The sequence below is a fragment of the Macrosteles quadrilineatus genome, unplaced genomic scaffold (genome assembly GCF_028750875.1).
Source record: "Macrosteles quadrilineatus isolate MER2022 unplaced genomic scaffold, UCM_ALF_1.0 Scaffold_6__1_contigs__length_79288215, whole genome shotgun sequence".
Taxonomy (NCBI): domain Eukaryota; kingdom Metazoa; phylum Arthropoda; class Insecta; order Hemiptera; family Cicadellidae; genus Macrosteles; species Macrosteles quadrilineatus.
The window spans coordinates 62,244,947-62,467,573 of NW_026542599.1; the positions used below are offsets into that span (position 1 = coordinate 62,244,947).

The 222,627-nt window shown below is 34.7% G+C and overlaps 8 protein-coding genes and 1 non-coding gene across 10 annotated transcripts; 3 read left to right on the forward strand and 6 right to left on the reverse strand.

Annotated features, from left to right (window-relative positions):
* Positions 1–9,493: 9,493 nt before the first annotated feature.
* Positions 9,494–24,489, forward strand: LOC128996715 (uncharacterized oxidoreductase YjmC-like). The gene is made up of 9 exons (XM_054422160.1): positions 9,494–9,687; positions 13,866–14,054; positions 14,418–14,479; positions 20,440–20,493; positions 21,143–21,241; positions 21,731–21,926; positions 22,768–22,922; positions 23,976–24,086; positions 24,326–24,489. The coding sequence occupies exons 1-9, from the start codon at positions 9,537–9,539 to the stop codon at positions 24,374–24,376; spliced, it is 1,068 nt and encodes a 355-aa protein (XP_054278135.1). The 5' UTR covers positions 9,494–9,536; the 3' UTR covers positions 24,377–24,489.
* A 2,947-nt stretch (positions 24,490–27,436) lies between these two features.
* On the forward strand, positions 27,437–40,940 carry LOC128996719 (coiled-coil domain-containing protein 112-like). Its single transcript, XM_054422165.1, has 10 exons — positions 27,437–27,565; positions 31,081–31,193; positions 34,401–34,476; positions 34,663–34,807; positions 35,199–35,343; positions 37,438–37,652; positions 37,944–38,039; positions 38,233–38,375; positions 38,852–39,067; positions 40,671–40,940. The coding sequence occupies exons 2-10, from the start codon at positions 31,103–31,105 to the stop codon at positions 40,708–40,710; spliced, it is 1,167 nt and encodes a 388-aa protein (XP_054278140.1). The 5' UTR covers positions 27,437–27,565; positions 31,081–31,102; the 3' UTR covers positions 40,711–40,940.
* A 2,356-nt stretch (positions 40,941–43,296) lies between these two features.
* On the reverse strand, positions 43,297–76,125 carry LOC128997156 (uncharacterized). Of its 2 annotated transcripts, none has more exons than XM_054422743.1 (7): positions 76,054–76,125; positions 51,980–52,179; positions 50,391–50,572; positions 48,778–49,534; positions 48,075–48,307; positions 43,977–44,157; positions 43,297–43,814 (listed from the first exon to the last, which is right to left on the reverse strand). In XM_054422743.1, the coding sequence occupies exons 1-7, from the start codon at positions 76,091–76,093 to the stop codon at positions 43,668–43,670; spliced, it is 1,740 nt and encodes a 579-aa protein (XP_054278718.1). In that variant the 5' UTR covers positions 76,094–76,125; the 3' UTR covers positions 43,297–43,667. The 2 variants fall into 2 exon arrangements, with proteins under 2 accessions (XP_054278718.1, XP_054278717.1); XM_054422742.1 differs by lacking the exon at positions 76,054–76,125 and adding an exon at positions 67,969–68,045.
* Positions 76,126–81,379: 5,254 nt separating this feature from the next.
* LOC128996686 (spliceosome-associated protein CWC27 homolog) lies at positions 81,380–94,241 on the reverse strand. The gene is made up of 9 exons (XM_054422122.1): positions 94,115–94,241; positions 93,141–93,350; positions 92,220–92,420; positions 90,765–90,904; positions 85,695–85,898; positions 84,862–85,005; positions 83,504–83,688; positions 82,646–82,778; positions 81,380–81,979 (listed from the first exon to the last, which is right to left on the reverse strand). The coding sequence occupies exons 1-9, from the start codon at positions 94,154–94,156 to the stop codon at positions 81,790–81,792; spliced, it is 1,449 nt and encodes a 482-aa protein (XP_054278097.1). The 5' UTR covers positions 94,157–94,241; the 3' UTR covers positions 81,380–81,789.
* A 3,514-nt stretch (positions 94,242–97,755) lies between these two features.
* LOC128997701 (U6 spliceosomal RNA) lies at positions 97,756–97,862 on the reverse strand. The gene has a single exon (XR_008491125.1). It is a non-coding gene; the product is annotated as a U6 spliceosomal RNA (small nuclear RNA).
* A 1,396-nt stretch (positions 97,863–99,258) lies between these two features.
* LOC128997565 (uncharacterized protein K02A2.6-like) lies at positions 99,259–101,919 on the reverse strand. Its single transcript, XM_054423203.1, has one exon. It carries the CDS (start codon positions 101,917–101,919, stop codon positions 99,259–99,261), a length of 2,661 nt encoding a protein of 886 aa, XP_054279178.1.
* Positions 101,920–110,151: 8,232 nt separating this feature from the next.
* On the forward strand, positions 110,152–159,381 carry LOC128996789 (putative phosphatidate phosphatase). The gene is made up of 7 exons (XM_054422255.1): positions 110,152–110,272; positions 142,328–142,479; positions 143,934–144,099; positions 145,140–145,269; positions 145,381–145,438; positions 158,383–158,559; positions 159,082–159,381. Exons 1-7 carry the CDS (start codon positions 110,215–110,217, stop codon positions 159,187–159,189), a joined length of 849 nt encoding a protein of 282 aa, XP_054278230.1. The 5' UTR covers positions 110,152–110,214; the 3' UTR covers positions 159,190–159,381.
* A 1,017-nt stretch (positions 159,382–160,398) lies between these two features.
* On the reverse strand, positions 160,399–171,893 carry LOC128996669 (rRNA N6-adenosine-methyltransferase METTL5-like). Its single transcript, XM_054422099.1, has 4 exons — positions 171,552–171,893; positions 163,865–163,977; positions 162,785–163,095; positions 160,399–160,957 (listed from the first exon to the last, which is right to left on the reverse strand). Exons 3-4 carry the CDS (start codon positions 162,941–162,943, stop codon positions 160,454–160,456), a joined length of 663 nt encoding a protein of 220 aa, XP_054278074.1. The 5' UTR covers positions 162,944–163,095; positions 163,865–163,977; positions 171,552–171,893; the 3' UTR covers positions 160,399–160,453.
* Positions 171,894–177,831: 5,938 nt separating this feature from the next.
* Positions 177,832–211,990, reverse strand: LOC128997120 (GPI ethanolamine phosphate transferase 2-like). The gene is made up of 14 exons (XM_054422701.1): positions 211,747–211,990; positions 210,010–210,196; positions 204,641–204,847; positions 203,979–204,167; positions 199,120–199,247; positions 198,536–198,732; positions 197,722–197,909; positions 196,717–196,920; positions 186,493–186,611; positions 185,910–186,103; positions 185,458–185,596; positions 180,238–180,466; positions 179,164–179,324; positions 177,832–178,070 (listed from the first exon to the last, which is right to left on the reverse strand). Exons 1-14 carry the CDS (start codon positions 211,896–211,898, stop codon positions 177,833–177,835), a joined length of 2,532 nt encoding a protein of 843 aa, XP_054278676.1. The 5' UTR covers positions 211,899–211,990; the 3' UTR covers position 177,832.
* Positions 211,991–222,627: the final 10,637 nt, after the last annotated feature.

Consider the following 222,627-nt stretch of genomic DNA (forward strand, 5'->3'; position numbering starts at 1 on the left):
GAAAGTAAGGTTTGGAAATGGAATTAAAACTAAATTACCAACTTAGAGCTTTATTTAACACAATTATCAAGTTTTGTATTTTCTAAAATTGAATATGAGTTTGGCAAACTTTATTTGCTTGGAATTCATTGGCAAAATCATTTTTTATTTATTTATATACATGCAATTTGTCCCAATTTTAATCATAAGGACTATTTATTTTTAAGCTAAACAAATCAGAACATTCTAACGCAATCTTTAAGTTGTTAAACTAAAAAAAATTATAAAAAAGTACAAATTAAAGTGTAAATTACTCATAACTAAAGAGTCGATGGTGTTTTCTTAGTGTGTTGGAAGATACATGAAAGACAAAATTAAACACATTACATTTTGAAACAATTGGGACTCATCAGTAATGTAAGGTCGCCAATAAGCTCGCATCACATCAAATGTGACACCAGCGCTATGATTTTTACTCCTTTTACTGCTATTATTGCCGGTTCCCATCCTTATGCAAAAGTTTTTAGTGTTGACATAGTTGCCAAAAACGACGAGAAGGAAAATCTACGCTCCTAAGTATGAATCGCGTTTTGTAATGTTTTTTTCACCACACTATGATGTTTATGGCTGTATTACATATACGTTAATTGGTGGCTGAAAGTTAAGTTTTGCTGGCCTTGCCAGCTGTCATCGTAATTTGGGGACCGAGCAGGTTTTTACAGCCCGGGGCCGCAAAATCAGCTGTCCGCTTACTTACTCAATCAGCTGTCCGCTTACTTACTCAATCAGCTGTCCGCTTACTTACTTAAAACATGAATGCATTTTAAATACACAATCAAAATCCATAGCATTGCAATAGAATTGTGTTATTGTCACCGTTGCCTAGCAACTATTTATTTTTATTTTTGCTGATTCCTCAAATTATTTCTTCACATAACCTTAAAGTTGTAGTTGTGTTAACTATCAGTGTGCATAATGCATTAAGTATAATAATTATAGTGGTGAATAGTGGTAATAGGGTATTGTGTGGTGAAAAATAGCGTTCGTACCTCGGACCGAAATGGTTTTGCAGCTCTCGATCGATTTAAGTTATCGACTTCGTCTCGAACTTAAAAACTATCTCGAGCCGGCAAAACCTCATTTTCGGCCCTAGGTACGAAATATACTATTCTGTGGAGGTGGCAACCGATGTTGATGATCATCCCAGTTTACAGACGTGAATATGTTACGATAGCTATTATAGACGCAGTACATGATCGTACGGGGTACAGGAAGTTTAGAAATTGTATTGGACAATCGAAAGGTGTTTACGATGTTTTGTAGACTGACTGGCTGGTCGTTGATCGGTCTCGTTTGAGACTAATTGTAAAAAAAATCTGATTTGAGGTTGTAGTCTATGACATTTATTTATATTGTTTTAGTGTGATGATGGGAGGAATGCTGGTGGTGGTGTTCTGCATCTGCTACTGTTGTCACAAAAGAGTCCAGAAGGCAGAGCTACAGACGGACTCTAGTGAGCAGTGGCTACACAACTCGGAAGAGTCTGACTCAATGATGCAAGTTTTTACACTAGATGGACAGGTGAGTTGCAGCAATGTTCCTTGTATATTCTGTTAGTGTTGATAGTTGATGATGAATAGTGAGGCCAGTTTTATTTGTTAGTCACCAGTAAAACATTTATTTCTAACTAACGTGTATACTGAATAATTTAATACACACTGAAGTGAGTTCCTAAGTTAATTAGGCCTAGTTACTGTTTTTACGACATACAGTACTAATTCTGATGCCAAAAAATCAAATTTCTATCACCACTTTTGACCCGCATTCATCGGGGAAAAATAAATGCTCACTGTTTGCAATGCTCTTTTGGTAGATTAGGTATCGATTCATCATAAATAAGGAAGTACCAGTAGTAAAAAAGTATATAAAAGGAATTCTTCCTTTAAATTGAAAGGTTCTAGATTTTTTAAGTTTCTAGTCTACTCTTTAAAAATACAAGTATATGGCTTTATTGTTTTATATATTCATTCATAATTAAATATATTTTGTTGGCGAATACTATAGGATAACTGATTAACTCAGGGTTTATTTATGGATAAAACATTCTCCTCAGGGGTTTTTTGTTCACGTAGTCCACCCATTAATCCTATCACCACAAATTATTTTTAATTTCTTTTAGGTGTCTACACCTGTTTAATTTTCAATGAAAGTATGCAGTCCAATCCTCGATTTTCAAAGGATATTATAACAGGGATCAACCTATAATACGATCATCTCACGCCTAAGCCTAATAAGTTTAAACTAGCAACACACACCAATTTTCATTAGCTCTACATTTTTTATCACTGTTTATTTACTGTCAACCTTTATCCACAGCAGCAGTGTTATGAGATAGAAGGTGTGTTCGTAGACGAGCCGACGCCTCAACCTTCACCCCCACCCTCGTACCAGGCTGTGATGACGCAACAGAAAAAGGATGACTCAGGGCTACCAACCTACGAGGCCGCCACGAGGCTAGAGACACAGAGTAATCAAGTCTGTACTATATACATGGACCAGCTAACGTATATATGATCTACGCTGATGAGGACATTTGATTTGGGGGTAGTGAAAAGTGTGTTGCAAAAATATGTTCGAAATAATCGAAATATATGTAAAATGTATTGTAAACAGTGCTCAAAGAAATTAAAGGTATTTGAAATAATCAAAGAACAAAGTTGGAAGGAAAAAATGCTTCGATGGACATCAGATGGCCATTTAAAATATTTTGCTGTTGATATTTTTTGTTATTTAAGTACAAAAAATGTTCTACAAAGTGGTTGTGTTTTGAAAACGCACTTTAGAAGACAATTTACCTAACTTCTTGGGGGGTTTTAAGTGGTTTGATATTGCTAGTTTAATTATTAAACATTGCTCAGCATAGTAAAAATTTATCATTCCCTTGCAGAGCTTAAAACGTAGGAAATAGACAAGTATATCTAGTAATTCTAAAATCTTTATGGCTGGTATTCCAAAGTTGATCTGGTAGTCAAAGGTCATGACAAGAAAATCTCGTTGGCCCTGGTTCAAATGTTGCCAATCGCAAATAATAACTTGGCTATGTAATAATCGTATAACCCGAAGGTTCGAAACCCATCTTAATCTGCAGGTAAACGCATCTAGAAAACAAAAATAATAGGTCTCCTACCATTTAAGGTCATAAGTTAGTTCATTCATGCATTTATTTTATCTATAAAATCCCTGGATATATCAACTGTTTTCTAATGTTTATGCTAGTATCACAGGGAGAAAATAAGTTAGAATTAACGTATCTGTTCTTGTAATAGGCCTATTGTAAGTGCTAAAAATTTGAGGTTGTCAATTTATTTTGCCATATCAATTTTATAATAACTAATAGATATAAAAACTGACAAAATAAACAGCCAACAAAAATGGAAAATTGCCTTAAATACACGTACAATTCATTTGATAAGTGTAATAATTAAGCATAGGATTGTGAAAAAGTGCCTTAAGTATATTGCACTTCTGTAATTTGTGATGCACAAGAGCTTTAAAATAGTAACTTAAATCATCTTATCATTTATATTACCATTATCATTTATTTACTATCATTTATATGCTAAAATACACGATCATCCAAACCGTAAGCCTTTCCTTGGTTTGGTTTGTATATGTAGGAAAACTTTAGTGAAAACAATATTTTTACAACTTATACTTTGCTTTTAAAGTCTTTTAATGGACTTCATTGTCCCGTTTTGAATGAGTTTCATAGAGTTAATCTGCTAATTTTAAAGCATATGTTATTTTATTAGACCTATTTGTTTATTGTCAACTTTGTTGTTTTATTGTGTTAATGTTTTATTATTACTGCATTGTTCGTTTTTAATTGTTAACTGTAAGAAAAGACCGTGATGTCCTAAGTTTGCCTCAATAAAGAAGGAGTTCTATTTGATTTTTTTTTCATGAGTGTTTAACGTAGGCTGATTTTCTCCTGGTGTGCAAATATTCCTTATTAAAATCAACCATTCTTGTTCTATTGTTAAATTAAAAAGCTCTAAACTTCAGCTTGTAATGCGTTTATTTCCAGTAAAACAATGATTATGAAAAGGTACAAAACATATACCTCATCAGTTTAATTGCATTTCACAGGAGAACTAAATTGTAATATACTGTCCAATGTAAAATTTCCAACGTGTAAAGTTCCAATGAAAGAATCGGAAAAATCATTTGTGATATCATTGTGTTAAATATGAACCTCCCCCCCCCCCAGAATCTGGGAAAGTGAAAAGTTGGGAATTTCCTTGTCACAAGTTGGGACAGTTTGGAAGTCAGAGATACAAAAAAATATATTTTTAAACTAAATAAAATTTAAATATTTGCGAAAATCCATCAAAGATAAAAATGTTGTTTGACTTGGACGAATAAACTTGATGTTTCTTTGATTTCATTTAACTTTGATTAAACTAGGCTAAACCATGGCTAAACACAACTTATTCTAAGAAATCAATAATCAATTAGCAGTATAGTTTGTTGTAATTTCGTTTACGAAATTATGTTGTTCCTTATTGGACGTATGTTGGCTACCTTGATCCTGCCCTGTGTTGATGATTCTGAATGAGACTGCGAGTTTGAATTTTGAAAATGCAAGTGATGTAGCTCTTCCGTTAAATTATGTTGTTTGTTAGTGTTTACAAGAAATTCAAAAATATTTTTCATGTCAGTCACATAAACTATATTTTATACCTTTTTTGTAGTATTTGGAGCAGGCTAACTGACTCCAATATACTTGCTAATACGTAGATTAAAATAACATTGAAGATAGGGTTAGTGTATCGGTATTACCTTTAAAACTCTTATTTTTCAATAACCTAAATGAAATATTTATTTTCTTAATATATTTAAAAAATCTACTAAAGTTATTTATCATTCCTAATTAAGAATTTACAAAAATGAATCAACTAATCACTCTGAAACAGATCTACGTGGACAAAACATAACCTAAAATTTTATGTTTGACTTCACGTCTAAGTTTGATTTTTCTAGTTTGATGAAGCCGATGAAGGTTAAAATTTTTTATTGTATGTATATGTTTATTGTTAATTAATTTGAACGTTTTTATTTTATACGAGTCTTATTTTAGGTTTATTCTTTTCTAGACTAGAATAATATTATTCACAACATTAATATTATTATTTCATCATTAAAAACTTGTTTAGGCCTAGTTGTAAGTTTTATGAAAGTTAACATGTTGATCTTAATATCAGCTTCTAAAAGTATTTTAATTTCATTATTTTGTAATAAAATATTTTTGCCTATACTAATTTGTACTAGGCTTATTTTATATCCCTAAAATTTTACACTGCTACGTCTGCTACCACAATGGTTTGTAAAGTTTTTTGGATTTGAAACGATACTTATTCAAGTTTTTTGAAGTCATCAAATTTCATTATGAATTGGTAGAAGTTTTGGACGTTTTTTGAATTGAGTAATTTTGTATATATGTAAAACTAGCTATGTTTTGTTAATACAAGTTAATAAATACTAAATTGAGTGTGACTGCAGTTTAGTATAATAATTTGTAGATTTTTTTAAATAGTACAGAAATTTATTCCTTGAAATAAAAAATAGTTGGGAAATCTATGTTAAGGAGTTGGGAAATTTGAGGCTTCTCCCCCCCCCCTGGAATTTAACCAAGCAACGCCACTGTGTATAGGTATGTTAATTTTTATTTGAGTGCTCTAATTTTTAGTAATTTGTAGTTCAATGTGTCTTTTGTGGGTGTATTATTGTTACTAAAAATATGTTTAGTAATTTGTTGAATTATATTAAAATCCGGAATTAAGGTCACAAAAAGATAGATTTTTATGAAAATACCTTGTCCTAGAATAAGTAAAATAAAAAAAAACATAAAACCTATTATTCGCTGTGTGTCATTAATAAAGATGGAATACATGTGTAATAATTGTAAATATTCATTAATTGTAAGTTGCTTGTGTTTAATTTAAAATGTAAGTTCAAATAAAACTTTTTATAAAATAGTTTTGTGTGTTATACCCACTAGTTTCAAAGTCTTGAAGGACCCTCGTTTCCTTACAAACTAACTGACTACATTGATCGTTGACCCAAGAACACATAGTGATTCATCACTTTAACAACACATACTGACATTAACTAATTCAGCTATATACAGTGATCGTATTGACTATCATTCAAAAATATTATTAATAATTTTAAACACCCAAATAATTTATAAAAAAAAAACTATTTTAGATCAAAACGTTTTTAAACGCACTAAAAAGTAGAAAATAATTTATAAATATGTGGAAGGTATAAATACTTGTAAGATTAAAAACGAAAAACTTGGGGTGCATGCAATTGATGATTATACATTTGTTCAAATAGGTGAAGGTAATTGTAAATTATCTATTGCATGCACCCCACGTTTTTCGTTTTAAATCTTACAAGTATTTATACCTTCCACATATTTATAAATTATTTTCTACTTTTTAGTGCGTTTAAAAACGTTTTGATCTAAAAAAGTTTTTTTATTTATAAATTATTTTCTACTTTTTAGTTTTTAATGTGTTTGGATGTTAAATCTATTTCAAGCATCTATATGAGATTAAGACAGAGGCATGTGGGAAATCTAAGGTTTATTTGAGTTTATTTTCGTATAATTATGTATTAGATTGAATGTATGGCCTACCATGTATTTTGAATGTATTTTTTAAAGTGTATTTTATGCAAGAAGTTTGTAAATATTAGTTTTTAAATAAGGTGTAAATAGTATGATAATATGCCACTGACGTAGTCTATCCGACATTGTCGGTCAAGGATTAAGGACATAAGTATCAAGTAAGTAAGTACCTACTAACTATAAATATATCAATCTATTTAATTTATTGTTTATTTATAGAATACTAAATAAATAAAAATTGACATTATTAGCAAACACCTTTATATCTGCAATCAGATTGTTTATCTTCATTTGGAATGTTTGTTTGTATAAAGAATCTCTTGGGAGCATAACCTGTACCTCTTAACCTCTGTTCTTCGAACTGTCAAATTTTAGTATTTACAGCTGACTTAAATTTGTTGATATATTTACAATCTTTCAAAATGTAAACAAGAAAAATTTGGAAGCCCATGGGGCGTAGCCCAAGGGAAATATGAAAATTAAATGATATAATATTGCATTGTCATCCACTTGTGAGCTATATTTCAAATTTCAAGTCTCTAGCTCATCGGGAACTTCGTTTAAAAATGAAATCAAAATTTGTAGGAAAGCTAGCTAACAAAAACAAGCCCATGGGGCGTAGCCCAAGGGAAATATGAAAATTAAATGATATAATATTGCATTGTCATCCATTTGTGAGCTATGTTTCAGGTTTCAAGTCTCTAGCTCTTTGGGAAGTATCAAAATTTGCAAGAAAGCGAATTAATAAAAACAAGCCCATGGGGCGTAGCCCAAGGGAAATATGAAAATTAAATGATCTAGTATTGCATTGTCTTCCATTTGTGAGCTATGTTTCAAGTTTCAAGTCTCTAGCTCATCGGGAAGTTAGTATAAAATTGATTGCAAAATTTGTACCGGACAAGAAAGCGAGCTAATAAAAACGTTTTAAAATATTGAATTACACCCCTTTCACTGCATTAGCATACACCCTTTCTTGTGTCATGGTGATAATTTATAAAACGTTTTTATTAGCTCGCTTTCTTGTCCGGTACAAATTTTGCAATCAATTTTATACTAACTTCCCGATGAGCTAGAGACTTGAAACTTGAAACATAGCTCACAAATGGAAGACAATGCAATACTAGATCATTTAATTTTCATATTTCCCTTGGGCTACGCCCCATGGGCTTGTTTTTATTAATTCGCTTTCTTGCAAATTTTGATACTTCCCAAAGAGCTAGAAACTTGAAACTTGAAACATAGCTCACAAATGGATGACAATGCAATATTATATCATTTAATTTTCATATTTCCTTTGGGCTACGCCCCATGGGCTTGTTTTTATTAATTCGCTTTCTTGCAAATTTTGATACTTCCCAAAGAGCTAGAGACTTGAAACTTGAAACATAGCTCACAAATGGATGACAATGCAATATTATATCATTTAATTTTCATATTTCCCTTGGGTTACGCCCCATGGGCTTGTTTTTGTTAGCTAGCTTTCCTACAAATTTTGATTTCATTTTTAAACGAAGTTCCCGATGAGCTAGAGACTTGAAATTTGAAATATATCTCACAAGTGGATGACAATGCAATATTATATCATTTAATTTTCATATTTCCCTTGGGCTACGCCCCATGGGCTTCCAAATTTTTCTTGTTTACATTTTGAAAGATTGTAAATATATCAACAAATTTAAGTCAGCTGTAAATACTAAAATTTGACAGTTCGAAGAACAGAGGTTAAGAGGTACAGGTTATGCTCCCAAGAGATTCTTTATACAAACAAACATTCCAAATGAAGATAAACAATCTGATTGCAGATATAAAGGTGTTTGCTAATAATGTCAATTTTTATTTATTTAGTATTCTATAAATAAACAATAAATTAAATAGATTGATATATTTATAGTTAGTAGGTACTTACTTACTTGATACTTATGTCCTTAATCCTTGACCGACAATGTCGGATAGACTACGTCAGTGGCATATTATCATACTATTTACACCTTATTTAAAAACTAATATTTACAAACTTCTTGCATAAAATACACTTTAAAAAATACATTCAAAATACATGGTAGGCCATACATTCAATCTAATACATAATTATACGAAAATAAACTCAAATAAACCTTAGATTTCCCTCATGCCTCTGTCTTAATCTCATATAGATGCTTGAAATAGATTTAACATCCAAACACATTAAAAACTAAAAAGTAGAAAATAATTTATAAATAAAAAAACTTTTTTAGATCAAAACGTTTTTAAACGCACTAAAAAGTAGAAAATAATTTATAAATATGTGGAGGGTATAAATACTTGTAAGATTTAAAACGAAAAACGTGGGGTGCATGCAATAGATAATTTACAATTACCTTCACCTATTTGAACTAATGTATAATCATCAATTGCATGCACCCCAAGTTTTTCGTTTTTAATCTTACAAGTATTTATACCTTCCACATATTTATAAATTATTTTCTACTTTTTAGTGCGTTTAAAAACGTTTTGATTTAAAAAAGTTTTTTATTTATAAATTATTATGTATTTAATAGCGGTGACAAAATAATAACTACAAACAATGTATGTATACATTGACTATCGTTTAAAAGATTATAATATAATAAAAACAGTTATTCACAATATTTAAAACTCCCCAAAATACTGATCCCTTCTACAATCCACCCTTTCTCATGTTTATTGATTACTTAATTGCGTGCCGGTTGGTAGCACTGGGTAAACAAGTTGAAGGTTAGTCATGTGACTTGGCAACTTCCAATCAGCTGACGCCCCCCTCCAACAACTGTTTGACATTGAATTCGCTTCTGCTAAACTACGCTAACGCTATTGTCGTCTGCCAGCTGTCAAAGACGCAACTATGGCGCGAGTTGCTTTAGCTGAAGTTCGCCGGTTTTGTGTGGATTGTATGACGGCTGTGGGGACACCTCAAGCAAACGCCACAGCTTTAGCTGATGTTCTTGTAGAAGCAGATAATAGAGGACATTACAGTCATGGTCTTAACAGACTAGGTAGGTAAAATATTTTAAGGTTATATCATTGTTTACTTTCAAAGTATTTTGCTTTTTGTTTTCCTTATTGTAGAGTTTTGAATTAATAATATTTTTCGCTCATTTCGTTCTTTAGATTTGTCTATCAAGTTAACATCATAATCTTGTAGATTTGTGATATGATAGTGTTTCGCTAGAGCAACTGATGGATTACATAATCTTCAGTTTTACTTGTGATAATTTTGAGATGTTTACCCAGATCTCCAGTTCAACAATTAATTTTTGGCCCTACTGCTAATATAATTCTTAAATGGATATTTATTTATTATTTTATTTATTTATTGTTGCCTACTGAATTTTTTTTTTTATAATTTGTAATTTTACATTTTTAGGCATCAGGCCTCCTAAGTTAGTTGCTTGCAAGACTTGTACAGTACCTACTTACGCCCTTCAAAAGAATCTTTAACTGAGAAAGAGAGATTATAAGACGTTTGATATCTAATTATTTAAGAAGGACCTCTTAAATAATTAGATAAGTTTCATGATTATCATTTACTAAACGTCACATGTTGTAAATAATTTCAATAGTCATGTTGTGTATGAAGACATTTTATCTGTGCTGTGTAGATTTACAAACTGGCCAAGGATTCAAAATGTTTCTTTTTGTATTTCCCACAAAATAAAAATAGTTATGGCCATTCCAATTTAAATTTTAATGGTTTGTGTTCTATTTCTTTTACAAGAATATTATTCACACATCTTGCTTCAACAATCTCTATTTCCAAACTAAACCAATGTTTACAAAAACATGTTTACAAAAATCATCTGACAACAAAACATATTTAAACACAAATAAATCATATGATAAAAAGAACAGACTTAATACAACAGTTTGTTTCCCTAAGATTGATTTGTACTAAACAGCACTGATTTAAAAATAATTTATATTTTGTAACCTTTCCTAGAGTTAATATTTACAACCAACATAGACATTTGTTTAAATTTAGAATTTTTTATAATTAGGATTTGTTGTTTCTGTGATTCTTGTTGAGACTATACTGACCCACATGATTAATCACAGTCATTGCCTTTTATGACTTGTTTTATTGTTCTTTTTAGATATTTTTTAATTATATCATTTCAAATTCAACCTTAAAGATTCACTCCAAAACAGCTGGTTACAGCAGTGTATTGTATTATCACAGAATAAAAGAGTAGCCACTCTTTATTTTGAGATTGTATATACTAAAATCTATATTCCTCTTAAGTCTGACCTTCAGTTATTCTGGCTCAACTATCTTTGCTCACACAGCAAAATCATATCTTACTTTTGTTTTATCTGATGATACAAAATTGTTTGAAATTGCTTACTGCAAATATTGCTATCTCGTATATTAAACTTATATCTTTATCGTATATATCTTTATATTAAACTAATATTAGCCTAGTATTAATTTTTTTATAGAGTCCCAAAACAATCTTATTTGAAATTATAGATTTTTTTAGTTCCTCGCACGTTGATAAAAAAAATTAAAATGTGTTAAAGTTTCATATTTTTTCATTTGGATCTATGTCCATGCAAATGTCAAATTATAGGTAAATTTTAATTATCACTCTTATTAATTTATACTGTATAGAAGAATAAGCTGGTTAATAGATGATAAGCTCTAAAAATTATAATCAGTTTTATCATCTCTTTGTTCAACTTATTAACCCTAGAGGAGCATTTAATTGGTAAATCTTAATATTTCTTAACAACTCAAAATTAAATTGGTATACTGTAATTAATTTGGTCCAGAGATCTGAGATCAAAACAATTTATTTTTACTGTAACTAAACATTTTACAAAATAATATGGCCTTTAACGCATAGTTTTTCCTGTAGGCCTACCGTACACTTTATTGTATTTTACTTTGATAATAATGTAATCTGTAATGTAAATATACACTTAATCTATAATCAATCTAACTGATCCCCTTGGATGTAAATGCAAGCACTGCTAAACTTAAACACAAGGAAATTATATATTTCTTTTGAACAACCCCCTTTATTTTAATTATTTTTTTTTTTATTTAAGGATTGAAAATTCCTTATACAATAGGAAAATTTGTAGGGTATCGTAAAAGGAACAGTGGAGAGAATTGTTTGTAAATTCCAGAGAGATTAAATAAAATACCCGTATCAGTGCAACCAAAAAAGAATTAAGATTGGTGGGAAACACCATTGATGGGAAGAGAGTTGGTTGGAGTATGGAGTATGATGATAAAAAAAATGATGAAACATTATTAACTGAGTTAAAATTTGGTCTAGTTTCCTCCAGTTGCAATAGAACACAGTAAAGTCAACTGAGAATTACAATCTGATAAGATAGTAAAATTTGTCTGTTTGTCACTCAACTTACTTACATTAAAGATAGCAGAATCTATCTGGAGCATGTCAAACATAGAGTTGCGTCATGGGAGGCAATAAACATTGATGTGTTGTTATGTCCCATGCCCACTAACTGTCTTGTAACCGATTTCTGATTGGACGTTACTCATCGGCTTGGTTTTATGGCTATCATCAATGATTCTTTTTTGATTACTTTGGTGCATTCGAAATTCAATAGAAATGTTCAACCTTATTCCAGAATTTAGGAATGTCTGTTATTTTACATCTCTATTTACATTTTCCTTGCTATTTGGAAATTAAAAAAATACTAATCTTTGATTAATCGGTAACAATGTGATTGAGAATTTAAAATTTTATGTCTGTTTATTAATCTAGAATTGTTTTAAATCTGATTAAACACTAAGAAAAAAGTATTCATGTTTCTGACAGCTGCATTAAACGTAACCAATGAACTCCCTCTCCCTCTTAGAACTAAGCTGGTACTTCATATGTTTACTCCCCTTCTCCTTAGTTGCGGTTAACTTTTCCTAAAGGTATTTAGCTTCTTACTTCTTGTGTATGTTTAATATTAAGGACCTATAATGGCCATTTTTAATTTCCTTCCTTAGTTCGCCAATAAACTTTATGTCCGTAATTTTTACTGTTACTAATGTTGTTTCTTGGAGGCTAACGCCTTCTTAAGTTACAAACCAGACTTTGCTTAAGAGAACATTAGAACAACCAATACACTGGATGGAGAATAATATTTTTTTACACAAAATGTACATTGTATGTACAGGTTGGAAATTGTTGATCAATTCATTGTTACAGAGATGTATGTGCGAGATGTAAAGCTCAAGACATGTGATGGGTCAGCTGTTCCTTCTATCCTGAATGAGTCGTCTGCTACAGCTTGGGAACAACGGTCTTGGACCAGTGATTGGAAATTGTTGATCAATTCATTGTTACAGAGATGTATGTGCGAGATGTAAAGCTCAAGACATGTGATGGGTCAGCTGTTCCTTCTATCCTGAATGAGTCGTCTGCTACAGCTTGGGAATATCGGTCTTGGACCAGTGATTAGAAATTGTTGATCAATTCATTGTTACAGAGATGTATGTGCGAGATGTAAAGCTCAAGACATGTGATGGGTCAGCTGTTCCTACTATCCTGAATGAGTCGTCTTCTACAGCTTGGGAACAACGGTCTTGAACCAGAGATTGGAAACTTTAGATCAATTCATTGTTACAGAGATGTATGTGCGAGATGTAAAGCTCAAGACGTGTGATGGATCAGCTGTTCCTACTATCCTGAATGAGTCGTCTGCTACAGCTTGGGTGGATGGGAACAACGGTCTTGAACCAGAGATTGGAAACTTTAGATCAATTCATTGTTACAGAGATGTATGTGCGAGATGTAAAGCTCAAGACGTGTGATGGATCAGCTGTTCCTACTATCCTGAATGAGTCGTCTGCTACAGCTTGGGTGGATGGGAACAACGGTCTTGAACCAGAGATTGGAAACTTTAGATCAATTCATTGTTACAGAGATGTATGTGCGAGATGTAAAGCTCAAGACATGTGATGGGTCAGCTGTTCCTACTATCCTGAATGAGTCGTCTTCTACAGCTTGGGAACATAGGTCTTGGACCAGTGATTGGAAACTTTAGATCAATTCATTGTTACAGAGATGTATGTGCGAGATGTAAAGCTCAAGACTTGTGATGGATCAGCTGTTCCTATACTATCCTGAATGAGTCGTCTTCTACAGCTTGGGAACAACGGTCTTGGACCAGAGATTGGAAACTTTTGATCAATTCATTGTTACAGAGATGTATGTGCGAGATGTAAAGCTCAAGACTTGTGATGGATCAGCTGTTCCCACTATCCTGAATGAGTCGTCTGCTACAGCTTGGGTGGATGGGAACAACGCTCTTGGACCAGTGGTTGGAAACTTCTGCATGGAGGTTGCAATAAACAAGGCAAAAGAGTGTGGCGTGGGTTGGGTTGTTGCTAAAGGTAAAATATTTACCTTTGGCATTTTCAAATTGCTATTTAAAGAGTTTAGTTCCAAATTTAAATAGATTTTGCATCTTGTTGCTCACATAATATATTCGTCTTTTCTTAGACCTACATAGAACCCTAATTTATAGTGGATGGAATGTAACTATAGCTATATAAATAGTTGTAAAATAGCATATGTGTTGTAATACCTGTATCTAGCAAATGCCAAATTTTAGAGTTTCAATTTCTATGTTTAGACAATTACTCTTGAGCAAGGTCAGTTATAACAGAAATTAAGATTATACAAATTTAGTATCAGTTTACAAAAGTTAGCTTTTGTCAATTATCTTATTCTTATAATTTTATTCTGATTTTTAGGTTCAAATCACTATGGAATAGCTGGATGGTACAGTATGCTGGCATTAAAGCACAATATGTTAGTAAGTATTAGTGATTTTTCTTAATTTAAATCTTCAATGCAAGATTATCTGGTAGTTTAACCTCATCAATATCATACTATTGTTAGTGTATTTTATATTGTTAAAAACAATATATCAGTTCATATAGCAATCTAAACTATCAAAATACTTTGACTATACAAGACACAAGTCAAGTATAGTTTCCAATTACCCATTTTATCTTGTGAACCCACCAAATAAATATTGACAGAGATATCTTTGTACTGTCAGATTATTTGAGGAAAGAATCAACTAGACTCTATCAGTTAGGAAATATTGTTTAATCAGTTAAATAAATATTTTTCCTACAGTCACTCGACAAAGTTGGCTTCCTTGTACTGTTTATAGTACAGAAAGCTGCTAATTGCTGCATATTTATACTTTGCCGTACGGTTTATACTTTGCCGCACATCAGGATTCCAACGAAACAACACAAAACAGTGTGGTTCTATTATGCACGTAATCCGTGTACGCTTGGAAATAGGTTGGCAACACTTAAAGATAATAATACTATGAGCAGCTGATTGACTATTATAACTACGATTTAACCTGTCATTTCGTGTTTATAGTTTAGGTATTTCTGAACTTTCTGGACTTTTCATTTAAACGTTTTTAAACCATTCCTACGATCTTAATAAACAAGAAAATACCTTTAACGCATTTTTTTAGGCGTGGAAACCACTTCAAATTACAAAAACATACGGAACTATATTCTCAAAACACGGAGCACATTTCTTGCCGAGGAAAAATAGCGGAGTGATACAGACCGCGGGTACTACTTTCTCTAGGGCACCTATTTGTGTTGCCAGATGAAACTAAAAACGTGTTTTATAGTGTTTGAAAGACTAATTATTTATATGCTTTATAGTGACTGTAGGAAAAATATAATGTGTAACACGAGTGAAAAAGGCCTTTGCTGCACTCGAGATCATTCCGCACGAGCCGCAGGCGAGTAAACATTGCTCTCGTGTGCAGCAAAGTGCCACTTTCACCACTAGTTACACAAATAACTATTGCATTAGATTATTTATATTTTAACACTGTGTTTGGTTGAATTTTTGGTGAGCACAATCACTTCTTTCGTCACACCGAGATGAAAAAGCAAGGGTGAATCATTTCTCTTAGATTAGTAGACTTTACAAAACTTGGATACCTCACATATTAATATAGGTAGTAGAAAGATTTTCACAATATGACACAGACCAATATCATCCCATTTTTGCAAATGCTATACTGTACCACTTTCTTAATAATTACCCTTAAGGCTTATTATACAAAAAACATTTTCATGAGTTTCTATCAACAAGACTATTGATGTTTGGACAATCTTGCAATGGACTGTTAAAGAAACTGTTATAGCTTAGTGAATGGCATTAAAAATCTGCCATACAGGTTTATTAGTTTTGGAAAATAAGTCTTGTTTTTATTTTCCACAAAGGTTGAATTTTGAATAAAGATATATTTATATCAGCATTAAACACAGCAGATTAGTACGGTATCAGATAAGTCATCAAATATTAATCACACACTACCAGTCGTACTTAAAATGTTGATAACTGAATATAGGGTCAAGGGCCTCTTAGTAAATACACTTATAGAATCGTAACTTTTCCTTATTTGTGATTAGAGTCGTTGGATTATTTATTTGATGAAAAGAAATATACACTGTTTAGAGCACATAAATTTTTGACTTATTGCTGAAACTCAAAACAGTGATGTGGAAGCGGTTTTGGTTGTTTTGTAAAGCTAAGTTACCTTATTTACATTCCTTTAAATATGTTTGAATTTTAATGTGAAGATTAAACAAATCACATACCCTACCATCGGCCGGTACTGTAAATATAAATTTTAAATCAGGCAAGGACTTTCAAATGAAGATTACATAGTTTACTAGCACTTAATGTTGTTCATTTTGAACTGGAAAGTAGACGAATAAAAAACAAGTATTTTAGGTGTGTTGCTAACACAGTTCAAGGAGTGGTTTTGGTAAAGTAAAGAGTTTAGTCTAACCAGTGTACACAAAAAAATTAGGTCACATAACAACACTAATATTTAATTTAAAAAATAGGACTCCTTTGGGGAGTAGAAAGAAGACAAGTCATCATTATTCTTTTTTTTTCATTATTTGATTAGATTTTTACAGTGCTAACACACTAGGGTGTGTATGTTATGGCAGTTTTGGATTAAAAGATCATCAAAGGATTTGAATTAGTTCAGGCTCAAAACAAAATCCTTCTAAATAGCAATATAAGCAAGTGAGCAATATAATCTCTCAGCTACATAGCTATGATGAGCAATTTTCAGGTATTACATTCAGATTCATCATCATATACCCCTGACAAACAAGCTGTCACTTGTGTTTCTTAAAGTAAAAATACAAGAAAATAAATCCTTTGAGCAAATTAACCTCAAATGCTAAAACAAGTTGTCTCTGTAATAGAGCATAAGTCCAGGTTCATTAACATGACAGATCTCATACAATTACCAAGGTGTCATCTTCATCTGTCCTCTCAAGACGTTGTGATGAAATGTTCACTTGATGGTGACGGATCATGTGATCAAACTGACGCACAGTTATTGCTGTTGAGTCATAAAATATTTTAAAAATAAACTGTAAATAGTTTGATACACTTTAGGATAAGAAAATTTTCTCATTCACATCTACATTATCTATTATTAAATTCAAATGTTTTAACATTAATTTTGGGTTGATTTAAGCCTAAATTAAGTGTGGGTTTGAAAATTGATTATTAATAAAGTGTAGAATAAGGAAGAGTTCCTCTAACTCCCAATTGTGACTAAACTTAGCTAAATGCATTTAGGGTCCGCTTGGTAATTAGAAGTTTGCTGGTTCAGTTCTGAGAAAATGCAGTAGCTTAGTCAACGTACATTGTCTTAAAATATCATAAATTGATTTTCTTAATGTATACAACTGCACTGTTGGTAATTTTATTTGGAGATAAAATTTTTATGTAGGGTGATACCACGGATGTCCTTGATCAAGGGCTCGTATCAATACACGTCGTGACGACAGTACGTCCGTGGTCTGTGAGGTGGTACAAAATGGTTTGTTTAGGTCCGGATTGTTCCCGCCCGGAGTCGGAAAACTCATGAAACATCAAAGGATTGGCAGGGGGTGCTCTCCTGCACTGTTCTCCCAGCCCATTAGTGCATCTTGAAATAAACAAACCAACACACGTTGTAGGAACAGGAACAGTAGCTTCAATGCTTGCATACTCACCTATCCATTCATTGATCAAGGACATCATCCATGGTATCGCCCCTACCACGCATTGTGGGAACGAAGGCAGATGTCAGGGTCAGCAAAACTTTACTGAATAATCTAATATATAAAATTCTCGTGTCACAGTGTTTGTCTGCAAACTCCTCCGGAACGACTTCACCGATCGTTATGAAATTTGGTGTGTAAATTCTGTAGGTATGCGAATCGGACGTAAACTATTTCCCGTTTCGAAGTTCTTAAAAGGGCTCCGCCCCAGTGGCTCTGGAGTTTCCCATGTTAACCTTATGAGAAATGGAATTAATGAATCTTAACAGCTGTTTCAATTAAACAAGTTGGTTCTGTTCTATGATGTTCAATAGCATTAAAGTTACAAGGATTACCAACAGGGTGCAGCACTATTATTTCTTTTACATTTATGACAACAGCTAATTTGCAACCAAAAGGTGAGTGAGCGTAGCGAACGAACTTCAACCTGGAGGCGAGTGAGCGTAGCGAACGAGCTAACCTGGAGGCGAGTTAGCGTAGCGAACGAGCTCCAACCTAAAGGCAAGTGAGCGCAGCGAACGAGCTCCAACCCAAAGGTGAGTGAGCGTAGCGAACGAACTTCAACCAGGACGTGATTGAGCGATGCGAACGAGATCATCTTGAATATTAAACGTAACGGTACTTTCTTTCCATCGGTCTGTCTTAGGGGAAACCTATAACTTAGGCGATACGAAGTTCGCCGGGTCAGCTAGTTCATATATAAAATAATTTCCTTCCAACTCATAAAACGTCTATTGAACTTAGTTAAATAATATAACACCAAAAGCAAAGTCGTCACACATATTTTACTAATCAAATACTTCACCTTGAAACATATCACTATAGCTTTATCACATTTCCTGATGACTGTTAGTATTTGTAGTCACAGTTGTTTTAGCAATGGTGATTTGAACCTGATTCAATAATCTCTTATATTTTTTCCAATTTTTTTAAAAGTAAATTCACTATTATAAATCTATTACTATTTATAATTCTATTACATGGAAAAAATTTCAAATTTATATTGAAACTTTTTCTGTTGATAAATGTACAACAAAAACAGGTGATTGCACAGTGTAGAAACATAGATATTTGTATTAAGAGTGCAAAGTAGGTCATTGTTGTTGTCATCGCCGCTCGAGAACCATAGATGACCGTACGCTTTAGCATAAGTGCAGCCATAGATTTTAAAAGCGGCAATGATACACACAACATTTTTCCTACCACCATAATTAACTTATCATAACACACAGATTAACTTTTTATGTGTTAAATGTCATTTAGGCTATGTTCGCCTTGTTTAGGTAATGTGATTTGATTACTGGTTGTTATAATGTACCCTGGATCCGCAGCTGTGGTTGGTGTAGAAATCAACGCCAACTTTGAAATCAGCTAATTTAGCAAATGATCCATTCCTGCTTTAGAGCGGAAATGATCTATTTTGCGTAGGCTATTGTTGACTTTACAATAGGAATACTTTAGGAAGGAAGATTTTTATTGTTATAAGAATTTATTATGATTTTTTAATCTTTCATTTCCATAATTTTTATATTGATTTCATAATGCTAAAGCATTCTTTACTCAAGCACTCAAATTGCCATTGTTCATTAATTTTATGAAAACATTGTGGCGCTCTACCACACACTATATTTTCAACAAATTAATTTGATAGAAAAAATGTTCCTCAAGTGAAAACTATCATAAAGAAATTCCAAACAATTTAAAATACTTTAATACTTTTCATTGAAATAGCGACAAAGTAGTTATATAATATCACGATTACAGATCAAATTTGTCGTTAATCATCAAAACCCACTAATTCTTCATTTTTTCCAAAGATGGGATTGAATTAGTCAAAGTAAATTTTGTCACGACTGCGACAGTTATAATAAATGGGAGATTCAGCAGGAGCAATTAAGCGGTGTAGACAGTCAACGTTCCAATTAACGTCTGATGTTTCACCTGTCGCGAGATATTGCCGAGATGATGAAAGACGTAACACGTGCTGTAACTGATCACCTGATAATGAACGAGTTATGTTCCATATTACATTGTTTCATGTGTATGATTGGATCCACTTGCACCGACAAATTGCTTTCTCAGTATTTCTAATTTGTTTTTAAAATTCAAAAGCACAAATCAAAATAATCAATTATTTTGGCATTCCTTGGGAAGTGAAACCTGCTGAATAATTTTTGTCCCTACACTACTGTGAAATGACTTGTTTTCGTTACATGTTTATCACCTGCGAAAATTCATAGCTACATTGTTTACTACGGCAAAAGACATGTTTACTGTGCGAAAGTAATGTTTACTATCTTTTTTGGATTTTGCCGACGTTAACAAACAAAAATGTGTTATTGTTTTGTCAACTGTTTTAATTTTCAACAACCAAAAACTGTACAACCAAAGTAAATATTAACTGTTTTTTGATGTTATAACCAGAAAAATACTATGAGTTTTGTAATGTTCAAGAAAATAATTAGTCTTTGTAGTATAGCGAAAAGTAACGTTCAAAACACAAGTGAAAGTGGGTCTCAACCATTTAAAGTGCTCGATAAATCTCACACTTCAAACATATGGTCTCAAATATGTAATGACTCACTTTCTTCTCTTGTTATTAAATACAGTATACTATTTCACTACACCACTAAAAGTATTTGGTTTGTTCCAGGGAATGTCTTTTACAAACACTTCACCTTTGATGAGTCCAACAAGGAGCAAAAAGGTAAATTACAACACTTTACTCTCTTAAATCAATTTTTCAGTAAGGAAAAAACTTATCGGTATCTTTTGATTTTTGAATGAGGAATAAAAAGTTATCATTGGCCTTGTATAAAGGCAAGGCCACACTAAAAAAACAGGCCGTAATGCTCGCCAAGCATGACGTCATGATAGAAGACGGCTATGACGTATAATTACTTATTTATTTATTTTCCAATGAAAGATTAAAACAAGCAGCTGATCACAAACGGCAAAATTACGTCATTGCCGTCTTCTATCGTGACGTCATGCTGGACGAGCATTACGGCCTGTTTTTTTAGTGTGGCCTTGATAAAGGACATTGTAAAAATTTTTTTAAAGTTGAGACTATGTGTACACCTATAGGTATAGCTGAATTGAGCCCAGCCACTTATAAAATTTAATTGCTAGTTATTTCACTATTCATCAAATTATTTATTCAGTTAAATTATAATAAAGACTAGTGGTTAATAAGAGTGCAGAACTTCTGTCCTATTATGAACTCTATGTTCAAATGTGACTCAAATCTTTCATTTTGAATGTTTTGTAGGTTAATTAGAAATAGAATATTGGCCTTTTAGGTGAAAAGAAATTTGCTTCAATTTACTTCACTAAAATGTATCAATTTGTTTCAGTCTGCCCTTGGGACCAACCCAATTTCTCTAGCTGCACCAGGTGAAAACGGGGACAGTTTTGTCTTAGATATGGCAACTACTGCAGTTGCTGTAGGCAAAGTAAGTTTTCAATAATAATTATGTGAACATAATGTTAAATTCCTCTTTCATTAGTGTTGGAGAAACTGTTATGATGAAAGAGAATGTGGAATGTGTTCTTAGTTACCCAACTATTGCTGTTTTTGGTGCTGAATACCAGTTGCTGTGACCTAGCGCTAGTTTATTTAGGTTGCTTTGAAAAATACAAAATTTTCTATAAAATGATTATGAGAAATAATAATGTTAAAAGTCTTTTAGGACTCATAACTAAAAAATCGCAACGGATTCACATAGATTTATAAGTATGCATGGAAAAAACAGAACAAACCCTTAGTAATTAGTTATTAAAAATTATCTGTTTCTTGAGTTAAAATTATTTAGTTGAACAAAGATTAAGAACAGAGTTTAGTTTCAAGTACCTAATCAAAAAAGCTTCAAACCTTTCACATAAAATTTATTTTGGACAGCTTTTTATCTACCCTAGGCTTTTAAAGGAGCATCTAATTCCAGATAGAAGTTCAACGTAGGAAAAAAGAACCGATTCCCATTGGTTGGGCTCAAGGACCTGATGGACAGCCGACTACAGATGCTGAGTTGGCTTTTAAAACATCGGCACTCATGCCACTCGGAGGAGAAGAAAGAACGTCAGGATACAAAGGCTATGGCCTGGCACTCCTGGTGGAGACATTTTGTGGAATATTAGCAGGTTAGTATAAAAATATCGGTTTTAAAGCAAAAATGATTTGAAACTCAAATCTTATTGTGGATGGATGATTATATAGACCATGTTGCTGACATACCAAGATGTGCTTTTTTTATATAAAACAAGTGAAAATAATGAGTAAAGAAACAATTATATGATAGGGTTGTTACTATAAAATAAAACTAAAGTGTAATAAATTACTTTAAAATAGTACTCTAGTTTCTGTTGTGTTTGAACAATGAGATTTATGTTATAGTAAAGCTAGGGAGAATGGAGGGCTTGGCAAAGCAACTTAAATGATGCTGGGGGGCATCTGATTTCTATACAACAGGTATCGTTTCAGACACCTTGAAAAATCAGAGCTATTTAACACTCCGGCACATTCCACCCTACGTTGGTTTGTATTGAAACAGAAAATTACACATTACAACCCCTGCAGAAAGGTTGATGATAATCAAGCATGAGGAAGACAGATAAAAATATTGGATGTTTTTGTGTCATTAAGTGACAATAACCTGGATCAATAGGAAAGTTCCTGGCTCATGTGAAGTGTATAAGGAATTGAATGCAGTCAATCCATGTAAACAAATGTATCCCCACTAGGCGAAAGGTCGACCTTCTCCTAAGCCTGTTGTGTTACTCCGTCTGTGGTGTGCGCAAATTTAAATCCAACACAAAAGATTTATTTTTGGACAAAAAATAAATTTTACAAACCAGCACAGAATTGAAAGACACAATATTCACATCCACAACCAAACTATCTGAATCCTCCTTTGTATCTATCACATCTACTCCTAACAAGAGTTGGTTTGGTTATTAGCTAGATTACAACACGATGTTTCAGGAGCTGATTACGGACCCAAGATCCGCAAGTGGATGGATGGTGAGCGGCCGGCCAATCTAGGTCAATGTTTCATCGCCATCAATCCAGCTTGTTTCGCTCCAGACTTTCCTCTGCGGATGAGCGATATGATGGGCCTGCTGCGCAACCTGGACCCTGTACGTATAACTCTGGACTTAGTACTATTGTAATTATTAAAGTCAAATTATTACTGGTACTGTACAAACAAGGATGAAAATTAATAGAAAACCTTTTGATGTTTTAGTGCAAAATATTGAAGATGTTAAAACTTATTGCCTGCCTTAATCATTCTGATTAATAACTAAAAAAACATATGTTTTTTTATTATTATGATTTTTGTAAATAATGTCCAACTTTGTTAAATATACTTTAAGTTCATTAATTGTCTTTTAGTCTTGTCTTTGAAATTTTAACATTATTATTCTATGAACTTAAAAAATTAGCTTGGTTATTTTTATTATAGACTAGTACCGATAGCTTTTCTCGAGATTCACAACGGGGTTTGAAGCCAAAGTGTAGATTTTGCCAATTAGGATGATTGTAGAGAGTGATGAGAGAAAATTCCCAACAACACTGTGAGAGTCTACCATTAGACGCTAGTTCTATTAAATTAATCCAACAATTAATTATTTGATTATTTGAATTACCGTACAAATAAATAACAAAAGAGACGATGGTAGAGGAAGGGTTCTTGTAAGCACGCCCATCCGAATCTCCTCTCTAATTTAAAGGAACAATGAAAAATTGTTTAAAGCTAATAAAGTAGAAAACCGCTAAGTATTGCAACTGATTATGGAACAATACACATTTCCTTGAACCAATGGCATTACCGAGAAGTAAAGAAACCACCAGGTTTATTATAAATCCTCATTTGTTTGTTTCAATTAGTAGTATGTCAGTGCGTGAAACTAGTAATCATTGGAATAACGTAAATATCAAGGATTTTCTTTCCTTGTTTTTCAGTTAACATGGTAATTTGCACATGACCCTACTTTTTGGTGTATATTCTGTTTTTTAGTAAAACAAAACTGTTAACGAAATTAGTTTTTTGTTTTGTTTTTTTTTTAATGATGAAAATGTGAAAAGACAGTCAAAAATGAATTGCTGCATGATTCCCAAGCTGGATTTTAAGCAATCAAAATGAATATGATAGAAATTTTGTTGAATTATAAAATTCATCTTAATTTCAGGCCGACCCTGAAAAACCAGTTTTGGTCCATGGAGATCCAGAGCGAAGAAATATTGAAAAGGTCAAAACTGAAGGTGGAGTTCTTTACCATGAGAATCAGCTTAAAGCCTCTGTAAGTGCTTTTGTGTTACTACAGTTTCTCATGTGCGAGTTCTACAAATACAACTTTAGCAATAAAGGGGGGTTCCTCTGTATAAAATTTACCGTTTTAAGGTTTTATGGGCTTAATTTGACCCCTATTTAGAGAATACTGTCAAGAGTACTTTTAGTTCAGACATATAATTTTGTATAATAATAATCATAATCATTAGTTGAGTGCTTCATTGTGTAATTTTATTCTCTTGATTCCAGGCACAATTGGCAGCTGAGCTGAAAGTGAAACCAATGACTGCTTCAAATTAATGTTCCTCTTTATAGTGTGCCATTTATTATTTTGTGGTTGTATTTTTGATGGTGATATTAGTTAGATATTAGACTTATTATAATTGAATTAAAATTATTGTTGTTATTATAAACGTTGTACAATTTACTTCCCATTCTGAAGTTAGTAATGAACATGTACCTACATGTACCCTCAATACCTAGCTCATGGATGAGCTGCAGGGTTAAAATTTATAACACACACATTTTGGATACTTTTAGTCAAAATTGGAAATGCTCTATGCAAGAAAAGGAGTCCAACTGCCATTAATTCCTCAAAGTTCCCTTACCAGTGTCATATATGACTTTAATTTGCACAACCATTTCTTTGACCATATAGTTAGTTTTTGCGAGGAGAGTTGTCATCTTTAAGACAAAGGAAGCCATATGAAAGTGTGATTTTACTGGTTGCATCCATTCCATCCCAAACTGAAGTGGGAAGGCCCTCATTGCACTATTCTGCCATACTGAACGATGCTGACCAAATAAAACCGAAACTACACAAAGATTCCGCCATTGGAACTGGATGGATTGAGTGTGGTATGGTAACAGCCAGACTTGGTGGACGGACTTTTTTTAAATACTTTTCTTTGAAATGACGACCGTAGGAAAGTAGGTAGGTATTTCGCAGACCGGACATGTTTGCCGACATGTCGGACCGTGTATGGGAGGCTGAGTTTCACAGCAGAACTGGCAAATATTATTCATCTCTCCAAGTGAATGTGTATCCTATTACATTGCAAATGGGGGTGGCTGAATTATCAATTATTGTGGGATTGTAATAAAGCCATATCTAATGAGCTGTTTGATTCTTTAATTCTTCTAGTTGGTACCAAACCAACATAACAAAATGTTACTAGCAGATTTAATAGTTGGAGGGGCTACCTCTATACAGTTGTATTTCTATCTAAGTAGGTTACTAGTTTTAAAATATGTGAAATAACAAGAAATACATAGTAGGTAATGCAAAAACATGCCATCTACCACGGTCACCTTTAACTCCAGGCCGCGGCCCTCGAAGTGGCAATGTGTCGCAAAGTTTTGTTACAGCCGTTTTGTTTTTGATTTTTGAGGCAGCTAATGGTATTTTTTAATAACATAAGAGCTTGGTTACTGGGCTATGAAAATATTGACTGCACTTTAAATGTAAGGAAAAAATAGATTTTTCTATTTATATTCTGCGTTGGTTTTTAATTCTATATGTTTTATTATCAATCTTGTTAATAAATTTATAATCATAAATTTGAATGAATAATACGCGAACTATTGAGCTGGTGTCACTTGTCTTTGTCTGCCATGTTATCTTATAGGACGTCTGAGTCTGACGCTAAACAACACTACTTACAACGTTGCCAATTCTACCAGGCCACGGCCTAGAGCAAGGTCACCTTTAACTACAGGCCGCGGCCTGGTAGAATTGGCAACGTCGCAAGTAGGGTTGCTTATAGTGTCAGACGTCCCATAAGATAACATGGCAGACAGGTGACATCAGCTCATTAATTAGCACTATATTGACCTTAATTAAAATTTATGAACATAACTTTATTAATTGAAAATAAAACATACAGAATTGAAAACCAAAACAATAATAGGTATGAATTGAAAATCTATATCTGTACATTTAAAGCGGAGTCAATATTTTCATAGTCCAGAGTAACCAAGCTTCGTAAATACACAAATACCATTAGCTGCTTCCAAACAAAACAGCTATTAAAACGCTACTTTCGACATGGCCACTTCGAGGCCGCGGCCTGGAGTTAAAGGTGGCTGTGCATCCACTCAAACCGGCAGGAACTGCATTAAAATAATAATTTGTTGTCTTCACCCCTTCCACCCACCATAGTACTTCAGCTGATCTGTAACATAGATAAAACATACTCCTCAAGGAGTATGTTTAACCAAACTGCATAGAAAAAACTTACTCATCAAGGAAAGGAGTATGTTTATGGTTTAATCTATGTCTGTGAGGATCATTGATCTACGAGGGTGTTTCTTAATATATAGTAAAACCATAGGAAAGTTTAATCTTTGGTAAAACCCACTCTAAATTATATTTTACCATGGATTTATTGTTCTTCCAATAATTTACCCAATAATTTTTATAAGGTATACTAGCTGACCCGGCGAACTTCGTATCGCCTAAGTTATAGGTTTCCCCTAAGACAGACCGATGGAAAGAAAGTACCGTTACGTTTAATTTTCAAGATGATCTCGTTCGCATCGCTCAATCACGTCCTGGTTGAAGTTCGTTCGCTACGCTCACTCACCTTTGGGTTGGAGCTCGTTCGCTACGCTCACTCACCTTTAGGTTGGAGCTCGTTCGCTGCGCTCACTTGCATTCAGGTTAGCTCGTTCGCTACGCTCACTCGCCTCCAGGTTGAAGTTCGTTCGCTACGCTCACTCACCTTTTGGTTGCAAATTAGCTGTTGTCATAAATGTAAAAGAAATAATAGTGCTGCACCCTGTTGGTAATCCTTGTAACTTTAATGCTATTGAACATCATAGAACAGAACCAACTTGTTTAATTGAAACAGCTGTTAAGATTCATTAATTCCATTTCTCATAAGGTTAACATGGGAAACTCCAGAGCCACTGGGGCGGAGCCCTTTTAAGAATTTCGAAACGGGAAATAGTTTACGTCCGATTCGCATACCTACAGAATTTACACACCAAATTTCATAACGATCGGTGAAGTCGTTCCGGAGGAGTTTGCAGACAAACACTGTGACACGAGAATTTTATATATTAGATATACATGTTTCTACACCCAAATGATTGCAATTTATTATTATTATTACTATTATATATATATAATACACTCCAAAGTGCGAAAAATCCTTGTCTTGATTACAGCCTGCCTAAGCTTAATGCTGAAACGGAAGTAAAAAAATTAGAACCACAATAACAACACACTGAAACTGAACTGAACACACGAAACGATCAAACAAAAACAAAACAACACAAACAAATACAAATACACCACGCCACGACCAGACCACACACAGTAACAAAAACAAAGCGAACTGTCAAAGTCTATCAACCAACACTCTTTGTTATAAATAAGTTAACTTATCAAACCATTTAATAAATTCTCAGTTTGTGATTTTGGTAATTAACGTAAATACTTGCAGTGGTGATCTACATTTTATTGTGACATAAATGAATTCAAAGGTACTAATAGGAGCTTTACTTTGTACGTAACTTAGAGGAACATTTTTAGGTTAGTTCAATTTTTGAGTGTAGGCAACTCCCCCAATTTTTATGTAAGTTAGTAGCCCTGGTAGGCAACAATAATTTGATGACACTAGAAACACAGTAAAAGCACAGAAAACATACTACTATGTTTTCTGTGGTAAAAGTTAATTTGGGTACACTTCCATATCTGTTGGCACTAATATCGAATGAGTACTTTTTATATCGAATGAGTACTTTTTATCGATATATCAATTAATCGATATATAACCTAACCAAACTATCGAATGAGTACTTTTTATCGATATATCGATTGTTCGATGTATCGATAAAAAGTACTCATTCGATATTAGTGCCAACAGATATGGAAGTGTACCCGTTAATTTAATACACCAATATTGACCACGTATTTATTTCGAAAACAAATTAAGTTGCCTACAGTTTGCGAAGGCGTAGGAGTAAACAGTCTTATAGGCTACTGTTTACTCACAGGACGGTAAATTACATATTAACTTAAAGATGGTAGGCCTAAGTGGTGATCAGACGATTTTGATAGGACACTCCAATCATCATCAGACCCAATAGGCGAATGCCAATTTAGGCCTACCATCTTGTGAGTAAACAGTAGCCTATAGGCCTAAGTGTAACTTAATTAAATATTACATAGGCTATTACCCTTTAAGTGTTATTTGACGTATTTCTTGTGCTCCCAGGTAAATTAAGTTTAATAACACGTAACTTACGATGCTGATTAAGAAGTTATATTACAGGTAGCTTATTAGTCGAAATAACTTATTAAGTAAGTTAATGTTATCGTAGGATATCAATCTATTGTTTGTACCTATTGAATATGACGGTTTTAAGACATAGGTCTAGTGAGTGGTCTTCAAGAAGACTTTTCACTTTCACACTGTGATGCAGCGGTTAGCCTATGTTGGGTGAGTTTGGTTCATTTTGGGTTCAGTTCCACAGAGATCCTACGTTTAGGTTAGGTTTCCACAGAGAACCTACGATATATTATCGGATGAATAATGATACAGGCCTATATAGGCCCCTATCGAAACTTGTTTCTTTTGATATAGGCCTATCATATAGGCTATATAATTTTCTTCTATTGTAACCATTGATTTCAAAATTGGTTTAGGCTAGTTAGCCTATGGTATGTTTTTATCTTATATTTAACTAAGCCTAATAAACTAACTCATCAATAAAAACCATAGGCCTAAGTTAACCACATTTTTGTATTATAGTTCGGCCGCTTAGAAAGCGACCTCCTCGAGCATTGGTTTAGCATTAGCGTGCAGGCCGTTTTCTAAGCGGCCGAACTATAGAAAAGTAACTAAAAAATCAATAACTTAACACAGCCAAAAGATAAATTAAGTTAAGTTAATCAACTTAAAACTAACTTAAAAATGTTGAAAATATGAACTAAAAACCTACAACGCATTTCTTCCATTTTTAATCTTCTTTACTTAAGTGGGAAGAGTTCTTTATTAGGTATGGGGAGAGTGGGGCTCATTTTAACACTTTTTAAACTTTAATTTATTAATAGGTGAATTTATGTGTTTTTAATAAAAACATTATTACATTTAGTCGTAACATAATGTTAGCTTTAATTTAGTTATTTTTTAACCCTCCAAGTTAACATGTTAAGTTAATGTGCAATATCTGTTTTCACCAAGGTACCAGTATGAAAATCGTTCAAAACAACAAGAAGTCGGGTACAATTGAAAACACTAATTAAGTAAGTAGCCTAAAATGAATTTTTTTTTTACAGAAATTGTTATACATGTGAGTTGATAAAAACACTTCTTATTTCTATTGAAATTATTTATTTAATGTTGTAGATTCACATTATTTGTAGCGAAATGTTGCAAAGTTAATATTTAGCAAAATTATATTTGTTCGCTGCACGTTCAGTTCTCACGCTCATTGTTGATTGAGGAAGCTTATAGTATTAAATTATTATTAATCATTACTGTCTTGTATAGGCAACAAATATAATCAGTTTGGGTACATTTGAACAACAGGCTTACCAGAGGAAAACATGGTGTTCAAATCCATCCCATTAGGCACCATTTTGCAAAAAGTTAAATTTGTTTTCTTGAATTGTAATTTATCAATGTGAAATGCATAATTGTATCTATATATGTATGTATTTGCCATAAGGTAAATGGATCAAACTTATCTGTAACATAGTTTTTCTATGGAAAATGTACAAATCCATACTGCTAAAAAAGTTTTCTTGTGGCGCTCTAAAACTTATTTTCCCAACAACAAACTGAGAACTGATCAGAAATGAAGGGAGATGAATGCAACCTGTTGTCCTGTTGGAGGGCTACATTTTACAGCTGGTCCAATGGCCTGCGATTATAAAAATGACGGCAAATTTAAACCGTTCAAATGTGCCCCATCCTCCCGGCCGCTCGTATCGTACCCGGGGCCTGGCCTCAGGTACGATACAAGTGGCAAGCGGCCCCTATTCATACCATAATATATCTTAGGTTCTCTGTGCAAGTGTAACTTACCCTATGAGTATATAACAAACAAGGTAGAATTTAATACAAACAGTTTATAAGCTAGATCTATGTTGTTTAATTTGAGAGATAAATTTAAAAAAAACATAAATTTGTATTGGTACATCCTCTTGAATGAGTTTAGGAAAAGGTTAATTTTGTAACCTTGTTTATAATTATCATAAGTTAAACTAGGGTATACTAACCTAACCTAAATGCTCTCAGCTCACTGTAAGACTGGTAGGTGATAGGTGACCCTCAATGGATATATCCTGGATATACCACATCACAGGCTAGCCATCACAGGTAATTCTTTCAAACTTAACTGTGTGAAATTTTATAATAAGCTGCCTCAGCCTCTTCAGGCAGACAGCCTTTCTCTTCCTCTTTTCAAATCCAAAATGCATAACTGGCTATAGACATACCAAGAACAAAATAACCTGCGCAGAAACGAAAAGATCACGTGGTTCGCGCAGGTAGGTGTGGCGTACCATTCAAACCTGCGCGGCTCGAAACGGCCCAGGGTTCTTTTGTTTCTGATATTACTATAGTAGCAAATCCGTTCTACCCAGTTAAGGACTTTTTGAAACATAAAATTACAATGGAATCATTCATACTGTAGATTAGGAATTCTCAATCTTTGTTACCTATAGATATAACATTCTTGTTGATATTTTGTTTAATGTAATTTGACAATGCCTATTCCTGTGTACAATTTGGTCAATGGCAATAAACTTTCTTATTCTTATTCTTATAATGTACCTACATGTAAAAATGTAGGCAGTGGGTTTCTAAAGCTTGCTTTTAATTGTAAAATTTCACGGACGGTTATTTAACATAGTAGGCCTAAGTCAATGGTCATTACCGTGGTGAAAATTAGGAAAGGAACTTTGAAGTTTCAATTTTTAGTCCAATAAATGGTTTGTGACTAAGTGATTTTAACATTTCCTTCTTTTTAAAAGTAAAGTTTTTTTTCAGATAATTTTATGTCCATATAAATATGGGGAAGCATGAGGATTGTAAGTATATGGAAAGACTTAAAGAAGATTTGAATGAAACCTGCGACAATACTGCTAACGTGGATTTTACAGGTTGGCTTATATTATTGTTGTGTATTTTTTTATATTTTTCACTATTGTATAGGCCTAATAATATGGGAAGTCTAACTTACTTGTAGGCCTACTATTTAAAGTTGATCTATCAATTTTGATTATGAACGGTGCTGGTGAGATAAATTAATTTAGAACTACAAGTTATTATTCTAAGTGCAAAGCCATTTACTTTGAATAAAACAAGTATTGACCATTCATTTGGTGTGATTATATAATTAATGGTCTACCAAGTTAACACAGCTGTTCCTGTTGCTAAGGAAACCCAGAGCAAACTACTAACTTTAAGAACATAGCCTAAAATCCAAATAGCCTATCAATTTTAATACTTACTTCCTTAGTAAAAAAAAAATTACAATTTTAACGGATTTTTCTTGTGTGATAACAAGGAGTAAATTTCTTTACTGTAATGTGGTTACTCAACCTAACCGTTTTGTCATTTTTGTTTTCTATATCTGCAGAATCTGTCTGCAAATTACCAAATACAAGTACAGTGTTATTTCGCAACATAGACCTTCATAGAAAGTACTGCTGGAGTCGAGAAGAGCTGGCTTTGTTGTATACTCGGAGAGCCATGATGGAATTGGTTCCTCGGCAAATTCCTCACAATATTCCTCTTTTACTCGAATACATTCATATCTGCTTGACCACCCTTAAAGAAATTGCACCTTCAAAAACAGTTTACGATTATATGGTTGCTGCCCTTGCAGACGTTTTTGGCGGTTATTTGCAAACTTATGGTTTGCCTCTTTTGAACGAAGCATACTATGAAGGATACGTTTCTTATGATAATGCTGCAGAATTTTATAGAGTGCAAGAGAACTTCAAAGGAATTCTTATGACGAACGGTGATGGGTGGACAAAACCGATGGAAGTCAGAAAACACATCAACAGAATTCTACCTCTCAAACTCCCAGCAAAGCCCTCCTCAAAACCATGTAACCTCCTTTACGCTGAGAGTATTGGTGCTTGCTCGAAAACCGGTGATGAATTTCCCATCGACAACCAATCAAAAACACTAATACCTCTTCCCATACTGGATGACAACAGTAAGCCAAACTCTATTGCAATACCTTTCAAAAACCGAGCTCTGTTTAATTTGAAAAGCAGAAACTCTTACGATATTTTGATCAAATACTACATCGAAGCATCCAGTTGTCTCACACAGTCGCAGAAAGGAATGGAACAATCCGAGTTTGACAGAGTATTATCAAACTGGCTTAAAACAAAAATATTGCCTCATTTGAAAGATGAAACCTGGTATGTCGGATTCAGCAATGTTCTGCGAATAGAAGAAACAATACAGCAAAGGTCAGGAATCATAGCTACGAGTCATAAAGATGAAGAGGAGTCGTTGTTTGCTGAGCTTGAAAGTGAGGCACAACTAACAAAAGCTACTTACATTGCTATTATTCTCATACTACTACTTTCGATATTGTTCATTTGTTTTCTGTACTGGGCGTTCATAAGGAGCTGTCTTTGTTGCTGCAGACGTTCCGACTATGATTCGCAGAAAGATTCTCAGTACGGAACGAGCACCACTTCACTAGTGACCAACTCTGATAGCTACTCCCACACTTCCTCTGCTAACGGCAGCGAATATAATGGACGAGTTTGCCATCATGGCCAAGCGCAAGACAATCATTGTGGCTCTCATCGCTCGCCCGGTGGAAGAAACCAATCACAAGAAAGTCGACTTACTATGAGTTGTGGTTTGGGAAAAGGGCTTTTACCTTCAAAGTATCGCAGGCATCATTAGATACAATATTTGAGAAACTATCAGTTGCAGTAAAAAGTGTACTCAAATAATAAATTTAAAGGTAAAAATAGATTACAAGAAAGTTGACTCACTAGGGCCTATATGAGTTTTGTAGTCTGAAAAATGGGTTTTCCAAAGAATCGCATGCATCATAAGCTAAAATGTTTTAAAATTATTAGCTGTAATAAAAATGTGCTTTGAAATAAAAAATAATCACTTTTTTGTTTGATTTACCTAATTTAGGCTAAAGACAATTGATTATTAAAAATGTCCAAACTTTTAGATTAGTTTAAACAAATAAACAGTTCATTAGGTCATATTTGTTTGCCCTTTAATCACCAAGGCATTTAAGTGCTTAATGCAGTTCTTTGTCTTCCATTTCATTCTTTATACTAGACTAAACATGCAACATTCGCCAAGCACTGAACATCTAATTAGAGATACTGTAGTGTAAAAATGTTGTATAGGCTACTTATTTTTTCATTGTAAGTGTTTTTTTTTATCAAATATTAAAAAATCAAGAAACTGAGCCAATGTATTATTATGTATTATCAGTACTATTCTGATAATTAGACCAATTCAGTAATACCAAAGCATAAATGTGGTTCGGATTCCACCATAAACTGTAGGTCCCTTAGTTGCCCTGTATGGGCTATTAATTAACAGCTGTGTCTAAGGAATATGTCGGCCTTAGTCACTAACAAGACTACAAGATCGTGCCACTCATCCTACACTCATCTCCATTCATACTTGGCTTAAAATGCCTTCTTTGTATGGTTGTCCTTTCAATGAACAGTATCGACAGTATACTGATCAAATCTCTAAGATAAATTCTCTAAGAGATATGAACCTGTTTAATTTAAATTTACCAAGGCATATAGGAGTTTGCTCAGTAGATTTGAAACATAGGATTGTATCATTTGACCTAACCGTACAGTTTTGTAGTATAGCTCGTGACACCTAAGCTGGCACTTGGCCTAGCGCGGGCAGTGTATGCAGGAGGAGGGTGGAGGTAGGGAAAAGACCGGACTGCAAACATTTCCGCTGCCTCACGGGGTTGACTCCCCTTGTATTATGTAGGTACTTGAGCGCCTTCATATGGGTCGCGAGGACAGTTGACGCAACCGCATGACGGGACATAATGTTTTTGAAATAGGTACTAGTAGCGATCGGCCGAGTGCCAGCTTAGATGTCACGAGCTCTACCTATTCCATATTGTTCCACTTTTGTTAGAATTACTGTAAGAAAAAGGAATATAAGTAGGCCTAAAATATTAACACGTATACTGTTCCCCTTAAATGGTTGTGAGCAAACAAAAAATATGGTTATCTGTTGTTTTAGATTGCAGGTTTCTTGTTTTACAAAATTGCTAAAATATAATTAGCCTACTACTTAACAGATGTATTTCATACCAAAATGGACTTTTTTAGATGGCGGGAAATGTCTGTTTGACTATACTAACAGAAGAAAGATCAAAATGTCAGCTGAGAGCCACAAAAATAGTGAGTAAGTATTTTTGTTTTCTATAATACTCTATCAAAATCAGTATAATCTTTTAGTTACATCTTTAGGACAATACTGTTCACCTTTATCTTTTCTTTACCCTGTTGACTGTATACGATATAGTATATTAATATAGTTCATGTAGTAAAACCTTAGCTTTAAGTGATAAGTCCAAACTAAATGTTCTAGGGAGCAGAAAAAAGAAAATGAAAAAGAATTTGAGTACATTCGCCTGCAACTCGAAGAGTTTTCTGTTTCTGATAGTTCTTCAGCCAAGTCTACTGTGAAAACCAATTCCGGGTTGACATTAACTAGCAGCACTACTGTACGTCCAGTAAGTATATATCAATCCATTAAAATACATTTAATAAACAATATCAAATTGGTTCACTTTTACTTTAACAACATTGTTGTAGATTGAATGATTAATAAAAAAACTAGAATCTTGCATGAAATAAAACTAACAATATGAAAACACTAACAGCATAAAACAAAAACAATGTATAAACATTTATACAGCTGTTACAATGGTCAGATAGAAAGTATGACAAACAGTTAAACTTCTTCAGTTTTTACCTTTACTTCACCACTGACCCTAAGAATTACCCAGGACCGCAAAGGTTAGATAGCATTTACTCGTGGTGTAGTGGTAACTCATTTTGCTAGTTTCTCTTTGATAAGTCACTGCCAAACAGTTTTCACTAAAGTCCTTCTTATTTCATCAGGAAGTTGAAGCATTCCAGAGGTTTTTACACATCGAAGGAGGACACTACGGTGGCTGGAAAGAAAAAGATCACATGTTCTTCCTCAATACCAGGAAAAAATACTCGTTAAAAAAAACAGCAGAAATAGTCCATGAGAATCTTCCAGGTAAACACATTTTCTTACATTACGCTATTTAGGATATATTTGATGTTTTGATTTTGTGTTTTTCAGCTCTGTTGGCTTTGTTAAAGATGGTCTGTTGGTTTCGCGATATGTTGGCACTGATCACGTAAAGACTATTCACGCGAGTTGCTTACACTACTTTACCTACTAACATTTTAATCAGGCCTACTAACAATCACTACTCATAACTTCTAAGAGATGTTATGTTTTGTTTATAACCTCATTGCCACGGATAGTGATGCAACGACTCATTGTACCAACCACCCATAAGCAATTAAATTGGTCTTAACAGCTGATATGTGTGCGTTTTTGCAACATTTTGTATTTTTTTTTTTTTTTTTTTTTTTTTTGTGACGAGACTGATAGCATGTAATTGTTGAGTGGTCAATAAATTCTTGATTCTTGATAAGATGACGTTCGAAGCAATACAATTTTATTTCTTTTCTCTCAATCCTTGAACCTAATTGGTCCGTTTCTAGTGTTGTAAAGTAAAAAAGCAATGCTTTAAAGTTAGTAAACAATGCTGTAAAGTGAATCATTTTAATTCTAAGATAACTGAACTGAAAATATAAAAAATGTTTTTGGTTTGTACCAAATCCTGACCTTGTTACTGTTTTACGCCCTTCTGTTCTTTAATCCTTTAAACCCTTGGATAACTTAGTTATTTATTTAAGAATTTTTTATCAAGTTTTCTCTATTAACAAATGTGTAGATTAGGAATGGATAGGTCTGATTTAATTTGGAAAACATATTCCCGATCATCAGGACAGGATTAAATTTGGTTTGGGATTCTCCCAGGATATGTTTTTTCTCAATTGTAAGCGATTTCGCTGCGTAAGTCAATACATGACGACAATGATGTATCTGTGACCGCGGAGATGTTGCCTATATGGCGAGTAACTATGATGATGTCAACAAGATTGCGGGACTGGTTGACAATTGCGACTTGACCGCAAGACATGTTAATAATCATGGCATTGCAGAAGGGGGGGTTATTCACGATTCCTCTGTAATCACAGAAAGTATTTACATTGGTGCGGATTATAGTTATGATGATATTGTAGGTACTTTTTACAAAATGTATGATTACTAAAGCTAATATATTTTTTTATTTTGGGAACCATAACAAGCATTACAACTTTAGACAGTTTTAAAAAACGCAATGATGGTCAGTTTATATACTTCTTTATGGTTAGCGGTATTTTACAGCTAGACTGATGTTCGACAGTTAAATTACGCCAAATATAAAACTTCATTAGTTAATCGTTTTTGTTAGGTATTTCACACAATATTGATTTTGTAGTACAGTACCGTAAAACAAATACTGCAAATTAGTTTAATATACAATATTATTGCTCCCTGCAAGAATATTTACTGAAGATTATTAAAACGACCCCTTTTTTGCATAAGGAAAATCATTTCCTGTCTCATCCAGTCTGAAAATTAGAAGGAAATAAAAATTCCCTCCAAAACTGAAAATACCAACCTTGGTCATCCTTTAAAAACTAAATTCTGTTAACACAAGATTTTGGTAGAAAGACACACAATAAAATTAAGCAAAAAGTATGAAAACACCAGACAAACAATTCAACTACTCCACCAACTTTCTCCCAAGCTTTCTACTGTTTATCAAGTGAGCCTCTCCAATGGCCAAACTCCAATGACGAACTGCTCATGAGCTATTCACTAACTAAGACGGGTTTCAAACCATCAATCTGTGATGCTGTCTCCTGGCCAGGCAGAAAACACCTTAGACTGCTTATCAAATCTAGATGCACTTACTTACTACACTGGTCAACCAAAGGCCAAGTGTCAATAGTTCTAAGCAGTATGTCACACAAATTTTCTATCTAAAACTATTCATAGAAAATGCACTCCATATTTGAGGCTCTATTCTTCGAGTGTCTATTTCAGCTATATTTTAGTATCCTTACTATCCTAGTTACAAAGATTAATACACATTTCTTCAAAAGGCTGGTTATTGAGTGAGTCAAGAAAGTAATAATAACAGCTGGCAAGGAACTTGACAATTTTAAGTAAATTACAAAGTTGTAAATTGTAAACATATTGTTCCAGACATTAGTTTGGAGAAAGTGATAGCACATGAGACCTGGTATAACGAGTATCTAAAATTGAAAGCTGCAAAAAAGACCGCAATCGAAGAGTGGAAGAAGACTCAAAAGGCAGTAAAAGTTGTAGTGAAAGAAAACTCACAGCCTTGCCCTCAAACTGAACCAAAGCCTCAACCAAAACGGGACCCCAACTTGAAAGAGAAGATTGAAATTTGGAAAGTAAGTAAAGGTTTTAGCTGTTTGAACTTATTTTACAATACACATAATATGGTGTCTTCATCTTTGACCTACCAGATTGTGTCTATTACTACACTAATAAATAATAATTAAATAAATGGTATCAGCAATCTGACACATACTTTCTCCCCTTAACTTGTCAACAACCTTTATCATGGGTAAGCGGTGAGTATTCTCACATTATTAGTTGACTTACTAACCCTATCAACTTGATTATTCATTCTTTTTATGCAGTTTTGTATTGATAAAATCTTAAATATGTTTTGTATTTAGGCCCATTGTGTTGCTGCCAAGCTCGAAAGAATGGAACAACAAAGAAAAGAAGAGATGAAGAAAAAGAGAGAGGATGAAGAAAGAAAAAGGCATCAGGTATGTGATGTTTAAGCGAGCATATGTGGATAATACTTGAAGTGAGTGTTAATGTTGATATATTTAAATTCTACATCTTCTACCACTTGGTAGATTGCTGGTAGATTAGGTAGATTGCCTGTTTGGATAAATTATTGCATTATAATACCCCATTATTTTACATATAACTTTGAATAGTTTTTTAAATATCCAGGAAGAAAAAAGAGCTTTGGTAAACCGTTACCGAGAAGACAAACTTAGCTTTGAGTTGGCCTTGAAGACGGCAAAAGAAACTGAGGAATTGGAAGCTAAAAGAGAAGCAGCGGTGAAAGCTGCCACTCTTCTAAAATATTTCAGGTTAGAAGAATAAAGTAATAAAAATTGTAGCTTGATAAAATATATTATGTTTATTTACTTTTAAAGGTAGGGATGGTAAAATTCATGTACCGTAATTGTAACCATTTGTCTAATAAATGTTATACTCTCGCCCAATGATTGTCTAAGTAAATTGGGTTGGATTAGAAGCCCAAGATCCATAAAAGTGGCATTATTTGCATTTTTTGTACAGTTAGTTTAGCCTATTTTATTAGATTTCGTAAGGGCATTTTGAAAAGCTCTATAAGACTCTTAAACTGGTAGACTATAAAAAAAACCATATGAAATGTTTAAAATTCATCTAACTTTAAATAACTGACACTTAATTTGTTGGTTTTCCTATTTTAAACTGTTGGTTCGGTTATTTGAATTCATTGTGTTTTTATACATTTTTCCTCGATTTGGTAGTCACTAAAAAGTACTTCACTTAATCAATTAAATGACTTCTTGTGACCTAGGTATGAAGACAGAAGATTTACAGAACGCCAGATAGCCAAGAAGCAGCCTCAGGTCAAGCCTGAACCAAGAGTGAAGAGTGCAGTGGAAGTCAAACGAGATCCAAACCGGCTACTGCAGCCGACCCTCGGGTGGATCTATCACACTCGACGCCGCAGTGAGACAGACACGGATACCAACCTGACCACACCGATGGACCTGAAGCACATGCCTAGACTGTGAGTTGACCACTTGTCGGTTGGAATTTATTTATTAGAATTTTAGATATTTATTCTTTTATTTCATTGCCTGATATTGTAATACATTACCAACATATCGAATTTGGTTTTCATGACATGCGTACAGTAGTTTTAGGACCTTGTTCTTTCATCCCTATGATGAACAAGTGTCAGCTGGTGTCAAGGACATATGCTGTACGTTATCTGTCTGACTTTAAACATCACCTGCTGTTTTTGCTAAAGAAAATAGCCAAGATTAATACAGTAATGTGGAACTATTATTCATTATTTTATGCCTATTGCGACCGACTTTTCCTGGAAGGAAAAATATATTCACAGATGTTGCAATTGTTGCCAAGGTAGTTCAGCCTACCATGGCTAGGTGAAATTCCATGGTCTGCAATAAGGGAAACCACTAGACTAAAAGCCGGGTCTAACCAGTATAGGGGTGGCTCATATACGGGCACTGTGAACAAGTCAAAACCAGTCACCAAACAATCGTGCACTAATTACCCCAGGGCCCTGATCTACGTCGATTCTCTACTCTAGTATGGGGTCATTATTGACTTCGCAACTCAAGCTTTTGCCTCATATTAACCTCTAATTAACTCCTAACAGCATGTAAGTGACAAAGATAACACATCCTTTACAACAATCGTAAAGTTTTTGATTAATATTTTTAGTTGTTTAGAGGTTTGGTTTAGTATTATTTGTATTTGATAGCTTGACAAAGATCAGGTGAAGTCTACTTGGCCACTGGCCACTAAAATCCAGTGCACAACTCGTAACACGCACAGGCTTAATGATCAAACAGGAGTTCACTCAAAAACGATAATTTTAAATAATAATCAAGATACGCTGCTGCTTCCCTCAATTCGGGTGCGGACGCAAAACCAAATCTTATTCCTTTGGAAAAAACTTGTACATAATCTTCTTGTCACATTGTATATATCGCTAGGCTAAAGTATCAACCACCCTTCTTCGACTTTACGACAAGTTATAATGTAAAAGAATTTCAATGATTTGAATATGAATTCATTGTTGGTTTGGCGGAGCAATACGTTTTGCATTTGAATAATAGAAAAGATGGTAGTATATAGTAGCAAAACAATAATGGAACCATTTTAAGAGTTGATTTTTAAAGATGTATTGTAACTTCCGAACAATGTACTTAATCTTTTATTTGTGAATTTTTAGCTGAAATATTATGGAGAAGTGTGAAAATAGTTATTTGTGTAACTAGTGGGCTAAGTGGCACTTGCAGCAAAGGCAGTTTGCTCTCGCGTTACACATTATATTTTTCCTACAGTTACTATAAAGCACATAAATAATTAGTCTTTCAAACACTGTACAACACGTTTTCAGGTTAGGTTAAATCCAAACATTGAACGAAATGGGACTTATTTTCAAGCGTACACATATTACGTGCCTAATAAAGCACGCTGTTTTGTTTTATTTGGTTGCAATACTGTTGTGCGGCAAAAGTAAAGAGTGTGCGGGCAAATGTAAGTAAATACAGCAATTAGCACCCACTTTGTCACGTGACTGTAGGAAAAAAATATTGTTCATCACATTTTGACCCTTTTGAATCCTGTGTTGGCAGGAAGAAGCCAGCCTGGAGAAGAGGCCTCACTTCCCCATGACAGCATTGTGATCGTCAAAACCCCATAATGTTCCTTCACACACAGTCAGAAATTGGATCTCATCACTTCAGTATGGTGAAGTTGTAGAATTTGTTTACAATTTTCTATTTGTAAGGATTTATATTTTAAAGACAGATTCTCTATTAATCATTATTTTATATTAATATTTACAATGGAGTAAAATATATGTCAGTTGATCAGCCTTTGAAGTAGAATAGGAGACCTAATGAGTTGAGAAAATGTTTACTTACTTTAATTGAAAACCAAATTGGTTTTTAGCCGTACCAACATATACTACATAGCACATACCAACATACCAACATTCCTTCCACCCTCTTTGGTACTTTTACAATCAATTCATATGAGGCATTTTCTATTTTTTGCATTTTGTTGTTTTTATAGAGGTCGAATTCCTTCCTGTTAACCTTTCCAAACATTGTTGATGATTGTGTTTTTATCTCTTCATCCTACTTGGCCCAAACATCTTGTATTTTTTTTTTTTACTTGAAATTGTTTCTTTAACATCAAGTTCTTTGAATAACTCACAATTAGTTATCTTTTCTTTCTTATTCTTAAAGCACAATTTCCTGAAATAGCCAAGTACTTTTTTACACTGTTCTGATTTTTTCAAGGATTTTTCTGAAGGCATCAACATAACGTAACTTTTATTGGTGTTAATCTGTAAACACACTATTTTGTATTTAATGTGCCTTCAGTCACATTTTTTATTTAGTATTAGCTTTGACTATTTAGGCTATAAGAAATATTATTTGTTGGTGTTAAATTGTACTCGGCCCATTAACGATTTTAAAGAAAAGCCGTTAAATTTACATAATATTTTTTGCATCGATTGAACTTTAACTTAATTACAAATGCACATTAATCACTCTTTTTTCTGATTTTTTTAGAAGTTTAAGATTTAAAATTGTAACGTTTGAAAGACTTCAGATTTGACTGCTGAAGTTTTTAAATGCTTAAATCAATTCTAACAAGTGTATGTTTCATAAAAACATTTTTAGTGAGTTTGTAGATCTAATGAAGTAACAATTAATAAATGTAGTTTTAAGATATTTTGATATTTTATATACTCTCACAAGGTTAGTACTAAACCAAATATTTTGATATTAATTATTTATTTATACTCTTGTAAGCTTGTCAAACAAAATATTTTATATGATTCTAGGCACACTGTTATAAGTCATTGATGTTTTATATGCAAAATATATATTTGACAAAAAATACACAGTTTTCTTTCTTTTTCATATATAGAATTTCTATTTGGTCAAGTTTATTTAGTGATAAAATGGTACTCAGTTTTATAGTATACATCATTTGGTTTTACAATTATGGAATTTTTATGTATATATACCGTTTTCTCCACTATTTAATAGTAATCTTATCAATGGTTCTTTTTTTAGACCATGTTTTAACTTTTGACATTCAGAGGGAAAAGCCAAAGAGAATTTAAGAACATAAATACACCTACTTGTTGGCCTGGCTTTTTATATATCTTTGTGTAACGCTGTAACTAACACAACTTTCTTTTATATATTAATATTTATCTATTGAGTATCTTCATTTTTCTTCAATTAGGTTTTGTTGACATTAAGACTGGGAAAGTGAAGGTAAATAACAAATATATAGTTTATTTATTTTCAAATACTTATAAATATAAAAATACACTGTACACATATTTACAAAAATTTACAGAATATCACAGAATACAAACACAATGACGATATATCAAGATGTAATGATACTTAATGAGGTACAAAGGTTTGGAGTATCTTTGGATGGTAATGAAAACTCACTTGATGTCCAAAGTAAGTTTTATGTTGAAATACGATAACTTTAAATATTAGTTCTATACAGTAATGATTTACACAGATCAATACTATGATACAGAAGCAAAGCTATACTTTTGTAAGCACAATTTCTAGAGTACTACGTTAATAACGGAATAACGTTCTTGTTCAATCACCACTTTCTAAAAGAAAGTCACATAATCAGTCACTTTTGCCAGAGGTCATGGAGTAAAAATATGTTTGAATATAAAGCTACACCAAATTTATTAGTTTTTGCTTAATAATTTTAAAATTATGATTGGAAAAGTATTTCTTATAAAAAACTAGAAGCATATATTTTTTACTTTTTCTATCTTTTACCCTTTGTGAAAAAGACGTTTTCCTCTGTTTCCCACAAAAAGTAACTTTCCATTTAAATTAGTTGAGCCCTGAATATTGATTATTCACACGTTTTCATGGTTTGACGCAAAAATGTATCAATAAAACATGAGGATGTTATTTAGTGATGGGTTGAGTTGAGTTGAGTCCTTTTCCAACTCTAGTTGATTGCTAGTCCAATTTGACTCTACGCTACAGAAATAACTTTATTGCCATTTACTGGGCAAATTTTCTTGGATGTATTTATCTTGACTCAAATGTAAACTGTTTGAAATACTAATAATAATAGATGTTAATCTTTGAACACTTATAATAGTCATGCATTATATGTCTGAAGTGTTGCAAAAAGGATATTAATATTAAAAATTCTGCATTTTTTTTATTCCTGTAAAGCTTTTTGGTAAAAAAAAAAACTCATTTTCGTAGGCAAGTAAAAGATTAAACTCAATCAATATCACAGCAGGATAGACTACAGTTTATCTTTACTCCCTAAAACAAGTCTTGACTCGCTTGGCCTTTTATGCCAGTAGAACTTTTTATCCAAGAATCCCAAATGCTTTTAAGGGAAATTTGTCCAAACTGATACTTTTTTATGGATAGCCAAAATTTAACCACCTTTGCACCGAAGTCCAAGACAGGTAACACTATTGTAGCAACATATTGTTTTCAATTTGAACTAAAAAAATCTAAGTCAGATCAGGACCAATCAGAGGTGGAGGGATAAAACTATTTGGAACACTCAAAGTCGACTCAACCTATCACTAAAACAAGTGTTTACTGAAAAGCAAACAGGATGATGAGTAGAGGTACAGCAAGGACGCAGACTACGTAGAGAGCGGTCCTAGGCTCACAGGTAGATACTGCAAGGAACTCTTCATTCCACAGGGTGTCATTAGATTTAACTGGGAGTTCCAAGATGACCTGGAAAGTTATTTACGTTAGTTACCTAAATTCTTGATTAGGTACTTAGATTGTGTAAGTGAACTGTACATGCAGTGACAGTATCAGGCAAAAATTCTTAGTTATGTTTGTTGAATATCTTTTGGGTCAGAATTCTACCTTATCCTCATCCTAGAATCTTACCTTATCCTTGGACCAGAACCTAAGAGGCAAGGAACATGACCCAGTCTGGTTGCGGCAGGAAGCAACTGCGTTGGACACATTGTAAGTGGTCTTCTCTAGACGGAAATGTATGCTCAGAAAGTTCGGCTGAACCTCGTTCTCGCTGTTGAAGACAAAGAAGTAATATCCGTTGCTTGGAACTCTGAAATAGAACATAAACTTTCAAGAACCTGAATTAATTGGAACTTAAAGTTACAAGTATTGACTGTTGGATACTGGAGTGAACATCCGATCATTATGGACCACCCGTCGCCAGTTTTTTATTAAAAAAGAACAGTTGTGTAATTTAGTTACAAAATGCGCTAGTGTCTAAAATGTTATTTTCTACCTTATTTTTTGCTGGCATAGTTGATAGGTCATAAAAGTAGGGATGGTCAAGTCTCAAAATTTCGGGAAATTTTCGGGAAATTTTAAATCTCGTTACACGAGACGAGATTTCTTTTTGGCCGAGATTTTTATCGAGACGAGAATAAAAAAAAAAAAAAAAAAAATTAAAAACGCCTGCAGAAAGTCAATGCAATACCCGCAATACAGGAGCGTGTTGTAGTTGCGTTTCCTTAGCGAAGGCGTTCTTATTTAATTAATTCTTTAAATGTAAATATTACTTTAATTATTTTAATAATATTACTTTAATAACATTTGAGAAGTTTTGTTAAGTGTAAGCAGTGTGAGGAATGTTTTATTACTATAAAAAGTCAAAACAAGTAACTATTTTATAAAAATTAATATTGCTTTTATTATATGATTTATTTTATTTTAGGATAAGTTGAACTCTATCCTAACTGATATCACTATGTTTCCTCATCGTAGGCATTTTTAATAAGTTAGGCGTGATTAATAAAAAAATGTTATGCTGATGTTTTTTAATAAAAGATTGTAAATATTCTTGCCTATTATCATTATTTTTGTATTTAAACAGTCATCTAACAATGTTACAAAATCAGGTAAAAATTTTGAACGTGCATTTCCCGTTGTGTGTGAGAAGGGATATCCCGTCTCAATCTCGTCTCGAAATTTTATGAGAAATAAAAAATCTCGTCTCGTCTCGTCTCGAACTAAAAATCCAATCTCGTCCATCCCTACATAAAAGGTTGTTTTAGCTCACAATGGAATGTCTAGTGTATCGATAGATTACAAGTGAACAGAACTAGCTTTGCCTGTGCTTTAAAGTGTGACCACAGAACAAAAAATGTTATTTTTTTTAAGAGGTTGGCAGCCTCTTTTAACCTTGCATTTGCCTGTCCACATAGGCTATGGACCTGTGCATGGAACGTATCCAGCAAAGCAAGGGGTGAGCCATCACAGTACAAGCGTGAACTGTACTGATAAAAAGTAGAATTTTCATGATCCAAACCCACCACATCACTGCCTTGGGCCCGAAGCCCATGATACTACCGACAAATGATCATGTTTTCTTTACTTAAAGCTACAGAAGAAAAACAGCTTCACCACAGATAAGAGAATATATCACAGTTTATATAATAATCTCAATGTATAATGATTAAATTAACATTTAATTTAATTCGATTGTCATGGAGGCCTTTTAATATTTCCCTAAAAACCACCTCATGTTTTTGAAGACCTGGTCAAAGGTCTAACCAAAAAACAAAATATCAATATGGTTTTGTTTTAAGTAGAGAAAGACAGGTGGGACATCTTATTTGATTTTTTCTACATCACTTATAGCAATTGTTGGATCCACAACATTACTGAGGGGAAATAATGTTCACACCTAGAATGGAAGATCAGTTAAATCAAGGCCCCACTAGAAAAACAGGCCATGCTGCAGTGCGGGCAGCGCAACACTCCGTCACAGTGGTGGATAGTTTGTAATAAAATCTTACTATATCTGACAAACAGCCGCTTATTTACCTAAAGCATATGGGATATTGCAGTGAATTTATCCTCTAGTGTGACGTTATGGATCCTTCAGCATGGCCTGTTTTTCTAGTAGGGCCTTGGTTAGATGCACTTTGTTGCTAAATAAGATATGCTGTTTTATTATTAAGGACAGCTGGCTAAAATTTCCAGCCACAAAAAGTCCTCTTAATCTCTTGATTGAACCACTGACCTTCTAATTGTACAGCAAGCACTATAACCAGTAACCACTCAGTTACCCAAATCTGATATGAAAAATGTTTATCCATTTGTTTCAAATTGAAAATAAGGATAGGCTAAAATATATCTCTTAGTTTAAATTTGTATGTTTCATTAACGTGTTCCCCATAAAAACCACCTTAAAATGACGAAGTTATGAAAGATGTTAGACACTCGGTCAATATTATAGTTTCATATAAACTTTTTTGTTAAAATTTGTCATAACAACATCTGGATAATGGAAGTGCTGTGGAATGTGGTCGGGTTGGTACTGTATCACACAGTATTAAATACCTCTTTATCCAACAATGTTATAGATAAAGATTAAAGATACAAATATTGATATTCTGTTTTTAAAAGATCTAACTTTTTTACATTTAAATTAAATACATGATTACAAATACAATAAGTCCTCTTACCCTTTTATAACTTTATCTTAGCACAGCTGCAACTTTTAAGTAGGCGAGCTAAAAAATTAAGACTGCTGATAAAGTTATGAAGCACGTGTTAGAGACTATGCTTAATCTAGTGATAATAATATCGTTGTCACGTTTAAGGTAATCAAGGCCATGAGAAGTACACCGGCTGTTGAATTAATTTCGCAGCATCAAAAATTATTAACAAGATATAATGCTAAATTCAGCGTTTATGACCTAAATTTAGTTTTAATGTTCTTGTATCTTTATTTTTTAAGCTTTCATGATTTACTGTTGCGCTCTGCCAGACTTTATATAAAAATACATCAATAAACAAATGAATGATAAAATATTTTTAAGTATATCTCTTAACCCTGTCTAAAAATGTATGTAGTCTAGATAAAAAATGTTACATACAAAAAGCTTGCACCAATACAATTGGGATAAACATAATTTTGTCTACATAGTAAATAGAATATTATTTTAGTGAAAACCAGGCCTATATAAAGTAATGCTTTTTTAAACCTTCAAAACTTGAATAGAACGGATTTTACTTTCATTCTTTACTTCCGGTTTCTTGGGTCTTAGGGCTTGTTATGTATTGCTTAAAAATTAAAGCTATTAACACGTTGACTGCGCGCGCCGACTTTACAGGCGCTCCCCAGTGGCGGGCGAAGCCCCGGCGCGCAACCGAATCAGCGAACGCAATTGGCATTCAAATATTTCAGTCTGACGAATCACAAAAGAGCAGTGGTGACTGTGCTGCGTTACCCCGAGAGTGGATGTAGTTCACTGAAACACCCAAAGGTAGCAGCACTGCATGGATCCGTATCCAGTGTCTTTGTAATGTGGGTTGAAGAGAAAAAATCCCCGAAACCGGGACAAAAGCATTGCCAGACAGGATTTTACGGGAAATTTTAGTACCAACCTACACCAAAGTAAAGCTCGCATTCTAAGCTGGCAGGCTGGCAACGATTATAACGTCTCCGTCTGAGGCTAAGCTCACACTGACTCAATATATTTCTGTTGGTCTGGTGCCGACTGCCGACTTTAGTCGGCGCGCGCCACCTGGGAGCGCTGGCGACGCCGACTAAAGTCGGCACGCGCAGTCAACGTGTTAAGTCTTGGGAACAGCAAAACTCTCAAATTTCTTTCGGCTAATAAAAGTGCTACGCGTGATTCACAGTAAAATTGTATATCCATAAAATTTATCTACTCGAGTTATTAATAGACCAAATTAGTTTTTAGAGGTTGGTCAAATCAAATGGTCTTTGATACAGAGAATTATCTCTCAATAATTAACAAACAAGCCACTTCTTAGTGCTTATCAACAGTTAGATAAGAGAGTGCTTGTAGTAATTTCAGGAAAAATATTCAATTTAAAACTCTTTATGTTTATAGATTTGAAAGTAAATAGACATTGTAATAGAGATCAAGTACCAAACCCCGCACTCTACCACTAGACCATCTCGCTTCCCAGTCTACTTTAGTTCCCAAAGTCAACGTTACTATTGATTATATACTGATTAATTTAGACAATGCTCACTTGTACGAAACTGTGTTGATACTGGCAGCCCTCGCGAGAACATTCTCAGGTCTGTGAGCTTCACACACAGGGTGAGGAGTGAGGGGGAGGTTGAGCAGGAGCCCCTCACACTCGAGAAGTTTCTCCTCACTTGACGAGAATGAGGACCAGTACTCGCTCTTGGACGTGTCGTTAGGAGTTGACTGGTTAAAGTGACCTCGGATTTCCGCCACGCCATCGGGCTGATGCTCTACCTTCAATGGAAATCAGAGTTAGAATTACAGTAAATTAAAAAAAATACAATAATGTTTAGTAATAAATATCGTCGTACACTAAAAATTTATTTTAGTGGCAATCTAAATACAAGAAAGTATTGATAGCATTGCCACCATGCAAATTTTAAGCTTAATATTTGAGTGCAAGATGAGTGTTGAATGGAGTGAGATGATCTCTAGCTTTGTTACTGACCAAGATTAGGTGTTTCTATTTAAGATTAATGAAAAAATTAAGATTAAATCGGTCCCCCGTCTAGATATCACATGAGACCTATGGTAATCGCTTATTCCCTTTATGGGAAATTCCCAAAAATTATGTAAAATAGTGAAGTAAACCCATTACAAATATTTCATCCTGAAAATAAATCTGACCCATGACTTTTTTCACGTTTCTTTCATAAGTAAAAAAGTTTTACATTTTAGAAAAATAAATTTTAATGAACTATTACCCCTTCTTCTCCTGCATGGTCAGCAGCTTCATCGTGTCTTTGCAATTGTGAAACCGTTTTGGAGGGCGTTGGGATTTCTCTTCTCCTTCGCTTTTTGTTCTTCAGATCATTCTTATTACTCGCTGGATTGATTTTTGTCAACTTATCCAGCATGGTTTCCTTCTCTAAAGGCTTCTCAGAAGTTTCCTCCGTAGCATTAATCTTAGTCACATTAGTTTTTACCTCCTCGCTCAGTTTCTTCTTCAGTTGGTCCAGCATCACCTTACCTTTCGGACCCATTTTCTTAAGCTGCTCCAGCATTTCGTTGTATACTTCTCCCGAGGTTTTTGATTTTTCTGTCGTAGTTGCAGGAATGTTGACCACATTCGGGTTGATCTTGTATTCCTCTTTGTCTTTTGTTTTCTTCGGGTTGATAAGCTGTTCTGCGTAGACCAAGTGTACATTCTGATCTTTCTTGTTGTCCACTTTCCAATTATTCTTCAGCGCCTCCTCCACTACTGCCGAGTGAGGTGGTCTATGATGATGTGATTGGGATGAGATGTCAATGTGTTCTTCAGTCTTCTGATCAATGAAGATTCCGTCACTCACTTTCTTCATGCTGGTTGGTTTGTTTGAGATGTCGTAGTCAGCTGACACAGAGTTGTTTCCGTCGCCTTCAAACAGCTCGTCTAGTTCCTCGGATGAGTCGTCACCGATATAGGCACATTGTTTGAGGTGTTTGTGACCACGGATCATGATGAGGCTGGCTCCCGGCCATCTGAAATATTGATGGGTGATTGATTGCCCAATTAAAAACAATATTACCCATATGGTCAAATTTTACATTAGTAGGCCCTAGGTTTTATTTTTGCAACTTAACTACCTGTAAAAAGTTATCATTATTGTGTTATAAGATGCTATTTAGATTTGTTTCTAATAGCCAGGGTACTTTTTACATCTTCTAGTATCAATTAGTTTGTTTTTGGCAACCATCCATAACCTATTCTTACTCTCTTCTAGCTTTAACATGTAATTAGAAAGTGAGAGACTCAATAAGTAACAAATCACACCTTTTTCAAGGCTCGCAACTTTTCTTCTATTGCATAGGCCTTATTCAGAATTTGAGGCATTATTTATTTTAGTTTATTCATTACATTATTGTCTAGTCTTTCAGTACAAATTTGTTTAAGCAAAATTTACAAACTGAAAAAATAGCAGGTAAACTCAAAATAAAGTTTTAAAAAATACAAAAGACAGTGAATTCTATAATTTCCAATTACTAAAAAAAATTAAATAGTTACTTTTGTTTCTCTCTAATAATGGTTTACTGGTTTTGAATGTTTTTATAGCATAATCTTTACAAAGTTGTTCTTTTAAAATGCTACATTTAATCTTAAACTATTTTCACTTTGTGAAAGTTTTACTGTATGAACTTTCTTCAAGATTCTTTTCTCATAGCCTGATACGATATCTCTGCAATTGATGTTTTAGATAAATCTTCTGTTAAATCTAAATAAGTTTAATAGTATCCTGTCTCATAGTTGATTCAATAATTTAAATTATAAGATCTCAAACATAAAAATGTATCTGCAAGTTTAAAGTTGTCCCTCCATTTATTCCAATACTACACCCACCTCACACAAGTAGACACCGTGACTGTGGAGCCCTTTAGCAGGTAGAATCCCCAATACTCCTTCATGTCATCTTCCAACACTAGATGTCGAGTCATCGCAACTTTCACAGTGTCCGGCCTCATCTCTGGCTGTTCTGACATGAGGTAGGCGTTAAACGTTGCATTTGACCACACCACTTGACGCTGGAACCATTTAACACTTTTATAAAACAATACAATTTAAAACTTAATAGATTGTGAAATCTGATTTTTTAATTTCACCACAAAGAAGGAATTACAGTGGGCTACATTCTTTATTTGTAGTGTATTAACTTTAACTTTAAATTAATTGTATATTTCTCGATTTGTAATTCTCATGGTACTTGTATTAAATTTGCTAGCTTAATCCATGTACCGTTAGATGTTATACAAAATGACACGTCATATGGCCTGATCAAATAAACTAACCACATTGGTTATTCCATCACACCAGTTCCAGATGTGACAGTATATTGTTTCAAAATTGTAATTGCAGTATCGTATTGTAGTAAGGTTAGCAGGACGTGTATAAACAACCAGGACCAATTTGGAGGATGACTTTGAAGACGATACCTCCGCAATATTAAACTGGGACGTGAAAAGATGGAGATTTGGGTCCAAGAGAAAGAGAAGTGGAGGCATACATCTTAAACCGAGGGTGTACAAGAATTGTAAAACCATTATGCTTTTGTTTGTTTTTGTTTTTTTTTGTTTGCACGGCTGCAAATCTTATTTCAAAAAGGATTCTATCATTATTCTATGTAAAGTAATCTATTCTATATCAATCCACTTATCATAAGTTTCTTGCATTATTGATTAGCTCAGAACCATTGGTGTGTATTTAGGCAAGAAAGAAGAAGAACATTAAGCTGGTTCTTTGGCTAGTACAGTTTGTTAAATGATCAATAATAGCAAGGACAGCTGAGTCTAATTTCAAACTAACAAACATCTCTTCTGCTTTTCTCTTTTCTAAGGATCAAACCAGCTCAATTCGGTTGAATTGTCGAACACTGTATATTCATTCAAATAAAATTTCAAATTAATGTACAACAAATCTTCAAACTTCAAACAAATTGCCAATATCCATAAAAAGCCAATTCACAACTATACTCAATATTTCACCTTGGTCTTTTAATAACTGGCTAACACTGCTGATTGTAGTCGTTAGCATACCAGTCATCTCATTCAACATTAGTTCTTGGCCTTAAGGCGGCTCCAGACGTGCACCATTCGCCAAGAATGAAATGTTTGACGTTCGGCGATCTAGTTGTCTTGCTATTTGCCGATTAACGATTAGATGTCTACACACATGTGTTGTTTTCCAAGCAACTGTTCGTTTCGGGAATATCAAATATTCGTTCACTTTGATGTGTGCAAAAATAACGACAATGAACGGGAAAACACAAGCACGAATGTTTGCTGCTTGCCAAATAGACAAACACCTATCCACACTTACTACTCCCGATTCGGTGAGTTACTGCTCGGTGCTTGGCGGATGGCACGTCTGGAGCCGCCTTCGAAAACATATCCTGATGGTGTGTTCCCACCCTACAAATCTAATCTAGTTCTCACCTGACACCACAAAGTAGAGATCCTGTTATCCAATAGTCTCACATCACTCATACCCACAGGGTAGGCTTGTTGTATGTACACATTGTACCTCATATACAGTGGTATGCTGAGCAGTAGGCCAGGTACTATGATACTCAGTACACATAGCCTGGCTACTCGGAGAGGCCCGTAGAGCGAACTTCGCTTGGACTTCTGCGCCTCTGAAACAGAGTTGATGATAATAATACCAATGTTGTAATCTACCATCTCTACCTCTGTTTATGCTAAGTTCATAACTTTTCTATGACCTTATAAGGTTTTTTTTATTGCACCTTGCTTGCAGTGGTGATTCCAAAGGGGAAGACCTCCTACCTACACCCCCCCCCCCCCACCCGCGGTAGCAGCCCCCTCTTGATAAGGTCCTAGAACCGCTACTGCTTGCTTCCCCTAGAATGTAACTTCAAACTTCTTTTCTGCACCTTTCTACATACTTGTATTGGTAGTTTGAAAGTCAAAGTGTATCATATTAAGATTAGACTTCATTAGATGTTTGGTCACAGATTTCTTTTAAACAGTGTCAATCACAAATTTATACCATTCGCTATGTGGTAATAATGCTGCCAATGCTGGATACTTCTTCCTGTATTATGGAAGATAAGACCATTAAAACTTAAGAATGAGATACCTAAGGATACACTCTGTCCTATAAAATTAATTGAAAATTGAAAAATATACCGTAGGCCTAATATAGCTGGCATTGGATTGTTGTAAACTTTGACTTAAACCATATGATGTAAAGGTGGCTTAGAATGAGTAACCCATAGTAGACTGTTTAAGCAATGCTAAGTCATTAGCCAAAACAATGAATGTCATTATCAGCTGTTAAATTACAGACCAGCTAGTAGAATGTGTAATTGTAAACAAATCAGCAGCTATGCTAAACTGCTAATAAACGTTATCTAAATCTGTCTCTATTTTGCTCAACGTAATTTTAATTCTACTGACTCACAAAATGTTGTTGGGCAATTGTAGATTACTTGCTTACTCACAAAGAGGTTCTGGTTTAGGCAATGGTAGGATTAGCTCTTATTTCCCGTTTCCTAAGTTTGTGCAATGCATTTACTGAATCACAATGAATCCAGTTCGTCCTTCACAATGTACACATAGTGCTTCATTGCTCATACTATGAAAAATGTTAACAGTTTTCAAGACACTGAGATACTTTGTAATTAAATATAACTCAACAGTTATTTTACAGATTAACAATAAAAATGTTTTAAATTTTCCCAATATTAAAACCACAATCCTCAATCACCATGAATAAAATTTATAAAAAAATTTCATTGTTGAATAGATAGTTAACCATGTTTATCAATGTTTATGATACTTGCTATTCAAGACTAGATTGAACCAGTTGTTTTTAACAACAAAGTTGTGAGAAATATTTAGATTGTAAAGTGAATAACAAAATTTACTATGTTGAACGTTGTCGTGATAAGGATTTATATTCAGGTACTGTAATGTTAAAGGTGTAGTAAACTTCCTTAAGAGGCACAGCATTAAAAATTAATAGGCTTTATCTTAGGTTGAGAACATATTTATTGATGGTGAGCAAACATAAAACAAAATATCAATTAAAGAAGTACTGTACCTATAGTTGATGGGTCTTAAACGAATGTATCTCTGAAGTCAACAACTTTTTCCACTTATTTTCTCTTAGTAAAAGTATCAATGACTTAACTTTTCCAATATTAAATTCCCTTTAAGAATAAAATTTCGCTCATATTTGGGTTAAAATATGCACATAGTGGCGTCTCCATCTTAAATAATTGATTGATTAATTGATTTAAAATTGCTTAAATTCTTAACATTCAATTAAAATTAATTGTATGTGTTTCTATTAACATACCGTACTCGTCTTCTGGACTTTTAATTTTTATCATTCGATTGAATACCATTTAAAGGTATTTCTGCTCAGTATGTAAGTTAAATATACTTTATAGTTTGATGTATTCCTCATTATTTCATAAAAAAACTCATTTGGTATTTCAATCAAATAGAAAAAAGTACCGACGATAAAATTTATCCTTAGCCTTGTTTCTATCACCACCAAACCTTACCAGACTATAAACACACATTAATGCTTCATATTAATAACTAACTAGAGGTCGTCCAGTGGTCGAAACTCGACCATAAATATGTCATTTCATTATTTTCAAAGCAATTAACCATCACTTAATTTAAAGGCAATAATTAAATAGCAATTTATTCATTGGTTGATTTGGATAATATTCTCTAATGATTAGCTAATGACTAAGTGATTTTATTAAAGTAGATTAAGTATGTCAAATTCCAAGAATATATTATGCCAGTTTGTTTGTTTTGATTTGACACGTATGAACACACGACCGTATTAAAAAGGTCCATCTTCAAAGATATTCCACCACAGCTTTAACCACTTCTAGCTAAAAAAATCCAATTGCACTCTACATACTTCTCTATTTTTCACCCCACTCTGTAAATAAAACATGTGATTGGAATTTGTTTTGATTTTCTGTTTATATTTTGTTGTTATTTCGTCACCATCATGGCAACCCATAAAGCCCATGTTAATTTTTTGTTAATTTCAAATTAATTTTTTGTGCTTATCTTTGAGCCTATTTTAATTTATAATGGGATTCTGCACACCTACAGGAAAATATCTTTCTAACAGTATGCATAGATTTTTCCTATGACGCACACAAGCTGAGAAAAAAGGTTTTAAAGAAAAATGCTTGCCTATTGATATATAGATAGATAAGTATGTCAAATTCCAAGAATATATTATGCCAGTTTGTTTGTTTTGATTTGACACGTATGAACACACGACCGTATTAAAAAGGTCCATCTTCAAAGATATTCCACCACAGCTTTAACCACTTCTAGCTAAAAAAATCCAATTGCACTCTACATACTTCTCTATTTTTCACCCCACTCTGTAAATAAAACATGTGATTGGAATTTGTTTTGATTTTCTGTTTATATTTTGTTGTTATTTCGTCACCATCATGGCAACCCATAAAGCCCATGTTAATTTTTTGTTAATTTCAAATTAATTTTTTGTGCTTATCTTTGAGCCTATTTTAATTTATAATGGGATTCTGCACACCTACAGGAAAATATCTTTCTAACAGTATGCATAGATTTTTCCTATGACGCACACAAGCTGAGAAAAAAGGTTTTAAAGAAAAATGCTTGCCTATTAATATATAGATAGATGCTTAATAGGCCGGCAATTATTTCTTGCTATATCCAAAGTAAATAATAATAATTGTTGTGTTGTACAATTTATTTTAATGGCAATTTTAATCATAAGTACACATTGAGCTATCAATCATCAGTATATATGTTATGAGGTGTTTTCGTTATTCTAGCTTTTGAAATCTAGACATCATCATTAGCTAAGAATCAAACATAAATAATGATGCAAATATGGAATTGAACCTTTAAGTTACAAAAAACTAAAAACCAACTTGGGCAATGGGTCCTAGACCAATAATGCTGTAATAACTAAGTACTTTCCAATATAATGTGCATTGTGAAATAATTATACTGTAGAACAATCTGTCATTGAAAATTATCAAAACAACCAAGCATTGATCCAATTTGCCCTAAAACGGATGGGCCAACTTTGTTCATAAACAAATACTTGTTTGGTAACATCTTGAGTAGTTTATGATCCAGAAACTTGTCAGGATTCAGGAAAGAGGTTTTGTTGAATATTCATGAGAATAGTTGGTCATATGGCCTTGAGTTGGAGCCAAAAGCAAAGCAATGATGTGGTCTGATCAGGGAGCGAAAACGTGCCATTCAAATGTTTTATTGAATTCTGGCCCCATGTTTACTTTGATGAAACTTAAATATTTATATGGCCTTTAACTAGGATAGCTTTCGATGAAAACTCTAATATTGTTGATTTCTTTTGGTTTTGGATGTTATCATTCAGTCTAAATAACTATACATCTTTGTCTCGATGCATCTATTATTGGTGCATTTTTAGGAATTATTAAGGATGAACGAAAAAAATATTTGTAAAGACACTATTTACAACAATAATACCAGCTAATTTAATAGCAAATTGTTTAGTATGAGTTATTTATATCTTTGTACTGAATTCAGGAATTTTCTCGCATGGGAACCCCCAAATCCTAAAAAAATACCTATTATTATTTAATCCGGCTTACACAAACGAAGCTTAACAGGGACCCTTAATTTGTTAGCAACTCTATTCGTCTGTTATCTTTTGGGTAAAAAAGTAAGGTACAGCAACGGATTAACCAACACATTTTAAATTACTTCTCATCCCATTGCAAAATTTTGAAGCTCGTTTTCGAGTCCAGTTCATGTTGTGACACTGATCGCTAGTGTCGACGAAATTTTATTTCTATTATTTTTGGGGCAAATTCATGATCTGTGCTTTACTGTTTGGTTATATAACTAGGAAAAGAGTTGTTGTTTATGGTTGGATTGTTTTATTTGGTTAAACGAGATTTTAAAAGACTGAAAGGACAAGAAACAAATTGTAAACAAAACTTGACCTCTACAGTGCACCATACAGAACTAACAATAAAATTGGTTTCAGCTGTTCCATAAGGATGAGAAATCTACTAAGGAATAATTGTGTTTTATCCTCGCTATAACCATTATTGAGCGGAGCGAGCGAAGCGAGCGAAGCTCTTATACGTCGACTCTTATGCATTTCGTAATACGCAAACTCCTCCTAGACGGCTGAATCAATCGTTTTCAAATTTTGTATGGTGATAAAGACCATATCGGTGAGTGCCAACATCTATATGGCGTTAAAAATGTCTCTCAGGAATCCGCCCCACTGGGTCTCAAAGTTTCAATGTAATCCTTATGGAAGCAGTATTTGACACATAAACAAAGACATATGATCAGCTGTTGACTTTTGAATGCAGTAGATAAAGAAATAGCTGATGGCATTATTCCACAGATATTAGAACAGCAACGGTATGGATCATAAATATAATCAAATGACGACACTAGCTTGACGTCCTTGACGTAGGAAGTGGTGAAGGAAGTAATAAAGGTGAGCAGTCTGGAGAACTGTTTATGACGATTAGATTAAGGTATCTGCAATCCTAAAATGCTATTGGAAGGGAAGGAAGCAGGTCCACGACGTAGGAAGTGGTGGAGAAAGTATTAAAGGTGAGCTGTTCGGGGTATGGGATCTGTTTATGGCCATTAGATTAAGGTATCTGCATTACTAAAATTCTATGGGAAGGGAGGAAAACGGGTCCGCGATGTAGGAAGTGGTGAAGGAAGTAGTCAAGGTGAGCTATCCGGAGTGTGGGAACTGTTTATGTAGATTAGATTAAGGTATCTGCAATCCTAAAATGCTATTGGAAGGGAAGGAAACAGGTCCGTGACGTAGGAAGTGGTGAAGGAAGTAGTAAAGGCGAGCTGTTCGGGGTATGGGATCTGTTTGTGACGATTAGATTATGGTATCTACAATCCTAAAATGCTATGGGAAGGGAGGAAAACAGGTCCGCGATGTAGGAAGTGGTGGAGGAAGTAGTAAAGGTTAGCTGTTCGGGGTATGGGATCTGTTTATGGCCATTAGATTAAGGTATCTGCATTACTAAAATGCTATGGGAAAGGAGGAAAACAGGTCCACGATGTAGGAAGTGGTGAAGGAAGTAGTAAAGGCGAGTTGTTCGGAGTGTGGTATCTGTTTATGACCAATAGATTAAGGTGTTTGCAATCCAATAATGCTAAGGGAAGGGAGGTAAACAGGTCCGTGGCGTAGGAAGTGGTGAAGGAAGTAGTAAAGGCGAGCAGTCCAGAGTGTGGGAACTTTTTATAACGATTATATTAAGGTATCTGTAATCCTAAAATGCTATGGGAAGGGAGGGAAACAGGTCCGAGACGTAGGAAGTGGTGAAGGAAGTAATCAAGGCGAGCTGTCCGGAGTGTGGGAACTGTTTATGACGATTAGATTAAGGTATCAACAATCTTAAAGTTCTATGGGAAGAGATGTAAACAGGTCCACGACGTAAGAAGAGGTGAAGGAAGTACATGTAGTATGGTGAGCAGTGTGGAGTGTGGTAAATGGAAACCGTTTGTAGCAGTTAGATTAATGTATCTGCAATGCTGAAATGCTATGAGAAGGGATGGAAGCATGCCCACGACATAGAAAATGGTGAAAGAAGTAGTAAAGGCTAGCAGTGTGGGGTGTGGGGAATGTTTGTGGCAATTAGATTAACGTATCTAAAATACTAAAATGCTATGGAAAGTGATGGAAACAGGTCCACGATGTAGGAAGTTTCTTAGGAAGTAGTAAAGTATGAGCATAGTGTGAGAACCGCCTGTGGAAGTTAAATTAATGTATCTTAAATCCTTAAATGCTATGAGAAGGGAAGAACAGGCCCCACGACGTAGGAAGTGGTGAAAGAAGTAGTAATGGCTGGAAGTGCAGAGTGGGGGAACCGTTTGGGCAGTTAGATAAATGTATCTAATACTTAAATGCTATGAGAAGGGAAGGAAACAGGTCTATGACGTTGGAAATGGTGAAGGAAGTAGTAAGGCTTGCAGTGCAGAGTGTGGGAACTGTCTTTGGCAATTAATGTATTTTCAATCCTAAAATGCTATGGGAAGAGAGGGAAACAGGTCCACGACGTACGGGGTGGTGATGGAAGTAGTAAAGGTGAGTAGTGTTGATTGTGGGAATGGATTAATGTATCTGCAATGCTAAAATGCTATGGGAAGAGACTGTAGACTGTAGGTTAAAATGATTACGAAGCACGAATCGATACTTATTTCGATACATGCAATCGTTTACAATAGAATTTGCAACTGAGTTGACAACAGCCGATTTTTACTCCACAGAGGCTAAAAACGATATTTACTCCCTAAAGAGTAAAAATGCTTCTTTAAACAAACCCGCAAAGCAATCATGAAAAACGACTGTTTTTAATGCAGTATGACTAAAACAATATAATATGAACCCTTGATGACTCCGCTCAATTTTGTGGATGCCTCTGCGAACGCCACCTAGTATAACCTACTTCCACGCAGCGAAATGATTATTTGAACGTTAATATAAGATTCATATTTGCTTTTGTAGCTCATTGTAAGAAATTATGCCACTGGCCACCGAAAAGCAGCATGCTTATTATTATTTTAGTTGTGCTAGCTGCTTCTTTATAAACAACTAGCTGTACCCGCGGGATTTGCCCCGTTTAACTTTATAAGTGAGCTCGTTCGCATGGCTCAATCACGTCCTGGTTGAAGTTCGTTCGCTACGCTCACTACCTTTTGGTTGCAAATTAGCTGTTGTCATAAATGTAAAAGAAATAATAATGCTGCACCCTATTGGTAATCCTTGTAAATTTAATGCTATTGAACATCATAGAACAGAACCAAATTGTTTAATTGAAACAGCTGTTAAGATTCATTAATTCCATTTAAATATGAGTACTCATTAGGTTAACATGGGAAACTCCAGAGCCACTGGGGCGGAGCCCGAGAGTCCGATCAGAATAAAAACCACTTAGTTTTCCTATTTAATGCCTAAAGAATCAGTGTACCAAATTTCAGCCTCCTAGGTTAGTGGGAAGTGGGAGAATTAGTGATGAGTGAGTGAGTCAGTCAGTCAGTCAGTCAGTCAGTCAGTGAGGGCTTTGCCTTTTATATATATAGATAGATGTCCGTAGAAATAGATCAACGCAAACACTGCGATGGGTAATTCAGCGGCTAAAGGGGATATGAAGACGTAAAAAAAAACTTCAATTAAAACTTAAATGATGTTGTAAATTACGCTAATAGTATCTTAAGTCAATTATATTGCTCAAAGGAGTGATACAGATACTTATCACCATTGTGACACTAACCCCTCCCCATCCACAGTCACTTAGTTGTTACTTTATGAAGGATTGAACCTGTTAACGTCAAAAGAGTCAAAGACCCCAAACACTCGAGTTGCAAGACCTTGAGCAGTTTATGTTTGGAACCCGGCACAAAGCTTCGATAACTTCTAATAATAGCCGGGGAATATTCCCAGTTTGATCCAGACAGTTCATAGTGGAGCAGGTGACGCAATTCATTGTGTCATGATCTACTGTAGAAATCACATTTATTTCTATTTATTTATTGTTAGAAAAGTTTTTATTTAGAACATTGTTTACTTTTATTTCTCATCTATATATATAAAGCTCAAATACCACTGACTCATTCATTCATTCACTTACTCATCACGAAATCTCAGAAACAATAAGACCTAGGAACCTCAAACTTAGCAGGCATCTTCCTTTTGGGTAGTAAACGCTCACTAAGAAAGGATTTTACCCTCCGACCTCTGGGCTCCGTCCCAGTGGCTCTGGAGTTTCCCATTTTAACCTACTTATGAGTACTCATATTTAAATGGAATTAATGAATCTTAACAGCTGTTTCAATTAAACAAGTTGGTTCTCAATAAAAGGTTAAATTACCTGTGTCCGCCGGTCGATCCTATTATTGCTGTGTCCTATTACAGGAGATGCATTTCGGCAGAATTTGCCATCATCAGTCCTAATATAAGTTCTTGATCTTCCCCATTGGGTGCGTCTTGAAGTTTTGAAACACGTACACGAACTTTACACTTAAATACATCACGATTAAAACATAAAAATACACGGTAGGCCTACTTTTATTTGAGCTATGACGGACATGTAGACGCGCGTCGGTCGTGTGTCGAGTCTCGACTCAATCTCAACACAACCTCGACACACGACCGACGCGCGTCTACATGTCCGTCATAGCTCAAATAAAAGTAGGCCTACCGTGTATTTTTATGTTTTAATCGTGATGTATTTAAGTGTAAAGTTCGTGTACGTGTTTCAAAACTTCAAGACGCACCCAATGGGGAAGATCAAGAACTTATATTAGGACTGATGATGGCAAATTCTGCCGAAATGCATCTCCTGTAATAGGACACAGCAATAATAGGATCGACCGGCGGACACAGGTAATTTAACCTTTTATTGAATGTCATACCGATCCGGAACAACAACAAACAACATAAAATGAAGTTGGTTCTGTTCTATGATGTTCAATAGCATTAAAGTTACAGTACAAGGATTACCAACAGGGTGCAGCACTATTATTTTTTTCATATTTATGACAACAGCTAATTTGCAACCAAAAGGTGAGTGAGCGTAGCGAACGAGCTCCAACCTAAAGGTGAGTGAGCGTAGCGAACGAGCTCCAACCTAAAGATGAGTGAGCGTAGCGAACAAACTTCAACCAGGACGTGATTGAGCCGTGCGAACGAGATCATCTTGAAAATTAAACGGGGCAAAGCCCGCGGGTTACAGTACAGCTAGTAGGCTTATACTTTTAATTTAGCTGTTCAAACAACTTTCTAGGGAAAACAACCTTTTGAACAGGCACAAAACATGAAGAAATGATGCGATTTCTCCATTCCTTGTAGCGGCAGAGTAAAATGTCTTGATTAAAGTTGAGGACCTTGAGAATACGAATGCATGAAGAGGGATGTAAACATCCAGATAGGGTTTGCAAAGAGTTAGCCCATGTGTGGATTAGAGATGATGCAATATAGTTGTTGAAGAAGTAGGCATATCTTAAGATTCTAACTCCAGGTTGCTGGTTTGATGCCGAGTGGGATCGATTCTAGATCCGGCAGTTAGGGGTATAAACTATTAGTTATGCTATCTAACAAAAAGGCGAATTTATACAGCAAAAAGACCAGGAGTTTGGACTTTTAACGAGAAAAACGTAACAAACTCCTATATTGAATTCTCACCCCGTTGCTAAACATGCACAACTACTACTACTACGGTCACAAAATTTAGGTGGTTTGAGGAGAATTACCCCCAAGACTTTTTTCTGCTTAATGTATGAGTCAGCTGATTAACGACAAATCTCAGCTGTTCAGCTATTTTTGAATGGTAGGATCAAGACGTGGAGGGGATAGATTAAAAGATATCTTCCCCTAAAACCGCATACATTTTTTGAACGGAGTAAACGCTGTAGTACAATAAACAAGTTTATTTTGCAGCCTCTAAATATTTTCACACTTCCTGCTTCTGATTAAACACCCCAGTTTCTACTGAACCCGAAACACAACACGTTTTAATCACATGTTCGTATCAGCTGTTATCTCAAAGTGTCTCCCATTTGGTCTCCACTCGAAGGTGCCTCAACAATGTAATGTTGTCTGAGGTGATGTTTACTCAGATATTGCCGATATTGGATATTTTCGTACTTATGAACATGTCGTGAAAATTGATCAAGATTGCTATTAGTTTTGTGTGCCATTTATCGAGATAGTGCTAGCACATGTCTAAGCGAATGACATTCATTGATGTACTTGTATGGACGGACATAAATGGGGAAGCCTAGTAAACGGAATTGAACTTGGCAAAAGTTGAATTGCAAATTGCATTACACAAAACAGCTTAGTTTCACCATCAATCTACTTTCTTACTTACTTATTTTTAATTTATTACTTTCATTCATAAAACCTTTCTTTATGTGTATGTTATACTAACGGATATGAGGACGATTTTTTATTGGTAGAAGAATGAAGTGGACTTGTAGTATCCAGAGAGTAGTTTATAATTAGCAAATTTTTATCGTGTCACCTCATTTTTCAAAGGTAATTAGCGAAAAAGTAACGAGGTAGCCTAATCCATGACTATCCCTACTTGATTGCACGAGATTACAGACCCTAAATCATGACTCGGATAACAAAATGATAGTATGCTGGAGTTTTTTTTTACATTTATAAGTTTTATTTCCCAGAAAATTTAATTTTTCAGTAGAACCCTTGCTAAATAGTTTAACAGGAGATTTCTCGTCCTCATGGAACAGCTGGGGTCAATTTAATTATTAGTTCTGTCCGGTGCACTGTAGAGGGTTTCACATTTTTTTCTTTTTATTTCAGTCATTTAAACGATAGGTAATCTTAAACAATAACTCGTCTCCTAGATATATAACCAATCGGTAAAGCACAACTCATGAAATTGACCCTAAAGTAAAAGAAACACAATTTCGTCGACACTAGCGATCAGTGTCACCGGACATGAACTAGACACGTAAAACGAGCTTCAAATTTGCAATGGGATGAGAAGGGTTAACCCAACGATGTTTACATTAACGCGTTTTTATTCCGACTTCTTGAGATCTACGATAATTTATCATTCTCTTAAGTTTCAATACGAGACAATTATTCAAAAAAATGCCTAATTTTATGGGAGTACCCTAACACTAGTAACATACCAAATTTGACTCAAAATAGTGGCCTGGTGCGAATTAAAATGTACCCATAATCATATTCAAACTACGAATTATTTAGTCAACTAGATGAGTCCTCCGTCAAAGTTCATTGTTGGCCACAGTAAGTTAAATGTTTAAAACACTATTGTATCACTTACACTTTCCACTTAACTAACCAGTGGTGCAAGATATGTGTAATTATCCTGTCATCAACAAATTATTGACAGCTTGGAGATCTCATAAGGCATAGAAGTAATTTATTGTTATCTTCTCGAGTTGGATTGTTGAATAAATATAATTAAGTTAAGTACATTCAAAATAGCTTTTAGTACAAGTCATTGTAAACATATTTCAAGAGGGTAGTTACCAACAAAACAATAAAAAGTAGCCATTTTACGATGTAAATGTATTTTATATTTTCAACTATTTGTAATCATTGCAACCTTACTTGCGAGTGAACTATAAGTAGTTTCATCAGTTAAGTCTGTCAGCTAGCAACAATGTGTTAACTAACAGCTGTCTAAAATGTCAATTGATTGATTAGACATAGACACCCGCCGAGATATAACATGCTGAGTTATGGGTTAGCTTCAAACAGAGAACGAAATAACAGTAGGCCTTCTGCTCTACGCACCGAATTATTCCCCGCCGCAACACACTTACTAAAATGACTATAAATCCGCCTAAAATGCTAAATTTGCAATCCTAAAGCCCTTTCTCTTTTAACACGGACAAACAAAACTTGAGCTAATAATAACAGTGTATTTATCACGCTCTTGAACGAGTAACCTCTTGAAAATGTTTTATGGAACGTAAAACGGGAATACAATCCAAAGGAAGTTTATTAATTTATTAGTCTTTAACAAAAATGTAATACTGATAGAGTCAATAGGTTTATTGGGTAAAAATAAGTGGATAATAGTCTAAGAGTATGGATTAAAAAAATGTAATTACTTCTTTGTATCATATGTAATTTAATATAGTATGATACTGTACAATATTTTGAGATGGAAAACTCAGATTTTCGTGAAAATTGTAGTTTTTTAGCGATCCTAATATAAATTTTGATCTGATTATTTCAAACTAAATATTATATTTTATTTGTGATCTCAGTAAAAAGTCTGTATTATTATTGCAAATATTTTTCTTACTCAGAGAAAACGAGTTAAGTTATTATTTGTTCCTGATACAAACTAAAATGCACAGGTTATACTTCATTCACCGTAGCTTAAAATAGAGTCACAATGCAGTTAATTGGGAGTGTACGATTTTTTAAGTTACCGGTACCCAAAAACCTTGAAATAATACTATAAATTGCTATAAGTTCCATTCGTTTTTAATTTACAAACTATGTAAACCCGTCCATGTTTTCTGTGATTCATTGTTACATGAAACAGAACTAAAACCTCTCACATAGTAAAAACATAAAAATAATTTTAATGCTAAACGCTTTTCTAAAACTATAAAACTGCGATCGAAGTTCACCCCGCACATTTTGCAAAATCAATAACAAGTTTTGCACTGATAACCCACAATTAAACACCAGTTTCCTTATCGTCAAGAAGCACAATTATTATAAGATCAGGGTCAGTGGCTATCGGTAGGTCAGTTCGTTTAGGAACTCTTTGTCAATTTATTAGTGTTTTTTTTCTACTGTTATCTGCTGTATTATATATTGTACATTTTTTTTAAACTGTTTGATGACTGTCCATGTAGATCCCCTGATATGGCCATTAATTTAGAACAATGCTACTAAAACACTTCTTTTCTTCATTATTTTGGAGTTTCCAGTATTTCCAATAATCCATTTCATCATCATCGAATAAATAATCGTATTAAATTGTTGATTTGTTTCAATCAGATGTGTGGCAATCTGAATAGAAATATACAAGCTGCTATACCCGTGCTTTGCAACGGGAAGAAAATGTGGCCTGAGAGCTATTAAAGTGGTGCTGATGTGTGTTTTAAAATACAGCAACCCTATGATTTAGTTTGAAAATATAAACTGATTCAAAAGCGTAAACCTGCTTACTTTCAAACCCCTACTTTTGATGTTAATAGATCCCTAAGAATATTATAACATACCTTAGTGTAGAAATAGCATCAATTATTGCTTCATATTGATGCTTTATGAATGACATGTTTTACCATTTTCTTCAATTTTATTTAAGCCTCTTCACATGTAGATTACTATATAAATAAAAAAATGAAACTTTGAGCATTAGTTTACAAAATTTAACCTCACTTTAAAACCAAACATAACCCTATTCAATCTACATAAAGCGTCACAAACATCTTATTCGAGTAAATAAACAAACACCAGTTCATTGTACTGACCAGCTGTTTCATTACGGTAACTAAATTAAATTAAATCATATAAACATTGGAAGAATGCCAGGCGTGGCCCTTTGGAAATCAGCCTGTGGGGCAGAGCCCTTATATCAATACTTTTCGGCAAATCTACACACTCTAAGCTTCATTTTGATGTGCAATATGCCAATATTTTTATTTGGTAAATTACCTTAACCGTTTACATATATAATAGATTTTAAAAGTGTCGTAAAGGTAAAAGTAAACAAGTTACTGTACTAATTATTTCATCGTTGCCAAGCACAACAAACGACATTTATTTCCCAAAGCCCCAAGTCAACGTTTTGAGGATATCGTAAGCCAAAAGATCAACACGTCAAAATGCCAATGGCACTCCCCGGTACATTATACAGTCCTCTGCGTGCAAAACCATTGACTAACACTAGTGTTATATAGTCAATGGTGCAAACTGTCATATAATGTGTTTCAGAACTTGCCATCTAATTTAGTATTCATAGATACTAAAAAAGGGGGTATACAAAGGGTGTACAAAAGGGGGGTAAAAATGGGGGGGGTGCGAAAGGGGGTATGATAACAAGAGGGAGACACTTAATTTGATAATAAGTCCGGCCTAGTACGGTAGGTAGTAATATCGTAAACATACGATGATTAGTTGATTATTAAGATGATTATTCTGAACTAAGTTGTCATCAGTTGTGTATCGGTCACTGATAAATAAGATGAACTTGTGAATTTGACATAGTCTACGTCAACACTAATGTTGAAATAACTAATCAGTTAACTTCCGTTACAACCCCTAACTTCCTTGTGGCAATAATCTTTTTCACGGAACTATTGTTTTTTCCTGCCAACAATGTAAATGCTACTTCATCTTATGGGGAAGCGAGCTGGTCTAGTGGTTAGAGCGTGAGAGTCCCGGGTTCAAATCCCGCCAAATCACCGATGGATTTTATCTAAGTGACAATGCCGCAGCCCTAGCCTGAAGTAATGTGAAATACCCCCGCCGCAGCAAACCTGCTGTCTTAGCGAATTTCCATTTGGCTGAATTAATTTTCAATTGATCTATTTAAATAACATTAGGTTTAACGAGTACCTAGGTTTGCTGCTACAAGGAAACTAATAAAGTGTGTGTTTTAAGTAAAATAATTATTGCTTAGTATAAAATGAATATATTTGCCAAGTTTGATCAAAAGATATCCATAAACAAGCAAACTACAACATTTTATAATATTCTCCATAAGAATAACATGGGAATTTTAAATTGACCAATTTTTTAGTTTTCTCCGTAACCAATAACCGTACAAAAACACTTTGATATACTGAATTGTTTGTTTTTTTAAGCTCTTTAAGAAGGTTTAGAGGAAAATTGGGAAATTTTGTGTTTTGAGGGTCAAAAGTGAGAAAAACCAATTTTGACCCCATAAAACCCCCCATAAAACCCTGTTCCCATGGTCCGATCATGCTGGATCGCGAACTCATTCAAGTTTATCCCGCCTTACACCTTTAAACCAAATTTCATCAAAATCGGATAAAAATTACTCAAGTTATCGTGTTCACGGACACACATATATATATATATATATATATACATATATAAAAATTTGAACGAATGGTGTTTTTGGCCTCTGGGGACATCAAAATGAAAAAGTAAATCGGTCCCGGGCCTAAGTGTTACCATGAGACCTACGGTAATAGCTACTTCCCTATAGGGAAATTCGCTAAAACAATCCCGAGCTCGTGCCTAGCGTCCTAGGAATAAAAACCTCATCTTATACTAAAATATTTATATGAATATTAGTAAGTCATTTCAGAGGCGCTTAGAATATAATCCACTTCAGTAATGTATACGAATACCGGCAAAAGCCGAATACAATAATGATATTGAAGCACCTCTTGCTTCCAAACGGAAAATCAAGAATCTGTTTGTTTAGCCTTGTGGTATAATATTCAATACACTAATTTATGATTACAGCTAAAACAAAGAAATTGCTAACAGGTTTTAAAATTCAGGGTGACTATAGTCGTTGAAATTAGAAAAAATTTCAATCACAGTAAAAGTGTATTAAAAGTGTGACCTAATCGTTTGACTACTATGTTTAGAACAAAACTGTACAGTTAAAATATGAGGTGTCCATGCTTTAAGGCCTTGTCCCATTAGGACCTCGCACCCACGAACCCACATCGAGCTTTCAAAGTTAAGAAGTAAATTATTAGTTGGTCTCCATAAAAAGAAAAACATCGTATTACATTAGCTCTATTTACGTTCCAAGTCAATTTTAGTTTGTCACACAGTTAATTGAATTTAATCAACTTTTAGTCTCTATCTCATCAGTGTGCCTCCCATTGTGAAGCACGGCTAAAACCACTACTAACATAATAAAATAATCTGATTGAAAACTCACGTCGTATTTCGGCAATGTCGCTGTCATCACTCAGACTAGAGGCTACGGACTGGCGATGTCGATGCATATCTCCGCCTGACTATAGCGATGCCGTGGACACCCGCGCCAAAACACTGATACCCTATCAGTCATCTGATAACACCCGTGGATCGGCGCGGTCGTGAAATCTAGTAGGCCGTGGGAAAAACATAGCTGTTGTCACGTGATTGTAGAGAGAGGAAGAAGAAAAGGAAGTCAGTAAAATGTCTAGCAGCGGGAAGAGCCTCATGCAGTAAGATTCACATTCGATGGCAATAAACAACCAAATTTTGATTTGATGCTTTTAGTGGCATAAAAACAGGATCTAGCGGGTTTTGAATGAAAAAAAACTTTGGAAACAAAGAACGCTATGACAAATATTTCAAATTTACAAATGTTGTTTCAACTACATTCGCATGACTATTTAAAAAGTGCGAAAACACATTAACGTCTATAATAACCAAGAACACGTTTCTATAAAAAATAAACTTGACGTTACACACAACTCATTCCAAAGCCATTACACAAGTAAATATATCAATTCCGAACAAAAGATTTCAAGATATATTATCGACCTGAAAAACATTTTTACATACCGGTAGTTTATTATTTTCTAAACATAATAAAATAAAACTAAGCTCGATAAAACTCATAGACGACAAACCAAATCACTGCAAATAGTTAATTAGTTGCTAAATTCTGATATAAATAACACATGTCACCGAAATCACGTGATAAGTGACTCCTCACAGCACAGACTACCGAGTAAATATGCCGAGGCTTGTATTTGAACGCAAGACCTTTGGTCTTGACATGACCCGAAGATAAATCATAGCAAACATGATTATGCTGAATTTATCTTCTATTTGACTTTTTACACGCTTCTTTTCTTTTTTGCGCTGTCTCATAAAAATAAAGTCTTTCTTTGAAAACTTGGCAATCCAAAAAAATATAGTTGTACAGAATAACAATAAAACAGTATTTTTTGGCAAGGTGATACTTGTTGTGTTTTTCTTTTTTTTACTACCGGTATGTCATAGTTATCCAGTGAAAGCCCTTTGATTCGGAGGTATTTATATATATAGGCTATATATTTTTCATTAATTACAATGGTTTTTTTTCAAGTCAATTTAACACTAAAAGTCATATTACAACAATAAAACTCTTGGTTTTCTTATTTTCGATTTAAATCTTTAAATCTAACCGTTTTTTTTTTTTTTCATTTGAGCAAATTTCCCATATAGGGAATAAGCGATTGCCGTAGTGAGTACTCATGGTAAGACCTGGGACCGATTTAATTTTTTCGTTTTGAGGTCTAGAGCTCAAAAACACCAACTGTTCAAATTCATATTTATTGAGATATTGGAAAATCCATTTATTTCATACTAAACTATTAACATTTTACCAAAAAAACTTTTTTACCCTCCCTGTTGCAGCAAACCTAGAGTACTCGTTAAGCTAATACTATTTAAACAGGGAAAAAATATGATATTTTTAAGGAGACGTTTTAGCGTAAATCCAATTAGGCAAATGGAAATTCGCTTAGTCTGCAGGTTTGCTGCGGCGGGGGTATTATTGTTCTACTCGTCATTTATTTTATTTTTAACCTCTTGAACAAATGACGTACACACCTCGAGCAATGCTCGGTCCCCGGGACCTACATACGGGACAGATATAGCTCGTTTTATAGTATAGGATATTTCCAAAGTTTGATCAAAATCCTTCCGCTGAATTTCAATATTACAGACATACAGGTAGACAGACATAGGTGGTATTAGAGTATAGGATATACCCTATTTACCATGTACTAAATAAACTATGCCAAAAAGAAAGGGTGAATAATTGTTAACCTCAACATCAAATATCCCCAGCACCCATCACTTTGTGAAAACCCAAAAGAAAATTAAATTGAATAGTGTGCACTCGTGTGGGAGGTTCGTACAAAATCTTTAAATCTCGAAAAGCTAACTTCAGTAGCTCCATGGACGCAATAATTCATTAACAATCTTTTTTTATAATTTGAAAAGTCTAGTCACCACAAGTGTAACTTTTGACTTGTCGGATTGATAACTAAATTATTTTTCTAATCAAAATGTACATGTTAGAATAACATTATAGTACATGTAAACTATAAACAAAATTTTTTTAACTTCGACTATCAAAATGTATTTAATTCTTACATACCTTGAGTCCAACAAAAATCCATTTTCTTTCTTCACGAGCCCAAACCCTCTACTTAAATAAATTGAAAAGTATTAACTCTATGCAACATATACACTACTCATATTTATCCCATTTTATCCCTTAAATTCCCACTTTTATCACTGAAGTTTATAAATGAGAATACAACATAAAATACTGTACATTGATATCCTTCTTATGCCAAGTGCAACGTATGAATCAACAACTTCGGTTGAATACGTCTTGATGATCGACTAATGTTCATTCTTATCAGTTATCTAGGGGATGTGAAAGACCGTTTGATTATGAGGTCATGGGACAGAGATAAAAAGAATTTTGAACTCCGCCTCACGTTGCCTCGGAGCCCCGCCCAGATCTAGTTCGGCCCAAATTTGACCAGTCCAGAGATTTTGTGATTACAACTATAAAGATGTAAGTGTCAACTGGTTTAGTGACCTCATTTAACTAACTGTGGTCCATTTAAATGACTATCTTTGATGGTCTTTGAATTGGGAAATGCGTACATGCGTAATATGAGTGAGTCATTTTAGGAAATTAATGGAATTTAAATTATTGCTTTGCACCAATATTTTAGGTCGACCATCAACTGTTGGGACTGCAAATAGGGTTATTTTTCGATTATGGCGTTGATGTCATCTTCAGACAAAGTTTGCTATCTTATTTGTCTTATATTTTGTGTATTATATTTTATAAGGTATGAGTAAACAGTTACCTAGGAATAAGGCTGGACGACAAGCTAACCTGTGACAGCCATTTTGCACATGTAACCACAGACAACAGACCAACGCAACGCTCAAAGACCACACTTATGATGATGAGGGTTGTTGGGTTAGTAAGCCCACAAATGACTGACTGGCAATACACTAGGGCTGCAAGATCGATTATGGTGTATGGCTTAGCAGTCTGGTGGACCAAGGTAATGCAAACTACAGGTGTAAAGACTACAAAAGAGCCAGCGAGTGGCATGCCTTACAGGAGCCAGATGCACCCCAACAGCCCTGGAAGTAGCGCTAAGCCTCCCACCTCTCGACATCATTGTGTTAGGGGGGCAAGAATGGCAGCCTACAGAATGGTTTACAGTGGCAACTGGAAGTATAATGCTTCCAGTGAGCAAACAAGGATTGTGGACACAGTGCGTATGGACACCTTGGAAATGTTACCAGACAAGATGGTGAAGATCCCAGATCTAGAAAAGCCATACAATGTCAACATTGTTGACAGGACTGCCTGGAATAAAGGTGAACCTGAATACATGAAAATGGGGATCACTTGGTATACGGATGGCTCGAAAAAGCCAACGGGCACTAGGGCGGAATATATATGAGTCAGGCCCAAGTCGCAGTTTTGCGTAGCCTGGGGTATCTGGTCACTGAATTCCAGACATAAGTTGTTACCCTGTCCAAGTGTGCAAGAGTGTATGGAGCGTGGTCTGACAGGGACAGGCCACACCATATACATGAACTCTGACATCAAAGCAGCACTAATGGCACTTGACAGTTTTGACTTTACCTCTAAGCCAGTATGGGACTGTCATCAGGCCATGAAAGCCCTGGGAGAGAACAACAAGGTTATCCTTAGTTGGGTTCCAGGGCACAAAGGTATTGCTGGCAATGAGGGAGCTGCCAAGTGGGCAAACAAAGGAGATGAAAGCCCGCTAGAGCCGACATTTGGTATTGCCTACAACACAGCACGGAGAGCTGTTTACCAGTGGATGAGCATAGGACATCGAAGGGGCTGGGAAAGAACAGATGGCAACATACAGTCAAAGCGAATGCTGCAGACACCTACCGGTGCGATAGCGGTAAATGCGCTGAATATAGGAATACCCTGCGCGGAAGGTGGTTGGCTTCATCAGCGGGCACTGGGTATTCCACGGACATCTACACAAGGATGAGAATTGAAGTTGAAAGCCTCCTATATAGGAAATGTGGAGAGGAGGAGGAGACAGCCTTCCACGTGATTATGTGCCCAACCCTACAAGGTCTGCGTTTGAGATACCTTGGCCTATATCAAATGGAAATCAAAGGGAAGAACATGTTACTATACTCAAAAGGGTCTCATGGTTCACCAAGAACCTGGGATTTGACGGAGAATTAGGACCTGCGAATGAGGGTGCACAATAAGCTGTTCTCGCTGCGATGCAATCCCATGGTCTACTTATAAGCCTGGCCTGGCCCTCTGTTAAAAAACAGTTATGAGTTATATGGAAGAACATTCACTCTCAAGACGGATCAGTTCCACTTGCTTGTTTTGTCGCGATTTTTGGCGGGTAGCCAGGCATTCATCAGGTGGCCGAAGCGCCACACAACACACAATAAACGTTATGGCTCACTGGCGACTGGCGCGTGGACGTTAAAAATAAACACACGTGTCAGCCAATAACACACGGACCACGACACTATTGTGTGGGTCGATTAAATAACTTGAAACGTTTTCATTTTCCAGCAAACATAGTAGACGATATTAAAAATTCTAATTAATTACTTTACTGTAGATCCGGCAAATTTACAAATCGTGAACAACAGTCATTTATTGTTTGTAAAAGTTAAGAATGTTAATTATTTACAATTTATTAGATAAATGTTGAGTTCTTTAGAAATATTAACCAGTGAATTTTGAATGTTGAAAATTTGAGATATTTATCAACAGAGTACAAAAGTTCTCTTCACCAATAGCTGGCGTAAGGTAATAACCGTTTATTTAAACAACGATTTTTCATTAGTTATTGGTTTATTAAATAATTCCGGTGCAGAACAATCTTTTAAGAGTGGGAAGCTACTTAAACGCATTGACACAAAATAAGTCTTTGGATCCTTTGATATCCATCCCATCGTATTATACTTATTGTAAAATGCAATAACACTTTTTGATACAAATATTGATTTGGTAGAGTGAATGTTTTAATAGAAGAAGTTATTCTACTATCAATGATATGTTTGACATTGGTTCAATCGTGCTAAAACCAAAATTTTAAATCTTTGTTGAGCTTTAGGCCTACTTATAGTTTAAATCTCACATTTTGATGTATACCATGTTTACATACATTATATAAAAAGGTGTTTATGTACTTTATGCATTAGCAAATCATCAATATGATCGGGGTGAAACTATGAACAATGGGTTTAGGTTTCTTTATTATATTTAAATCCCACGGGCTTTGTTTCCGGGCAAGCATAATTAAATACCATGTTTTGGCTATTAGAATGATAGTTTAATTGATATATTTTATATTGTAACAAACGCTATATTTTCCCTGGCTTTATTAAAATGTCTCAAAAGTTACGTTTTTATAAACCTGATATAAAACAATAACATATAATGAACTGTATTTGGCCGAATCAAGTACCTATTTATTACCTGTAGATATATGTGTAGGAGTATATAAATTCATTGGTGTGGCATATTTTCAGCTGCTAAAATGCAATAAAACTATCATTTTTCAAATCCTTTTGTGAGAATTGTCTAAATCGTTGTTTACTTACTTTTGTATATTGTAGTAATTCCTCTATCCTTTTATAACATACATATTTTACATTAATGCTCTATTTCACACTAGTTTCCTAAGATTTAATCCCAAAACTCACAAGATTAATTTATTGAATCTTTCAACTTCCTCTGGATTGTATTCCCGTTTGACGTTCCATAAACGTTTCAAGAGGTTAAACTCGTTCAAGAGCTCAAGAGCATTATAAAATACATTGCAAGACACACTAGTTCAACTTGTGCGTACACTGCTATAATTAAATCAAGTATTGTTGTTCTAGTGTTAAAATAAAACTGGTCAATCGGTCAATGAACTAGCAACTTTAACTGTTTCTGCCAATTTTATATTGTTACATATGATGTGCAACGAGTAATTAAACTGAGGCGTTTTAGTGGCTCAAACTCCTTTATTGTCGTCCGATTTTAAAAACTACAATATCGTTGGAGGAAGTTTAACAGTTCGCAAAAAAATCTTGTGGAAATCGTCTAAATATTTTTTGTGCATTGTATTTTCACAAACCCAAGTAGAGGGTTTTGATTAAAAAAATAAATTACTTGTGTGGAATAAGTTTATATACACACGGTATATATGTATACTCTTCTTATACTAATTTTAAGTATAATCATAATCATTTAATAAAGACAGATCATCTTGTTGCTCAAATAGGGGAGAAATTAATTACTACTTCTTGTTCGCGATTTTGCGACTCAAATTTAGGACATCGTTCCCGAGCTTAAGAGCCTAATTTAAGGTGACCATAATGTACGTAGGTACTAGTATAGACATAAATGCAAAGGATTTTGAGAATTTTTATGTACTATGAGATTGGATGCGTAACATTACTTATTTTGACTTATTTTGTTTTCCTTCGTTCATATTTCACTCTGTGGAAACACCTTGATCATTACTTATTAGCCCAGATCGAAATACAGTACCGGTATGTAAAAAGTTTTGTAAAACGTGGGTGAGTTGTTTTAGCTATTTTAAAATTCATTCAATTATAATTGGTACGTTTCTTCCTATTGTGGAAAAGAAAATAGGAGGTAAGTAAAGATGTGAGTCAGGATTTTGTACCAACAGTTGAACCTACAACTCTATAAATCTGGTGTAGTAATATTTTTCGTCAGCTGCGTAATAGCTATTTACCTTACAAGTGTAGTAAGAGCGTTTTTACATCACGCAGGTGAAGGTTGTGCAACGAGCGGAAGCGAGTTGCATAATTTACCTAAGTGATGTAAACACGCTCTTGCGTAACGTGTAACGTACAAGATTTTACCTGACCCGACAATATCCAGGAGGTTACGAACAATATTAATCATCATCCATTTCACTCATCTTCTAACAGTAAACGTTCATTTACAAACAAAAAAAAGCTAGGTTAGGAAAATTCTTCAAAACATAACAATAAAATTCAAGAGCACAGCTGATTTCTAGCGTTGAACGTCGTTGGCTCCATAGAGGTATATTTTTTAAGTTAATCACTCAATGTTATTTAAATGGGTTTCATTACATTACCGAGTGAGTTTTTGATACTTTACATCACTCGAGAAGTAAGGAAGTTGTATACATCACGCTTGGGATAGGGAAGTTTAACATGGCGGGTTAGGTAAATATTATTGCAGAACTAAAATAATGAAATTATATGAAATCAGTTTATTCCCAGTTGACTTGTTTTAACTTGGGCTTTTGCTTCAGTTTCTTACTAATACCACGTGTCTGCCATTTACAAATTTGTCATTCTTTTTCCAATACAACGATGAAACACCTAATTCAAGTCCGTACATAACAAACCCTAAGTAATGAATATAATATTGGGGTTCTAAAACGCATGATTATTACCCATTTGAGAACCATAATTATTATTATTCATAGATTTAAAATATCTTAATATCGACAACACCAATAATAACTTATAAGACAACCTAAACATTATTAGTTTTATAGTCAATGGTATGAGTTACATTATAAATACAGTAGTTGAAACGTACATCCTAGTCTTAATTGTATTTATTAATTTATTATATGTACGACAAACACCATTTTACAATAGTGTTATGAAATTGGTACAGTAATTAAGTATTGATTGGGTTTATAATTATACACGTTTTAATAATTGTAATTTACATTGTTTCTAATTAAACCGGTAAAAAAACCCCGGTATTTTGTCTACCGGTAACAATTGTTTCACATGGCAACTGTGAAGGCATGTAAAAAACTTGTAAATAGCATATTTTTTTATTAAAAATTACGTCACTACAATTTATAACATTAGTAATAAACAAATCAATAAAATTATAGAGGTTAAGTCTACAAAAAAATATTTTTAAAACGAAACATAACCTCATTTACAACTAATTACACTACATATAGTATGAACTCACCTGAATAAGACTGAGACCGTACTCTTTGCCACTTCGTCATTGTTACTCTATGTACGTCTTCTCTTGACGCGTTCCCGCCACACACTGAGAAACTGTCGGCTGCGACTAAGATACAAGACTTGGTAGGGATGGCCTTGAATTGCCTGGCCGGATTAATGCGGTTTCTTATCATTTATCCCGGCGGTCTTTAAGATAATTTAGATTTAGGGCTGTAAATCCAACCCGAATTGAACTTAATTATTTTTTATTTATTAAGGGGGTTGGTGCGCCCTATCCTCATCCATGTTAACATAAAAATGTTCCTTTTTCTCAAAAACTATTAAAGATAGCTGACTTCTGTTTTTTTTTTTTTTTTTTTTTTTTTTTTTTATGACAGATTTAGTCTTTCTGCACATTTGGAATGTATAAAATATAACATTTTCAATTGTTTTGATTTTTTTGATTTCTGCTAAAAATATATTTTTAAAATTAAATAAAAATTATATATTTTTCTAAATTTTTACTGTTGGTAATTGTGATGTTTTTATGCATTCCAATTATAAATCTAGGCAACTTTTATAAGCACAAAAAATTTCAAATTGATATCTTTAGCGGTTACAGTAGAGTCCCGCAAACTCGGCATAATGTGGACTAGAAGGGTGCCGAGTTTTTGAAATGCCAGGTTGTCAGGAACTAGGGTTAAAAATAAGGACAATACAATTTTTAAGAATTTTAACCTTCTTTTAGCTAATTTCCCATATAGGGAATATTAGCGAATTTCCCATATAGGGAATATTAGCGAATTTCCCATTATAGGGAATATTAGCAAATTTCCCATATAGGGAATAAGCTATGGCCGTAGTACTCATGGTAAGACCTGGACCCGGGACCGATTTAATTTTTCATTTTGAGGTCCCTAGAGGCCAAAAACACCATCCGCTCAAATTCATATATATATATGTGTCCGTTAGCGCGATAACTCGAGCAAAAATGATCCGATTTTGATGAAATTTGGTATAAACATGTAAACCTACATTTATTCGAACGAGTTTGCAAACCAGCATGATCGGACTATGGAAACGGGGTTTTAAAAGGGGGTTTATGGGGTAAAATAGGTTTTTCCCATTTTTGACCCTAAAAACACAAAATTTTACAATTTCTTTCCAAACCATTTTGCAGAGCTTAAAAAAACAAATAATTTAGTATATTGAAGCGTTGTTGTGCGCCTAATGGTTACAGTGAAAATTCCAAAAAATTGTAAATATTTAAAATTCCCATGTTATTCTAATGGAGAATAAGTCAACTGTTGTAGTTTCCTTGTTTATGAACATATTTTGATCGAGTTTGGAAAATACTTTCATTTCTTACAATGCTAAACTAAACTATTAACATTTTACAAAAAAATACACTTTTACCCTCCCTGTTGCAGCAAACCTAAGTACTCTTTAAACTAAGTATATTTAAATAGGAAATAATGTGATATTTTTATGGAGGCATTTTAGTGTAAATCGAATCAGGTTAGTGGAAATTCGCTTAGTCTGCAGGTTTGCTGTGGCGGGGGTATTTTTATATTACAAGTCAGTATTAAGTCATCAGATATAGTACAAAAAATCCTTGGTACGAGTTGTGAATGATTTTACTTGAGCTGGCTGAGTCCATGTTTAACTCGGACTTAAAATATCACTAATTTTCTGAGCCAGGTGATGCCCGAGTTATCCAGACTGCCGGTTTACCGAGTGCCGAGTTTGCGGGACTCTACTTTATTGAGAAAAAGGAACATATGTGCTAAAAAAAAATAACTTTTGGAAAACCACAAAATATGGGAAGCTCTGTCCCAGCTGAAAAACAGCTGACATACTCTTATAAAATAATGTTTATACTATATTTAGGGTTAACAGTTTACTTATTGTTGCATATCGTTAGAAACGGGGAAATTCAGGCTACAAAATGGTTATAATATAAAATGAATTTGAAAAAAAATTCTTTTGATGGACTTAAAATATACAAATGTCAAAGTTAGTGTCCTCTGCCCCAGCTGAAAAACAGCTGACATACTCTAAAAAAATAATTTTTATATTATATCTAGGGCCAATAACTTACTTACGTATGTCGTTGCGGAAATTTCAGGCTACAAAATGGCAGTATAAAACCATTAAAAAAAACTTTTTTTGGTGCACCAATTCCCTTAACTTATATTTTATTCAGGACTTTTTAACAATGTAGAATATTAAATGATTAACTAAAGTCAACGTTGTTTTTTTATCAATTAGTGAGAAATAAACAAACATAATTATATATTTACTTGTTGGTGTGTATAGTAAAAATACCCAATTCATATAGATAGAATAATCCAATTCCACTTTATAAGATATGTTTATAAAGATAGCCTACTATAGCTATTGTACCCTAGCTATTGTTAAGTAGTTTGAATTTATAAACAAAAAGCCACCAAATTTATACAAAAAAGTATAACCTACATTGTAATTGTCCTACTGTTTACATGATAATAAATCAATGACATTATTTTCTTAACTTGAACACTTTAATAAATCGAAAGCAGAGCCTGGATTGATACAGTAATGTTGGGAAATATGCAGCAGATTAAAGAAAAACTAGATTTGTTACCGGTAACGGTTTGAAAAATTTCATGTTTGATTGATTTTAACCAAGACATTGGGACCTCATCAAATCCTGAAGAAGTTTTATTTGGCCTACTAAATATCCTATTTAGATCAAAATATTAATTTGAGAATACCTAGCACGAATACTAGAAAAATTACCCGGTATGGATCATAAACATAAACAAATGACGATGCTGGCCCGAATCCTATACTAATAGCATTGAACATATGTTTTAGTAGTTCCATTTAAGCGATGTTAAATAATGTTTATTTTCAGGCCAAAAACGTCACTTGTTGATGTTTATGATCCATACCGGTATTTTTCTAGTAATCGTGATACCTAGTTATTTAAAACTGCAGAATGGTGTAGATATTTTAATTCCCAATAACATAAGATAAATGTTATTTGTTATATAACCACATTTAGCTACATAAATAAAATCTGTAAAATCCTGTACCTATTCGATCAATGGTCGTTACCAAATTGCGATCTAAATGTAAACTTAAGACTCTCTCTGTATTATTTGATCAGTGGTCATTATCAGATTTTTTTTGTATTGTAATTTCCTTTGTACTGTGTTTAGGTCGTGGCTTGATTTTAAGATATGCTATAATTCTTTGTTTTAGCGAATTTACCATATAGGGAATAAGCTATTACCATAGATGAAGTCCTTCATCTATGCTATTACCGTAGTACTCATTGTAAGACCTGGACCCGGGACCGATTTAATTTTTAATTTTGAGGTCCCTAGAAGCCAAAAGCACTACCTATCCGTTCAAATTCATATATATATAAAATATGTGTCTGTTAGCGCGATAACTTGAGCAAAAATTATCCGATTTTGATTAAATTTGGTACAAACGTGTAAACTTACGTTTATTCTAACGAGTTCACGATCCAGCATAATCGGACCATGGGAACAGGGGTTTATGGGGGGTTTAATGGGGTAAAAATGGGGTTTTCCCGCATTTTTGACCCTAAAAACAAAAAATTTTGCAATTTCTTTTCAAACTTAAAAAAAGAAATAATTTAGTCTATTGAAGCCTAGCGCTGTTGTATGCCAAACGGTCACAGGGAAAATTAAAAAATAGTGTAATTTAAAATTCCCATGTTATTCTAATGGACATATGGATATATAGCCTATTGATAAAATTTGGCAAATTTATTGATTTCATCCTATACTATTGACGTATGGTCAAAAAACACTTTTTACCTTCCCCGTAGCAGCAAACCTAAGTACTCGTTAAATCTAATGTTATTTAAGTAGGGAATAAATATGTCTTATTTATGGAAATATTTTAGTAAAAATTGTAATCAGACAAGTCGAAATTCGCTTAGTCTGCAGGTTTGCTGCGGCGGGGGTATTGTTTACATTTACATCGTTATTTTGTAACCCTCATGGCAACCCATAAGGCCAATGTTAAAATTTTAAAACTTTGAGTTACTTTTAAATTATATAGGCATTATCAAAAATTGAAATTGTTCTTGTCTAAACCTTCTAAACATTTGATACAACAACCTTGGCTAAAAAATGTTCAGCTGTTATTGCTGAGTTAATGTGTTAGAAAGTTTGTGTTGAAGTCAATCCCAAAGAGCTTCGCTTCACTCCGCTCAAGAAGGAAGGATATGATTTGTTTGTTGTTTGTTGAAACATTTTAGTATAAATCCGACATGGATTGAAATTTTCTTAGACTTCAGGTTTGCTGGGGCGGGTGTATTTTGTAATAAAACAATCCAAACCTTGGTAATGTATTATTTTTCAAACATAGGTGATATAATGTATCAATAGAATATCCATGATTCTGAATCACTAATGAAAGAGTTACTGTTTTCAAGGTTGAACTAACTTCTCATTGAACTATTTTGCACTAACTGCGTTCTCATTTGACTAGAAGGTTAGTCTCTTGAATACACTGAGAATTAACATTATTGATGTTTACAGTTTTCTTGAACTTGAGTCTTTAAATGTTTGAAATGACCTCACATTGTGGTATTGAGACAGCAAATGGTCTAGCGGAATTTTTTAACATGTTTTCCCTATTACAATCAGTAAAAACTTTACAAAGATCATCATTTGATACTTAAACATTCAGCCTCAATATTTTTCATCATTTGGCAAATATTATTAATGATAATTTGGGTTTTTTTTTGTTATGTAGGCTGTTGGTATTATTTACGTTTTGAAAGAGAACCCTTGTCTTCTCACTACCAAACGTTGACCTTTTGTTTTAGATAACATCATTAAACAATAGCACAACGACAAATGACATCCGGGTCCAGTTCCAGTGGACTATCCCTTACTTTAGATTTCCCTTGCATTGAGATCGAACCAGCGACCTTCAGATATGAAGGTGAGCACTATAACCAGGCTATCCAGACAATTATTTAATTATCATATTAAAAGTTCACTTCTGTGTAAAAATATGTCACGTTTCTTTACCAATTTATTTGTTTTATGGTAACTGTAGGAAAAATATAAGGTGCAGCTTGAGTGCAAAGTGCAATTGCCTCACTCGAGAAACCATTCCTCACTCGCCTACGGCTCGTGAGTAAGTATTTCTCTCGAGTGAGTCAATTGCTCCCTTTGCTCACTAGTTGCATAAATAACTATTGTGTAGCCTTTACCACTATGATACATTTACCAATAAATTGAATTACTGGGATTTTTTATAACTAAACATGACTGTAATTAATTAGACCACTGATTTTATTGACTAGTGACAAAAGACGTGAATGAAATTTTACACAGGTACAAGACAAATATTTTATTAATGCAAAAAACGTGTTAAAGTATGCATAAAATATGTTTTACACAATGAGACATCAAAAGGAACAATTAAAAAAAGTGTCCTTTAAAATTAAAAAAGGTATTCAAACATATCAAATCTACCTTAAAACTAAAACTTTAAATTTATTTTGGAAGTAGCAATATTCACAGAATCTTTTATATACAAAATTTACACTTGTGTATGCAAACTATTCCTTGGTTTTACGGCAATGGCAATTAATGCTCAGGATATTTCTTTTGATGAAGTACCAAGGTGTAGTTATATCAAGCCTAACTATAGTATACTGTACACGGTTTATCTTATCATACAAAAACATGAAGACAAAACAACCCAACCGATAATCCATTCACTTGTGCGGTTTATCCAGAATATCTATCTTCTTTGACTTCATGCCCGTTTGTTCTTTACTAGCTTCCCTTCTTCGTTTGGTAATGGCATTGCGAGGATCAGATATTTCAAACCAATCATCATCTTTTGTACTTGCATCTTTGGCCAGGACCGGATTTTTGTCCTCAAAATGAAGTTCGTGAGCCAACCTAAAAATGTAGTTAACTATGTTATTATTGTAAAGTACGTTGATTACTGGTCCACACACAAATTGCACACATATTGAGCTTTAAACTTTTTTGGAGATGTATAAACAGTGGTGTAGTGAAGCGGGAATGCATGAGAACAGTGTTCATATTAGGTGACCCATATATCCTATATAGTAGGTGACCCCTAGTTTTTCCGAAATCGTGAGCATTCTCCCACTTGAAAATTTACAACTACAACACCGCACATAAACTTGCTTCTAAAGCAAATTTATTTAAGAACAATTTGGTATAAAGTTGACTCTCTATCTTATTCTTATGTGATTTTAAATACCACAAACTGAAACATTGGTTAAATAAACAGTTGTTTCTATTAACAGTTTGTAATAACATGCCTATATAATCATGTTTTAGTTAAGGAAATAATAATTGTAATTTAAGTTAGAAATCATTTATTTTACTTGGATTTGAACAATAGTTTGATTTTGAGACATTGAAAACATAATAAACATAAGAAACAAAATAAGGAAGTTCTGATCACTTTAAAACCTTTTCATTACCCTGCTGTGTTCAAATTAATTCACACGGATTGTTTTTACCAATGGATGAGTTAAACTATTATTTTGCAAGAAACACCGAGCACCAAATTTGAAAACACCTGAAACTTACCAAGTTTCATCAATATCATCATCAACTTCTTCTTTGCTCTCCTTTTTTACCTCACTAGCTTTTTCCTTTGCTGATGACAGCTTATTTTTGAACTTCTCTAGCAAAGCTAGAGTCATTGCCTCCCTAGAAGCTCCTAAAACATAATTTGCTGGTTAGACATCAATATAAAACTCTGACCAATCAATTAAGGAACAAAATTAGCTATCTTGCCTCCGTTTGTAGTCCAAATATTTTGTCAATTGGTGCAGACTAGTTTACGCAATATTGTCAAAGCTAGCAACATGTCAAAAAATCAGAATAAAGTATACGTTAAACATGGCATAAATCTCTGATTCGGACATAAAGCGTAAAGAAGAAAGATGGCGCTATCAAACCAGTATCCGGCAACGGCAGTAGTCTTCGGACTAAATTTTGGACTACAGACAGTAAGGTTGCCTATTTTGCCATAAAGGAGTCCGAAAATACTGTCATTAATAACCATGATTGAAAATAAACATTAATAATTAAGCTAGCATAACCTAGCATTAATATAAGAGCAATAATAAAGAATCGGTTATCCTTTGTACTATATGTGTTTCATTAGTTGTCGTACGTATTTTAATTTAGTTATAAGCACTTCATATACACAATAAGACAATTAAACGTTACGGTACTTAAATTATAAATAGTCAAAGGCAAGACAACGTCTGCCGGGTTCAGCTAGTATTGTATAAAAAATTGTCTATAACAATAGGTAGCCAAGGAAGAACCAATGTCCATTAAGGGAAGATATTTGTTCAAATAAATTCATTTGAACAATCACTAGTTCCACAAAATACAAAAACCATTTTAGACTTAACCATCTTAACATGTACTAACCTTTTTTGGGTAGTTGTGATTGTTTCTCTCTGAATTCCTGCATTTCTTTGTCTAATTCAACTTTCAAACTGTCTTTGTTGTCAGTTTTGGGGGGAGATTTCTCTCTCTCTTTCTCTTTCACAGTTTCTTTTCTTTTTGATAGAAGACCTTTTTTCAACATGTCGTATTCTCGTTTCAGCTCCTCCCTATGGTAAAATTATTAATTAAATTTGAGGCAGGAGAAACTCTACATTAGTTCTATAATTTAATCTATGCTTGATAAGAGCACAATTTGGGCGTTGGGTTTTATGATAGTGAAAGGGTAAAATATAAAAGCATGCCCTGTACCCAGTAGTATTAAAATATTTTTAATCTACTTAAAACTTCAATAAGCCTAATCACAAGTTTTGATTTATTTATATGTTAATGTCTTTAGTTATAAATGAGCTAGTAAGCTGTATTAAGATCACATTTGTCATAAGAGGTGCAGCAAACGCTCAACATGGTGACGTGGGGATGACTGTCAGGGGCGATACAAGACTGCTGGAGGAGAAGCACTTTGACCAGTCCCCAGTCAATTATGTGTCAGCTCCAGCTGTTGACCTAATGTTATACGAAATCTTACAGTACAATATCTGGGGATGGGAAATATTAAAAAATATGATACCCACAACCCAAGCAGTGGTAAGTCTAGCCTCTAGAGTCTCACTCTATTTATTAATAGTTTAAGAGAGTATGTTTATTACATGTTACTCTTAGTATAAGTTTAAATATTTTGTATTTCTTTTAATACATTGTTTTGTCCGTTAATGCAAGCGTAGATTATGTCTTACACACGATTTTGTGTAATACCAAGTTCTGCACTCTTAACAATTTGTCTATCAATTGATCTATCAATTTGACTATTAATACAACTAGACACTCCTCTCCCAAACTTTTTACCAAGTAAAACTAATGAAATTTGTTATTGTGTGTTATAGCAACTTTTAAGACCCATAAACTTGGTCAGCAACAAAAAATAAGGCAGAAAATCAAATTTTAGACACTAGCACATTTTGTAACTCAAGAACTCAGGAATATATAAGATAGCCTCTGTTCTGAGCCAATAAATAACCAATAACTAATTTACAAACTTGTTCACCAGCACTGGGCTATCTCGTTGTAGGCTGGGTTATCTTGACAAATTAAGTTGTCATATTTAGGGGCGAGACAAAACTATTAGGCAGGCACAAAAAACGCCTTACATTTTATTTTGTCTCTACTACGAAATTACGTGACAGGTAGGTTTTACTTAACAGGGTCTTTCACAGCTATCGTCTTTCAACACACGCTTGTCTAAAACCATAGATGAGCCATTTGTTCAAAAATGATCAACTTACGATTTCTTTTTAAGTTCTTCTTTTCTCTCCTTTCCAAATTCATACTCTTCTTCGACTTCATTATCGTCTGGATCATTTTGCACTTTTGTCGTTTCTTTGGTTTTCTGTTTTAACAGTTTATTCTTTATTCTGTCAATTCTTTCCCTGAAACATAGTTGATAATGACAATCAATAATCAATTTAAACAGGGGGAAATCTGCAAAATTATAGGTTAGACTAATTTTTAGTTGGTAAATTGTATCTTTTAATACCCTTTTAATTTATTTTTAAATCCTGTAGTAGCATTTTAACACATAGTCTTATAACAATTATATGATTCAAGTAAATCAAATTGTAACAAATTAAATCCTCGTATGAATACCAGAGGATTTAATTTTTCAACACGGAAGTAAACCATATAAATTTACTGTTCATATTAAACATCATTGACTTAATCTAATATTTTTAGTTAACAAATATATTAAGATTTTTTATAGGTTTTCACTGTGGAATCACCAATCAGAGTAAAAATGGCTTCCATTGAAGTGTGTGACAATCAAGATATTTTGAATATTTTCAAGTTGTAAAATTGTTGCAAAATAGTAGCAAAAACATTACTGTATCATCAATACATTTATCAGTGATTATTAAATATTATGCTGTTTACATAAAAGAATAAAATTTTGAAGAAGAGGGATTATGTTTTGATGATGACTCAATTACAAGACAAAGCTTGCCAAATGAAAAGCAAAAATAACAAAGAACCTAGAATAGATCCTTGGGGAACTCCAAATGTTACTAATTTAGGAAAGAGTAATCAGTTATCATTGTATCATTTGTTCTCTGTTACTTACTTTGCATCATCAGAGTCTTGGTCAGAACTTGATTCTCTGTCAGGGTCAATATCTCCTTGTAACACAGCTGGAGTAGAGATCAGTGTAGGGTCTGACAAGAGGTCGTGCGTGGATTTGCTCTTGCCTGCAAACTTCTTTGCAACCTCAACCGTCTCCTCTTCATCTTCTTCGGCCTCTTCTCCGAACGAGAGTAGTTTAAAGTTTCTACCAACACAACACAGAATATATTCAATGACGGGCTTTGACCAATAACCTCTTTTGTTGTTTTGGCGATACTGTAGACAAGACGATTCAAAGTATGTTCTTTTCAGAGATAGCTAAATGCTTAACAGGTACACACATGTGTGTATGAATATATTTTTTGTGGATTATTTTCCAAGTGTAAACTAGTGAAAAGTTACCACACTGTATAGGGGGCAACAGCCTATCAGCCATGACAATAACCATTATTTGTGTTCTCTTTCTCTACACTTGATAAAGTCCCCTAGGAGACAAATATTGTGTTTTATGAGTCTTCTGTGTTTTCTATGTCCTACCTGTACTAAGATAGGCTAACTACTATCCCCTTTTCTCTAAAATTCAAAATCCAGGCTTAGAGTCTACTCTTAAACAACAATTTCTAATGATATAGTTATCATTTATGCCGTGCAGTATAATGACAGTGTGTGTTATGGTGGTACTAAACCAACTGTTGAATGTAGGAGGGAAATAGCACCCTCTCAATGAGTAATAATTGCAGATATTTTTTATTTTATAATTTTAACTAATGTGAGATTTAAAAATTGTCGATTTAAAAGGATTTAAGTTAAGGATGAAAGGGTTTTACTTCATACTTATAAATTGCAATGCTCAAGCAGCCAAATAAAAAATAAAACCTTTTTAACATAATAGAAACTCATTTTTACCTGCATCCAGCAAAAAATAAATAAAAGCACAAACATAATTAATTTATTTCATGATGGGCTTTGACCAATAACCTCTTTTTATGATTGTATGTGAAGGGCTAGATCAACTAAACAACAATTTAACAATGTAAACAATATTAACCCTAGGAGTGGCGAGACCGATTTTCAGTATGTGCTTTGTGGAGTGGCACGCTCATTTTGGTGAGTTTGTAAGGGAGTTCTTCAAAAATCTGTATAAAATTAGTATGTAGAGATAAACTATTGAACCGTATATTCATTTTGTTCGTAATAGTCAGTAGAATTCAAAAATGGTAATACAAACCAATTTTAGAAAGGTAGATTTTTAGAAAAAAGTAAAAAAAAGAAAATTTATAAATTTTTCAAATTTTATTTCAAAAGCAAACACGTGTCACATGTAACGTAATTTTTTATTGCACAATTCAAAATATGCATTTTTGTTCAGAATTTATTCCTCTACATAGACATATCATAATATACACAAAAGAATTATTTTTATAGATTTACTAGCAATAATACGGAAAAATTGGAAAACGTCAAATTCTTCAACTACACGTTGATAGATCCACAAATGCCCTCTACTAATAAATCAATATGATAAAACCATACATTTTTTGAAGGCAATAATATCATTCTATATAAGAATAACTAAATAAGATAAGTAATAGAATATTTGGTTTTCACAAAAGCAAAAATGTAAACAAAACAACTGATCAGCTGTTATAGCCCACAAAACTTCACTAACTTTTTATCCTATTTTGGATCACACATGTATAAATATTTATGCATGTGAGACGTAGGAATTGGCTAACTCAGGAACTCGCTAACTCGGTCGTGTGGCGGAACTGGCTAACTCTGGAACTGGCTAACCGTCTCAGTCAGGAATTGGCTAACTCCGGAACCCGCTAACTCGATTTTGTCTCGCGGCGGAATTCGCTAACTCTGGAAGTCGCTAACCCGGCCGCGCCCACTGCACGGAGCGTTGCCAACCTTGTACGACAAAATAATCGTACACTGCCGTATTTCAAAATGTCCGCGTCAATAAAGATACAGTAAATGTTATTGTTTTTTTTTATCAATTCCACTTTTAACAGATAACTAGCCCAAAGTAATTCAAAGACAATTAAAAAATCATGAAAAAGTGTTTTTTTTTATAAACTGTACAATGGCCAGTTAAATGTTTATGATTTCGATCTTAAATATAAATGTCATCAGTATAAAAGAAAATAATAGAATATGAAAAATATTGAAAATTCAGTTTAATTGGTACTAAATAATTAAACCTCTACGAAATTAAGCTAAAATACACACAAGTTCTTAAACACGGAAAGCAGATTTAATCTTAATGTCGTAATAAACCAAAACCATTAATTAATACAGTCATCAACCATCGTAACTTTCATTACTAATTCATAGATTTTAAATTAAATGTTCGTCGTTGAACCGTCCAACTTACGTGTACAAATATGATGACATAGACTAAGTTTTTATCTAGGCCTAATAGTGTTAACCAAAGCATTGTAGGCCTACTAGTAAATAGTTGCCTAATACTAAAATGTGTTGAATATTTTAGCAATAATGTTACATGTTTTAAAACTGTTTATAGATTGTACACCTAAGCACCACTAGTAAAAAATTGGAGAAGATATAATATTCATATAATAAAACGTGACAGAGTTATTTTAATTTACGATTCTTAATAAACGAATTGACGGATTTTCCTGATTTGAGTGTTGGGTTTCCTTTATATTGCTTTCACAATCGATATAAACTATACCAAGCCATTGCTCGGTTCACCGTTCCCCAGTACTGAGCTACACAATAGACAATAGCTTTGATTTTGGATAAGATTAAGTAATTTTAGCTATGGCCACCATTCATAAGAATTGTAACAAACAAGAACGCCTGGGTCCATTTAGAACCAGCCTGGAGAAAAACTCCAGACTTTTAAAAAGTAGGCCTACTGAAAGACGTAAAAGTTAATATTAATTCAACAAAATTAAGAGGATGACCCGGGTTCTACACTAATAGCCTACGATAAACGAAATTTACAAGTTGTATTTGCATAGACTAACTTTTAATGCAATCCATGAATACATTAGGCCTACCACTTTATAATGTATTGATAAATATTTATTTAAATGCAATATCTGTATTTAAAAATACATTACCACTACAATGTAATTCTGTAATGACGTTTATCGTGTAAATTTTATTATGATGTATGATTCAAGATTACAAGGCCAGTATATAATATACGAACTCAATAATTTTATTTGCAGAAGTTCACAAAATGGTATTTATTCGAATAAATGAAACAAATCACGGACTACGAAAAAAGATATTTCATAACATGTAATAGATCCAAATTAAATGTGCATTTTTATCTTTTTGCATACCAATAAGCTACTATTTAAGTAAGAAACCCACATATAAAACACTCCCTTATATTAGTACATTTCTCATCCTTATGGATCAGCTGAAGACAGTTTTATCGTTAGTTCTGTCCGGTGCACTGTCTTTAGAGGTCGTGTTTTGTTTACAATTGTTTCTTGTTTTCAGTAATTTAAAACCTTGTTTAAGCAAATAAAACGTTCTAATCATAACTAATAACACGTCCCCTAGTTATATAACCAAACAGTAAAGAACAAATCATGAAGTTAACTATAAAATAATAGAAACACAATTTTGTCGACACTAGCGATCAGTGTCACCGGACATGAACTAGACACGAAAAACGAGCTTCAAAGTTTACAGTGGGATGTAATGTTTACTTGTGTTGGTTAGTCTATGGTAAGACTATAATGCATTTTTCCACCCTAATAATCATAAGAATAATGATAAACATACTTCTAAATATATTTATTTTATTGACTACGTTGCTCTTACTCCTAATTAATCGTAGGATACGACATTATGGTACCGACACGATATAGGTACTACACTTTCGGCAACACTGGCCAAAAATATTCGTGCTTGGCTCCCATTGGACGGCCCGCGAGGTTTCTGATTGGGAGTTAGCGAGTTCCGCCGAGGGACCGAGTTAGCGACTTCCGTACGAGGACGGAATTCGCTAACCCGGCTCTAGAGCGGGTTAGCGGGTTCCGGAGTTAGCCAATTCCGAAACCGAACAAGTTAGCGAGTTCCTCTCATCGACCAAATTTGAAGATAGGGCGTTTAACATGGGGTTAGCGAGTTCCAGAGTTAGCCAATTCCGCGGACCCAAAATAATGCATAAATATTTCGCCTAATACAAAATAAAAACCTAAAACGAACATTACACTGTAAAATTTGGGATAAAACCCACACTTCGTCTTTGTTATCGGACAAAAACTCACGACGACGCCGCCATTTTAGGTTAGACGATGACAAGTGTTCTGTCCCTTAAGCTTTGAAAAATCAAAAGCTTCTATTTGTGTGACCAGCCTAACAACATTGAATTCTACTGTCCTTCGTCTACAAGAGCGTATATAAAACAAAGTTTTTGTACTTTTCACATTGTATATATATGTGATTTAGAAATCGACATTTTATGTCGATCCGCCTTATGAACAATACGTAAAAATAGGCTATTTACAAAAATTGCTCATCAGCTGTTGGAATGTATTATGACGTTATACTTTATACAGAATAAAAGATTTCTTCATGCTTGTTACAGTGGTACCATTTGCTTTTGTCACAGACAAAAATTACGTCTGCTATTTAGTTTTGAAATGACTCATCATTGACGATTGCGCAACAAAACATGGCGTTCGCGAGTTCGCGCGTATTTTTCGTTTAAATGTAACTCATTATAAGATAGATGTATTTATGTTATAAGGTTTATTCTTATAATAAAATGAAACTTCGGACTTAACTTTTCGGCTTGAACTTTGGATGAAACTTATTTCCATTGGTATAAGAGTTATGTCATTTCACCGACTTTAAATGTGCTTAACATGCATAAAAAAACGTTACATCAATCGACATATTCTGTCGCCCGCCACTCCAGCGGCACATTTTGAAATCGACATTTTCTGTCGATCTGCCACTCCTAGGGTTAATACTGTAAACACCAGTTAGGCTAACAAAGGTTGTTCTACAGTGGATGGTGCAAACCAGTCTAAAATGAATTTAAACACAGTTGTTGAAAAATAAAGTTACTTACTTAACTCCAGATACTTTGGTTTTCTTATCCTGTTTTTCATCCTTTTCCTTCTTTTTGGTTACTCTTGGAACAATGTCAGGGAAAGGATTATTTAAAACTTCAGTTCCATTAATTTTTGGCGGATACAACGGTCTGTCATCCTAAAAAAATGTACACTAAGGTCAATGTCAGTATATATTTATCATTAGTGGTATAGCGTATAGCTGAGAATGAATAAGTTTACCATAAGGTAATACACTAGTACACCAAATAAACACACACCAAATATCCAAATTGGTAGTAGCTTACTAGCCGAACCGCTTACAGAAAGAACTTCAAAAACTTAAAACAACAGTAATAAGAATCAATGTTAAAGGAAGCAGAAACCGTGCTGGCGGCAAAATCTAAACCCTCTCCCACGGTCGTGTAGACATCATCATTGTCCTCCACCGTCATGGAAACATCGACATTGTTTTTTGGGATCATGACAAAATCAGGCACGTCTTTCGTAATCTTTTAGACATCGTCATCATTTCGTGCGGTCACAGAAACATCGTCATCATCCTCCGTGATTGCAGCAAAATGGTAAATACATGCCACCGTTGTGCACACACCTTTACAGTCTCCCGTGGTCACATAAACATCGTAAAAGTTTTCCATGTTTGTGGCGAGATCTTGAAAATCTTCTGCAGTCTTGTAGATTAAAAAGTATTTAAGTATAGACATAATTTTTGTCTCTCACAGTCACAGTAAATTGTCCTCTGCGATTGCAGCAAAAGTGTGAATTTTCACACATGTGTTCTGCGATTGTAATAGTAAAAACTCATCTCCATTCAGTCTATTTTCTCCAAAATACCTCCAATTTTTGTAAAAATCCAAATATAAAATTTTTGTACCGGTACTATCCAAATTATAGTTGGAGTTCTAAGTAAGGTGCATTTTTTGAGAGTCTAGATATTATAATCCTAGGCTACTAATATTATGGGTGAGAAAGTTTGTTTGGATGGATGTTTGTGACAAGTAAACGCGAAAAATACTAAACCGACAGGGTTGAAATTCGGTATGATGATAGCTCAAATTCTTGTATAACATATACACATATTCTTATCTCAAAAACCCTTTCGGGCTTTGCCCCAATGGCTCTGGAGTTTCCCATGTTACCCTCATGAGTATTCATATTTAAAAGATATTTTGTCAGCTGTTTCAACTGCACAAGTTGGTTCTATGATATTAAATAGCATTAAAAAGTATAAGGTTTACCAACAGGGTGCAGCACTATTATTTTTTTGAATTTATGACAAAAGTTACAAGAAGTTACCATATAAATTAAAAGAACCAAATTTTCTTAAACCGTATCCTCTCCCATAACTGCATTAAGCATTTTATACTTATATGTCAACCCCGTACGAAGGACGGGTACTCTGCTAGTATTTAATAAATCTGACTAATTAAATACTAAAATACCTAACTGTATACCTGATCCACCATTGTGTCTTCCAGTTTAATCATGTTGTATACAGTTTCTCCTGTAACCTTGGCAAAAATGGTGTGTTTGTTCTGCAAGTCTGGAGTTGGCGCCAGGGTAAAGAAGAATTGCGAACCGTTATCATCCTTCCCAGCGTTTGCCATGGCGACCAGACCTCGTCTGTTGAACCGCAGCCGAGAATGGATCTCATCCTGAATGTGGCAAAAGCAGATTTAGCCAGCGAAAGTTTTATAGAGGTTAGTAAAAAATAAAATATATGTACATAGGCTAATCAATTTATAGATTTCAGGATTATTTTTATAGTAGGATTACCTGAATAAGGAAGAGTCGATTCTGGCACTAGAAACAGAAACTGTAGGCTATACACACAATAATTAACTTATTTCACTGTTACTTGTTAGCATGTTCAAACAAAAAGGGTTTGATCTAGAAGAAAAAGTCAGGTCGAACCAAACTAAGAATACTTACCGGTAGGCTATTACTTTTATAATCTAACGTTTATATTTTGAAGGTTTTTACGCCAATGAGATTTTGAAGGTTTTTTGAAAGAACGGTCCAAAAATAATAAAAGTTCAATGTCCAATGTTGGGTATCAATTGAGTATATTGTTATTAGGTAGCCTATCCTATTGGGTATCCAACATTCATAGGCCTACTACTAAAAAAGGCCTACTCCTAATTAACTCCTGTCCTTTGTCAACTCTACTAGCCTACAGAGCAGCTGTTAGTAAGTGTCAAAGACAGTTCGTTGTGTTTCAGCGTCGAAAACTGTTTTGATGTCCAGTGTGTTGCCTACAGAAAATATTTAAAACCAAACAAAAAAAACCTGGAGTTTAAGAAGAATTTAGGCTAGTGAATCTAAAGATGGCACACTCGTTAGAACAAAACCTGAAGTACTTTAAAGTTACTTACCTTAAAAGGTTCTCCATAGATGGATTCGCCCCCAGTTCCACTGCCCGTGGGATCTCCCCCTTGAACGATGAAACCTTTGACCACACGGTGAAAAATAGTGCCATCGTAGTAGCCCTCTAAGCAAAGCTGGATAAAGTTGCGACAAGCCTTGGGCGCTTCCTTTGACCACAGTTCGATGTCAATATCTCCGACGGAAGTTTTCAATAAAACCTATAAACAGCATGGCATAAGTTCTTTCAAATAAAAAAAATGGTGTAGTAAATCATTAGAGATGAAGTAACTTACCCCCCGGCCTTATTGAGCCCCCCGGTGAACCCCTCCTTCCTGCATTTGTCCCCCTCAATCTTTTGATGCTGACGACGCCAATGGGCTATGTCTTACCCGCGGGGTACGCACGTTTAAGGGTTAAATTGCTAACATTTTAGCCTAGACTTCCATAAGTTATCTGTTGGCACAATCAACCGAATGAAGTATCGATCGATATATCGATTATTTGATATATCATTTGGTTAGTTGGTTGGTTATCTTATACTAACCAAACGATATATCGAATAATCAATATTTTCATTTGGTTGTTTGTGCCAACAGATATGGAAGTCTATACCCACATTTTATAGCCTGACAATGGGCCTATGTCTAGGATTGATCTTTCACATTTATTAAGTGTGTAAGTTACCCTAATGTAATTCACCAATTCATAGCACTTTTCTACAACAGTAAGTTAGTACTAGCCTAGTGGTAATAGGGGGTATCGATTGAAACTATCGAATTGAAAATATTGATTAATAATCGATATTTTTTAATATATTTATTATCAAATTAAACTATCTTAACCTAACCTAACCAACCAAACTTGCTGATGGTGAAGAAATCGCATGAAGGTTTACTAATCGAATCGATAGTTTCAATCGATATTAGCATAGCCCAGTTAAGAAACTGTACCCGTAATAGGCCTAAGTTAGTTCTAAAGTTACCTTCCCACTGGTTGGAGGTTCTTGGATATAAATGTTACTCATCGTAAATGTCTGTTCCTAAAAATGCTACCAATACTGTATTATATGCTACAATACATTCAAAATATTGTCTGCCGTTCCCGTTGCACCCGTTGTGTTATTTTTAAGCTTTAGGTTATGTTGTTGTTGTTGTTGTTGTTGTAAGCCACCTGTAAATCAAATCTGAACCGAACACTGAACAGACACTAGACAGACGACAGACGCACAGTGGGAGTGGAGTGTTTTTTTTCATATATTGATATTGATTGTTTCATGGAGCTTAAAAACTAGCTAATATTATTTTTCTTTGATTAATCTATCTGTTGTGTTTTAAATAAAGAATAGATTTGAATAACTTAATGAACTCATTTTATTAAGATGTAAACAGAAAAACAAAACTGTAAAATCAAAACATAAACAATCATATTAAAATAATGATCAGCTGGTATAACAATCCTCCTCCTTTATTTTTCTTCATATACTTACAATCTTCTTATTTGGTCCACATGTCTTTTACACACAATTCCTTCTTCCATTTTAACAAGATAAATAACATTTCCTATTTGTTTTTCAATTTTTCCAACTGTCCATTTGTCATTTGAATTAAGGGAGTAGTTCCTCACCAGCACTCCCTCTCCTATATTAAAGTGTCGCTTTGTTACTTGCATCTCTGTCTCTTTCAAATTAGGCTTCTCTACTAATAGATCAAGTTCTGTTCTTATATTCCTCCCAAACATGAGGCTATAGGGAGACTTCCCAGTCGTGGAATGCTGTGTTTTTCTCAACTGTTTTAGTATAGTGTTAATCTTGCTCTCGACACATCCATTTGCAATTATAAGGCTCTTCACAGTTTGGACCACCCTTTCAGCTTGTCCATTTGACTTAGGACAAAATGGAGCTATGGTTTTTTGTATTATTCCATACCTTGTGAGAAAATCTTTGAAAGGTTTTGAAGTTAGCTGAGTTCCATTGTCTGATACCAGGACATGAGGAAACCCGAAGGTTGTAAATAATCTATCCAATTGCTTAACACACCAAGCTGTGGTTATAGATTTTGTAGGTATAATTTCTACCCACTTACTGTAAGCGTCAACGACGATTAAGTACCACCAACCCCGCAGTGGACCAGCAAAATCAATGTGTATGCGTTCCCAAGGTCCGTTCGGGAGCTCCCATGGGTGAGTTGTCTCCTTAGGTGGATTTTTCAATTTTTGTTGACATATGAATGACAATGTTTCACCATAGCTTCAATTTCTTGATCCATATTCCTCCAATAACAGTAGCTTCTAGCTAGCAATTTCATTTTTGTCATGCCCATATGACCAGCATGTAATTCTTCCAAGACTTGTTTGTGTAAAGTGGAAGGTACACAAATTCTATGCCCTCTGAATATGCAACCGTCTTGTAGACAAAACTCATTATCATTCAAACTGAGTTCTTTTAAGCTTTTTCCTGATATAAGATGATCGTATACCTTTTTAAGTTCCTCGTCCTTTTGTGTTTCTTCTTCAATTTGTCTTCTTGATACAGGCATCATCTCTACTTGATTTATTAGATACCGTTCATGGTCGTCACATACATTTGATACTTCTGTAACAGGAAATCTTGATAAATAATCCACATTAGCATGTTGTGTCGTACTTCGGTATTCAATCGTATAGTCAAAACCCGATAAGAAATGAGCATAATTAAAAGTCCTTGATGCAGTCATAGATGGTAAGGTCTTTGTCGGGTTGAAGATGGCTACAAGGGGTTTGTGATCAGTTATTAAAACAAACTTCCTTCCATAACAGTATGCAAAGAATTTCTTTAAGCCCCAGTAAATTCCCACAGCTTCTTTATCTATCTGACTGTATTTGCGTTCTGTTTTCGTAAGCGATCTTGATGCAAATGCAATGGGCCTCTCAGATCCATTCTTGTATCTATGTGATAAGCAAGCTCCTAGCCCTGTAGGACTTGCATCTGTTGCTAGGATTAACGTTTCATTTGGGTCATAGTGAGCTAGAGTTTGATCACTTGTTATTTCTGCTTTTACTTTCAGAAATGCATCTTCACATTCTTGAGTCCACGTAAATTGTTTTCCTTGCCGTAACAAACCATTCAGTGGTTCCAGTAAGCTGGACATGTTTGGTACAAAACGTGTGTAATAGTTGGCAAGACCCAAAAATACTCTTAGCTGGTGTACATCACTTGGTCGTTTGGCTTTAGCTTCGATGTTCTTAAAAATGCAGTTCATACGGGGGTTAAAAGACAATGAAATTAGAATTAGACTTCTTCAAGAAAAAGATGGTAAAATTTCTTACAACGAAGTGGTACAAACTGCGATTTCCATAGAACAATCTAAATCTGAAAGTTATGAGATTAACCGGAGAGATGGAAATACAATGCTAAAAGAAACTGCAAACATTAACCGCCTACAATCTGGATACAAAGACAAACAAAGTCAATTTAAGGGAAACAAACCCATAGTTTCATTTGAAGATTTAAGAGGCAAGTGTTACAGGTGTGGCAGTGAACAGCACAAGGCTAATTTATGCAGATTTAAGAACGAATTCTGTAGGAAATGTAATAAGATTGGACATATTTCAAGGGTTTGCTTATCTAGAAGTGGAATTGATGTAAGAACTGGGAAAAACAAGGAATTGAAATCAAAACATAAACAATCATATTAAAATAATGATCAGCTGGTATAACACTATCCTAGTATATATATATGCATGTAATAAAATAATAATGCAATGATTAAATAAACAAATAACCAAATGAAACGTTCTTATTTATAAATTAGAAATCTTTTGGAATTTTAAAATAACTATAGATTTTTCCAAACACCACTAACTTGCTTCATCATTATGCCATGAATCATCGGTGATGTTATACGGATAAAAACACAAAGGTATGGTGGCGAAACTTAAGATTTTCAGTACACACATAATTATGTGTGTATCAATGACTTTGTGGTTATACTCAATTATCTAATTTAATAATATTGAGGGTAAACTTAACTTAGTCACTTTTTTTGAGTGAAAGTCTGGAAGATGAGTTAGTTTGTTAAAACGGTTTTATATAGCTTATTTCAAGAAACTTTGTTCCCATGGTGATTACAGCTAATCAAGCAACGAAGTTACTGATGTAAACTCAATATTATTTTAATCTAAAGCTATATCTAAGGCTATAGGCTAGTCAATGCAAAATGGTACAGTCAATTAAAACTGCCACATAACTCAGTTAAAGGCGGTCGTTCAATCACGTAGAGTTGCGTAACCCAGGTTCAAATATTATTAGAATTACCATTTACTATACATACCGTATATTAATATACTACCATAATTATGGTAGTATAGTAATATTGATTATGGTTTAACTGACACATATTTTTACATAAAACTAATTAAACTTTGTACTTTATAGTTTAATTTGTTTAACTTTACAGGGTTTCCTAGATTAATATACAATTCGTAATGCTTTATTATTGCCCATAATAATGTAATTAAAAAACCCCAATGATAAAGGTTTTAATGGGGTTAAATATTACTATTAAATAATTTACAACGTTATTTAATTATAGTGTTACAGATTAGTAATTTGTCTTTAATTACCGTTCCTAAAAAAAAGAAACTTCAAAAAATGTGGAACGCTTCACGATTTTGCGTGTCATCCTTGCGCAGGGGCCATGCTAATCTTCTCTGTATCGTTCCAATTTTAGTATATGTACTGCCGAAGCAAGTACGGAGGGCGTTGACAACCGGCATGTATATACGCGACCACAACTTGCTCAGATATCGACGAATGGGTTGCACTTTTAGTACACATTTTTAAGTATTAGTTTGTATTTTTATGTACTTTATTTTAATTATTCCATTAACTTTAAGTTCATTTTATCATTCGGTGGCGTTGAATGTTTGTTAAAGTCCATATTAAAGTCAACAACATGTTTTAAAAAGTATTAGTTCGCGATGAAGAAACTCAGTTCGAGATGAAGCTACGCTCTAGCGGCGCAAGCCGTTACTACTAGCCATACTGCTAAGCACAGTACCGTATTCGCAACGATATAAAGTAGTTCTTTACATCGTTGGGTATTCGTCGCCGATTATATATTATTACTAGCTGTGTACCCGTTCTACGCACGGGGATCTTATAATATTCAGTTGAAACCTTCTTATATAAAGAACAGCAGTTGGTTTGCATATTTTAAGATATGCTGGCCAAACTATTATACATAGCTTCATTTTATGTTGTTTTTTGTTGTTCCGGATCGGTATGACAATCAATAAAAGGTTAAATTACCTCTGTGTCTGCCGGTCGATCCTATAACGGTAGGCTTACTTTTATTTTTACTATCTGATCTCGTTTGCATGGCTCAATCACGTCCTGGTTGAAGTTCGTTCGCTACGCTCACTCACCTGTATGTTGGAGCTCGTTCGCTGCGCTCACTTTCCTTCAGGTTAGCTCGTTCGCTACGCTCACTTGCCTTCAGGTTAGCTCGTTCGCTACGCTCACTCGCCTCCAGGTTGCAAATTAGCTGTTGTCATAAATGTAAAAGAAATAATAGTGCTAGTGCTGCACCCTGTTGGTAATCCTTGTAACTTTAATGCTATTGAACATCACAGAACAGAACCAACTTGTTTAATTGAAACAGCTGTTAAGATTCAATAATTTCATTTCTCATAAGGTTAACATGGGCTTCCAGAAATTCAACGTCAAAAATCGACAAAAACTTGATTTTCAAGGGTTTACTGTTAAATATCTAACTGTCTCATATTCGATGAAATACGTCTAAAACCATCTCATATATGTATAGTATTTGGAAAATAAGTTTCAGGCGGGACAGTGCTATAGTTATTGAGGAGTAGTTGTAATAAAGTGCGTATTTTAGCGTTACCAAGAGAATGACAGATAGACAGACAGACAGACAGACAGACAGACAGACAGAAATTGAGATAAGGTTTGTGTTCTATTTCTTATTTAAATAAAAATTAAAAGATCAAAAGAAACTAAACTGTTTTAATCAAGACACTAATACAAGACAATATTATTAAAGAAAAGTAAATAAAATCATATGGTTAAATATTAGTTAAATAAGCATAGAGGTTAAACATCTTTCCCTTTGAGTTTCTTTTCAGATTTTAGTCAGGAAAACGTTTCGTAGGTCTTATAATTCTGCCTCTTGATGATTGTTTTATTGCAGCTTCTTGATTGGGAGTAGTTGATCGTGAAAAAGGTTTACTTTTATCTTGAGTTATTCTAGATGGTGTAGTAGTTGTTCTTTCAGTAGTATTTGATAGGGAAGAGTTGTTTTGAGTAACAGTAGTAAATGGCAGAGGATCTGACGTTGTATCTTTGATGGATAAAGGAATAGGATTGTTCGGTTTGGTTGTATTACCTTTGTAAGGCAAAAGGTGGTGTCGATTCCTTCTCAACGTAGTGTTTCCTGTCTTAACCCAGTATGACCTTGGCTCTTGTCCTAAGCTGATAATAATACCATCTCTTTTTAGGTCTTGGATCCATACTTTTTTACCTACAGGCAGCGATGGAAGTTCTTTTGTAGCGTAGCGCCTATCGTAGTTTCTCTTGTAAGATGCTTTGTAAGTATCTTCTTTTTCCTTTAGTTGAGAGAGATCGGGTTTGATTTCAAGTTTTTTAGGTAAAACAGGCAGGTTATCTCGCAGTGATCTGTTGTATATTAGCTGAGCAGGACTGTATCCACTTGTGGATAGAGGTGTATTGCGGTAGGTTAGGAGGGCTAAATATGGGTCGTCTTTGTTTTTCTTTAGTACACTCTTCGCTATTTTGACTGCAGCTTCAGCTGCACCGTTACTTTGGTGGTAGCTTGGACTGCTTGTCACAAGTTTAAAGTTATAGCTTTGAGCAAACTTTTTGAATTCAGAGTTTTCAAGACCAGTGTATCTGGTAGCAAACTGTGTACCACAATCAGATCGTAGCTCAATTGGTATACCGTGACGGCAGAATACAGATTTGCATTTTTCGATTATTTCAGCAGTTGACAGGTTCTTTAATGTAGCTATTTCAAAATAACGTGAAAAACAGTCAGTGATTACTACGAACCATGTTCCTTCAAGTTTAAAGAGATCAATCGCTGCCTTTTCCCAAGGACGAGATGGAAGCTCACTGGGCAAAAGGGGTTCATGATGTTGTGTTCTATGTTCAGTACATTTAGGACAATCATTAACAAATTTCTCAATGTCAAGTGACATTCCTGGCCACCACATACTATTGTTGGCTCTAAGTCGACATTTCGTTATGCCTAGGTGGCCTGTATGTATTCTTGTCAACATTTCTTGTCTAAGAGTTGTCGGGATTATGAGACGTTCTCCTCTAAGCAATAGTCCGTCACAAAAAGAGATTTCATCCCGAACTGTGAAGTATGGCTTAAGATTATCGGGAATCTTAGTTTTATCAGGCCATTCAGTTGAGCAGTAAGATTTAATTACCCTGAGTTCTGAGCTAGCCCGCTGTGCCGATGCAATTCTATCAAGAACCATGTCAGTTACATAGGCAATGTTTCTTGTTACTGTGTGGATGGCCAGTTCAACTTCCTCATCTAAATCATAACTCTCTTTAGCTGCTACAGGACTTCTTGAGAGACAATCAGCAGTGGCTAAATGTTTGCCAGGAGTGTATGTCACATTGTAGGAATATCTCATCAGACGAAGTCTTAGTCTTTGAAGACGGGGAGTCATATCATTGATCTCTTTAGTAGTCAAAATACTTACCAAAGGTTTGTGATCTGTTTCTAGCGTGATGTGCTTGCCCACAATGTAGTCTTTAAACTTGTCACAGCTCCATGTTAATGATAGAGCTTCTCGTTCAATGTTAGAGTAGTTTCGTTCGGTTTCGCTCAGAGTGCGTGAAATATAAGAAATAGGCTTCCAATTCCCATCTGATTGTTGTTGTAAAAGTACTCCACCCAGGCCTTGTGTAGAAGAGTCAGCAGAAATCATAGTCGGTTTATTTTTATCATAGAATGCAAGTTGAGGTGGAGAAGACAATAATTCTTTCAATTCATCGAATGCTTTTTGTTGTTCACAACCCCAACACCATTCGTTTTTTCTGCTTAGTAGGTCGGTAATGGGTTTTAGTAACCGGCTTTTGTTAGGTATGTATTTGCCAATGAAGTTCACCATACCAAGTAACCTTTGAACTCCTAAAATATCTGTTGGAGGAGCCATTTTTCGTATAGCTTCGACTTTGGTCTCATCGACTTTGATTCCTGATTCAGATAAATGGTGACCTAAGTAGGTTAGCGAGGTTTGAGAGAACAAGCATTTGTCTTTGTTTAGGGTGAAGCCAGCACCTTCAAGTTTGGTAAGTACTTCTTCTAAGAAATAGTCATGTTCTTGTTGAGTTTTCCCCCAAACAATTATGTCGTCCATATGCGCAAGTGCATTCATTTGACCTCTAAGGGTTCGATTCACGCATTCTTGGAACACTTCTGGTGCAGATGTTATTCCAAAGAGTAGTTTCAGAAATTTAAAACGTCCAAACGGTGTCAGGAACGTTGTCAAATCTTGGGATTCTTCGTCCAATGTGATCTGCCAGAATCCGTTATTAGCATCCAATTTAGAATAGCATTTTGCTTCTGAGATTTGGGCAAGTGTTATGTCGATGGGTTGAATAGGATAGTATCTTCGTTTGACGCATCTGTTTAATTTAGTAAGATCTACACAAATGCGAACTTTGTTAGAGTCCTTCTTTGGCACAACAACCATTGGAGAGCACCAGTCTGTGGCATGATGTACCTCAGCAATCACCCCCATTGACACCATTCTTTCAAGCTCTTCTTTAGTAGATTCCCAAAGAGGAAGAGGAATTCGACGAGGCGTGTTGATTGCAAATGGATTGGCGTTATTTTTCAGTTCTACTTTGTATTTGACATCAATGGAACCTAAGCCTTCAAACAGTTTGGGGTGTCTGTCATACCAGTCATTACTGGATGGCTGTATTTCGTTGATTCGATTAAGTAACTGCAAACTTGTTATTGCAGGTTTACCTAGAAGTGGCTGGGAAGTGCCCTTAGAAACATATATAGTCTCATAACATGTTTTGTGATTATGTGATAATTTTACAGTAGCAGTTCCTAAAATTGACAGAGCTTGACCATTTGCGCCACTAAATGTTTTGGATGTGGGAGTGAGCCTGATTTTCTTATTCAGTTTAATGTCGGAAGGCAAAATCGTTACGTCTGCTCCTGTATCAATTTTGAAAAGAACATCATCACTGTCATTCATATTTAACACTACAGACCATGGATCATCACGCAAGTTTTTTCCTACAATGCCAATGAATGTTTGAGGGTCTATGTACTGCGAGCAAACATTTTCAATGGGTGTTTCAAGGTCAGTATCATCATATTCAATTTGACTGACTTTGTTTGATTTGCAAACATTTGGAAAATGACCAACTTTTTTACAAAACCCACATTTGTATTGTTTAGCTGGACAGTTGAATCTTTTGTGTAAAACTGTCGAACCACACCAAAAACATCTCTTTTCGACATGGGACAGGCTTTTATTGTCATTAATCCGCTTAAAATTTTGATCATTGTTTGATTTATTGGGAATAATGTTTGTCTTAATTAAATGTTGAGTATTTTTATTTATTAATGCTATGTCAGTCAAGTTAAGAGTTTGTTTCTGTCTTAATAGTTCTTCAGATCTACGGATAGTGTTTATAGCTGTGTTTAGTTTTAATTCGGGTTCAAGTTGAAGACGATCACTTAGTGTTTCGTCCCGCATACCAATAATCAAAACCATCAGAATCATCTCCTCTTCAATTTGACCCCAATCACAGTTTTTTGCATGATTGTGAAGGTCTGTGATAAAGTTCTCAATCGGCATGGAACCTTGTGTAAGTTTTAGAAACCTAGCCCGTTCAAAAATTAAGTTCTTTTTAGGAAGGAAATGATCGTCAAACTTCTGTATAACAGCTTTGAAATTAGATTTGTCATTGTCATTTAAACTGAATGAATTAAGTATGTCCTCTCCCTTTTCCCCCATACAGTAGATAAGCATGTCAATCTGATGCTTTCCAGAATGTAGAGCTAAATTACTAAGAGAATAATACCTCCCAAAACGAGTCTTCCATGTCTTCCAGTCCTGAGGGTTGAAGGAAAAGGCTTCAGGAGGCTTAATGTTTAGGGATACGGGTTCTTCATTCGACTGCGCCATGTTCTATTTCTTATTTAAATAAAAATTAAAAGATCAAAAGAAACTAAACTGTTTTAATCAAGACACTAATACAAGACAATATTATTAAAGAAAAGTAAATAAAATCATATGGTTAAATATTAGTTAAATAAGCATAGAGGTTAAACAGTTTGATTCGGTTTCTCTGACCTATGAAATGTAAAAATAACCAAAAAGTTCGTTATTCTAAGCAATGTACAGACAAAACTCTAATTTTATTTATATAGATAGATGTTATCAAAGATAAAACTACACAGTCAAAAGAATAAGTAAATACTCAGTCCCTTTTCTGTGATTAAACCTACTCGTTAGTTGGTATATGTTATTATTTTGGCTATATACCATGATAGTTTAAATTTCTACGCCACAGAAGTAAAATTTATGGTATAGTCAATGATATGAAACATATTTTAAATCACTCTCTAGAAACTACTCGATATCAGGAGATAATCATTAACTAGTGCATTATGATGTATCGAGTTAGTCTTAGACAAAATGTTTCTCTCATGCGTTTAAATGGATAAAAAAAATTTACAGAAAACCCAAGTACTTTTTTGAGAATAGTATTATCATTGACTATTGGATACTGAAGTTGTATACTCGACGATGTCAAGGAACTTAGGTACCGCGTATAATGTAAATCTCCTTCAATTATTTTATTGGATAAAAATTCAAGTAAACAATTTGCTTGGTACAGTATATGTATGTAGGTTTGCTATTTCACTAGGCCTAATAATTATTTTGAGTAATCCTTATTGATGCAAAAACACATTTAACTTTATCAGAAATTGATTGGGAACATTAAAACAGTTTCACAACCAAATCTCTATATTTTATACGACAACTAAAGAGTGTGAGTGTTAGTGTTGTTGTTCACAGCTAATTTAACTATGGAAGTCTTATACACTTTTTTGAAAGACTTGGTCGAAGTTGTTAAACTTCTTACCACTAAACTTAGATTTTTTCTCATTACCTGACTCCTTTGGTAACTCAACCTTCAATCTCTTTGAGTAACAACAGAAGGGTCTATTTCCGTTGGATGTCATGTCATGAAAACATCTGTTTGTTGTACAAGAAACAAATAACACGCCACTGCAGAAAGGGTTGGGCGAGGCTTACTTATAAATAATTTGTTGTCTGGTTTTCTTTAAGTAATTTTCAATCCAAGTAGATTTAAAGTTCCAATTCCACGAGTGGAATGCATTAATTACATAATCATTGTTTGTAAATATCGTAACGTAAACGCACAGGTGAGGACTTAAAAGCTACTGTAGAATAATCGGAATATTTTTTTCACCACCATATGATTTTTTTGGCTGTATTACATACGTTAATTGGTGGCTGAAAGTTACGTTTTGCTGACCATGCCAGCTGTCATCGTAATTTGGGGACCGAGCAGGTTTTTACAGTTCGGGGCCGCAAAATCAGCTGTCCGCTTACTTAAAACATGAATGCATTCTAATCACTGAGCTATAATTCTAACTGGAGGTAGCACTGAATGTCAAAGATGCGTGTCGCCAGCCGCCATGTTTGCGTGAGGTGTGAGTTATAAGAAGCCATATTATTGCTATGGCTATTATTATACTTGGCTTAAAATACCTACTTTGTATGGTCGCCATTTCAAAGAAAATTATTAAAGTATTAAAAGTATTCAAGTATGACAAAAATACTCACTGCTATACCAACCTAGTTATAAGAAGCCATGTTATTGCTATGGTAAGAAAACTTACTGCTATACCAACCTAACAAAATCAGCGACACGCTTTTGACAGACTTCTGCCATGGCAGTGCTACCTCCAGTTATAATTTTAGCTCAGTGATTCTAATACACAATCAAAATCCGTAGCATTTGCAATAGAATTGTGTTATTGTCACCGTTGCCTAGCAACTATTTATTTTTATTTTGGCTGATTCCTCAAATTATTTCTTCACATAGGCTAACCTTAAAGTTGTAGTTGTGTTGACTATCAGTGTGCATTATTATAGTGGTGAATAGTGGTGAATAGTGGTAATAGGGTATAGTGTGGTGAAAAATAGCGTTCGTACCACGGACCGAAATGGTTTTGCAGCTCGAGATAGTTTTTAAGTTCGAGACTTTTCGGCCCTAGGTACTATTGCGTTTAATTGTGAAACATATTTCATGTAGAGTACAGTTACATTACGGTTCATTATATATTTGGTAGATTGCAAAACTATCGTCTTCTTCAATAATAAATCGGATGCCTTAAAAGGTGCAACACATTCTCCGTGTGTTTAAATACTTGTGAAAATACTTATTTCACATTTGTATCGCAATAAACATATTTTATATTCATTTTGAAATCATCAGAAACATAAAAGTTTGTTTAAATCAATAATGAAAGTGTTGGGGAACGCCGCCAACGTAGAAGCATAGATAAAGGGAGTGTCTACTCCTTTTATGTATGGTAGAATCATCTCGATTCACTGAGAAATAGATCCATTTCCCGAAATGTATTTTGATGTGCAACATTTTTCACACAACTACATAAATAGGATACGTAGATTTTTATTTGGAAGGAATATTTCAGTTTGATCGTGTTACTATTAACCTACAAACAAAAGTTAATATCTCTTGTTTTTATTCCCCGTTAAACATAGTTTTTTTAATTCATTCGCCAAGGACAATGAGTCCATGAAATCTCCATATTTGCGTGACAATGATTTCTCATTAAATTCATCACGAAAAAAATTTACTAAAGTTAAAATACATTTTCGGAGTATTTTTAGTTTCTTAATGCAACAATAGTTACACAGACTTATGGTTTGAGAAGAGGGGCGGACGGGGACGGTAACACCAGATAATTTACGCCAAGTCACTGTTTAGGTGATCATTATCATCGCAGCCTCTTTCAAAGAAAACGTTTGAGGGGCGGCTCAAACATAATTAGCCCTCGTTCGTAAAATAAAAGGACCCTCTCCTCGCTTTTATTTGGGGCATGGCGGCTTTGTAAAAAGTTGTTTTTCTGATGTCTGAGTCTTCGGTTTACGATCTTCCTGTTTCGAAACAAACTCTCTTCTCACAGCTACTGTATTACTCTATGAACAATATCGATTTTGGCTTCCAATCGGAAAGTATACAATGTTCAACCTAAAAGAGTGATTTTTATTATTGGAGTATGTTAAAACTAAAGAAATGTCGTAAATGGCAATAAAATAAAATGTACCAATCTCCTGTTGCTATAATATCAACGTGTCAGAAAGCCACCGAAGTAATCCAATCATGCTCCAATTATGCTTCGAAAAATATTTTTGGCAAATTGCCAGAAGAAAATTTTTAAGTGTTGATTTAGGATTCTACAACGGTACTTCCCGTCCTATTGTAGATTTTAATGTCCAGTCAAAAACGTTTGAAACGTATAAAACGTTTTCCTTTTTTGCAGGGTTTTCAAGAATGTTTTATTCTCATATCATCATAGGACTAGCAATATTGTGCAAATAGATAAATTCATTTCGTCTAAATAATTATAAAAGTTTGCAAAATGACAATAAATAAAGCGTAAACATTGAATCAACCCCTGTATCCACTGGAAATAAATCTTCATCTGCTGAACCAATAAAAATATTTAATCTATTATAGCCTAAGTCAGATATATTGACACAACAGTGACTACTCGGTTTACATGACAATGATAACCAACGATAGTGCCAATAGTCAAAACTGTATCAATATTTGTATTGTATCACTGGGTAATTTTCTCTGGTCATTCATAATTTTCGTAATTAGGACAGAAACTATTTGGAAAAAATATTTTCGACTATATTAATACAGCTAGACATTCCATCCCTATGTAAAAGTAATGGTTGTAGCCAGTTTTAAAATAAAAACCGTCATAGTTGATGTGAGCCACCGACAGACTACGGTGATGTATGTATTACTGATTTCTGTCGCATACATGAACATTTTTACCAATTAAGCTTATTGAAATACTTATTATGAGCTATAGCAATTGTTAAGACCCATAAACTATGTCAGCAAAAAAAATGTAGAAAATGGACTCATGCACATTCCGTGACCCCGTGACTGGCTCACACAACTATGTTCTTATTTATAAAAAAAATGCCAATAAATTAGATGTCTAATTCAGTATCGTATATTCAATGGCTATAATAAGAAAGACATATAATTAAGTCGATGATCAGTGAAAATTTTGCTACTGACTTAGATAAGCTGTTGTTTATCCAAGACCACTTTGAATACCAACGAATAAAGACAGCTTTGTCCAGTATCAAACCATCAAAAAGCTACTAAATTTTCTCAGAATAGAGCCAACGGTCTCCTTATTGTTGCTCAACCACCCAAAATCCAAAACCACCTCGTCACTCTCTCCCCACACATTCTTTCGGTTTCCAATCTCAGATTGACATCATTATTCCCGTCGCACCTGAAAGCGTAGGCTTCCGTGTTAATCGGAACCGGGTGGTCGGTAGAAGGTAGAAGCTAGACCGCTGAATTTACATCAGAATGCTGTCGGTATTTCTGAAACGTGATCCTAATCTGCTTGTGCCCTTGTCATCTCATTTTTTATTCTAGTGGAAGAGTTGGTCACCTCAGCATGTGTAATGAAAATAGACACACCGCTTGTTGATTATAATGTGTGTGGCGTTCAAGTTTTGATTAAGAGCATGTGTGTTTGTGTATGTGTGGGATGAATTTCTTTAAAGTTGTCATAAATATTTTCAGCTTCAGAGAATTTGATTTGTTGATTGTGAGGAAAATACACATCGACATTTAAAATGTGCAGTAATTTTTACTTGAAATTTGATAGTTCACAATGGTTAAGGTTTTGATTTTCAAGCTATACTAAAAACATAGCATCTTTTCTCTTTCTTATCCTCTTTATCATCACATGGAGACAGAACAGGGACAACCAAATCCATATATAAATCCCAAAGTACTCATGAACTTTTAAGAAAACTACAATCAACAGTTTTAATACTTATGAAGTACCTATCAAATCTGTGGTTGATTTAGGAAAATACTTACGTATTCCTGCCGTTTGTCACTGACAGAAGGTTGTTATTGAAACGTTGCTATGTAAATCACAAAACAACAACTTCATATGAATGAATATTCATGAAGATTGAATGCAACAATACAAAACTAACAGTCTGTAACTTTCATGTTTTCTCTAACTGTTTTTTGAATATATTTTTGTTTATTTTTTTATTCTGTAATATGTATAGTACATTTTACGACAGGGGTAGCTAAAAATTATAACTTATCATTTCGGTGCTTAGGTATGCTATCGCAAGATAAATGTATTACATCATCAGTGTTAGTTGTTAGTATATCATGAAGTAGTTTCTATAATCGATAAAATCATAAAGTCAGCATCAACTTATTGAGAAGTGTAAAATTATCAAGCTTGATTGTTTCGAATCAATGTTTCGGATATAGGTAATATTTGTGATCAGTACCATTTGAGGCAAGTAAACAAAACAAATATAAAGTTGATATTTTTCACTTTGCTGCCCCAAATACCAAGAGTATTTTACTTCTCAAAGCCCGCTCAGAACATCTTCCTGGGTAAAAAATTCAAAATTTGCTATACCGCATGACTTTCTGAGGCATGGTTATTTTGTCTAAAATTCCACCTGACTTAGTCCAGAGGTTTTGCACAATGAAAAACCGATAAGACCGAATTAATCATTACTCGTAGTATTATTTTAAAAATATATAATTTGATACAGTAATTTTTTTTTACATGTGAAAGATTCAAAATTAAAATACAGTTACTGAACATTGTCAACAATTAAATTGTAATAATTATATGGATTAGCACACCCAAGTGGGCCAGACATGACACAAACATACAAAACAGAGTTTATATTTTGACACAAGTTAAGATGTTAGTCTACTTGTGATATCAAAATTCGATGGTTTTGTGTAGGTGTAAATGTGTTGAACAAATGTGATCGGTCGTTGGTCTCTTAGCTAATGATCTTTGGTAGAACATCAATCAGTCTGTCAATCTGTCAGTCAACTCAAGGTATAGGCCTACTAACATAACAACTCTCCATTTATGTACGCAATATATTTGATTTTTATCTTTGTCGATAATATATCAGAATCCCACAAAAAGCTAAGGCGAGTAAACGTATTTTTATACCATTGGGGTTATTCTAAACGAAATGACTATGTATATTTTCTTTGTAAATAGATTTTTGTAAAAAATTTAGTTTAAATACTACAATTTGTATATCTTAAAAAAAGAAATAACTTACGTAAAGTGATTGGAATAATTTTTTTTTATTTTCGTTACATTTATAGCTAGAAAAATGTAGAGCAGAAATCTCTATACATCCGTATGAGAAATTATTTTGTGTACAAACATCGTCACAAACACATTATATTCTGTAAACGAAAAGCATTTTGTAAAGAAATAAGCAAGTTTATAATTTTTTTTCGTTTAGTATAATTGTACAATTTGTTATCTATTATAGGAATTGATGTACTAATTGATGAAGTAAAAATTGTAAATTGACAATATTTTGATAAGGCCTACCCGTTGAGCAATCCACACTCCACTATATTTTCGGATACGATAAATGTTTACATAAATAAATAAAACATCCCTATTGATACAAAATCCAATATTTGCCTCAAACTCTGTGTTTTTACTTAGACGTTTTTCCCGCCTGTAAGGAAATGGTCCAAACCTTTAATTATTTAATGCATCCAATTAATTAAACCGGAATTAATCTCTAAGCGGACAATTAATCAATTGAGAATGAAGCGCTCCCCACCCACTTCCCAATCACTGCTCTAGCAGCTTCAGTCAGTCGCGCGCGGGCTGTGTTCCTACGTACACGTACACCAGGGACGTACGTACGTGTACGTACATACGTACAGGCATGGCTACGTTCCACCGCAACAGAGGTATACTCGTGGATATCGCTTGCACTACTTTCGGTGAGTAAATAATATATTGACATTAGTTAGTAGACTATTGTAAACTATTCGACCTTTTATATGTTTCATGCTGGTAACGTTTGGTTTAGAATTTAACATATTTTCTACTATCAATGACTACACAAGCCTGCATAAGCTTACATACTTCCCCCAAAAAGAACCAAAAAGTTGTAAAAAATATTCTTTTTGCTTTCTGTCAACCTGTGAGAGTTTGTAGAGTAAAAAGACACCTGCAAAATGCAAACAATGTGTAAGTAATCATTGAAAAACACACATTCAGTTCACTCTGTTCAATTTAATTGTTTAATGCATCATGTAATTTCATATCTAACGCTACAATTAGAAACGATTTCAAAATTAAATCAATCAAAGAAGATATTTCTGGCCACAGCAAACAATATCAAGAAACACTTTAAGATCACCCAAACAGTCTAGCTGTCGATCAGCTGGACAACAGTGAATGTGTTTACAGATTGAAAAGTGTTTTTCACGTGTTGGACCTAAAATTCAGATTCGATGAAATTATCAACTATTTTGGCAAAGCATGTCGATTGTGCTTGCTCCCAACCAATTTTTTTAAAAGTATTTTACTTATTGTTCTAAAAGTTGATTAAACAGATTGTAAAATAAATTCAGAAAAAAATTTTCAGTAGAATTTGTATGAAACAAGAAATATTACATGGGTCAATTGCTTTCAACTTGTGACAGAAACAAATAATTACAGTATTAAGCGACAGTAAAATTTAAAGTGTTTTATAAACACCATATACCTTTAGTGCACTATAAAATATAAAACTGCAGTTCTAATTTAGAAGGGTTCATCACGACTTCAATAAAAATGTTGTTTTGTAACATATCCACATTACATAACATAACATAACATATCCTGATTGTTTGAATATAAATGTCATTAAAACTAAGAATATAGTAATCCTACTGTAAATATTGAAGTAAATTTGAATTTGAAAAGTCCATAAAAAAAAAATAAACATGTGATCTCAGAGATGCAACTATAATAAAATTAAATTTAATTTTCTTTATAAAACAATGATATTCACAATTATTGTGGAAATGCATATATTTATCGTGTTATAAAAATCAAAGGGGGATTTTACTTAAAGTAGGAAAATTAATTCCAATGTTTAATCATGCCCAGTGTTACCATTGAAATTCGACTTGGTGATATATTTATAAGAATGTATACGTTGTAGTTAACAAAATTTAACATTAATTAAATCAAGTTTTTTTTTCACTGAAACAACAGTAGTTTAGAGGTACAGTATATTTAGGATAATGTAAGCAAAGGCTTAATTTAGGGTAATGTAAAAACTCCTAAAGAGCATTGCCCTTAAAAAACATCAACATACATTGCGTGTGCATTGTCTTTAAAATGCGTAGAAAATAAAGGCAAATCAATGCAAACTGTAAGCATAGTAATGTCTTTACGCCGTATTTCTAAGGTAAGTCACCAGATGCATTACTTACCCAAGACTCGAGTGCTTGACCTATGACTTATAAATTGACTGATAACATTTTACGATCGTATCACTAATGTTACTTAAAAACAAATATTTAACATCTAGGCAGTTACCATCGACTACAAAATTTTCGGACAATCTTCGCGAAATCGTTTACTTTGTCAGCACCGATAAAATACCTTAATGCGTTTTTGAACAATCGATCAAATTAGAATGATTTTACATAATCTATATTTATTGCTGCTGATTCGAAAGCTATTGAAAGATAATTCAAGTGGCCATTGATCAATGAGCGATATATCTTAACTTGTCGCGACAACGTATTTTCTGACAATGCCTAAGTGATACATTGTTTGTAATATGGCACAATTGGACTTTTGTTTTAGTGATAAACTATTTTCTAAATTGTTGATATTAGAATAACTAATTTGGTTTTTGTTTGTAGTCTTCTTTTTCTACTGTAAACATTGTAAACTTTGATGTATGTTGGTTATGCTACTCAGCGCTATATAGGCATAAGGTTTAGTTTTACAGTGAATTGTGGCAAGGCCGTTCATGACCATCGATGTATAATAACTTGACAAACAATACAGAGAGTCTACAAAAGTGTAGTACAATCTCACTGTTTCTCAACGTGCATTGCTCTACCTGTGTTGGTACCACATGCTAAAGTTAAGTCGTATTCCTAAATTTTGCAGAGTTTATCTGAATAGATATTTTGACCTACAATCAAAATTATTGTCTAGCAGATATCATGAACGAGGTTGGCCAAAAAATAACTTTCTCGTTTCTCCACATCAAGCCATGTTATTTCCTCTTATTGGGCAAATTGCATCGTCTACCGGATAAAAACGTCTCAATTGATTGTGGTGAAATTACGTTTTATTAAATTCGAATGTGAATAACCAACTAAATAGTCTGGATGCAGACACCAACAAATTTTCTTTAATATCGTTTATTGGTGGCCTAATGACAAATGCCATGGTCTGAAATCGACTTCGCTTGGGATCGGACCAGCAGTCTTCAGATTGAAGACGAGCTATATAATCCACCAACTATAAAAATACAAGGTTTAACGTGAGTTTAGATCTGTTTACAACTGCACTGGCTGTACTCTTATCTGTAAATGGTGGCATCATAACAGGTAGACATCTGTTAGGTAACTGACACTTGTGAACAAACAGCTGATCTAATTCGTCTCCGACACGGTTAGATATAGTTAGAGAGAACTATTCTAAAAATGCGGTATGAACTAACGATTTTTGTAAATATGTTGAGAAAATATGTTTATGCATACAGGGAAATAAAATATCTCGTTTTCAAATGGTTTGAAGGTAAGAATGTCCAAACTTGGGGATTAGTAGTTGGAATCATAGCATGGTTGTTTGTTGGTTTATAATACAAATTTATTGTTGATTATAAACTTCTACAATGGATTAAACACGTACAGTATTTCTTATAGCTTTGCCATCCTTATGTGGAAACTGGATTCTAAAATTCCCCTTCATAACATTTTTCTGTGCGGTACAGTGTATATACTAGTGAGACGATTGTTGGTAACTACTAATTGTTTTATTTCACACCAGGCATTAGAACACTTTTTTACTATGTAAAAACGATTTTGCTTATAAAAATATCGTATCTTCTGGAATTTTAGTGGTAGACATCCACACTATATTTCATTTACACTCCAAAAATAATTTAGCTAACATAAGCATTCGCAAACGTATTCGGACAACAACAAAAACGGATTAACGATTTTACAATAAATAAATATACTTGGTCTACTTATAGAGGTGTAGTCAATGGTATAATGAACTTTTCGACAATCCAAAAATGTACCCAGTCTGGTTATTTTCACTTGACGCTCGCTGGTAGGCTCTGTGGTATGTTTCCCATTTACTACGTCTGCTTACTATAAGGTCATACTATTTTTATGAAAAAGTATGTACTTATGGTAAAATTTAGAAAAATCTTAAACTCGACGTACTGTACGTATACAAATGTAGCCTAAATCGTTACTGCTTTCAACTTAAATTAAAAATTAAATAATCCCGATTTGCAAAAGTCTTTTACATCTAGATTTTAAAATGATCTTGGACTAGAAAACCGCCGAGGCCGAATCAGGCAGAGTGGCTCAATGAGCCCAATACGTGTAGAGCATGTGTTATCATCTCGACCTTGGACCTGTAGAACTGAGGAGAAACCTGCTCTCGAGAGGGCACTACATCACACCTGCAGATGATCAAAGGGACAAAAACCCTCTCAATCATTTGAGTGGTTCATTTATGAGGTTTTACCGTGTTAAAACAATAGATTGAATAACTAAAGAGAGATCGTGTTTTGAAATCTTAATTTATCGTGAATAAGAGTGGAAGAATAATGGAATAATGGTAATTGATCGTACAGCTTTGAAGAGGATATTCCCACCTATTGCACATTAGGACTACCCAATGTGTTCAGTATAATGGGTCACAGGAATCAGAACTGTTTGGTAAATAAGTACCAAATTTTACATTTAAAACAAAAATATTTAGCTACGAAATTTTGCCAAGTTTTGGTTAATTTTTTTCGTCTCGGTGTAAGTTTTAAATGCATTTGACAACTCAACACAACCCCAGGGTTGAAGAGGATTTCTTCAAACTGGTAGACAGCTTGAAAGTGGACCTAGGTTTGAAACCTCAGGCTAAAAAACTACCATTGACAGGTTAAAAAGGTAAACCTTTTTATCTGTACTCATTGTTTATCACTCGGGTTTGAATCCGTCAAGCTTATCATATCCTTCATCAGAGCCATGGAATTACAATATCCAAGTTGCGAACCATTGCTTCCGAAGAAGCCTAGTTTCACCTAATTATTCTTTTAGACCCTATAATCAAACATTTTATCTATACCTCAAGAGTAATTCTATTATTCCATTCTCATCCAGTATATAAAATAACTAGCAGAGTACCCGTCCTTCGTACGGGGTTGGCATATAAGTATAAAATCCTTATTGCAGTTATACTCTAACTTAGCGTTTGGAATGGGGGAGAGGACACAATTTGACCAAATTTGCTTCTTTAAATTTACGGTATACTATAGTATTGCACATCTACAATAGGCATAATATTCTACCACTTCACCTAAACAATAGAAAAAAATAAATTGTTAAAAATTCGCAAAATATCACAAATTATACATGCAATTAAAAACATAAACATAACTGTAACCAATCCTACTTTGACAGTTCTCTTTGCCTATCACAGTTTTTTGTTGCTGCTTAGTTCAAATTAGCTGTTTTCATAAATGCAAAAAATAATAGTGCTGCACTCTGTTGGTAAATCTTATAACTTTTTAATACTTTCGCATATATCATAGAACCAACTTTGAAACAGCCTATACTCATAAGGTTGACATGGGGAACTACAGAGCCACTGTATATTTTTCGAGTTAACTTTTCCCATACACACATACACACATACAGCAACCACCTCTTTTTTATAATAGTATAGATAGACAATCAAACTATACTGCGCAGAAGAGGAAAGTACCTCTGTTAGGTAAAGGTGACTAACAAAGTCACATGTGCAGTTACGTAAGTTCAATGGAAAGTATGTTTTATCTATTGTTTTGTGTATGGTTCGTTTCAAACCGTATATTTCATAGCAAATTACACAATGATGAAACTAAACTATTTTCCTAGCAATCTACACTTAAACCAGTAATAAAACTGTTTACAGTTATTGCTAAGTAAACTAATAGATCATACATGGTAATTACTTATGGATTAGATTAAGACTGAAAGGAATATGTAAAACTACCATCGTATGCCTAACTTTTTATTTCTTTATCGTTTCTTTGGCACAGCTACGCACTTTGTGAATGTATTTCAAGCTGAATATGACCACTGGGTTGAGTTTAAAACGGAGATGATCTGTGTGGATCTGGTACTAAGATCACTTGATTTTTGACCTGGGTCAATTATTTAAATCCCCCATATAAAGGACGGCTATAGATCCACCTTTTGTTTCAGCTATCATAAACTACAAATATTTCAACCAAATTGCACTATCTATATACACAATGTTACTTGTTATGGGGTTTTATAAACAACAAGAAAAGCGTGTACTGAAAAATTTACCTTCCATATACTTCTTTTTCTAAAATCAGCGCATACAATAACCGTACTTGAGTAACACAAGAAACCAAGGCTAAGATTCTACAATAACATGACAAGAAGTCCAAGGATCATCAAAGTCAATGGTATAAGGTAACACTCATTTAAAAAAAGTAGGGCTATAAATCGATGAATTATTTTAAATTAGTTTCTTAAGCAAACCCCCTTACTATAAGGAATACTATAATTGAATTTTTTCATTGTATTAAAGTAAAATAAATGGCTATATCGATTTCAGTGAAGAAAAGTATAAAGGCATAATTTGCTTTTGGTCGCCCTACCATGAAATGTCAAATCCTGACCTATTCAACCCTGGGAGGTGCTTTTGTCTACCTTCATAAAACTGACCTGATTAAGTCCACAAGAATTCAGGCATCAATATTTTTTTCGTAATAATCATACTTCAATAATTTATTATTGATGTCTTAACATTAACGATCATCTATATTACTGACTAGCTGTGTACCCGTTCTACGCACGGGGATCTTATAATATTCAGTTGAAACCTTCTTATATAACGAACAGCAGTTGGTTTGCATATTTTAAGATATGCTGGCCAAACTATTATACATAGCTTCATTTTATGTTGTTTTTTGTTGTTCCGGATCGGTATGACAATCAATAAAAGGTTAAATTACCTCTGTGTCTGCCGGTCGATCCTATAACGGTAGGCTTACTTTTATTTTTACTATCTGATCTCGTTTGCATGGCTCAATCACGTCCTGGTTGAAGTTCGTTCGCTACGCTCACTCACCTGTATGTTGGAGCTCGTTCGCTGCGCTCACTTTCCTTCAGGTTAGCTCGTTCGCTACGCTCACTTGCCTTCAGGTTAGCTCGTTCGCTACGCTCACTCGCCTCCAGGTTGCAAATTAGCTGTTGTCATAAATGTAAAAGAAATAATAGTGCTAGTGCTGCACCCTGTTGGTAATCCTTGTAACTTTAATGCTATTGAACATCACAGAACAGAACCAACTTGTTTAATTGAAACAGCTGTTAAGATTCAATAATTTCATTTCTCATAAGGTTAACATGGGCTTCCAGAAATTCCACGTCAAAAATCGACAAAAACTTGATTTTCAAGGGTTTACTGTTAAATATCTAACTGTCTCATATTCGATGAAATACGTCTAAAACCATCTCATATATGTATAGTATTTGGAAAATAAGTTTCAGGCGGGACAGTGCTATAGTTATTGAGGAGTAGTTGTAATAAAGTGCGTATTTTAGCGTTACCAAGAGAATGACAGATAGACAGACAGACAGACAGACAGACAGACAGACAGAAATTGAGATAAGGTTTGATTCGGTTTCTCTGACCTATGAAATGTAAAAATAACCAAAAAGTTCATTATTCTAAGCAATGTACAGACAAAACTCTAATTTTATTTATATAGATATGCAATAAATAAATGCATTGTGTAGTGCCGTCTTAATATAAAAGAAAGGATCGATTCTAAGGTGCAATTTCATCACCTAAAATATGTAAAATGATGTATACACAGTTATTGGTAACATGAGCTCTTTTGCAGTAGCTATAGCCTACAGTATCCTTGTTACATTCTAGGTTGCGATGCGGGGGTAAAATCCTCCTAGGGGTAAAACTACTAGTTTAATCATAAGCTTAAAGACCTTAGAACTTGGAAACAGGTTATTAAACTTTATTTTACAAGCTTTTATTTTGTGTAGAATTTCTGACCTGGCCACTGCGCTTGACTGTTGATATCAGGATATTCACTTCCTCTTGGAGGGGTAGCGTTAACAAGGGGACTGTAAATGATGGCGCATCAAAACTCTCCTTTGAATAACAACATTCAATACATCATAGTGAAGTACTGAGCATCAAAACACTATTGAAATACCGAGCGTCAAAGCATTAGTGAATTAGTGTGCATAAAAACGCTGTTTTAAAAAATGGCGCACCAAAGCACAATAGTGAAGTACTCATAAAATACTCTAGTGAAGTACTGAACCTCAAAAACCTGGCCGTACATTTGTTATTACCGCTCAGACTTTAAATCACAAAATTTAAAGGCCGAGGCATATTTCAAATATTGGCAATTCAGTTTTAAATCGTTTATATCAAAATTAATTTAAGGTGGGTAACAATTTTCTTTAGTACGTTTGGAAAGGTTAAAAGAAAAGACATCTGTAAAGTATACCATACTTTTTGGCCCGATTCTGATGCAATATCCTATGAGTATTACCCTACCCTAACAATAATATACATCATAGAACTTTTATCTCTAAATGGTAAACTGAACAAGGAGCATCATTCATATCCAATCAAAGACTGGCTTTGATGACTCCCCTTTGACTAAAAAGATTCAGACGCAATTATAACGCTTTGATTTACAACAGACTGCGCTTGTTGGGATTTTCTCATCAATAGAGCTTAGCCAAAACGTCCTTCACGTATTCTTTTACATATGATGAAACGCCGTATTTCATACCGAAAAACATATTTCAGTATCTACCCTATTATGGTACTTTAATGTCAACAATCCAGTCCCTAAGATTATATTGGATACTTTGGTTTCAACCCAAGATTGCTTATTGGCTACTTTGGTTTCAACCCAAGATTGCTTGTTGGCTACTTTGGTTTCAACCCAAGATTGCTTATTGGCTACTTTGGTTTCAACCCAAGATTGCTTATTGGCTACTTTGGTTTCAACCCAAGATTGCTTATTGGCTACTTTGGTTTCAACCCAAGATTGCTTATTGGCTACTTTGGTTTCAACCCAAGATTGCTTATTGGCTACTTTGGTTTCAACCCAAGATTGCTTGTTGGCTACTTTGGTTTCAACCCAAGATTGCTTATTGGCTACTTTGGTTTCAACCCAAGATTGCTTGTTGGCTACTTTGGTTTCAACCCAAGATTGCTTATTGGCTACTTTGGTTTCAACCCAAGATTGCTTGTTGGCTACTTTGGTTTCAACCCAAGATTGCTTATTGGCTACTTTGGTTTCAACCCAAGATTGCTTATTGGCTACTTTGGTTTCAACCCAAGATTGCTTATTGGCTACTTTGGTTTCAACCCAAGATTGCTTGTTGGCTACTTTGGTTTCAACCCAAGATTGCTTATTGGCTACTTTGGTTTCAACCCAAGATTGCTTATTGGCTACTTTGGTTTCAACCCAAGATTGCTTATTGGCTACTTTGGTTTCAAACCAAGATTGCTTGTTGGCTACTTTGGTTTCAACCCAAGATTGCTTATTGGCTACTTTGGTTTCAACCCAAGATTGCTTATTGGCTACTTTGGTTTCAACCCAAGATTGCTTATTGGCTACTTTGGTTTCAACCCAAGATTGCTTAGTGGCTACTTTGGTTTCAACCCAAGATTGCTTAGTGGCTACTTTGGTTTCAACCCAAGATTGCTTAGTGGCTACTTTGGTTTCAACCCAAGATTGCTTATTGGCTACTTTGGTTTCAACCCAAGATTGCTTATTGGCTACTTTGGTTTCAACCCAAGATTGCTTAGTGGCTACTTTGGTTTCAACCCAAGATTGCTTAGTGGCTACTTTGGTTTCAACCCAAGATTGCTTAGTGGCTACTTTGGTTTCAACCCAAGATTGCTTATTGGCTACTTTGGTTTCAACCCAAGATTGCTTATTGGCTACTTTGGTTTCAACCCAAGATTGCTTAGTGGCTACTTTGGTTTCAACCCAAGATTGCTTAGTGGCTACTTTGGTTTCAACCCAAGATTGCTTAGTGGCTACTTTGGTTTCAACCCAAGATTGCTTAATGGCTACTTTGGTTTCAACCCAAGATTGCTTAGTGGCTACTTTGGTTTCAACCCAAGATTGCTTAGTGGCTACTTTGGTTTCAACCCAAGATTGCTTAGTGGCTACTTTGGTTTCAACCCAAGATTGCTTAGTGGCTACTTTGGTTTCAACCCAAGATTGCTTAGTGGCTACTTTGGTTTCAACCCATTTGTGTCATGGTCACATCATAAAACGAGAATATTATTCGTATTTGACAATGTACCGGACAAGAATGTTACATTTCCGTTTGAATCTGTAAGCCCAATTATCTTGAGTTAAAACCATGATAACCAAGTAATGTTGGGTATTGGTGAACTTTAGGTATGTTAATTACCAAAATTATTCTAGCTTATGAGTCTAGAGTGATCATGGAAAAACATGAATGCACCTGTAAATTATACAGAAATAACTCGTTCAAATCATTCAAAAACTCTGAATATGGAGCGATACATGTAAGCCTATAAAACATATGCTTAACTCATCATGGGAGTTAAATATATCTACTTTGTCTTAAAAATTAATTGCGTATCAAAAGATTTACTGAATATCATTCTAATCCAGTTTGAATACTGTACCAAAGGAACAGTTCCGTTCTTTTTAAAAACTCCCCAGCTGTTTTCCAACTAGCTTACCAAAATCATTACCAATTATTTAATCCGATTCCAATTCAGCAAACAGAATTTAAATAATAACAAACTAGGTGAATTGTATTATGTGGTTTTATCGACAAATTATGCTTGTATTTTATAATCCTTTCAACTCAAAGTGTTATTAGATAAGTAAAATTTTCTAAGCTTAAATGTGACGATGATTAATAAAAGCAAACCTTTATGTTTTTCATGTAAAATCAAATTCAAGTATAAAAGGATACTTTTAATTCACTTATGCATTAAATCAGAGCTCTTATCCTTATCGTCCATTAAGTTCCTTGTGGACTCCGCACTTGACTTAGTTCTCACAGTCGCCGAGAGTTTAAAAACACTTCCGATATCGTCACCGAAGAGTTATGCTCTTTACACCCATCGCTTCTATACATTCTCAAATGAAGTCACTGTCAGTAATGTGCATGGCTCATCGTGAGGGAATGTTTACAAAAAGTACTGCTAAATAATTTAATACTTTTTATTTAGCCATACAAATACGAAAATAATTTACATTTAGCAATATACATTATTACTCGTTTTTATGTGTCTAATTAACGTATGGTGTTGAGATGAATGGGACAATAAAATACCGTCAGTCAGCTTAGTTTCAAAGATTATACATTATACAACTTTCTGTCCAGCTCTGATTTTTCTGATAGCAGATAACTCACTTAGGTTTTTGATTTTATCAAGTCATAATTATATCCTTATACCAGAGCCTTCAGGAGAATGTGTTTGTTAAACTCCAAAATCCAGGTAATTCTCGGGCGAGTTAGATAGGTTTGATGGACAGATTGGAATATACATTTTATATCGAAGAGATATCACGCTAATCACAATGAATATTTCAAGAATTCGGTATAATAATTCAACGGGTTTTAAGAAAAGAATTAGGCTTGATAACGATCTTACCATTTCAACGTAATGGTTTTGTAAACAATATGTAAACAAGATAGTACAAGCTTTGTACTAATTCAAAAATAGAGAGTTTATTTAATAGCTTAACTTAAAACTTAAAACAAAACTTTTAACTTGAACAAAACTTGAACTTAAAAAAAAAACACTTTTGTTTATGAATCAATTGATGAATTGGTTCCAAAGTATTAGTACAAAGCCAATATTCACGGTTTCAATAAAGAATTATTTATTTTAAATATAGTCGTAAAATGGATGTCATTATTTGAGATGTTGTGCACCTGTTTATACGAATTCCTTTCATCCGAATATGGTGATAAGGTTATAGCACGGTTATTAGAACAGAAACGGTACGGATCTAAACACAAACAAAGATTTCACAGGTCCGAAAGTACACATGATTTTATTGATATTGGAACTGTCAAACCAGCTGTTTACAGATATTAGTATAGGCATTCGGGTTAATTACGTCATTTTTTACGATTATGATCCGTCCTGTTTTTGTCCTAATGTTCGTGGCTTGGTGTTCTATAGTTAATATTTGTACGTTCCGTATTTTCGTTTAAATTAATATTCGAGCGATCGACAGAAAATCTTCAGTTATGAAGTAGTTTCAAGTGTTTCAGAGAGGTTTGTTGAGTTCTTTGTTGGTCCTAAATCGAAAAGTAATCAAACGAACAAATAACCGGACGATTTTTGTGTAGTTTCCTCACTCTAGTGTTTAGAGATTTCCTTATTTTTTGACGGCACAAGTAGACTGTCGGTATACATTTAATAATAAATAACTTATTTTACAGAACTATCAATTTCTATGCATGTTTGCAAAACTTATAAATGCGTTTATAGAAAAATGTTTACATCCGAATATGCTCATTTTCCCAGGTCTATAACCCAAACTACAGAACATAGTATCATTGACTATAAATCCTTAATCCTTAAGGATTTATAGTCAATGATAGTATTCTTCAAAATATACCAAAGTGAAAATGATAATTTTAAACTATCCTACATACATTTAAAAAATAATAATTTTACAACTAGACTTTTTAAATGCCTACTCGATTAAATGGCAATATTTAGTTTTTCTGTAATACGATTTAAATGATGTTTTGTGAATGGTTCCAGAAGAATTATTACGCAAGGAACTCTGACGTAATTTCATCCAATTATCATTGAGTCATTTTTTCAGTGAATGATTTTCCTCCTATTCATTCATTCACAATTCAGATTCCTAGTCCTAGAAAGTTCTTGAAGTATATAATTAGACTAGTATGGCCTTAAGCGTTATTATATAATTTATGTACTCATCAACGACAATTAAGTAGAATAACTTTAATCGCTGTAACATAAGGAAATAACGCTTACGGAAATTTTTTCCATAAAAGTAATACGAGTAAAATCTATTTTGATGTTTATGTTGTGCTGAACCCCTAGGAAGTTTACAACAATTTTAAAATTTATCCTTAAAAGGTTCTTGGGACTTTGAAATATATTTGAAATACATGAGTAAAAGCACGTTATCCTACCACATGTATGAGATGTGTTACTCGTGCCGAGTTGAATGCACGTACGACACTTAAAACAATTAGGAGTCTAGCCCGCATGTTCAAATTAAAACTAGTGAAGATGAAACTAATTTACAGGAACATGATGTCATACAGGGGAGCTTCAAATTAATATCAAGCCGTTTGGATTGGATTTGCAGTGTAATCAAAGTTTAGTGGATTTTCAGCGTTTTGTGACTGTTTTGTAACCCCTGCCAAAGAGTTGAAGGCATTCAGAATCTTCGTTTTCGGTTAATTTAATTTGTTATTTTTTACTATTTAACGTCAATATAGGATGAAAGTGTATGTTTTTAAATCATTGTTTTACATACTAAGCGAGTTATGTTGCTTTAAAGTTACAACTTAATTTGATGTTGTGACGGATGGGAGGGGACGTAGCCTTCAGTGTTACTTACAAGAGTACAAGCATAAACAGTAATAATCAGTATAAACAGAATAAACAAGCTTACTGTTCTGCAAAATAAAAACTTTTTCTGACAATTTTGTAACTTTCTTACTTAAGCACCAAGAGGAAACAGTTCTTATGCTAGTTCATACTTCTTTCTTGATTTTTCAGTTAACAGGTTTAATGAAACATGATTTGCAGTGTCTGCTATTTATTCTGGTCTACTCAAAAATTCACAATCACTTTCACTGACTTCATTATTTAGGCCCACTTATCGTCACACTTTAGGTTATCTTCAAACCAAGCGTTGAACGAAAATATAACATAAACTATAAACACGAAATGACAGGTCATAGCATTATTAGCTTTAAGTGTTGCCAACCTATTTCCAAGCGTACATGGATTACGTGAATAAAACCACGATTTTTTGGTTGTTTGGTTGGAATCATGATGTGCGCCAAAGTATGCTGTACGACTAAGTAAGAAAATACAGCAATTAGCAGCTTTCTGTACTATAAACAGTGCAAGGAAGCCAGCTTTTTCGGGTGACTGTAGGAAAATTATTTTTTGTACATTAATTTGTTGATAGGTATAAAATAAACTGTATCATCATAACTATAGTCGGATTGAGGGGGTATATCTAGTCCTTATGCGAGGTTGACATATGAGTGAAAGTGCGTTTTGTTCAACCTCCTGGAGACATGTAAGAGTTGTCACATCATATGTCACACACATGCAACTCGTTACGACCGAGGGTCACCCCTCCCCCTGGTCACGTGAGGTCAGGTCACCATGTTGACTCCAAGGTCACTACAGAGTTCACATCTCGTGTTTGGTGATTTAAACTAATTGCCGTCCTACACAGTTATGTCTTCCTCGTGCCCCCTCTAGTGTACTGTTGGGAAGAGAGTTTCATGAGCCTAAACCAGTCAAGTCTGCAACTTTACACCACAGTGCGTATTTTAACCTATGGATGCAAGATACATAATGTTATGGGTTCAGTTACTGTCAAAGATCAGCTGTTTGATTAGCCAAAATTTACTAAAAGATCAATTATCATCTGGGGTCAGTTTCGAATAATCATAAAGCTTTCGATTACTCTCAGGATAAAACGGCGTTCTGATTGTCATTGTAGTCGTTAACTATAATAATATCATTTACCACGATCTTCTCGTTTATAGTCTACTACCTGAACAACGCCTCAGGATGTTGATTGACAGATACGAGACCTTATCCGTCCCAACATTTTTCTTTGTCCTAGGACGCTAGGCACGAGCCGGGGATTGTTTTTACTTTCTCCCCCTATACCATAGTATATGGAGAAAGTATTGTTTTCGTCAAAATTTTCGAGTTTGAGTTTTGAGTGGATATATTCGTTTTGGGTCCCCCTGGACCCAAAAAAGTGGTTTTCGAAGTGATGTCTGTGTGTGTGTGTGTGTGTGTGTGTGTGTCTGTGTGTCTGTGTGTCTGGATGTGTACAGAGCTAGAGACCACACCTGTGGTCCGATTTCGATGAAATTTGGTATGTAGGTTCTAATCCATGGTATCTCCAGGCGTTTTTTTTCATTTTTTTAAATTTATATTTTTAATGGGGATTTTCCCATAAAAACCCATAAAAAACCGGAAAAATCGGATTTTCTCGAAATGGGCCCGAACGATTTTGATAAAAATTTAGTATGTTGTAGCCCTTTAAATTCTGAATAAAATGGTACAAATTCCATATCTGTAAAAATTACGGTTCAAAAGTTATGGTCAAATATGTTATTTTCCCATAAAAACCCCATAAAATAACGAAAAATAGGATTTTTGAAAAAAATCCGGTTTTGATTTAACATAGTATGTTATAGTCTTTACAGTTTTGATAGTTTTTTTTTAATTTTTTAGAAATTTTTATTTTTAATGGGGATTTTCCCATAAAACCCCATAAAATAACGGAAAAATATGATTTTCCCAAAAATGGCCCGAACGATTTTGATAAAAAAATTAGTATGTTATAGTCCTTTATATTCTCAACAAAATGGTACAAATCCCATTTCTGTAAAAATTACGGTTCAAAAGTTATTGTAAATTATGTAATTTCCCCATTAAACAACAGAAAAATCGGATTTTCCCAAAAGCGGCCCGAACGATTTTGATAAAAATTTAGCATGTTATAGTCCTTAAAATTGTGAACAAAATTGTACAAATCCCATTTGCGTATATTTACTCTCACCACCAGTGGCGGTTCTAGGACCATGTCAAGGGGGGGGGGCAACCGGGGGGCTTGGGGGGTGTGGAGCACCCCCCAACAAAGAAGGGGGGTCCAGGGGGTCCTCCCCCGGGAAAATTTTGAATTTTCAAAGCAGTTTGGTGACTTTCTAAGGCCATTTTTAACACCCAAAACCGTGCCCAATTGTCCATAAACTCCCATTTCACCTGTTGTTTGTCATGAGCAAATAGACATTTTAAAAATTAAACTATGACGATTGCTTTCATGAATTTCAAAACACACTGTAGACTACGGCCATATCCTCCTAAAAGCCGTTGGGCGACTTTCTACAGCCAGTTTTAACGTCTAGAACTGTGTACAAAACCTCCCATTTCCCCATTTATTTGTCATGAATAAGTAGACATTTTTAATTAAATCTACAGTAACTATGACGATTGCATTAATTCATAAATCTCAAAACATATTGTAGGCTACGGCCATATCCTCCTAAAAGCTTTTTACTGACTTTCTAAAGCCATTATTAATGTCTATATCTGTGGCCAACTATTCAAAAATTTCTCATTTCACCTGTCATTTGTTTTGTCATGAGCAAGTAGACTTTAAAATAATCAAGCTATGACGAACTTGCATTCATGAATTCCAAAACATAGGCCTACTGTAGACTACGAAGCCAAATCTCCTAAAAGCCGTTTGGTGACTCAAAACATAACGGCTAGAACTGTGTCTAATTGTCCTATAACCTTCCATTTCTCCTGTTTTATGTCACGCAAGCAAGTAGACACGTTTATTAACCTTACGTTTTTCTCCATTTCATAGATCTGTCACAATATTTATAGTATTGAATTCAGTAATAGCATTGAATATATAAACTTTAACACTTAGTGTTTATATAGTCAATGGTAATAGGCTAGTGGTGCTACCGCTGATTGCTGATTGATGCCTGTGTAAAGTTAGTGGCTAGCAGACCATTTGACAACTAACTCAGGAAATCAGCTGTTTCCCCGTCCTCGCTCGCGCGCTCGGCGCTCGCCTTTGCCCTAGCATGTCAGCTGACTGCTGTAAAAATTGGATGATGCGTACAACTTTCCATAGCGTAATATTGTTTTATTCGTTGTGCTATTATTGCCCACAAAGTTTATCTATGTGAAACTTAATACTACTCCTGCCATCGCTCATTAAGTTTAATAAACCTACGTTGATGTCTGTTTTATGACAGTATTTAAAGGACGAAATGTACGTTAAAATTTATTTTTCCAGGGTCCAAGGGGGGGGCTTTAGCCCCTGTAGCCCCCCCCTTGGAACCGCCACTGCTCACCACTTACATATGATAAAGGTTTTTGACAAACTTATGGGAGAAAGTATGTGTCAGAATGCTGATACCGTTTATTTACATTACTTCAGGCTAGACCTAGGAGTTGCGGCATTATCACTTAAAATCCATTTGTGACTTGGTGGGGATTGAACTGGGGACCCGAGCTCTAACCACTACGCCAGCTCGCTCCCCATCCCAACATTAGTAGTATAGTAGGTGACTCGCTCCATAAAAAGTTTGTTTTATATTGGGTTTTGCGTCAAGTTGGTACTCACAACTGCAAGACATGCAAGTGAGGGCAGTTTTGGCATTTGTTTTAAGGACTGTGTGGCTTAAAATAAGCAAATCATCACTTTAGTGAATGGGCACCCTTTCCAACATTACCAGGTGGACTTGCTTAACTCCAAATCCAAATAATTTGCAGCGAAAACTATGATTTTGGAGCTATATTTGGTTTTTTAACAGGACCAATGTTTCTGCAAACCGTTTTAATGTTTTGAATCGATTTTATTGCCAAATTTGGTGACTGGTGGTGTACGCTTAACACATTATCTCTGACTCAGTTTTGTATTAAATTAATTTAGCGTATGGTTACAAAATGGTTTAGTAAAGCTAATTTTGTATAGTTTTCAAATACATCTAAAATAAATGTAGGAGGTTTGTTAAAACAAGATTACATGGATTAATTTACTAAGAATCGAGTGTGGTGGAAGAAGATACAGGGAATTAGTTAATTAATTTAGAGGCAAACCATCTTCTAGGTCTGTAGGTATATAAAGGTGCTATCATGCTAGTATATAAAGGTAAAATAACATGTTTCAAAGTTATACTGTTACAAGCACACACTTTCAACAGAAAATTGAGCAGAGGTAACAACAATTTATGGTTAGGAACCACATATTTTATTTGGATCGCAATAACCCTAGTAACTTTATATTTACATTGTTATCCTTGGGCAGGCTTTTTGAGAGTTTTTTGTTAAGGATATTGATATTTTGTTCGATTTTATCTAAAAAAAAAAGGTAACCTGCATTGTTTTCTATGGTTTTAAAACGCATCATGACTTTTTAGGATTGACTAATGTGATCTTTTAAATCTTCTTAAAAGATTACGCCTTCTCTGAGGATTAGCATTAACATAATAGATTAGATTATGGCTTATCTCATTATGCTCCCTCACCTGCTCTTCGAATTCAATGGCGGAAGTCGGTTTAGGGGGTTCGCTTAACCAGGAGACTGCAAGTAATCGGGTTACAGTAAAAATCTTAATTTTTATCAGATGTATGTTTCATGTCCTACAAAGTTACTATTAAATTGTCAATTATTCTAGTCAAATAGAAGTCAGTTAGTTTATGTTTAGTAAAACATTGCATAACTGTTTATTTACTGTTTGCATCAAAACAGGTGATAATTACTCTTCACAATTAAATCATACAGCAGAAATAAAAAGATTAATCAATGGTCATACATATATGAAATTAGTCATTAACAGTTAGATTTGATTGCGTTGATTTTGACTTAATTTATCTTTAATAATTCTAATGCAATTAATGGGTGCAATTCATTCTTGGCAAAAGGACAAGAGGGCACGCAATAGTTTGCGAAGCGAATATGTATTGTGTTGTTTGAGGTAATCATGTTTAAGTAACAGTTATGACTTGAACTTAAATATACCTTTACTTGGCCCTTAGGCCTCCTTAATCCTTAAAAATTATAAATCAGAGTGAGTGTATCATTATCTTCAATCATAAAAACCATTGTTAAAATACTGGTATTGATAAACAAATCTACATTTTTCATTTCAATACACAATGCAAACGGTTAACTGCACTATTTATTACTCAATCGTAATATAACTGCATCATATATTTATTACAAGTTAAAGTTTTGTTATTTAACTAACCCGACTAAAACTTCTGTGAATACAGTACTTCCAAATCCTACATCCTATATTGTCAGGATATTGGGTACATTAGTCCATTCACTATGCATATCAAAACAGTATTGAGTAGTTTTTATTCTCCCCAATATTTTCCTATGTAGCTGAAATATATTTTACTGTTTATAACTCAAATGTTGTACTCTAACCCCGGATATTTTGCTTACTTTATTTTTGAATTTGTAATTGGTTTGTGAAAAGTAAATCGCACTTAATCAAAAATAGCGTCTAGAGTTTCCACTTAATCTTTAATCTCCATTTTATCTTCACACTTAACTTGTATATAAAAACGTTCTTGTGTTTAATCATACATCTATAATTTATGAACCACTTCATCTAATATTTAAATTTAGAATCCTTATAACATTCGTATCATAGTAGATATTGCAAGCTTTACTTAGAAAATAAAAGGAAATACACTCATGGACACATTTATAATCACGTAGGATGTAAAAGGAAACTGAAAGTTTTTATGACTCAAGCAGTAATCCCCCATGAGTAAACAAACAGTCGTCTGAATCGCACGTATATCTCTAGACCTAGACTAGACGACGCCGGCTGCGACTAGAGGGTGCGTAACTTTATTGAATTGCGATTCGAATTTAAAGCTATTGGAACCACAATCCATAGTCGTTAAAGCAACAAACTTTGGGTTCGCCCTTTAGATTAGGGAAAGTGCACTAACTGTTGTAGTATGCTTTTTTAGGAATATATTTTGATAGAATTTTCCAAATTTTTTTATTACCTACTAAGCTATTAACATTTAAAAAACACACACACTTTACTTCCTTCCCTGTAGCAGCAAATCTAATTACTCATTACAATAATGATTTTAAATATAAAATTACTCTGACAATTCTACGGAAATATTTTAGTGAAAATCCAACCGGGTAAATGGAAATTCGCTTCGTCTGCAGGTTTGATGTGGTGGAGGTATTTATAAGGGGGTTGGGCAAATGTATGGACTCCCTCATAACTTTTTTATTGGTCGCATAAGGAACTAAACTTTGCTTAACTGTATATGACATAAAATTACATCGTTTCTTGGCATCCCAATTTTGTCTTGAACACAAAAATGGGATATTTTGGGTGCATCTCAAAAATGTTAAATGTAAAGCCTGAAATCTACAAACTGCCGACATTTTGTACTGGGTTGAGATAGCGACCTCTAGTTCCCTCCGATATTCCTTTAAAATGATGGCCTTTAAAATTAGGGTTATAGGGTTTTGCGTTTAAAAATGTTAAACTGCTCTCAAAATAGCCCATTTTGGAGTCCCGAGAAAAAGTGTCATAGCCTATAGGCCAAAAATTACCTTTTATTTTTATAGTTTCTGTTTGCAGTAATACTGAGTTTGGTTTTCCTGGTACAAATCCATTAAAAAGTTAATGGGTTTATAAATGTATATTTTTAAGTTGTATCTCTCAAGTTTATGCAAAATAAAAATTGACACAATTTTTAATATGATGAAATGGAGACCTCTAGTTTTCACCAATATAATTTTAACTGATGACCTTTAAAATGACGTCTCATTTAATGGGGCTTTACGTTTAACATTTTTGAGCTGCCCCCAAAATATCCCATTTTTGGGTTCCAGCCAAAATTGGGATGCCAACAAAAACTGTAACTTGATTGGATTGATAATGTATACACCGTAAATTATTTAAAGGTTACACCATATACGAAAAGAAACGTTACACATACACATACCCTACAGTATACTGTAATTACAGTAGTCTGGAACAGAATTTTGATTTGCTCACAACCTATTTTTCCTGTTTTGGTGAAATCGTGCAGCATTAGTTTAGTTTTGTAACTTCTGACTAAGTTAGGATTATACATCGATGGTTATGACGTCTCGGTGTGGTGGAGCGGAGCAAGAAGAGTATCAAATATCAATGATATCTGAGTCAAAGAATACTGAACAACCTTCAACGTTGTGTGGTAAACCTGTTCTTGCCTTTATCAAAGCCGTTGGAGGCTTGGAAGGTGCAGTGTGGAATACGCATAAAGAGCGTGATATAGTCTAGCGTATTATATTATGTGTCATGATAACATTTTATCTTTGATGTTACGAGTTTTCAAATGCTGAATTTATCACAGGATGAATCAGACCACCCGTGCATAAGAGTTTGGCCCAACAAGCGTTAAAAACTACCGTTTTTTATTGAAAATACGCCAAAACATTTTTTTGTGGGTTACAATTTGAAAATGTCACTTTGGCACTTTTTTTTCAATGTTGGAGTCATTAAAAGTATGTACAAATATATGTCCGAGAAGTAATTTAAAAAATTAAGAACACGTCGAAAATCCTAGACATTTTACAAATTTTAGAAAAATAGTTTTTTTAAGTTGAAGGAGTGTGATTTTCGAAAAAAAAACGCCTAAGAGTTTCTTAGAAAATTTAATTCCTGACCATGAAAATTGTATCGAACTTTGCTAGGTCTTACCATTTTCAAGCTATATCCATTTTATGAAAAAGACGTGTTTTCTCAAAAAAGGAGGATTTAAGGAAATTTTTGGGATGGGGGTTTGTTGTTTTAAAATGTAACTTTTTGAATTGTCTAGATGTTTTGGGACCGAGACGGACTTCACAAAAAATTTCAGATCCTAGCCATTCTAGAAGTGGGTAAACATTTGTATACCTGATCAGTGAGTTACACAAGCGGCTGTATGTTAATTTAAGTATGTGCATGGGTGGTATGATTCACCCCGTATAATTAATTTCCATGGCAGAATAAAATTCACAATGTCCAAATTTTTTCTTTACATTTCGCTCTATTTATCTTTTGATTGTATGGGTACCGAGTAGATACAGTACTCGCCTTCAAATCTGAAGACTGCGGGATTGATTCCGAGAGAGATCAATTTTGTATCAAGGAGCTCTTTGTCATTGGACTACCAATTAATGGTGTTTTCTAACAAAAGTGAATATTAATAATATGTCACGCGGAATAAAATATATTGTTCGTTTAAATATGTATTGGCAATCAATAACAAAAGCCAAACAATGTTCAAAGTTTAGATTGAGAGAAAGTTGTGATAATGGAACAGCCTTGGTTGTGGTGTGAACAATCAGTATTATCCGCCAATCAGGAGCAACGAAAACAATGACGTAACGTTGCTAACAGAACCGAGGTTGGATTAAAGAAATAAAAAGTTAAATAGCATGGAACTTAAGGTAATTTTATTTAATGTTAAATAACATTCTGGTAAATAATGCAGAGAAATTTACTAACCCATAAATATTAATAAAATGCCCTTCAAAGGGAGATAATCGTTAGGTAGTTACCTCGTCTGACACTTGCATGGAATTATACAAGGATCATACACAACAATATTAAAGTAATATGCTAAATGTAAACATTAGTTCATATACAATACTCGGTACTTTGGTATTATACCGACCACACCTAATAACCTAACCTAACTGAAGGGTGGACTATGTTTTAGGTTAGGTTAGGGAGATTTTGTTATTTAAACTAATTAAAATCTTAGTTGGTAGTTGACTCACCGGGGTGGTTGGTATAATACTAAAGTACCCAATATTCTCCAAATGTTTTCATGGACATATAATTTTATTCACAACAATTTTTCATCCAAACAAAGGTAATAATCATATCCATAGAAATGAAAAGGTTCAATTGAAAAATTGTGTAAGAAAAATCTACGAGACCCTTGCATTCATGCAAGAACAGAAGCTAAACACATGTTTTTGCTTTTTTGTTGATGTTATTTTTATTGTTTAAGTTAAAGTAAAAACATGTGATTTGCGTTGCGTTAATGTTTTTCGTATAGTTTTAGCAAGCAATGGTTAATTTGATTTTTGTGAACATAAAACAATATGGTTCAGCTGCAGAATATGTTCATTTTACTTTCGTTTTACCGTTTATACCAAACACAATAACAATTAAATTAAGTAGAAACATATAACCATTATAACTGTTTAACATTTTCTTGCGATAAAACTTAATGGTTCTTTCATCATCATCGAGTTTAAATCATTGTGTTTAGCAGTTCACCAAAACCTAAGTAAGAGGCAACTGTAACAGTAATGTGTCAAGTACTGGATTATTAATGACTAAGATAATTTATTGTTGCAATTATTGTAATTACCACCACCACGTTTCTTTTCGCTGTAGTCAACTTTTGAAGGTGGTTGTGTGGATTGTATGAAATGTTACGGATTCGAATTGACTGGATTACTTTTCTCCCGATGATAATTAAAATATTGGTCACAGGTAGGTAGGTAGTATGATTGTTATATTATTTTATTCTTAACCTCATGGCTGATTATTCTAATGTTTTCGTTTTTGAAATTGTCAATCTTCGTAATCTAAGAGTACAACTAAGAGGTAATTTTGATTTTACTAATTTATGTTAACAAACTATGTATACAAATGAAAAGCTATAAAGATTTGGATTTGTATTTAACAATTGTTTTATAAAAAATGTACGAATAAATTTACACTTCTTTTGTCTACGATTGTTAATGTACTTTTTTAACCTCAATATTTTATCGATTTGTGCTTGGTAAATATTTAGCTTTTAACGCACAGATTGTTCGGACACTTTATATACAGTAGAGTATTTTTTTAATTAAAATTGTAAAGTTACAACCTACATAAACTGCATATAAAAATGTTTTAAAACACATTTGTATGCAATTTATATGGTATCTCTTTTATTAATACGTGAGGGCTGTTTTTTGTGAACAAAACTCCTCAGTTATTTCTGGGCCGATTTTAACGTTTGAGGTGTCAAATAATTCGTCTCAATTCGTAGTTTTGCATAAAGGTTTTAGAATTTCAAAACTCTTACCCTTAAGGGCACGAGACGCTCTCAAAGGTCGCATTTCCCCCATAAGAATTACTTTGAAAACAAATTTAAAAACAAAAACAGCTGTATATAAAAAGAAACTCACCAGCTTTTTGGGAGTAAATATTGATGTTTGTAATATTTAGGAGGTAAGAGACAAATCTAACAAGTCAATTAGTTTTGTTGGAAGAACAGAAAATTTCTTGAGTTTAAAGGATCATCAGTTGGATACCTTTATCTTTCTTACTTCGTTTCTAAAGGCCGGTATTACACTATCATAGTTCTATCGTTCTATGACATATATCAATTATCAAAGACTATGGTCATAGTTCAAATATTATAATAGTTGGTCCATTACACTGTTATATTTTTCATCAAATACATGATAATAGATATGTCATAGAACTAAGATTTAACTATCGTATTTCTTTGACATATATCTGAGATAAACTATATTATAGATATAATAGGGATGTATTAGATAATAGATAGTATTTTCTCTCTAGGAGAAGATATTATCATATATTTGATAATAGATATATTCATTGACTATACACAGAATCTATCTGTGTATAGTCAATGATATTTGTCATAGAACTATGATAATGTAATACCCTTACTTCTTTGTACCGGTGCAATCTCTCTGCTGAGATAAAAATACCGCAATAGAAGCGGACGGAAAAAAGATAAGATAAGTAAATACTGCAGGGAAGATTCTTTCTATAACCTTGACACAAATACTACCTGCTTCGGTTGGCAAAATTTTCACCACCGTACTATCTCATGGATAACAAAAAACTCTTTTACTTTATCAAGAACGTTAACCTTGCAAGATTTTTATGTTTTAGATAAACACATGGCAAAAAAGAATGTATGCATATCATCCTACCTAATTGGTCTTTTTGTGATTTTTGCGATTAAGTAAGAATTGTTATGGATCAGCCGAGCTGGGACCCATTTCATAATAAAGTACAAACTAATATTATTAGTAAATCAGCTTATCGCCCAATGCAAATCTAATGGAAATTACAAGTTACAAGTTGTAACTTGTAGTTTATTATGAAATGGGCCCCTGAAGTCGGTTTTGATGTATTTTTCTGTACAGTGCATTTTTATGTTCAAAACTTATTTTGTATTTTTTCAAATTCAAAGATATTTTAACTAAATACAAAGTTTTGAGCAAACTTGATCTGAGTTGGTATAAGCAAAGATTAAATCAAATGCTAAACTCTCAAATGAGAAAGGAACATTTAATCAATATCCTCGTCCTCTTTGCCAACATATGCCTTTGCAAACATATAATGCTTTGTGATCTAACAGATTGAGTTGACATTCAATATATATATATATATATGAATTATTTTCTAATATTTTCCTCCATAATGTGGCTATATATGAGCACTGTGGATATTTGACATCATTATGTGAATATTTGTTTTAATATAATTAATATCTTTAAAAAATCTATATAATTCTGCGGATATTCTGTACAAACACGCCATAGGTATTTGTGATATTCTTAATGATTTTTTTTAAAATGTATTATTATACTATGGATATTTGACCTCATAATGTAATTATTTATGTATCATACTGCAAAATGCTGTAGACAAGGGTAGATATGTAATAATAAAAGATAAAATACACGCCGCTAGGTTCTAAAGCTGCACTCGTCACTGACAACACATGATTTATAGTGTTGCAAAACAACCGTAGAGAAGTTAGACTCGCCTTTGGCTCGCTGGGGGCTCCGCCCCCAGGCCCCCTAGCTGTTAGTCGTCATTAGCGGTGGGATGAAGGGGTGTGAATTAGTAGATAGTAGTTTAGTTGTAACAAAGAGGGTAACAAAGCAGTCAATGAAACAGTTCCCAAGAATTTACATAGATTGGGAAAAGTAGCGAAAATTGGGGGTAAAATTTTGTAAGTACAAATGTGCCACAGGGCGACAGGGTGCAAATTTCAGGATTTTTAGCTAATCTAGAAATTGGTAAACGTGATTTAGACCGATGAATCTGTGGTGGCTATAGGATAGATATAAGGGGGATTTCGAGAGGGGGGGACTTTTTAAATGGTCCTTATTATATTCATACCTTGGTGTTAGCTCTAATACAGTAAACTTTGTATAGTTTTAATAACCTTGTGCATACAGAAAAGGTAAAGAGTCTATTATTACCTCGTGAAACTGGTGAAACCTTTTAAATTTTGATATTCAACTTTTAAGTTTTGGGGGTTAAAGAGTAAAGTTACGAAAAAACATGTATGATTAAAACCGAAATTAAGCCAAGGAAAATACAAAGCATTAATAACATTTGCAAAAAGTGATTATTTAAGTATGTAAAAATAGCGAAAACCAGTAAAAATTTGAAAAATACCAATTTCTGATAGCCGTAAAAAAACGTGTTATATCGTCTTTAGATATCCGCCATTTTGGACTTTTGGGGAGTTAAAAATTTTAAAATGTGACTTTTGCAAATTTCACCCTTAACTTAGTATCCCATACTACAATACTGCCAAATTACAAGTCTCTAGCACGATTCTAAACGATTCTGATGACCATAACAAAGTCATTAAATTTCAATGTTATTCTCCATAATAATAACATTGGGCTCGTAGTTTTGGGGGTCAAGGAGTAAAGTTACGAAAAAAAATTAAATGAGTAAAATTTAAAGCAAAGTAAGGGAAAAACAATAATAATATTTGCAAAAATAAATTATTCAAGTATAAAAAAATTGCGAAAACCGGTAAGAATTTTATAGAAATTTACCAAATTTTGAAAGTAGGGGGAAGCTGAAGCAGTGCGATTTTCGGGTAACGCTTAAAAGGGTTTTGTAGAAAATTTAATTCCTGTTCATGAAAAATCTTTCAAATCTTTTCTAGCTCTTACAGTTTTCGAACTATAGCCGACTGAAAAAAAACGTGTTTTGTCGTTTTCAGAGGTCCGCCATTTTGGATTTTTGGGTGTGTTAAAATTTAAAAATTGGAATTTGCAAATTTCACCATTAACTTAGGATCCATTACTAGAATACTAACAAATTTCAAGTCTCTAGCACATTTCTAAACGATTCATTTGACCATACCAAAGTCATCAAATTTCAATCTTATTCTGCATAAGAATAATATGGGGCTCGTAAAAGTGGTAAAAACTTAAGTATTTTGGGTCAAGGAGTAAAGTTACGAAATAACATGTAATGTGTAAAATTTAAAGTAAAGTAAGGAGAACACAAAGCAATATTAATATTTGCAAAAAGGAATTGTTTAAGTATGAAAAAATAGCGAAAACCGGTAAAAATTTGAAAGAAATTTACAAAATTTTAAAATTAGGGTGTTTTTTTAAGCTTAAGGAGTGCGATTTTTGGAAAACGCCTAAGAGGGTTTTGTAGAAAATTTAATTTCCTTTCGCTTAGATCCTTTCAAATCTTTTCTAGCTCTTACCGTTTTCGAGCTACATCCGGTTGAAAAAAAAGTGTTTTTTCGTTTTCAAATGTCCGCCATTTTGAATTTTTGGGGGGGTTAAAATTTGAAAATGGGACTTTTGCAAATTTCATCATTAATATAAGAACCCCTACTACAATAATACCAAGTTTTAAGTCTCTAGCACGTTTCTAAACGGTTCAGTTGAGCACACCAAAGTCTACCATTTTCAATGTTATTCTCCATAAGATTAACATGGGGCTTGTAAAAGTGGTAAAAAAACCTTTAAATTTTGACATTAAACCTAAGTTTTGGGGGTTAAGGAGTGAGGATACAAAAAAACATTAAATGAGTAAAATATAAAGTAAAGTGAGATTAATACAGAACATTAATAATATCTGCAAAAATAAATTATTTAAATATGAAAAAATAGCGAAAACCGTTCAAAAAAATTTACAAAATTTTGAAAGTAGGGCGTTTTTTGAAGGTTAAGGAGTGCGATTTTTGGAAAACGCCTAAGAGGGTTTTGTAGAAAATTTAATTTCCTTTCGCTTAGATCCTTTCAAATCTTTTCTAGCTCTGACCGTTTTCGAGCTACATCCGGTTGAAAAAAAAGTGTTTTTTCGTTTTCAAATGTCCGCCATTTTGAATTTTTGGGGGGGGTTAAAATTTGAAAATGGGACTTTTGGGAATTTCACCGGTAATGTAAGATCCCATACTACAATACTACCAAGTTTCAAGTCTCTAGCACGTTTCTAAGTGGTTCAGATGAGCATACTAAAGTCGGCTTTTTTCAATGTTTTTCTCCATAAGAATAACATGGGGCGTGTAAAAGTTGTAAAAAACCTTTAAATTTTGACATTAAACTTAAGTTTTGGGGGTTAAGGAGTAAAGATACAAAAAAACATTAAATGAGTAAAATATAAAGTAAAGTGAGATTATTACAGAGCATTAATAATATCTGCAAAAAGAAATTATTTAAATATGAAAAAATAGCGAAAACCGTAAAAAATGTGAATGAAATTTACAAAATTTTGAAAGTAGGCCGTTTTTTGAAGCTGAAGGAGTCCGATTTTTGGAAAACGCCTAAGAGGGTTTTGTATAAAATTTAATTCCTGTTCCTGGATATACTTTCAAATCTTTTCTATCTCTTACCGTTTTCGAGCTACATCCGGTTGGAAAAAACGTGTTTTGTCGTTTTCAGAGGTCCGCCATTTTGGATTTTTGGGTTGGTTAAAATTTGAAAATGGGACTTTTGTAAAATTCACCGTTAATTTAAGATCCCATAGTACAATACTACGCAAATTTCAAGTCTCTAGCACGTTTCTAAACCGTTCGGATGGGCACACCAAAGTCGGACATTTTTAATGTTATTCCCCATAAGAATAACATGGGGGGGAAACCCTTAATTTCGGGGGGGTTAAAATTTAAAAATGTCACTTTTTGGAATTTTCCCGGGGGTTTGGGCACTAGACCTACAAAACACCGAAAATTTCAAGTCTCTAGCTCATCTAGAAGTGGGCTAGAATTTGTATCCCCCAGTGAGTTACATATGCGGCTGTATATATATTAGACTCGCCTTTGGCTCGCTGGGGGCTCCGCCCCCAGGCCCCCTAGCTTTTAGTCGGGGGTAAATGAGCCACGGGGGACAGGGCACAAGACCTACAATCGGGCCAAATTTCAGACATCCAGTTAATCTAGAAATGGGTAAACGTGATTTAGACTTACGCACCTGTAAGAATAACATTGGGGCGGGGGAGGATATAATATTCGGGAGGGGGGGTTGGAAATACGATAGGGGGATTAAACTTTAAGTAAACCAGAGTATATACAAAATATTAATAATGGTTGCAAAAAGAATTTACTTAGATTGGGAAAAGTAGTGAAAATTGGGGGTAAAATTTTGTAAGTACAAATGTGCCACAGGGGGACAGGGTGCAAAATTCAGGATTTTTAGCTAATCTAGAAATTGGTAAACGTGATTTAGACCGATGAATCTGTGGTGGCTATAGGATAGATATAAGGGGGATTTCGAGAGGGGGTGACCTTTTAAATGGTCCTTATTATATTCATACCTTGGTGTTAGCTCTAATACAACTTTGTATAGTTTTAATAACCTTGTGCATACAGAAAAGGTAAAGAGTCTATTATTACCTCGTGAAACTGGTGAAACCTTTTAAATTTTGATATTAAACTTAAGTTTTGGGGGTCAAGGAGTAAAGTTACGAAAAAAACCGAAATTAAGCCAAGAAAAATACAAAGCATTAATAACATTTGCAAAAAGTGATTATTGAAGTATGTAAAAATAGCGAAAACCGGTAGAAATTTGAAAAATACCAATTTCTGAAAATAGGACGTTTTTTAGGGGTGAAGGGGAGACATTTTCGGAAAACACGTGTAAAGGGTTTTGTAGAAAATTAAATTCCTGAACATGAAAATCCATTCAAATCTTGGCTAGCTCCTATTGCTTTTTAGTTATAGCCGTAAAAAACGTGTTATATCGTCTTTAGATATCCGCCATTTTGGATTTTTGGGGAGTTAAAAATTTTAAAATGTGACTTTTGCAAATTTCACCCTTAACTTAGTATCCCATACTACAATACTGCCAAATTACAAGTCTCTAGCACGATTCTAAACGATTCTGATGACAATAACAAAGTCATTAAATTTCAATGTTATTCTCCATAATAATAACATTGGGCTCGTAGTTTTGGGGGTCAAGGAGTAAAGTTACGAAAAAAAATGTAATAGTAAAATTTAAAGCAAAGTAAGGGAAAGCAATAATAATATTTGCAAAAATAAATTATTCAAGTATAAACAAATTGCGAAAACCGGTAAAAATGTTATAGAAATTTACCAAATTTTGAAAGTAGGGCGTTTTTTTGAAGCTGAAGGAGTGCGATTTTCGGGTAACGCTTAAAAGCATTTTGTAGAAAATTTAATTCCTGTTCATGAAAAATCTTTCAAATCTTTTCTAGCTCTTACAGTTTTCGAACTATAGCCGATTGAAAAATACGTGTTTTGTCGTTTTCAGAGGTCCGCCATTTTGGATTTTTGGGTGTGTTAAAATTTAAATGTTGGACTTTTGCAAATTTCACCATTAACTTCGGATCCATTACTAGAATACTAACAAATTTCAAGTCTCTAGCACATTTCTAAACGATTCATTTGACCATACTAAAGTCATCAAATTTCAATCTTATTCTGCATAAGAATAATATGGGGCTCGTAAAAGTGGTAAGTATTTTGGGACAAGGAGTAAAGTTACGAAATAACATGTAATGTGTAAAATTTAAAGTTAAGTAAGGAGAACACAAAGCAATAATAATATTTGCAAAAAGGAATTGTTTAAGTATGAAAAAATAGCGAAAACCGGTAAAAATTTGAAAGAAATTTAAAAAAATTTTAAAATTATGGCGTTTTTTGAAGCTGAAGGAGTGCGATTTTAGGAAAACGCTGGAATGGGTTCAGTAGAAAATTTAATTTCCTTTCGCTAAGATCCTTTCAAATCTTTTCTAGCTCTTACTGTTTTCGAGCTATACCCGTTTAAAAAAAACTTGTTTTATCGTTTTCAGAAGTCCGCCATTTTGGATTTTTGGCGGGGTTAAAATTTGAAAATGGGTCTTTTGCAAATTTCATTATTAATATAAGATCCCTTACTACAATAATACCAAGTTTCAAGTCTCTAGCACGTTTCTAAACGGTTCAGATGAGCACACCAAAGTCCACCATTTTCAATGTTATTCTCTATAAGAATAACATGGGCTTGTAAAATTGGTAAAAAACCTTTAAAATTTGACATTAAACCTAAGTTTTGGGGGTTAAGGAGTAAGGATACAAAAAAACATTAAGTGAGTAAAATTTAAAGTAAATTAATGGGAACACAGAGCACTAATAATATCTGCAAAAAAGAATTATTTAAGTATGAAAAAATAGCGAAAACCGTAAAAGATTTCAAAGAAATTTACTAAATTTTGAAAGTAGGGCGTTTTTTGAAGGTTAAGGAGTGTGATTTCCGGAAAACGCCTAAAAGGGTTTTGTAGAAAATTTAACTTCCTTTCGCTAAGATTTTTTCAAATCTGTTCTAGCTCTTACCGTTTTCGAGCTACATCCGGTTAAAAAAAAAGTGTTTTTTCGTTTTCAGAGGTCCGCCATTTTGGATTTTTGGGGGGTTAAAATTTGAAAATGGGACTTTTGGGAATTTCACCGGTAATATAAGATCCCATACTACAATACTACCAAATTACAAGTCTCTAGCACGTTTCCAAACGATTCGTATGACCATACCAAAGTCATTAAATTCCAATCTTATTCTCCATAAGAATAACATGGGGCTCGTAAAAGTGGCAAAAAACCTTCAAATTTTGAGATTAAAATTAAGTTTTGGGGGTCAAGCAGTAAAGTTACGAAAAAACAATTCATGAGTGAAATTTAAAGTAAAGTAAGGAAAATACAAAGCAATAATAATATTTGCGGAAAAAAATTATTTAAGTATGAAAAAATGACGAAAACCGGTAAAAATTTAATAAAAATTTACCAAATTTTGAAAGTAGGGCGGTTTTTTAAGCTGAAGGAGTGCGATTTTTGGAAAACGCCCAATAGGGTTTTGTAGAAAATTTAATTCCTGTTCCTGGATATACTTTCAAATCTTTTCTATCTCTTACCGTTTTCGAGCTACATCCGGTTGAAAAAAACGTGTTTTTTCGTTTTCAGAGGTCCGCCATTTTGGATTTTTGAGGGGGTTAAAATTTTAAAATGGGACTTTTGCCAATTCCACCGGTAATGTAAGATCCCATACTGCAATACTACGCAAATTTGAAGTCTCTACCACGTTTCTAAGTGGTTCAGATGAGCATACCAAAGTCGGTAATTTTCAATGTTATTTCCCATAAGAATAACATTGGGGGGGAAATTCTTAAATAAGGGGGGGTTAAAATAAAAAAATGCGACTTTTCAGAATTTTCCCGGGGGTTTAGTACCAAGACCGACAATCGTGCCAAATTTCAACTCCCTAGCACATCTAGAAGTGGTCTAGAATTTGTATCCCCATTGAGTGAGTTACACATCGGGCTGTATAGTTATTTAGATTAGATTAATCCCAGAAGATTTTAAGCTTCAAAACTGTCTTAAGTGATTTTAGTATTTTGTCTACAGTAATATTATTTTCCATTCCGAAACCCATGTAACGAATGAACCCCACCACCACACACTACCAGTGGAGTGTAATATTTAAATTTCTGATTTTATTGTTTAAAAATGGATATTTCAACGCTCGTGGACTTGTCTATGAAATTACTTGACCCAATTGTACGAGTTGTTTCCCCGACAACAAAACCTAGACCTGATGGTGGGGACAACTGACCTGGGGTCTGATGAGTTGTTGATTGTTGATAGGTCCCGAAGTGCCTTAATGCTGATACTTAACAACTGATTTAATGGTAGCCTATGGTTTCATGTTTCAGTTGGACTCCTTGTCGTTTGCATCAACTTGTTCACGCAGCCCACCAAGAGGGGTTTCTTCTGTGACGATGAATCCATCAGATATCCTTTTCTACCCCAGACCATTTCGACCGGACCTCTAGCAGCTTTCTGCTTCACCCTACCAGCCTTTGTTGTAAGTAAACCTACCAGTCTAAGTAATTTGAATAATCAATAATCAGGCTGCAAACTGAAAAGTATAAAAAGTTTACGATGTGAATGAGAAATTGTTGTCCAAGATAGAATCTAAATCAGCTTAATTTTTTGTCTTTGTAATAGACTTGAGTAAAAACTTATCTGTGGTATCCTTATAAGTGCGGAAAGGAAAGGACTAATTGGAAAGAAGTGAAGAGGGTTGTTGATGAGAGGGATTTTACTGAAGCCTCATGCTCCAGTGGGAGTCAAAGGAACAACGGCAATTGAAAAACAGTGTTAAAGTTTTATCTGTATCTTAAAAAGTTATTCATATTCATTATAGGATTAAAGTTCATGAACTCTTTTCATTTTGTAATACATTAAGTACCGACTCTAAACAAAATTTCAATTACATGATGGAATTGCCTAAAGGAGTGCGCTCTCCTGAGCGACCCATCATTGGTTTGTAGGACTTATGGTGAATGAGTGCTCTGAACACCGGGTCACATCATTATCAAATAGGTAAAATACCAGCGTCTTCAGTACAAAAGATAATACACCCTAGCCCCTGTATTATCCAAACCCTCTAGTAAAATATCCGGTAGAAAGAGTAGAACACTTTTTAACTCAAATTTGACAGTTAAGTCTGAGGAATCTCAACGAACTAACTCCTAGACCTCCGACACCTTGGATGGCCATAGACCATCGCCGGAAGTCATGCAGACCGGAAGTGCAGTCATTACCATAGCAGGTCACCGGAACCTGCCTACACTTGGTGATCACTAATCAGCTGTGATCTGAGGTCCTTACTGCATCCTCTGTGCAATCATGCAATCACTGTTGCCACAATAGAATGGCTGTACTGTAGAAGATATCGTAGACGAAGGCTATTACAATAAACATACTGTACTTCCAACTTCCAATGCACAATCTATGATAGCAATTGCGTTGGTTTCTACAATTTGTAATGGTTCTGCGAACCAAAAGACTAAGGTTGTGTGTTCCTTCAACTCCTTGAATTGTGTTTGACACTTGAGAAATCGTTCGATTAGTATAGAATCGATAATTTTCTTTAACACAGGCATTCAATTCTTCCTTCAGTTTCTTCATGGCTGGCATTCTAAGCACGAAGCCAGGAGCGATTTGGGCAAAAGATCTCACGACTAATGGAACCTGGAATTGGAAGGATTCCAAGTTTTTGCAGGACCTCTCCTTCAAGGTTACGATTTTTAGAGTCAGCCTTATCTTTTTATATTACTAAATGTTATGTATCTATTTATGAGTATGGTATGTCCTGAATGTTTTATTTTTCTGTAATTAATTTTTTGACATCATGTCGTAATGGAAGAGATTCTCGTCCTTTTCATTCCTAGACACCAGGCAAGCCTCACGTCTAATACTCTATGTTCTGTATGTGAACGTGTTGCTGTTCTTACTCTATGTTTTATTTGACAGTTCCTTGTGGTGGAAGGGTTCCGATTATTCGACACCAGCACTCCTCGAGATTCTTGGCACTCTGTGTCTTCCAGTCTGCTCAAGAACATCTACGAGCTCTACGGAATATTTCTGTTCGGCGTTGGCCTCATGCAGATCACTAGCGATGTGGGGAAATACACAATAGGTAAACAAATGTTTACTATGAATCAAGCGTGAAATTAAGTACTAAAATAGCAAAAGTTGTAAAACCATCCTACAGCTATAATTTTGATCTAATATTTTTGTACATATTATGTTATCTTTAAACAAACTACTAAAATGCATGATAGTTAAGTTGAAAAAAATCCTTGGCGTATTTATATGTATACCTTATACTACAGACAAGCCTATGGATTTGACTCTTTTGTAAAAGCCTATACAGCTATTGATTCCTTGACGATATTTGTATCGATTAATCGCTTAATTCGATATAATCTTGATAAATCAATTAATCAATTAGTTTACTATCTTTCCTAAGATCAGTCAGTAAAATTTTACAAATGACCATCTTGGAACTGGGATTAAGAGGAGGCTTTGATAATCCCTCAATCACAATGTAATTCGTAGACCCATGCATGAATAGTTATTTTGGAAATGTAAATTATCTTGATGTATAATTTCGGCCGATTTGGTATATCTATTTTGTCCAATTTTGATTAATTTAGGTATGTACTAATCCATATTTTCTCCAAGTGTTCTTCATTATTTTAAATTTTGATTTTTTAATGCGATTTTTTTAACTCCATAAAATAACGGAAAAGTGGTACCTATTTTCACAAAAACGGCTCAAACGATTTTGATTAGAATTTAGTATGTTGTGGTCTCGTAAAAATTATGGTTTAAATGTTATTATTTCCTAAAGTAATTGACACTAGCCTATAATCAATGGTTAAATATCGGTACTACAAATACAAGTAGTCCACTTGTCAACGCTAGGTGTATTTAAAGATAGAATTACGAAGATAAAATTCAGATTCTACAACTAATCCTACAATAATAACTCCAGATATCATCGTTCTCTAAATCCAGTTTATACAAACTCAAATCATCCTCAATATGCATTGTATGGACTCATTTAAACTCGAATTACTATATTAGTCATATCTCTATATTGACACTTCATATTTTAGCTTATTAATCATATCATACATCGTACTTATACAACATTCCTTATCTTTGTCTCAGGACGTTTAAGGCCTCATTTCTACGACGCCTGCAAGCCCTACCCGGAGGATGTCTGTGGTCCTGGCAAGGACCATGTTTACGTCACGGACTACGAGTGTTCTGGAGACCCTGACGTCGTAGCAGAAGCTAGGTATGCCAAAAAAATATCATAGAGTATAACGCGCTAAAATCTACTTTGAATACCTAGAGTAGCAAAAAAACCTAGTTGGCCTCTATTTGACTCGAACAAATTTTGTTTTAGGTTATCGTTTCCCTCTGGACACGCGTCTCTAGCTTTCTACTCAGCGATTTACACAGGGGTGAGTTTGTACACTTTAGTCATTTCAAATTTTCTTTTATCAAAAAATTAAGCAACATATTTGTATCTACTGTGTAATCTTAAGTGTCCTTGAAGTCTAAACGTTCTAACTCATAAAAAAAACTACAAAGTAAATTTCTAATCTCACAGTGCACTAATTACAATCACTTTGGTATTTGAACAATTATTTTGAAATAGCAAATAACTCTTCAGTAGCTGTTTGAAATTTTCGAAGGTGGCCACTAGCGTCCAAGGACTCTTAAAACGAATAGGTGCTGAGACTATTTTTGAAACGGAAAAAATGAGCAGTGGTACGAAACTTCACTGAACGGGAAAGGGAAATTTTCCTTACTTTTTTGGCTATACCGTTATGGATTCACAAATTTTAACCCTATGTTTCCAATTACATACTCATTTGTGATTTTTTTATAGCTACTCGAACAGTTACAGTTGAATTTGGAAATACAGTTGCTTTCGTTTCAAAATATCTGGCCCTGATTTGGTCTCTTTGCATAACAAGTGGTCTGGTTAATGCTTCCTCTGCGTAACATAGTGTCCTGATTTGGTTCTCTTGGCCCGATTGTCACTGTTGTATACCGGTGCATCTTCCCGCCAGATGCTCTAATCTCTCTTAGCCTTGGCAATGAGGTTGTTGAACCTGTCAGACAATAAATCACATGTTCTAGCTATGACATAACGTAGGAGGTGCCTGTGTAGGCACTGATTGCCTGTTAATATAATCAGTCTATTTTTGAACTTAAAGAGTGGGCTATGGTTTTATCCACGAATATTATAAAATAATGAATGAATGATCCAAAACGTTGCCAAAAGAAGTTTCAAATTATAACATTGTGTACGGTAGCTCAATAAAAAAAAATGTAAATGCAAAAAAGACATATTGTAGTTCTTAAGTTCGGTTGTTTTCGGAATCAGCATGGACATAGACAATTAATGTATGTGCAAACGCTGAGGTTTTGACAAAATTAAATAATATTTGTTTCGAGCTTGTTGAGAGTTTTACCGTTTTACTGTTAACCTACTGGGAGTGTTACTGTTTTAACGAACTTCCCACATAAGGATTTAGTCCTTAAAATAGCTGTTTGCCGCCAGCTTAATCAAATGGGGTTTCATTACGTACTACCATAGATAAAACATACTCCCTTATATTTTATTGTTAGTTCTGTACGGTTTATGTAGAGGTCGTGTTTTGTTTACAATTTGTTTCCCGTTATTACAGCCATTTAAAACCTCGTTTAACCAAATAATACGATCTAATCATAAACAATAACTTGTCCCCTAGTTATATAACCAAACAGTAAAGCACAAATCAAGAAAATAACCCTAAAATAATAGAAACAAAGTTTCGTCGACACTAGCGCCTTTCACGTACATGAACTAGACACGAAAAACGTGCTTCAAAATTTATAATGGGATGAGAAGTCTACTTGTGTTGGTTAGTCTATGGTACTACAAAGGTACTACCATTGACTATTGGCGTCAAAGGTACTACTGTACTGTAATTAGTTTTTACGCCACACTACATTATTTTGACGAACTTCCCACGCAAGTAATTAGTCCAGAAAACAGCTGTTTGCCGCCAGCTTATTCAAATGGGGTTTCATTGCGTACTACTGTGCTGCAATGAGTTTTGCCGGACACCAATCAGCTGAGTATACTGTATTTAGGTGGCAGTGAGTAGTTATAAACAAAAACATAACCTCTCTTAGAGGTTATGACTAGTGATTTTTAGTCCTTAAGGATTTGTACGGATTTAGTAGTATGGCGTAAACTATCGTACGTAACTCGTCCAAAATGTGTGTACCGGACTCGTATGGTAATCCCGTACTCGACTTCGTCTGGCACGGGAACGACCACACTCGTCCGGTAAACACTTATTTTCAAGACTAGTAACGTAATATACTATTACGATGGTTTTTACCAGGCACCAACCAGCTGATTATATTATATTTGACAATGAGTGGCTATAAACAAAAACATAACCTCTAGCGATGAATACAAATTACTATAGTGAGGAGTGAGTGATTGTTAGTTCTTTAGTCGGTAGGAATAAAATAGTTATTTGTGTAACTAGTGGTGAAAGTGGCACTTTGCTGCACACGAGAGCAATGTTTACGCACGAGCCGCAGGCGAGTGCGGAATGATCTCGAGTGCAGCAAAGGCCTTTTTCACTCGTGTTACACATTATATTTTTCCTACAGTCACTATAAAGTACATAAATAATTAGTCATTCAAACACTATACAACACGTTTTTAGGTTCAGCTGGCAACACAAATAGGTGCCCTAGAGAAAGTAGTACGCGCGGTCCGTTTCTCTCCGCTATTTTTCCTCGGCAAGAAATGTGCTCCGCGTTTTAAGAATATAATATAGTTCCGTATGTTTTTGTAATTTGAAGTGGTTTCCGCGCCTAAAAAAACGCTTAAATTGTATTTTCTTATTTATTAAGATCGTAGGAATGTTTTAAAAACGTTTAAAAGAAAAGTCCAGAAAGTTCAGAAATACCGAAACTATAAACACGAAATGACAGGTTAAATCGTAGTCATAATAGTCAATCAGCTGCTCATAGTATTATTATCTTTAAGTGTTGCCAACCTATTTCCATGCGTACACGGATTACGTGCATAATAGAACCACGCTGTTTTGTGTTGTTTCGTTGGAATCCTGATGTGCGGCAAAGTATAAACCGTACGGCAAAGTATAAACCGTACGGCAAAATATAAATATGCAGCAATTAGCAGCTTTCTGTACTATAAACAGTACAAGGAAGCCAACTTAGTCGGGTGACTGTAGGAAAAAGGATTTGTTATGTTTTTTTTCTATTGTTAGGTTAGCTTAGAGTATTATGGCGAAAATATCGTACGTCACCCGTCCAAAATGTGTTTACCGACTCGTATGGTAATCCCGCACTCGACTTCGTCTCGCACGGAAGCGACCACACTCGTATATATCTTTCAATTCACAACACAACGGCGGAATTTAGTTAGATATAGATACTTTTAGTACTTTTAGTGAATATCCCATATTTCATATATTAATCATATATTATCGCAGGTCTTATGGTAAGACCTTGACCCGGGGACGATTTTTTTTAAATTTTGATGTCCTCAGAGGCAAAAATCATTAGGTACCATAGATAAAACATACTCACTCGTCACTCTTAGGAGTAGGTTTTATCTATTGCATTACCGTTCAAATATTGTATTTCTATTTATACATTAAATGAAATGGTCATATATTTGTGTGTCCGTATAAGCACGATAGCTCGAGTAAAAATCCTCTGATTTTGATTAAATTTTGTTCAAACCTGTAAAATCTAAAGAGATCGCGAACCAACATGATTGGACTTCAAAAATGGGGTTTTATGGGGTTAAAATTTGTTTCCCATGATTTCACCTCAAAACCTAAGATTTTGCAATTTCGCTAAGCCATGTTGTAGTGCTAGAAACAAATAATTTTGTATATTAAAAAGTAGTTTACGCATAATGGTTACAAAGAAAATTCCATAAATCTGCAAATGTAAAACTCAAGGAGAATAGCCAAACCGTTGTAGTTTGCTCGTTTGTGGATTTTATATTCTGGTTGAATTCGGCAAACTTACTTTTTCATTCTAAGCCATCCTTCATACCTTTCATGAAGATGCAACATAAGTAGCTTGTTTAACCTAATGTTATTTAAATAGGGAATGTATCTGACATATTTAAGCAAATATTTAAGTGAAGTTCAATCAGACTAGTAGAAATTCGCTTAGTCTACAGATAACTGCGGCGGGGTTTTCTTCTTTTTTAATTTATTGTACCTTTATCGTATTGTACTACAAGTTGTTCTAAATCATTAATTGAATAACTCTGTGATGTTACCCCGTTGCCAATTGCGGGCAAATGCACACGGGTTAATTTTGATACTGAGCCAGGCAATTAAAAACCTTTACCAATGTACGATTTTTCCATATTTATCATCCGCTGTATTTGTAGCCTGAACAACCGACTTGTAGTGTTGGAGCGATGATGTCCCAATCGTTAGCTACTGATATTGAGGACCAACCCAGCCTACGCAAGGTCTGGTAAATCTTCACCAAGGAGTGGCGAAGAGTTTAATATGCACCAGACGGTCGGCGTAGGAAGCCGCCTACATAGTGCAGTCTGCAGTGACAATGCAACTGCATAGTGCAGTCTGCAGTGACAATGCAGCTGCATGGTGCATGGGTATACAGCAACAAATGTCAACGAACTAGTGGTGTTGGAGTCGATGGCCTCTATTGGGTAAAAGAGTTATAACACATAATGGTAACACAGACATATAATCTTGGGGACGTGTAAATACTGTAGAACGAAACTGTTGTGTTATCGTGTCTCTAGAAACATTTGATTGTTCATTCTGCTTTAAATCGTTAAAATCAAACACACACATACAAACATACATTTGATAGATGGTTGAAAATAACTCCTGAACAAACTTTAAATTATCAGGAGCGTGTGCTGAGAACGTCGGCAAATAAATTTACTCCTGAGGAATAAATTAGTAAGTCGATACGTTTAGGTCCAACCAGAAACTACCAGAGCTTAAAATCCGCAAACATCACTAACTCATTTAACCTCAGAACTTATTTGTTTATTTCTTATCTAATTTCCAATATCGTTTAAGATCAAAACAAAACACCAACTAGTGGACATTTCACACATCTTTGAGATTCCTCCTTATCTTTCTTTGTAAAGTGACTGGGATACGATTACTGCTGTTAATGGCCTTTCCAATCCTGATTTTCAGGAAATCGTGAGCCCACCAAGAAAGTCTCCTGTTGGTTTCTCACGACTACGACACCATAATTAACTAGTCTGTTTGGCTTTATTGTCTGGCTCTGTTGTTTTTCACTACCCACCGTTCATTGTGGTCAGACACGCTGAGCCTACACTTAACTAGGGTAATGAAGCACCAAAATGATTTACTATGGAAGTTGCACACATAAGTTTTTTTGTGGGATATGTTAATGCATATTGTTCTCTTTTAATTGTCAACTGGTTAATATACATAGGAAAACAGATACAATATGACTGTATCATAAGCATCATAATTATCATAAACATAAGCATCATAAGTATGACTCGTAACGTTTTCATCATTTTATTATACGCAACGGATTATCATTGTGTATGCAACGGTAGACATATCCAATTTTATCTTACACTAAAACTTGTCTTAATACATTCATAAATTATCATGAATATATTTTAAAATCCGCGAAACACATTGTATGCGCAGTGGTGAATAATTTAAATTGACACAATAACTTGCCAAATGATTAGTTGCATACGATCTTTACACAAAAATCTAGTCGATCTCCCAAACTATTAATCAGTTCACGTGTTAATAGAACAAAATGTAGTGTTTTGATTGACTACTATCGATAAATTTTTATTTTAAAAACTTGTTATTCCAAGATTGATAGCGTGGAAATACTGTGGATAAGCTATGTGATGAATAGGTTCTGTTATTTTCTGACGTCAGTCTTTTATATAATACTGTACCTAGTGTGAAAATTACTAGTTTCGGGTAATAAGACTCTCTTTCTAATCCCTTCAAATCGATGCACTATAGCAGCTGACAAAGGCCTCAATCAATGAACACCTATTTCTACACGTTTTTTTTATATTTTTTTATCACAAATTTGTTTACAATCCGTTCAGTTTTTTTTTTTATATTAGCGTTGTGTTTATTGATTAAGACGTAAACAAGTAAGTAATCATCAGACAATTTAAAGGATTTAAGACGGACAAAGGTACGCAACTTTACATTTAATTTGTCATTGTTTTCAATAATGATTGAATACATAACATTATTTTAGCTGAACATTACCTCAAATAATTAAAAGAAAACTGCCATATTGTAGATTTCCTTTCAACGGATCAACGTACAAAAAATAGAACCAAGAGTACACTTAAAATGTCTTGGCCACTTAATCGCATTAGTAAAATAAATTCAATTTAAAACAGACCTAAAATGTACTTCATGACTCCAATTTAACATTAGATTGTTTCGCATAATATTTAAAAACTTGATGAACAAAACTCACACATACCCGAATGTGAAGGTCAAGGAAAAATGATTCTAAAAGAAAGAATTAAACTTTTATCCAAACCAATGAAAGAATATTTAGCCGGTGAAAATTAAATAACTTTGGGAAAATCATAGACTACTAGACCACTATGAAATTTATTATTGTATATAAATTATAATAGTATAATAATTCAAAACGTCAATTTTTATACAGACATTCAGGTGTTATATAGTCGTAATTATATTCAATTATATATTATTTAAGATGGGGATGCCACTATGTGCATATTTTAACTCAAATATGAGTGTAGGATAAGTGACACGATCTTGTAGTCTTGTCAGTGACTAAGGCCGACATATTCCATATACACAGCTGGTAATTAATAGCCCATACAGATAGTTAGGGGAATCCAAACCACATTCTTGCCTTGGTATTAACGAATTGGTTTAATTATCAGAATAGTACTGCGGAAAGTCGTAGTACTCACTAGTGCGGACGTTAATCCACACCAGGGAGGATCGCATCCATAGTGCAGGCCTATAAATATCCACAATTCGTGACCTCCTAGAACTGTAGCTTGATTACAGGACGACTAGTCAATGTAAACAAAACAATGAGTTGCAAGAGTTGATACCAGTTTATTTTGTAGGCCGGTTATTGACCTAGTCATCTCAAGTGGTGTTATCTTGGATAAACAATGTTATGTAATACTAAGGCCTTTCTATAGACAAACGTTTACATTGCAATATGTACATGTCGCCATTGATTACACCATTGACTTTGGATACTGCTAGTGGACTCATCCGGTTGTAAGATGTGAAGCCTGCTTAACATGTTTTTCGTGTCCCTAAACTTGTTCTGTTAGTTTAGGAAGAATATTACAGTGTGCGCTTTTCATCAATTGAAATGCCGGAGAGTGAGTGATAGTTTATAAATGTATAGTTCATTCCGTTATTTTCTACCATCAAACATACTCCGTTGTATATTTTTAATTTAATTCATTCCGGTATGTTTTTTTCTTGATGGTATTATTTATGTTAATCTTACCACGACGATTACGAAATAACAACGGAAATGTAAACAAAAGGAATCATAACAATGATTGTAACTAGCCCATATAGGAACACGTTACTAATAGAGTAAAAAGAAATTTACATTTGGGTGAATACGATTAAGAAGGTATATTAAACAACTACCTAGCTCAATTGCTGAGGATTTGATTATAACTCGTAATAATTGAGTGAGTAAACTCGAAATATACCTACACATTTTTTGTAAATTGTGTATACATTTATTTATATGATGAGTAGCCAACAAATCAAGATTAACATTTTTAATATACTAATCAAATCCTCAGCAATTGAGCTAGGTAGTTGTTTAATATACCCCTTCTTAATCGTATTCACCCAAATGTAAATTTCTTTTTACTCTATTAGTAACGTGTTCCTATATGGGCTAGTTACAATCATTGTTATGATTCCTTTTGTTTACATTTCCGTTGTTATTTCGTAATCGTCGTGGTAACCCGTGAAATATCAAAATACGACATTTCCTGAGGTCTGTTCGCCGATCGGACTTTCAGACCAAAACGCTCTTTATCCCAACCTTTTTGCCAACCCCCCTGTTGAAATTCGAGAGAAGTTTTAGGCTACAAACATTAACTTAACAGACATAGCCTGTATATGACTAAATGTTTTAACTGAATATAGCAATTTATCTTAATACAATAACAATCCTTTATGGGAATGGGGGCCAACAGGAAACTATTTTAAACATCAAATAGTGGTAAGAAGCATAACAGAAACCCGGATGGATGGATCAGATGCTGTTACTGGCAATAATGTTACCGAAAGCAAAGGTTTTTAAAAATATTTAAAATTAACATCTCAAAATCGTCCAAAATAGATGGTACGGTCATAAATACGCGTAGGACGAGTCCCGTCCTTCTTACGACGGGTACACACAGCTATTTTCTCGTGCTTTGCGTTTTGCAATGGGGGTCTGGGGGAAAACGCGATTTTGGAAAGTTAGGGTTTTCAAACTTAGAGTATGAAGTAGTTACATAATTGATTTTAAACACAAAACTCAATTATCATAACATTTATAATTGATAGTATATTCCTTGAATTCAAGTAGGCCTAAGTGGTGAACACTTTTTAGGCAACTTAGTGCTATATAGTGATACAAGGATACTGTAACTATATTATGATTTAATTGAGATAATTAAAAGCTGAGCTAAAAGTATAATTATTCTTAAAGCCTTCCTAGCTTTCAAGTCAAAAGATAAAACAATCTTATTACGTATCGGCATATTATACGAAGAAATAGGCATATCACAACTCTTACTAACTTACCTTAAAGACGCATATTATTCTAACTAATGGCAATTTCATTATCGTTAATTAAACATAGATGTTAACTGCTTATTAGTACCAATGGCAACTAATTTTCATGGTCACTTTGTAGCAACCATAATGTTTATGTTCTATCTACCACTGCTCCCTTTATTTGTTTAAGTCAGCTGTGTGGCATTGGAAAAACAATCAATCAGCCTTATTGAGTTTAGTACATACGTGTTAGGGTTAACTTGACTCTAACCTCCGTTTTGAACATATGATTTGTACAGCCGTGTCAAGATGCTATGCTATAGAGCCGGAAACATTTTCCAGACCTGCGACAAGCAATAACTGAGCATCTGTGAACTGAACAGCTGTCTGCTTCAACAGCTGTTCAATAACTTAGCACGCCATCGCAATAACAGGCGGGGATATCGCAAATAACTCAATAAGTCTAAAGCCAGCTTTCTTAAAGTGTTATTTTGAAAATACTTAATCACTCAATTGAGATTCAATTATTATTTACCAGAATTAGAAACTAGTAATTATGTGTGTTCTGAACTGAAATAGAGGCCTCCCCGTAGTTCATTACTTGCATGGGATCTATTGTTGATATATTTATTCGTGAAATGTGTTAATTTATTTTAAATATGCGTCAGAAAATACCGAGTCAATGAAAAGTATTAAAATAAGTACCAGTAAAGAAATTGCTTCGATCAATTGATTGCAGTGATATTAGAAAAGAAACTATATGGATCATAAACATAAACAAATGACGTCACTGGCCCGAAAACAGTTGGACTGTGTTGATTGATCTTTTTGTTTAATTTCATGCCATTTACCAGGGATGATGTGTAAACGCAAACAGCACAAATACGAACATAGGATACGACCCGACCACAAGTGTATGCTTAAAACTTTGTCCAGGGAAATCCAAAATACAACGTTTGATTAAAATATTATGACTATGAACATTGTCATCCATCTAGTATGTAAAACTAACAGAATGTATATATTGTCAGTACATAACCGGCTAAATGACAACAATAATAATTGGAACTTGTAGATATATAAATCATATTATTCACGGCACCTCACTCATATTATACAGGGTGTCTCAGACCACCCGGCCGGCTTGTATAGCTCCAATATGAAAGCAAATGGAAACCTAATTGCAACTGGAACCCCCTATTTTGACCCCAAGGAATTCAGCTAAATTATTTTCAACCCCAAAAAAGCACCCCAAAGGGCAGATTTTGGGGGGTGGGGGTGGTTTTTGGGAAATTTTCAAATGTAAAGGGGGGTCGTGTTATACCTCTTTTTAAAGGTCCTTTAGTCCTGAGTATTTTAGTGGAAAAAGATTTAAATTATCTTCATCCCTATTTACAGGGTGTTCAAAAACGTACAAAAAATAGCCCTTTGAACTACTTTTCACTGTAAAGAAGTGGAATTTTGTGGGGGGTTCAAATTTTGATAACACTTTAATTGCTAAATGAGCTTTCAAAAAACTCTGGTTTCAACCCTTTTGCTATCTTTTTACTTATGTTACGCATTTTCAAACTTTTTGAAGTTTCAAAAGCTGTTATCTCAAAAATTTCAAATGGCAACATGGGTTTAATTACAAACCACATTGTAGCCCTTAAAATTTGCTATAATTTTTGTATTTAATGTTTTTTGGTATCTTCATTGGTTAAAGAGATATAACGAAATTAGTGTATTTTAATGGTTTATTAAATGGTATTCAAAGTGTTTACTGTGGCAAATGTACACCTCTAGGTCTCAATTAAAACAAATCTTGTCTAAAAAAATAAAATAGTACTCAGATTGTTGATCTTGGAAGATTGATAAAGGAAAGAACACAACTGCAAATGTTCTTAGTTATTTAACAATTCCATGGCTCTAATAGTTCTTTGAATGAATAATTTGTTTGAATCAGCATTAATAGCCTACATACTGATGGACTTCTACAAATGCTTAAATTGCCTTCCATTTTGTTCCATGCAAACCCCAACTTTGTTATGCATGTAGTACTTCTTCTCCACTATTATGGTACTGTATTGCTGTTTTACTACCGCAGGTGCATTCACCTCTCGTACAAATCCAGTAAGTTCCTTATACTGTAATTTGATTTATCTAATCAAACGTGACCAGTTGCATGCACACGCTCATTGATTTCATGATGATTTTTTTATTTACCAGTAGCATTTATAGACAGTATTCATTCAAAGCACTATTAGAACTTTGTAATTGTAAAATAACTAAGAATATTTGCAGTTGTGTTTTTTCCTTTATTAATCCTCCAAGTTTAACAATCTGGGTAGTATTTTAATTTTTTAACATAATTAGTTTTAATTGAGACCTAGAAGTGTACATTTACAACAGCAAACACTTTGAATACCATTTAATAAAACATTAAAATACACTAATTTCGTTATATCTCTTTAACCAATGAAGATACCAAAAAACATTAAATACAAAAATTATAGCAAATTTCAAGGGCTACAATGGGGTTAGTAATGAAACGCATGTTGCCATTTGAAATTTTTGAGATAACAGCTTTTGAAACTTCAAAAAGTTTGAAAATGCGTAACGTAAGTAAAAAGATAGCAAAAGGGTTGAAACCAGAGTTTTTGAAAGCTCATTTATTAATTAAAGTGTTATCAAAATTTGAACCCCCCACAAAATTCCACCTCTTTACAGTGAAAAGTAGTTCAAAGGTCTATTTTTTGTACGTTTTTGAACACCCTGTAAATAGGAATGAAGATAATTTAAATCTTTTTCCACTAAAATACTCAGGACTAAAGGACCTTTAAAAAGAGGTATAACACGACCCCCCTTTACATTTGAAAATTTCCCAAAAACCACCCCCACCCCCCAAAATCTGCCCTTTGGGGTGCTTTTTTGGGGTTGAAAATAATTTAGCTGAATTCCTTGGGGTCAAAATAGGGGGTTCCAGTTGCAATTAGGTTTCCATTTGCTTTCATATTGGAGCTATACAAGCCGGCCGGGTGGTCTGAGACACCCTGTAGATTCATATCAATGAAGGACATTTTATTAATTGTTGCATCTACATTACTTTTACTTATATAAAGTGTGTTGATGGTATAGATAAATAAGTATGTCTATGTGCCAATATTGTTCATCTTTTGAAAGATAATTCCAGCTTTTAGACTGTCCAAAACAATTAATTGTATACTAGTTGCTATACCCGTGCTTCGCTACGGGGTGAGAATACAGAAAAGAATAATTCGGGTTTACTTTGAGATACTATAATATACTATAAGAAACAGTTACAACACACTTAATAGGAAACATGTAGGCAAAGGCTCAATCGTGCTTATTGATTATTCAAATGAAGATCTCTCAATGTATTACAATACTATCATTTTATATAGTGTATACCATTTAAAATATATATGCTAAAGTATAATTCATTAACCACATGTCACCAAGAAACAATTCTCCTTGTAAACAAATTAAATTAAATAGCAGAACAGCATTTCTGACAACAGCTGGAGTTTCATAACAATGTTTGTTCCCCATGTTAATCTTATGGAGAAATTTGAAACTTTAAAGGGCCCCAGGGCCTCATTCTTTAATTATTTAGCTAAAAAGAAAGTTTCCTGCACAACTTCAGTTACGCTCTTTCCAATGACACCAAAATCATGTCAATCGGTTCAGTAGTTTTGGAGGAGTAATTGTCACAAAAAACTTGCTTGCATATTAAATAAGTAATAGATACTTTTTTAGGGAAATGTGTTTACACTCAAGGTGGTACCTAATCCTGTAGTGTGAGACTCACAAAGAAAACATTAATCGTACACCCAAGCACTAGACGCTGATGTTTAGGAAAACTTATACAGTAGCTAGGTACCTATAACACACAGCCAATCGCCCTCATGTACTATACAACGCTCATGGTGGATGTGATAGAAATACCCACACAGTGCTCCTCACTAGGGACCTTCCTTGCTCGTCACAAGCATATTTCCTGCACAACTTACATATTAGAGCTGAAAGCACACGGTTGGTCCATAAGCAAGTATTCTCTGTATACCTTACTCCTCTGTGGGGACTCATATGGATTTAAGACCCATAGACAACCTATTGAAAACCTTGTGTAGTCTTCAGACGCTTGTCTGGCTTCTTATTACACATTTATATCTAAACTGCAATGTTATCTAGGTCTTTCTTTTAGCTAGGAGGATGTTCTAGACTAAGTGCTACCAGAAGTCCAAGCTGTCCTCATCATCCATTATGCCCTCAAAAACCGATTCAATGAACATATACCTACAATGTAGAGTGTCCTCCAGGCGGAGCATATGCCGAGCTGGACAGCGGAAGAATGTGTTTTCTGCGTCGTCAGGAACACCCAGACAGTTAAAGCAGTCTGGTAAACTGCGGACTGGCCCATCATGTCTGCAGATACAACTGAAAATAGCCGTGACCTGAATGTGACTAAGATCGGTTGCTTCTTTAGCCAAGACCATGTATTGGAAGCTTCCATTAAATAGAGTTCTAATAAGTTTTACTTTCAGGTGTATCTCCACCACAGACTGTACTGGAGGAGAGCTCGACTGTCCCGACTCCTAAGTCAGTTTGTGCTGCTGATGTTGGCCTGGTACACGGCCCTGTCTAGAGTCATGGACAACATGCACCACGCGACTGACGTACTCGCTGGCATCGCCATAGGCTCCATCTGGGCACTTTTCATGGTTGGTTTTTTTACCTGAGAGCTAATCTTAGGCATTACTAACGCTACCGCTTTTTCCAACAGAGATGGGTGTTAAAATAAACTTTATCGAGTACCAGTATGGTAAATGGACTATTATCTATTATTGTATACAACGTTTTTACTAGGAATAAATGTCATGTAGAATGGCTTTGACTATAAACTTTGTCTTGTAGAAGGTACTATAGCATACAAAAACTTTACTTCCCCAAATATACAAGATGCATATTGTATTATATTCAAAATATTGTTTCTTGAGTACCTAACTGAACAGTGATGACCTAGCTCAAGTCAAAATTACAGCAGTGTTTGTTTACATAGATTTACTTTATAAAAATACAAGTCGCCATACCCGTGCTTCACAGTGGGATGAAAACGCTAAAGAGAGGTTATCATAAAAGTTGTTCACCAATCTTGAATCATGGTACCAAGTAACTTTTAAGTTTTCTTACTCCACACTCGATGACCGCAAAAGAGCTACTAAGGCCTCTTTTAATTGTTGCAGGCCATCTTCGCAATCGACATGCGCTTGGGTTCCAACAACGTAACGAAAGAGGAGTTACGATCGTTGAGGGCCACTCCGCTAGGGACCCCGGGACCTAACCAAGTGTAGCATCAGGCCACTCCTTGTACATATGCACATAGTGTCATTTTACATGTCTATACTGACTTAGCTGATTAAGTACCCCAGTCATTCCAGTCTCAAGCTTTGTATTATAGGTTTAGTTTTATTTATGTGATTAAATTAGTGTTAAGTTGCTGTTAGTGCTAATTATTGTAAATAGAATATTTTATACAAATGGAATTCATGTTTCTTTTTTCCTTAACGTTGTCAATCATGTTATTGTAAATGATATTATGTAAATAATTGTCTGTGTAACCCCCGTGGTTCTAGTGTACACTTTTATATCTGAAGGCCAAGTGGAATGAAAGAAGACACAATCTGTGTTGGAAGGACAAAGTGAAGAAAGACCTGAGAAATCTTGGCATGGCTATGGAAGTAGCAGGAGACTGAAGAAAGTGGAGGCAGTCTTGGTAAAGCCAAAACCCAACTTGGTTTCTAAAGGCTACATTCAAGTAGAGAATCCTAAGTAAGTAGGAATTAATGAAATATAAAATGTTCTATGTGGATGTGAATATTTCGTAGGTAAATACCCAAAAGGTATTTAAAAGAAATGGGAGTCCACACAATCACCTAGAAAATGCACAAACAGGAGTATTTATAATGTTTAGAATGTTTTATCATTAACAATCTTTTATGGATAGTATGTCAACAAAAATTTTTATTTAAGGCTTTAGTATCACAAACAGGTTATTTGAAGGAAGAAAAGTAAATAGATTTGGTAACAACAATAAAGTTAAAACATATTAATTTTGAAATAAGTTACCTTCGCATCTTTGTAGATGAAAAGTGAAAATGATGTATCGCAGTTTCAGTATCCTAACTCTAGTTTTCAAATAGAATCATTAGGCCTGTAACTTATCTTCAAATAAAAACTTTTTAGAACTGAAAAAGTGAGCAAATTACTATTGCAAAGTCTGGAATCTAATCCCCTTTGATTGTTCTTAGAACAAAAGGTAATGCTAGATTAAAGCACAAAACAGTGTCACATTGTGTACCTGAAATCTTCCTTGAATTTATCCTAAGACATTGTGAATATCCGTTTCATTAAACTAATAATGGTAGGAAGAGTTTGTAATAATTATTTTAAAAAGATTTACACTCAATCACCAATAATATTTCTCTACTAAAGTAAGTATGATATAGTTTAAAGAAATTAAACACCAAACATTAAGGTTTTGATTAATTCACATGGGTAGGTATTTAAAAAAAGTTATACCTTTATTGATACAGTTAAAACATTACAAAATATTCCCTACTGCTTCATAAACTCACACATCTGTTTAGGTTTGCTGAACCAAAACCTAATCAAGTCCACTTCTATATCAACAGAACTTTTGGTGTGAAACTTATAAGTCTGAGGCAAGTCAAATTTCAGTTCAGCCACCACCTTAGCCTCGACCCCCCACGCTTTAGCTTTACTCAAAATGTGTTCTCTAGTCGATGTTTTATGAAGTGAATACACAGCCGTGTTTGCCAGCCTAAGTCCTACCTTAACAAAGTCCAAGTCAATGCCCTTCTGCCTCGTTCCAAAGGGTGGGTTCATGACAACAGTGTCAAAGAAATTGTTCCACCTATCATCGAGCTTACACACGTCACACAAAACACTATCACAATCGTCCACTCCTAGATCTTCGCGGTTCTCGCTAAATATATCAAGAGCTTCATGGTCAATGTCGAAACCGATGCATGAGCCGGCTCCGAGCAGAACTGAGCCAAATGTCAACATACCACAGCCACAACCCAGGTCTGCCACTACCTGAAACATCAAATATGGTAGGCTAGTTTAAACTTAAACAAACATTGTAGATACTAGAGTAGACATCCCATCTAAAAGGACCAGCTGTAGTCAATTTTCCAATCCCATCTAAAAGGACCAGCTGTAGTCAATTTTCCAATCCCATCTAAAAGGACCAGCTGTAGTCAATTTTCCAATCCCATCTAAAAGGACCAGCTGTAGTCAATTTTCCAATCCCATCTAAAAGGACCAGCTGTAGTCAATTTTCCAATCCCATCTAAAAGGACCAGCTGTAGTCAATTTTTCAATGCCATCTAAAAGGACCAGCTGTAGTCAATTTTCCATACAAATAGTCGAATGAGCCACAACAGGACCTACTTGAGGATTGAGCTCACTAATGAAAAAAATATCAATTAACTATCAATTATTGAGATGCAGATGCCCCCCTATGTGTGTATTTTAACCCAAATATGAGAAAAGGATGAGTGTAGTATAGAGTCTGATGATCAGTGTAGCTTTGTTACTGACTAATATCAGCTGTTTCATTAGTCAGGATCTTTATTTAAAGCCCAATGCTCAGGAACAGCTGGGTCCAGTTTTGAACCATCAAAAAGCTACTGACTTTTCTCAGGATCGATCCGGCAACCTTTTGATTGTTAGTGGGAGCACTATAACCACTAAGTCAGTTTATATTTTTCTCTCTTAACTTCTGTTAAGATCTTTTATGTGACATAGAATATGTTATATATTAAATTGTCCTTTTAGTTTGGCATGGTTTTAAAATCGGTGAATACAATAAATTAGAAGTAATTGATAGAACACACTGGACCATATTCTGATAAGAGTGTCAATTCAACTACAGTACTGTACTTTCATTATCTTGCAATAACTTTTTCATTGCATAAGGTGTGTTTCTAGCCTAGTGGTTAGCGTCTGACTTCGGTGCGGGAGGGACGGATTCGATTCCCAGCATGCCCACAAAGCATATAGGCCTATGGGTTTGGACCGCTTTTCCCAAAAAGTGTTTTAATATCATTCTCTCTCATCTCATCTAACAAATGCCAATGGTGTAGACAAGAGAAACAACAGGGAAAACACAGTGTTGTATGCTTAATGGTTAGGGAGAAAATTCCCAGATTTTAAAAATTTAAAATCCCTGTATTATTCTTATGGATAAAAAGTAGACTGTTGTTATTACATGAATATTTGACATGATTTGTTAGGTTATGGATATGTTTTTATCAAATTTGGAAAATTAATTAGTTTTATACTATACTATAACATTTTGATCAGAATACACTTTTTTCTTTACCCTGTAGTAGCAAACTTAAGTAGGCTAAACGTTACATATTAAATGGGGAATGATTACAAAATTAATTAGAAAGTTTCAAAATGTTATTTTTTGGGGTCAAATATGAGAAACACTAATTTTTACCCTGTAAAACCTGTTCCCGCAGTCCTATTATGCTGGTTCAGGTACTCATTTGAGTACGTAAAAATGAAACAACGGTTTATGCGTTTTTACCAAATAATTTCATTGAAGTCATCATCTCATCTCGGGATAGGCTATCATAACAAAAACAAAAAAAAAAAAACGTCCAGGGTGTAGGCCTTACTATGAGATCTACAGTTAAATAGCTTATTTCCTATAACTATTCAAGTATAAACTTAAAGTGGTCTTTTTTTCCTGAGCAATCCTCAATTACAATGGTTCTTGATGCTTTCAAAATTTATACAAGATTAAACATTTCTGCCACAAATTATGTACGGTACCGGTAACTGTGATTTATTACACCAGTTACAAAGAATTATGATGTTCCATTGAATCTAAGAAACCACATATTTTACCTTTCCCTCCAAGTCTCCAAAGCTAGTTTGTATAGTGTAGAGCATACAAGCCGCCAAGTGTGGACTAGTAGCATACTGCTCAAGGTGGATCTTGGGGTCCTCAAACACTTCAACCTGTTGCAAATATTGCTCTAGCTTCTTCAACTTCATCCTCGCCATTCTCACGGTTTGATGTCGTAACGTGGAAGTACTGGGAGAATCACGTTGCCGAACAGAGAGTCTTGAGGGACAAAAAACCCGAAGGACGCTTGTGCTTGTATAACAGCTCCTCGTTGGACCGAAGACAAGTGTTCAGATCCTGGGCTTGGTGCCTGAAACACAATCGTAGATGAAATTTGAGAAATATATGTTAAGTTAGTATGTGATGGACTTGGTTAAATAGGAATGTTGACTATGGATAGTCACTGACTATTGGATACTGAAGTAGACATTCCATCTATATGGACCAGCTGTTGCCAATTTTTTTACTGAAAAGAACGCAAGTTAGTTGTGTAAGCCAGTCACAGAATGTGCTGCAGTAATGTCTAAAATTCAATGTTCTGCCTTAATTTTTGTTGCTTACCAAGCTTATGGGTCATAACTTTTGATATAGCTCACAATAAGTCATTCCATTAGTTTGACTTGATAAAAAACTGTGTGTATTCAAGCAAAATAGGTAATTTAGGTATATCAGCAAAATCTGTCGGTGGCTCACATCAACTATGACACTATTGATAAAAATGGCGACAAATTTAACATGGGGATCGGGGATGGAATGTCTAGTTGTATCAAAAGTCAAAGATACCTTAGGTGCAGCTTGAATAATTACAAGGTTTGACAATAAACATGAAAATTTAATTCGGTTTATGAGTAAAATTAGTTTTAGTTTTTAAAATTTAATTATGTTAATTTAGAAATGCTTTGTAATACATGTTATTATTAAGATTGTTTTGTAAAAAATATGTTGGAATAAAAAAATCTTGAATCTGGAATTTTTAAATAAGGATTACTATTATTAAGTTAGGTTGTGCTTTTAGGTTTATGCTTCATGGTGAGTTGTTAGGTTTTACTTTTTGCCTTACACGGTAAGATTTGCCTTACATTTCCTGGTACTGAAGAGATGGCTAATGGGGTTGATGTTAAAGGTACAACTCCTTGCTTTAAAAGCTGCAGCTTCTTCAATTGTAAATCTTCTAGAAGAATTTTTCTATTTTCTGGAACATAACAAAGTATTTCCGACATCAAGATGGTGGATAGTTAACAAACCTGTAAAAGTGTTCTCTTTTGAAAACATAAAAAAGTCATTTTATTCCCAAATTCTAGTAAAAAAAGTTATATAGCGTAGTATACACTTTGTGCTGCAATAGTTTATAAACTAATTTACCTTTTAACCATCAATAAATAAACTCAAATGTTAGGATAGTATGCACTTCTGAGAACTGATAAGTGAAAACCTGATAAGACTGGAAGTTTAGAGCCTGCAGTCTGGTCAAGGGCATTGGACTATAGTCCGTCCGTTTGGCTATGTTACCCAGCGGATTAGGAACCTTCTCGGAACTCGACTCACCCTTCAGACCCGCTCGCCAGGCTGGCCGTTGATATAATGTTTACCTACCTTACCACAGATCTGTAACTTTTTGTTTATTTTAAGTTAAAATTAAATTGTTCTTTGTATATTTGAGTTCTACATGAAATTCCAAGAATAATGAGTCCAAACACGATGTGGATACTTAATATCTACGATCTGAAAGTCGGGCAAAGCTGGTGACGATACAGAGTAATTGTAATACTTTCAGATCAAGTATCCACATCGTGTTTGGGCTCATTATTTTTGGAATTTCGTGTAGAACTCAAGTGTATAAAGAAAAATGTATTTTAACTTAAAACAAAAAAAGTTACAGATATGTGGGACTGTGACAGTGGGTGAGTCACTGTTTGTCTCCGGCCAGCCCGACGAACGGGTCGAGAGGGTGAGTTGAGTTCCGAGACAGTCCCTAATCTGCTGGGTATCATAGCCAAACGGACGGACTATAGGTCAGGGTCACATGCAGCTGATAGTGGCAGGTAAGTTAGACTACAAAGGACTTTTATTGTTGTTTTCATATTGAGATCTAAAAATAATTTATTGTTTTTGGTTGTTTGATTTTACTTGGTTGATATCTAATAAATACAAGCACTTGTAACTTGCATAACTGTTTATTCATAACTGGGAAGTAAAATATTATTGTATGAACAATGTAAATAAATAATTAACATATGGCTTAATACTAGGTGGCGTTCGCAGAGGCATCCACAAAATTGAGCGGAGTCATCAAGGGTTCATATTAAGTTATATTGTTTTTGTCATACTGCAGTAAAAACAGTCGTCATTGGTGCATGCTTTGCGGGTCTAAAGTAGCATTTTTACTCTTTAGGGAATAAAATTCGTTTTTAGCCTCTATGGAGTAAAACTCAGCTGTTGTCAACTCAGTTGTAAATTTCTATTGTAAACTATTGATTACGTATCGAAATATGTATCGATTCGTGCTTCGTAATCATTTTAACATACAGTCTACAGACTCTTCCCATAGCATTTTAGCATTGCAGATACATTAATCCATTCTTACACTCAACACTGCTCACTAAAGGTGCTACTTCCTTCACCACCCCCTACGTCGTGGACCTGTTTCCCTCTCTTCCCATAGCATTTTAGGATTGCATATACATTTAATGTAATTGCCAAACACAGTTCCCACACTCTGCACTGCTAGCCTTACTACTTCCTTCACCATTTCCTACGTCATAGACCTGTTTCCTTCCTTTCTCATAGCATTTAAGTATTACAGATACATTTATCAAACTGCACAAACGGTTCCCCCACTATGCACTGCCAGCCTTTACTACTTCCTTCACCACTTCCTACGTCGTGGGGCCTGTTTCCTTCCCTTCTCATAGCATTTTAGGATTGAAGATACATTAATATAACTGCCACAGACGGATCTCACACTATGCTCATACTTTACCACTTCCTAAGCCACTTCCTACGTCGTGGACCTGTATTCATCACTTTCCATAGCATTTTAGTATTTTAGATACGTTAATCTAATTGCCACAAACATTCCCTCACTTCGTACATCTAGCCTTTACTACTTCTTTCACCATTTCCTATGTGGTGGGCATGCTTCAATCCCTTCTCATAGCATTTCAGCATTGCAGATACATTGAAACTGCTACAAACGGTTTCCAGTTCCTACACTCCACACTGCTCACCTTACTACTTCTTTCTCCTCTTCCTACGTCGCGGACCTGTTTCCCTCTCTTCCCATAGCATTTTAGGATTGTAGATACCTTAATATAATCGTCATAAACAGATCCCACACTCCAAACAACACGCCTTTACTACTTCCTTCACCACTTCCTACATCGCTGACCTGTGTTCCTCCCTTTCCTTAGCATTTTAGGATTGCAGATACCTTAATCTAATCGTCATAACCAGTTCCCACACTCCGGACAGCTCGCCTTGACTACTTCCTCCACCACTTCCTACATCGCAGACCTATTTTCCTCCCTTCCCATAGCATTTTAGGATTGTAGATACCTTAATCTAATCGTCATAAACAGTTTCCACACTCCGGACAGCTCGCCTTGACTACTTCCTTCACCACTTCCTTTGTCGCGGACCTGTTTTCCTCCCTTCCCATGGCATTTTAGGATTGCAGATACCCTAATCTAATCGTCACAAACAGTTCCCACAGTCCGGACTGCTTGCCTTTACTACTTCCTTCCCAAATTCCTACGTCACGGACCAGTTTCCCTCCCCTCCCATAGCATCATAGGATTGCAAATACCTTAATATAATCGTCACAAACAGTTCCCACAGTCCGGACTGCTTGCCTTTACTACAGGGTGGCGCAGAGAAACGGGAAATTTTGAAGTCGTTGTTGGTACACCTGTATGTCTTGTAGGAATAAGAAACTGAAGTCATGACACCAAGTAGTAATGGACATTTAGTTGAGATGGAACAGTGGAGTGGTGCGGAGCGTGCAGTCGCCGTGAGAGCGTACTACAAAAATGGTGACAGTACAACAGCTGCAAATGTTTGGATGTCTATCATTTTCATTTAAATGGACATGTCAATAAGCAGAACATGCTTTACTGCGCTGAACGAAATCCACTGAACTTCATCAACGTCCGTTACACAGTTCCAAAGTTACTGTATGGTATGCAATGTCTTGTCTTGGTGTGATTGGACCTTACTTTTTTGAGGATGAAGATGGTTCTACTGTAACTGTCACAACGTTACATTCATATGCTGGAGACATTTTTTTTCTCCACGGCTTCATGCTTTTCCAGATATTGAAATTCAGCAAACCTGGTTTCAACAAGACCACACAAGAAACCCTCACACACTGCTAATCTGTCAATGGCTGCATGGGGACGTTTGTTTGGAGAGCGCATCATTTTAAGGAACGTTAACGTCCATAGTCTCCAGAAATCTCAGTGCGCGACTTCTTTTTATGTGGACATCTAATGAGCGTTGTGTACCTGACTAGACCAAGAAATCTTATTGAGCTCAAGACTCAGATTGAAGAACACGTTTCCAACATCCCAGAGGACACATTGCGTTTCACAATGTTAAGTCTTCAAAATCGATTGAACGAATACGCCCAAAAGACAGCCCTTAATTGATGGGATTTTTAAAATGCGATTTTTAACTTTTATTCCTATTTCAAACATTTCTTATGTATTTTCCACACTTGGCCAATACATTTTCAGCATTAAAGATTTTTTTGTAAAATTTTCTTGGCATATTATGATTATTTCAAAATTTTCCGTTTCTCTGCGCCACCCTGTAGCCTACTTCCTTTACCACTTCCTACGTCACGGACCTCTTTCCCTCCCTTTCCATAGCATTTTAGGATTGCAGATACCTTAATCTAATTGTCAAAAACAGTTCCTAAACTTCGGACAGCTCGCCTTGACTACTTCATCCACCACTTTCTACATCGCAGACCTGTTTTCCTCCCTTCCCATACCATTTTAGGAATTGTAGATACCTTAATCTTTTCGTCAAAAACAGTTCCCAAACTCCGGACAGCTCGCCTTGACTACTTCATCCACCACTTTCTACATCGCAGACCCGTTTTCCTCCCTTCCCATGCCATTTTAGGATTGTAGATACCTTAATCTAATCGTCACAAACAGTTCCCACAGTCCGGACTGCTTGAATTTACTACTTCCTTCACCACTTCCTACGTCAAGGACCTGTTTCCCTCCCTTCCCATAGCATCACAGGACTGTAAATACCTGAATCTAATGGTCACAAACAGGTCCCACACCTCGAACAGCTCGCCTTCACTACTTCCTTCACCATTTCCTACGTCGCGGACCTTTTTCCTTCCCTTCCAATAGCATTTTAGGATTGCAGATATCTTAATCTAATCGTCATAAACAGTTTCCACACTCCAGACTGCTCACCTTTACTACTTCCTTCACCTCTTCCTACGTCACGGACCTCAAGCTAGTGTTGATTATATTTATAATCCATACCGTTTCAGTTCTAATATCTGTGAAATAATGCTTATCAGCTATTTATTTATCTACTGCATTTAAAAGTCAACAGCTGATCATATGTCTTTGTTTATGTGACAAATACTGCTTCCATAAGGATTACATTGAAACTTTGAGACCCAGTGGGGCGGATTCCTGAGAGACTTTTTCAACGTCATATAGATGTTGGCACTCACCGATATGGTCTTTATTGCCATGCAAAATTTGAAAACGATTGATTCAGCCGTCTAGGAGGAGTTTGCGTATTACGAAATGCATAAGAGTCGACGTATAAGAGCTTCGCTCAAAAATTTAAATGTGATACTGGACTTAGGCTAAATAACAACTTAGTATTACTTACCCTAATGAAAACAAGGAAACTTTTTTTCGGTTAATGTGACTTATCACAGAACTAACCACTACCTACACAACCCTCAACAATAGGCCTGTACTCTGCCATTGTTGTCTCAACTTATTGAACAGCCGTCCACATATATTTATTATTTATATAGATTGATCTTTGAACCCCACCACAGGGCGAGGCTCAAGTAGGCTAAGCGAGCTGACAGGAGAAAACTCATGTCCCATGGGAACCTGGCATTAAAACAGCCTTAACAACACAGCCATTGCCCAGAATAGGCTAACTTATATTTACTGTGAAAACCCTCACAAAATCTAAGGAAACGATGGACCTACTAAGTTAAAACTAGAGGTCGTCCAGTGGTCGAAGCTTGACCAAAAATATTTAATGTACAGACTTCTTCATTTTCATCCCACACTGTGAATAAAACATGTGATTGGAATTTCTTCCATTTGTTTTGATTTTCTGTTTATATTTCGTCACCAGCATGGCAACTCATAAGATCCATGTTAATTTTTTCAATATATTTTAAATTCATTTTTGTGCTTATTTTTGAACCTATTTTAATTTAGGGATTCTTTAACCTATATAAAGGGATTCTGCACATCTAACTTACAGGTAAATATCTTTCCAACAGTACTTATGCGTAAATTTTCCCTGCAATGCACAATAGCTGAGAAAAAAGGTTGGTAATTATTTGGACGTAGTGACTACTCGCAAAAGTGAAATTTTCTTTTTTCATAATGACCTAAATTTCACGCTGAATCCGAAAATGACGTTTTTATTTTTCGGAAAATACCGGAAATTCCCGAAAAAAGGGAAAACGGGGAATTTTTATTTTACTCAAAATACGTCATGTGGGTACTCAAAATACGCGGAATATTGTGTAAATTAAGAATATGCAAAAATTGATCCGATGAAAAACACCGGAGATAGGGCGAAAAAACTGAATAATCGGTTAGGTTAGGCTTGGTAAGGTTAGGTTAGGTTTGTTTAGGTTAGGTTCGGTTATAGGTTAGTATAGGTTAAGTTTGTTAAGGTTAGGTTAGGTTTGGTTAGGTTAGGCTAGGTTAAGTTAGGTAAGGTTAGGTTTGGTTAGGTTAGTTTGGATTTGGTTAGGTTAGGTTAGTTTAGATTTGGTCAGGTTAGGTTAGGTTAGGTTTGGTTTGGTTAGGTTGGGTTTGGTTTGGTTAGGTTAGGTTTGGTTAGGTTAGGTTTTGTTTGGTTAGGTTTGGTTAGGTTAGGTTAGTTTACTTACAATACTCATGTTATTGATAAACTAACCTAACCAAACTTAACCTTAACTATTCAAACCGAACCTAACCAAACCTAACCTAACCTAACCGAACCTAACCGAACCTAACCAAACCTAACCTTACCTAACCTAACCTTAACAAACTTAACCTATACTAACCTAACCTAACCTAACCGAACCTAAACAAACCTAACGTAACCTTACCAAGCCTAACCTAACCGATTATTCAGTTTTTTCGCCCTATCTCCGGTGTTTTTCATCGGATCAAAAAAATTCTTGCATATTCTTAACCCTCCGAGTGTCACGCGTCATAAAAATGACGCACAACACACTTTGTGTAGGGTCATGCGTCACTTTTATGACGCACAAACATCGTTTACGGCGAAGGCTCTATGACTGACTGAATCGGATTGAACTGGATCGAGTTAGGTATCGTTCTTTCCGTAATATTCTAAGCTTTCTCCAGAGGTCTGTCTCTAAGCGCTATTCATTTTAGTTCCGAAAATATTGTAGCAGACAGCTGACGTGCGTTTATTTGTAAACAGCTAGGTTCCCCCGGACCGATGACTGATGTGTTTTATTACGTTTATCATTGTTTTAGTGTTAAAAATCAAAAGTAGTGATATACGTGGTGCATTATAAGAAGATTTAAGTGGTTTTGAAGTGCTGGTTGATGATCCTGAAGAAGTAGGTAGTGATATTGATGTAAATTATCAGCCAGATTCCTAGCTATGGTTAGGCTATGCATTCTTAGCTAAACGCTATGTACTGAAATCCGTTTTTCGCTCATAACTTATTTATTTGATAACTTACCTCGCTATATGATTATATATTTGTAATCCTCATTAAATTTAGAACAAAGTGGCTATTTTCAAATATTTATAGGCCTATAATTTATACAATTTCATTGAGCGCGAACTTATTTTTTTTTTGAAAATTTTCGAAATTATATTTTTTTTTTACCTAAAAATTTTTTTTTTGAAAAAATTTTCCTTATGTTTTATATATAATATTGAAGCCCATGATTTTCCAAACAAAATGGTATATAGAACATTAGAATTGACATTGTTTTAAGCTTCTCAGATCCGTTTTAATAAAACCTTGCAAAGGGGCCAAAAATAGGTGGACATTAAGGCCTAAACTATGGACACTCGGAGGGTTAATTTACACAATATTCCGCGTATTTTGAGTACCCACATGACGTATTTTGAGTAAAAAAAAAATTTCCCCGTTTTTCCCTTTTTTCGGGAATTTCCGGTATTTTCCAAAAAATAAAAACGTCATTTTCGGATTCAGCGTGAAATTTAGGTCATTATGAAAAAAGAAAATTTCACTTTTGCGAGTAGTCACTACGTCCAAATAATTACCAAAAGGGTTTAAAGAAACATGCTTGCCTATTAATATATAGATAGATATTTAAATTAGGCCTAATTTAGTTAGGGTAGGCCTATTTCAACTTACAGCTAAAAAGGGGTACACTTCCGTATCTGTTGTCAAAAACAACTGAATGAAAAATTATTTAATAAACTAATAAGTTATCGATTATTTCATTCGATATATCGTATGGTTAGGTTATTGATATTTCATTCGGTTGTTTTTGACAACAGATACTTACGGAAGTCTACCCCGAAAAAAAAACTTACCTCTTGCAGTTTGAGTCTGAAATGCCATACTAAGCTAGGCCTAGTTAGACCTTGCAAAAAATATGAGATAGGCCTATCAATGACACACTGGGATAAGGCCTAGGCTACTTAGGTAGGCTAGTTAAAAAAGGCCTTGGATCTAGGCCTAACTTAGGCTAGTTCTCTTGATTAAGCTTTTCCTAGGCTATTTTTGTATATTTAACAAAAATAGTAAATATGCACCTAAAATCTTCATGCTAAATCAAACACTAACATTATTATTTAAATAATTAAATTGAACATGGAACAACGTTATTATTGTAGGTCAGTGGGAACAACACAAAACAAAACACCTCGTAATAAAGATAGACCAAACGGAAAACGGAACGGACTTACACTGACACTGACACTGACAGGACAGACTGACACTGACGGACGGAGTGAAGGAGCTTGGATTGGAAGGAGACGAACGGGGACGACCGACGACGACGTACAGATAGGAGACAGGGCGACGGAAATGGACTGAGGAGACTGGTGGACTGGACTGGAGCACGGCACGGCCGCCTTTAACTACAGGACGCGGCCTGGTAGAATTGGCAACGTCGCAAGTAGTGGTGTTGTTCAGTGACATTACGTCCCATAAGATAACATGGCAGACAGGTGACATCAGCTCATTAATTCGTACTTTATTGATTTAAATTTATAAACATAAATTTATTAAAATATTGAAAATAAAACATACAGAATTGAAAACCGAAACAATATTAATTAAAATCTATATCTGTACATTTTCAAGCGGAGTCAATATAGTTGCCACTTCAAACTAGGCCGCGGACTGGAGTTAGTTACCGAAACAATATGAATTATAAATCAATTTTTCATTTCATTTTTTCTTTTTCGTTTCATCCTTTAGTTACAGAGGAGTGTGACGGTAAGTTGGGAACGTGTATGATGCTCATAAATTACCATACACTACAACATCTTAAACATTGTTATATTATAGATGACACTCTTCTTCATATGAAGTCCTCTCCTCTCAACATTCACTAGAGATTTTAAAGTGTTGAAAAGCCGACTCGCCCAATGTGAAGAACAAGACAAAAGCTGTTTGGTGCCAGTCTTGACTGGAGTCAACAAATTAGTGTGGGGAGAACGAAGTGACTATTCTGACATGCGATTATTCGCACCGTGCGAATAGCCACTGCCTTGGGAGAATGGGGAAGCACTACACCGTGTCACGAATGGGCAATGGGCATACATTGCCCAAACCAAATCAGTAAGAATATTTTCTAACCAAAATCTTAAAAAATTCTCAAATATGCTGAGTCAGGAGGGTTGGGAGGAGGTCTACTTTGCACCAGTAGAGTTGAAATTTAACATCTTCAACAGTATTTTTATGTATTACTTTGATATATGCTTTCCTATTACTAAATGTAGAGATACTGATCAAAAAGTCCCTTGGAATAATCATGAGCTAGAAACCGAGAGGAAAAAAATTATAGAAAAAAAGCACATTAGGGAGGATAACAAAAAATGAATCTTTAGTGAATTCAGCTAAAGAAATGAACAAAGCATTAAAAAAAAAATATTTTCAAAGCCAAACAAAGTTATATGGATGGAAAAATTTTGAGATCAGGGAATGTGTCCAAGACAACTTGGAATTTAATTAATTTAAATATAAAAAACAAAAAAAAAGTTGTGAAGAGCATAGATGAAATAGAGGTAAATTCAAAAGTATATAATGACCCTACGGTTATATGTAACACTTTTAATGATTTTTATGTCAATGTAGTTGATTCTGATGTAATTCCAAAAATAAATACACCCAATTTTTCAGTACCTAATTTAGTAATAAATAACCAAAAAAATTAATTTAGATGTGAACCAATCAGTGAGACAGATATCAGTAAAATAATTTCCATATTTGATAATAAACTATCATCAGGCTTCGACGATGTTCCCATAACAGTAATAAAGCATGCCCAGAGTTCACTTAAAAAACCATTTGCACACTTAGTAAATTCATCATTTATATCCGGCATATTTCCAGATAAATTAAAAATTTCTAAAGTAAAACCTCTTTATAAAAAAGGGGACCAATTAGATGTTTCAAACTATCGCCCAGTAGCCTTGTTACCTGTCATGTCTAAAATTTATGAAAAAGCTATGTATAATCAGCTTGTTAACTTTTTAGAAAGTAATGATCTACTCGATAAAGAGCAGCACGGTTTTAGATCAAATCATTCTGTAATATCAGCGGCTGCTACATATATTGAGTCAATAATTGATTCTGTAGATAGGGGAGATAAAGTAATTGGAATATTTATGGACCTAAGCAAAGCATTTGACAGTGTATCTCATCATAAATTGTTAAAAAAATTTGAAGGACTAGGGGTTGTAGGAATTTCACTAAAATGGTTTCAATCATATTTAACTAATAGGAAACAGTTCGTAGAAATTACACACTTAAACAATCATAACCAGATGGTTAAAACAAGATCGCAGTTGAGAACAATTAAACATGGTGTACCACAGGGTTCTATTTTGGGTCCTCTACTATTTCTTACATATATCAATGGATTACCCAATGTTATTTCAAATTCAACAATGAATACCATCTGTTTATATGCCGATGATTCTAATCTTCTTGTAAGCGGAAAATCTGTTCATGAGATAGAAAAATCTGCCATCGATAACTTGATGAACATCAATAACTTTTTTCAGATCATCAGCTATTACTAAATCTTTCCAAAACTAATTTTACACGCTTTAATCTAAAAACTAATACCAATTCAGATTACCCAGCACTAAAATTAGCCGGTGAAGATATACAAATTGTTGAGAACACTAAATTTCTAGGATTATACATAGACAGTAAATTAAGCTGGAATGATCATATTGATCATGTGGCAAATCGAATGTCAACAGGCCTATTTGCACTTTATCAATTATCAAAATTTTGTAAACTTGAATCCCTAAAATCGGTTTATTTTGCTCATATTCACTCACATTTATCCTTTGGTATAAGTATTTATGGAGGAACATCACAAGCTAATTTAGACAGAATTTTAATTCTCCAGAAAAGAGCAATACGCATTATGTTAAATTTGGATTGGCAAGATTCTGTTAGGGAAAAATTTGAAGAACTAGGCATAATGACTGTATATAGCTATTATATCTATCAATGTGTACTATATACTGTCAAAAATTCAAATAATGTCTCACTGGTAGGGGATTCTCATCAATATTGTACCAGAAACAGAAATAACTATGCAACACCTTCACATAGATTAAGATTTTTTGAAAAAAAAAACCAATGTATATGGGTATAAAATGTTACAATGCTCTTCCAACAAAACTAAAGGACTACACAAGGACTACAAAATTTAAAAATAATCTAAAAATGTACTTTTTAACCAATCCCCTTTATTCAAAGAACGAATTTTTCCTCTTACATAATATATTAGAATAAGAACTTTTTCAATAGTGATTATATCTTTTGTACTTTTTTAGGATTAAACATTATGATTTTGATCCAATGTAATGACGCCATTCGTGCACATGTTTGCAAAGTATGAATAAAGTTGATTTCATTTCATTTCATTTCATTACATGAGGGACGATGGCTAAAGGTGTGGTGACGTCATATCTATAGTGGCTAATGTCTTCTCTTGAGGCAACACGATGACCGTAACGAGACGAAGTGATTCCAGTGGCGGTCGTGGCATAGTTGGTAGCGTTTCGGACTAGTTTTTCAGGAGGTATCCAGTTCGAAACCAGCCGGGGCCAATGCGACTACTTCTTAACTTAGAATTTGATGCATTTATAATTTTATTAATGAACAGAACTTATTTTTTAATAGTACCGGTAAACCTTTTTTCGATTTTTATCTTATAAATTTTAGCGAATTTCCCATATAGGGGAATAAGCTATTACCGTAGGTCTCATGGTAAGACCTGGACTCGGGACCGATTTACTTTTTCATTTTGTATATATATATACAGGGTGTTTCAGAATTCGTGTCGGATATTTTAGGGTATTGTTCCTGGGTATGAAACAAATCCAAATATCATATTTAAATTGACCGGAAGTCCTTAGTTACTCACACAGCCGCCATTTTGTTTTTTTCACTTATTGTTTTCTAAAAAATGGTAAGAGATAAAAAATTGAAACTTTGCAAAAACATTTATGACAACTAGAAAAAGCTACAAAAAAATTATGAACATTTTTTAAATTCATAAAACAAAATGGCGGCCATTTAAAATTTTGTTTCTTATAATACTCATAAACCGCTGAGTTTACAAAATATTTACAAGAATAACTTTTTTAAGATAATTTAATTACAAATCGTTTGACACCTTAACCTTTTAGATTGGATGAATATTAACTTCATTCAAGTTATGGCAGCTTTAGTAATACGTGACCGCTGGAGGTTAGATGTAGTGCATGTGAAGGCATGCGGCCTAAGTCTGCCACAACAATGCAACTGTCTGCGTCCGCTTTGCAAGTTATTTTTAAACGATTTTAGATTATTTCAAACAGTAATAAAATATTACATAACCCCAAGTGTCATTTTTTTTATAAATTATCAATCATTAGGATGGCTTAAAAATTGCACACCTATTTACTGTTTATAAAATTCACACTAAACAACCTATTTCTTTTAAATCAGCTGTGGTTAAATTAAACATACTTGTTTACAACTAATCAGCTGATTTTATTTGGTCTTCAGACAAAATAAAATCAGCTGATTAGTTTGTAAACAAGTATGTTTAATTTAACCACAGCTGATTTAAAAGAAATCGTTTGGTTTAGGTTTATGGTATCATGGCTAGTAGACCTACTAGACAAGAGTCATCAACACATCAACCCAAAGACCTACTCTAAAGTAATATAAAAAACCTAAAAGACAACCATTGTAGTTTATTATGCCTGTGAAATAGACAAAATGGATAAACATCTCTTTACAGGTAGTTCTGGTAACCAATGGAGCACATCGTCATTCGGAACTTGAAGCTCTTTAAGATCGGGACATTTGCGTCACCTTTGCCGTTTGCTTTCCCATGGAAATTGTCAGTGGTCGTTGTGGCACCTCCAGGTCCGACCAATCCAATATTGTCTCAGGTAAGAGCGAAGATGGCCAATGAGTATTGTCATAGGAAAATCATAGTTTTATTGTAAGGTCCTAGTGATGCTCTCAAAGCACAATCATTCACTTTATGGTTCATGTGTGAGTGTCTGCTCCATTGTCAAATGACTAGGGGTGGGCGAGTACTCCACTGTTGAGTAATTACTCAAGTAGTTGGCAATACTCCACAATCCAGTCGAGTAGTTAAAGATACTCGCAACTCGAGTCGACGTTAAGCCGATTTCGTTATTTTCATTGATATTTGACAAATAAATAACAAGAAAGGAAAATGTTTGGGTTTTATTTAATCCCTAAACCCCTTTAAATATTGACATACTAGGCCTACTAATAATCGGCAACCTAGACATCGCTTGCATCATCCATTTCACTGACAGCAACAGCTGACACTGGGTGATAGGTAGGCCTAGTGGTGTGCGAGTGCGATGCATTGAAATTTCGATTTGATGCATCGAATCCCAATTCGATCCAGCCCATGCATCGAAATACCGATGCAGTTCTAAAAGGGGATGTGTCGATAATCGTCATCGATACCACCGATACTTGGATATTGGTATCTGTACTAAGACTCGATTGTCAAAAGTCGATTCCGATGATACCGACACCCGACAGGGATTTTATTTGAACACTTATTTACTTTAGCTACAGTATTAGTTTTGTAATCACGGTTAACAATTTTCATAGCCAACTTAGAAACTATCTAGTTCAAAACAGCGACGGTGCCGGTGACTTTGTTTAGCTTCAGCTCAGTGCACAGCACAATCTACATTTCAATTAAACGAAAGTATTGATTTTTTAAAATATGAATCACAATACCACAATTCATTTATACAATATTGTAACCAACTGTTAGGCCAACCCAATTTTATAATATAAATGACTAAAAGACCCTTTACATATAATCATAAATGGGTAATTGAATATTTAGAAGAAAACAAATTCTTTAAATAAAGCCGAGTGCACTTGTAGAAGTTTTGTACATTCAATCAAGATAATTTATTTAGTTACTGTCTCTCTATTACTGTTATTGATCTGCAATTAAATTATTGTTAAGGCCTACTCAAAATGTATGTATTGTTTAAACCTAACTTCTTCATCACAAAAGATATATAGGTAAAAAATTAAACATCCTGAAAAATATACATTTTACTCAGTCTTACACATGGAATGATACTTTGGTTATTTTGGTATAAAACATACAAATGTTTGTAATACTGACTAGAACAAAACACACCAATGTCTGGGCTGCCACGTAGAGCAGTTTGGGTGCAAACACTGTCCAGACAAATAGATGATATCTCTGTATAGTGATGACTAGGAGGCAGACAAACACATGCAGTAGTTGTAAAAACACCATCACTGCAACACTGGTGCTCAGTTGAGTCTCCCAGTATCTGTAACAATAACCACCTTGTAATCGATGATCACTTATTGAGTATTTGGTTTAGAAAAAAACTGCAAGTGCTATATTAATACAGTAAAAGTAGCACAAATCACACAAGGTGAATTTTGAGTTTAAAATCATTCCTTAATCATTTTCAAATAATTATTTGGAAGTACTGACTTTCAGCTCATGAATTGTCTTGAGGTTAAAGCCGGGTTTTCCTAGGCGTGGAAGAGGAGAGCGGCGAGAGGAACGCGGAGAGCAGACTCCACTTGTCTTAGGTAATTTCATGTTACTGTTTTCCTAGAAGCGGAGCGGAACACCATGTTAATCTCTTTTCCGCTCTCCACGTTCCTCTCTCCGCTTCCACGCCTAGGAAAACCCAGCTTAAGATAAAGTTTTATTTATAACTCAACTACACTATGACATAGGTTTTGTCTTAGATGACTAATTTTTAATTTTTAAGCATTGTTACATCTTTGTCAAATTTCATAAGATAGTAAAAAATAAATATTGTTTGACGCACAAAAAATGTTACCAAATGTTTAAACTTGACATGATTTGTGACAGAATGTAGGCAATGGCGGTTCTAGGATCTTGTCAAGAGGTGGGTCCAGGGGTCCTCCGCAGCAAGGTGGCTTTCTAAAGCCGTTTTTTAAGTCTATATCTAGGAGAGCGAGCTGGTCTAGTTGTAAATCAAGGGCCTTCAGTGCCCGAGGTCCTGGGTCCAAATCGCGCCAATCTCCAATGGATTTTATCTATGTGATAATGTCGCTACCCTCTGGACTAGCCTGAAATATTGTGTTTGTGTGAAAACAGTTCCAGGCTAGAATCCTAGTGTCCTAGAATGTGAAGGTGGGACATAAAAATAAATGTCTAGAACTGTTTTCAAAAACCTTTGTTACGTTTTTAGGACAAAATGTAGTGCCTATGTTAAAAAATTTTACTTTTCTCCCCATCAAATATCTGATATTGGATTGACAATAACAAGGTACATAACCAAAATTATAGTCGTGACTTGGCAGTTACCTGGAGGAGAAAATGAATAATCAACTACAGTAATATTCTGTTGCCCAAACAAGTCAACTTCATTGTAGCCTTACCTTGTTTTCTCCACTATCGAGTGCACGTGCACTAGGTATGCTAGGACAGGCATGCTGTAGGTGTGGACTATCAGTAGGATGCCAACCACAGACACATTGTAATCCTCCAGGCCTACATAGCCAGCTGCCAGGTCCACACTGGCTAGACTGTTGGAGTTACCCTGCAACAGTATTGTGTCTTAAAATGTCATAAAGAAAGTATCTTTGAGAAGTCCACGAATAAGACGTTACTCAATTTTTTACATTGTTTTAGACATATATTCTGACACCACCATAAACAGCCTAGAGCAATCAAATGATGATAGAAATTAAAATAGCTTTAATCCACCATAAATACACTTGGACATGATTCTCAGCCATTGTGAGAATGTACATTCTATATTGTTTACCATATAAGGGAGCAAACTGTGTCTCCATACGTACATTTCATAGCCTGATTCAAGGTGTAGCTAATAAATACCGGGCCTGTTTTCAGTGTTTTCCAAGAAATAAACTGCTTTAGTCTCAAAGCCAAACGCCATTTTGCTTGGTCACCTGACATCCCCTCCACATTCCAGCTGGTTTGACAACACTCAGGTTAGTTTGGTCACAGACTTTAATTGTCTTTGCAGATTGTTTGAAAAATTGTGCAATTGAGTAATGTGTCATTGTGAAAGAATTTATTTGTGAAGCCTCAGTAAATCCGCAACAGAGACTAACTTTCTCTAAGTGTATGGGGATCAAAAAGTATGTTATGTGCAAGGGTGGCGTAAAAGACTCAAGGGAGAGAAGATATCAAAGTGATCCGTGCCAAGGTCTTTTTTAAACAGTTATTTTAACTGCTAGTGAGCTTCACAATACATTTTATTTTCATGTTAACACATTGCTCAGTTAACTTTCACTGTTTTTCTAATGAGCAGAGATTAAAGGCTTAACAAGGATCATCTATTAATTAAATGCACCAAAGCAAAAGTTTCAAGGTGGTACGTTTGTTTCAATAAATTTAAAAAGTAAACAAAATGTATTAGGTATACTTTACAGGTAAAAAAATATTAGTTTTCTCAATCCACTAGAAAATTCTTTTGATACTCATACCTGATAAAAGTAGAAGACAGAGCCGAGCCACAGCGGCAGCACATTGCTGGAGGTGGCTGATACAGTTCTGCTGACCAGATACAGCACAGGAACCAGCACGGTGTTGTACGACCTAAGCAGCAGACAGACTGCTAGCAGCCAACAGACCAGCAGACTGCGCAGAACAGAGCGACTAAGAAGTAGCACCACTAACAGCAGACACCAGCAGACTCTGGCTAGTGTTATACTCCTGGAACACACCACTGTTATCAAGTACAACCTTTGACCATTGATAGAAGTAGTCATCATGTGCCTATAAATAAAGCTTCAGCCTTTTTATTTAGAATGAAAATGGGCGGAATTGAATTGAGCCAGCAAGAGTACTGATGTCAGTTACCTATTTTGTTAGATACAGACATTTTTTGATCAAGCTAAAACGAGAGGATAACTTATCGTAAACTACTCATATAGCATTTTATGATACATCAAATATCATTAAGGGAAAAGGAAATATGTCTTGATATCAGTGCACTCTGTGAGTTTGAAATTGTTTGTAAACAGCTACAGCTGGTATATAGATTATTATGTCTATTTCAGTATCGGAAATGCAATGGTACAACACACAAAGGTCCTTAAATTGACTGGGCAGCCTCTTTTAACAATGAATTAGCCTGTCCACATAGGCATCAGGCCTGTTCAAATAAAGCAAAGCAAGGTGTGAGCTGGTACAGTACAAGTATGAACTGTATAGCTTTTAAACCATCAACATTGCTGTTTTTGTTTTACAGTTTGACGCAGTTTTAATTCACCAGACAATGACAATACATTAGTCTTACTTGTCCAAACATTCCAAAGAAGCTATAGATGGCAACATAAAAACACAATCCTCATCTATAAAGCCAAAAGTACCCATGAACTTTTGAGGAAACTACAAGTCACATCCTTATATATAATTCTGTAAGACAAAATTTTTACCAGAAAATTGTGGACGTCTGGGAAGTCGTAGAAAAGTGGGAGGGGTCTTAAATTAAAGGTCTTGACCCCAGGGACTCGGGAAAAATAGCAGAATTTCCATAAAGATACCAGAAAACGAGATATAACGTAAAATGTTCTCCATACGAATAGCATTAGAAGCCATTTATTGCACATTTTTGTTTACTTCAATACAGCTGATCGTGATTTATCATCAAGCCAGTACGCAATGTTAACATTTAAATAACTTATTTGCCAGTCAATTCTGAAATGTATACTATATAAAACCAGGGATAACGTTACCTATAATAATTAAGACTTTTTAGTTACGTTTTAGAATGTGGAAAAAAATTATTTTACTGTGCAACTTTTCAAATTTATGTATTTTTAACGTTTAACACGAAATAACCACATTGACTAAATAATTACCGATTGAAGATTAAATAGAAAACTTCTGCTTTGTTTTCATTTCAAAACATATGTTTTAGATTTATTCTACACTTTCTTCATTTTAAATTTGATATTTATTGAAGTGTTTAATCAATATTTTTTATGAAGTGGAATATCCTCAACGGCTACTCTTAGAAAATAATCTGGGAAAAAAGATTCAAGATTTAAGATTCAAGATTCAAGATTCAAGATTCAAGATCTTTATTTGTCATTAAGCAATACAAGTATTACAATAGACATCGTCAAAGTTGTGTTTTTTTTTTTTTTTAATAATACATACAGTTATTTCCTGTTAGAGTAGGCCTAACAGCAAGAATGCACCAAGCGAGTAGCAATCACTCTTTAAAATATAACAGTTAAACATAATTAGCTCTAAAATAAATAAATTAACAATTTACATGTCAATGATCATGTAGATGGAATTGGTGACGAAGATGGAATTGGTTCGTACAGGAAATATGTATTTGTTAGTTAAGTAAGTACTAACTTATGACAAGTTCCAATGGGAGGAAAACAATATTGTTTGGAGATTTTCAGGTCCTGTCTGTTGCTTGCAAAGGAGTTAAGAATCAGCCGATGATTAGGCCTAATTTGATAGAATATGTAACTTCAATCTCACCTTTAAGAGGAATACTACCACATACACTAATTGTTGTTTTTTTTATGTTGATCAGAAAAATCTAGGGTTAAGTTTGGTCAATGGAATGCCTTTACTCTTCACTACTGTAATAGTATAAACTTAGAAATATTTACTGGGCAGGGATGCTAATTTAGCGCGTTTGGCCAAGAACGAAGCTTACATCAACACACCTTTATTTGCCTTTTCATATTTGACGAAGAGAATTTCCAAAATTCAAATTTCAGGAAAGTCTTTTTTTATCACCCACAAGACCAAAGCTAGCCTAATAAACCAGTATTCATTCACAAACAATTATATGTTTGCTACCTTTAGCAGGGTTAAACCTGTAGGGATTCGAATGATTTATTGAAAATAACATCAACAACGGCTAACAAAGACAAACAACAAACTGTTTTTTACACGAAAGATATGGCTTATATTATGACACATAGATAATATATTACTTAGTTTGTTTAAATATTAGATGGTTTGTTTTATATTATTAAGCTTTTTAGGGACTTATGTCCCTACAAGCCACTAGTCTATATATAAAGCCAAAAGTACCCATGAACTTTTGAGGAAACTACAAGTCACACCCCCATAAACCATATACTTAAAATGTTCGTCATGACGAGAAACCTTGCGCAAAATTATCCATTATTTCTTAAATTGCCCTATAAGGTCGTAATTTCTTTCCAAAGGGAACTTTCCATATACCTAATGTTAAAAATACATCAGCTGTAAGTATGTTTTGTTTATTTCAGCTAGGGGTCTGCGGGTCAGACTTTTTTGGTTCGGGTCGGGTCGGGTCGGGCCAATAATTTTGATCCTCGGGTTTCGGGCCAAAATCGGGTCGGGCCAAAAATTATTAATTACCAGATTTTTTTTCTTTTTTTAACTCCTATCTGTGTTTATAATATTACTTAAAAATAACATATGAAAAACGGTTGTATTTATGTATATTATTTCATGTTCATAACTTATTTACAGCTTAGGAGTTGCCTCAACTGCAAGAAAGAAGAAAATAATTTTTTTTATCAAGCCATTCTTTCCCATTTTCATAACTGTTGAAATATCTAAACAGCTATATTACAACAAGTTTGTAATGGAACTTAATATAAAAGGATCATAAACAAATCAATTAACCTTATCTCAAGTTTAGGGCCTGTGGACTGGCTTAAAGACTGCAAGCAAGAAGAAAATAAAAATTCTATGTTTCCACCATGCAATATGAATCATTCATTCCCTGCCTCCTAACCTCCTAAGTATAAAAACCTCACACTTACAATAGCATTATTAGTTACATCATCATAAATAAAGAATTATTTATTATTGGCATTACTAGGCCTACAGCTTTACATAGGAATTATTTTTTATAGGGCCTAAAATAGTAATAGACTAAGCAACATGACAAGTGGAGAACTCATTGAAGAAAAGATTGTGTGTAAACTAATTCACTTTAAAAACTCTAAAACAGTAAATAACACACATACATTGTTTATGGTATAGTTAGTTATAGTAAAGACTGTAAAAATTGCATATATCATGTCATACACAGTTATAGACCTACGGTATTGCAAGAGATTAAAATCCTAAAACAACTGATTTTAGCTAATAAATGAAAAGAATTAAAAATCCATAAACTCAAGTCAAACAATATCACAATAATTAGGTACCTGAAAAGGAACTCTTAATATATAGAAAATTATATTAAATCAAGAGAAAAGAAAGTTAAATGCTAATTTGGCAACATAAGCAGACAGCAGAGACATTATAGTGTCCTAATTAGCAACACAACTCAATGTTTTTATACTGTAAGTCGATGTTTTTGAAACTGTAGGGTCTTTTTCTCGGAAGGAAGGGGGAAGGGTAGTAGAATGTAAACAAAAAACCATGAATCACTCTCACAGCCGGGCCCGGGGACACTCAAGGTTACAGACCCTCCCCCTCCCCTCCCCGCCCCTCTTACACAACCAGAGCCAGGCCCGGGGACACTCAAGGTCATAGACCCTCCCCCTCCCCCACCCCTATTACACCACCCGATTGTTCCAATTGCTGACAAAATGCAAGTAACGAAACAAGGAAGTAGAGACAAAAAGATATATTTTCTTTATTCAAAAATATAAAACTGTTACAGATAATTTCCAAAGAAATTAATTCATGGTAGTTTGTGTCTTGTAAATATTGTATTAGATCTTAGAAATATCTTTTTTGAAACTCAATCTAACTTAAGAAAAACATAATTTTACTGATAAAAACTTTCATAAAATTATAAAATATTTAGGCCTAACCTCTTTGTAGACTTGCTGATACTTGATACTTAAAAAAAATTAAATGGTGACCATACAATGCCGAACCAGACGATCAGAAGTGTTGTTTTGTTTTGTTACTGAATGACAAAAAGGACACAGGAAAATAAAAGAACAAGATACAGATCTGTACACTATATCAGATATTTCTTTTGTTTATAATTTATTATGTAAATAAAATACTAAAATATATTTTAAACTAGGTATGGAATAAACAATAAATAATTAAACTGGTACCTCTGGATAAATAGTCTTTCTTTTGACTTCGTTTTCTTTGCACTGTTGCGTCACGGCTTTTGTTTTGTCAGTAGACGACTGGCTCTGACTAGTGACAGTACGGCATTTGCTCTGTTGTGTCTTTGTTCTTAAACGTGAGCAAACTTAATATTTAATTATAATTTTAACGTTTTAATTCCTCTGTAATAATATATATAAGAGTGTTTCTTTGAAAATTACTTATTATAACTTTGAAAATAATAATTTTTTTTTTGGCCCGACCCGATCTTGGCCCGAAAAAATCTCTGACCCGACCCGGTCTCTCGGGCCTTCCGCTGGCCCGACCCGACCCGAAAAAATCGGGGACCCGCAGACCCCTAATTTCAGCTTAACCTAACCAATCAATAGTTTTATTAATACTTATGAAGTCAAACGGGGTGAAGCCCGTGGGTAACAACTAGTTAGTCATTATTGACATTTCATACAAACAATTTAAGTATTACTGATGGGATAGTAGTGTTACCTTAATAGGAAAGAGTCCATCTTGGCATAAACTGTCTGCTATTCAGGTGATCTTGCTGTCCCAAAAACAATCCTTAATACCTATGTCTCTAAGCACTATATTACATCATTACAATTTATACATGTTTGATAATAACAAACAGAGAAACTTACGAAATTTGCCAAGGTAGAAGAGAGACCTGTAGACTGGCTGCTTTGTGTTGGTATATAAGAGAGGCAGTACAAACGTACAGAAACACTGAGGAACGACTGTAATGTACCTTAGTACAGCACCAGACCACACACAATAGACCTGCAACAAAGTTTGTAATGAGATGGCAGCGATAAACCTCAATATCACAATATACAAATGACTTCAGTACAGAAATATGTTCAGCCCTGTTTCCTTTACTTGATTCCTGATCAACTGATAGATTTGCATTGTTGTCTACAAGGTTTCAAGGACATAAAACCGTAAAACGTTTAGGGGCGCCAGGTACACTGAAGGTGGGGGAAGTACCCAGTACTTGACTTGGACTTTCTCCGAGTACTTTACCCAACTTACACAGGTATTTAGCATTTTCTACAAAGGAAGGTTGGAGTTTTTAGATGTTGTAAATACTTACTAACACCACACACCACAGACAGCAATGGTTTCTGCTCAGCCTGTATCAGCCAATCACTAGTGTCAGGTAGATGAGCCCACTTGTCTCCAGTACTGTTTAGTCTCCGCAGCACTCTGTGAGATGCCAGGACTGCCAGCCACTGTAGAGGTGCCTCTCTGAGCCTCAACACTATCACTGTTGCCCACAGGAAGTACCTGGCAAATTAACTGACTTCAATTTTCAACACAACTCAAAACAAAAACATTACAAAGTGAATCATTAGCTTGAGGGCAAAACAGTGCATGTGTCAATAAAGAATCTCAAATGGATTTCGAGATTCGTTCAGCAGGTTTTGAAACTAAAATTGAGTATTGACTCAATAAAGTATTGTCATGTTATTTATGTCACTTTCATGAGTTTATTTAGTTCAGCGTTTAATGTATGAAAAAATGGTTTATAATTTTTATTGGAATATGTTTTTGAAATTCCAATCATCACATGTTTTATTTACAGGGTAGGGTGAAAATAGAGGAGTCTGTACATTATATATTTTTGGTCGAGTTTTCTACCACTGGACGACCTCTAGTAATTTCTAAATACTTACCATAGCTGGTGTTCCTCTTCTATTAGACTTGATGAAAACAGGGAGATGCAGAAAAGAACGGTCCCAACAGCGATGATGGCTTGGTTCCATGATGAGACTGTGTGTCTGATTCTGAAACCCTTAATGATAAGGATTTTAATTAGAAATCAGAGACATAATTTATTACTCGTCACTTGTCAGTTACAAGTGAATATACTTCTGCAATAAATACTACACTATTGACACTGGCGGGTGTCATTAGACTTTAATACTGTATAGACAAGTGTGATGACTGAGAGGGAACCTGTTAATAAACAAGATTACTTTACCATACAACCTACTGTTGATTAACACATTCAGTGCGAGTGACGGGCCGGCCCGTCATGTTAGCTTAGCAACAACCAGGGTGTCTACCAGATTTCTCAAATGGATTTCCCGACTTTTTCCCGACTTTTCATTACCATTTTTATATAAATCCCGACCAAAAACTCGGTCCATTCTCCATGTTACTACACCTTTTTCCGTCTCGTGGTCAGGGTACCTTCGTCAACATATGTTGTCACTCGCGACGCAGCGAAATCACTGACGATCGAAACGAATCACATGCCGAGAAAATCCTGTATTAAATGTAGGGGTGTGTGAAGCAGCAAAACATTTCAATTCAAAGCAACGATTCGATTAAAAAAAATTTTGATGTAACTCGATTCGAAGCCAAAGGAATTTTTCTATTCATACTTGTCAGTGGAGTGAAATATCTGTTTTCAATCATACATTAGAAGAAACAGTATTTCTAGAAATATCAGTGAGCTTCTTGCCTAGTTCATAATTTTTACTTGCAGCATCATGTTTTTAAGCATGTCACCTATTTTATTGTATTGATTTTATAAATAAAAATATGTTTGGGTGTAAACAAATAAAAACCTTTGTAAGATTTAAATACTGAATCTTTCAATCGGTTTACATTGATAAAATAAGAGGATAGAATCAGAACTACAAGGTATACATAACTTCTTGTATGGCGAAGCAATGTCTCAGTGTGAGTGTATGCCATGTACTTGGATGGCAATAACATGTATGGCGAAGCAATGTCTCAGTGTATGCCATGTACTTGGATAGCAATAACCTGTATGGCGAAGCAATGTCTCAGTGTGAGTGTATGCCATGTACTTGGATGGCAATAACCTGTATGGCTAAGCAATGTTACAGTGTATGCCATGCACTTGTATGGCAATAACCTGTATGGTGAAGCAATGTCTCAGTGTATGCCATGTACTTGGATGGCAATAACATGTATGGCGAAGCAATGTCTCAGTGTATGCCATGTACTTGGATAGCAATAACCTGTATGGCGAAGCAATGTCTCAGTGTGAGTGTATGCCATGTACTTGGGTGGCAATAACCTGTATGGCTAAGCAATGTTACAGTGTATGTCATGCACTTGGATGGCAATAACCTGTATGGTGAAGCAATGTTACAGTGTATACCATGTACTTGGATGGCAATAACATGTATGGCGAAGCAATGTCTCAGTGTATGCCATGTACTTGGATAGCAATAACCTGTATGGCGAAGCAATGTCTCAGTGTGAGTGTATGCCATGTACATGGATGGCAATAACCTGTATGGCTAAGCAATGTCACAGTGTATGCCATGTACTTGGATGGCAATAACCTGTGCTGTATGGCTAAGCAATGTCTCAGTGTATGCCATGTAGTTGGATGGCAAACACCTGTATGGCTAAGCAATGTTACAGTGTATGTCATGCACTTGGATGGCAATAACCTGTATGGTGAAGCAATGTTACAGTGTATGCCATGTACTTGGATGGCAATAACATGTATGGCGAAGCAATGTCTCAGTGTATGCCATGTACTTGGATGGCAATAACCTGTATGGCTAAGCAATGTCACAGTGTATGCCATGCACTTGGATGGCAATAACCTGTATGGCTAAGCAATGTTACAGTGTATGCCATGCACTTGGATGGCAATAACCTGTATGGTGAAGCAATGTCTCAGTGTATGCCATGTACTTGGATGGCAATAACCTGCATGGTGAAGCAATGTCTCAGTGTATGCCATGTACTTGGATGGCAATAACCTGTATGGCGAAGCAATGTCTCAGTGTGAGTGTATGCCATGTACTTGGATGGCAATAACCTGTATGGCTAAGCAATGTCACAGTGTATGCCATGTACTTGGATGGCAATAACCTGTGCTGTATGGCTAAGCAATGTCTCAGTGTATGCCATGTAGTTGGATGGCAATAACCTGTATGGCGAAGCAATGTCTCAGTGTATGCCATGTACTTGGATGGCAATAACCTGTATGGCTAAGCAATGTCACAGTGTATGCCATATGTACTTGGATGGCAATAACCTGTATGGCTAAGCAATGTCACAGTGTATGCCATGTACTTGGATGGCAATAACCTGTATGGCTAAGCAATGTCACAGTGTATGCCATGTACTTGGATGGCAATAACCTGTATGGCTAAGCAATGTCTCAGTGTATGCCATGTACTTGGATGGTAATAACTTGTATGACTAAGCAATGTCTCAGTGAATAACTTATAATTAATGTCAATCATTTGAATAATGTCAATAAGTTATATGGATACTGATAGTCAAAGTAACAGTATCAATGTAACAGTCAACTATGTATATGGATGGAAGTTTTGCAACCCGTTCATCCCTAACTTTGAAAGGTTAGATTATTCCCGACTTTCGGCCGAAATTCATGACTTTTTCACGACTTTTCCCGACTTTTCAAAATCCTTGACTTTTTCCCGAATTTCCCGGAATTCCCGACTGGTAGACACCCTGAACCTTGTTTTAATGTGAGCTCAGCCATTGTCGGGGAACGTTGTAATCTTTACCAGCCTGTAGCTTATAATGCGAGCTTTATTCTGGTTTAGGTTGGTACAAAAATTGTGCGTAAAATCCCGCCTGGCAATGCTTTTGTCCCGTTTTCGGGGATTTTCTCAGTTCCAGCCATATTACAAAGACTCTGGTTATTGATCCAGGCAGTGCTGCTACCTTTGGGTGTTTCAGTGAACTACGTCCACTTTCGGAGTAACGCAGAACAATCACCACTGCTCTTTTGTGATTCGTCTTACTGAGATATTTCAATACCAATAGCGATGGCTGATTAAGTTAGCGCGTCGGGGCTCCGCCCGGGCCTCGCCGCCATTGGCGAGCGCCTGTTTAAAGGTTTTCAGCAGCGAATGTGTTAAAAAGTAGATTATAAGGAAACCTCCGTGGAAAGAAAGAACAATATTTTAAAATCAAAATAATTATAAAAAAATCATAAGCGTTTATTGTAAGTGTATCACGTCATTGACTATACACCTCTACTAGATTGAACACTATGCGGTCGCTTTGTTAACAATACACTGGTTCTGCATTAGTGTATGGTCCACGTAGTTATGTTAGATGACGCTAGGCGCTCTTCAAGCGCCTTTAGTTCCCTTAGATAACGTAGGATCGCGCTGCGAGTGCCCGTCGTCTGTCACTGCAGATAACCTCGGCTATGATGCGAATTGCGACTGCGAGCTGCGAGTGCCGAGCAGTGACGATTACCATGTTGATTAGCGCGTGGTAAAAAGTACAAATTGCTGGGTCCCCCATGAGATATTGCGTGATATACAGCTTGCTTAATTTCTTTGATTGTGTGTCTTCGTATCCATTGGCAAATGTCAGCTGATTTTCATTAAAGCAAAATAGATTATAATTTCCAGAAACTTTTCCAAAACATGGCATATTTACGATGGTAGGCTCTTATAACTTACATTCTCATTATCTTGGGAGTTTTATTTGACCCATGGAACAATACCTAGAAGTATTCGTCACCAATTCTGAAACAGTAAATAAAAAAGTCCCTATGTTGTCACCAACATACAGTACGTTAAACACACACACTCGAAATCGACACGACACACCGGTCAAAACTAACGACGACGTGCACAACCGTTACGACCGTCGCCATGCTCAAACATTTGCGAACTGAAGTTTGGCAACAATACAGCTTTTAACATTATGGCGTCAAACTAAGGGATGAAGGAGATGGCACAAAAACTTTATGACACGTCACTCAAAGGTAGCGAGCGGCATGTCATGTCCCAACGAATTGAGACGGGGCAACTCGCGCCCAACACCGTCAGGTGACGGAATACTTACACATGCCTAGTCCCCTAATTCAAATCTGTGGTTTTGACTCATTGTAGCTATTTCTCAAGTTCCTCACAAAAAATAAGTATCATAATTACTCTATTAAAATTAATTAGAAATAGCGTCCAAGCAAATATTTGTAACACTTTGCATTCCCCATTATTTCAACATATTGAGATATTATGAGAACTACTAATCAATAGTGTACAGCACGCTGTTTCATAAACTATAATTATTAATGTTGATTTTTGCCATTTTATATTGTATAGTACAGTTAATGAAAGGTTTATTTTAAAATGTGTATCCGGTGTTGAAATAATCAATTTATTATTGGTGAGGCCTTACCCGAACCGTGTCATGTTGAAAACATCAAGGAAGTTGATACTTTTGTCCAATAGTTTAATGTTTCATTAATAAAAAGTTGCATAGTAACAGCTGACTATCGTTACATGAACACGGTGTCAGCAGTGTCAGAGGCCAGAGTTATGTCACTCGACGTTGAGCCCGGTGTGGGTGAGATAATGGAAGTGATGGTTTTAGTTTTATTTACATCACTTCCGCCGTCATCGTGCCCGGGCGACTGCCGAGTGCCGACTAGTCTCGTCTCTCCTCTCATTGTAGTGTGCTAGTAGCTTTTACATTCTCCGCGCGGGGGCAGCACCAGACAGAACACATGTTTCCGTTATACAACGATAGGTTGCGTTGCCACCGCACCGCTATCTGGTTATCTACTAAATGCATTACATGTTCAATCTAGTAGAGGTGTATAGTCAATGCTATTACCTATTATCTATCTATCATTTATTATCTATAATCTATTATAGACTCTTAAAAACTGTTGTGAGACAGTTAGTTATGGTATGCATGTTGCAGTTTTACATTAAAGATGTCTTGTTTTCATTTGATTTTTTAAAAATTTTTTTCTTATTTAAGATTTTATAACTATTAAAGTTCTGTAAGCTTTTGTTATTTTCAACAATCTTTTTGTATCGACTTTTGTAATAAACTAGGTAACGTTCGCAGAGGCATCCACAAAATTGAGCGGAGTCATCAAGGGTTCATATTATATTGTTTTTGTCATACTGCAGTAAAAACATTCGTTTTTAATGCAAGTGTTGCGGGTGTAAAGTAGCATTTTTACTCTTTAGGGAGTAAAAATCGCTTTTAGCCTCTGTCGAGTAAAAATCAGCTGTTGCCAACTCAATTGTAAATTTTGATTGTAAACGATTGCATGTATTGAAAATATTCACCACTTCCTGCGTCGTGGGACCTGTTTCCTTTCCTTCTCAAAGCATTTTAGGATTGAATATACATTAATCTAACTGCCACAGACGGTTCTCACACTATGCTCATACTTTACTACTTCCTAAGCCACTTCCTACGTCGTCCATAACTTTCCATAAGAATTTAGTATTTTAGATACGTTAATCTAATTGCCACAAACATTCCCCACACTCCGCACTGCTAGCATTTAATACTTCTTTCACCATTTCCTATGTCGTGGGGATGCTTCCATCCCTTCTAATAGCATTTCAGCATTGCAGATACATTAATCTAAATGCTACAAACGGTTTCCAGTTCCCATACTCCACACTGCTCACCTTACTACTTCCCTCACCTCTTCCTACGTCGCGGACCTGTTTCCCTCTCTTCCCATAGCATTTTAAGATTGTAGATACCTTAATCTAATCGTCATAAACAGTTCCTACACTCCGGACAGCTCGCCTTGACTACTTCCTTCACCACTTCCTACGACTCGGACCTGTTTTCCTCCATTCCCATAGCATTTTAGGATTGCAGATACCTTAATCTAATCGTCATAAACATTTCCCACACTGCGGACTGCTCTCCTTTACTACTTCCTTCACCACTCCCTACGTCTCTGACCTGTTTTCCTCCCTTCCCATAGCATATAAGGATTGCAGATCCCTTAATCTAATCATCATGAACAGTTCCCACACTCCGGACTGCTCGTATTTCCTACTTCCTTCACCACTTCCTACGTCTCGGACCTGTTTCCCTCCCTTCCCTTGGAAAAATTAGATTGCAAAAACCTTAATCTATTGGTCATAAACAGATCCCACACTCCGAACAACTCGCCTTTACTACTTCCTTCACCACTTCCTACGTCACGGACCTGTTTCCCTCCCTTCCCATAGCATTTTAGGATTGCAGATACCTTAATCTAATCGTCATAAAAAGTTCCCACACTCCGGACTGCTCCCCTTTAGCCTACTCCTTCACCACTTCCTACGTCACGGAACTGTTTCCCTCCCTTTCCATAGCATTTTAGGATTGCAGATACCTTAAACTAATCGTCATAAACAGTTTCCACACTCCGGACCGCTCACCTTGACTACTTCCTTCACCACTTCCTATGTCGCGGACCTGTTTTTCTCCCTTTCCATAGCATTTTAGGATTGCAGATACCTTAATCTAATGGTCATAAACATATCCCACACCTCGAACAGCTCGCCTTCACTACTTCCTTCACCATTTCCTACGTCGCGGACCTTTTTCCTTCCCTTCCAATAGCATTTTAGGATTGCAGATACCTTAATCTAATCGACATAAACAGTTTCCACACTCCAGACTGCTCACCTTCACTACTTCCTTCACCTCTTCCTACGTCACGGACCTCAAGCTAGTGTCGTCATTTGATTATATTTATGATCCATACCGTTTTTGTTCTAATATCTGTGGAATAATGCTATCCGCTATTCCTTTCAAATTCAAATTCAAATTCAAATTATCTTTATTTATATTATGTACAAAACGTACAATAAATAGTGTCAAGCTTATAATTACTATGTACAAATACTTAACCTAAACAAAAAATACAGAAAATAAAACTATCTATAGCTGTATACATTCATAAAAAGTTCATCTATTGAGTAGATGGGTTTTTCTATCAAAAATTCTTTAAGTTTTTGTCTAAACTTTTTTTATCCTTAATATCTTTTATTTCATTTGGTATTAACTTTAAAAACTGTACACCGGCATATGAGGGCTTATTTTTATACATTTCTAAGTTGGGTTTCGGTAGAACTATATTATTTTTGTTTCTAGTGTTGTATTGATGGGTTTCACAATGCGTTTTAAATTTTTCCTGGTTATTTTTTACATGTACGATACATTCCAGTACGTACAAACTAAACACAGTTAATAGTTTCAAATTGACAAAATGTTGCTTTACAGACTCGTTATAATCTAGATTTAACATTATTCTTATTGCCTTTTTCTGTAAAACAAGTATCTTATCTAAATTTTTCTGGGAAGTGCCTCCATACACTACTATTGCATAAGATATATGTGATTGGATATGGGCATGAAAAACTATTTTTAATGTTGCTAGGTCACTTAAATAAAACATTCTTTTCAAGGCATAGATTCCAGAATTTACCTTACGCACAATGCTTCCTACATGATGATCCCACCTAAGACATTCATCAATATGGATACCTAAAAATTTTGTACAATCAATTTGATTTATTGTGTTTTTGTCAATAAAAATATGAGGGCTACACTTATTTTTGTTCTGCTTAGTGCTGAAAGAATAATAAAATTAGTTTTTTGTGAATTTAGCATTAATTGATTGTTTACAAAAAATTCTTGGATTTGTGATAATTCTATATGAGCTGCTACTTCCAAATCAATCTGACATTTAGCAGATACAATAAGATTAGAATCGTCAGCATACTGTACGAGTTTAGAATTATATATTACATTGTTACATAGACAGTTTGGCATATTCTTAACATAACAAATGAAAAGCAAGGGTCCAAGAATAGACCCTTGCGGGACGCCATGCTTTATACTTTGTGTTGCGGAGGGAATTTTTGAAATTATAGCGTTGTTTATATGACTAATTTCTGTAAATTCCTTTATCTACTGCATTCAAAAGTCAACAGCTGATCATAAGTCTTTGTTTTTGTTTATGTGTCAAATACTGCTTCCATAATTTATTGATCATTAAAAAAGTGACATTATTAAATATTATGATTTACAAACTAGCCAAACTATAACAATAAAATAAGTATCCATAGAGACGGCTCATTTTCATTATTTTGAGAATTGCCAACACAAGCTAATTTCTTTTACTAATAATTAATTCTATTCTACTTTTTTTACACGTAAGTAATTACAATGAGTCATATACTTTCTATTGCGGTAGGTGTAGGTGTTGGGTTGGCAGTTAGTTGGCTGTTGGACCAAGTTTTGGGACCTCCTCCTCCTCCTGCTGCTGCTCCTCCTGTGTTAGGTGGGGCAGTAGAGTTTCACGGCCACCCTCAAGCAGCCGGGGGGTAAAAGAGCAGGGACAAGTGCGGGGGTATGGCAACGACAAGAACAGAAAACAAGAACAAGAACAGAAAGAAAGACCCAGTAAGGGTAAATACCCCCGCCGCAGCAAACCTGCAGACTATTTAACAAGCCACGCCTTAAAGCTAAAGCTACCTGTAAAATGAGCATAAAATTGGTGAGACACTAGATGATCAATGGAGTCATTACTTGGAACTGTAGAGGATGGAGAAAAAGCTGAGGAACAAGAGACTGCTGAACAACGATTGAAACAGATCACAAATGGAGGATTGACAAGATAGAGGAGGATTGACATCTTGATCAAGGACTTGAATCCCACTATGAAAAAACATAATTTGTCAAGGTAAATAAAACCAAGAAGACGAACAATGAATTTTGCAAGACTTGTAATGATGACAATTGCATGGAAAATCCAAACCTGCTCAGTCTGTGAACGTGAGACCTACACCAACACTCCAGCTGAAGGGAATCTAAACATGTTTAAAGAAAATACACGTTGATACATTGTTCCTTTAAAATGTGTTTTTATTGTGCTTAGTATTTGGACCCGAGCAACTAGTTTCTCTGCTAGTTTACAATAAGCCTGGCATCCGTTTTAGCTCATGGAATATCTCTGTTCTGCGTGTTTGTTAAGATTGTGTGACGCTAGGATCGCTGAACTACCTAAGTCGCTTGTCCATGTGCAGGACCCATGATGTTAAAGGTTTTTATTAATGATAAAATAAATGACTTGGAGATTTTATTTTTTAAATGTTGTTCAGACAAACAGAAATATTGTATAGTAAAAACTGAAAGTATAACATAATAATTATGGAATACATGACCACGCTTGTAGCTAAAATTTGGTCTAAGCTATCTGGTTATCTACTTAATGCATTACATGTTCAATCTAGTAGAGGTGTATAGTCAATGATCCATGTAGTTACGTTTTAGTGCACTAATGACGATTTCTTTTTAGCAACTTTTAAATTGTGCGCTTTACTCTGGTTATAAAGCCAGAGACTATGGTCTATGATAATGTTTTGGTTCAGGTAGTTAGTTGGTTAGGTAAGTCAAAACCTTTACCTGAAAAAATATACTGTGCTACAAATTTTCTTCAACTTATTGGGTGACAAATCTGCAAAGATGTACAGCATAACTCCAAAAATCCAAATCAATTGGGACCAAATCACATTCGGATAGTTAGAAATTTGGATGATAGAATTTTTACCGAATTGCGGTATACTTTATAGAAAATAGGCTGAGTCAAGCCAAGCTTTTACTATATTGCAATTGCAGAATGTCAGCAAAAAATCGAAAAAGTCACGCTTTTGGCGCAATTGTGGAGGACCACGGCGACTTTCTGAGAGCGCGGGAGACGATACACAGGAACACCACGGAAGACGTTCAATATTTGTCTGCGATCACGGCTTCTGCCTTCTTTAATACAATTCTTATTACTGTAGGTTTTAAAATTCTTTCTGTAAGCGATTTGGATAGTCGTCAATACGGATGGTTGGAGTTTGGATAATTGGAGTTCTGCTATATGTTTGAAATATCATATGAAAAGTCTCACTTCATAACAGTTTATGTATGTAGCAATAACACCTACATAGGAAAATAATTTCCCAATCTACTAAATCAGCAACATTCGTCATACCTACATTTTAAAGAAGATAAGTTATACACGTAAAGAAATTAATCAAGTAGAAAGCACATGTTTTGTCAATGAACATTGTTTTACACACACATAGTTGAATGACAAAATGTTGAATTACCTTGAAAAGAAAAGGTGTCTGCTGAAGTTGTCTGTGTATCACGATGATGTTGAATATGAAAATCAAGCCACAGGTGAGCAGATAGGACTGTACAACAGACGACAGTACAACTGCTACAAACACCACTGACACAACACAGACCAGTATAACTGTAAGGTTTGGTCTCACTGTAATCTCTTGCCTCACCGCCATGATGCACAGCACCTGCCAATATAGATACTGATTAGGCAATAAACTAACAATTGTAAACCAAAACTTAAGTTATTTCAAGTAAATTAATCCTACTTAACATAGCTCATGACAATGTTCAGTATTTTGGGTTAGAATTTTCATCTGGAAAATAACCTCTAATCTGCTAGTGTTTAATTCTACCTTTGTCTGCCGATAAACTACTGTGACCGCTTTCCATTACATCTTCTTCCTTTTCAGACTTCAGCCACTTACAACCCTATTCCAGACACATTTTGTGTCCCTAAACCCTAACAGCACATCTCCCTTCCCTTACCGCTCTGAGAGATAGGGATTATTGGGATTTCTAAGTCCTGCTGTAAAATACACGAGGGGTCTGCGGGATTCCCAAATCATCGGAACAGGCACGAACTAATGTCTACACTATTAGCCGTTACACAAAATAATTTTTGTGTAACAGCTAATACTTGGGACATAAATGAATTTTGTGACATTTTTGGACAGAAAAGACTATTTTTAAGGTTTTTGAAAAATTGATAAGATATTTTCAGTTGCATATACAATCACTATTATTGCCATTGTGTATCATAAACGTAAGCCTGCTTATCCTATCCTTTCTCACACCTATTCTCAGGCAATTAGCCCTTTCTCTCCAAACCTAACCTCAGAAATGAACAATGATAGACTTAATCTATCTGAGTTTTTCTCAAGTCTAAAAGTACTAATGATACAAGCCAGATTGCACAACGGTTCAGCTTAATTTTTACCTCCCTATTTTTCAAAATGTATATGAGAGTCAGAGAGTGCTAAATTCACCTGTAACAAAATGCCTATTGCGGCAACCATTGCTGGCATGTTGTAGTTGGCTAGGACCTCAGATAGGAATCTAGACATCTTCAGCAAACTTTGATGATAAAGCTTTTCCACTTGTGAGTGAGACGACGATGAGTTGACCAACCACTCGTAGTGTGCAGATTTAGCCTCTTCAAACTTCTGATAGCCCTCTGAAAACAAGATACACTTCAATTCCAGACTTGATTCCAGACGTTCACAGGATTTTTTGAACCATTCATGAAAAGCCGAAGGTGAATATGTTGTGCAGTAGTCCTACTATTTTGCATTTCCCCAATGAAACTGCTAAATTTTACAATGATATAAATTCTTATTGTACACAGCTCTCCCTATGTTTAAACGAATAAAACAACATCAAGCTTTTGATAATGTGCATGGTTCTCCACAGGGCCTTGAAAATACAGATCTGACTACAGACTTGCTTAAAATAACTTGGACAGTTTGGTTTTTATTGAGGAATTATCTTAACCATTATATTTTCTGTGTCTTAAGTGTGGAGGAGGTTGAAATGTACTTGATCTCACTTAAGAACTCATCATCCCCGGACAACTGTTTAGAGCTTGTAGGCAAAAGATGTAGCCCACTTAGAGTTTAATAAATACTTTCTTTCTTATATTCTTAACTTATTAATCATCGCAAATATAACGGTTTCTAATTCCAGACTCAATAGACTCTATCGTTTATACCTATTCACTGCTACATTGATTCTTGTAACTGTACCCAGCAATGCAATATCCGAGTTGCAACCTAACAGTGAAGCACTACCGTGTCGTCTGACCGTGAGTGGTGTCGCCGCCATTGCGCAGGAAGTTCCCACTCAGCTGTAGAGCGTTGTGCAGTAGAGCGTAAAGTCGCTGAGACACAGTCAGCTGGGAGAGTAATGGAAGAGTCACCACACCAATGTTATCAGCTGGTATAGGACTGCCCCACAGCACACTCAACGTTGCGGCAAGGTCAACCTGTAGAATTTCTTGGCTGTGAAACATATTGAAGATTGTAAATAGATTTAGATCACTTAAATCGTACTGAAAATCTTAAAATTCATAGGCGAATGGATAAATTATCAGAGTTTATATAGGAGAACCGGATATTCCGGCATTAGCCCAAGAGGTACAATAAAATACGCCTTCCAGACACATTCAGAATAGTTTGAAGGCGCCTGATGTTAAAAGGTGAAAAAAATACCAAAGTCAGACAATTACTCTGATTCCGTAAGTAATATTAGCAATTTTTATGATAACACCTATTTTTGGACATTACTCGGTATTCCCAGCTTTGTTTAAATTCTGAACAAGTTGAACTAATCTTTTTCTACTATGAATTAATTGTGACAGTAACAAAATAACGCCTATCATTACTTACGTTGATTCTGTGACACAAGGCAGTCCTAGGACTATGACAGGCACCAACACTTCAGGTAGAGATACACCACCGTGACTGCCAGAGTCCTTCATACCATGGTCACCACAGACCACCAGCACTCCTTGCTCCTAAAACAAGGCAGAGAGGTTGTGTCTAAGTTTTTAATAATGACTGGTAGATTGTTTTTCATTGCTAGTTCAACAAAATTTGTGGTATGAAAACGCTTCTAGGGAAAAGTAGGCCCTACGAACAGTAGGCCTATGAGGAACCGTTGTTTAAATGTCTGTTCTGGTAGGCTGTGCTTTGGTACCAACACGACAGAGACCTATCAATTATCAATTATCAATTATCAATTAGTTAAGATGGGGACGCCACTATGTGCGTATTTTAACCCAAATATGAGTGTAGGATGAGTGTAGGATGAGTGGCGCGATCTTGTAGTCTTGTTAGTGACTAAGGCCGACATGTTCCTTAGACACAGCTGTTAATTAATAGCCCAAACAGCTAATGGCAATTAGCAGCACAGTCTGACAATGAAAGCTACTCGCCAGGCACAGAGTAAGTTGCAGGTGCTGCAACTGAGAACGGCAAACAAGGTGGTTGCCGTTGTACTATTTTACTAAGAATTAAGTGAATGCACTGTTTTATGTCATAACTCAAACTCAACTAACTTTATTTACCTTTTTACAAACATAGAATAACAAATAAACATATGATAATAATTAATAGAAATTAACATGTGTTATGAAATAAACTGTTCTCACAACATCCTCCCTTTTAAGTTTGAAAGTTCTTCAACCAGCTTGGTTTTTGTATATTTCTCTTTGGACGGTTGTATGGTTCTGTTTGATGTGTATTTGCTGACAAATTTTGTTCACTGTTTTCCTCTCTTAAATAAGGGGCAAGTTTGAGGTGGAATCGATTTCTTCTCACATTCCTCTTATCAGTTTCAACAATATATGAACGAGGGCTGTCCAGGATTTTCACAATTTTGCCATGTCTTCTAAGGTCCACAATCCAAACTGGGTCTCCTATATGAAGAGGATTGAGAGTTTGCACTTTGTGCCTTCTATCATAGTTGTGTTTGTACTTCTCACGATATGTTTCTTCTCTCCCTTTAAGATCCTTTAGATCTGGTTTTCCACAAAGCAAATGTCCTGTCTGAGGCAATGTGCTCCGTAATCGGCCACCAGACTGACTCTTTTGCACGTAAACGACACTTGGTGATTCCAAAATGACCTTCATGTACTCTTTGAAGTGCCCAAGACTGCAGAGCTGGCGGAATTACAAGTCTTGAACCTCGTAGTATCATCTCATTATCCACACTTAGCTCATCCTTAACTGAATTATACGGTTTTAGGTCATCTCGTAATGATGTCTTAGAATTTGTTCCTCCAATACTTTAGCAACTATGCAGTCGTTTATATCGATGGACGACAAAACCATTTGAACAAACGCTTGAGTTTCTTCTTCTAACTCACGGTCATCAGTACCTGAAAATGGGAGAGGTGCTCTTGAAAGAGCATCAGGAACTAGAAGCTGCTTTCCAGGAATATAAGTAATTGAAAAATCATATCTCATGAGACGCAATCGAATTCTTTGAATTCTTGGAGACAATTCATCAAGATGTTTGGATTTCAAAATTTGAAGTAGTGGTTTGTGATCTGTTTGTATTGTTATTCTCTTGCCAATAATAAATTCTTGAAACTTTTCACATGCCCAAGCAACAGCTGTAGCCTCCCTCTCGATGTTTGCATAGTTTTTTTCAGAAGGAAGAAGGCTTCGGGATGCAAATGATACTGGTCGTATAGAACCATCATCTTGAACTTGAGAAAGAGTTGATCCTAGTCCTTGAAGCGAGGCATCACAGGAGATAATTGTTTCCCGATTTACATCGTAAATGGCTAGGCAAGGAGAGTTAGTCAAAATGAGTTTTATTTCATCAAATGCCTTCGCCTGCTCTGGACCCCATATCCATGGAACGTTAGCTTGAAGTAGTGAATTCATTGGGGCCAAAATCTTAGCTTTGTCAGGAATAAACTTACCAAGAAAGTTTACCATCCCATTGAACCTTTGAAGTTCTTTTACGTTTTTTGGGCAGTCCATTTTGAGAATGGCGGAAACCTTTTCCTTATCAACAGAAATTCCATCGGATGAGAGGAAATGCCCGAGGAATTTAATACTGGACTTCCCAAACTCAGTTTTGTCTTTGTTAAGTGTCATTCCTACATTTTTAAGCTTTTCAAGTACTTGCCGAACAACTGTATCATGTTCTTCTTTCGTTTTGCCCCAAATCAGAATATCGTCCATATGGACTGCGACATTTGACTGGTTGTCTAAGATTTTGTTCATGCATTTCTGAAAATGTTCAGGTGCTGATGTGATTCCAAATGGAAGTTTGAGAAATTTAAAACGTCCAAAAGGGGTAAGGAAAGTAGTTAGGTCCTGGGAATTTACATTTAAGGGGACTTGCCAAAAACCACTGTTTGCATCAAGTTTTGAAAACCATTTTGCTCCTGAGATTGAGCTGAGAGACGTTTCAATTTTGGGAATCGGATGATAAGACCGCTGGATGGATTCATTCAACTTTGTTAAGTCAACACATATGCGGACATCTCCATTAGATTTAGGCACTACTACCATTGCTGAGCACCATTCAGTAGCATGCTCAACTGGTGTGATTACATTATTTTGTACCATACTTTTTAGTTCTTTTTTCACTTGACACATTAGGGGTAAAGGTACTGTCCTAGGAGTGGTTATTGCGTATGGCTTTGCACCATCCTTAAGTGCTATTGTGTAGGGATCAGGAATGACGCCCAGACCACTAAACATTTCATGGTATTCGGTAAAAAAGTCACTGTCTACCTCTGCAACTGAATTAACAAAAGTTAAAATCTTCAAGTCCTGTATTGCTGGACGGCCAAGCAAGGGTGAAATGAGTCCCTTCACTACGTATACCATGTGATTTATTTTAACATCTCTGTATTGGATATTAGCTCTAACACAACCTACAGTTTCTAATTTTGTTCTACCAGCCCCAAACAACTCAACTAGAGTCGGCTGGATCCTACTTGGATCAACTATGCCAGGGGGAATTACTGTTACATCTGCCCCTGAATCAATTTTAAATGTTTGTGGTTTTCCCTCAAATACTAATTCTAGTTTCCAGGGCTTACATTTTGACCCATCCCCAAGTGTACCTATGAATACTTTATTATTTGAAGGTCCAAGTTCACTTACTTCATTTTCGTCAGTTACTTCCTGTGCTTCTTTAGATCTGCAGACCTTCGAAAAGTGACCAATCTTTTTGCATAAGTTACATGTTGCGCTTTTTGCTGGACACGTGCTTCTTGGATGGGACGGTTTATAACCACACCAGATACATTGCGCTGGGTATTCTTGTTTCTTTTGACGAAACCTATATCCTTGATTTTGGTTTGAACTCGATGACGTAGTTACTTCAATTTGAACTCTTTTCTCATCACATAAATCTGCCTTCTCTTTCTTTACGTTATCTGCATGTCTTATTACTGTAATGGCATTGTCTAAATTCATCTCGGGATCTAGCAACAAGCGATCACTAAGTTTCTCATCATTTAAACCCAGTATTAGTACCATCAACACCATTTCATCATTAAGTGAACCCCAGTCACAGGTTCTAGCCAAGGAATGGAGACTAACTATAAACTCTTCAACTGTTTCATTAATTTTTTGTTTTCTCTTCAAAAACTTTGCTCTTTCAAAAATTAAGTTCCTCCGTGGAATAAAATGTTTGTCAAATAAATCTAAGACTTCTTCAAATGTTAGCGTTGATTCGGTTGCTAAATTAAAAGATGCAAAAATCTCATCAGCTTTCTCACCTAATGTGTATATAAGAGTGTTGATTTGTTTGTTCTCAGACTCTTCAGATAGCCCAGATGCTGACCGATATCTTTGAAATCGTGTTTTCCATCTTGGCCAATCTGCTGGTACAAAGGAGAAACTAGCTGGAGGTTGAATAACTGAATGAGTGTTAGATACAATGATTGACTTCATAGTTGAATTGTTGTATTCATTTTCTCTGCTTCTTTGATTTTGTTCTTGTTCATTTTCATTATCTTCATAGTCAGATTGTTTCCTTCTTGGATTTCTCTTCTGAGGCATAGCTCTAAACCGCTGCCACCATGTACTATTTTACTAAGAATTAAGTGAATGCACTGTTTTATGTCATAACTCAAACTCAACTAACTTTATTTACCTTTTTACAAACATAGAATAACAAATAAACATATGATAATAATTAATAGAAATTAACATGTGTTATGAAATAAACTGTTCTCACAACAGCCGTCTAGTTAATTCACTAATATTATTCAACTATCTAAACCTAAACCAAAAAAATAAACCACCGAAACATTGTAAAAGTGATTGTGTCAGCATTAGTGAACATATATTGCAATCTCGGCTACAACATCATCAATGATCACAGCAACATCCATGATCGTTCCCTGCAATTACGGTTAAATTGTTATCATTTTCCAGAATTGTGATTTTCTCACTTGACTCGACAATGTAAAAGGAAACCCGTAGGAGTGCTGTTAATGAATACACACTCGGCCATGAACTATAGGAGACAATTATTCAAATATTAAAAGTTGTTGTCCCATACAAAATTAACATACAATTAACAGACCGTTTCCAATCACTCAGTATCATTGTTGCAATTGTAGCACAGACTACAGACACATTGCTAGTTGTATGTAACAAATATACTACTCATCTTGAATTAACTTTTCCTGTAAAAAAAAACTCTTATTGCTAACATATTGAAAAGGTATACAATTTTCACCATTTTGATAGCTAAACAAATGAGTTACCTGTTTCAACAAGTGGTTATGTAGCTGTTTTATTACTCCGTCCATCTCCCTGAGCTTGGGTTGAATTAGAGAGCTCTTGGGACCCTGGATGTGGCCAATGTGGTCCAGTCCCAGGTAATGCAGAATCATCAGGTCCCAGTCAGACATGGAGAGTTCTCTGTCTAGATGACGTGTCACATTGTCATCAACCTACAACATAAACAAGCTATCAAACTACAAATCAAAAAAATCTCCCCTTAAAAAAATCTGTTGTTGTATTACTTGATGGATTGTTACAGACGATTTCAAATTTTGTTGTTCCTATTATTAATTGTGAAGGAAAACATGTGCAATAAATAATCCCTAAAATATCATGACCGCACCATCACCAAAAACAAACTTCAATCACAGCACTGTTGCTGGAGGTGGAATGGTAAGGCTGCAGTCAGAGCTCGCTACTTTTTTAGGTTTCAATGACTAAAACATTAAGTGAATCTGAATAAAAGAAATAGAAGATTTATCCCTCAGGAATAATTAGTCTTAGGAATATTCATAAGGAGGCAGATTCGTACAGTAAAAATGTAACTTTTTACTAACTGTTAAGTAGCCTACCTGTAAAATTAAAAACCATTTTTTAACATCAAAAAACTATGAATGAAATTGTAACCAATAATAAACATTACCTCAGTATAGTCATTGACAAAGAAAGACGAAGTTCCATCATTCCGTTTAAACTGACGAGGAAATAGTTTGACCCAAGTGTCATCTCCATAGAACACAGCTCGCTTGGACTTGGTGAACTGTCTTACAATGTTGTCAGATATTAACTCCACTGTGCCCAGGTTGAGGACAACATCTATGAAGCCTGACACACTTCCTGTAACAATAGCCTGGAAAACAGCTTCATGACAATCAGTAGGCCTTGATGTAGAACATGAAAAACTAGTCCAGGATAAGAATAACAGACGGTGTATGTAACTTATGAAAAACCATTCCCACAAAAAATATTGTCAGTTCAAGTGTTAGGCCTATAGTTTAATGTTTTAATAGTCAGAGGTTTAATTGAATTGAGTTATTTTGATGTAGGCTAACCCCACAAATAAATTTGATCGATTTTAATGAATTTTAAAATTTTGCATTTGGCTACATTTCCACTTTTAAGCGGTGTATTCAGTGAAGCTTGACTTACTCCAAAGGCCTGCCTAGCCATTGGACATTGTTCTACCCTTCTGGTCAGATAGCTTAAACCTCAACTTAAAATGAGGCCGGCAACAAATTTATTAGATATAAAAATAATACAAAATATATGAACACAACTCTTGATACCGTACATGTTTATTTCTTAATAATAAATGTAAACATTGAATTATTTACAATATGAAATTATTCCAGTCATATGATCAATATTAAATAAAAGATAGATATTTGGAATATATAACAACTAGAGAACCCATGCGGCTCAATGAGCCGCATAGTATGAAACATAACGCCGAGGAAAACGTTAAGCTTAAATTCGAGTAATTCTAGTTATATCTTAAGAGTTGTTTAAACACTTGTTAGAAAATAATTTTAAATATCTCTATTTGCGTCGTCTCGCCTACATTATTTCTGCTCTCAGTTTTAACTGATAACGTCTAATGAATGCCAAACGATATGCTTCAATTCGAGTAAACATATTGCTACAAAGTTTTTCCAGCATTGAGAATTGAAGAAAACTGTTACCTTACTGATAACCTGTGTTAAGTAATTTAAGTTGGGCCATTTTATTTCTTTGATTTGAGACATCCCCCTAATCAAACGAATTTTCTCCGTAGAGAATCCTGAAAAGTGGGGTGATATCAGCAATTTCCTGTGCTCCATTTTTTACCCACAAAACTGGACAGCCATAATCTGCTTTGAATAGGCTAAAGCAGCAACACTATTGAAAGTTGGTTAACGTATTTTAATGTGTTGTCTGTCAGTCACAGTATATGCCCCGCATCAGAACATTCTCACATTGTTTAGTGGAGTCTCTCTTAATACCTGTCCCAAAGTTTTGAAAGTGTCGAAATAGGCCCATTGATTTGTCGAAATAGGTTAACTCTTGTAGCTATAAGATTTGGATGACAATTTTCATTTTCTCTTTTTGAACAGCGTATATTATTAATATACGTAATATAAGCGTTAATATACGCGTTTATTTTTATTTGCCTCTCCTGAATCATAAAAATAAACTTGACCATAACTACTCGATCGTTGAATACATGAACTCTAATTCCTTCGTTTGGTCTAATATTGCCACTAAGACTTTCAATAGCAAATGAGTTGTTGAAACTTCTTATTTTGGACTTCAAATGTCTGGATTGTGTTGGTATATTCAGTAAAAAAACCTTGTATAAGTTTGTCCGAGGAACTGGCAACATAACCTAGAAGTAAACAATCCATTTGCGTTTTTTCTCAGTTGAAGTAGAGCGAGTAATACAAAAGTTTACAATAAAAACGTAAGGTCCGCCAAGATTTGGTATAATCCTACTACTTGAACTTATCATAGTCAAGGAAATAATATAGTTTGTACTAAATGTTTTGAAATATCTCGATCTGTCAGTGTCCGAAGTAAATATTTCTTGCAAGCATTTATTTGATCTGGCATTAGGCAAGTTTACTTTACCACCATGACAACACTATGTGCTTCGTATATTTTTTCACTTCCAAAGTAAGTTGAATAGCAGAACTGGCAAATATTATTCATCTCACCAAGTGAATGTGTATCTGGATGGATATCTGTTAGACTTAGACCAGACCTCTCTTTTTCTACTCTCCTCATACGCATAAGATATCTTGTTATTAATTATCTCCTCCTCCCGTTTTCAATATTTTTCTTTTAACTTGAGGCATTTTCTGTTCTTCCAACAAAACTGATTAACGGTTTAACTTGTTCTTAACCTACTGAATATTACAAACAATACTATTTACTCCCAAAAGCTAACAATTTCTTTTTATAAACAGCTGTTTTTGTTTTTAAATTTGTTCTATGTATTTCTTATGGGGAAAACCCGACCTTTGAGAGGGTCTCACGCCCTTAAGAGTAGGAATTTTAAAATTCTAAAACCTTATTGCAAAACTACATATTAAGACGAACCTTTCGACACCTTAAACGTTAAAATTGGTCTACAAATAAGGGAGGAGTTGCGTTAACAAAAAACGGCTTCACGTATTATATATATAGATTCCTCCCTACTTATTTAAGAGAATGTTCATTTACAAGTTCATCCTTTTAATTGGTTTTCTGATTCTCATTGAGCTGCGAATTTTAGGAACAGGAACATCTGGTTGTGAGTTTGCATTGGACACTGCAAGAAAATGACTGAAATACAAGACCTTATATCTACTTTGAACAGTTTTATGACATTAATGACACAACATACAAGTCAACAGACAGAACAGCCTAGATCAAAACATAGTACCAAGGAACTACTACAGAGCAATGCCTTGATGTTTGATGCTTATGATGAAAGTAAGGAAACGTTTGAAAGCTACACTCAGCGTTTAGAAATATTTTTTTTTAATTAAAGGATTGACAGACAATGATTCAGAGACTGAACAATTGAAAGGTTTATTTTTAATCAATTGCTTAGGTGCTAAGCAGTAAAATCTGATCTGCAGTCTAACATCTCCAGACAAACCAGACTCAAAAACATATAAAGAATTACTGATGTTACTAAATGAGCACCTAAGCCCAAAGAAAAACATACTTACAGAACAGCACAAATTCTTATCCCGTTTACAAGATGGAAATGAATCAATCACAAATTATGTCACAGTCCTCAAACAACTGGCTTGTTCAGCAGATTTCAAATCTGGGTGTAAAGAAGGAAAATGTACAAAATCAGTTATAAACCTCATGCTCAGGGCTCAATTCATCAGAGGCTTATATGACTCGGACATCAGAGAAAAACTCTTACAACTGGGGGAAATATCATTTGACAAAGCCTTAGAAATCGCCTTAGCTATAGAGGCATCAAAACTTGACAACCAGATTTTATATACTAGTAATAACCAGAATGATATTCACAAAATAAGTAAAACAACAAAGAACAATATCGGCCCTAAGATAAAAAGTTTCTCAACCAAAAACCATTTCTCTAATGACTCAAGCAAAAAGAAAGACAGGAAAAACAAAAGGCTACAAAGACTGGGACTTTTAGATGTCTGTTTGCACTGTGGATGGAATAACCACGAAACACAAAATTGCCGATTAATAGATGAACTAAATTGCAGGTATTGTCATAAAGATGGACACATAGAAAAGGTTTGCATAGCGAAACCAATACAGGAATTACAGTCTTCAGAGAAAAATGTAAAAAGAGTTGATGAAATTGATTCTGAATATGAATACGATGTTCAACGGATCATAAATGTATTGAAGAATGACGAAGGAGATGACAGAATGATGATTAACGTATCTCTAAATGGTAAACAGCAACGTTTTGAGTGTGATTCCGGAAGTCGTGTTAGCATAATAAATAATGATGACTTCAAGAAACTAGACTTACATGTTCCAGTTTGCAAAACAAGTGCTATTTTTCGATCTTATACTGGACAAATTTTCAAGCCAATCGGGGTCTGTACCCTAAGCATATCTTACAAAGGGAGATCTTGCAGAGAAGATCTATACATTGTAAATCTACCTAAAAACGCTATTCTTGGAAGGGATTGGATTCGAAAATTGAAAATTAACTTACACAATATTAATCTTGTTAATATGAAGAAACCAGAGGTTGATACCAACACTGTTGTCAAATCTATCAAGCAAAGATTCTCAAGCGTTTTTGAACAATGCATTGGTAAAACACCCAACTTTACATGCTCTTTAAAACTAAAGGATAATTCAAGACCTGTGTACTTAAAACCCAGACCAGTACCTCATGCTCTTCGAGAAGCTGTTGAGAATGAACTAGATAAACTTGAAAAAGAAGACGTAATAGAGAAAGTGGATCAATCTGAGTGGGGAACACCGATTGTTGTGATTCCAAAAGCAAATGGAGCGGTCCGTATTTGCGCGGATTACAAGGTAACTGTGAACCAACAACTACATGACAGTCGTTATCCAATACCAAGAATAGAGGATATCCTTAACAAAATGAGAAATGGAAACTATTTTTGCACTTTAGACATTTACAAGGCTTATTTACATCTTTCAGTGGACTCTGAAAGTTCTAAAATCCAGACAATTACCACACATAAGGGTACATATCTAGCAAAAAGACAGTTTTTCGGAATTAAGACTGCCCCAAATGAATTTCATAAATTTATTGACCAAGTTGTACAAAATCTTGAAGGGACAGTGGCTTATTTTGATGATATTGTTGTACAAGGCTGCACTTTTGAAGAATGCAAATCCAGGCTCATAAAGGTCTTAGAAAAATTGTAACAACACAATCTACATGTGAATGTTGAAAAATGTAAGTTTTTTGAGAGAAAGGTGCAGTATCTGGGTCATATCATCAGCAAAGACGGTATCCAGAAATCACCAGAAAAGGTAAGGGCAATCCATGATGCTCCCCGTCCAACAAATATCACAGGAGTGCGTCAATTCCTTGGACTAGTACAGTACTATTCAAAGTTCATCAAAGATGCATCTACACTGCTAAATCCCATCCTCGTCGCCAAATTATTAGATATAAAAATAATACAAAATATATGAACACAACTCTTGATACATGTTTATTTCTTAATAATAAATGTAAACATTGAATTATTTACAATTTGAAATTATTCCAGTCATATGATCAATATTAAATAAAAGATAGATATTTGGAATATATAACAAAATTTATTGAGACTTTTGAGTCATTTGATAGACAAAAAGAGACACCTTCAACCTCTGTATACCACCATACACAGTATGTCTAAAACAGTGGTTCCCATCTGTGGTACGCAGAGGCCGATGCAATGGTATGTGGTAATCTTCTATCTTTGAGTATTATGTCAGGATATGCTCTCTGAAGTAGTACGCCAGGAAAAAGGTTGGGAAAACACTGTGTAAAAGGCACACAAAAGCTTATCTACACACCTTTATCCTGGGCAGAGTGACAGTAGGAGCAGCCACCCTAGCAGTCATTTGACAACCCCCTCCTCTCCTCAACACCTCAGCTGTGTAAGGCATGTTCTGTTGTGTTATAAAGTCAACTCTCACACCATCAATAACCATCAGAACAGTCTTGGAGGCACTGCCGTTGTACAACTTCTCTTTGTTGAATCTAAAATCAGAATATAGTATTCTCACAGGGTAATCTTCATTGTGGCCATCATAGCCAGGCTGAGAAAATCCTAGCTAAGTTACTGAAGATTCCTCTTCAAAGTAGAGAAAGGTTTCTTGAAGCTATCTCAAACTGACAGTGGTTGACGCAAAAAATGGATTCAAATTCTCAGTTTATACACACAAAATGCTGTGCCATAGCTCATAGACTCCTAATCTAGTGAGTTAATTACACTGATTTTGGCTCAAAGCAACAAATGATCTTAAATCAGGACTTGTAAGAAGCCAAAACCCAGGTCATCAACTACAAGGACGAGTCAAAGGTGTGCAGGAAAATTTGGTTTGTCCTTTATTACATTAAACAGCTCTTGGCCAACTACAATGAATAATCTGGCAGTTAAAACTTAGACAAATTTGCCTTTGTCTTTCTCAAATTTGCCTTACATTAAACAGCTCTTGGCCAACTACAATGAATAATCTGGCAGTTAAAACTTAGACAAATTTGCCTTTGTCTTTCTCAAATTTGCCTTACATTAAACAGCTCTTGGCCAACTACAATGAATAATCTGGCAGTTAAAACTTAGACAAATTTGCCCCTCGTGTAGTTAACTTACAGGCTATTACTGTATACAGTTACCAGAACCAATGTTCTTAATTATCAATTGACAAAATTTCTGTTTCATTGTTGCAAGGCGAATCTGGCTCCTTAGAAACATTCCAGATTTCTTTGGCAGTGACTATATTTTTAAGGGTTTAGTTATATAAGATAGCAGCTTATTTCTCTTTAAAATGTTGGCCTAAAGAAGTCGGTACCTGTTTAAAGGAACCTTCATTATTATCGATGAATTTTTTCAATTTATCAATATTTTAATTTTCGATCCAATTTATCAGTATTAACAAATTGAAACATTTCAGCTGACAACTACGATAAATAAATTGTTCAGTACTGTATCAACAATCAAATTAATAAAAAAACATTACGTCTATATTAAAATCAAACTGTTCTAAACTAACCAAACTTGCTGTACCATTTTAAAATTCTGTTTGATATTACCCACAATTTTGAAATTGTGAAGCAAGTTTGGTTAGTTATGTTACCGGTAGGTTAGTTTAGAACAGTTTCATTTCTTAATCCATGTACCTATGTATCATTTTGCCTAAGCAGGATCAGTTGTCAATTTGTAATTTAAATGCGTTTGAAGTTATTAAAACAGTAAGGAATATGTATCGTAAAGGAAAACAATAATTTTGACAAATCAAAAAAATAATCAATAATAATGAATGTTCCCTTACCTGGAAAGTACCAAAAAGTCTCCATTTTGTCGTCACTATCTTAAACACTATGAGAGTAGAAGAGTAGATTAGAAGCTATGTGCTGGTTAGAATCGCTCATAATGCATTTTTAATGGAAAATAACTTACAGATTTTAAAAAATCAACATCGGCCATATCTGCCAAATTTAAATAGGACCTAGTCTGAGTTTCTTGAAGAGTTTATGTTATGATAAGTTAGAATTATTGGCATTTAAATACTACCTTTAGGTAATCTTACCTGACATCTTGCAGAGAAGTTGGAAGATCATGTTCCGATGAGAAGACGTCAGATGATTTCTTGATTGGGAAAAACCCATAGAGGTATAGCAAAACACACAAAAGTCCAACAGTAATACAATATTGACTGAGAGCCAGCCCATAGCCTTTCATGTCACTTGATAACAGCTATAGACTACATTAGTAACTAGCTCCACCTCTAATCTTTTAACTTATTATGTCACCAAGAGGAAGCAACTTGTAGCAGCAACCTAAAATTGAATGTTTTTATTAGATATATGAGTTTTGTAGGCTTAATTAATTAAGTTTAACTTACCGGTAATTTAAACCAGAGAAAAATATTTATTTTATTAGTTTCCACATTAGCCTATTTATTACAGTAGGCCCATACTAACTTATAGATCCTCGGTACTGGTACTATTCTGCATTGTACCGAATCCTAATGTACTATTAACTTGTAGCCGGTGGGGCGGAATTAATGACATGAAGATGGTGGGGGTGTTAAGTTAATGGTATGATATGGTGTGGGATGGGTACATTGGTGGGAATTGGGGTAATCAGGAGGGAATAAACAGGGTAATGCTAATAGGTTAGGAATAGCTGTGTCTGGACCAAACTCAATTTAAGCGTGCTGAATCTGCTACCAATAAAATTAGGAAGATTGCTGGGGACCAGAGGGACGGAGATCTTTTACCCGGATCAGAACACCTGCCTAGTCAGCTTTGATTTACACTAATTTAACTAACTATCTAGCTGTAGACCTATCCTTCCAAGTATGAACTGAACATGGATAATTGCTTACTAATATTGATGAGTGAACGAAATAATATGTAATTGAATACTGAAGGTGAAATACCTATATTAATTTGATTGAAAATTGTTAAGCTACATTCTGGGAACATGTGATTTAATATTCAGGTTTCAGAAGGTTTCAACCGCCTAAGTTGTGATTTCCTACATCTCCATGGTCGGGGGTGAGCCAGAAGGGCTCCCCGCTTGTTTCCTGACTTAGCCAAACATAATTTGAACTTAATTCCTACATATTAAACTAAAGTCACTTATCCATAACATCGAAGAGTAGGCCAGGAGTTTTTCGGGTTGTTTTCCGTGTTGAGGTTCGTTCAGCAAGAAGGAGGAGAGGATTCGACGTAGGTGGGGAAGTGGGAACAGACGTTGATGCAATCGCGGCAGGCAACGAGTTGGTCATGCAGCCCGGCTTCGCGAAATGCACACACTATAAAAAATATAGTGTGCCGCTATGTGTCACAAACTTACTAAGTACTAAGTACATAAATCATTTATTTTTAGCCAATTTAATTAGTTTATAACATTTTTGACGCTTACTACTATTCTTAATGAATGTGTAAATAAAGATTAATTGTCTATTAAGTCTACTGTCTATAGCCGTTATGTGATAAGACATCTTTACCTTACACTTCTTAAAGAGATTGTCTATATATTTGACAGAAGATAAGTAACTTACACCCACCGGTATGACACTTGGCAAGCCCAGTGATTATTAGGTAATTAGGTTAACCTTAAAGCCTGGTTTACACGGGTCGAGTACGGCGGGCGAGTCAGTGTGCGAGTTGCCACTCGCTCTTTAGCTCGCTTGGTGTAGACATGCAGGCGAGTCGAGCAACGGGCGAGTTGATAAAAAGAGGTCAGTTGAGAGCGAGTCGAGTGATTTAGTTAAAAACCGAGTTGCTCGGCCCAGTAGCTACCTCCACCACCACGATTTGCCCGCAAAACATCTGTTTACTGCTCTCAAGTGAGTCCAGCGACCACAGAATAAAAATATTTTTTTTATTTTGTGGTCGCTGACAATGAGTCGATCACAACGATCAGTGTTTTTGCACCCTCAATACTAAATGGTTCATTTGAACAGTTGGCCCTGTGTTGCATTGTCTTGCTGTTCGTAAATCTACTCACTCTTATAAAATTCAGTTTTCAAAATTGTTGTACAACTTAAGATCTACAGTTCTACTGGAACGATTTTATTAATCAATGGGTTGCTAGAAAGCTCACTCCATAAAAATGTTTTCTATCAGAAATACATTGAAAACGGTGTTTTCACATTTTTTTATTTGGAGGCAACTTTTGGTTGCCTATATATTTTATTTTAAAGAAATGCAGTACCGGTAAAGTAATTTGTAACAAATCTTATTCTTTTAGAATATCACCTTCCAATTTGGTCCATCGTATTTGCAAAAAAAACTTGTAAGTAACCCCTGAATTTAATGGATCATTCAGTTTTAATTCTAATAATCTAATTCAGTGATTTAATCAATTTATAAATTCAGCATTAAACTCTTGAAGTCCCATTTTAAACTCAAACAACATTTAACACGAAAGCTACGGTATACGGAATACCCTACAGATAAATTATAAAAATTTCTTCTCTGTGCCTACACTGTCGCTGTTCGAAATAGGAATGCGTGTAGACAGTCTAGTCAAGTACCGGGCGAGTTGAACAAATCAACAACTGGGCCTAGTAACTGGGCCGAATAACTCGTCTGACATACTCGACCCGTGTAAACCAGGCTTAACTTACCTAACTAACCAAACGATATATCAAATGAAACAATCGATTAATCGATATATTGATCAATATTTTCATTCGAATGAGTGTAGGACCTAAAGTAAAGTGCAGCCCAAGTATCAAGTAGGCTAGACCTATTTCCATAAACCACTTCTAACAAAAGAACTTTGAAAATGGGCCTAGGCCTGATAATGCATATGCATAGGGTACCTATAACCACAGACAAGGGAAACTAACTTAGCTAGGTAACTTAACTATATTTCCACACTTTTTAGGTACCTACGGTAACGGTAATATAAGTTAACTCTAGCCTATTCTTTAGACAATTGTTTAAAGGTCAGAGAACAAAGTGTTTAAATGCATTGGGCTCAAATAAATTATAGATTTTTATTCAAATAAATGTCGAACTGGTGTCAGGCTTAGATTTACAACAGCCATCATAAACAACGATAAACACTAGAAACAAACTGTTTAACACTGTCGTTAACATTTACATGCAATCACACTTACTTACTCAAATTATGTTGGTAAAATTAGTACTGCAGACTGTAATTGACAAAATGTAAAATTATCAGAGACAGAGACTCGAAGAGATAAGATTAGATATACACCAACCTATATTACCATTATTACCTACCTAAAGCCCAAAGCCTAGCCTTCATGGTAAACAAACAGAATATTGTTATGTTATGTTATGGTTATCATCATCGCTTTTGTTTGATTTTTTTCCCCCTCTAGTTTGCTTAGCAGGCTTTGGTTTAATAGACCAGGCAGCCTCGATGTACACTGAGTTGGTGAGTTGTGGTTGCTTCCAATAATTCATCCTGCAATCTATCTATATATTAATAGGCAAGCATGTTTCTTTAAAACCTTTTTTCTCAGCTCGTGTGCATCGCAGGGAAAATCTACGCATACTGTTGGAAAGATATTTTCCTGTAGATGTGCTGAATCCCTTTATAAATTAAAATAGGCTAAAAAAATAAGCACAAAAAATGAATTTGAAAACTTAAAAAAAAATAACATGGGAGTTATGGGTTGCCATGTTGGTGACGAAATAACAACAAAATATAAACAGAAAATCAAAACAAATTCCTATCACATGTTTTATTTACAGTGTGGGGTTTACACTGTACATTACATAGTGTAAGAAACGGCCATGTGGCCCTAACCGTGGGGTCCCAGTTTATCGACATCCCAAAAGATCGACACTGAAATAGTCCCACTTTGTCGACAACTCAAAATGTCGACAGTGTCGGTAATATGGGATGTCTGTAAAGTGGGATGTCGGTTATGTGGGATGTCTGTTATGTGGGACGGTTGTGTAAATTTTCCCACTTTATCGACACGCAAAATGTCGACAAGCAAAACAGATCGACAAAGAGCGGGAGATTCAAATTGAAGGTGAACAGCTCTTGCTGAACAGATCGGTTGAGTATAATGAGAGTCGTTCTTTTTTAAACTCCGAACGACTTCTATTCACGGCGCTTGCAGTCTCCTTCAAATTTGTGAATGCTATCTTAACTATCTTGTGTATATAATATGTGTTCTTCCGTTTGAAGGCTTAAAATAATTTGACATTTGTCGCACTTGATTTATTGACTGTTTTTTTTCGTGTAAGAAGGTAGTTAAAACGTGCTACCTAGGCCAAACTTTGATAGAGGATGATTATGGTATCCATCCAAGTTTTTTCAATCATACATTTATTTGAAATTATAATGATATAGTACATAGTTTTTTTCATTTAACTTGCTAGCTTAGTGTTAAAACAGATTAACCCAAATAACAATTTTACGTTGTTCATTGTTACACTTTGAAATATTAAATGAGTTGTAGTACATTTGTATCAGCAACTTACACCGGAAATGAGAAAATGAAAAAACTGCGTTAATTTGCCTCTGCAGATGCTTTGATTCTTTTGTTAACCTTTCCATTGCCAATATGGCGATCCAAGCAATGACAACATAAAATTTTGCAATAATTTCTTTCCAAACTATTTTGTAGAGCTTAAAAACAAATTATTTAGTATATTGAAGCATTATTATGCGCCTATGGTTACGGAGAAAACTCAAACAGTTTTAAATTTAAAATCCCTATGTTATTCTTATGGAGAATAAGTAGGTAAACTGTTGTAGTTAGCTTGTTTATGAACATCTTTTGATCAAAATTTGAAAATGCATTTATTTCATACTAAACTACCTACATGTAATAATATAAAAAAAAAAAAAAAAAAAAAAAAAAAAAAAAAAAAACTTTAAAACCCTCCCTGTTACAACATAGGTACCTAACTCCTAAGTACTTGTTAAACTAATGCAATATTGAAATAGGGAATAATTTTGTGATATTTTAAGGAGATAGTGTAAATCCAATCAAGCAAATGGAAATTCGTTTAGTCTGCAGGTTTGCTGCGGGGGGGGGTATTTAAAATAAATCATAGAGTTGTTGCAGTATTTAGAAACACACATCAGAACCACCTGTAAACTGTAATAGCTGCTTAAGAAACTTAAACACCTTATCTAAATGCAGTAGGTATAAAGAAAATAATAGTATATGCCTACTGTATTACGTTACTAGCCCGGTAAGCGGTAAGGTGTTTTATCGAAGGCGTAGCCGAGTACGGGATTTTCGTGCGACACAATTTATTTAGGACAGAACATAAATTAGATTTTTTTCTGAAAATAAAATAGGCCGCTGAAATTAGCTGTTTATTTCAACAGCTGACTAAGTACACGGTAATACGATATTACGTTACTAGTCCTGAAAATAAGTGTGTTTACCGGACGAGTGTGGTCGTTCCCGTGCGAGACGAAGTCGAGTACGGGATTACCATACGAGTCACACATTTTGGACGAGTTACGTACGATAGTTTACGTGATATTTTAAAGGAGACACTTTAGTGTAAATCCAGTTAGGCAAATGGAAATTCGCTTAGTATGCAGGTTTGCTGCGGCGGGGGTATTTTACTCTAAAGTCATAAGTGATTTATTCAACCAGATTTACATAAGTTATGCATTGGTTACGTCAATTACAGAAATACATAAAATATATACAAAATTCCTTCTGCATGCCATACATAAGCTATTTACAATTGGTTAACATTTTAAATTTAGTTTGGAAACCCTCTAGCACAGTTTTGAGAAATTGGTTTTGAGGTTACTGTTAAAGCTGGAATTCCTTGACATGGGGGATGTCATAGTTAGTTGTCTCAGCCTTATCAGTTACATAAAGTTGTCAATATAATCTCTCTACGGATTGTTAGGAGCCTCCTCATTTATATGGTCGTGCAGCTTCATTGGAAACAAATAATGCGAATGACACAGTAATGTGGCATTTCCAAAAAGCAAAAAATAATGTTAATTGGCTGTTACGTAAATATTTACGTTTACATGCATTGTTAATCAACGTATCTTATAAAGAATTATGTGATCTAGTTTAAAAGGAATATGACCTTTCTGTCATGACAGTAGCTGCTTGAATAGTATTTACTCAATGGGCCATTTTACAGCCAAAATCGTCGTGTTATTTTCAATAATGTTACCAACCCAGTGGGCCACGGTCCGTAATATAGGCCACTGAAAATAATTTGTCAAGACAGGTACCATTTTAGGCAGGGTTTCTGTGTTTGGATGTTATTAGAAACGGTAAGAGTACAATAAAATTCTTCTGCTGATGAATTTTCTGTTGGAGAATTATAAGCCGAATTATAAATGTCACAATGCGAGTATGAGCATTTTGTAACTACTGTATATTATAAGGGCAAGTTACATCGAATTTTTAGGCTGCTGCTCAGTGCACCTTAAGAATATATATTTTAGAGATAAATTAAATGGTTTTTGTTGCTGAGTAGCGCTAGTAAACATGCATAACCCTTTTTGTTAGTATAATAACATTCAAAGGCTCTCTAAGAGTTGAAGTTCTTATTTGTATACAGAGTTATTGTGATAAAAGGATTTTCCACTGATTTCGTAATGGAACTTTATATTGCAACCAATTGCAACACATGACATGATACAGAAGAAAATCAATTTTAAAATCAGAAAATAACATTGCAAATAATTCTTTTAGACAATTCAGTGTGTGTTGTTTAAAATACAATTTTTAAATGAACAGCTGTTTTTATTAAAAATTATTATCCACATGACCGAAATGTAAACAAATCTGTGGAGGGATCTTTAAAGGCTTCTGGGGCAGAGTCCTAAGCGAATTTATTTCGTTTTTCTTTTGATAATGATAACTCATCTACAGACCAAAACCTTTCTTTGGACACCTCCTACCAAGTTTCTACGCCCAGCCGTTCTCTCAAATAAGTGGAAACAAAGTTTCCAATTAAATATTTAGATTCCCCCATGTTAATCTTATGGGAGAGAAACCAACTTTGATGGAAGATCCTGCCCAAACTAATAAAGATATCAAAAAACGAAAAACACTTTGCACAACTACAGATCAGGGCAATTTTCTTTTACCCTAATCATCAAAATCGGTCCTAAAATGAGGGAGGAGTTCTGGGCTGAAATTTGGCACAATGATAGCTTTACATTTCCGATTAACATAAATGTATAGGCATATTCTTATCTCAAAAATCTTTTCGGGCTCCGCCCCAGTGGCTCTGTAGTTCCCCATGTTAATCTTATGAGTATTAATATTTAAAGGGAATAAAAGAATTTAGTCGGCTGTTTCAAATAAAAAGGTTTGTTCTATGATATGCAAAAGCCTTAAAAAGTTATTAGATTTACCAACAGGGTGCTGCACTATTTCTTTTGCATTTATAAAACTGTGATACGCAATGAGAACTGTCAAAGAAGGATTGATTACAGTTATGTTTCTGTTTTTAATTTCATGAATAATTTGTGATATTTTGAGAATTTGTAATAATATTTTTTTAGTGGTAGAACATTATGGCTATGGTAGATGTGTAATACTATAGTATACCTTAAATTTAGAGAAGCAAATGTTATCAAACTGTGTCCTTCCCCATTGCAATCAGAAAGCTTATGAGCATAACTGCAATAAACATTTTATACTTATGCCAACCCGTACGAAGGACGGGTACTCTGCTAGTGTTTTCATAAAAGTCAAGGGATTTTAAAAGAATGTGACTACATACAAGAAACTTTAATACAACTTTTATTGAAGGATTCGCATTATTCCCATTTAAGGGAAACAAAAAAAACCATCTGGACGACATTAGGCCTTTCAATTCTGCATTTTTGTTTCATGTAAATATAATTTACGATATAACAGTAACTAGCCAATGAATGCCAATTCATGCAAATAAAATTGCGACAGAGAGGTTAAGCAGAAAATCAGGTAGTAGGGTAGTTCTTAGTCATGTAAACAAAATATTATCGCTATAAAGAATTGACTGAAATTTGTAAACGTACTGGCGACAATGGGTGGTACCATGCAGCCATACATTATCATTGACGATGATCAACACGGACAACCTATTACGGCTATAGTGGGAAACATAAAAAAAAACCAGATCAGCTTTTGAAAAATGATAAAATATTTACAAGAAATGTTGTTTATATGGAACTGTTAGGTACGTAATCTATGAGTTGAGTCTTTTAAACTCATGGGAAATTATGATGACTTTTATTTTTTTTAAATAACTACTTTACTTCTTTGCAATTGCTCGATTTCGAGCGACGTGTTTAGTAGTTTAAACAAATTTGCATATGGGCCATATATGGGTTGCCATGCTGGTGACGAAATGACAACGAAACATTAACAGAAAATCAAAACAAATGGAAGAAATTCCAATAATGTTTTATTTACAGTGCGGGGTGGAAGTAGAGAACTCTGTACCTTATAGCAGATTATTTTGGTCGAGTTTTTGGCCACTGGATGACCTCTCTCGTATATGGTATACATAATAAATGGTAGATACTTGTAAAGTTGAATTAACGTAACCCCATCGACTATTTAACACTTTAGTTTTACTCAAATTTTATTAATGTATTACGCGTTTTTCACAAAGGCCATTCAACTTACAGTTTTTGGACCAGAATAAAAATTAGAAAGAAGCTCTCTGTGTACGCACGCCTCTAATTTGGAGTCTATGACTTATCCAAAATTTCTTGAAGGCCTTATTCAACCAAAAGTACTAGTGACCATTATGAGGACAATTTTCGGGTAGCCATAGTAAGAACTAATAATATACTAATTTTAATATTAGTTCATCTATGGCTACCTATAGTTCACTAACGCAGATTTTCCAGACTTGTTAATGGACTTTGTGTATTCGGCGATAAGCAATTTTTATGTTTTACGTATTATTTCGTGCAATGTATAATCAACCTGATAATGTTTGTTATTTAATAAACAAATCAGTTTTACCGCGTTAGAACATTTTAATACTCTACTGAAAGATTAAAAGTATGCAAACATTAGTACTAACGGGTACCCCTAAAAAGGGCTGTCGGTCGGTGCAATCGTAGGGTGGACCTAATCCCTGGCCATAGGTGCAATCGGGCAACTACAGGAGGAATAGTTTGTTAATGAAAGCAATAAAGATTACGTTAACGACATGTTTTATTGATTTAGCGAATAACAGTCATATATAGACTTGGACTTGGATGTAGTTTTTATTCTCACTATTCACTAGTCCCGTCTCCTGTCAAGTTAAGACGTCGTCGTCACATATACAATACATGCTCATATCCTGCGTACAGGATTTAATCCTGCGTAGCCCATTTCATAATAAACTACAAATTACAAGTTACAACAACTTGTAATTTCTATTAGATTTGCATTGGGCGATCAGCTGATTTACTAGTAATATTATGTACTTCATTATCAAAGGGCCCCAGTTAGTATATGTTTTCTGTGTACAGTCGGGAAACGGTCCTTATCATACGAACTGCGCCTCGCAGTTAAAACGCACCCTCGAAAGGGGGGGGGGTCAACGTCCTAAGGTTGTTTAGGCCTAAATTAATATTTCGGTTGAAAACCAATAATTAATTACGTTATTAATATATGTCTCTGTTTGAAGTAAAGTAAACTATCAAATAATTTTTGATTTGTAATTTATACATATTTGAAATGATTATTACAGTACAAGTATTATTTTAATAACGTGCCAAAGTTCCGCATTGACCTACCTAGACAATTTGAATCATAAAAGTACAGTACTAGGTTGACTGCAACTGTAGCCGTTGGGAGGCTCACTCACATCGTTGGAGGGGCCTTTATGATATCAATGGCATTTCCGGCATTTCCGCTCGGGCATTGTATACTGCTGGAGAGATAGACAGCAATTGAGATAAGACTTGTTTGAGTTGTTTCGGCTTCTTTAATGTATGAAATGTAAAAATACACAAATTTTCAATTACCTTCACCTATTGAACTAATGTATTATTATCAATTGCATGCACCCAACGTTTTTCGTTCTAAATCTTAAGCATTTATACTCTCCACATATTTATAATTTATTTTGGTTCCAGTTTTTAATGGGTTTGGATGTTAAATCTATTTCAAGCGTCTATATCAGATTAAGACAGAGGCATGTAGAAAATCTAAGGTTTATTTGAGTGTCTTTTCATATAATTATATGTATTAGATTGAATGTATGGCCTACCTAGTAACTAACTATAAATATACCAATCTACTAGCAGAGTACCCGTCCTTATGGGGTTGGCATATAAGTATAAAATGCTTATTGTAGTTATACCATGCATGGATAAAAGGAGTATAGACATATATACTCAAGAGTTATACTCAAGCTTTGTGTATGCAATGGGGAAGGACACAGTTTGATACAATTTGCTTCTTTAAATTTACAGTTTACATAAACATAGCCATTATGTTCTACCACTTCACCTAAACAATAGAGAAAAAAATTATAAAAATTCACAAAATAACACAAATTATTCATGAAATTAGAAACGTAAAGATAACACAATCCTACTTTGACATTTCTCATTGCGTATCACAGTTTTTTTTGCTGCTTAGTTCAAATTAGCTGTTTACATAAATGCAAAATAAACGGTATCGGCAATCTGACACATACTTTCTTCCATTAGCTTGTCAACAACCTTTATCATAGGTAAGCGATGATAGTGGTAGGCCGGTAGGCCTATTTAATAGGTAAAATCTCAAAAGTTTCATTAACTTTTGAACAGTATTTCAACAGGAACTAGTGTACCTGTTGCTCGAAATCGAGCAATTGTCAAGTACCGGTATTATGCAGGAGTTATTTTAAAACTACAGTAATAACAGTCATAATTTTCGATGAGTTTAAAATACCCGACTAAATGCTATGGTAACTATCATAATTGAAATACTCACGCTATTTAATACTGCTTTGAAATTATAAATAAACGTTTCTTGTAAAAATATTTT

What these genes read in the sequence shown, in the direction of transcription:
- LOC128996715 (XM_054422160.1), top strand. Translation starts at nt 9,537, where the DNA reads ATGGCGCGAGTTGCTTTAGCTGAAGTTCGCCGGTTTTGTGTGGATTGT. An exon ending in GTCCAACAAGGAGCAAAAAG is followed by an intron (nt 20,494 to 21,142) that starts GTAAATTACAAC and finishes AATTTGTTTCAG; the next exon opens with TCTGCCCTTGGGACCAACCC. An exon ending in ATTTTGTGGAATATTAGCAG is followed by an intron (nt 21,927 to 22,767) that starts GTTAGTATAAAA and finishes ACGATGTTTCAG; the next exon opens with GAGCTGATTACGGACCCAAG.
- LOC128996719 (XM_054422165.1), top strand. Translation starts at nt 31,103, where the DNA reads ATGGGGAAGCATGAGGATTGTAAGTATATGGAAAGACTTAAAGAAGAT. An exon ending in TGCTAACGTGGATTTTACAG is followed by an intron (nt 31,194 to 34,400) that starts GTTGGCTTATAT and finishes GGACTTTTTTAG; the next exon opens with ATGGCGGGAAATGTCTGTTT. An exon ending in CTGAAGCACATGCCTAGACT is followed by an intron (nt 39,068 to 40,670) that starts GTGAGTTGACCA and finishes CTGTGTTGGCAG; the next exon opens with GAAGAAGCCAGCCTGGAGAA.
- LOC128997156 (XM_054422742.1), bottom strand. Translation starts at nt 68,035, where the DNA reads ATGCATCGACATCGCCAGTCCGTAGCCTCTAGTCTGAGTGATGACAGC. An exon ending in ATCAACACAGTTTCGTACAA is followed by an intron (nt 44,158 to 48,074) that starts GTGAGCATTGTC and finishes GTTCTATTTCAG; the next exon opens with AGTTCCAAGCAACGGATATT. An exon ending in GGTTCTGGTCCAAGGATAAG is followed by an intron (nt 43,815 to 43,976) that starts GTAAGATTCTAG and finishes ATAACTTTCCAG; the next exon opens with GTCATCTTGGAACTCCCAGT.
- LOC128996686 (XM_054422122.1), bottom strand. Translation starts at nt 94,156, where the DNA reads ATGAGTAACATTTATATCCAAGAACCTCCAACCAGTGGGAAG. An exon ending in AACCTCCAACCAGTGGGAAG is followed by an intron (nt 93,351 to 94,114) that starts GTAACTTTAGAA and finishes TGCTGTTTATAG; the next exon opens with GTTTTATTGAAAACTTCCGT. An exon ending in GAAGAACTTAAAAAGAAATC is followed by an intron (nt 83,689 to 84,861) that starts GTAAGTTGATCA and finishes ATTTTACCATAG; the next exon opens with GGAGGAGCTGAAACGAGAAT.
- LOC128997565 (XM_054423203.1), bottom strand. Translation starts at nt 101,919, where the DNA reads ATGGTGTCAATGGGGGTGATTGCTGAGGTACATCATGCCACAGACTGG.
- LOC128996789 (XM_054422255.1), top strand. Translation starts at nt 110,215, where the DNA reads ATGGCTACGTTCCACCGCAACAGAGGTATACTCGTGGATATCGCTTGC. An exon ending in GACGTCGTAGCAGAAGCTAG is followed by an intron (nt 145,270 to 145,380) that starts GTATGCCAAAAA and finishes ATTTTGTTTTAG; the next exon opens with GTTATCGTTTCCCTCTGGAC. An exon ending in CCATCTGGGCACTTTTCATG is followed by an intron (nt 158,560 to 159,081) that starts GTTGGTTTTTTT and finishes TAATTGTTGCAG; the next exon opens with GCCATCTTCGCAATCGACAT.
- LOC128996669 (XM_054422099.1), bottom strand. Translation starts at nt 162,943, where the DNA reads ATGGCGAGGATGAAGTTGAAGAAGCTAGAGCAATATTTGCAACAGGTT. An exon ending in TTGGAGACTTGGAGGGAAAG is followed by an intron (nt 160,958 to 162,784) that starts GTAAAATATGTG and finishes TTGATGTTTCAG; the next exon opens with GTAGTGGCAGACCTGGGTTG.
- LOC128997120 (XM_054422701.1), bottom strand. Translation starts at nt 211,898, where the DNA reads ATGAAAGGCTATGGGCTGGCTCTCAGTCAATATTGTATTACTGTTGGA. An exon ending in CCTTGTGTCACAGAATCAAC is followed by an intron (nt 198,733 to 199,119) that starts GTAAGTAATGAT and finishes TATGTTTCACAG; the next exon opens with CCAAGAAATTCTACAGGTTG. An exon ending in CTTCTACCTTGGCAAATTTC is followed by an intron (nt 180,467 to 185,457) that starts GTAAGTTTCTCT and finishes GGTGTGTTCCAG; the next exon opens with GAGTATAACACTAGCCAGAG.